Here is a 230,850-nt window from a genome sequence, read left to right as displayed (position 1 = left end):
AGTTTCCTGATCAATTTCAGCTAACCTAAGGCTGAGCTCCTGCTCACCTTCTGTCCTGCTCATACCTTCCCACGACTTCCCTCAAGAGCTGCACACCTAAGGCTTCCTGGTCTGACTGAAAACATCCTTGTGTAAGAGTTTCACTCATGTGCCAGCTCTGACACCAGGGAGACGGTGGGAAGGAAAACCTTTTTATCAGTGGTTTAGTTTTAGGTTGGCTTACACTGATAGAGGACCCATGTTCTCAGGTGCTTCTGTGATTTAACTAATCTTGTTACCTAAACTTTCTGTTTCAGCACATTGCTTCATTATGGCTGAGGTGTTCTTTAATTCAGTAACACCACAAAGAAAATAAAGCACTAGAAATTAACTAAATCCTTAGAAAATAATACTAATGGCATCTTTAAAACTACTTGCACAGTGGCAGTATTTGAGGTACCAGAAAAACACAATTCCACAAAAGTAGTATATTCTTGCCATTCAAATTACTCTGAATATCAAAACTTTTTCCAGAAAGAGAGAAGCGAAAGCTGTGGGCCATAACAGTACCAGCGCAGCCCAAGCCTGCTGTGCTAGCAGACCCTTAGCTATTGATGAGGTTTATGCTCAGTATGTGGGCAGCTGGACCCACCAGAACTGTACATTCTTGAGCTTGACCATGGCACCATTTGAATATGAATGGCAAGAATGAATTGCCCCAAGAGCAGAGCCTTATTTTGGAGAAATGGCTTTTTGTCTGTGTCAGAGGCTGCTGAAGTTTGACCATCCTGTTGGGTGAACTTTTCTGATGAGAAGTGTGACTGTTTCCCATCTGTTGAAGGAGTGATTAAAAAACAAAACACAACAAAACAGGCAAACCTCTTGGCCCTGCAGTAAGGGCAAGGGTTGAAGCTTTTTGTTCTTTAGATGAATCCCCCTTTGAGATGCCTCACCGTGCTTTCCCTTGGCATCTGGACAAGCCCTTCTTTGTGAAGGGACATGAATATGGAGAGACCTGCAGTGCACCCGTCTCTTCAGTCTGCTTCAAAGGAAAGTTTCAAAAGTCATTATTTTCTGGCAACTTTAAACATCTGAATGGGAGCAGTGCTGGCTCTACAAACAGTATTAGCTGACTTTGATGACTTGGAGCAGTTCAGTATTTGCTCAACTAGAACAAATACTAAATGTAGTCTGTGCAGCTTATCAGGCAAGGGTGTTGGTTTTGGTGACTGAATGTAATGTGTGAATATGGATTTCACATTCAAATAAGATGGTCTTAAGTAATTTCCTTAGCAGACAATAATCCATTCCGAAAATAAGAACATCTGTTCAGGGCCCGGACTGGGAATAAATTGTAGGTTTAGAGACAGATCTTTTGTCCAGCATTGTTTGGGCACTAGACATGTAAGAAACAGTTGACTCCAGGTCACAGCTGGGATTTCGATGACAAAGTATGGGCATGTCTCTGTTACAGCTGAGCACACCAAATCTTACCTGTGACTGCAGTTCTGTTCCTGCTGCCAGTCTGCACTGCTGGGATACACAGGCTTTTACAAACATCAGCTTGGATTAGATTGCTTACAGTTACATTCCCTTGGGTTTGAACTATGTGTGTGTGTATATGCTGCTTTTGATTCATCCTATACATACACAGAAAACCCCACCAGTAGTCATCAAATGGTTATATTTGTTGGCTATTATTCAAAAAAGCCCAAGTTTTTTAGAAACTATGATCATATTTCATAAGCAATTATGTACCTTACTTTTAAAATTCTCTGTTGTAACCTTCATCTAGGAATCTAGGTTTAGCTTGGATAGTAGGAGAAAGTTCTTTACTGTGAGGGAGGTGAGGCACTGGAACAGGTTGCCCAGAGAGGCTGTGTGTGTCCCATCCCTGGAAGTAGTCAAGGCCAGGTTGGATGGAGGTCTGAGCAACCTGGTTCAGTGAAGTTTCCTTGCCTGTGACAGGGGATTTGAACTAGAAGATCTTTAAGATCCCTTCCAACCCAGGCCATTCTATGATTCTGTGAAATATTTTCAAATATTAGCTAAGGGAGTCTCACAGAAGTTTGCAGGCAGCATATCATTTATTCTAACGTGTAAGTAGATAAACCAAGTCACCAGAGAGCTAAGTAACTTCATGCATATTTCACAAGAAGTTGCTTCACTGCAATCAACAATAAACAAAACTAGTGGTCATGTAAGGAAGCCAACATCTTAAGAAGTTGTCACATGATTTTTGTTCCTCCCTGTTGTGCTTGCCTTCTATGTGAAGAGAGCTCTTCTGTCAGCAGCTTCACTTCACCTCAGCTGCTCTGAGAGTTAAGCACCCATCCCCTCTACATCTTGCAAGAAAAAATTATGTTGTATTACTCTATATGATAACCTCAACTGCCCTCCAGGACTCGCTATGAAGAGCCAGATCTTAACACTGTTTTGTTAAACTCCATGCCAGAGCTGGAAGTTCCCCTTTCCACCAAGGCTCCCTATTGCCAGCACAAAGATTTAAAATATTTTCTACCTATGTGTTACTACCACTAGAAAAAAAACAGAAAAATGTTTGATCAACTTCAAAAGAAAAACCAGTGCGATAAAAGTTGCCACCTTCCAACTCAGAGGGAAACAGGTCAAAGAGTTCAATGAAATGTTCCTGAATTAGAAGCAGGATGCAGTGCTTGCAGAGGGCTGTGGGAGCTGTGCCCTGCCTGACCTGCCTGCAGGGACCTGCTGCCAGAGCTACTGTGAGGCAAAAAGCACTGTCCTCCCATGGCCCCACAAAGCACATTTCATGGCAGATGAGCTTTGGCAGGAGAAGGAAAGCTTTTCCTAGCTCATTGTTACTCCTGGTGACAGCACAGCCATCACAGCAATAGCAGACACTGAATGGGAACTGGACTGAAGCTGTCTGTATTGGCAATTTGCTGCATTGTCAAAGCAATAATTAATTACTGTACTGAGTTCCCAGGGCATGTGGTGGATTCTCTATCAGTGGGAATACTTAAGTCAAGCTTTGTGACCATTCAAAGGGTGGTGAATCCTGGTGCAGGCAGAAGGGATGTGCTTGATGTGGGGACTTGTTGCTGACGTGCTCTGTGGAGGATCAGGAGGACCTCAAAGCTGGTGATCAGAATGACCTTGAGCTCTCTGTTACCTAATCCCAGACTCCTTTCACAGCCACCACTCTCTTTTGACAACAATATTCTCTTTGCCTTCAAACTAGAGAGTTTGTGCTCTGTCTCCATGGGGAGCTGGGAGTGCAGGTCTGTAAGCATCAGCGGGTGTCAGAAAGACAGCAATTTCAGTTGTACCTTGTAAAAGTCAGTCAAATAATGTTTTTATTAAAATCCTCACTGTGTAAGTTCAGACTGAACAACAAAAAAAAGCCTTACTCTTACTTAGGCACAAAGTGTCCTATTAAATCCATTTTGAACTGGAAAATTAGTAACTAGATATTCAAAATTGCTGAAACCAATTGCCTTCAGTAAAATTCTGGAAGCTAGCCAAAACCAGGAGAGTGTTTACTTGTTTGTGTACAAGAAGTTTTGTTTTGAAAAATGGCCAAAATTACACGTGATATCCAGATCAGATTTCTACCACAGAAGTGCTATAAAATATGTTTGTTAGTCTTGCTTTTGCTGTGACGCTGAAGTGTCCTGTGCAATACAGATTTGGACAGTTTCAGGAATTCTTTCCCCTGAGCCTTGTATTTAGCAGATTTTGTCAGGTGGATTTCTTATCAAAAGCCCTCACGAGGCCCGGGTTCTGCTGTTCAGTTTATTTTGGTTTTGTTTCTATTGTTTGTCAACAGAAGAGCTGCAAAATAAACGTCAGAATGTAAAAGTGAGTCCAGGTAAGCTAAGGCAGAGCTGCATGCTTTCCAGGTGGGAGACCTTGTCTGATGTTACACACCCCCTCCCACTCCCCAGCAGTGGGTATATTAAGCAACTCATAAGTGCTGTTCTGAAGTTTGTCGAAAGCCCTTCTTGGTTCTCCATGTGAGATGCTGATGTGAGGTGCAAATACCTGGCTTTCTTTAGCTTGGGTAAGAACTGAAGCACTAGCAGACCTGGGGAATAGGCTTTCTGAAGAAGTCAAGCCATGAGTTGGCAGAGATGGGACCTGTCATGTTTGTTTCCTGAAATCACTCCTTTCCACAGCAGGGGAAGCAGGAATGGCCTCTAGTGTAAGTAAAATCATCCCTGCAGAGTTTGAACAATTACTGTCATCTCTATCTGGAAGACACTCAAAGGAATCTTTTCTGTTGTTGTTGGAGTTTTTTTATTCTTTTCTGGAGTGCATATTGTGTACATCAGCCAATTCTTTTTCCATGGGCATTCTCACAGTCTCCCTGCGTTTACCGCAGTGACACAATAAGAGAAAGGCTTGTTAGCGTAGCTTTGAAATTGTTGTTATCTCTTCACTCACTAATGCAGCTTAACTTCACATAACTGATTTCAAGTGCTGTAACAGTAAGAAAAACATGACATTTACTTAGCTGTTAATGTAATGTCCAAAGAGAAGGCTATTCATTCCTATTCCAGCTCCGCTTCTCAGACAGTTTTACAGTCAAGTTCTGCAGGGAATACCAGAGCAGTGATTCATCGTTAAGGGCAGCCCATCCTCCCATCTCCAGGCCAGAACATTGGATTTCCCAAATGTGACAGTTTATAAAATACAGTCGGTGACGAGGCTCCATTTTCTGTGCTGTCAGTGTTCCGTGTATGTTTTTAAGGATTTCCAACCCAGAGATGGTGATTATTTTTTTCTCTTTATTCATAGGCATAAATTCAGGAGCTCCAGAAGCACTAAACAACATATATTAGGTGACAAATCAAAGCAGTCTTTGAAATCAATAGGAGAACCTGTACATAGCAAATTAGTTCTGTAATGAATTACATTCCAGGCCCTGGGCCCTTCTTGTGTGTAATCACTGCATTATCTCCTCCTGTAATGGTACAGAGTATGTGCCTGCACTGATTTGTAGGATATACTTGTGCTAAGAATTACACACTGGGTTCTTGTAGTTCAATTGACTCTTGGAGTTCATGGCAAAGCTTGCACAAACTGCAGTGGGACGATGGCTCAGGATGATAAATATGTATCAGTGCACAGCAGAGACACAAACTGCTATGCAGAAAATCACGGATATTTGCCACATATGGAAACTCTCATCTCATCATGATGACGTCCCTATGTAACTGAATTGCTGTAAGCGAGTGTAAACAGAAACTCGAGGGAGAAAACAGTGTCCTGGATGATGAAGATATCCATGTCCTGTGAGTGTGTACAGTCACACAGCAGATTCTTTGCCTAGTTAAGTTAATGGGAATCAACTCATCCTAAATATGCAAGGCTATCAACAACTGAACCCAAAAGACACAAGAAGCAAACACAGAGATACAGAATGGCACAATTCATTTTTCTGCAATAATTGTTTTTTCTAATCTTTCTGTATCCCAAAACAAAAATTCAGTTGTCACCTTAAATAAGTTTCCAGCAGTTACAGGGGCACACCAGGCTTTGAGACAAAACAAAAGCTCTCTTGCCCCTAAGACTCTTGGTCTTTACTCAAGAACATTAAAAAATAATAGAAACACATGGAGGCCATTTGAAAGATGAAGCCTCTTCAGCAGCGGTAGCACTTCAGATGATGAATGCTGCCATTTGAGTTTGGAAAGGCAACTTCAAAGTCAATGACATGATTACCTGGCTTGGTGCCCTGAAGGTCTTTCTCCCATCCTTGCTGTGTTTCTGTGCACAGGAAAGGTAAAATCATGCTCTGAGTCATGGCAATGCTATGAAGTCAACGACCAGTTCTGCTTCATTAAAACTATAATGAGTGTTGCTGGCCCTGGAAGTGTTGGTCAGTGCTTTGAGGCAAAGCTGTGTAGGTTCTTTTGGGGCAATTGGCCACAGCAGAGCCAGTGTGAGTATGTGGCCACCTCTGGTCTTTCGATGCACACTCCTAGCAAAGCAACTGCCATGTTCCAGGGTAAATCAAAGAGGAACCTCTGAGGTCAGAGCTCCAGCAAGCACAGAAAAGGATTCTGATGTAGACAGCTACTGACTTGCTGCAGTGGGGAAGTGTGGGTTATATAACTTCCAAATGCAGATGAAAAGGGTCTTGTAATAAAGTTTAACTTCAGTCTTAGGCTTTTCAGATTATTATGCTATATTAAAAATACAGATTCTTTGCTGTTCTGTTTACTACCACATATTCCAGTCAGCCTAACTCTTCATTCTTGTTCCTAAAAAGTCCAGGTTATTAGGAACCATTTCATATTTGTTTTGGATCATCTTTTTAGGTGCCATACATGCTTAGAGTGTACTTTTCACTGGCATTTTTCTATGTTCTTATGGATGAAGACTGCCATTTGGATGAGTTTAAAAGCAGTCCTCTGCCACGTTTTGCACTTTGTTTTTACAAGGTTTTTCTAGGGCAGTTCGTGCCCATCCTGCTCAGGGGCAGGATGGTGGAGCTTCCCTTCCTTTCTGAGCTCCAGCACTCGCTACCCTTCCCGCTGAAATCCATGGGCCGTGGTGGCAGGTATCCCTGCTGGGCCAGGAGCAGACAGTCTGTCCCCATGGATTTGCCAAAAGTTAAACAGCTGAAGCAGAGCCTGGGATCTGGGTTGTTGCCACTATGGACTCCAGATGGGAGGGATCTGTGGCAGCATTCCCGGGTCTCTGAATGAAGGTGAAGGAAGCCAATTAGTAGCTAAATGAAATTATATACTGAGTCGAAGTTCAGACAAGACAGAGTAACTGATTGCATTCATTGGGAGACCTCTCAAAAGAGCTCTTACTCCAAAGCAAGGGCTGTTTGCCCAAGCATATTTTCTTTCTAGCTGATGTAAATCTACCACTTTTTTCCCCTTTCTTCTTTCCTTTTTTTTCCCCTTTTTTTTTTTTTTTTTCCTGTGCACCGGTACTACTACATCTTTTCATACTTTCGGAATCAAATGGACTTTAGATTTGTTTGCTTTCCCTTTACTTTTTCCTGGATCACTTTTTTGGGTTTAGTTTGGTTGGTTTTTTGGTTTGGTGTTGTTGTTGTTGTTTTTGTTTTGTGGGGGTTTTTTGTTGTTGTTGTTGTTGTTGGTTTTTAATTTGGTTTTTTGTTTGTTTGTTTTTTTTTGTCAGGGTGTGTGCAGGTGCCCAGCGCCGCTGGCACGCGGGCGGTTGTCCCGGGTCACGGCCGTGCCGGAGCGTCCCAGGCTCCGGCGGGAGCGGGCGGGAGCGATCCCGGCGGCGGCGGGCGCCTGCTCTTCCCCGCGGCGGCCACGGGAGGGCGGCCCTGGCCAGCCCGCGCAGCCGCGGGACGTTGGGGCTGTTCCCGGTCGTTCCTGTCTGTTCCGCTCCAGACTATTCAAATAACTCAAAGAAAAGGGGAAAATATAACCTGGGGAGGCGAGGGGTGTGGGGGGAAAGAGGGTTTTCGAACAGCTTTTGTACTTCCGAGGTGGGCTCATGGCTTTCATGCTCCAGTCCCATCACACCTTTCCCCTGTTACTTGAGGAAGCCTTTCATGCAGCCACGTGGAGGGAAAAAAAAATATTGAAGAAATAAACAGAAAAATGTCATTTTGAATCTGGCTCTGTATTTTACAGCCCATTCTGTCATTACTTCCAGGGGAAGTGACTTACTCTCCTGCAATTACCATTAGCAGTTTTATTGCAGAAATTTTCTACATTCCTCAGGATTCCACTGCAGCTGAGCCCATCTGCAGGCTGCCCAGCGAAAAGCAAACACCCGCACATGTCTCTGTGCTCCAAAGCTGGGCCTGGGGATTAGCAGCTAGCTAAGAGATTAGCTTTTATGCCTGGGCACTGGGGTGTTCACAGCCCTTGCTACTTGAACCAGCCTGTGTGGCTGGCCGTGGAGGAATGGCTCAATGCAGAGGCCAGGACAAAAAGCAGGTAAACACAGCAATACCTGGGAGCCCTGTCTTAGCTGACTTCAAGCTCTGTCTCTACCCTAGCAGACAAACCCCACATGGGAGCTTCCTGGTGTGAGCAGAGTGACAAAGGTGCTTTCCCGCAGGATGGCTTAGCCCAAGCACAGCTGTGCATGAACTCCCTCCTACTGCTTCTGTTGTCTTTGAGCTGCTGGTCAGAGCTGGCTTAGCCTCATGCTGTGTGGATGTAGCTTGACAGAAGAGCCGATTTTGACTAGTTCTTCACATGTCAAGAAACTGAAATATTTCTTGAAATGGCCAATAAAGAGTTGAAATGACCTTTGAGGCATCTGGTAAAGGAAGATTGAGAGGAGATGTGAAGCCGAATCTTTCACCCATCATCAGCTCTCTGAGATGCCACAATATTTAACAGTTGCAGAGTATGCAAGCATTTATGGGACATTTGAGAATGAGCAAAGATGTTTCCTGAAAGCAGGGGCTATGGGTGTCTATAGAGGACTTTTATTGTCACCTTGCTGTCTGTGTGAAGAGTGGGAGCCGGAGAACTGAGAGGGGAGTTACTCAGCTGTTCACAGTGGAAAAGAGAAAAGGGACTTGCCCAAAAGAGAAACTTCATTTTATCTTCATACAGCCCAGGGACCTTCACTGTTGGAGAAGTAGAAGTCAGTGTGAATGTTCAAACTGGGCAAGCTGTAATGTGAGCAGTGAAAGAAAGTGCTGCAGTCAGGCAGAGACTGAGGAATGTAGGTCCCTGGCACACTGGTTAGAAACTGCTTTCAGGCAAGGTTCAGTCCAAAGATGGATTGAAATAGCAGACCATCCAATTTGATTGTAGCAGATGAGGAAGACACAGAAAAGCGGATGAGGAGATCTCGTATAAATCAGCCAGAATAGAAGGAAATACTGAGACCTCTTCTGTCAGGTGGGGTGTTTCAGACAGAAAGCATTAGACCTGAAACACAGAAGCATTAGGCTGCTGAAGCTAAAGCAGCTAAGTGTAGGCTAAACCGCTAGCAGAAATGCCTATTTGGAGCAGGGGTGGCAGCCAGGGTAGTAATACTCATTCTCTTGGACAAATTTGTATTTTCTTCCATTTAATCAGTGGTTCTGTCTGCTTTGCTGTATGTTCCTCAGCTGCTGTAGCTCTCACTTTCCACCCTGGGAAGCCAGGGACAGGCTAAGCAGCAAGAAAGGCAGTAGTCTCCTTCATGCCTTAGCAAAACCAAGACCTTTCCCCTTCTTGTGTTCCTTCCTCTCTGCCCTCTTCAACACACTTCTTCTTCTCTTTCCACCCTTTTGTACCATCTTCTGATATGTTCCTGCACCTCCATCTTTATACTAAATCACCACATTTAAAGTATTTTGAATTTAAATTGGCCTTCCTCTCTCTCCAGAAACAGCTATTCTCTGTGCCTTCATTTATGGACCTGTAGGTCAGCTCCAAGGAGAACTCACAAGAGTGAACCCTTTGGTTGCTTCATGTGGCTCTTGTACAACCAGATAGGTTTCAGTATACACGTGTGTTGTGCTTAGGGTAAAGAACCATCTCTTTCATCAGTGAAAACACAGGCTGGCTCCGTGGCTTTTATTGCATGTCATAGGAGAGGGATGGCTGTGAGCACATAGGCAGGACAGCAGGTTCAGTGGATTTTCAGCTGTGAAAATATATCAGCTGTCTCCCCCAGACCCAGAAAGATTGAGTGCAGCCACAGAACAAGTTCTCTTCATGTGAATGAAACCCCTCGAGCTCCCCAGAGCTCAGCCTTCCAGTGCAGGAGCACTGTTAGGGGTAGGGAGCTCCTTTACCCAACCCACATCTATTTTTGCAGTCCCACTGCTGGTCTGCCTCCAGTGGCGCCAGCACAGCTGTGCTTTACCAAGCCCCACATGAACCTTCTCTAAATGTTGCCAGAGGGCGCCTGCGGCCACCTTTCCAGCAAAAGGAAAGGGTTACATGCGTCATTAACAGGCCATGTTTACACAGAAAAAACAAAACTCCTCACAGAATGTGACGTATGCACACAGGGAGGCCAGTTGCCTTTTCTGAAAACACAGTGACACACTTGAAGGCTGCCAGGTTCTGCAGCTCTTACATGGTGTGCAGATGGTGAATTTTTTCAACAGATTGAGAAGCTTTGGGGAAAAATTAAAAAGAAAAAGAAACAAGAATTAGGAATTACAAAAGCCAAACACAAATCCTCTGACAATTGTCGCTGCTTGGAGTTACAACACATGCAAAGGATGGCAAAACCACTGTCAGTGAATCACCACAGAATGCGTTTATTTGACTAATTCCTCGGGAGTGGGAGTCGTGACATGACTCATTCCCAACCTGGAGACCAAAGTGAGGTTTTGAAGGAAAAATGTTGGATAAAGCAGGCTCGCTGCAAAAGAATGAGGACAATTTTAACTCCAGCCTTTGAAACAATTTTATTAATGCTCTGTGATGTGATTGTAAAACAAGGCCATCCCTGTTTGGTAACATCAGGCACTCATCTTTAGTGGAGCGTGTTGGCTGCATGTGGGCTGGACAATGCTGAGCAATTTCATTTCTTTCACTGACAAGTGCTGTCTAATGTTTTGATGTGTTTTTTGATGTAGTTTTGAGACTGCTGTGCCTACTCTGCAGGCAGGGTCCTAAAGAAGCAAGGTGCTGTGAAAATATTACTCAAAAGACACCATCCTTCTTTTTCAGTGGGGATTTATCAAGCCTTGCATCTGATTCACATGGGAAAAGAAATTTTGATTGTATGAGTCACTTCAGTCTTTGGATACTTAAAATGTACGGTGTGATCTGATGCATGACTAACATGTTTGTGTATTTAAGAGTCTGTGGATTCTAATGGAAGTTACAGAGCCATATCTAGAAAAGAAGACACTTCTGAGCATATTGGTTCATTACTTTTCATCTATACATAATCAGCTGCTGTTTCATAGAGCTAAAAATATTCCTCAATGTTTTGTGTGTTTTAGGACTGCACTTCAAAAGTCCCCTACATCAAGTCTTTGCTTAAACATCCCACTCATCTACCATTAACCATCTCATTGTGTTTCGTTTCAGTTCATTTGCAAAGCCTGCGCACTATCTAATTAACACAAATTTTGTTGCTTGCTGCAAGCTTCCCTTCTCCAAGCTGTCACTCCCAAATAGGTTCATGAGAAATTTCAGCCTCCCCTTGTTAATTGCATTTGCAAAGTGACCTTTATTCTCTCTGGATACCTTAATTATTCACAGGTAGTTACTGAGTAACCTGTAGGAATGCTGCAGGCGTGTCATCCCTTATTAAGAGTTGTGCTCCCTGGCTATTCAGTGTTGGTGTTGTGGGACTGAGGGCCTGATCCTTCTGGTATTGGCTCAACCCTCCATTTGGAAAGGATGTTCATGAACCAAACTTAGTGAAACTTTTTAATTAACAGGGATTTTCTAATGACAAATTGAGCTTGATATAGCAAGAAAAAAATGTAGAGAAAAGTCATGATATTTGTCATTCTCTTTAACCAACACTTTGCATGTAATATTTCAAACAAAATAATTAGTTGCATTTTTAATTAATACAACCATGAAAATTAATATTAAATAATTTTTATTCATCCTAGTTGTGGATTTCTTGGTGAGGATTCATTCTAAGAACTGCTCACGTTGAACTTAGTGAAACTTTGTGAATAGTTTCATTTATAACCAGCAGCACTCTGAAACACATTGCTATTGAAATTTCTCATTCTTTGAATCAGTGTTTATAATCAAATCATAAAATGGCTTGGGTTGGGAGTGACCTTAAAGATCATCTAGTTCCAAACCCTCTGCCATGAGCAGGGACAATTTTCACTAGACCCGTCCAATCTGACCTGAAACACTTCCAGGGATGGGGCATCCACAGCTTCTCTGGGCAACCTGTTCCAGTGCCTCACCATTCTCACAGAGAAAAATATCTTTCTAATATTTAGTTTAACCTATTCTTTTCCACTTTGAAGCCATTCCCCCTTGGCCTATCACTACATGCCTTTGTAAATTGTCTCTCTCTGCCTTTCTTATAGACTCCCTTCAGGTACTGGAAGGCCACAATTAGGTCACCCCAAAGCCTTCTCTTCTCCATAACTAGTTAAGATTTACTTTACACACAGGAAGTACCATGATATTTGAACACCCATCAGATTACTCTGGAACCACACTGTAATGAGGTATGTCGGCAGAAGGGACCAAAAATTAATTTTAAGCTCAGGGTCCAAGCCCATCTCAGTTGCAATAGGTAACATTATCTTTGTTTCATCCTTCTGCTGTTAGTACTGAGCAGAATTGTCACAGCATGAAGGAGCCGGGACAACCAAAAATACCTTCTGAGTCTCAGGTCAAATATAGTGTCACCCCAGTCCTGTGCTGAATTTAAAGCAGTTCCAGTAGTGATGCCAGACAGTGACTCCAGTACCTATTCCTGCACCTAACAGAGAAATGACATAACACAAGAAGAAAAAGAAACTTTGAACTTGTCTGCCCTAGGACAGTAGGACCAGAAAGCATTTTCAATGATCCCACCACTGGCTTTAGGCACAAAGGAAAGGAACGAGGCCTCTCTGCCAAGTTTGCAGTACTATATCCAAGTGTTCTCAGCCAATGACAACCCCTTTAGGTGGTCAGCATTAACCCACTAGTGGAAGGATTTGACAGCCACTACCACTTGAGCCAGTTAAAAACTTTTGCTTCCCTCCCTGGAAGTGTTTCAGGCCAGTTTGGATGAGGCTTTGAGCAACCAGGTCTAGTGAAAGGTGTCCCTGCCCATGGCGGGGCAGGTGGAACTAGATGGTCTTTCAGGTCACTTCCAACTGTGGTTCTATGATCTGTGTGCCTTTAAACAAGAACAAAGGCCAAATGCACGTAGCAAAGGAGACACAGAGCCCATCCTTTTCTGAAAATGCATGTGCTATGAACAATGACCTCTGTGTCAGCCCACAGCACTGTCTGGCACTAAACTCCCCTTGGTAACATTACAAAACACCTGTTCCTTTCATATTTTATTTGCCATGCTATTATAATCATTGCTCCACAGAACAGCAGAGGAACATTGCCCTTCCTTTCCCAGAAACTGTACAGATCTGTACACTCGTGTTGCAACTGCACCACTCATAATTTGGCTGCTCAGCAGTGTTACAAATGCTAGGTGTATTGCAGTATTTTTCACTTTCAAAGCAGTGCATTTATCACTGTTTTGGGTTTACTCTGTTTCCCTATAATAGGTGACATTTATGCTGCTTGCTACTTGTGACATTACCTTGGCTTTTGCTGGCAGCTGCCTGGTGCCGTTCCTTGCAATGCCACTGATCCCTGCAGCAGGCATGGGAGGATTGACAATGGCTGCAGACTTTTCAGGGGTCAGGCTCTGTAACAGTGATGTCCAGCTACTGAACTGCTGAAGGGGAAGATGTGTTGATATAGAAACAGTGCAGGCAGTGTTGCATTTCTGAGGAGCTGCTAAGTGCTTACTCCTTTGGGAGCCAGCTGTGGAGCTGTGGTCTGCAGGCCCTGGCATATGGTAGACACTGAACAGGGATAGGTTTACTCCATACTAATAATATCTGTTTACCCCTGGTAAAAAGTTCCAGCAGATTTTTGTTTCCTTCTTATTTTGTTGCAAATGTATTTTGGGAAAGCAAATTTATTCATGTGTCCGTGCTCTGGCTTTATTTGGCAACTTGAGTGTAGATTTTCATTTTGCTTAAGCTGCCCCCACCTCCTACACTGTTTGAACTAAATGGACAAAAAAAAGGGAGATGTGTGTGTTGGGAAAAGAGTAGAGAAATTGTGTCTGGTTTGATAAGGTGACAAAGCCTGTCTGAGGCGAAGGGAATCTCTTGCTGTTGTGACAGTGCTGCTGGGAAGTTGCAATAGCATTTGATATCGAGAAGACTTGTGTGCAACTTTGAGTTAGCAGACTCAGTGGCAACAGGGGTTTCTTTTTTCTTCTGAGAGCAGTCTGGTGTCTGATATCTGCAACCAGCTACTGTGACAGTACCCTGTCCTGCTTCTGGTTTAAAAATATACCACTTGCCACGCAGTGGTACCAGGGGCAGGAGCTGGAGATGCCCACAGCATGTGCTGCTCTTGGACTGGACTGCCACCCCTGGTGCTCAGGGAAGACTTCTATTTCCATGAACATTAATTTCTTTGCAGTGCCCCAGCCTGCCAGGTCACAGGGAACGTCATTGCAATAGTGCAATTGCAGGAGGGATTTCTCTGGGCTGTGCTTCACCTTGGTTATAAATAAGGTCAACTTTCTGCCAAAGGATACAACTGCAATTTACACGAGGTGTGTGAGTAACTATAGCAGAGTGACATGTGGTGACCAGAGTTAAAGTCCAGACAGGAGATCATAGTGGTGAGCTTTCCATCTTGCAGAAGAAACCTCACTGGGCTTCCCTTTCACCATAGGCTGACCACTTGTCACAACAGCTCTCTGTTTCTAGGGCAAAAGTGTTAAAGAAAATCCTATGTCCTTACTGTGGAGTGATATAGAAGCAGGAATCCTTCCCTTGCATGTAATCCTAAAGCATGTCACCATGTGATGCAGAGCCACCCCATTACGCATTTTGTGAGCCTTGCAAAATTTTGGGCTTTTGGTGTATGACTCATACCCCTAAGTCTGTTCTAGCACAGGCAGAGGGTACGTGAGAGGCCAATGGAAAATCAGGGCTTGTAATTGTCCATGTTTAAAATGCAGTCAAAGGGCACTGCCAGTGGTGAAAGACTGTATTTGTGTCATCATGCCAGCATGCTGATCCATCAGTGCTGGAGCATGTGGGATACCTCTGTGACAGCTTTCACAAAGTTATACATCAAATTACAGGCACACGCCAGTGCCTTCGGAAAAATGGCTTTTGCAAAACTCATTTCCCCCTGACTACACATTGAAATTCTGTGAATGAATAACTGTAGATGGAAAATAGATAAAGAAAGTAGAGTGGAGTAGCGTAAAATCGGAAAAAGTACTTCAAAGTGTATTCAGGGTGGTGGTTTATAGTGAAGCAGGTAAACAAACATCTCTCCAATCTCCTCTCCCATTCACTATTACAGTGCTGCAGCATGGTGAGAAGCTGTAACAATCTAGTAATTTCTAGAATTTCTTCAAAATAATACAGCTGTACTTGTCAGGAAAAGCAAGTCAGTTGAGGAGAATTTTGCCAAAAGCAAATGTTACTGTTTGGGGAAAGAGATTGGATTTGTCTTTGGATCTGGCTCTAGAGCCTTATGAGGACACAAAAGGCAGTGTTCACTTTTGCATTCTTCCACATTCACCCCAAAAGGATGGTGACAACCATGGATAACCATGTGCATCCCAGGGCAGCCAACCCAAGGGGATCTCATGAGCTCCTGTTCAGCATATATAAACAGCCAAGGCAGAGGACAATGTATGAACATCATACCAGTGACATAGATGAGAACAGACAATGCCAGAAAGACCTGAGGTCATTCTGGCCAGCTTGATGTTTACTGGCTTCCAGTTCCTGTTTTAAATTATGTTACTGAGAACATGGATTTAAAATGTGTTCCAAAATCAAGAGAGATGAACAGTAAAAAGATTGCATGTAGCAAGTGCAAAGTGAGAAGTCCACTGGCCGAGTAGTGAAATTGTCTCACCACAAACCCGAAGCTAGCCCCTTGCATGCTGAGCATGAAGGGTTTCTCCAGAGAGCACTGATACAGGTATCTGGGCCACCAAGGGTCACCAGATATGATGCATTAGCAGTACCAGTTTCTTACATACCATGAGCTACAAAAACTGCTCCTTTACAACAAGGACTTGGAAAATAGAAAGGTGAGGGTGGACATCTGTTTCTCACAGTGTACAAAAATGAGTCTGCATAAAGCTTAGAAACTCTATTTTTCTCCTGCCATGAGACTTCAGGAGGTTTGGAGACCCTGGTTTGCATATGCAGTTCTGACACTCTGAGCCCTGATGTAGATCTGCTCCTGATGTAAATACAGTGAGTACAGAACTGATGGTTATTCTCACATCAAATACTGAAAGGTCAGTGTTTGAGAATGGGTCTAATTTCTTGCATATCCTGTAGCAACAACCAGACTCTCCCAGTAATCCAGACTGATGGAAGGGCATTAATTTCCACTTCCTGAGGAGGCATGCCACCCAGAAATAGGAATGTCAGTAACTAGAGAACTTTTATAAATTCAATATATAACAGAGAAAGATAATTGCTTCAGATAATAGATAACTGGGCTAAAATAGCAGTATGTCTGGCGTGAAACTGTACCATATAGGCTTTTCCTCATAATTTACTGGTGTTGAAAACTTGAGTAGTGAACTACAAATGGTCTTCAGACTTAACATGATAATACTTGGTAAAGACTCTGTATGAGTGAGGCGCTACTCAACTGCAGAATCATAACAATTTCTCTTTCTCATGTTCTGTTGACTCTTCTCTAACGTTTGCTAATCCATCACTACTCTTTACATCCTAGTCCTTTCTCTTGCTGCAAATGATCCCTGTCTAAAAACATAAGAAGAGGCAAAGATAACGTTTTCCTTCATTTGATTGCTACTCTTCTTCATGTGATTTTTCTCTCCGAGTGAGTGGTTCTGTAGCACCAAATTCATGCTGGTGAAATGTGCATACACATAACATCCCAGCTCATTCATGGTGGAAGGACCCAGAGCCTTAGAGGGACCATATCTAGGTCACCACTGTGCAAATAAGTAGGTCAGTAAGGAGTGGAAGTAGGTTATCCAATTGTTATATGGGGTGAGGGCTGCCCATCCACTTCTAGGGTACATTTCCAGAGCACAATAAGGCAGCATCACAACTGACACTGACATTGATTGGTGTCCCCCCGGGGATATCCACGGAGATGCCAGGAAATAAATGGACAAGGAAACAAAACTACTCTGTCATATGGGAGAGGGCACACCCAGGTCTCAATGCAGGCATATTGGGAGAACAGCACGTAGCCTGGCTGGTGAACCTTTTGCTTTCCAATCCATTCTGTGCCTGATTAATGGACAGAAAAAGGATTTCACTTTCCAGGGCTTTATTCTGACATATTTCATCAGCGCTATCACTTGAGAGTACATAGAAGACAAATAGTTTTATCCTATTATGTCAGAACAAATTGCAGCCTGCAGGCCTGATTCTCTGCACCATTATGCCAGTTTTATGCTGGTGCAATTTTACTGAGTACTGATGAGCTCCACCAAGACTAAAACCAGCATGACAGCATGAAGATGCAGGTTCTTCATCTTCCAGAGGATGGAAGATAGAGCTCCAAGACCCTGCTGCATTAATAGCAGTGCTCCCAAGTACAGCCTCAATGAAAAGTAGAGCCGGACACTGCATTTTGAAGCACGGTTATTTCTAGGGCAAGGAACAGAAGGATGTAGTCAAGGTATTGTGCAGTAGTTGAGTTATAGCAGGTCCTGATTTGGCTCCAGTTTTCTATGGGAGGCACAGGTTACAAGAGGAAGTGATGGCATGTTCCCAATGACTGGAGGCAATTACTGGGCTGATGGCAATTCAGAGCAATGTCTCCCCTCAGCTCTGTGTCCTTTTACCTTTCAGCCTCGGATAAAAGTGTTTCACATAGTGTTTGAAAGAAGGAACTTCTGCAGTATCTGTTCTGTGGTTTCCTTGTAATGGAACTGCTGCTCAGAGTGAGGTGGAGAGAGGACACAAGAGAATGCAAAGCAGGTGCCATGTGGTGATTTGTAAGAGCAAAGACTCTTGCATAGAAATTGTTTTTTCATTAGGGTCCCCAAAGCACCTGAGGATGAGGAATGTCTTGTCCAGAGTTTGTTCTGATTTCTTAAGTTTCTTCAGGCTGGCCCCATGCAGAAAATGAGGAAAGAAGAAGGAGGAAGAAATATTCAGATCATTTCCCACCCACCTGTATATAGTTATGTATTTCTTATACAGTTTCTTTATTTATGAAGCTTCTTTGCTCTTTCAGGGTGCTACCTTCCTTTCCAGGCTGGTTTGGATGTAAAACCAAATTGAAGGGAGGAGGGAAGGGAGTGAAGCCATACATTAATCCGAATAAATCAGACAAATTATGTGTGTTCCCTTTGCCTCTCTCAAAAAATAGAGTCCATACTCCGGCTTTCAACTGAATTATTCTTAAGTACAAAAGTATGTGAGCTCTAAGCCTTTCAACACCTGTAATGAGCTCCAGCTCACCCATAAAGTCTTCTCTGATAGTCTGACAAGAGTAACTGAGCAACACATTCAGGAAGGGAGAATGGCAGATGCCATGTTAAGCAAAGACAAAATATAAATTACTACAGTGATCTCAGCTGTATAAAAGATATGCTGACAAGAGACTAGGGTGCTTTTTGACATTTTTTAATGGCAATTTCTTTAGTACCCACCCCTGTAATATCTGATTGCTCTATTCAATAGTTTTCCCCTTGCTCCTCTGCTTTGTCCTAGCCCTATCTTAGGGCTGCAGAGCCCTTACAAATATCAGGAGCACTACTATTATCTGCAGTTTCCTGGGTGCAGCATAACATGTGATCCAACAACATCCTTCCTCTCCACTTCCCATCTCTCTAGATAACAGCACTCTGCAGAATTCAGTTACTATTCACTGCTTCCAAAAACCCTACTTTTTGCTTTGCCAGGAGCTGGAGACAGCTGATATGTGTAATTTAGTATGTTTCCTTTTAAGTCTATAAATTACCTGCAGGCTTTGTTATGCACAGTTCTTGCATGGTAGAAAAAAAAAAGAAAAAAAAGAACTAACTCAAATGTAAGATAAGCAAGTAACTGAGCATGCCTGCTTGGAAATGGCTGGATTTTTATCAGGAAATAAGCATTCACAGAAACCTTACTTAAACAGCAGCATGTATCACTCCCTTTAAGGCTTTTACTTAGGAAGAGACACTATATTCTATAATACATGTATATGAAACAGATTTGAAGACAAATAGTGACTATTTAGTTCCTGACAGAAAATTTCAGAGCACTTGAATATATTATGCTCCCAAAGTCATGTAAAGTAGGTAAGAAACATGAATCTCACCACAGAATCAGCTGAATTGGAAGGGACCCACAAGGCTCATTAAATCCAACTCCTGGTCCTGCACACCACCGTCCCCAAGAGTCACACCATGTGCCTGAGAGCATTGTCCAAATGCTTCCTGAACTCTGTCAGGCTTGGTGCTGTGACCACTTCCCTGGGGAGCCTGTTCCAGTGCCCAACCACCTTTTTACTCTTTATCTACTGTATACTCACTGATTCAGGGGGCATGGGCTACAGCTATACTTGTAAGTTAATTCCCAGGACCGCTCTCTGGACTGAAGCCACCCATGTCCCTGGTCTTAAATTCTCCTGCTCCCAAAAACAGGATGCTGGACTGAAACTGCCTATGGTGAGTGGTGCTTGGCCTATCCTACATGTGCCCAGAGATAGTTTGGGAGTCAAAACTCTGCTGGTCATGATTCAAGTGACTTAATAAAATCAAGCTCAAGTCCCACCAACCAACTGCAGTGGAGAGTTTCCTGCTGCAGCTTAATTTAGCCATGTAGACACAACCAGAGAGAGCTTGTGCCATGACAGAGCACAGCTCCTGAATCCCAGTTCTTTTTTCATGGCCCAAGACCTCAGGTCCACTGTATATTTTAGGACATCATTTCTATATTCTGCAAACCCTGGTGTCTATTCAGAGCAAAGGAAGCAGACATTAGGTAAATAAGCCAAAGTGTGGTGCTGTATAACCTTACAAGATGCATGTATGTGGCTTTAGGCTAGATTATCCTTGTACTTGAGCAGCTAAATTCACCATCACTAATGTATAAAAAGGGCATTGTGTTGACACATTTGCAGAAAAAGTCCAAGTGTGACTGTGAGTCACATTTCACTCACACTTGCATTTCTATATAGCCCTTTCACAGTCCTCCTGCTCTAGGCAGAACTCCCTATGATTAGTCATCTAATTCAAATTAATTATCATGGCAAGAGAAGTTTTCTGAGTGCTTGAAGAGAAGGCATTGATTTTTTGTGGGCTGTCTGCTGTCATGACATTTCAGAAGAGACAACAAAGCATGCAAAAGAGGAAGAAGGAGCAGAGTGTAAAGAAACAAAACAAGGGAAATATTTTGATTGCGGAGGAAGCTGGCTAGTCAAGAAGTCTCTATCTGTGCATGAGGCTGTTTATTTTCTGGTTAATTTTAGATATTGGGTATTGAGCAGCATGACAATTGTGATAGCCTCCTAGCAGGTGGGACTGGTTTTATGGCCCATTAAGCTATTGCAGAATAACCATAAAGAGTGCATTAAATCAGTACCTTCAGCAAAGGTAGGCACAGTTGCATGCTCACATGTCCATATCTCACACACTTACACTCTGCCCTTTTGCATTAAAGGTATTTGTGCATTTCCTTGCACTGAAGACAGAGTGTGTATTGAGGATTCTCCAAGCCAAGGGAAGGGCAGCAACAATGCAAGTCAGCACAGGGGAACTTCAGTAGGCAAGGGAGACTTAGAGATTCCTTTAGAACTATTTCAAGTCAGAGTTATGAAAAGTAAAATGGCTTTCGACACTTTATGCAGTTTTACAGGGTGAGAGAACTAGAAATGTGCCTGGTACACACAAGAACATTTTTCTGTCACCATGAAGAAATTCACTGGAAATCAACAGTTTATTATTTTTAAATTGTTCTACCCTTGTGGGGTTTAGGAATAATAATAAGTGACCAAAAATAATGATGCTACTGAACTAACACATGCATACCAGCACAACAGAAAAAAATTCCTAGCTAAGCAAAGAAATTTTTTTATTAGTTTTTCATTAAAGTCAGGGGCTTTTTCATCCATTTCGTGGGCTTTACAGCATATTGCTTGGAGAAAGCAAGGAACTGTTTCCAACCCTACAAGGTCAACAGTGCTAGATATCAGCACCTTCACACCATTTCTGAGTTAGATCCATCCCTGTCCAATCATATATTGGCATGATTTTTTTAATGTCAGTTACAGTGGTAAATGATACATTTGGGAAGGGCATTTCCTGTTACTTACGTGGTGAAACCCTTTCTCAGAAATCCACTGTGTGATCACAAATTACACACAAATCTTGGAGGTCTTTATTTGTAGATAGTCTGGAGCTTAGATAACACTTTGCAACACCATCTACTTGAGGCTTGGAAAAATCTCAATCACTTAGGTTGATTGTCTTCCCCTGTAGCTCTTTGTGACAACTGGTTATTCAAATATTTGCAAAGGCATCTGATAATGAAATGTGCTTCAGGCTGCTTGTGTCCTGTGCATAAAGCATTAGATTTTCTTAATGCAGCATTAAAAGGCTGCCTATCTCCACGGACTGTTCCCCCTAGATATATGCACACCTATAAAATGAAAGCACAGGAGGCACAGTTACACTCCATTATTTTTAAAACTGCCTTGAATAGCACAAGGTCCCTTTCCCCCTGCTGTGAGAAGAAGCAAAGGCTCCCAGAAATAGGTAGGGGTGTTGTTTGCTTGTTTCCTACTTCTCCTACCATTCTTGTTTTATCTCCATAAATACTCAGAAGCTGTGGTTGGGGCTTTTTGGAGACAAAACTCATCAGCCTTTGCTGTTCTCAATGCAGAGACTGTACCCTTGAGGGGGCCAGTGCTGACACACTTGGTGTTTCAGTCTTTGCTTCAGGCTGTCTCCTGCCAAACCAAGCCTCACTCATGGATGGAAAATGTGTGCAAACCTGTTTCCTCCTCCTGAAACTATTCAGAGCCACGTGGAGGGGTGCTCTTGAAAAAAACCCCAACCTATCTCTAATATTTATATACATATATTAATATTTATATATTTATTTGTGTATGTAATTATTAACAACCATCTTGAGAACTGAAGTTTTATAGCAAAGTAAGTAGCATATATTCATTTGACAGATAGTTTTATTTTCACTACACAAGTCTGAGAGAGTGCGGGAATAAAAGCAAAAGACCCAAAGGGCCTGAACTGCTCCTGGGTTTTGAACTCCAGCCAACATAAAATATTTAAGGCTGATGCTTTTCAAGAGCTTCCAAAGCACATACAAGATGGAAAATTAAACATGCAGTCAAATCTTGACAGTATTTTTTTTCAACAACTGGAGTTGTTGTGATAAAGCTGTGGTACATAGCAAGAAGGATTTTTGTGGAATTCTGCAAGGGAATGAATCTGAGGCAGGTGAAGGAGAGAGATTATCGGTTCTAGGGGTTTATTTTCTGGGTCTCTGCTGTATCCTCCCTATAAACTTGCATCATATTTTCTTATATTCAACTCCACCTCCAAAACCAGCATGAGCAGCTCATTTTGCATCCCCATCACAGTCCACCCTTCTCGTATCATTAACAGTTTTCTTGGGCCAATTCTCCACCACCTCCAGCCCCTTCAATTCTTCTACCTTTACTTATCCCATCAACTGAGCAAAAAGCAGTGTTTTGTGGCTTTTTTTTTTTAGAAATTGCTGTGCAGGCAGCCACCTACATTACTGCTAATTGGCCAACTGCTTCTCCTAAATCCCTTCAGAGCAAATAAAAGAAAAAGGTGATGACTGCATTTCCGTTGCTAGAAGCGTTAATGTGCCACTTCTCCATCTCCTTAAGAGTTTTACACTAAATATGGGCAGTTTTCAAATATCTTTCACTACATTTGTTTGAAATTGGTTAAAAAGGTCAAAAGGTGTTGCAAGTAGCAGCAGGGGTGATGAGGAAAACTGATGGATGGGTAGATAGATATCAGTTCACATAAGTCTTGTTTCCTTAGGAACCAGGCTGAAAGCAAATTAGAAATGTTAAAAAAGTGATTCTTGGTTGTGCTTTGTGGTTAACAGATCTGGGTTTTATGCTGTTGTTGCTATGGGGACATTGTTATTGTGTACCATAATATAATAGCACCAAGGAGGGTTAGTGCCAGGAGATAAGACGTAGGTCTGTTGTCACATCAACTTCCATGCAGGCCAGGGGATATGATTCTGTGCTCTAATTAATGCTGACTTCAAATGCCTCAGTCTCAAATTAACATGCTCAACTGACTTGTGGTTAAGAGAAAGACATGGAATGTGTTCTGATCAGCCCTGGCCCATGAGAAACACCAGCACAAGCCAGTCCTGCTAAATCCAGAAATTTTTGTACTCGTCTTCATCTTACCACAGTCCATTCTTCCTCTCTGCTCCCAAGAAAGAGCAAAAAGGAGGCCAAGTCCTCTTCTCATGCACACTGTCCAGACTCCTCTCTCCGGCCAGACTTTGTACTTGCCTCGGTCCCTCTGGGTGTGCTGGAGCTCACTGAGCCCTGGGTGGAGCACAGCAGCACTGACCCACCTGCTCACCAGCATACCCTCAAAGGAGCCTGGGAAGCTCGCTCAGCCTTGGGGTACTTCTGCTGGAATGTCGAAGGTGTAGTAGCAATGCTCATTCCTACCACATCAGGAAGACAAGCAAGCTGTGCCTTTCTGGCAATGCTGATCTTTCCAGAAAGTGGAGAAAAATTCTTCTCCCAAAGAAGATTCTTTAAAATCCGTCCCTCTGAGGAGTGATGTGTTTATTGTCTGTGAATATGTGAGAAAAAAAAGACCAGAAAAGAAATTTAAACTAGAATACATCACAGTCAAGAAGAGATAAATACTAACTGATGATGAATGGCTGTAACCTTGTTATTCAAGGTTTCTAATTGACAGAAGAATGAAGTAATGAATGATTAGAACAGCAAAGGAGACAAAAACCTGGTAAATTAAGCTCAGTGAACATAAAAGGAAGATAAAAGGCAGTTGCCTACCAAAGGCCTGTGTGGGATTACCCAGCAGCACCTACCCTCCTACACTCCTGGGGACTGCTCTTGCACCAACTTCTCCTCCTGGCTCAGACACTAAAGGTGCAATTAGCTGGCAATTGTGGGTTGTGAGTCATTCCAAGTAAAACTACCCCCTTCACACAGAGAACAGTGAGTAAAAAGGCTCACAGGTCACCTAATACAAGTGGTCAGTGCCATGAGGTGTCATCTCTTCCATGTTGACAGGACCTTCATTTGTAAGTTAGATCCACTGCTGCTGCTCAGGATGTGCTTTAATTACAGCATTGCCTGTGGCTTCCAGCTTGCCCCTGGCTTCCAACCAAATGCTCTTCTTTGAACCCACTGTCAGTCCTTGTCTCCCATGCTCTAGGAATTCCTTGTGCGGACAAGGACTCCATCAAACTTCCTACCAGAATTATACACGTGTCCCTTTCTTCCTCTGAAAGTCAAAAAGGAAATAGGTACTCAGATTTTACGGTGACGAAAACCCATTAAAAAAATCCCTAAGAAGGAAGGGAAGCAAACAAGCCAGCCAGTCTGCCTTTTGGCAGCCCTCAAAAGGACTAAAATGACAACTATAGTGTGAATCTAAAATGGAACAGCAGGAAAACTGGGTATCTGCCTTAATTCTGGATCGCCTGGTGCAAATCAGTAAAAGTCAGTCATCTGTCACACACAACTAGACTCTTATTGTTGTGCTCCATGATTGTCTGCAAAGCAACTGCACAGACCAGCACAACCCTTTCAAAGGCTCTGTTCCTCATCAGGATTTAATTCTGAAAAATCTGCCTTCTGTGGAAACTTATGGTCTGGGATTCAATGGCACAGGCTTGTTATCTAAAAGATTACCAGTCTGCTCTCAGGGACATAGTGCTGACCCTTTTCCCTGCTCAAGCACTCTTCTGGAGCAACTGCTGGCAAACAGAAGAAATAAGTCACTGCTGAGCATCTCTATGAGTCCAAATGCTACAGTACATAGGAAAGAGCTATAGCATAATTTTCCTGTTCCAGGAAGAAGTTTTGTTGTGTACTGTAGGTTAGGCTAGGACATGTGGCATGTCTAGAACTCCTCTAATATGTGCAGTTTTGCATCTCTCAACCTGTGTCTGTATCTGGCTGAGGTGTTCTGGTTGGTTGGTTTCTTTTTTTAACTTTTCTAAGCAACCATTAGCTTTTGAGATGCACACAGCCTTCTACTTGGCATATATAAGTGGTCAGAGCTTGTTCAACATTTTTCCTACTTTTTGCATTGCACATGCTAGTAGGGTTCAGAGACAGTTACTGCTTAGATTAAGAGGCCTTCAAAGAAACTCTCTGTGTGTTGGCAGTTTAGGGCTGGACTGCAGATGACATCTTGTTTCAGGACAACACGTAGGCACATGCTTTGGTCTATTAAAACCTGGAACCTAATTAGAACACACCCTTTTTTTTTGAGCCAGCAGTGAATTAATGTAAAAACCAAGTCACAGCTGCCTGACTGTGAAGCTGGAACAGACAGGAACAGGGAACGAAAACCATGGAAATGAGTGATAAAGTTACAATTTTTTTACTGTGCCTCAAAGTTCATGCCAAAAATCTTGGCCAGGTGGTGTTGATTGTAGAAAGAAGTGAGACCTTTTTCTAGTCAGTTTACAAAGACATGTCTATATGAAGAAAGATATGTTCAAGAAACATTGATTATGCATTTAAAAATAATGTTTTAAACACGCTTTGGCAATATTGAGGACTCAAAAGGAAAATTATCTAGAACTTTAGTCATATAACATTGCTTTCTATACAGATAAATACAGATCTGAAATTGCAAGGAAGAAAGCACTTTTACAAAGTTCCTTTAAACATATTTTTGTTTTATGAAGTTAGTGGGGTAAAAAAATACCGTATTTCTGTAGAACAGATCTGTGCCTTCATTCTACCTGCAGTCATGTCTGCTGGTACCAAGAGAGAAAGCAGAGACTACTCTTTTCTTTTTCCTAGCAATAAGGGGCTAATAAATTCATGGGGGAACTGGATTTATACACTGGCAATGTAACAACAGGAATCAATGGAAGGAGACAAAGAAAAGACCAGAATGAGTGCAGAAAGTAAATCCTGACAAGTAAATGAAGTGATGGAAAGCTCAGTCACTTTTAGGAGCTGTCTTGCAGGTTGGCATGTGCTAATACAATAAGGCAAGTGAAGAGTCTGTAAACACCCTGCCCTGGAAGATAAGATATGATGTGACTGTGGTATCTTTTGTACCAGTGATGGTATCAGCACCAAGTGGTTAGGAGAGAGGGGCTGGGTCAGCAGTCCTGGTGGCTCTGCCACTTCTGACTTGAAAAATGATAATGTCCAAACATGATAAAAGCTTGAGAAAGACTTTGATACGGACTCTCACCAGTCATCTCTCAAATGTTTTGAGAATGTGCTTAAACTCTAAGTTTTGGTATCCTAAAGTAAAATTGGTATCTTTAAGTGAAATCAGCATTTTGAATGAGCTGAGAGGCCCAGCTTTGCATTGTACACAAGAAGCTTTTAAGCAGGCCCTTTGGAAACTGTGAAATTGGGGATGACTTTGTCTTTTCCAGAGGTTGTCATTTCCAAACAGGGCAAGCAGTCTTCACCAGAGGATGCAGTCACGTAACAGTCATTTTTGAAAAGATGTTCCTCTTTGGGCTTAAGATGTACATGACAATTCAGCATAAAACTGCATTGGCTTTACAGGCTTCAGACAAGGACTGAGTGGGATTTGTTCTGCCAGAAAAACGCTAGCATCCCAGATCGGCCTTGGAGCGCTGGTTGGTCAAACACTTTGGCCAGGGCATTTTCTGTGCAGACAATGAGTTTTGAGGAGAGAAGGACCTGACAGGCTCAGTGAGCCTCTCCTGCCCGAGGCAGGACACGTGGACTTGGAAGAGTCGTGCAGGGGGGTCCCTGAGAGACTCCACACACGCCTGCAGTGCACTGCTCCCTGATTGCCCTGGCTGGTGCAGTGGCTAAAGGACAGTAAAAAAATATTGTTTGCATGAATTAACAGCAAGGGGTTCTGAAATAATACCAGACTGGTGGTGAGCTGAGCCATGTATGCTGCAGGGTGAGCGCAGGGGAGGAGGGGTTGTGCTTGCTGGAACCGCAAGAGGTTTTAGTCAATTCAGCAGAAATTAGCCCGTGTATTGCTTATTTTAAAGATCACAGTATCATTGCTTTCATTTGCATCATCAAGGCAAAGAAGAGGCTTTGTCTTGCAGTGATATAGTCCTGGGTACCTAGTCACATGAAAAATATTCCCTGAGAATAATGCCATGGCCATGGGCCTTGTCTGTGGTAAGTCTCACGTGGGGGGCATAAACAAGAGGGATTTTGGGAGGTTGCTCATTTTCCCTTCAAGGCCATCAGCTTTCTATTTCCTTCTAGTTTTTCTGCTCTTTTAAAAATTATAAAGCTGAAGAACAGCTACCTCCATTTATGTACATTTTTCAAGAAAGAGACTTTTCATTCTTGACACCCAACATCTTGAATTAAACTGTACTTCATCTGTTTGAACAATACACACATTCTCTTTCAGTAGTCAAGAAAACTACTCGGTGAGTGGGACAATCTACTTTTTTTCTCTCAAATGTCCCAGCTCAAGCTGTTAGAAGATCTGCAGATGTTACTCTCCACTCCTCTCAGCCCTGCAGCTAGGTTACCTCTGGTCCTTTTTCCACATCTGCACTGGAGCTGGTGGGTCCGCAGGGCTTTGGATATGCTTTTTATTGCTTTGCCTTCCTGTTGAGAGCTTCTGCCTGGAAAAGCCCAGTGGCGCTGATGTCAGTAAGACCCGTGCTGGTTTCAGTGCAGGCCTTTAAGATGCTGAGCATGGCTCCAGTGGAACAATGTTCTATGCCCTCATCTGTTTCCCTCTGTACATACTTTTGCCTGTATCAAATATTTAATTTTATCTCTCTGGATTTTTTTATAATTTATCTTTGAATATACATATGTGTATATTTGGATGTATATAGCATATGGAGTCATGAATAAGTTTACATAACTTGTTTTTGATGGGGAAAAATACAAAAGGAGGAAGATTTTACATCAAAAACATGGAAATTATGAAGAAAATTAATACAATCTCCTATTCACACCCATCTGTGTTTTGAAGATGCTCTTATCCGTAGGAATTTTTGCACTGATCTTTCAGCTTTCAACATCTCTTAATATTTTAAAATTGTTTTGAGAGTGAATATATGTTTGGAGCAAATAATCATGAATTAGCATTGTGCAGGATTGGTAAGGATACTTATTCTTTGCAATATTTTTATTAGTGTGGCCAATTTTGTTAAGGCACCAGCATCATCAATAATTTCAATATAATTTTTTAAAGTACATTTGTTAATACATGAAGGGGCCAGCCAGTAGAGGGGGCACAGAAGCCAAAACACTGCTTTGGTGATGTATCAGAGATGGGCATTTTCCCCTACCTGTGTTTGTGTGTGTTGTGCATGTGTGCTCATGCAGAGAATAGAAGAGAAACATTTCATATTCCTTAATTTACCTTTACTAATTTACCCTCAGTGAAAATGTGTTCTCTCTTAATTACACTCTTAGAGACTGTGCTTCATTAAATATGTTGAAAGAAAGTGCATTTGCAGAGGATGTAGAGCATTTGCCATCTGATGGTTTGCATCATGTATATAATTTTTCAATAATAGACCTAGAAATTATCTGTGTGCTTCTTCTGACGAGGAGAGCAGGAGGGCTAGAAGGATCCCAAATACTTAAGGGGTCCTAGGCTCCTGACTGGCAGAACACCATAAGCTGAAATTTAGGGAACAGGCATTTCCATAGTCTGCACCGGTTGTGCTGGGGATGTGGGGTCCCAGGAGCAGCCAGGGTGACAGGCAGAGGCAGACCCAGTGATGCCCAGCTGCTGCAGCCGGATGGAAGATGGACGGCTGCCGGAGAGCAGAGAACAAAAGTAAAGCAGATGCCCAGAAGCCAGACATACAGGGAGGTCAGGAAGGGACAGATAAAGGATTTCAGTACTTAAAAGGGAGAGAGAGAGACACTTGGAGGACAAACAGGAACACCAACCACAGAGAGGAAATCCATGCAAGCACTGAGTCAGTCAGACATGCTGCTCCAGAGTAAACCAAAGGCAGGAGGATGAAAGTGGTTAAGATTGAAGAAATTTCTAATGTAACAGTTCCTTGAGAGGGAAAGCCAAGGAATACAGGGGCAAAAGGGGGAACTTGATATTCTTACACAAATAAGACTTTATTGTGTGCCTTGGGAACCTGGTGTGCATGAGGAACAACCACAGATGGTGTTCACTAAAGCCTACTTAGTGAGGTAGACACGCCAGTTGAAGGCCCATCGGAAGTCCTTCGGTAATCTCACAGGAGAATTAAGCTCTGAACAGCAAACTTTGGGTCCGCATAAGGAATCCAACTGCCTTAAAACACCAGAGTGTTTCCATCCCTGTTTTGATTTTGGCCCATCTCCATCTTTTTTTCCTGCCAAATTCCCATTTACTTCAATAGATGTTTTGCTTGAGTGAGTCATGAGGTAAGGGCTGGACCTGTGACCACAAAACATTGCAATATGCAAGTCTGCAAGGGACGTATTATTTTGTGATGTTTTCAGGAATTTTAATGGTGGCCTTAAGAGTAAATTTACAGTATGTAGCATGTGACAGTGACACCAGCTTTAAATATTCATGACAGCAGATGATAGTTTCTGGTATGACATTTTCTTGTGTCTTTTTTGATAGGCAACTCGTTCATCACTTTGCAAATGTAAAGATTTTAATCTCTGGAGTACACTACAAACTAGATTTACCACTAATATGAATTTACTATAAACATAATCCATTACAGCAAAACAAAGGTGTATGGCTGAGAGGGGCAATAATGCCTCCCTCACCACTTCTGCAGTGCTGCCAATGCCAGATATGAGCATTTTTAATGATATTCAGCTTGTTTTTAAATTCCTGGTTCCAGAAATTATTTGAATATGAGACCATTCAAGCTTCTATTTCTTTTTAAAAGTAAGTAGTTAGCTCTCAGGCCTGTGCAAAATAAATTGGGAACACAATCCTGGTACAATCCTGAAAGTTCGAGAGCTAGCTGTTGAAGAACAAATACTTTTTAAGAGCTTCCATATGACTTTTTGTATGACTTTTTCATATGCCATATTAGCAGTACTGCCATTGATTATTTCCAACAGCTCTCCATGGATTTGTTCTGCTCCATCTCCTCTCAGTGCACAGAGCCAACACCATGGTCACCAGCTGATAGTCTGTCACTAGAGTCCTTATTGAGGGGTGTTGCACAAAGGCAAAGTGATATTCTACTTGCAGTTGTGTAAAGAAGAAAAGCTGTCAGCAGGGGGGGGAGAAGGTGATCTGGAACAGGATAAACACCCCAACCCCCAAGTAAATGTACTGATTATGCAAGAGACCCCTATCCATGGAGACACTGGTTAAAATAGAGCATGGTACAGATGGGTCCCTGCATAACCTTCAGCAGACTCTTTCCACCCTGTGAGTAAAGTCTACTTATTTCTGAGTGATTACCTTAAGAACAATGAAAGAGCCTGGTTTTTGACTGATACTTGACCTGATACCTCTCTTTTTTTCCCCAACACAATAAAAAATGCTTATAATATAATAGTTTTGCAATGTTCCTCTGCTTCCTTCCATCAGTAATGATGAACAGGTATCTTCTCAGTTCTCTAGACAGTGAATCTAGCTTAAATGCTCTCTGCAAGATCAGTAGGAGAAACCATACTTGTGGGAGTTGCCACTCATTTTAATCCTATAACTATTTAATGTTTCATATTTAAAGAGTTTGTAGTCACAGGATAGATTTCTTCATTGTAATGTCATAATCACAATTGGCTAAGCCAGGCTGTGGGGCAGGAGTGCTGTCAGTATCCCTCACTGACAGCACACTTAGGTGTGCTCTGATGGACAGGTAGTGTTTTCTGACAGAAAACAATTGCTGGCTAGAAGAGTCTCTTCTGTCCTGACAGACTACAATTCTGATGACTCCATCTCTCACTACATTACAAAAAAAAAAAAAAAAAAAATAAAAAAAATTGCAGCCAGGAAGCCAGCAGAAAACTTTAACAGTGTATTGTCTAAGCAGCTGAGCCTACCATGAACACATGTCCTCTGCTTCTCAGTTCAGCGTCCTGTAGAGATTCCCTTCCACCCAGTTTTGCTTTTCTGATGCACTCGGTGTCTCTGAAGATAGGGTGTAGCCTGCCAGGGAGGAAACAAAACCTTAAGGCCTGCCTGTGGCACTGCCTAGCTGAGGAACAAAGGACTACCACAATGTTCACCACGTTGCTCTCTATGGCAAAGAACTTTTTTGATCTAGTTTTCTTGGAGGGAAAACAAAAAAAAATTGTCAGGGGAACAACAGGTGACTATCCCAACATCAAGCCCTTCTGCTCATACTCCCAACTGCCCCGCAGAGAGAATGACAGGGTTACCAACATAACAATGGTTAATTATGTAACACACATCAGAGCTGTGCTTGCATGGTGCGATAGTGGTAATAAACACACCAGGAGAATCGAAGGCAGCAGACAATTGCAGGCCGTGTGCCTGCCCCTCTCTGCTCTCATACCTCCGCTGTGCAGAGACAGGGGCCTGTCCCAGCCTTTCTAAATATCTGCAAGAATTGTAATTGTGCTGCTGGAGCCGTTCCCTTTGGAATTCGTTCTGCTGTGTAACCCCTCTTAGAAGAGCTCCCCAGGTGGTTTCTCTTCCATTAAATTCTTGTGTGTGGAAAAACCCAAGAGGTGTGATGCTCCTCCTGGATTTAATTTCTCCTGCTGTTGCATTAAACAGCTAGGTAACTCGCAGTAAGTTTGTAAATAAACGAAGACTAAAAGACAGGAGGGCTTGCTCGGGCAAACAGGGGAGGATGGGGTGGCAACGCCTGGATCCCGCACCCTTCGCTTGCCCTTGCAGGGGCCGGCAGGTACAGGTGAGCACGCCCAGCCCTGCCCGGGGCACCACCGGGGCGGGCACATCCCCCAGCCCGGCAGCCTCGCCGCTGGCCGTGCCGTGCCGCACCGCCGCCTCCGCCGCTCGCACACGACTCGCGCGTACGCCCCGGTACCGGCCCAGCCCGGGCACAGCCCGAGAACCGCGGGGCGGGGTCGCGCCGCGCTCCGGACTGTCGCCCCCGCCCCTGCTGGAGGGAGGGAGAGAGGGAGGCAGAGAGGGGCGGGCGGATGGACGGACGGAGCGGGCGGGGAAACTGTCGCTGTTGCTGCGAGGAGCGAAATAGGAGTAGAAACTTGTCCGCTGGCAGCCGGGCGCGCCGCGGAGACAAAGTCCTCGGGGCTGCTCCGCGCCCGCGGACAGGTAAGGGGGTGGTGGGCAGGGGGCTGACAGCCCCCGGCGGGCGCTCCCACGTGCCCGTCTGTGGTGAGAGCTTGTCCGCCGCTGCGCGTCCCTGCGGCACGGAGCGGGCGGCCGCGGGACGGGGTCGGGGTCGGGGTCTGGGCGCGCCCGGCTCCGCGGGCTCCCGCCGCCCTGTCCGGCCTGCGCGCCCCGGTGCCCCGGGCTGAGCCGCGTCCCCCCCGGCTCCGCGGGGCGCGGCCGCTCCTGCCTCCGGCGCCGCCGAACAAAGAGCCGCGGCCGCGGTCGGGTCCGCGCCCCGCGCAGCGCTGAGGCGCCCGGAGGGAGCGGGGCTGCGGCCGCGGGGGTCCCCGGCTCCCGGCGGGATATCCGCGGCGGTGGCTCTAGACGGGATAACCGGGCTACTCTGGAGCCCCTGCAGGGAGTCCGGCCGCTGCCACATGCTGGTGCTGTGCCCGGCACTTCAGGGGGTGCTCAGGGGAACCTCGCTCCCTCAGTGCCGCGCTGGGCTCAGCAGCTTCCAAAAACGCCCGTCAGGATTTTAGCAAAATGAAAAGGTTTGCTGGCGCGGATCTTGGATAAAGATGATCGCGGGGGGTGAGCTTTCAAAGTAAGAGGTGAAAAGGGAAACAGCGGCGTGAACAATGACAATTTCAAAAGGTCGGGTTTGTGGAAATAGTTTTAAGCCTGGTGCAGATCGTTTGGCGATTTTTGTACCGAGTTCTAATAACATGGAGTAAATTTCGCCTTTTCGTATGTCTGTAGAGTTCTTGTCATTTCCCAAGAGAGCAATGTGTATGAATCTGAGGATATCATGCTGGGTTTTGTACACATCCAGAACTCCCACTGAAATTAATTTAACGTTTTGTTGTAAGTTACTAGTGGGATTAATGGTCATTGTCTTTAATCAGCTTTCAGTAAGGCTATACAAGAAAATCCTCCTGGAACCGTTGGGATCTTTGTATATGCAAAGAATGTGAAAGGAAACCAGTACTTTGTATGACCTTTTTTATTTAACTAAACTTACAATAATGTGCTTCTATGTTTTTGGCATGAGTGAGACTTCCAATCCGGCAAATGGGTTTACTTCTGTGGCTGTTCCCTGTGGGAGGCAGTGGTTGGTCCTGGCCAGGCTTGCTCTCTGTAGTTGGGAAAAATATAGACTTCTTGCTCTGGGTGCTCTGCTGGGGACCCAGTGCACCCTCTCCTTTTTGCCAGTTCATCCAACCCTATGGAAAGCCAGTTCCAGGAGCCAATGTAGCAGAAGCCTAATCCAGCCCCAGAGCTTCTTTTGCAAGATTTCTTTGCATCTTTGCCTTCCCAGAGGAGTGTCTGGGGGAGACGCTGAGCCCCAGTGCTGTGGGGAGAGGGAAGGGAGATGGATGGAGGAAGGGGGGGTGGGAGCACCCTTATTGCTCTAATTTCAGTGTCAGGTAACTGTAGGAGGGCTGAAACTACAGAGTTGGGCTATGATTGTGCTTTGGGTGGTTTAAATTGCTGCAACCTGGGGCTGCCCTGGCAGCCCCTGCCTACCTCTGATTCTTTTCCCCATTCATAACAGCACAAACACGCTGCCCTGTGGTGATCTGGATCTAGGCACTGAGCAAAATACAGGTGTAATTTTAATCTGTATCAGTTCCATGATTTGGTTCATTAGGAGGTAAGAGAGGAGGAAAATGGATGTGGAGAAGGTAGGGTAGCTTTTTTTACTGGGAAAACTTGATACTGCTGCCAAAACTGCTTGTGGAGCTGCAGTGTGACTGTAGGTGCTCCCAGGTGCCTTTTCCCCTCCCTGCGTCCCCCTGGGAGCCTGTCCCGTGACTCTGCATGTAGCCTTGGGAGCCTTCACTCTCTGGGTAAAAATGAGCCTTTGCTAATTAATCCATTAAGTGTAATGGAGTAGTTTGTAACAGAAAAATTAAGCAAGTGCCCAAGTGTTGCATAATTGTTGCTTTGGACAACAATAAACGCTGTAGGTAGAGCAGCACAATGTGCAGGGCTTTATAAAAAGTGTGTGAGTTTGTAAGCACTTACTGGATTTTGCTGCTCTCTGCAGTGTCTGTCTAGCGCTTAATGCACAGAGTGAGCCAGATGTTTTACAATCAGTCATGAAACTTGCATTAGTAAGTGCTTATCACATGGGCTTGTGACAGGAAAGGGTGCTAATCAGCCAGATGCAATAAGATGTATGTGTTTCTCAATCCTGGGGCTGATGGAAAAGTAGAAACTGAATCCCAGTGGAAGAGGGCAGGGTGTTTGCTGCAGCAGAAGATGGGGAATCTGTTCTTTCTGTTCCTGGTTACACCATCTGCACATGTTGCTTATACTGGCTCTGCTGACTATGAGTTGGATCAGATCACTGATCAGGCTGAAAATTAGTGCTCACGATTGGGGAAAAAACCATCAGCATACTAACTGCTGTCCTGTTTCAACACTTGCAATAGTGTCATCTGAAGACAGGAGGTGGCAATTGATGGCCAGAGATGGAGGATGTTGTGAGACCTCCCCTTTGCGTAGCAGTGTAGTTTTAGCTGATGTTGATGGTGCAGTTACTTCTTCCATTCCCATTATTGCAGTCCCTTGAGAAGCTGGCAGAAGATATTCATGTGGTGCTCAGGTCCTGGGCATCCCTCACTGTCTCACGTTAGATCCCTACTGAAAGTATTCTGGCTGTCTGGAATAAATTGCTGCAAGTGCAAGTGTTAATTAGTTGTCAGTTTTTACTTACAGAAGAGAGGAAGTCTACTTTGCCCATGGCCATGGGATTTAAATAGATGATCTTTAAGGTCTCTTCCAACCCAAACTAATCTATGATTCTATGATCCATTTGCCTGCAGTACTTGACGGTATTGATCTATGGGATTTGGATATTCTTCCTCTTGTGTCACAGTACAGCTTATCAAGGAGCTGACTAAGACCTGATTGAAAGACAGGTTTTTGTTTGTTTTTAATAGCAGATGTGCTTCCAAAACCTGCATTTGTTAGCCAGATCTGAGCTCTTCCATGCTCAGCTAATGATGTTACCATCAAGCACTGCTGGAGGCCTCACTGACTTGCCTTCAGTAGGATGTCTGCAGGGGTCATGTGGGTGCCCTGCCCACTGACTGCACAGGTGAGCTCCAGGTGCTGTCTGCTCACATTTGCAGCTACAATTTTACTCCGACCTCACGTTTGATAGTGCCTGGGCACATTGATAAGGATCCTTCATGCTGCTGTGGAACTCCCTTTATGGACTGATAGGTTGCCTTACCGTTTAGAGCCAAAGGTGAGATTCTGATGGTGCCAAAGTGAAGCAATTGCTTCTGAAAATTTAAGAATAGTAATAGTATATTGATAATGGATGGGAGAAGTTCTAACAGTTTCTGTGCATACTCCTAAATTCTCTGTGGGATTTTTTCCCTTTCTGGAAAGTAAATTGCAGTGACACAAAGTAATGCACTGTAAAAGTTTGGACAAATGCAACCAATGAGATTATATAATACAATAGTGGAGGAGTTTATTATGAAGCCTGTTCTTGATTCAAAGAAGAAAGATTTTCCCTGGTGGATTGTGGATAGTTTATAACTTCCTCTCCCATCCCAAAACCGTATGTGTCATATTGTGCAACCACAGAAATATATGCTTGTTCCTCTTCAGCTAATAGTTTGTGAGGACTTTAATGGCAGTTTTAAAGCTTGTAGTTCATTGCTTGGGATAACATAGTTGAAAATAGGGTTTACTGTTGATAGTAATTAAAGTATGAACACTTTTCTGGCTTTGTTTCTCTTTTTTTCTGGACCATGTTAAATGATGGATTGTCTAAATTTGGAAGTGTTTCGTGTTTCTAATGTCTGTAGATGTTGAGACAATAATTTCCTAGGTGATGTCACTGTGTTATTTCTCTCTTTAGAATTGTGTATTTTTTTCTTTATTTTAAACCAAGTTATTTGAAAAAGAGTTATCAAGTAAGAGTAATAAATAGGTTGTGCGTGGTTTTTTTATTGCATCTGGCATTGTATCAAGTATGCTGTGATATACCATTTGCAAAGCAAATAGGTGTTATTGAGAAGCCTTGAAAGTTTTGATCAAGGGGGAAGATGGCAGCAAAGGAAGCAAGTTTGCTTTGCTTTATATGTAATTCTTATCACTTCATTTTTAACTCTTCATTTCTTTCTTGATTTGTTTAGTTTGGCTTTTCTTTCTTCTTTAGTGTAGTGTTTCTTACTCCTAGCATGTGTGCTTATATCCCAAATATAACGGAAGTGTGTTTCTCCACAAGCAACAGTGACATCATCCCAAGGAATGAAGGGTGAGAAAAACACCGGCAGCACGTGATCACCTCATGAGTAAATTGTCTTTTCTGTTGTGGGCACTTGGTCCCTTGCTATGGGGATTGGGTCAGACTGTGCCTGGGCACAGCATCATGGAATAGCACTCTGGCTCATCTTTGCTCGCCCATGAGCTCCTTTTCCCTGAGTGATGCTGTGGCTGGGTCAGAGCACTGTGGGGTTATGCAGTCGCCCACCGCTCATGTGTCTGTCACATCAGTGTTGACGAAGGAGCCAGGGCTGTGACATGCCAGCTTGCCAATTTCTTGAAGAGAGTCTTGATTTTGAAGGTGCCAGGAGGCCCCTTGGCTGCCTTGGTGCCTGGTTGTGCTGTGTCATTTGCTAATGTGGTTTCTTTCTTGCTGGCCTGCATCTTAATGGAGTTCTTCAACCACGCTAACTGATTGTAATAACTTTTGCCTGTCTAGACAGGGCCTTACTGTGTCTGATTAGATCCCAGCCTTGTGGCGTGCATCACTGCCTGTTTCTTATAAATGTGATGAAAAAAAAAAGGTGCACATTAATAGTGCTTAGTCTGTTTTTTTGCTTTGCAGTGTTGGTACAAAATATTTATAGATGTTTACATTTTGCCTGGAGGAAAATAGTTTTAGTCAAATGTCTCTAGGATGCAATTTAGAAGGGAACTTCTTATCTCCAGTAAGGAAAGAGCAGACAAATGTTCTCTTTGAGGATATTAATTGGGGTTCCACTGAAGTCAGTTGCGGAAGTTTGTTGCTCACTGAAGTCAGCAACTTTCTCATATAGGTTAAAAAAAGAATTTCTTGGAATCATTAATAAAAATCAAAAGCAGGAAAACTGGTCTTCCTGCTTGGTTTTAGTTCCTTACTGCTTTTTGAAAGTGTAGTAAGTTAAATTCAACTTTGGTACTCTCAGTATTTAATCACTAAAGAGGAAAAGTTGTAAAAACAGTTTTCTACTGTAATTAAAAAAATATTTTTTAAAATTGGCATCCAGTTTTAGAGAAGCCAATAATTACAAGGAATAGGGTTTGAGGTAAATTTGGGTTGGTAGTAGTCTGCCTTGTCTTTTTTTTTCCATGCCTTCCCCAGAAAAAGAGTGATTCAGATTTTAAAGTCTCTTAATTAAAAAAGAAAAAGTGCCTTGGCAGAAGAAATGAACTTCTGCTTTTGATTCGAAAAGTAAATCAGAAGGTAGTACAAATGTGCATGCTTTTCAGTAGCTCTTATTAGTATTTTAAACTCTGTGTCATGGTAACAACGGCTTCTGTTTTCCTTGTACTGTTAGAATGGATTTAGACTTAGTGAAGAGAGGAAACTTGACAAAAGAAGTTAGCAGACCGTTCTGGTGTCTCACAGGATTGGGAAGTAAGACTACGTTGTTTTGGAGCTGGGACAAGCAGTCGCAGCTTGGTTTGTGTGCTGTGCCTGCCCAGAGGAAATTCCTACTTTATAGTGAGAGAGTGGCCAGGGACTAGAGCATATTATTCTAATTAAATAATTTAAATTCCATCGCTGTCATTTGAAAGGCTCTGTGCATCTTCTGAGTTATAGATGGCTTCTGCAGGGACACCATGAAGAGTTTGTGTACTTATATGCCAAAATGTCATCTTCAATTGATGCTGTAAAGTTTAAATTGCTGATTTATTTTGATATTAGTCACTTGAAAATGCTCTTAAAAACCTGTGTCTCTTCAGAGGTAGGAGGCATGTTCATATGCGTTAACCATATGCTGAATGAGTTTCCTTTGTGAAGCACCACAATGTTATTAAAATAGCTTTTAGAAGGAAACATTTAATGCAGCCCTGTAAAAATAGGACATTCACTTCTCTTTCTAGTCCAAGAAACTAGCCTACTGTGGAAAGACTGAGTCCAGGATCTGGAACTGAGGTTGGTGTAGCCATGCTCCCACTGCAGAGTGTTCCTTTAGGTCAGATGGTACAAATTTTATCTTGGCTGTCCATAGATGTGATCTGCCCATAGATACAGAGAGATCACATTTAAACATGGTATTGGTACCAATAATTAGTGGTTTTTTGTGATTTCTAATAGAACTATATCACCATTTTAGTATGAGATATTTGTCAGAGTTAATGCTCTATAATTAACTTGTGTGATCATTGTATATAGGACAGCAGAAAGAAGAGAAACTTGAACCACTAAGATCCTTTTGTTTGGAATACAAAGCTTGTTAAGCAATTACCAACTTTCAGGCTTTACCAACTGACTGCAAGGCACCTTGTTTGAAAAAAGAAACTGTTAAAATAATTATTTTTTTTTCTGGTGGTTTTAAACCAACAGGAATGTTTTATTTGAACTAAAATACTTAGTATATATACCACTTTATCAGTTCTCCAGGGGCAAATATTTGCTTAAAGATGTTCAAGTTTTCAGATAAGTAACTGGCTAAAGCCAGAAACTGATGGTGAAACAGTTATGGGGCTGCTTTTTTTTGAGATTCATTTTCACTGACAAATAGTGATTGTGGTGTAGCTATTTACCTGTGTAACCGTGATCCCCATTTGGCATACTGTACCTATAAAATGCTTCCTGTATGGAAAAACGTTAAATGGTCCTAAGTGCTATTGTAGTCTCTTGTTATCACAAAGCACAAATAGCAGCTGAAAAGCTAAGTCATCATAAATAATTATAAAGGTTTTTTTAAGATAATATAAATATTCATGCTGATGTTTTTGTGACCTCATGATCACGGTCTTGTTATGAATCTTTGTCCCTTCCCTTCATGTTTTTTTTAGTGATAGCATTGATTTTGTTACTGACAGTAAAAAAGCTTTGCTTTAACTAGGTGGATTGGACTCATGTAGCTCCAAATGAGGGGACAATTTTTAAGTTGTATCACAATCTAATAGTGAACAACAGTAAAGGGAAATATCTGCAGAACATTCACAATACTCTCCCACCCATTTCTTTATAGAATGCCAATAATGCTTTAGACTATGGATAAAAGAAGATGCTGCTAGTAGTCAGCTTAATCTAGAAATATTCCCTAAGGGTAATACAGATTGCAATGGGTAGTAGGGATTGAACAGGACTTTAGTGTGTCATACCATGGCTGTGATTTTTATTTTTTGTAATGACTCTCTGGGCTTCTGGTTTTCTCTGCATTTGTTAGTTACTTGTCTCAAGCCTGGTCAAGGTCAGCACAACCAAGATTAGTAGGATTTGTCCTATGACTGGCAAAGTGATAAAACTATTGTTTTTGAATTTGCAATTGAGTTGACATTTTAGGGACATAAAACGATGTGAGCTTTGATTCTCGACAATTGCTATGTAGGCTACTGATGTGTGTTGACACTCTCTTCTTGTAGAGCAGATTTGTTGTAGTTGGCATATTATTGCTGATAGTTCTCGAGTTCCTTGCAGTAGTCCCGTCCTCCCATTGCTCTTGTTATGAACAACTGGTTCCTAGGCTGGCAGCAGGGAGGGAAATTGTGGGGTAGTGGGCACTTAACTCTTACATCAGCTGCTTGGAAGTGTGCAACAGATATCGGCAAGGCCTGATTAACAGCTACAATTGCACCACTGGGAAGTATCTACATTCACAGAGGAGTCTTGCAGTCTGCTCAGAGTTGCCTTGATTATTTTACTAGGTATTGTGGACACTTGAACCCTGGTAAAAATATTGTCTATCTGATTACTTCTCCAGAGTCAATCCCTTAATAGCCATTGCATATATTTAAATGCCGTGTGTCTTCCTGAGGACCAGATCAGATGAGGTTTGAATTCAGATGATGAAATCTGTGTCTTTTTTTCTTTCTTCTTTTTTCCTCTGGTCCAAACAGAAGTAGGAAAAGGAGAGCTGTGCTGCTTTTTCCATTACTGAGAGAGAGACTTCACCAGAGCACCTGTCCGAAATAGTTGGTCCATATTGATTGCTTTTAAAATTCTTATTTGGGGATGTCCTTTCATCAGTGGTGGAAACTTTTACCTGTTTAGCTACCCTTTATTATTATGAACAAAATGATGTTGCTTTTGTTGCCTGTGGTATTGACGTAAGGCTAAAACAGCAGTGAAATGCTGCAAGGAATATAGAACAAAATAGGATCAGTGCTCATGTACTGCTTTGTTTGCTGAGGCATAGAGCTCAGGTATCACTTCTGTGCAGAGTGTTTGTTTCTTCAGTAATGGAAGGGGGGCTTTCTACCTTTCTAAGGTGACAAAGTCAGTTTCATTTTGTAAAGTAGTAGAAGGCCCTGAGAAGAAATTTACCAGATATATATGTTGTTGTTTACTCTTCCTATGGAGAAATGCAGCAGTATTATCATCAGTACTACCTAATGAAGAGAGAGACAAATTTGAGTGTTATAGTACTGTAACTGATGCCCAACAATTAATGATAGCATCCTTGAAGTAATTATTTCCTAAGTGTTTTGCTTTTTCATAATACTACCAAAACTGGGTCTTTGAGAAATGTTTTCCTTCTCCTTTTTTCTCTGTTGGGAGATACTTTCTAGACATCATCTTTCTCCCCTCTATTTCTTTTGGATCCTGACAGCTTCTACATTTGGTCATGGAAAAGACATTTCCCATAGTAGAGAACTACATTAGAAAAACAAATCACTGAACAGTTGCGGTTCTCTTGTTTGACAGTTTATGGAGCAAATGCTGGCTATGCACCATTTAGCATTCTCCAAGACAAAGTACCCACACAGTGCTGCCAATTTCATTAGAGAGCTAAACCAGCTACTTTTAAAATTTGGTGCTGTTTACATAGGAATTTCAGTTTTACTACCTTACCCATCAAAAGGTTATTGTCTGCACACAGAGAGTCACTGTTTTTAGCAAATCTGCCTATAAATCTAAGTAACCAGTAATTAAATGGAAGTCTGAATACCAGGCAAGGAATAAAACTAAGGGTCTCCCTGTGGATTATGAAGTTATGATTAGCATGGGCGGGTTTTAAGCACCAATCAGCCAAAAAAATATATTGTAATTCATCATGAGGACTTACCTTTCCAAAACCCCAAAGTTAAATTTCAACAAAAGGCAAGAGATTACTCAAGGAAGAAAATGGTCACCATGAAGTGATGATTTCTTTTTCCTCTCAAAGAAAGGTAGCTGGAATTGGTGCTGCTTTTCCAGTTCATTATACAAATGGGAATAAAAGCTGGGTGCCTGGGGATGGCGCTGAGAAAAGTGTGTCCAATAGCTTTGTTGTTTTCTCAGTTCCACGCTGGTCCTCCACGTCTGTCTGCTTTCTCCCTTTGCTCCCATTTCCATGGCCCAAGATCCACAACAGGACCTCAGCAGGTTAAGCAGGGTCCAGAGTTCACATACTAGACGCATGAATTATATGTCCACAGTGTATCAATCTCTGCCAGAATCTGTCTGCAGCCAAGACATAATGTATAGCAACACTTTTTTAATGAGGAACATGCATCTGTTACACGTTTAGCAGAGGATATTTCTGGAGCAGTGTTAAGAAAATATGCTTTGGTTTTACAGCCCCATACCCCTCTGTCTGTAGAGATGTCATTTTTGAGTCAAAGACCAGACATAAGGGCTTTCAAAGGCTGTATGTCTTAAAACTGGATAGAAGCCTGGCAGCTCTACCCACTGTAAACAACGTGTAAGTCTCATCATTCCCTTTTCTGCTCCACCACCCAACCCAGTAAGATGCTCTTCGAAGAGTTGAGGAAGCATTCCAAAGAAAAACTTGAATAAAAAAATTTTGGTTTGTTTAAGAAGCGTTGTGCAAATGTGTAAACAGAAAAACAGAAAAAGCTGTTGTAAAACAGTGTAATTCAAAGCTAAAACCAAGTGTATTGGTTTAGTTAGACTCTCATTGCAACTCTTTTCATCAGCTTCAGGTGAAAAACATTATGTCCATATCAAAATATTGACACTTGAGTCAAAAACTGGCCTAAAATGCTGCTTGTTGGGTGGGTAATGCAGATAATGGGTATGAATAGTCCCAAGATTGAAGTCAAGGCTTGAAGACAAAGCTGTGAGTGTGGTGGCATTTCCTTCTCCATGCTGTGGTGAAGACAGCTAGGAATGATCTCTGCCTATGGTTTGTTCCAGCACGAAGCACTGTGAGCATTGCCAGCTGTGCCGAGCCTGAGGTAAGGGCACAGAGATGTCCCTGCGGCTCAGCAGAGTTTATTAGTTTGGCCCAGAGCCATGCAAAGTGTTCAAAAGATTTTTGGTTATCTCCAAGCGTGGGCAGGGATTTCTTGTGTCTGTTCAGAACAAGTTTGAACCTGCTGGTGTTATAACCTATAGATAGATCCTGTGGATCTGTGTCTTTGATGAAAGGAAACTGGCATGGTTTAGTATCCTGCCTCTCTTGAAGTGTCTTTGAGCTTGTTAATGATTTTTTTTTTTTTTAACTTTGGAAAACTTGCCTCACTGTATAGAAAAATTAAAAGAGGAGGAAGCAATTACAGAATCACAGAATCCTTAAGGTTGGAGAAGACCTCCAAGATGGAGTCCAACCTTTGAACATCACCTTGTCAAGACCATAGCACTAAGTGCTGTGTCCAGTGATTTCTTGAAAACCTCTGGAGATGGTGACTCCACCACCTCCCTGGGCAGTCCATTCCAATGCTCAACCTCCCTTTCAGTGAAAAAATTCTTCCTCATGTCAAACCTCAGTCTCTTCTGGTGCCACTTTAAGTTATGTCCTCTTGTCCTGTTGCTGTTCCTTGGTAGAAGGGGCCAAATATCACCTGGATACACCCTCCTTTCAGGCAGTTGTAGAGAGCAGTAAAGTCTCCCCGGGCCTCCTTTTCTCCAGACTAAACAACCCCAGCTCCTTCAACTGCTCCTCATAGGACTTGTGCTCCAGACCCTTCACCACATTGTTGCCCTTCCCTGGGCACAATCCAGCACCTCAATATTCTTGTTGAATTGGGAAAACTGAACACAGCACTCGAGGTGCAGCCTCACCAGTGCTGAGTACAGGGGGACAATCACTGCCCTGGTCCTGCTGGTCACACTACTGCTGATCCAAGCCAGGATGCCACTGGCCTTGGCCACCTGGGCACATGCTGGCTCATGGTCAGGTGGCTGGTCAGCCAGCACCCCCTGGTCCTTTTCTGCTGGGCTGCTTTCCATCCAGTTCCCAAGCTGGTGGCCAGCTAAGTCAAAAGTATAAAAAAAACTTCACTGTTTCACCTTCTTCATCAAGCCTTTTTTTCTGAGCCCTGTACTTGTAGATTCTGCAGTCTTCAGTATAAAGCTTACTGGAAGCAGCGTTTCCTTGTGGGAAGGTTAGCAGAGGTGAAAATTTTGAAATGATGCAATCACTCCCTTCCCCATGCGTAACGAAGGGCTCCTTTGTTTTCCCTGCTACCTTGGTCTGGCTTGGAAAGAGCATTTGGAGAAAGATAGATAAAATGGGATAAGCAATTTCATGTCTAGCCATTTTGTGCTTCAGGCTCTGTCTGCTTCAGCTGTGCTTGGACAGCATGCTGCAGGTTCCTCTGGGAACAGTTGCCAGATGACCTGGAGAGGAAGAGATGCCAAGATCTCCTTAGCTGTACAGTGGAAAGTTGCATTGAGGGAATGGTAACTTAGAGCAAGTTACAGACAGAGGTGTCATCCTCATCAGGAGCACTAGTCAAAGGCACTTGAAGCCAGGAATTAAATGATGTAGAATTCATAGTACTCAGGATTTCCATGGCTCTGTCAGTTAAACAGCTGCAGAAAAGAACCCTAACAGAGTGATGGCATTGAAGGTTTTCCCATGAGGCATTCTACTTGGATGACTTGCATGACTTGCATAAAGCAGCCATCTCCATGGTGTCAGGAAGAAAGAGTTTTACTTGACTTAGTTACCTAGGTCCTTGGTTTGACAGTGTATCTCTGGTTAGGCAGTAGAAGGCATGTGCTGTACATGGAGAACAGGAGGGAAGTTGTGTTATTCCTGTCCATAAGAGGTGTTGAGAGTGAATGTCCCTTTTACTCTTGTTCGCAGTTTGTGTATGACTTTTACAGATCACTTCTTTGTGTATTTCCCCATGGTGTCTCAGCCCCCAGCTCTATGACTGTTCTCAGTTTGCATCTGGGTGGTGGGGAACTGTTGGCTCCACAATAAGCATCAGAAAAAAATAGGATAAACCACTTCAGACTGACAAAGGTTTGTTTTAAAATGGGGGGACCTCCTCACCCAAACCTCCAAAACATGTCATTTAAATTTGTTTTCAGAAGATGAGCAAGGGAGCAGCGATTAAGTGCAGTTCCTGCTGTCTTCTTGTCTCACCCATACACTGAGAGGAGTAGGATGTATGGAGAGCTTGTGTCAACAGTACTAGTCACTGCCATGTGGTCTTGGGGAGTAGAAAGAATCTTGGGCTAAAACTAAGCCATTTATGTGGGCTGCTGGTGAGCCCATGTGAGGAATGGGCTCTTCTCTAGCAACAAAATAAGTCAAAGAGTGTGCAGGATGTTGCTTCCAAATACCTTACAGTATTTTGCTCTACTAAATATTTTAAGGCTTTTACGCTTTGTCCTGTGTTAGCATAAAAATAAGTACAGGGCTATCAGACTTTCCCCACAGGACAAAAATTCCATTTTCCAACCACCTCTAATTATTTCCATTCTGCTGTCTGGAAAGGATCTGGAGACAATTTAGGAAGCCAATTTAAAATTGACTTGAGAAAAAATCATTTACCCTCCTGAGCCTCCTTAGATGTGCAGCCAGTGCCATGTGATCAATAGGAAATCTCATGCTCAATGATTTTGATGCTCACAGAAGGACCTTGAGACCATGAAATTCAGCCTGAGTCCTGTTTACTTGTATGTGTTTTTAGTAGCCATGGTGGACCGAACTGCCCGCTTGTTGAAGAGCTTCATGGTGGTGGGGGAAGTGGCAAAGGGCTATTAAAAATGGACAAAGGGTGGCTGTGCTCTTGGAAATACCTTCTCATGAGGTGCATGGCAAGCCATTCCGTGCTTCCTTCGGGGAGGAGCTTGGGTGACCTTGCAGCATCTGGGCCCAGCAGTGATGTCTCCAGGCTGCAGTGAGGCAGGCTCCAGCCTCCTGTGCTCCTGAGGGTGCCTGTGGGCAGCATCTGTAGCTCCAGCAGCAGAGGGAAGGAGGCACCAGGAAAAGTGTGTGTGCATGTCTGGTACCAAAGTACCGCTCCTCCCAGAGCTTTGTCTGATCCTTGCTCTGTGGATAAGTCCAGATTTTTCTTCAGCTTTTCTTGCATACCAGGTCTACATACATCATCCTGAATGTCTCTTTAATCCTGTTAGGGTTGTGTTCAGCTGGGGTTTGGATTTGTCACTAATGAGTGCTTGAGGTTAGTAATTTTCAATTACACTTTTCTAGCTCTCAATTAAGAAGGTGGTTGACATTTTATATGGAGAATTTAAAAAACTCTTATTTTTCATTTAGACTGCCTGCAAATTATAAAATCAGGACTCATGGGTGTACAGAATTAACATTCTTAAGAAATATTGTAAAAAGTGTTCTTCATGGTTAACATTTAGAATTTTATTTTAAGATTTTTTTATGTGCTTTATGCTATGCTGGCAAATTGAAAAAATATTGGATCCTTATATGGAGAACCAGCAATTTCCCACAGCCCTGCTTTTACAGTGTTGAACGCATTTCATTTTGTGTGTGATTTTCCGCATTTGCCAACTGACTACATCATACAGTTTTTTTGGCATATTCTTTCTGTCTTATGACCATCAGCAGATATTTTGAGTAGCATATTATAAAGCCACAGATCCTTTTTGATGCCTTGTATTTTGCCTGTTGCCACTGGGAATGGAAAAGATTTTATTAATTTTGTGGCATCAGATGAGGCTTCAGCAGAGTCTCTGTGCCTGACCCGAGCACCCAGTGCTGGTTGCCCTCCCTGTTGGCAATGGAGGGACGTGCCTGATGGTCTCCAGTGTGTTCTTTAAAAGTTGCACAAGGTTGTTCTGCAGAGGTAAGAGGAAAATGATTGATACTTGCAAACGGTTCAAGATGCTCTGCAAATCCTTCAGGATGATCTAGGTGTCAAAGAGATGGAGTTGAATTTGAGGCATGCTGCTGAAGTTGAGAATAACTGGAGGAAGGAGAAGATGGGACCAGGCAGAGGTCTGGCAGCAGTGATTGTAGGGACATAGAATATTCTTGCACAGCAAACTAGCATTTTAGGGAAACATAGACTGAGCACCAGAAATTGAATTACAGAAATCAGGGAGGGTGTAACACTGCTGGGTGCTGCAGTTGTTGTAGGGCTCCATGTGGATTGTTGCCTTCAGGTCTGGGCATTGCAGAAGTAGGAAGGAAGTATAGTGTATGTAAACTATCAGGCACTTCTCAGCAGTCTGAAAATTTGTGGTGTTTAGGACGTGTTTATTTTGGGCAGAGTTTGTAAGAGAGTAACAAATGATTACACACTGAAGGCTGGTTCAGGTGGACTAAAATAAGATGTGAGCGTAGGATAGCTTAACTTAATGGGCATGGAGAGAGGGCTCACATGCTAATCATCCCTGAAAGCTGTAACTCTTATGAATATACTCTTATTCATATAACTCTTACTTAAGACACTGTGAGGGATTATGAATGGTAAAAATTGAAAGTAGTAAGCTTAGTAGGAAGTGTAATCTGAATAAAACATCATCTTTACAGTCAGATCTCGTAAGTAGTAGAACATTTCTTCAGGGAAGGGATGGGAGCTCTGTCCCTGGAGTTTAAATTTAGGCTAGGCAGAAGATCAGAATATGCATTGCTGGGAGGCAACGCTTCACTGGCAGGATCAGGATAGGCTTCAGTATTTGGCCATCAACAATGTTATTATTGGGAAATGTTTCCTGGAATGACACATGGGGAGGTTGGTACCATAAAACAGTTTAGTTTTTGTTGGTATATTTCTAAAGGTGAAAATATCTGTGATGAATTGTCACTGTCAAATCTCTGAGCCAACATTTTTATTAGAGAACATGTCCTGCAAGATGTCCATGTGCACAGGTATCTCTGTAGGAGAGGGTGTCACCCAAGGCCAATACTGATAAATCATTCACTAAACCCTGTATTGTAAATGGGTGTGTATTCAAAGCTAAGAACAGGTGAAAAGGGTGGATTTTATTGCTGCTTTCAAGTTTGCCTTTAGTCAATTACATTTGTTCTCTTGAGCTTTATGAACATTAAATCCCAGACATAAAGGAGGGGAGATATTCCAATCACTGAATTCAGACTGAGATGATTCTTAATCAGTGGCTACTTCTTACTTGTATAAAACTAGTGTAGAAATTAAGGCTTCCAGATTGCCAGCTATGAAGAGTAACAAATGGGGCTAAATCATCAAAAAAAGTGTCCAGGTTATTTAAAATACTTACCTTTACTACTAGTTTTTCCCCACCACAAAATCATAATAAAAGATTTTTCCAGGGTCTGAGCTGTGCTTGACCAATAAGCCCATTTAAACATTTTCTTTTACAACAATTTACTTCAGTTTGGAACAGTGCTTTATTTTCTCTGGCCCACATGGTGATGTTGTTTTTATTTCTTGCAGCATTTTGCATTTCAGTGGGACTTGTGTGTTATAGGGAAGACACTCTCCCAAATAAAACTTGTTTGGTAAATACTTCGGGCAGCTATGTGGAGTTAACTCATTTTGGATCTCAGGATGAGAGCTTGACATTAACTTTTTGTTCACTTGTATTCTCTATATCCTCTTGAAATAGGAAGTTCTTATTGTGCAGTTATCTTCCTCAGACAAAGACCTTTTCATGGGGAACTTTTATGTTTTGTTGTTGGCTTTTTTCTTTCATCCTTATGAATTTCTTCGTAGAATTATTGTAGTTGAGGTTGTTTGTAGAAACTGAATCTATAATACATTGTTTGCCATATTGTGCTTAGTATTATGGTACAGACTATTGTTCATAATTACTCATTATTGGTTTAAATTTTTTCCATTCATTATTGGCATGTTATAATAATTATGCATATTATTTTATTTATTCTTGTATGTATTATTGAGGTACACACTTTTTTGAGTATATATGTATATGTATAGTTTTGCAGAGAAAAGATAGGAATGATTAAATGGTGTTTTCAAAAGTTCATAGGAAGTTTATGGAGAAGCCATGTCTGTAAAGATATACTAAAGTTCTCTCTACTATGTCTTATCCTGGTTCCTGCCATGCTTTCTGAACTGGTTTTGGATAAGGAGCCATAATCTCAGAAGCTTTAAGCGCTAAACCTGAAAAGCTCCCAAGTTCGTGGTTTAGCCATGTGAGGTCTTTGCTATCACATAGATAATAGACATTCCCTTTTGCATTCCCTGAATGCAAAGCAAGTCAACTAGAAGTATGCTTGTACTAAGCCACATCAGAGTTATCCTCTGAATTAAGGCTTTATAATAGGTCCTTTAAAACTAAATTTGTACAAAAAGGTCTAAACTTTTTGTTGTTAGTTCAGATATAATTTGACAGCTCTAGTTTCATCACGATTAAATTTACAGTTTTATTTCATCTGAATGAATTGGAGTGTGGTTAATTTGTATGCAACTTTATATACCACTAAAATCTTCCATATGGAATTTAGATTAGATAAGTTTCCAGGAAATGAGAGTCTTAGATGTGAATGACTGTAAACATGCTTTAAAGGGTCATTCTGGTAAGAATTAAATAATGTTTAGAGTTAATTCTCCTGATTTTTTTTTTCTGTTACAGAACACAGTAAACAGTTTAATTCAAGTTCTAAATTCAGATGCATATCATTATTATAATTTGCTGACTCAGTTTTTCATGGGCTATGCTACTTTACATGGTAATGCAATAGATGATGATATGCAAAAAAAGTCAGCAAAACAGAATCTCTGACTAACAGAAGCCTACATTTTTGATAGCAGTTAATTGGTCTATGGTGCCTTCTTAGCACATCGTGTTACGTTTTCTTGCCTTGGGGGTATTACAAGATGGCTGAATATGGATAAACTAGGAAGACTGGCAAGCTGAGGCTATCATCTGATTTTTCTGAAATTTCTGTGGCTAAATTAGTCAAACTTTCCCGTGTCTTCTTGTTAAAGATCAAGAAAATAGTGAGCTCCTTTTCCTACTGTTCCTGCCCACGTTTGATATGTATATGTGCAGTGTGTGTGGAAACTTCCCCTCTGTGCCTCTCATACAAGTCACTGACTTCTAGAGTTCAACTCCTCCAGACTAGTTAATGAACTTCGGGGGTTTTGTTTTTTTTTTAATAGCTTAATTATATTAATCCTTTTTTTTTCCCCTCTCACCATTTCCAACAAGATTTTAGGATGTTTTTTTGTCCCCTGATAATCCCATTAGTTTTGAATGGTTTTCAAAAGACCTCCAGGATCTTGTTCTGAATTTCCTGTCTTTTTTGCCCTATTGGTCATTGGTACATCATTCCTGAGGAAAAAACCCATCCAGAGGGTTCATCGGGAAGTTTGTCAGACCATTAAAATAACTAATAATGTGTAAAAAAACAGTGAAGGGGGGTGTGGGAGGGGTTGGGATGTGGGACTAACTACAAAACAAAGCAAATTTCAGTACCAGGACTGATACATCTTTTGCAGATGTTCCAACTTGCTTTTAGGGAAGGGATCATATAAAGTAGCTTTCCTCTGGGCTTACATTCTGATGTAGAGCTCATCAAAATCAATGGAGGTCTTTTCATCAGTCTCTTAATGAGTGATGCCTGCAATCTTCTTGCAGTGCACAACTAGGTACATGCTTGTGTTTCTGTTGCTATTACGTAGGGATTGTGGGACAATCAGAGCCGAGATAAAAGTTCTTAGCAGTAGTAGCAGCGGTCCTGTGCCGATATCCTGGTGCTTCCACCACTCATCAGCCTGGGGACTTGCAGAAGGACTGTGAGTGGTGGTTGTGTGAGGCTGCTGGGCTTCACCCAGCCCTCAACCCCTTCTCGCCCTCCCCTGGCTGCTTTCCTGGCCTGCCATCAGCAGCATTATTAGTCAGGGGCTGGAAGGCACAAGTTGACTGGGGAATGGTAAAGTATAAAGGGAATTCAGGAATCGAATGGGGGTGGAACCTCTCACATTCATATTAATTTATGCACTGCTATGATATGAATACCAAGTGTTTAAAAGGAATTAAATAGTTAAGTTCAAAATTCTTTATGTGCCGAGCAGGGTCTAGATGGTTTATAGCTGCAAGTAAGCAAAAGGTTTACTTACAAAATTGATTTATATGTTCATTTATGTTCTTGAATATTAAGAACAGGGAGGGAATTAGCAGTGTTGCATGAGCTACACTAGCACATTTTTCACCTTATATGGAGAATTGCCTGTCGCTTATCAAGCAGGGTTAGATTTGCTGTTATTGTCACATTCCTTAAAGTTGGAAGAAATCTTGTTTCTCTGACTGAAGATTCAACTCATAAGCTTATGGTTTTGTTGTTTGAATACTGTTTTTTCATCCAGAAATTGTTGGGATGGGCAGCGCTTCTTGAGAAAAATAGCAGCGTGCACATTTTCACTGCTGTGTTGTGGAGTTCATTCCTCAGCTCGGGTGGAGAAACTTAGATGCTTGCAAGGGAAAATATGTTTCTCTTTGGAGTCATCTGGAGTTCCTCCTGGCTGGCTCCTCTGGTCCTGAAGAACACAACAGGAGGAAAGGTCCTGGTAAATGAAGGGAAAGACCTGCAAATTGTGTACATGTGGTATTTAAGGGGGTAGACCTCAGTTTTGCTTTTTCTTTATCCCTTCTAGAGTGGCTGGTGTTTGAAAAAGCCTTTTCTTGGAGTTGTTGAAAGGGTAGTGACTGACAGCTGTTGTCTGTGAAGTCATTAACTTGCTGGCAATTGGAGTGTGAGATGGAATAAGTGGAAAATATGGAAGTGCAGACAAATTGCTTGTGTAGTCACTGATATCCCAGATTATAGAAGCCTGATAAAAGACTGAATACTTGAAAGATTAAGAAGGTGACAATTATAAAATTTCCTTTTATGATAATGTGCCATTGACGATTACATTCACTGAAATACTTGCATTTGGAAAGTGGGAGATCAGGTCTGTCTTAGTGTAAATCCTTCAAATTAAGGGACTGCTTTTTATTTGAAATATTTCTGGGGTTGTGGCATTCAGCAGGGCAGTAAATCTCACCTACTGCTGCTTCTTGGGTTTTTTGGGTACCTAGACTATTATAAGTTTTTTGAGCATATGCTCTGCCACTCTTGTGACTTGAGTTTGTGTTGTGATTGCAGAGATTTTTCTGTGGTACTGCTTGGGAAATAAAATACTTCAAAAGGTAGTGATTAGGTGCAGTGGTTAGAAAACCTGGCTTAAAATTGCTGTTGCTGATTTCACTTTCATGCAGATCCAGAAGAGTTAACTGGAAAATGATACTCAGTTTTTTCTTGCTCCATAAAGGCAGTGTTGGCTGTATTTTTTTGAATAATAAGACGTAAGGAAGAATTCATGAGCCTAGTAACATTTGAAGCCAACAGAAACAAAAGGGTAGTTTATATGGCTAAATACTTTGAAAAACCAACATTTGAAAGAGTGAGCCAAATGGTTGCATTGAAGTATCCATGCAAATTTGAGAGGGTAGAGCAAAAGATACGGATTTTTATTTTGCATTTCCCTGTTTGTGGTTTTACCATTCTTCCCCTTTTATGGCTCACCAGAATAGAACCAGATTTCTTATCATGTGTGGATATAAAAGAACTTAAACTACATATATTTATTTTTAGGACTCCACCCTTGGGCTTTGGATTTTGTGAACAGCTATTTCAGTAAATTTACATCTATATGGGGAAACTGGCAAATTGAATACTGTGCAAATCCATATTTTAAAAAAAGCAACTGCTATTACAGAAGGTAAATGATATCATAAGAAAGCCAAGTAAAAAAGATGGCATTTTTTTTGCTGCTAAAGGAATGATCAATGCTTCCTGCTGGCTTTTGCACCCCACAATTGGAGGCTCTGGTGTGCAAATGGTTTAAATAATGCTGGGGTTTGTGTCTGGTTGGCGCTGTATAATGCTGGGGCTGAGGTGACTTAAATATACAGAGTGTGGGCCAGTCTCGAAGCCCTTTCTCAGGCAGAACACCCACTGAAATCACATTTAAGTGTCGTCAGTGAAAGCTTTGCCAAACAAATCATTATGGATTTGACCCCAAAGTTATTACTACTAAATTTCATATGTAAGCCTTTCATTAGAGTGTTTTTTAAGAATGGAGTACTTGAATGAATCCTGGAATTCATTATAACTTTAAGTTTTTAACAGGGTCTCAGCCTCCTAAACTACATTTTCCTTACTAAAACCAGTTTCTTCCTTTTTGTTTCTTTCTCCTTTTTTTTTTGTTGCTCAAAAAGAAGTAGAAGAGATACTCTGTGGCTCAGATTTATTTTACCTTAGGCAAGCAACCTACTGAGGTGCCTAAATTAGGAGCTTAGTCTTCCAGCCTCTCCATGTGCACAGTGGAGAGGGTTATATCCAGAGGGGATTTTGCTCAGTGTTTTCTTTTGGATGTGACTCTGTTATGCCCAGGGGTGGTGTAGCGTGCACTGGTTTAGGAACCCTGAGGGATGTGGTTGGTTGGCAAAGGACCTCTATGATTTATGATATGAGTTGTATATAATTTGTTTCAAAATACCTTTTTAGGAGCTAGCAGGTTAATTTTTTGTCTGTCTTTGCTCCATGGATAATGGGGTTTGGCAGTAGAGCTGTGCTCTTTAGTACAGAAAATCTCATGTTGTGATGGGACCTTTGTGAGGTCTTCAGTCCCTCTTGCTCTCTTGTACGCTTTGTATCTCTGGCCTTGGTCCCCTTCTGAAGGCTGCAGGTTTCATTCAGATCTCATGAAGTGTTTTGTGAGTTGTGATGTGGACTGATGGATTATGTGACCAGATGCCTGCAGTGCCTGGCTGCTTGTAGCAGGACTGGCTGAACCAGGTGGTCCCTTCCTGGCCTCAGATCCCAAGAGAGGGATTTTCAGCACAGACTCTGGATGTTTTATACTTTATATTGCGAAAATTGCAGTAATCCAGCCTTCTGCTGTTTAAAATACTGAAGGAACAACAGCAGAAAGGGCAGGCCATTAGGGTTTTAAAGTCTTTACATTTCCAACTGCATTACATTGTATTTTATATAAAATATGGTTGATAGAGGTAGTAGGAGCACCCTTAAGTATGCCTCACATATTCTAACATCATATTTTCACCTGTTTAGTTCTGGCCAGCCTTCAGTCATTCAGACAAAAAATTTCCAGAGTGTTTTTCTTGCTTCAGGCAGAAACCTCTTGGAAAGATTTTCAACAGAAGAACTCCAACTGTTTTTAAAAGAATGCATTACAAAAATTTAGAGAGATTTGTCAACTTTATTTAGCCAATCATTCCTTCAAAGCGTTGTTATACCTTCAGGGAGGAGTCAGGGTGCTTTTTGCAGCCCAGTTGAAATTAATACAGATCTACCAACCCACCAGAATTGGTGAAAATTGTTACCTGCACGTGCTCGCAAGAGCAGGTTAAAGGTTTGCTGATACAATCACTGAAAACTCCCACGTTATAAAAAGGGCTTCAACCTCACCAGCCTCTGTCTGTGCCTGGGGTGATGATTATGATGGGTGGTACTGAACACCCAGCTGGGTAGGTCCGTGATTCCTGCTACCTCTGCTTTGTTGGAGCAAAAGGTATCTGGGTGTTTAATAGTCTTCCAAATTCAGTAAAGCTTTATGCCAAGGCATACTTGAGGCAATAATTGAAAAATTGCTACTGTTTTACTAGGCATCATTCATACAGTTAATTCCAATGAAGCTGAGAGTAAAATTTATGCTTTAGTCCTTACACTGCTCTCAGGGGTGCCAGAGTTGAGAGGTGTGATGCCCAAAGTTTGGGAACAAGGTTCAATAAAGAACTTCTGTCTTCTACCTTTTTTTCTCCCAGGTTGCCGGAGACTCTATAGGATTGTACTGATAATTCTTTGTTACTTTAAAGGAGCAACTGTTGGAATCATAACTTCTATAGAGGGGATGGATGTATCTATTTTGTTTAAAAACAGCTAAGCATAAAAATACTACTGGGGAATTTTATGAAGGCTGCAATAAACCAACAAAACTAAGAATCTAATGCATGATATCTTCAAGCTGTTTAATAAATCAGGATAACACAGGTTGATGACTTGAGGGTGATGGCAAGACTAAGGTTATGTCTTAGTCTTTCTGCAGGGTGGGAATGAAGTTGCTGCTGATATATCAGCATTGCTATAGCCAGAGTCTAAAGGCTTCATGGAGTTTGCTTTACCTCCTCCCATTTTCTTGATCTCGCAAGAAAATTATTTATAATTTATAAGGACATTGAGAAGTCTTGCTTCTCCCTATCTCAAGCCCTTTTAAAATATTAATCTTGCTCAGAAAACACAAAATAGTGAGAAGTGCTTTAGATCTTTGCCTTCTCAGTCATGATCTCTGAGAGGCAACAGGAGCTTTTCTGAAAGGGAAAATTTATATTTACACAAGTAAGGTGGAAAGGAAGAGAGAAGCACTTTCCAGCCTCTAGTGCTGGCCAAGAAGTAGATCAGGATTGCAGCAAATAGGTAATTGTTTGCAGAGTGTAAATGACTGGGTTGTTCTTACAATCTTTCTGCTAATTTGTTTTGCTAACCATGATAAAGAAAAATATTTTGCTGCCCTTCAAGCATGCGTTCACATTTCACATCCAAAGGTGCATGTTGCCATGGATGTCCTTGCAGTATTTGTGATACACTATTTAGCATTTTCAGCCTCTTCAGATAATTAGGATAGTCTGTGTAGATTGTCCCTTAACACTACGACTGCCCATCTCAAAGCATGCTCCCAACAAAAATGCCACTAATTAAAAGTTGTGTGAGTGGAAATGTTGTCATCTGCGACAACTTCAGTCTCTTTATTTTGAAGAAAAACATAAGGGTTGTTAGAGTTATCTAAAACAATTAAGCAGTTCGGGATCCTGTGTTATAAAATTGTAGATAAGAGTTAATCAGTGTGACAAATTATAGGTTTGTCTGCCTGTCAGATGGAATTAATGGTGGGTGACCCAGGGAGTTTGGGTGCTGAAGTGAGAAGGAAGGGCTCCAGTGTTTCACTTTAATGTTTATCTTGATGTGCTGAATTTTTTTCAAAACACTTAAACAAAAGAGACTGAACTTGAGTCTATATTTCAGGTTAATACTTTGAAGCTATTTTTTCCCACCATTTCTGTTGCTTTTGATCAATTATGAATGTCCTGATGTAAATGCAGAATTAAAATACTAGGCTATTTTCTTGTGCATGATGTAAGGTCCAAAAATTTTTACGAGATGACTGTTCTGGAAGAGGGAAAAAGAAATACTTGGGAAAATGTAAGATAATAGAGTATTTTCTGAAGCATATATCCCTGCATGTGATCTGTAAAATGTAGATATCTAAGTGTTAAATATGGTACCTATCACCAAATGTGAACAATGAGCTGTTGATAATGTTGGTAGCTTTACAAAAAATATGAGGCTTACCTTTCTATATATGCAGCTTTTTTGCTGGTTTTTGTTCGCTTCATGCAGAATTTCACAGAAATCCCCATCTTTTTTCAGTTTTCAGTTCTTTTGAAGGGTTTTTTTTTTATTGGGGAGGGGTTTTTTGTTTGTTTGTGTGTTTTGTTACTTTTTACTTTGGGTTAGTTGGGTTTTTTTGGACTATCTTCTTTTTTGGCCCTGAAGATTACCAGATATTGTCTGTCTTTCCTGGGGTGTTCAGCCTGAGCTCTGACAGAATAATGCCACTGTTGCTTTAAGCCCATAGTGTTGCTTTATATAGATCTGGCCTGATTTATAGTGTTGCTTTAAATAACAATAAGAGAGTTCATCTCCCTTTCAGAAAAGGTTTATGACTGATCTCTGCCTGGCTCGGAATGTTTATTTTTCTTAAGTTGCCTCACTGCAAAAATGTTTTGAAATTGAGAGTCCCAAGCTGGTGATGGGGTTTATGCATCTATCGCTTGTGCTCTATGCAGCTCTAATCCCTTTAGCACTAGAAAGCTGTGGTTTTGTGATGGACCTCACATAGATCAGGCTCAATTCTGGCATTTCTGTGTCCCTTCCCTATCAGTCATCCAGTTTTTAAAACTGTATCATTGAACTGATCTATCAGTGTTGGCAAAACCATCAGAAGCCTCAGTAAGATTTGGTAACTGCTCCTAGTCCTTTGCAATAACACAGGCTTATTTTCTTTTCTCCATAGTTGATGATGAAATAACTTTGAAATAAACCATTTGAGAAAAAGCCTTTCCACCACCAGGGATAACGACAGAAGTGAAGGGATTTGCAGTAGATTGCTTCTGGAGGTTCTTAAAATGCTATGCATCAGTTTTCTTAAAAATGTAAATTTTAAATGTAAACCTTAAAATGCAGCATCAGCTTTCTTGCTTGACTTTTTCTGGAGCCATGTATTGATTATGTATTAAGTTGACAGAGGCCAAGGGAAAAATCCTTTCTAACCATGTACCAGGAGTCTGTGGGGCTGTGTTGTATTCTGTGTGGTGGCTTGTGCTTTGAAAGTGAATAAATAATGCCAAGTATGCAAAGAAGCATGCATGGGAGAAGGGATTATATGAAGCATGTAATTTAGGACATGGAAGAGAAAGCTCTGCTCTTCCCCCTCTGCCTAGCCTGGTTGTCTGGTCTGCCCCATGTCTGTCTTCCTAGTGTCACTTTCTGGTGACCAGGAGAAGGATTAGATTGCTCCTAAAGCTGAGTCATCACTCTACCTGCCACTTTTCAGGAGACCTTCCTGAACAAAGGGAGACAGAGCAGCAGGAGGATTATTTGCTTGAAATCACCTGGGGCTTTTATCACTCAACCTGTGGTAAGGAAATGGTGTCCACCCTGGTCACAGGGCAGTGGGCAAGGAGAAAGTCATGATATGGGAATGATTTCTAATAATTTATAGAGACGAGGAGGGGATTTTCATGGAAAGAGAAAAGTTAGCCAGTCCTTGAGGCTGTTCAGAACATCTGCAGACAGAATCGTGGCTCTAAGGGCAGGTGAAGCATGAGCTTTTCCAGACCAAGGGCAGTGTGACTTACAGTGCAGAGATACAGTCAAGGAAGGCTTACCTGCTTTTCAGGGCTAAAAGTCTCATGATCAGGCTGTAGATCAGCCTGTGGCTAGAGGAGTTTTGGTGGGATCTTAAAAAAGAGTGAGGAAACCTTTAAATAATGTTCTCCCTTTCTAGGGAATGTCTTCCTAGGTGGGGATGCTGAAACTGCTGGCTGGATGGGAGTATACCTGGTTTCAGTTGTGGTATGCACTTAATGCTGTGCACATTCCCATCGAGTATCAGTGTCATTCCTACCTCCTTGCCCGAGCCAACTAATTCAAGACTGCAGGTCTTTGGCAGAGCTTTGCGAATGTGTATTGAACCTCTAGGCTTGGTGTGTTTATTTTGTAAAATTACAATAATTTAAAAAAAGGTAGATGACTATGAAATTCAAGGCAAGAAAATGTGAGACTCCCTAAAGAATAAAGTAAAATTAAAAGTATCTCAGAAGTTTAAGATGGAAAATTTGGTGTTCTGTTGCTATGTTGTGGGGTTTTGCTCCTTCATTTGAAGTTGAATAAAGAGGAAAGCAGTTCAGTGCAGAACTAATTAATGTACATTTCTCTGGGGTTGAGTGATCTGTGTTCAGTCACACCTTCTTCAGGTAACTCAAGTGCATTAATCAATGATCATCTTTCTAATTAATCTGCTGAGTAGAGAGTTAGAGGATTTAGAGGATGATCATTAGTTTTGTGTAGAATCAGTGAATTAAGGGAAAGTAGTGTTAACAAGATGTTCCTTTCTCTCATAGGATCAGTCAAAGGTTAGGAAAAAGGTCAGAACTTTTGTTCATGTGTTGCCTCTGAAATGTAAATCATCAACAAAAATAAGAAAAAAAATTCAAGCGCTTTCAGAAATATGTTTTGAAAATAGCAAGAAAGGTGGGGAAAGAAATGCTTTGGGTCATCCCAGACATACATATCTGCTTGGCTCTGTTCTGCATCTGACAGAGCAGGGTAGATCCTGAAACTCCGCTTGGGAATGGGAAATTTCCTGAAACAAACACCCACCACAGGGAAGTGAGGTCCAGCTTTCCTTGTGCAGGCAGTTTCTGCCTTCTGGGCAAAGCTGCATGCTGTGGCACGGCCCTGCCTTTGTGGACAGGCTGAATGGAGGTGCTCAGTCAGTGCTTCCTTCCCAAGGACCAGAGGATTTGCTGCCCATGAGCAGAGCTGAAGCTCAGTGTGCCACTGGGCAGCCTGGGCTCCCAGGAGTTGGTTATATGCTGAATGTATGAATATACTCTGTTGTGTCCAGTATGACAAGTGGTGCATTTAGAGTTGTTCAACGGGGCTGAAAAAGTGGTGGGATTTTTTGTTTGTTTGTTATCTGTAAGCAGGAGCAGCTTTCCATGGTATTACATCTGATCTGCAGACTATCCCCAAATTTCTGTAGGGGAAAGGGGAGGGATGGCAACCCAAGGAAACCATGTCCAGCAAACTGATGGACTGCTAGAGACAGCTGCAACAGCTGCCACGAGCTAGTCACTGGTTGAACACAGATGTCACAGAAGAAGTTAAAACCTCTCTCTCTCATGATTGACAAGGCAAGGTCTGGATGTGTATCCTATAGACCTATTTGCAGTGCATTTTATAGGAGGGCACTGTGCTGTACTTGGTTTAGCTACCAGTGGCTAACCCTCGGGGGAACCACATGAATAACAAGCGTCACTTCTCTGCTCCTGTCTTGAAAGACCTGTTGAGGTTTGGTAGCAGCTCATACCTCCTTTTCCACACAGATGGTATACCACAGCTCAAGGGAATGGAGGTGTCTGTAGAGTTGTCTTCTGGAATTGCGCAGCACCTCATCATTGTACACTGGCTTTAACCAGGGGCTATAGTTTATAACGATGATGTCTGGCAACCCAGCAAAAAATCCCAAAAAACTCATCAGTCAGTGTTTGCTCCCTGCTTGTGCAGACGGCACCTGCCCTGAGTTTGTACAGCCCTTCCCAGATGACAGCTGAGGAACTACATCTGTGACTTAAGTGTTGCTATTGTGTGTATAATGTAATTCAGTCTTTGTTTACAGTAGAGCTGGAAGGGCCCATGGTAGCTTTGTACTAAGGACTTTGCTTCAGTGCCATGCCTGATAGACATTTGCTGGTGTTTATTTTTGTGTACCCCCCTGTTCAGCAGGAAAATGAAAATGTGAGTACAAGATGAATGACAAACCAAAGTTGTTACCATAGCACATACTGCCTAATCTGTGCTGTTAAGATTTTCACAGCTATGCCTACCTGTCCTTAAATAAATGACAGAGTCTAGGTGTTGCACGTGCCATGTTTAGTGCACGGGACTTTTGTCCTTGTTAGTTTGCAGGAAGCAAAAATCCCAGTCTGGGATGTGTGAGGTTTATGTGACTGTAACTTTCTCTTTTAAGTACTACTTTTTTTTTTTTTTTTTTTTTTTTTTTTTTTTTTTTTTTTTTTTTTTTTTTTGACACGTGAAAGATTGGGTTTTTTTCAAATTGATTCCTTAGGAAGTGCTTTGCCCTCGGTAGAAGTTTGGTGGGAATTGTTGTTAATAAAGACATTTTGGGGAAAGGAAAAAGAGAGGCATGTTTTAAGATCACTGGTGTAAGATGCCTGTTTCCTCCTAGACTGCTAGAAAAAGACACTTAAATGTGTAAAGATCTGTATGTATGGAACAATATTCTACCTTATAGATTTTTCTTATGTTAAGCCTTATTATTCAAAACTGTGCAGATCTGGGGAGACAGGTATTGCAGATCTGGCAGAGCATTGCTGGGAAGTTTGTATTCACTATGGCAAACTTCCTTCAATGTTTGATGGGCTGCTTGAGGGGGAGCATTGTGACCTCCCTAAGAGGTCGCTAACTGGGAGTGCTGGAAGCACTTCAAAAAACTTGGCCTTCTATCCTGGCCAGGAAGTTGTCTTCAAACAGAGCAGGGTATCATCCTTAATGAATATTCAAGTAAGACCTGCCTGGTAGGGAGCTCTTGTAATACTTTGCCATAAACTGGTTCTTTTGTATCAAAAGTAGTATACCATCTGCCTGCTATAAATGTTGCGTTCTTGTTTCTGCCTGTTCCAGTGCAGATAGAAATGTTTTAGCTGTACATTTACAAATCTGTGATGATTGAGTACTGTGAGGTCACCCTGGCTGTATCAGCTAACAGCCAGCTGCATTCCCCTGTAGTTATGGGCCAGCAAAAATCCAGGAAGGTCAGGTTTGCCCATGAGGGCAGAGTTTAACTCTGCATTGTTGAAATGACACATACATCCTGACACAGGTGTTGCATTTAGCTGTGTACTAGGTGTCATTTCATGTCTATCAAACCATTAGTAAAGAAGCCATGTCTGTGAAGAGCTGGAAATGTGGTTCCAGCGGGGAAGAAAAATGTTCGAGCTGCACTCTTCAGTGAGCTGGAACATGAGGAGAAGAAGAAGGGTGCTTTTCAGTTCAGGGATTTTGCAGATGAGAGCAAGCTATTGCCCTAGTCTTTTGAGTTTTAGTTGCTGGTGCTCAGGAACTGGGCCCATGGTGAAGGAAGCCCTGTGTGGCTTTGAGAAGTGGATCCATGCTGTGCCATTGTGTAGGAAAAGGAAGTATGACAAAAAATAAAGGTTGGGCATGGTAGCAGTGCTATGAACTTTGGGAAAGATGGTATCTGTGACACATGGTCACGACAGTGTTATCTGGATGCCATAATCATGGCACTTGCAGCCTTGTCCTGCAGCGCTTGGCTCTGTGTCTCTTATAGCCATGATTAGGAAGGCTTTTGTGATCTGTGCTCTAAATGTTCTGGGTAGATACATACACACCTTTCCCCACCAGCAGAGTAGGTCTGTGTATTGTATTTGGAACTTAACAAGTAGTTTTTTGTGTAACAACTAAGAATTAGTAATTACATTCTCTTAGTTACATTTTATTAGTCATGTTTCCTCTTGGGTGTAACTTGCAACCTGATAGTGCGTTTTACTTTGCTGGCCCACTGTTAATTTGTGCATTTTGTATGGTAGTTATGCAGCTTGTATTATTTGCTATTTTGTTTGCATTTTATTTAATGGAACAGACTTCATTTTCAGTGAAGTCAGTTTAGGACTTTGCTCTAACTCCACTGCCTTTGGAAGCATGAGTATCATAAGATTCTTGTGTTAGTTTTAATTCTGTTGTATGTCAGCTTAACTGTTGTAGAAATTAAGATATTTTTATGACAAGGTGCTGTGTGCCGTGAAGAAGCTGTTTAAAATCAGCTGTGCCAATTGGAACATCAGAGAAAATATTATAATACAGTCTGACACTTTGCAGAATGAAAATGACAGACTTTGTAGAGCATGAAGTTCTCCTTGCCAGCTTTTGGGAGCTCAGTTAGCCACTCTACTTGTTCAGTGCACATACACTGAGGATGGTGTCAGTCTTAGCATTTTCAGGCAACATGGGCACAAGAGTAGCTGGTTGCTCCATATTGGTCTCCCCAAAAGCAGTGTCTGGCTTTTCAGAGCCTGGCTTGGTTGGTGCAAGATCTTCCATGGGCGATCTTTGTAACTGATGTGCAGATATTTTGCAGAAGTCCTGGCTGGGATTTGATAGCAGCTTTAAATATGAACACATGGAAACAAGCAATCCTGTTGTGGTACAGGCACAGTTCGTGGTTAGTGCCACCACTGTAGAGAAGGACTGTGATGGTGCTTGCCTGTTTAAAGCCACCTTTCCTGGTTGAGTGCTTCCTAGATGGAAACCTGGACAGCTTAGCAACAGCTCTTCTTGAAGCACATGGTTGTAATGTGTTGTTTTACTGGTTTCTATTATTTTCCATTTGTACGTAGAAAGAAGTTTTTAGCTGTGAGCAGTCAGTGCAGAATGCATAAGTGAGGTATGAATTGATTGGAGATGTTTCTAGTTGCTTTTTTTGCATGAGAGCTGTTGCCTTGTTCATAGGAGAGGTTAATGATGTAGTTGGCAGTGGTTCAGAACAAACCTTATTTCTGTTTTCTGTATCTAGGGATACAAGTGTTAACAAAACAATTTTTTTTTTTTTCAGATTGCCAGCACTACAAAAATAGGAACTTCCAGCAAGAAGTTTTTCAGCTCTTGAAGCCACAAGGACACCTCACCCCCTCTCTGTGCTTTCACTCATGATGCAGAGGGAAAGAAGACATTTAGAGCGCAAATAAATTATGCAAGGTTTGTTTGTTTGTATTTTGTTGGTTTGTTTGTTTCTGAGTGGGTAAATTGCATTATGAAACATTATAGGCCAAGAGCCAGATAGAACCAGGTTAAAATTTGTTTTGGTCCCTGAGTCTTAATGTTTTGTATTGGTTGGGTGTTTTTGAGGCTTTAGAATCAACCAATAGAGAACATCAGCACAGAGGGAAATGTAGGCTATGTGAACTGTTTCTTTCAAGGCATTAATCCAAATTTTAATGCCCATGACTTCAAAATAGGTTGTATTTACGAAACTTCGGTCCAGACAAGCCTCCAAATCTGTAAACAGCAGAGACACAGTTTTCTATACTTAGCAGGGAAAGGGGGGGGTTTGGGCTTTTTTCTGCTTAGCTCACAAGAGTGTTATGATGTGGTAAATTTATCAGAGGGAAGGCATGAGCAGTTTCTGGTGTAGAGCGCATTGTTCCAGAATTAGACAGAAAATTATCAGCAAAGAGAGCCCTGCTCCCGATGTCTCACCTAAAGGACAGAGTGGCGTTGCAGTTTAATTCCAGAGATCATCAGGAGTCTGTCTGCTGTAGATAGAAATGTTGTGAATGGCACATGAGAGAGAGAGGGAGGTGCTTTGGTTGAGAGTTTGAAAGACCTGATGCAGCTTAGCTTATGATAGGGCAAGTTTCCTGCATCCTGTTTAATTTTGTCATCTGAAGTAAAGGGGTTGTTTTAGAGATTTTAAAAGACTTAATCTTGATGTTTTGTAAACAGGTGATGAGAGCATTTATTCAGCTTTTCATTATTTTTAATTGCTTCAGTATTGTTTGCTGTTATTAATAGAAGAAACTTCACGTTGTTAATACTGTGCTATCTACACCATATATGCTACTAGTTATCACAAAATCCAGACTTGTTTGGACTTCGTAGCAGGAATCCATTGCACAACCCTGACAAAGCCACCTTTTAGGAAGTTTAGGGCTATGGGCAGTTTGTGCATCACAGGGAAGGAAAATGGTTAGACCTCAACGCATCCTGTTCATTCTCATTTCCCAGGAGTTTGTCCAATGCAATCAGATCCACTGGCAAGGGATGCAGTTTCAGAGGGATTCGGTCTCATTCCATGCTAGGACAGAATTGCTTTTCTTTCCTGACAAAATATGTCGGGGCAAAATTGTGCTGAATAAACAAGGAGAATCTGTTGCAGAGTTACAGGGTTTTTTTCCCTGATGGACACATACCAGGCAGGTGACTATAAGAGCTGATTGTTATATAGTATTCAAACACTTGAAAATTAGTATGTGTGTATTCAGTTTACTTAGTAACCCACTCATCTCTTTAAACAGTGCATAATGGAGCAGTGCTACATTTTGTAACAACTTAGAGTTTTGCCACATGCAAGGGATTTAGGGCACTGATGCACAAACATATGCACGAGCTCTGCATTTGCCATTATTTGGCTAGCAGAATATTTGGTCACTTCTTCCCTAAAACAGGCTAGTTTTAATACTAGCTTATACATTCAGGATATATTATAAAATGAAAATGGATTTGGAGGCGTGGTCAGTGTTCTGCTGAACAAGATTATAACAGGTCTAGAAGGTCTTTCAACTACTGGAGTTTCCCTCCTCAAAAAGGTAAAGTAATACAAACAAACAACTCAAAAATAGTCAACTTCTAACTGATTTTGATAAAAGGACAGCTGTGAACTTGTGCCATTGGTTGATACAATTAGATTTACTATATTCCAGTGTGTTGTGCCATTCTTTATTGCCATAGGTTAAAAGTGTCACTGAGATTTTATGCACTGCAGCACTCATAAAAGTCCTAATTGGCTGTATTAGTCAATCTGCTGGGAGCTTGTGCATTTTTTGGGGTATTTTTTGTTTGTTTGATTGGTTTTGTTTGATCTGTGTTGATAAAAGGAAGTATTGAACCTGATTCTAAAATTTAATGATGCTACTGTCTGTTGGGGCATTTGGTCCCACAACCATTGGAGCCTGCTGGTGCTTTTTGCCACGTTTCAGTGCTTTGGGAGGGGATGCGCCGTTTATTCCCTTTCAAGTTCTTAAGCTTTTTAGCAGTAGGTATGTTTTGTTTCATTTTGTTTCATTGTGCCCACATGCAGCTTTCCAAAAAGCAGTGAAAATCCAGGGTGAGTTTGTCAGGGGCAGAAGGTAAATTTGAGAACCACGTGAAGGCATGTAGGAGAAAATTATGGCATACAGATTCCTAATGATAAACATACCAAGAGCATCCTAAAATTATAAAGCAGTGTGGTGCATTAAAGCTCTAATTTGCATTTTGGCTAAGGCGTAGCTGCATTTTTGGACTATCCCTTTAATTCGGTTCTTTTAATTACCTGCTGATGAGTTCCTGTGGTGGAAGCAGCAGGAGCTGTGCCTGCAGCAGTTTCCTGGCATAGTGGTTTCTATCAGACAGAGCAATGGGATTCCTAAGGTTACTTTGAAATCTGGGGTCTCCTGCTGTAAACCAGCAGACTGACAAGAACAGGAATCTAATTAAAAAGCCCAAGATATTGAATAAAGCTCACAAATGCCATCTGTTCAGCTTTTCGACCTGAAATTACGCTGTGAATCGCAGTAACAAGTTTGATTGTTCCTGCATTTTTGTAGCTGAATTTTGTTACAGCAGCCACCCATACAGGCAGAGTTGTGCAGGTTGTGTTAGTGTTAGTAATTGCTTGGACTTCCTGAAGTATTCCAGCAAAGTATGTTTGGGGAAATAGCGCTGGATTAAAAGCTAATCTCATGAGGAAGGCATTGATACCCTACAAGGCCCTGCACTGATTTACCAGCCTAGAGAATGCCTGGAGAGGGGGCAGCACTCCATCTGTAGACTTTTGCAACAAATTGTTCCCTGGTTAATGTAATTAAAAGCAAGGCCTGGTTATTTATCTCCTTTGCAAGTGAAAGTGTTACTCATGTGGTTGATTGCATGAGAAAATGCCGAACAAGTTTGTAGACTGAGAAGGAAAAAAGCCCCACCAAGTTTGTGATGGAATGATCAGGAAGCAAATCAAATGTGAGAAGAAGAAGACCCACCAGTATCTTGATGAAAACTATGGAATGGAGTAATCTTAAAAACTTTTTCAGTAACATAAAATGTTGGTACTGACAGTGTGCATTCAGCCTTCATACAAAAATGAAGCAGGGACATTGCAGAAAGAAACTCTGTGGCTATTTGGGCAAGCCCCCTGTGCCTGTTCAGGTGTAGTGTACAAGAGGAAATGTTCAAAACAGGCTGAGGAAGCAGAAGAAAACATTGGTGTACTGATGGAAGTCTTGTGGCCTGCTGTTAAGCTCTGTATCCAGGAAACAATTTCTTATTGACAGACAACAGTGGATAAACTCAGTAATTTCCTAAGAAACTGATTTCCTAAGAAAATCAATCTGATGTATGCATTTTTTGCAGTATTATCCTATAAGAAATCTATAAGGCCCTTAAGGCTTCAAGGTAAGATAATATTACTGTATCCAAAGCCAGCTATCTGTAGTTACTGCCTACCCTTATTTCCTAGTTGTACGTTGCTTTCCCCATTTCTTTGGTGTTCTCTGTCACAACCTCATGCACCATGGCCTACACACGTACAGGCACATCCACAGCTGGTCTACACCATCAGCAAGGATCTCCAGCCTTACTAAAGATGACACTAAATGTTAGGTGTGCATGACAAAGTTTAAGGATGCTACCCTCCATCCACAGGGCAGCTGTCTCTGTTACGTGTATCCAGTTTGACACCTCTTCAAGCTGGCACTGCTGATAGACTGCTGGGATGAAAGGATCAAAATGTCACCATTTCCCTGTGGAGCTGTTGGGACCATGGTCTGTGGACCATGGTACCATGGGAAGGGGGAACACTACTTCCCAGGGGAGCACACAGGGTGCTGACCCGTGACCCCACTGGGATAATTAGCAATGTGTCTGCTCTCACTCAGCAGGCAGCGGGATGTAGCTCATCCATCATTCTGGAGAGCCCATCCTCCCCTGCTATCACACGAGGTGGCAGGGGCAAGGTATGTGTCGGGAGTGCAGCTGATACGCTGTAAGCATTACCCCAGGGTTTTCCTGGTCTGTATGGCCAGGCCTTCAGCAGAAAGAGTGGTGCTCTGTGTTTAAGCACAGGAGCAGAAGGAGTATTTGTGTTTATATTTCTCTGAGAGGCATTTAACTGAGGTCACTGTTAGTCTGGATAGATGCTTGTTCTCCCATCTGAACCTTAGCACTGTCATCAGCAGTCTGTGGATATCCTTGCTCAATGTTCTCACAGCTGCTGCTCTTTACTGAGAGATGTACATCCCTGATAGAGAATGGACTGTCATTTGTGCTCCACATTCCTGTGTCCTGTAAATCTTGAAGTGTGATCTACTGGTGTATGTCTTCTACCCTAATATATCAGAGAGGTCTCTTTTTTTTCTTGAAATTACATACATCAAATATTCCCTACAATCCTCAGCCAAATTTGTATATAGAGTAGGCTCTTGAAAACCATGTTGTACATTCATATTGGAGAATGACATTTTAAAATCATTGACTGTGTAGTGCAGGATAATATTAAATAGGATAGCAAAATGGTCTTGGAAACTGGAGATCCAGAAAAGAAAATCATGGGTAGTGGATATTGAGAATCCTCACTTCAAAACTGAGTCAGTATTTCTTCTTTGCATGCTTGTGCCTTGCACACTTTAGATGTCTTATATGAGCGTTGTGGACAATATCAAAAAGAAAATTGTGGGAGATTTCATTGCTCTAAATGATAACATTTAAGAAAATGTTGCCTCTTTGTATTTGCTGTTGCAACCAAACTTGGTGCTTAGTCCAGTGCTAATGTTGCATACATTTGTGTGAACTGAAATTTTAATCACTGTTCTGTCTGCCTGTTCTTGGCATTGAAAAAATAATTATTAATGGAATTGATCAGAACAGGTGTGCCAAATATGAAGTTTTTATAAAATTAATATAAAGTACTTTTTTTTTAAAAAAAAGGAAAACCTAATGCATATAATTCACTAGTACTGGAGTTCACTACAATTCCCTGTAGTGACGCTAATCTGGTAGAGATTTCTACAGAAATAACTTCCTGCAGAAGTTGGTTTTCAGGTGGCTGGGCCAGTAAGTGTTGCCTCAGCTTATTCATTGAGGCCTCACGTGAAAGCTCTGCTCTTCATACACGGATACAGCTGCTGTTTAGGTTGCCCAGAGTGGGTAGTTTGTGTATAAATAACAGCTGCCACTGGAGTCCAGTGTCTTATGAAAGATATTTGGCCTTTAGGTATATTTCTCCTGTTGGACTTACCGAGCCATGTGATTTCCAGAAATGCTGTTCCTTTGAAGTCTCCGCAGCATATCTGAAGAGGTGACAATATAGTTGCAAAACACCCTTTGGCTTGGGACCAGAGCCAAATGGTGCCACCCACGTTCCTGCAAGATCCCGTGCACACTGATCACTGAGGAACTTACCTCAAGCCTTTAAAAAATAACCAAAAAAACAACCAACCAAACAAAAAACTACCAAACCCACCCCGGTTTTAGGAAGTGCAGTACTCTTGACTGAGTCGCTGCAAAGCTGAGTTTTAATGATCTTTTCCTACACTATTAAAATGCAACTGGTGCAAGAGCTGCTGTGTTGTGTTTTGCTGGCCATGAAACAGTGGGAAGGGCAATGTCCAAAACTGTCACGGGGAGTGATAAATCAACTACCCAAGCATTGAACCCTCAGCTTGTTGGCGTAGCAGGGGGAGGGCCAGAAATTGCATGGTTGAAGACATCAGAAGTAGTAATTAAAGCAATCTTATTTATTGCTTTAGTTTTCCATCTCAAAGCCTTTTCTGCTTTCTGAGTTGGCACAATAGATAAAATTCTGTTGCTATTGATGTTAGCAGGAAGTTTGACATCAGCTTTAATGGGACCAAGAGTTCACTTACAGTGTTTTGAGGTGGTTTGAGCATTAATACAGCATCTTTGTATTTTACAATAACTTGATTTGAAGGCAAGAGTGTAAGTATCCTTCTTCAGTTACCTTAAGAAAATCATATTTATTTTTGCAGTGGGAAGTTTCATGTAATTATAGCAAATTTTGTACTGATTTTTCTCAAAACTTCCTTTTCTTTTTTTTTTTTTTTTTTTTGGTCTTCAGGAAAGGGTGTTTTTACTGGCAGACTAACTTAAGAGAAAACTTAACACTACCTTGACTTCTAAGTTATACATAAGTAATAAAACAAGTATTATTTATTTTCTGCTTAGCTGACATGCTTTAGGTATTCACCAGCTGTGTGACTTCACTGAACTTAATGGTAAAATTGGACATGAAAACTTTGGAGGAAAACATCTGTCTAAAAAAAAATAAAAGTGTTGTGGAATGATATAGATGTTCTCCCGACTGCAGTCTTGAACCAGCCCTGCTAATTCCTCTAGTGGATAAAAAAAAGAATTACAAGAAATAATTACATTTGAAGTCAGTGTAATCCGCTTGTGTAGACTCCCGTGTATTCAAATTAGTATAGAATAGTTCTGCTCTATTTTCCATAGAAAATAATAGTCTAGGGATGCCTCATAGATTCTTAGTGTATGACACCAATATCCGATATATTTTTAATATACTGTATAGAGATCTGCATATGTGACTTTCATCTATATTATTTTCCATTAAAAGGCTGTATTATTAAGGGTGGGTGGGAATAGTAGAATATTAAATAATAATGAAATAGTGTGCTGAGCTATTTCTTCATTTTCTGGATATTTTTAACTGGTAAATTTTACTTGGATGAAAAGCAGTTTTCTATAATGTGCATTCAGTTAAACCCTCATGAGATATGTCCTAGCATTGCTTAATAAAATTCATGTTAAAATGTTATTGAGTTCATCTGGTTTCCAGGATGTGGTCTTCTGTTGCACGTTGGCAAACCTGACTGAAACACAATTATTTCTTTGCATCTGTTGATATCTTGCTGTAACATGAATAATAAGTGCTCTTGAGGACAGGAACTGAATTTTTGCTCTATCCATTACCTGACACAGTTGGAGCTTGTGGGAAGGGAACAGATGCTTTTGAGCCTTAGCAGAATAACACATGCTAACAGGATGTTTGTTATGTGAATTGTGCTAGGGTTAGTTCATAGAATCACAGAATGATGGAAATGTTTGGGTTGGAAGAGGTCTTTGAAGATCACCCTTAAAAGGCCACCCCCCTGCAATGAGCAGGGACATCTTCAACTAGATCAAGTTGCTCAGAACTCCATCCAAGCCTGGCCTTGAATGTTGCCAGGGATGGGGCATCTACCACCTCTCTGGGCAATCCAGTGTTTCACCACCCTCATCATAGGAAATTTCTTCTTTATATCTAGTCTGAATCTGCTGTTCTTTAGGTTAAAACTATTACTCCTTGTCCTGTCACTGCAGGACCTGCTAAAAAGTCTATTTTCATTTTTCTTATAAGCCCCCTATCATAAGGGAGGAAGAAGAGAAAGCTTTGGCAGGAGGTTTATTGCAACTTGGCATCTACATGACCTTCTTTTCCCCGGCTGTTGCTTGAGCCTTCACCACATACTAATCTTCAGTTTTCTTGTTTTCACAGCCGTTGCAGGTCCCCCCCATCTGTCCATACCCACTGTAGATGAACCATGACAGGACTGAGCAGCTAGTACCCAATAAAGCATATTTCCAGGTCACAAATAACCAACTATTCCATACCTTGTTGCCTCGTTCATCCTTTTCTCCTCTTGGGACCCAGAAGCCTGGGAAGAGGGAGGCCTTTTTGGTGCTTGTTCATTCCTTGCGTCAGCAGCATCTGGGTTGTTTCAGGAGCTCAGCAGATTGCTGTGCTAGAGCTTAGGAAATGATTGTACGATGTCTGTGTTGGTTTATTTCCCGTGTGTCATTTCCTGTGATATTTCTACAGAATAGCCCTTTCTGTGGCACAGGCATAAATCACCTGTGCCATAATGCTTCCATAGAAAATGGAGCAGTGCGTTATACACACAATGAGACTGTAGTGCTGTCTACTAATGCTATTAAATATACTTTATATAGTGGTAGGTTTCTGGAAAAACAAGAGTGAATTCCTCTGGGAGTAACAAAATAACAAATTTATGGACATTTTTGTCTTATTTTGTGATAACTCTATATGTATTTCTGTCTTTTGAAATGCTTTTGGAACAAGTTGAATTTTTAGCTAATGTACGTATTTTCTAGCTTTTACATGCTGTAATTTTTTTACTGTTGCCTTTGTCCTCACCAGAATATTTTTCATTTCTTCTTAAAATAATGTGAAATTAGATCAAAGTATTAGCAAATAGCACAGGATTGGCTTTTTACCCAGTATCTCAGACTCAGTATTTATCCAGACTATATATAGCTGATTGATTAAAGTGGTTTCAGGTTTTGTGCAAGTCAAGAAGCTATTTATGTGTGTTGGAATAAAAGCCATAGTGTTGAACAAGTTTTGATTATTCCCAGAAGTTGGAAATGAAAAGATATTTGATTTCCAAGTCTTTTGTAGAATCAGTAAAGAAAGATGTATTGTAAGATGCAGGAGATGAAGGGTGGGTTTCCTAAGTTCCTTGGACTTCATGGGGAAAACCAGAAAGAATGACAATATTTTAAAAATCAATATATTTTGAGGCCAGAAGGGATCCCTTTGATCATCTAGTTTGATTTCCTGAGTAACACAGATTGTGTGACCAAATTTTTTTTCCTCCTAAATGCTACAGTGGGGGTACTGTAACACGATGTATCAAACAAGGAGGCCATGGAAAAGAAATATGTATGGACCGATTATGGATGTTTCAGAGATGTTTATTTCTCCAGCCGCATGGCCGGGATCTGCCGAGGAACTGCTCAATCACGGGACCCGAGGGTCCTTGCCCGCGCAGGGGAGCACAAAACAACCAATGGGGAATGAGGCTGACCAGGGCAGGGAAACCCCGTGTCTCCTCCCCAGGGCCCCTCTCCCAGGGCTACATGGCAGGGGGAGGGACCCCGACACCTAAAGAAACATTAGTTCCCATCTTTTTGTTGAAAAACCAAAATACTTCAGTCCTTGATAGACCACTTCATGACTGCTGTATTGCTGCAATTCCCCCCAAACCCTGTTTTGCTTCTGCTGCTGTTGGTCAGTGCTGGAGGCTGGTTCTCCTAACTGGACCAGTGAGCCTGGCCCGCTGCGTCCCCTTCCATGTTCACTATGTGAACCTCACAGAATGTGCTGAAATAAGCAGTATGTGGTACTTTACCAGCTTCTGCTTTTCTGCATGTGTTTTGACAGACAATGCACCACATGAAATCCTTTCCTGCTGAATTAATTACACAGCTTATAGGAGAAGATGCAGCAATAGTGCTTGGGGGAGTTGAGCCCCATCCACCCCTTGGCCATCATTCTGCCTGGAGAAGCTCTCTTGTCCATGTACCCATCTCTCTTCTCCTTGTCTTTCCCCCTGCCTTTGACTGGGGATAAGGATACCACTTCAGCAAACCAGCGCTTCTCAGTTTGTAAATGAAAACTCCCATTTGTTGTGGTAATATGCCCTATGTGATTGTTTGGATGTACTTTACCAAGCAGTAGCAGGTGGCATTCTGCAGTAAACAGCCTGATTTTTTTAACTAGTTACCATAGCAGAAAACTGTAATAATTTCCCTAGACAAAGTCTTGGCATCACTGAACACTGTGGGGATTTTACCACCATCAAAGGGATCTGGGTCAGCACTCATTCACTGCTTTTTTATTTTTTTCTTTCTCCCCCTGACCTTGGCAACTTTGAGGAAGATTTGCTCTCCTGGGACAGAGATGCCAATCTGATTGTATTGCTGAATGTTGCCTCCTGCAACAAATGGGGTTTTTAACAGTATTGGTCAGAACCATTTCATTAGTTAAAATGTTGTGAAATTTTAATACCGAGGTTTTATAAATGTCAGGATTTGGAAACCTTAGTTACAGAGTCACTGCTTCTGTCTAGACTGTAGAAAGAAAAGAGTGAGTGTTACACTGTGAAGTGGTAGCTTAGTTTTTGGCAAGAAGTAACAAAATGTCCTAAGAAAACTATCTTTGTCGTGAAGATCAGTTCATATATAAATGCACAACTCTACTGTCAGCTAGCGGATGTTCATTCCAAACACTTCTGCAAGGAGTGCATGGAAAATTTATACTGTGAATTTTCCCAAAATGTAGTCTAAATCTGAGAAGGCTATTTTAAAGCAAATACAATATTAAAAAGTTTCAAAGCCATTAGTTTTAAACTGTGCATTATTTATATGGAAAATATTGCTTTTGCCTATTTCAGGTAAAAATTAATCCAACCTGCTGACACTTGCAACAATCATTTCTTGTTTCATTTTGGCACATCAGTTACTGGAGGCTTTTAGGACCATTGTAAGGGATAATAAGGTCATTTTCCTCCCACATTGCTGTTTTTTGCTAATTTGTCTGTATGCTTAACCTTCCTCAAGTAGCTTAGCCTTAGCTGTCCTTATACTTAGAAAGCTTTCCTTGACATTTTTACAAAAGTTTCCTCTCTGAAAATCAAGCTGATTGATTTCTTATGTCTTCTTGTTGAGGCTGACCAAGAGCTGATGCAAAATCTCTTTATACAAGCCTTTTATATACAGAAAGAATATTCTTCATTTTACTTTTGTTCCCTTTTTCCAAAGAGGTTTGTCCTTCCTTTTTTATTTCTTCAAATTGTCTATGTCTTCTTTTTAAATAACCGAACAAAGTAATTCTGTGAAAGTTCCAACAATATTTATTAAAGAATGATTGTATTTGAACATTTTAACAAATGAAAGATTATTTTACTTTTGTTTAAAAATTGCTGGTTCATACTGTTTAGTGGCTATATCTTTTTAGTTGTAGTGTCATTTCAACTTTCCTCATGTGTGCCTGAAAAAAAAATACACTGAAAGGAAAAAATAAGACTAACAACACAAAAATAATGATTTGCACATGGTGAAGAAATGTAAATGAATTGCTGCTTATTTAAGAAAACTGTTTGAGCCACTCTCAAAGCTCATTATTTTTTTCCACACCTGCTTTCATCATTATGTTTTATTCTGTGACTATTTATAAGTCATGCTTTCCAGCCAAATAGAAAAATGTGGATTTTGTTTTGCTTCACAATTGCACCAATATGAAAAATACAGGATGGAGCTGTTGTTTTTCTGGTGAAGATCGGGAATGTATCACATGTTCAGAGGAGCTTATCACCTAAAATCAGCAACTTAATTTGTAAATACACAGTGGGGATATTGCTGGCTAAAGAAAGGAAGATGGTAAATGAATGAAGTTACAAAAAGTTGTAATACATTACCTGTTTAATTGGATGATGGGACTTACATTTCTGTACTTGACTTCTGCAAATCAAATCTCCCACCTTGCACTTCCGAGGAGGAGAATGTGGCTTTTGGACGTTGTGCTGCTGTAGAGTTTCCACATGAAAATGCATTCAGACATTTTTGGTTAAGATAATGGAGCATTTGGAGACAGGCTGTGCAGTATCGGGTGTGTCAGGGAGGAGCAGTGGTCCCGGGTGGGGTTCCTGCTGGAGCTGCAGCTGGTGCCAGGGCCTGCCTGGATCACCAGATAGCAGCCAGGAGCCATTGGAGCATCTGCAGGAAAGGGGTTCCCTCCCAGGTTTGCCCCTCTGGTGCTGGCATCTGCTGGAGCACCTGTTAGATGGGCTGGGCTGGTGGGAAGATAACCCTCTTTGGAAGGTGGGGTGCTCAAATACATGAAGAGTTGTCTTCTGAGTGAACTACTCTTAATGTCCTTAAAAAAGGACTTGGCTGTGGCCTTCTCCCAAGTTCAAATCTTTGAAGTGGTTGTGGAAGGGTCTGGTGTAAGGAGTGCAGGCAGGGCCAGGCAGTCAGCACCTTGCTCTCTCTGTTCTCCTGTATGACATGGTTGCATGATGGTTTGCATCACCTGCAGAGTTCTTCTGCTCCTCTCAGCTGGTGGTTAGGACATGTTTGTACTTGTCGTCTCTATTTTCAGGGTGACAAACACCTGTCGACTTGGGTGTCATCAGTGCATTTAGCATAGGAAACTTTCTGTAGCAGGGAGACAGCTAGCTACAAATAACTTTGTTGCAGGGGAAAACTGAGACTGATTGATTGTCTGATTTCAGCGCTCAGTGAATAACTCTGTAATAACTAGTTTATATTCACTGCTGCGTTTTGTTTTCTGTAATAAACTGTTACAGTGGAAGAAAACCTAGCTGTTCAAAGGCTGCTCCAAGCTAGCTTTGATGCCATGGCACAGGTGGAATAAAAAAATGAAACAGAAGTGGATGCTCTGCTAGTCAGGGTGGGCAGAGGAACTTGGAAGTCCAAGGATGTGAGTGGAAGAAAGCCCACATAAACCTGCAGGATGGCAGCATGGCCATCCGTCTGTCTTGCAGGCACAGACCCAGGACATCCTCAGCTCTCTGTGCCCGAGAGATTGGTAGCAGGCAGCTGTAGCAGACAACATTACTCATCTCCTAAGGCATGTCATACAGACTGTGAGAGTGATGCAATGAGATAAGGGAGTGGGGAGAGCTAGGCGGGTGTGATAGCTGAGGATGTGTGACAGAGCACCTCCCCTCGACAGGATCTAACCCCACTTGCAGCTCATGTTCCTGAGCATCCAGCTTCAGAACAGTGCCTGCAGCAGAAAGCTACTGCTACCGGTGAACCAAGTGGGGCATGACCTGACCTGCCTCACATGGATAACTGGATGGGTTCTGGGGACTCATTATTGGGCTGCAGAGCAGGAACAGGGATCTGGGGAGTCAAGTGGGGTGGCTTGCATGAACCAGAGGAAGCAGGTTTGCGTTAAAAAAGAGACACATCTGCAGGAGGGAGAATGGGGATGAAGAATAGTTGTATAGCAGATAAAATTTGTGATGTTGATGCGAGAATAATGTAAGATAGGAAGAGGAGAGGTGATGGAAAAGAATAGCTAGAAAAAGAATACAGGAAGCATAGGAAAGAAATCAATATATGGTGTAGTTTATGTTTTATAATTACGTGGTGAGAAAAAGGTAACTGTGAGATTTGTGTCTCTGAATGAGAGACAGCTCTTGTATGTAATTTGAACAGCTCGATGGCACCCCCTCGTTTCTCAGGTTGTAACATACCTACCTGGATTGCTACACCAGGTTATGTCCATGAGGTATAGATGTTATTTGAATTTTCAATTAGGCTTTTCCTTACAAAGAGGTAGCTTTTGTGTAGTAATGCCTGTATACAGATGTTTCTTATCTTCTTGGAAAAGGAAGTAGCAGACTGATTTCAAGGCAGACAGGATGCACTTATCTAGTGCTGTCCTTTTTTCAATTACTGCAAGATGTGCAGCTTGTCACTAGAGAGGAAAGGCTTATTTTCAGGAAAAGTAGCAGTTAAAAATGTCAATGAGTATGTTATTTGGATTTAAAAAAAAACCCAACAAAACAAATCAAATCTGAAACAATCACGCAGAATAGATTGCATCTCATATTTTCATGGCAAGAGAGGAGGCATGCACATATTCTATTTGCAAGAAGAGGAGAGTTAATATGAGCACCCTGCTATCTCTGATATTAATTGAAAAGGAGATGAATTAGTCTCTGAAATGCCTGCATCATTCCACTAACTGCAGCAGGAACTTGGAGTACTGGTTAATTTACCAAGTTAGCTCTGATCAAAGAATATGAATCCCACCCTCTCCCTGCCTGTCACTGGAGGTGCCCAGTGCAGAGGAGCCATCCAGTGGGTGTCCAGGCAGTGCTTTGGGAAGGTTTGGGTTGTGTGGCAGAGCTTCTGTCTCTGAGTAGGAGTGAACACTGGCTCTCATGAACCATTTAATTGCTGCACAGATGGAGTCAAAATGGCATCTCAGGCTGACTTCTCCATGGTTGTTTATGGCTTGTAGCGGTTTCAGGAAACACTGCACTACTAATGTTGCTGAAATTCTTGGATAATGCCATTTCCGTCACTTCAGGAGCCATTGTTCTGGTGTGTGAAGGGCTGCAAAGCATTTGTCTGACACAGGGACAGCACAGAAATCGTACAAAGATGTAGTGGGTTTGGGGTTTTTTTTAAGCTTTAGTTTTCTTATATGTTTTTGCTTTGTGATCTATCACTCTGTACTTGTTACAGGGCTTAACCAGCAGAGTTTAATCAAAGCTTTTGATTAACAGAGATTTTTTTTCTTTAAGAAGTTTGAAAATTACCAAGGTGACATCTTCAAATGGGTTGTTTTTATAGACCACAGCAGCTTGTTGGTATGTTAGCAGCAAACATAGGTCTGCACATAGTATCAAAAACCTGATGATTAGAACTGATCCAGGAGGTTCATACATTTGTGGTGGACTCAAAAGAGGAAATCTCTCCCTTTTTTTAGATGCAGAAAACTCATCTAGTATTACTGTGCACTGCCTTCCTCCAAGTTATTCTCAGTAGTGATACAATTATCAACATTCACAGTGATAGCAAAAACCTTCCCCCAGCACTCCTGTGAAGTTGTGAATCACACTTCTGCTGAGATGCCTCTTGATAGACTACATGAACTATGGTAGAGATACTTAAGATGAATTACAGTATGAATGTGAACACAGTGTGACTTACGAGTTATATTTTATTTGCAGAGTATGTTATGTCTGTTGAACTAATGCTGTCACGGAGAAGGGCTTACCTGTTGTATTTACAAGAGATGGTCTTGTCCAGTTATCTGGCTGGACTTGTCAGACCTGCTTGTTAATCAAACCCTCTTAACAACCCCTCCCAGACAGATTAAGTAATATTCTTTTCAATTCAATGTTGGAGAAGGTTAATGTAACCAAAGATGCAAAACAGTGGTATTGAATCTGGTATATGAAGGCAGGAGCTGCTTCCCTCATAGGCAGGATTTTTAGCAAGTCATTACTATTTCATTTGTGTTTTCCACTTTTGTAGCTATGGTTTCTCAAATCTAAGTCCTTTAAAGTGAAATTAATCTAAACCCAGAATGTGGGTGGTTGTTGTAGGACACTGATATTTTCTCATTTGCCTGCCCAGAAGTGGCTGTGTGCAAGGCAGCCTCCGCTGCCTGCTGCGGCTGCATATTTGAGCAGGCATGCGGGAACTGGATGTTTCTTCTGAATTGTTTGGAAACTGACAAGGACATCATGAGTCTGAATAGATGATGTGGCTTTATAGTTTACTTCTGTGAAATACTCATCAAAGCGATAGCTTTAACTGTTGCAGGCTGTCTGTCTTTCTCCTTACCTCATAAGATCCTAGAGCAGGATTAACTGATGTAGTTGTGGTGCTCAGAGGTACAGTATTTGGTTGGTGGGGTAGTGAGTCTTCAGCTCTTATTTTTCACAGACTGTCTGGTTTATAGTGCAGTTCCCAGGATGTTTTTGTGCAGCTTGGACAGAAGCCTGGGTGGGCTGCTGCACCACCCCCATGGTGCAGAAGTGCTGGAGGGGTAACGAGGTGTAGAGGAGCAATCCTGGCCTCAAACTGTTCTGATGGGCTTCTCACTTGCATTTTGCTGCACTCAGGAGTTGGATATCTGCTACTGTGGCTGTGTTGCTTCTAGACCCAGCCTGGGGAGGTCTGTAGTGCAACAATAGCTTCTGCTTTCCTTTCCAAAAGCCAGCTCTTGGGTTCAGGTAATAGTGCAAAAGTGGCTGTGGCTGTACCCAATGTACAGCTGGTGACCATCCTTGGCTTGGAGGTTGCTGCCTGTTCCTCGAATTGGCCTGGCTCCTGATCACTGGGAACCATGGTCCTCCTGCTGTGGGGCTGCTCAATCAGACTGCAGAGAAACAGAGAGAAGGAGGGGTGGGCAACAGCATGAAACATCTTTGTTTTCGAGACATATAAGTTTCCATGGAAATTGGACTTGAACATTGTTGCACACGTAATTAAGGAATGAACAAAAAGTAGTTTTATTCTTAGTGGTGTAGCTTGTGATGCTGCCAGAAGTGAACATGGACACCTGTTGCCAGAAGTGAACATACAGCAGGAGCACAGCCATGTGGTCCCATGGGAGCAGCAGGTGAGTGCTGTGCCAGTCACAGGGCTTGGTGCCACCAAGGTCCTGAGGTACAGCTGACTCTGTGTGTCCTTCCCTGCTGGGTTCCAGGTCACAACCACAGTCTCTTTTTTCCTATTTCATCTCCTCTCTCTCCTTCTTGGTTCCTCCTCTCTCTCTCAAGTATGTGGGCAAAGGTGTTTGTTTTAGTGATTGCTTTTTTTTTGCAGGCAACGGGCAAGGTGCTGTTACCCTTTCTGTGGACTTACTCAAAAGTCAGTTTCAGGCAGTGTGTTCTTCTAGCTCTGCTTAGGGGGGAAAACTCAATCTGTTCTTAGTACCCTTTGATTAGGCAATGCCACCACCTTCACTGCTCAGCACAAGGCTTGACTGGGTGGGCTGCGTCCCACACCAACTGGGGAAAATGGCAATTCCACCCCAGCACAGAATATGCTGTTTTCTTTCATGTGTTATTGGTACTTCACAGATATTTCTCCTGGTCTGCACCATGCTGTTTTGTTGTCGTGCTTTCAAATTCTGACTTAGTCAAATGTTAATGTGTAAGTCTTGATTAGTTAAAGCACTCAGGCAAATTTAACTGAAGTAGAGCTTGCCTTTTCCAATGGCAAAACAAATCATGAGGCAGTTTGAATGGAGCCAGTGTGTGTCTTGCTCAGGAATGAAGGGTCAGATTAATACTTGGCACACTGTTATGGTTTTCTTTCCTTTTAGTGCTTTTGGATGCATCAGATGCCTTAATATGCAGCAGGCACCATCAAAAGCTAGCCAGATCAGTTGAGTAATTTCAGCAACAAGTTTCCAGAAGACTGTGGATCACCCTTAGATGCCTGTTATATGTGTTCAAAAAACATTTTCCCTCTGCTTCTCGCCTGGCAGCTGGGAATGTGTTTTGCCTCTGGTTAACTCTGCAATCTGGCTGCTTAAAGGAGGGCATCCAACTGGCAATGTTACCTCTGTTATCATTGCTACTCATTAACTCTCAATAGCACTAATTGTTCTCTTCTAGTATTTTGTGGTGGGTAATATTACCTGTCAGCCCAGTCTGCCTTAGAGCAGAGCACCCCAGCTTCTTTGCTCCCCTGGACATCAGCAAGACAAGAACCAACACCTCCCCAAGGTGGGGAGCAGGGGTCCCTGCAAGGTAGGCATGAGGGGATTTTGTCCTTGCAAAGGTTGTGGCAGGTCTTCAGCTGAAGGCTGTCTAGCCTTGTGCCTACATGCTCCCCTTCAGTCTTTCTGGGCTTTCCTCAGCCCACTAGGGCAGCCCTCAGGCCCAGGGCGATCAGAGGAGGACATGTTATCTCTGGTAAGAAATTGGTACTGTGTGTTTTTTAAAATATCAAAACAAGAATTGCAGTGGGACAAATCAGTTTGGAAACTGTCCTGGCTATAAATGGGATCCTAGTTCTCTGTTGCCTGTAAAATGTACACTGTCCATTTCTCACCCCTTTTTCATGTTAGAGACTGCATTTTTATCCCACCAATTCATTTCAATCTGTGCAAAAACAGAGATCGGTAGCTTTTTTTTTTTTTAACTTAAGAATTCAGCAGTAGAACTGTGTTTTTTGTGATGCTGGTCATGAACCAAGCTGTACATTTAGCTGCAAACATCTGCAGAGGTTTTTGGTCCCTGTGCCTGTTGCAGGCTCAGTAGCTGTGTCATCATGGATTATACAGAAGTAGCCCCAGGACAGAGGTTTGATTAGGGCCCTGCAGAGACCTGCTGCCTCAGGTCCCTGCCAGCTGCTGGGGATGCAGCCAGCACTGCATTGGGCTGACACAGCTGTGCCCTCTGCCACCAGGGTCTCAGGACTTTGCTCCTGGGATGAACCCTGAGAAAGGGCAAACCACCTGGGGTTGGTCAGGTCAGACCCTTAAAAACTCAGGGGGTGGTCTAGGCTGTAAATTCTAGTTAATAAACATGCTGCTTTAGTGGTTGAACAATGCGCAAGACCTTTAAAAATATTTATTTGCCACCCCAGTTGTACTACAAGTCAGTGTCACCTTTCCGGTTTTAATTTCTCCTCTTTCATCCTCAGATTATTCCTGCAAACAAAGAGGAAATAATTCTGACAATCCTTTATCGAAGGTAGCTAATAAAACAATGGAAGGATGTAGGCTGAAGCATAAATGGGATATTGTGACAGATGTAGATGATTATTAACCAGCCAATGTTTCCGCAAAGGATTCTAATCACAAACACAGCATGAAGTGAATCTGGGTGTATTAATAGCAGAGGTTTTATGGAAAATCAGAATGTGGGTTTTTTCTTAAACATCCCATTTCCTGCTTTAATTGATAGAGTGTGAAGCTTTCATGCAAATAATTTGGAAAAGATTATTTTGTGTCTCTGACATTAAGTACATGGTACAGGCCAGGAACAACGTGTTGCAGAAGGATTTATTGTAAAGGATTCTTATAGTGATGTTTTATTTAGAGATGTGACTAGTGACAAATGCTAAACTCAGTGATATAAAGGAAGCCAAGTGTCTGTGGTAAAGGAGTATCTATTTGTGTCTATGCAACCTATGTTTTAATGTGACTTTGCAAGAAAGACAAAGATATCAGAGAGATCATTATGCTGCAAAACTTGTGGGCTATGCTTCCAGTTATATCGAATGTCCTCTTATTTAGTTTCAGTTTCATATTGTCCTGTGTTATGTTTTGAGAAATAAAATGCTAGGTTTGTACTCTAATCACTGGGTTAGAGTTGAAATACTTTAAATGTACACCTTTCTTTCTTCAGCTCTGCTACAAGTTTGCTCTGTCACTCTTCTTCTGAATTTCTGAGGAGAGAACAAAAAGGTTGAACAGAAATCATCCAAGTAGAGCAATGAATACTCTATTTAACGTGTTATACATCGGCTCTGCAAATACTGAGTTCTGATACCATTTGCAGCCATCAACAGTTTATTCGTCTTATAGCAGCTGATATTTTTGCAGTGTAGAGTTGTTGCTTAGAGTGGGATAGAAAATGCTAGGAAAGGAAATACTGTTATACTGTTATAATACATTAAAAAGACAATATGATTGTCAATGCATGTGCTCTTTTTATAATAATTTGTATTCTGCTAGTATCGGCCAATATATTTCAGAAATTTTGTGACAGGAAGGGCCCCAGGTTAACATTTGAAAATAAGGGAAAATAGCAGAAGTTTAATCAAAAGATACGGACAGGAACCAGTTTCTCCACTGGTCAGCCCCAGCTCTCCAGGAACGTGGTATAAACTGTAAAGCCAAAGAGGACCAGCAGTATTGACCTAGTGGAGGTTCCTCTTGCTGCATTGTGTGTTTTCTGCAGGAACACCAATGAGTCCACAGCAAAGCATGCTACTTACTGCATATGGTCTTTGTAGCTTTGGAGCCTGTTTTCTGGTGGCTAATTAACAAAAAACTTCATTATTCTTGATCTTAATTCTTCTCTTTCTTTTTTTTTCCCCTTTTCTTTTCTTTTCTTTGCCCCCCAAAGCTGTTTCTCTGCTAAAGAAATCTGCTTAAATTAAGCAGTCGGTGCCAAGTGAAATCATTCAATTATTGGCACTTTTGGTCTTCCCTTTGAATAAACAGAGCCTTCCTGACGGCAGGGCAGTTCCTCAGGAATTCCTTTATGGTGAATTAAGCAGGGCAGTGATGAATAACTGGGAGCAAAGGACAGTCTGAGCAGCAAACCAAATTGATTATCTAAGTCCTCAGCTAACTACTTCAGGGCAATTTTGGATGGGACCGATATCCCCTAAGGCATAGGTGGAGCCTAATCTCACCCCAGGGACCTGCTGTTGTTAATGTGTTCCGCCCTGTTATCTGCCCTGCCTCTGTGCAGTTGAGGAGGGCCAGAGCTGTGTAATGAATTAAGGGTTTACAGGAAAGACCAGGAGCTGGCACCTTTGCTCATGGACCCCTAGTGCATGTGGGGTGGTGGTGACGGGACGTTCCTGTGGCACACCCAGCCCTTCGTCACCCTCCGGCTGCCTCTTCACCCTCCACTCCCATGTGAGTGTGCTCCTGCCAGGCGGCTAGTCCTGCTGATGGTTGGACGTGGTGGCCTTCCCTCTCGGCACACCGTGACACTTCCAGCAAGCACCGGCTTTGCCACACAGCCATTGCCCATCCCGGTGCCTGAGGGGTCCAGCAGCTGAAGAGTCTGGTCCAGCCTGCCCATGCCTGTGCCCCAGCGCAGAGCATGCACCTTCCAGGGGAACACAGCAACACTATTTCACCATCCTGCTGTGGTGCTCTGGGAGAGGCTAAAGCTTCTGTCAAGAAACCTAGAAAGAGCCTTTACCAGTATTTTCTGTCCACACCAAACCTCTGACCTGCCATGTCTTGTTATAGGAGAGAACAAAGCACCATAGCATGGACTGGTTTTAGGTGCACTTCACTTGGTAACAGCCTAATGTGCTCCCTACCATCTTGAGAGACTTGTCATTCACAGCAGTCCTTTCTTTTATTTTTTTTCTCTAACTCATTCTGGCTACTGAGGCTATCACTGTAACAGCACAACATCAAACCAGTCTGTAGGAGTGTAGAGCATGATCTCCCCCCACTGTGTCCTGTAAAAACTAACATCCAGTCTGATCACTATCTTGAAAGGTTAAGGTGAATCAAAGGTTGTTTACTGCACACATTTTTTTCTTCCACTGTCCTGAATGGCTTTCTCTAGATTAATTTATAATGCCACCCATTATTATCCATCTGATTACATTTGAAGAGGCTCTGCATTTAATATTGACTGCTGTTCCCTGATGAACATCTTGGGGACACAGTGATTGAAGACAGAATGAGGAAATGGGATGTGGGACTCAGAATGAGAGCAGGAAAGAGTGATGATTTCAGCTGTTCCTATTTGCACTGCCAGCTCACTGTCCTGCTAAAAAAGCTACTTCAGAACTGTCTGGTATTTTCATAGTTAAGCTGATGATACAATATGCAGCCTCTCCAGGAATCTATACAGACTTACTGTGAAATAAGCTTCAAAATGGATTTAGGAGCATCCCCACTGTTGCTTTCCAAAGAGGACAGACTTGGATGGGTACATCTTACTTCTTGTGCCACTAGAGCAGAGCAGAACTGGAAGTGGCAGCAGTGAGGGTGGGGAGGTTTCCAGGCAGTGGCAGTAGCCCCTTGTTCCTTACCTTTCTATGAAAGAAGAAAATGGAAACGGCGCCAAGCTTCGAGGGTAACCTGAGCTCACAATCTTTAATCAGTTCTGCACCTCAGGTGCCTGTATAGCACAGAACTGTAGTGCCTGCTGCAGAATGATTCTGTTTCCTGATTATTTATTTCTCAAAACATTATTTCTGGGGGAAGAGGAGCTGCAGCGGATGTGCAATACACAGGACACAGCAGTTAAAGCTTCTCTGTTCCTCAGCTCACTGGTAACAGACTGGCATGCACCGTTTGGATTTGGTCTGGATTTTCAGCTTCTTGCAGGCAATTGCTGCTTCCAGTGGAAAGTCCCAAGATAGCCAGCAAACTTCTGAAAGAGTTACTTTTCTCTTGGAGGAAAGAGGAAGAGAAGGGTTTGTGGGAAGCTGTATTTCATTATCTTGGGTATATTGAACAGAAGTAAGTTGTGACAATGGCCTCTCCCTGCTTCTGGGATTAAGTTCTCAAAAATATTCTCTGGGACAGTGTGCTTCCCTCCAGTAAATATTTAACTAACTGCAAATTCATCAGAATTAAACAAGGAACTACCTCAATGTAGATGGCACATACTTATCGTGAAATCTGTGCTTCTTGTTCATTCAGATCATGCAAAAATGGTACGTAATGTGTGGAGATATGGAAAAATGGGAAAGACTGGGTGGGAAATAAAGTCTAGATCCACTCTTTTTTTTGCCTTGTCGTGACCTTATGCAGAAAGTCAGTCTGATGTAGATTTTCAGGCTGCCTGGTAGTACAGAGGTCACACATGGAAGAGTTTGTCACATGCTAAATTTTGTATTCAGTTTCTTTGCTTCTTAGCATTATTTGCTGGAGAAACTTATAGAAGGAGCATGGGAAGCTTGGCTGGGCTCTGGCCAAGGAGTTGCAGCTGGTCTCCTAATTAAAGAAAAAGAAAATGATATACAGGCCTGTGGGGATCTGTCAGACACAGATTTATTGGGCAGGATGGAAGGGACTTAAAGCTGTCACCTCCTCTCTGTCACCCCCTCCCCACACAGTGCACATGCACTGAGTTTCATGATACTTTTGCAGCCTTGCAAAAATCATCATCTGGAGCACTCTTATCTCCATGCTCCCTGCTTCCTTCCCTGTTTGCAGCTCCTCCAAGTTAACGGATACATAATGCAGGAAATAATGTGCAAGATAAATTTATCCATATCAAAATAAGGGATTCTGCAGGTTAGGGCTGTTAAGTGATAGTCTGACTACCTTTGCTGTCTCCTAGTCCTCAGACTTCAGTAAGGAAGGATACATCAAGATTGCTACTGATGAAAAGGAGAAGCTGCAGCATCAGTTAGTTGGAATATTTAAAAAGAATTTTAAAAATTAAAAGTTTTTCAGAAGTGAAATTTGTTGGCTTATACTGATTTTTGCCATGTTTGGGTCCCCAGTTCTTGGGACATTGCCTGGAGAGGATGAGGAAGAGGTACCAGTTCATCCTGAGAGTCTCTGCACTCTTCTCTTGAAGGACTTCACACATGATCTTTGTTAATGGGGAAAGAAAAAGGCGGGGGGGCCGAAACCTTACAAACAAAGTTGACAAAAACCTGCTTGTCATTAATTTGTGCAGTTAATGTGCTTTAACTATCGTCCCTTGGACTTCTTGCTGCTTTCTTCCTGCATAGTCGAACCCCTCCACAGGGACTGCAGGGAGAGGTTTTTGTACCAGTTACCTAATCTCACAAGTGTAGGAACACAGTTTGTCCCAGGCTAATCTGAAGAAAATTCATAGCTGGAAGTGAAATCCTGGCCCTGCAGGAAGTGACCTCATGCCAACTTTGGTCTAGTTAGGATTTCACCTTCAGGAATGTGAAAGAAACTTAGGAAAAGAAAAAAAAAAACAGTGCTTTTTGAAGGGGGTAAGCATCAGTTAAGCCTTAAGCAGTAGTTCAGGGTACAGGACCTCAGCGGGATAAAGATGTGTTAAAAGTTAAGCTTGTGCTTAAAATGCTTTTCTGATATTTTTTGTATCTAGAAACCTGAGTGGTCCAGTTGTGTATTCTGGCTGCAGTATTCTGCAGTGTATGCACCACCCTAACATATGTTTTTCAAAGCTGAGAGAACTATTGCATATTGTGTCATTCTTCATTTCATGACACTGTTGATGCAAAACAGGACAGGAAGCTGTCTGGGATCACAATGCATCAATTATTTCTATTTATTTTTTTACCTCTTCTCCTTGCTCACTGGAAGGAAGAAAGCATTAAAGCGAAAAAGTAAGAACATAGAAGTGGATAAATATTTCCCTTTTGCAAGAAACTGTACACATTTTCTTTAGTCTTCTGTATAGTGTAACTATTAAAAACAAAAAAATAATTAAAAATATATAAGTAGTATTAAAAATTGTTTATGGCTAGTTTCCTTTTTGACCTTGCTGCCTGACTGTGATTACAGGAGAAGCTGATCAAGAGATCTCAAGAGTTGCAGCTTCCTGGGATTGTCTGTCAGAGGAATGAAGAGCAAAAGAATAACTTTCCATCATGAAGTATGTGCCACTATATTTTCAAGTGTCCTTAAAAGACTTTTCTTTGGACATAATCAAGTGGATTCAAGGACCCAAGAGGTCAGACCAACAAACAGATATCAGTCCTTAAGCTGTCTGGGCTTTTTAAATGAAAGTCAGCAGTTGATCTCAGTAACATTTCCTGTGTTAAATACTGGCATGCCTTTTGGTGCTGGTTTGCTATTTTGGTTATTTACATTAGGAAGTAGAGTGACCTTTAGAATGAAGTATTTCTTTTAAGAAGAATTGTTCCTTTATGGTGAATATATAAAGTCCTCCCTTCAGCAAGCAGCTGGAATCCAGCAGCGGGAGGTAGTAGGATTGATCTTCTGCTTTTCCTTAATATCTCAGTCCACTTTTCAACTATCGCCTTACTGAGACAGTGCTGTCTTGATTTATCTCATGGCCAGGATAAAAGCATTTCTCTCAATGACCTTGAATTTCTAAAGACTCCTCCATCTGCTGGTTTGATGTTTCAGGCTTGATGTGGTCGTCTTCCCACCAGAAGCAGAGCCCAGCCACTGACTGGCTTTGCTAAACAGTCTCTGTTTGCAGTCCTGGCAGCTCAAATGCTTTACTCCAAGAGCTGTACATGGATGGAGGGCAATTATGTTCAGCAATTTTCAAGAATATTTTTATTTCCTTAGTTTTGGCAAGTTTGTTGTAATGTAAAAGCTGGTGTACGTGCTTCACTGTAAGTGAAATTGGTTCCTAGGGTATCAAGATGGAGCCCTTGAATGTTCTTATCTCTGCTGCTGTGGTATCTCATCTGTATTTGAGTAGTTAGCTGCATGTGAAAATGTTTGTTTTCATCTAGAAAGTTAATTTGCAAGTAGGAGTGTCATGAATTTATCACTTCCCTTGCTGTATGAATGGACATAAAGAGACTGTACCCTGCCCTTGGGGGTTGTGTGCAATCTTCCCTTCTCTTTTCAAAATTGGGTTTATTCTGTTCTGGAAAAATTACAACAATAAACATTAGTCTACTTTTCAGGTGGATATAAGATACCTAAGAGTTAAATGGCATTGCATATAACTGCTCCTGTGAGAGGAACAGCCTTGGAAAAAGAGGGGTTTGGGGTTTCCTCTTCATTCCGTGCCTGTGCAAAGAGGCCCTCGACTGAGTGCAGCTATTGTATGAACATGAAGCAGTAAATGGCATTTTGTCTGATTCTTATTATGCATTTTCATTACCTTCATGTGTGGCCTGGGAGGGAAGTGGGAAGGGAGGGCAGAACAAACCAACCCACTTCCCTCCCTGGTGGTAAACCAGAATTTTAAATGTGAACTGATTTGGGGTACCAGAAAAACAGACCAGCATCTGGTGTGTCTGACTGCAGGCTTTTGCCGTGTTCACATCCTGTATGTTTGTGGAAACTGGGCTTCCTCAGCATGGGAGGGTTTAGAGTGACTTGTGCTGCCATCCTGAGAGTCACCTACATATGGTAGTAGTGAGTGTGTTAAACTCATTTTGTACTGGGTATAAGCTGTCTTCGTAGAGCTGGGTTGGTTCTCCAGGGTTATTTACCATGATAAATTTTGTTTTGCAACTGAGAAGCTGTCATCATAGTTATCTTTTTTGCACATCAGTAAGTCATGTTATAAGGAATCATTCCTATTTAAACATTTGTATGATTGTACCTAATTTTAGACATTTCTTAATTTGGCACTTTTTTGTGTACATTTACGCATTACATTTTCATGGCTTCCTAATCTAAGTGTCAAGTTTTACTTTTTTTGAGATTCAAGTTATATATAAAACAGACAAAAAATGTATTTATTCTATTTTGTTGTCCAGAATGTCTTAAATGTGGTGGCTACAAGAGAGAATGGAGAAAGTTTATCAAAATACACAGTTATTTAATGAAACTAACAGAAATTAATTCAAAAGCCTCATGGAAGTGTGGCTTTGCTGCCCTCCTTACTAGCCCCTTTCATGCCGCTCAGTCAGGCTGCTGCCAGTGGGGAGAGAAGCTAGAAATCAGCAGAGCCCTAGTGCTCCAGGACCACTATGCATAGACACTGAAGATGTCCTAACCTTCAGTCCCTTAGAAAAGTCTAAGTGATAAGTGTGGAGACAACTATTGATACCTGGAAGCTATGTGATGTTGGTCAAAAAAGGAATTTATTGTGGGAGAAAAGGAGCAAGTAGGACAGTGATGAGTATTTGGAGAGAGAGCTGAATAAAAAAGTTAAAATTTGCCAGGTGGAATTTTTTTTTTAAGTAAAGAGAAAGGAGGCACACTAAGATACAAGGTGCTCAGACTGTATATCTTAGTTTTTTGGGGTTTTCATAACATAATCTTGGCAAAGTCAATTGTCTTAAGTGCATTAGACTCCCCCCACCCCACGCTGTTACAGATGTTTGGTGAAAACTTTGTGAACACTGAGCAGTCTGTGAATTCTGTCCAGGTCTTGGCAACAATTTTATGGACTGATTAATGACCTATGTTGCTGTAGTTGCAGGTTTCCTCTTCTGTCTGCTGGTGTTGTAAGTAAAACAGATAGAGCTTTTGCAAAAAAACCCAAACCTAACAACCAACCAACCAACCACAAAAAAACCCACCAAGAACCAAACCCCAAAATGCATTCTCTTAAAGGACTACTTCAGAAGAGAAAGTAAAATGGAGAAGTTTTCTCCCAAAAGCTGAAGAAGGACAAATATTCAAGTGATATGATCTGTAGGGTAATGTCTTGTGGCCCTTAAGAACTACTTATCTTGAGTGCTTAAAGCAAGGGAAAGCAGAGTAGATGCCTCCCAGTGAACCAGCAGAGGAAGGAGAGCTGTGCTAGTTATTTTAACTCTTGGTTAGGCAAATATGATTAGCTATGGGGGATTAAAATGATCAGATCTGAATTTTACTTTAATATAAGTAGGACCATATGTCTTTGGGAAACCCCATCTGGTTTCAGGCAATGTTAGTGAGAAAATGAGACAATTTCAATACTTTTGTCGTTTGTTGTGGGGTTTTTTTGGGATGAGTGGGGGGTTGCCACAGTTTCAGTTTGTTCAGTTCGTGAAGTTCCTGCTGGATTAATACTCTGTAAGTGAAATGTTTTGTTTTTATTTTCCCACTTGTCAGCTTTATACTGTGTTTTCTAAAGGGACAGACACAGCTTGAAAATTGAATGCTCTAGCAAAGAAAAAGGAGACCTTATAGTCCATCACTTCACATAGCCTTCATTGTCTTCAGAAAAATCTGGTGTGACCATTTTTTTGGAAGGAAATAGGGAACAGTGGCAATGGGGAATAATGTAACTAACTTACTTAAGTCATGAACATCTTCAATGTGTTCTTGAAATGCAGGTTTCTCAGTTCCCATGTTCCAGGGTGCTCACAGGTTCAGTCTTCATCTAATATACAGAGAAAGCAGAGAAACAGATGAAACTGTGTGAAATAGGTGAATTAAATTCAGCAAAAGGGCTTGGTTGTCCTTTTTTTCCCAGCATTTCCTTCTTTTGTTCAGAATAATTGCATTATTTCATTGAAGTTACTCCTGATGTAGGGATGACAGTCTGGCATTGTGGTTGTCTTTGTTTGTCCTGCAGCTGGACTTTTAGGTGTTACCAGCCAATTTGTTTCAAAATAGCACAAGAGTTAGTTTTTTGGGTTTTTTTTTTAAGACTAACCTAATATTCATTTAAAAGAAAAATCTTACATATGACCTCATGGTTTAGAGTCAGCCAAATATGAATTCATAGGTTTTGCACTTAGTTTTTCTGAGAAGGGGTTCGTCTTTTCACTGTTTTAGCTGCCCCCAGTTCTGCTTTCGACCTGGAACTTGCAGGATAAAGTTACTGTTTCCTCTGCCACCTCATTTGGATCCAAAATGGCTACATCACCTCATAGAGTAAAAAATAGCAATAGAAACCAGAAAAAAACAATACTGAGTGAGACTTGTATTATAAGAGAAAGTGAAAGGACCTGGTGCTTCTAGTCCCCAGGGAGGGGAGAGGAAAAAGCAGTACAATGGCTGAGCAGTACCAGCCAAGTACAGGAAGAAAATTGCTGTTTATGGGCTTCCTAAGAGTACCTACATTAAGCTTGGTGTAGTATGACAAATGCAATGATACAGAAAGAAAGGAAAATTTGATAGTTCTAAATATAAATCTGTGCATAGCCAAAGAGCCACACAATGCTTTTCTCCACAGAAATTGCATTTCCTGGGTAGTAAATGGTACTTCTGGAGTCATAAGGAATTCTGTTTCTCAGAGTAACAACACAATACGTGTTTCTTAGTCCATGTTGTACGCTTGCCAGAAATGCCATCCTCTGAGTCAGTGCTCTGAACTCAGGTGTTTAATTAAAACAACTTCCAGTATTTTGGAAAGACTATTCTCCCTGCCGGTTGTACTTGAGACAAGCTTTATTATAACTACTTCTTATTTCCTCAGCCAATAAGAATGAATGACAGAGGCATGACCAGATCTGCTGTTTGCACTTTATTCTTGAACAAAAAGTGATTGAAGCAGGAAACATCTCTCAAGATCCTTCTGTCTTGTGCATTCATTTATGATGGTACAAAGCAGGGGGAAAGTGCTATGTGCTGTGATAGGTCAAATTTGATGCTCAGCCTGTACTTGCAGAATGAGAAGGTCTTCTGTAGGGACTACTTGAAAGGGAGATGGATCTCCTTCACAGGAACAAAGTTGGATTTGTAATTCTGTCCTTAGGAAATGCACATGCATCCATTTGTGTTTGTTTGTAATTCCTTGTATTTCAGAGCCAAGGAGAAAAAGACATTTTGCCTGTTCCTGCTGAAGGATATAAATAAAGCAGCTGCTTTCTTTCACTGTCTATAATGGCCATCACAGAAACCTGTAGGAAGCAGGCATGATAAAGGGCACTAAATGGGTGAGCCAGTGAGCCACATTTACTAGCTTTGGCTTTTAGTGGTGCTGGGCTTCTCTCCATGCCAAGGCAGAGGAGCTCTGGCCCCGTGGGGAGCTTGGCAGCTGAGCTTTTGGCCAGAAAGCTCTAGTCAGACTCCTGCTGTGGCACTGTCCATCATCTCCATTTTTCCATCAGCCTGTGGCTAGCAAATGGTGATAGGCATTTGTCTTAAGGGCTTCTCAGCCTCTGTGCCAGAAAGTATGAAGCTGAATTTCTGATTTCCCTCCTTCTCTTGCATGTTTGTGTAACTACTTCTGAACCTCACCTCTTCTGCAGTAACAGTTTTCTTAAGCAATAGTAGCGAAAGAAAAACCATTAAAAAACAAACAAACAAAAAAAAAACCAACAAAAAACCCCCCCAAGACAGACCAGCAGTTCTCCTGCTTTTCTGTCTCTAAAGTCTGGTGACACCACATCTGAGATGCTGTGTCCACATTTGGGCTCCCCAATACAAAAGAGAAGTAGAGGTATTGGGGAGAGTCTGGTGAAGGTCCACAAGGATGATGGACTGAAACACCTCTTGGATGAAGGAAGGCTGAGAAGTGGGATTGTTCGGTCTGAAGGAGAGAAGGCTCAGAGGGGTCTCACCAACATGTAGAAATACCTGAGGGGAGGGTGCAAAAAAGATGGAGTCAGGCTCTTTTCAGTGGTTCCTGGCACCAGGACCAGAGACAATGGGCACAACCTGAAGCCACAGGAGGTTCTCTCTGAGAATCGGGAAACACTTTTTTTTTATGGTGAGGAATGACCATTGGTTAATTGGCCATTCTCATTTCCTAGTAATGGAATTCCTCCTAGTTAAAATTGTCTATTTGTGTGTACCTTGACAAAGTAACAATGAACAAACTCAAAAATGTTTGAAATTCTGCAAGGGGTCACTGCTGAGTTTTCACTTTTGTCCATGTTGAGGTGTTAGTTTGCTGTAGCAGCTACAAACTTTATAACTGGGACTGACATGCTATATTCAAAGCACTGTGCTGTTGTCACACTACTGTAGTGTTGCTCACTTCTTCAGATGCTGGTGGGCCCAACAAGTGTCCCTGCTAGAGAGGGCTTGCTGCCTGTCAGGGACATTAGGCTGTGACATTTGATCTTAACTTCGCAAATACAGACCACCACATGGAAAATGAGGCACTCTGCATATTTTTCTCTGTGTATGTGTTCATTTATCAAATCCATAGTTGTCAGCCATAGAAGCTTGTTGTGGAAAAATGAAAAACGGTAAGTTACCAAAACATCTTGCCGATTTTTATATGGACTTCCTCCTCCACCCCAGTTTCACATTTCAAGAAAATTATTTTATCAAACACATGATTTTTGAAAACTTTTTACTACCTCTACTTACTAAAAATAGTGATTTGACCAGATTAAAATATTATGCTGGAAGCAGTTCAGAAATGTAGAGCTGAAGTGCAAACTAGACTGTGGATTTGATTTATTCCAGACACAATTAAGTAAAACCTTGAGATCCAGACATTCCTTGTTTTTGAATATTGTTCAAAATCTAGGTCCAGACATGAATCTTGCATTGGAAGGTTGACCAATTTGTATATATCTCTGGGGGGTATTTAACAAGGTTTGATTTGACCTGGAAGGTAATGACTGCTTAATATTTTTGATGAATAGAGAGGAGTTAAGGATTTCCTGGGGATGATCCTGAGGTCATCTTGCATTTCACAAATACAGCCTGCAAGAAGAGGTTGCAGACTGTCTCATGTGTATTGCAAAACTGATGCCAGCATTGATAAACTCAGTACGTAGTGAATGTGTTGGGTGAACAGAGTATTCTTTTTCTGTATTTAGCACAGTTAAACAAGATGAGAGTTTGCTTAATGTAATATTTTCTTTATATTAATTTTTAAATTTTCTTTATTTTTCTGCAAATTTGAGATAGTAAAGTTGCAATAATCTGAATTTAAGATAAGATGAGGGATATATTCAATATGTTGCTTCAGTGTACCTTACCAGCCTGCCATAAGGTCAAGAATAAAATACCTCAAGCAAGGCATGTTTTAAGGACTATTCTGAAATGAAAAGCAGGGACTTCTTCCTCTGGGTACTTTCACTACTTTCGCCCTGATCTAAAGCCCACTGAAGTCTTTCTGTTATCTGTGGTCGGCTTGGATTGGGCTCTATCTCAGCAATGCTATTATGTCAGCAATAATATTTCAGGAAGCTGAAAACGCAGCTTGATAAGGAGAGAGAGAGCAGTCAGGACTCAGAAACTGCTGCCACAGAGCAGACTGTTCACACAGCATGAGTGTTGTTCAGAAAGTGTTGAGCACTTTTGAAAAACAGATCTGTGGCAGCACATTGCTTAGGGATACTGAAGTCAAAGAGCATCCAATGATTGCTTTGTGAGTTGCCTTTACTGCAAATAGAGTTAATGTTTCATTATATTTGGAAAAATGCTGTAGAATTACCCTCTGGGCCTCATGGAAAAAGTGAAACAACAGGAATGTTAGTTGTAAGCCCCTTCTCAGATGCCAGGAAGGAGTCCTTGAGGCTGCCATAACCTAACAAGATATCCTGTTGAGGTCAAGAACAATTTTTTTCTTCCCTGATCTTTCTACCTCAGGTGAGGAGAAAGGAACTTAAATGAGTCAGAGAAAATAGAAAACACAAAATTCTGATGCTCCACTTGTTAATTTACATGAAGCTGGGATACACATGGGAAAAGGCTTGTGTCTTTCTGAGAATGGTTGCACGGAAAACCGCCTGCTCTGTGCCTGGGAGGTGGGTGGAAGTAGGGTGACCATGTCCGACCGACTCCACTCTCAGGAATGCAAGAGGGGCTGGGCTGGGACGAGGGTATGCAGAATTTTGCAATGACCCAGACATTATGAACTTCTGCACATTGGGGTATTAAGGATTACATCCCTAAGTGGCTTAGCTTGGAAGGCAGTAAGTACGGGCAAAGAGGGCCTCAAAAACCCCTGGTCCCTGACTCTCTTTTGTCCCTGAGCTGGGAATTAAGTCCAGCTCTGCTGCCCACCATGCAGCTCAGACTGGAAGTGGGAAAGGATGGCCAGCACACAGCAAGGGGAAGAAGAAATCCCTCGCCACATGACTTTGTGCAGATGGTCTTGGGCTTCTCACATAATCCTCTGCTTTTGTTTCTTGAGAGAGACCCCACTTCTCCTTTGCCTGAGTGTAAGCTTGTGTAGGAGGCTCAGTGGGGGAATCTTGCTGATTTAATCATTCCTTACATGTTGTTTGCCTGTGTATGGGACAATTGTGCCTGTAACAATCAATCTTGCACGCTCTCAAATAGGAAAATACTATGTATGATCTAAGCTGCATGCTGAAATGTGGTTATTGGAAATGAATTTTATGGCTGAATAGGCCGGCATCATGTTGTCTCTCTGCTTTTTTGGGCTTTTAGTTACTTAATCCCAATGCCATGCCGGCAGAAGATTTTATGTTTTTCCATTTAGCTCGCTGACTTAATCTTCTGCTTCTGGAAATGTTTATATGCAGATGACAAAATAAAGATTTTTTTTAAGTAAACTGGTGGCTTACTTTTTGATCATGTTAATTGAAAGGCTTATCTTTGTAGCACCTCTTTAAAGAATAAGAAAGGAATTTCCTGAATTCCTATTATATGCATTAATTAATTTTTGCTGTTTCTTATTCATATTGTGGTTGCTTAGGAACAGAAGTAATAATATTAATTTGGAAGTGTTCTCCTTCCATTTGTCCTTCCATCAAATTGGCAGTTCCCTATAGCTGTTGTGTTCCGTATGGTAATTACCAAATATTTACATGTCTTCCCTTATAGCTTTTGAATGCATTTGTAAATCTCTTTCTTCTCACACATGGTCTGTGTTTTGGTAAAAGAGGTCTATTGCAGGCATTCCTAATTACTGCACTAACATTCCTTACGAAGTTTACATGAGGAACTCTGTTCAGATCTTAGGTTTTGAAGAGATTCCAAATTTTGGAGGCTGTGAAGAAAATAAGACACTCTTGCTGATGGTAAGACTTGCATTTTTTCCCATGTTGAGAAAGGCTAGGATTAGATGAGATAATTACTGCTGCAGAGCGTGTTTGATTGCTCCTAAGTGACTGAGAAAGAATCCATTATAGGTAAATCTGCTGCTACTCGTAGCATTCCCCTTAATTTCTATGTATATTAGAAGTGGGAATATGTTTGAAAGATCTGGATCTTTAGCTAAGAGTGTCACTTGTCTGTAACCACTGTGCTGCTACTCTATTTTGTTTATACCTGTCATCTATCATATGGTAGATGAGAAGAAAAAAAATCAATAAACAGCTATTTTGCCTCCCTCTAACTTCCCATATGTTGAGATGCTTACTTTTGCTCACTTAGCATTTGGCCTTCAAGCTGTGTGTTTCAATTTTCTCTTTAATGTATTTTACGTCTCTGCTTAGTTTGGTGGGTGTAGTGCTTAGCAGCAGCACATATCTATCCTCTTTGTTCAAACTGAAGGCTTTAAAAAACATCGAAATGGTGATAAACCGAGGTGCACATTATTGTGGGAGCTGGCGCCCTCCATCTTTCGTTGTAGGGTGGGGATAATAGAAGCCTCCTGCCTGCTTAACTCATGTGATTAAAATGGGACACATTGTGATGTTCTCCTCAATTAGCATGATCGGCTCCCGGGGAGCAAGGGAATGCTGGCTGGGGTGGTTCGCATTTTCCTCTCTAATGAGTAGAAAGAGTCTTTTGAGAATTGCTAAATAATTCAGGCCATTAGGAACCTGTCAACTTAAACAATGCCCCCTCTGACCAGAAAAATGGTTGTGAGCAGTTGGACACCCTGGCAGATGTTGAACTTGCTCTCATTGTTCACTCTGCTTCAGGCAAATAGCTTTGCAGGATTTGTGCATTGCTCTGTTGAAGCAGTGTGTGTGGGTGTAAGCAACACATGTTAGCCAGACTTCATCTAGCTTTTACACCCCAGTATTTCTTTTAGTTAATTTAATGATATTGTAATAAGCTGCTAATACTGCCATTTACCACTTTTAGTATGTTTTCCAGCTAGCTATAATGAGAAACCACAATCAAGACTCAAAAAAGAAAAAAGTAAACAACCTCCCTTCCTCAAACTTGACTTCTTTAATATTCCTTCTGTTGTGTTAATTTCCTATTTTGCATTTTGAAGTGCTTCTCTACAAAGAGAATTATTAGAGGTATTGTTAGGCAGAATTTGCTAGGATCTGAAACTTCTGGGGAAACATTCATGTCTTGAAACATCATATAAAATCATGTGCATATTCAGGACTACTTTAGTTGAAATTCATTATGCAGCAATCTGGTTTATATGCCTTTTGGTTCATGCTATTGAAGCAAACAGTGTTTTGACACAATTTTCTTAGAAACTTTGCTGTACTTATCCTTCTGTAACATTTATTTAAGTATTAAGATTTTTCTAGGTTAATTGATGAACCAATGATCAGTATTCTAAAGAAAAATTATATAATAACTATTTAATAGGTTTGGTTGGAAAACAACCCCTTAAAGCTTTCTAGCCCCCAGCAAATGTTTGTGCTTCTGTCTTGAATGGGTGACAGCAAATAGTCAATTTTGCACAAGCAATTAGCTGGTCTGTTGGATCAGTTAATGGAATAAGCAATGGTAGTAATGCAATGTGAAATAACATGTGTGCTTTGTAAATATTTATGTTTGTAAGATCTCCTAGTATATTCTTGTGACAAATAACTTCACCTTCAAATATTTTTACATGTTTAATAGAAAAGTTTTTTTAAATGGCATGTGGGAAGGCATCACTTCTCATTTTTTAACATAATGTATTCCAAAAACATTTGCATTCATATTGTTATGAGATTTGTCCAAGCTTTAGATTTTTGTTCCTACAAATTAACTGTCCTAAATTGAGAACCTTTTTATGTGTATCTATTGCAGTAAAAAAGCTTTTAATTGCAGCTTGGAAGAATCAAATGCCTAGTTAATTGAAATGATTTGGTTAACTCAAATTTGTTACTGTTTGTTGTATATTGAAAACGTGTATTGTTGAAGTAGAGTGCTTGTCAAAAAGAGATGCATCAGTTCTGCTCTAGTGATACTGGATGTAGCAAGTACTGTTTAGGACAAGGTTCCAACCTTGTTCTTGTGTATCAGTGTTTCTCACTTTGTTTTTCAAAAATTCAGCTTTTACTGTTAGTTCTAAAGAAAAAAAGACTATTAAAAAGTGTGAGCCTTTGCAGTTGTGTAGGGCAAGCCTCTCTGTCAATGTGGGTACCACTGCTTCTGAGGTCAACCTTTGTCTCAGGGATTAACCCTTGTGAGGGCCTTGTTGGTCTCAGATGCTGCAATGAGAACCCCGTCAAAACAGCGCCTCATTTTTATTACTGAGCATGACATTATATGGTGTGGGATTACATGGTCTGTTGGGATCAGCTGTCCCAGATGTGTCCTCTTGCCCACCTCAACCTGCTCCCTGGCAAGATGGAGTGAGAAATGAAGAAATCTTTGATGCTGTGCAAGCACTGTTCAACAGCAGTGTAAACAATCATGTACTGTCACCACTGCTTTGGTCACAAATCCAGAACACTGCTCCATAGGGGCTACTATGAAGACAATTAGCTCTATCCCAGCCAGTCCCAAATGCAGGATTACTGGTGGATCATTGCATGCCAGGCTTCTCAAATCCAGCATGCTTAGTTGTTGAAATTGAAGAGATAAGTGTGCTGCATAGTTTAGCTTTTTTTTTCCTCTCTCCTATCTTCCCATTTTTCAGTAATGCTCATGCCATGTGTCTTGCCATCATGTGATCATGCTTTATCTTTCTTAATTTAATTGTGCTGAAAGGAATAAGACAGTGACTAGAGGCACTTCGATTCCCCAACTATTCTCTGTAACACTTGAAAATAGATCATAACCACAAATAGTAAGCCCTCGTCAATGGCAGTGCTAAAGAACAGTGCAACATAAAAAGAAAGGAAAAATTCCATCTCGCTTTCAACATCAAATGTTGAACGCATCGTGTGTTTTATTGCATGCCTTAAATGGCAGTGGATTCTCCCTGTTTTGGACACAAGGTGTGTGTGGAGAGTGTCTGTACAGCAGCCCCTCTGCTGAGCTGGGCAAGGGCACACTGACTCCACAGGGAAGTGGGGATGGGGAGAATCCCTTTGATCTCTTTCATCACAGCATTTCACAGAGAGAACAGGAGACTGACAGAAACATAGTAGGCACTTAGGGCATTTTAAGTCTTTGTGATAACCAAGGGTATAAAACTGTGCTCATGTACATCATGTTTTCGTTGCTTAACATCTCTTCTGACCTATAGCCAGAGCTGTTAAACTTGTGCTGATGATCTCATTCAGTAAGAGATCATCACTGCTTTCTGGCGAGCAGGAGTGGGCTAACACACAGTCTCCTGTTTACTCTTTTCCCAAACTCCTCTGAATCAGAAATAAGTAGTGAATGACTTCAATCATTTTTTGTCATTTTGCATCTGATAAACATTTTGAGATGAGACCAGAAAGCTGAGTGTGTGACACCGGCTTGCAGAAAGTTGAGTTCTCAGAAACTGAACTGGTGTCTTCATGGAAGAATTTCATGGGGTGTAAGGTTTGCCTTCACTGCTGGTTGAATGGGAGACCACTGTGTTTCCTGTGCATTCCACTTCAAGGCCAAACATATCAGGAATGGATCTTAAGTACAGTTTAATGAGAATATTTTTTTAGCAGATGTTACATGATTCAGATGCTTCAGTCATGAGATCAGCAAGGCTTTGAAACTCATCTCTGTTTATTATCCTGTTGACAATAACATGCAATTATTTTTTAGCATTAGTTACACTTAGTATAGCATAGCTTCCCAGCTTTCTTGAGAGCTCCATTAGAGGTTTCTCATTTGAGAACCCAAATTTCTTACTTCAGACTTCTTTAATTCCTACACAGATTCTGTTTCAGAGAGCATGGGAACCTGTTTTGGATTTCATGGGAAGACTCTGTACACATCTGTGTACTGTAACAGTCTGTGGTTAAGCCATGATCAGCAAGACACTGATATCTTTCCACATGTGCCCATCCAGCACCCATCTGTTGATTATTAGTTGAGGGACCTTACGGATCAGGGATTTTCACACAGCTCAGCTGTATCAATGTCAGGTGAACCAGGCAGGAGAGGGCAAGAGGCAAAGTGGAGTACTGGCATCTCAGAAACAGACTGGACTATGTCTAAGAAAAGATATTTTATAGGCGTGGCATACTTATTTGAAAGTAGGCTGACTTTAGGGAAGGAGGCGTGTGATCATCTCAGCATGAATGCTGGGGATATGTCCATTTTCTATCTTTTTCTTCATGGATTTCAATTGCTTAGGAAACAAAACTGTGGTGACAGTGGTGTCTTTGCACTTTTGAAGTAAAATCTAAGGTTTTGTAGTGTAAAACTGGTATGAAAGATAGGTTAAAATTCCTGTCTTTAATTTTGAGGATTCATTTCTCTCCATCTATAAAATTAAGTGACTTTAAAACATCTTTATAGATGGAGAGAAATGAATTTTCAAAATTAATACACACAACTTTATTTTTAATTCCATTATGGATTTCTCTGCACAAACTGCAGTTTGTTTTTATTGCAAAACAGAGATGTTAAGAGCCATTAAACTATCAGAGACATACGTTAACACAAGCTATGGGGGTTCCTCTTGCTGTACTGAAATACCCCTTAATTTCCTGTGTGACCTAGCAGCTCTTTAGAAAATAAGGATAATGACACCCTTCTCTTTCCCAGCAATGTTGTGATGATAATACGTTTGTGGAAGATTGTGAGGTGCGTAAATACTTCTCATAATAGTAAGAGATTAATCTATTGTTCTCACCGTGGGGCTTGCCTACTTCTTGTGGTTCTCCAGAGAATATTTCATTTATCAGGTTGTCCTAAGTTGATAATGGCAAGGCAGCAGGTGAGAAAAGGGGGACAAGGTGGATGTGGAGAGTCAGTTTTGGGAGTGTAATAACGACCCTCATATTGTAACCCACAAGCTAGACTCTATCAAAAAAGTCAAGTACAAGTCAGAAAAGTACACCTTTAGCATGCAATGTCCATGTGCTAAAAGCAATCAGTTAGGTATATTAGAGGTGAAATTTTGAAAATAAACCTTATTTGAAAATAAGAGAACTTGAGGGTATCAACTGGAGTCTTAAGACCAAATTTAATGAATGTTGATTGTCTTGTCATAAAGAGAGGGAATGCATTGATGGAACTGGCTGATAAAAAGTGGAAGGCATAGTGAATACACAGGTAGACTAGAAATAATGGTGTAAATAGCTGAATGACCCCTAGGACTAGAATGATCACATGCAGTGAACTTAAAGAAGGAGAAAGTATGGGACTGAGTGTTTTGCACTGACAGTAAGAATGTCTGTTGACATTTGGGGGTAACCCTCTGCAAATGGAAGTGGAAGGGAATAGACAACCTTATTACCTTTTACTGAAAGATTGTGAAGCATTAATGGGATTCAGCTGGGTCCTAGGTTGTGTTGATCTAGGTATTTTTCATTGAGTTGAGGAAGAATCCCTGTTTTTTGAAAAAGGTGGTGGAGAGACATCTTTGGGAATACTATTTACCCTTCTGAACATTCATCCTTAAGAAAGATAAATTCAACAGAATAGCTGATGATGAAAGGCTTCTGGACTGGTTGGATACTAATTTTATCTAAGGAATCATTTGAACATGGTTTATTTAATGACCTAAGAGATGGACTCAAGGGGGGAAATGCTGTACTCTGTGTGAGAAGGGGGGATAGGACCAGAGGCCAACTGTTTCTCCTGAGAGAGACCTGGTACTTATTCTCGTGAACTGTCACTGCTTCCATGTTAGCCCCAGGATTTGGATCTGGCCTGTTGGTGAAATAATGGGACCACAGCAATCCTAAGTGAAAGGAATGTGACTGTACAAGGAACATGAAGAAGAAAATAGTCTGCTTGGCACAGAGGGAGAAGTTTTTTACCAGAACAAGCAGATATGTAGCCCCCAGACCTATTTTCAGTTGTAGAATTTAGGAGTATGGGCATAAGTCATGTACTGCTCTATTAAGTTTTACAAAACTGGCCTGTGGAACTTGCTTATGGAAAACTTAATGGAGGTCAGTAGAATTCAAGGAAGAATTTGACCTTTGCCATGATGAGGAGAGTGTATTCAGTGATAATATTGTTAACCTGTGAAGTTTGAGAAGAGATCCAAGTTGTTGTTTTCCAGTGGATGAGTTAGTTATAACTGGGCTTTGGAGATTAAATAAAATTTTGTTCCAAATTACTTCAAAGGTACTGGGTTCTGGAGTTTCCTCTGTAGTGAGTCTGAATAATGGACACAATGAAACAGGGGTCCACTTTCAGGTGGCAATTGCAACTGTGCAAATCATTATTTCTTTTTTGTGAACATATATATTGATTCGGGCTTTTGTGGGTTACTAATGCTTTTTATTATAGTGTTCATGTGTTTCTTTTCAAATGAACACGTCATCTGCAGTGTAACTTGGCTGTATTTTCACACTTGGCACTTGAATGTAACTCTGCAATTTTATTAGAATATTTGAATAAATACATTGTTTTTTGGCTGAGTTTGTTCACCAACCGCTGCTGCAATCAGGTGAAGTTTTGAGCTTTATGGTAATATAGCAATTGTTCATGCACCTAACTACAGATTAATAACCTAGCTCTGTATATTGAAACTTGGTGATGCTATTTGTATATGAAGAGACACATTTTATCTAAGGTCAGTTGTTAAAAAATAACTAATTCTGTCCATGGGAAAGTGTAAATGTCGAACAAAAGAAGGTGGCAAGGAAGAGAGCGCCAGTCTGTGGTTGTATCCGTGATGCTGTTGTGCAGAGTTGTAAAACACAACCGGGAGCTGCTGCTAAGAGTGGGTTTTCATGACTACAACATTTCTGCTGTGGTTTGAGGAATTACATTTTTGCCAGGGTGTCTCACTCAAGGACGTTAGGGATACCTACTCCCTCCTAACAAGCTTCTGGGGAAAAAAAATAAAGCCAGGAAAAAAAACCACAAAAGACGACCAGGAAAAAAAAAAAAAGGGGGAGGAGGAGACCCTGGAGCTACCTTCAGGCAGACAAACGCCTTGCAATTCAGCAGATTTCCAAGCTCCAAGCAGCTTTCCTGTGGAAGCAGCTTGGAGGCTCAGGAATGTGGGGTCAGACAAGAGCTCAGTCACGGTGTATTCCCCGGCGGCTGCCCGGCATCGTGGCAGGCCGGCCCGCATAATCGTTCCAGGCGGCCCGTGGAAAACCACCCTCTGGTTAAGCCTGCATCATGCTGTTCCACCAATGGAAAAAATTGAACGGGAGGGAGGGTGTGTAGCCTGCAGACAAAAATACATCCAGCCTCGCGCAGGGTCTGTTTTTAGTTCCCAACGGCTGAGCGTTCTGAAGTGTTAGGCACAGTTCCCTGGCATGCCCAGGGCAGGGAGAGGCTGTGTGTGTCTGCGTGTCCCTGTTCCCGTGGCAGTCGCGGGGCGGCCGGGAGGCTGCAGGCAGCGCCCTGGGGAAGGTAAGCGGGACTGGGGACCGGGAGGGAGATGCTGGGGGGGAGCCGCCAGTTCTCTGCTCTCCGGCTGCCGGCCAGAGTTGGAGCACTGAAAGAAACGTGGGGAAGGACTTGGGAAGTCTCTGGAAACGGAGGGCAGAGTGGGCTGCTGCGGTGCCAGGACTTGCAGCCCCTGTGCTGCCTCCGCTATCGGTGGTTGCAGCAAAGGTGAATGGTTTTCCTCCAGAAAACAGTTCTTGGTGATCATCTGTCAAACTCCATTGCCTGAATTGCTAAATAAACCACTGCTGGGATCATTTTACATCTCTTCTATGACAGGGCTGGATTTTTTTTAAGGCAAAGTATGAGAAAGTGTGTTTAATAGTACTTCAGTTTCTGTTATGTTCAAGTGACTCTTCCAGTGAAGTGAATTGAATAATCCCTCTGAATCTTTATTATTATTATTATTATTATTATTATTATTATTATTATTATTATTATTATTATTCAGTTTATTCTCAGTAATACTTAGAGTGACTTACAATAAACAGTGTGCCCAAGGAAGGGTGTTATGTTTGTGTAGTGTTAGAGGAAAAAGTTTCAGTCAGCACTACTACCACTGCTGAACTGGGACGGTATGGAAAACCAAAGCTTCTGCATCTGCCAGAGGTAAATCTGGCACAGGTTTTGATCTTTCTACGTGATGTTTTTTAATACACAATTGTACACAAAGAGTGAAAATACTATGTTCTGTGGCAGACAAAATGAAAATGAGGAAAATGCCCAAGAAATGGAGAAGTGCCTTCGCCCCTTTGATTTCCTTTTTTTTTTTTTTTTCAAGTGGTGATTAATTGCTGTTGCAATGCAATCACAGTTTGCAACTTTGTTTATGCTTGTTGCTGATGTGGTCACTGAGTTAATTTTGTACACTGGCAACTTCACTCTGGAAATCATGCATTTCTTTCTCTTTAGGATGGATGATATGATAATGTTGTACAATGCATAGCAAGTTACAATTAAGAGGCAAGAGCTGGAATTTTTTCTATCTGCTCACCTTCAGTGGGAAGGGGGTATCCACGTACCATGGGAGGATGGACTCTGAATAGGGCAGTCTGTAGCTGTGAAGCTACAAAGCGAGTTTTTTAGTGAGGAAACCTAATCCTCAGTGTACTCTTTTTGTTCTTTTAATGTGCGAGTAACATGCTGGTACTACAGGGGTACAGGAAAGGAAGCCTGAAGCTGTGTTACTGCTGCAGAGCTCTTGGCATGCAAAAATCAAGGTCTGCTTTCAATTTTCCAAGGGACTGTGTCTCAAGTTTACTTTTGGTGTCAAACTCCCACATCCTCTGTCCTCTTCAGGAAGTTCCAGGGCTGAAGGTAGGAAAGCATTTACTTTGGAATTTACATGCTCAGGTATTTATGAATGTGTAAACTGAGAAGTAGAAAAGACCATGCTAGTTGTAGCCTGGTTTCCCCCTCCTGCTTGTGGAGCAGGCTGTGTAATAGGTGACAAGCAGGGAGTTTTGCAGCCACCCCAGCCCCTGTCCCTCAGCCTGAAACATACTGTTCTGCCAGTTCTTAAAGGAGGCTTTTCTCTGATTCCGTGGGTTAAGAGTTGTTCCAGTAGACTTGGAATGTGTTATGCCAGAAAGAATCTTTATGGACAGAATGTGTTAATGTGTCTGTCTTGGATTGTTCTTCCTTTCTGCCATTTGCTTCTCCTCTTTGGTAGGGTGTATGGGGCTTCTCATGGTGTTGTGAGCTGTGTCCTAGCCCAAAAATAGCCTTTATCCTGTCTTCTCCAAAGCTGATGTTTTGACACCTACAGCTTTTGGGGGATGTATGTGAGAGAATATCCCCATAGCTGCCTGCTGACTGTGGTTGTATTTGATAGCATGAACTGGTTGCTGCTGAAACAGACAAGAGAGGAGAAGAGCAAATGTTGCTGGTGGAGAATTGGGAATCCCGCTTGACCAGAAAGTCCAAGTCTCGCCTCCTGATGTTACCGTAGGTGAAGAGGGCTGAGGCAGAGACCTCTTCAGGAATTTGTCTAAGCAAAGCCTGCAGACTTGAGGCCAGTCTCCAAAGTGTTGTTGCTCCACAGCCCAGAGTGGGCAGCGATGTTGGAGCCCAGGCTCCCCTGCTTGGGGTATCTTGTCTCCTTCTAGGTGCACCATCCTGCCCACCTGAGGCCTCAGGCCTTGAAATCCCCTGAAAGCACGGTGTTAACCAGCTCCAGGACCTGGCAGTGTGCTTACAACCCAAGCAGGCGGAGAAGATCTTTCAGATCACTGAGTTAATTTTCCCTCTGAGGGCAGGAAATAGACCCTTAGATATATCAACTCTTTAACTACTGCAGCTACTGCACTAAGCCAAGATGTTAGCTGGTGTTTCTGGTGGGTTCTTTTTTTTTTTTTCAAACAAGCTTAATGGCTTTTATTTAAATGGATGTGCACTTTAGCCACTGTGTATAAATTCAATAACATTTACAAATGGTGAAATTTGTTTTTCCTGCCAAAGAAAAAAAAGTCCCTAGAGATTTAGATTGTATCAGCGCTGGTGTAATATGATAAGGATCTTCAGGCTTGACTCAACCTTCCATATTGCACTAACTTGAAAGCTATAAAGCCTAATTTAATAAAGCTGCCAGTGTCTTGGACCTAGAGTGATGGGCTGAGTGAAAGAAGGAATCACATCCCAGGTATGGGATGTGTAATTCTGATGTGATATAGATGTGGAGCACTGTAGAGCTATTGGAATTAATGTTACTTTAACAGAAGAAACCGGAAAAGGAGAGTGTCCCTTTCTTGCTTAAACTGTGAAATTAGAAGTCCATCTGTGATGTAGTTATAACTCACAATGTGAAAAGAAGTGTTTGGGGTCATAAAGGCTACTTATGTTTAATGAGAAAAACAATTTGCTTTAATTTGATGTGTAAGCTACCAAACAGTTCCTAATAGAGGAGACTAGAACTGTACAGAGACTAATGAGTGAGTGAGGTATTCTGGCTTCAAATTGAATTTTTAAGGCAAAGTAGTCCTATTTTTTTTTTTAATAGAGGCATACTTGTGGTGGTTTGGTTATTCATTCTTTGAATATAGTGGTATATAATGCAAAGTATCCTGCCAAGAGTACCGTGGTATAATTATTATGGTATATTTTTATAATAGGAATGTGATTGAGATTGCAGGAGTAAGAAATCTGCTTCTGATTTGTGGAAGCATGTGACCAAAGTGCGTAGTTCAAAAAAAATACAGTAGATTGTTTCCAGTAAGAAACTCCACATTTAATCCAGCTACAGTGTTGTGCTAACCTCATTAATTTCACATATCCGTCCATACACAGCCATGCAGGAAGGGGAGGGCAGGTTCACATTCTAGCATTCTGTATTACTTTCATATTAAAAGCCGAAGTAGATTAAAAGTTAATTAAAGCTTCAAACCTGTAATTCTGTATCCCTGTAAGAATTCACAAAGCACAGCGATTCCTTGGAAAACTTATGAACACATTAATATCTGGAAGTTAGTTATGTACAATCTCAAAGGCTTGGTAAGCCTTCTAAAATGGACAATGTTTTAACTGTTAGGTGAAAGAGGATGTAAAAGTAGTTTGAAAGAAAATACAGGAATTGCCCAGGCAATTCAAACAAACAAAAAATAACACAAAAAGCTTTTCCTGATGTAATAAATTGCCGTACATCAAACCCTGCAACATTTCTAACCTGATCTGCTGTTAAAGGAAAACAAGTTGGTAATTTATTAAAAATCAGGGGACTTTCTGTTTCATTTTTTATTGTTCTGAAATACTTTCCGGTTCTCCATTATCCCAGTTCCTCTAGTTCTGATGACAGTCTCCTGGGGTGCTCTTAGGAGCCATGCACTGAGGGCAGCTGCCTGTCTAAGAACCCTGGTGCTGCCTTTTCTCCTCTCTGTGCCTCCCTGCTCCCTGTGCACAGTCCAGAGGTGGCTGTACTGGCCCCACTCCATGGCTGGGAGCCCTTACCTGTCCTTGTAGAAATGTGGGTTTTAAACACAGCAGAAAGCACGTGACTCCTCTTGCTTCATCACTAGAGAGTAGTTGATGGAATATACGCTGCCCTTATAGGCCCTTTGTATAAGTTTTTTTATCACTGCAGGGTGAGTTGAAGCTCTGCCTTTCTTTGGTAAGTGTTCATACCTGGGTAGATAGCTGTGAGGGACTGCCCAGTGACAGGTATTCCAGGATTTCTCCTATCCTGTCTTGAAAGGAACTGCAGCAGGGCAGGTAAGAATCCTCCTGTTCGTGAAGAAAGTCCGATGAGTTTGTGGTACGTCCTTGCTGCTTAAGCTACAAGTAAAAATAAAATACTTGGTTAGTTTCTTTCTTTCTTTCTTCAAGGAAAGCTTTTCTTGAAAAGTTAAAGCTGCATCCTGCTGTTGCTCTCTTCTCCCAGGTAACAAGTGACAGGACCAAAGGAAATGGCCTCAAGTTGTGCCAGGGGGAACTCTAGATTAGATATTAGAAAAAAAAAATCTTTACTTGAAAGGGTGGTCAGGCATTGGAATAGGCTGACCAGGGAAGTGGTGGAATCACCATCCCTGGAAGGGTTCAAAAGGCATGTGGATGTGACACTATAGTTTAGTGGTGAACTTGGCAGTGCTGGATTAACATGATCTTAGCGATAGTTTCCAACCTTAATGAGTCTATGTAGGATCTTATTTTACAGGGATGAGACAGCTAGCTCTAGCTCTTGACTATTTTTTAGCTCTTAATCTAGCTCTCCTTTTAAATGCTTTTTCCTTGTTAATGATAGGGGGTATTAAATTTAAGCTCTTCTACTGTGCATGAAGAGTTTTATTCTTGGTAACACTAACAAGTGTCATGAGTACCTGCATTTTTTAATGAGCCCCAAGTAGTGCCAATTTGATGGGATGATGTTAGCCTCACCTGCACTCATCCATACTGTTATTTTTTATTTTGTTTTATTTTAGTTTTTATCGGTTTTGCCATTCTGGCACAGATGACATGTATAGTAAAGTGAGACTCAACTTCTCTGTAACTCTTTAGTAGATTTTTGGGGAAGCTTCAGCAGGGGTAAGTGGTTTGAAGATCACTTATTATTCATCTACCAGTGAAAGTTTGTTTTCACCAGCCATACAGAGGAATAAAGGCATCAAAATGCATCAGACACTTAGCTTTGGTACACGTGTTTGTCTCATGTGGGTAACTTCATGATCCAGACTAAAGTTTAACATTGCTAGGGTTGACTTTAGTTGAGCTCTTTCAACATCCTCGGTGGTGGAACTGAGACAGTCCCAGTCAGGCAAATCTGCTGAACCTCCTTAGGAAGATGCTTCCACAGCCTCTTGCTTTTTTATGGCCACAGTCTGATGCTGACTGTGGTTGTAGAGCATTCAGCCTACTGATGTTTTCCCATCTGGAAGCTTGCCATTTTCTGACCTGTAGTTTTGGAGAGTCTCAGCCTGGTTAGTGTGACTGTATGGGAAGCAGGTGCCTGACAGTAGCAAAATCATATTTGGTACGTGTTCCCGTTATAGCAGATGAGAGCAGTGCAGGAGCCTGTCTCCCTTGACTCAGATCTCTCACCAATTCATAAGACAATAATTCCTTGTTATATCTCATAAGCAAACCTAGTACTGGGATATTATTATTATGATTCAGTTTTGCTTGAAATATGGTTAGTGAGTCAAGTTTGGAAACCTTTAGGAGATTAAGACTGGAGAGGAAAGCACCCCCGCAATTTCTGAGCACTGCCTGTATGTGTGTTCACCTTAAAGAAAGTAATTTTCTTCTCTAGCAGTTGTAAAGCAGTCCAGCTGTGCTGGTAATAATGAGGGAATAGAGGTTGCAGGCACTTCTTCAAAACAGCACTTGAGCTTGTGTGTTTGTCTTGTGAAGTGAAAAAAGTCTAGGAGAGCTTTATGTGGAGAAGCCTCAAGGTGGGGAAATACATTTTTAGCTCTAGGGTTATGACTGGTGTTAATGTTTGGGTGTGGTGGGGATCATGGGATTCCTGGATTAGTATGTTTGCATAGCTGGGTTTTTTCGAATGTGTCAAGGGGAACCAGGGTGAAGATTGAAAACTTCTTTTTTAGGGAATGTGGTTATAATTGAAAGCAAATAAACTCTTAATAGTCATCTTCAGGCACGGTGAACTGCTTTCTAATTGTGCTGATTATAATTGCTGAAAATATTCATAGAAACTGGTTTTGCTTACAAGAAGTGTTCATCCCTCTGCATAGGAAATGAGAAAAGCATGTCTTCTGCAGCAGTGGATAGCTGTGAGAAATACAGTTGAAGCTGAACTCTGTCCCCTGCACTGTAATTTCCAGGGCTTCCAGAGACAGTGTAAAACACATGAGTGTTTGGAGCGAGCACAGCCAGAGTTTGTCCATGACCACCACCCTGCTCCTGTATCATGCAGCCTTTGGGTATAAGCTGACTTGCTCTGCTCTTCTTCCACTAATTGGAAGTAACAGCAATAAAATTGCTTCACATAAGTGTGAGGCAAGAGAAAGGCATGACAGCTGATTTCCAGGGTGATGGTCTTTGTGCAGCTTCAGAGATGCCCCTATGTGTTACCGCAGTGTGCCCGGATGTTGAGCCTATCAACACTCAGAATGGCTGGGATGCTGACAAAAATCCCTTGGGGCTATTTCTGTGGAATTTATTGACTGTTCTATTGTAGTGCAGACTGATTCCTGCACAGACTGAGACACCGTTTTGTAGACATTGTACCCGGAGATAAATTTATTCCCTCTCCCATTGTGTGGCCTGTATATTGGAGACATGTACAATGGACCCTGGTAGCCACAGCTCGAGCCTTGAAGAATTGAATGTCTGTCTTTTGAGGTTCATGACAGCAGCTTGCTCGCTACCTACTCTTTTAAAAGGATTAGCTAACCATTGCACAATTGCTATGGAGACCAGATGGTCTTCTTGCCTGTTTCTTAAAACAAATTGAGTTCAGTGTTTCCTTATGAATAGATGTAAGTCCCTCAAAGCCCACTTGTTGAATGTACTTTCTTCTCCCAGATGAGGAATTCCGAATGTAAACTCATTGCTTGTTTGTTGTCTGTGCCTCTTGGATATAGGAAGAGAGTTCTGCTGGGTGTCAGCAATTTGTTCAGGAGCTTGGAGCTTAGGAAGTTTGTGTGTTGTCTTCTGCTAACCTTGATTCAATAGTCTTTTGTTCAATCCAAGTTGCATATGACACTTTAAAAACTGTTTACATAGAGGAGTGCACTTAGCAGCATAGACAAATCAAACCTGCACAGGCAAGGGTGTCATAAATAGAAAACTTCCAAACTGTTAGAGAGAATAAGAGAGTTACAGATTTTTTTTTTTTTTTGAGTGTAAGATGAAATTTCTGTGGCTTATCTGTTTTATCAGATACCTTTGTGATAACAGGCATTAATTCATGTTTATAGGTCTATAGCATCTCTATCATGCTCTATCTCTTCTAAGTGATTTATTTGCTAAAATTTTTCTAGGCTTGCTGTTAAGACTGTTTTTAGTTCTAGTTTGCAACCCTTACCTTTGTTTTTGGGAAGGTTAGCTACATACCAATGAGTTATTTTAAACCCTTTCAAGGTTCTTATACAGTAAATAGCCAGAAGAAGAGTCAATGAGAACAAAACCCAGCATGTTCAAATGAAGTAGCTATTCAGTTGAAAATTACGAACAGTAGCCATGGAATTTAGGCAGAAAGGAAAAATTTTATTGGTGGTGTATTAAGACTGGTTTCTAACTAAACTGCGTGTTCCAAAACTGAGTCTAAGATCTTGTATTACTTCTTTTCTATGGAGCATTTCAATGCCTAAACTGCTGGTGTGTTCTGTGAGATCCAGATTTGGTCCTTTTGCTTTGAGTTGCGATCTTTGTGTGCCAAGTGAAGAGCCAATACTTTCAGAGGGCTAGGAACAGCTTGGGTCTTGTTACGTCTGGGTCTGTGCAATGCTTGGTGCAGCCTTTTTCTTATTTTACTGGCAGATTAACTTAAAATCAGAACAAACTTAAAGGCGGAGGTTACTGGGTGGCTGCTGGAGTGAATTTCATGGTGGCCTTTCACTGCAAAGGTCACAGTTGGAATCCAGGCATGGGGAAAGATAAACAGATGCTGTGGGACATTGCTCTGATCAGTCTGGTCCACGTTGTAGTGGACCACTGCACAATACTGTGAACTGTAATTGGTCTTCCAAAAGGAAAACTGTAGAGGGATGAAAGTTTGTCCTCACTTGTCAGTGAGAGAAGGACGAAATTAGAAAATGAAACCCTTATTGAATGACTTATTTCTACTAATTCAATGTCAATTGTCAAAGTATGCTTATAAAAATGTATGTCTAAAGTTCAGGAATCTTCTTCATCAGACTTCTCTTAATTTGTAACTTTTGATTTTTTTTTCTTTTTTATTAATTTTACATACAGCTGGACTGAAGTGTAAGTTGTATTTGGCTGAAAACCTTTTTCTGTCTTTTTCTGTGTTTTCTAGGAAGGCTGTGTGCAACTCCATTCTGGTTTTGGCAAGCATAGTGGCTGGCCACGAAGACAATGCAGAGCATGCTGACTGCTAACCGTGCCTGTGTTTGAGAGTGTTCCTACAGGTTTGCTCTTTCTTTTATACTATACTTTTAACCTAAAAGTGCTAAGGGCTTGAAGTAGGGATGTGAAAACACACAAACTCTAGAAGATAAGACTGTGCTTTTGCAGTGGCTTATTTTGATGAAATTTTTATGAGGCAGCAGTGTATCCTCCTCCGCGTGATAGTCTGAGATACGATGTGTAAAGAAGCATAGTGCCAATGGAAAAAGCATTTTGGTGTTGTTCCTGTACGTTACAAACACTGGAGATTCATTCTGAGTAACAAAAAGAACAGAACGATCTTTTTTACTTTGGGGTGCACTTTATGTAGGTTTGAAATCTTCAGTCACCTCAGTGGGGAAACTTAACTGCTCCAGTGTGTGCTGTTCACTGCAAACACTGTGAAAAGCTGAAGAGCATTTTACCAAGTGAACTAGCAAACTGTGCTGAACTGAATGAACATAATGCAGTTTTGTGCTGTAGTGGAAGATGAGGCTATTTGCTAACCAAGTCATTTTTTGTCTGATTTTTGGCATGGGATTTTTTTCTTTCTCCTAGATTAGCTACATTTAAACACATAGCTGGGGTTTACTGAACATTTTATTGAGGCAACGCTTGGTTGCACAGAAATCAGTCAAGCTGAAACTGCAGTGGGCTTGTCTGCTGGCAGAAGGCATTTCCCTGAAAGTACAGTTCACTTTACATCTAAGTTGTGATTATCTTACTGTCTCCCTTTCATTATGCCATTGTTCTTGGGAGCCAGAGATTTTGTAAGTTATAAGAAAAGGATGTTGCCAAGGGTGTGGGTGGAGGAAGGTGTTGACAAGATTTCAATGGAGTAGGATTCCAGCTTTATAACAGAAGGGTAATGAACCATAGAGAAAATAGGCTTTCCTAACTTGCCCCTAAAATAAGTTCAGTTATGAATTTAATGTTGAACATGGCCATTTAATGGCTTTTTTTTAAACAATTGTTTCATATCATTTTTTAAATAAGCATTTTCCTGTGTAGAGGGTAAAAATGGCCTGTTATTTTTTGCTCTTTTAGCCATTGTTTCTAATGAAACTCTTCTTAATTTAGTGGAAAATGGGGAATTCAGAAAGCCAGTACAGTCTTCAGGGATCAAAAAATCATGCTGCTACTACAGCTGGTGCCAAGCAGAAGCCTTGCTCTCTGAAAATTCGCAGCATTCATGCTAAAGATGAAAAGTCTTGCTCTATGCATGGATGGGGACATACCAGCAGCGGCTCAAACTACAAATCAAGGTCCCTTGCCAGAAGCTGCCTTTCACACTTCAAGAGTAGTCAGCCCTATTCCTCTAGACTTGGTGACACTGTGATGAAGGTCTCCAAAAGCAATGTCCATGCCAAACACAGGACAAATGCCTCAGGGGACTATTGCCAAGGGAATAATGCAGTGTTTTTGCCGGAGAATGGTTTCCACTATATTGGCCTTCAAGCTGGAAGTAATCATGCTGCCTCTCGAGAATGCAATGGCCACATTTTGAATTGCTACGGAAAGAATGAGAGTCTTGCATCAGCCTCCCCATCAGAGGACAGGAGGAGCCCAAAAGTTCTCATTAAAACTCTGGGGAAGCTGGACGGTTGCTTGAGGGTCGAGTTCCACAACAGCAACAACAGCAAGGTACCAACTGAGGAGTCCAGTGGGCCAGTGCAGTTGCTAAGGTATTCCCCTGCCTTGGAATCTAAGCCAAATAATCTGCTTGACGTCAGGAGGAACTCCAGTGCAGACTGTTCTTCAAGCCATCGTCTGTCACCTACCGATTCAAGGCTTCGGTCTAGTAAAGGAAGCTCCCTCAGCTCCGAGTCTTCATGGTATGACTCTCTCTGGGGAAATGCTGGGGATATCAATGAGCTGGATGGTTCTTATTTGACCAGGAGCACTCCAGATACAAGCATTCATGCCAGTTTCCCAGCAAGCGCCAACAAGAAGTCCTTCAACCAAAGTTCATCTCTTTCCTCGCTCCGAGATCTCTATAAGGATACAAACTTGGAAAGCACTCCTCCACCTGGGATCAGGCTGTCTGACGAGTATATCGACACTCCTGGTAGTCTAAGCAACCGTGTCTCGTTTGCCTCAGACATTGATGTTCCCTCCAGGGTAGAGCAGGGAAGTCCTGCACATTACACCTCCTACACACTCCCGTGCAGAAAGTCTAAGCCCCTCGGCGAGGATGCATCCAAGAAGGATACATTAAAGAACCGAATGCGACGCATCAGTGACTGGACGGGAAGTCTTTCAAGGAAGAAAAGGAAGCTGCAGGTGTGTACAGACCCCAGCCTAAAAGTCGGAAAGTTGGGTTTTAGATTCCTCTTATAAGCATAGTGATTGCATGATGTTTGTCTTTCTTGCAGGATAATTACTTACTTGTCTCATTTATTAATTTGTGGAATTTTGAGAAGGACTGCATCCCTGGTGCTGTCTAAAATGTCAGCAGAAGGAAAAGATACATGTTATTTTGTGCCAATTTCCCCTCCTATTTTCCTATTTTGTCACCTTCTAAGTTAACTGCAGTCTTTGCAGCCTAATATCTCTGTGAATTTTCTTTTGAAATTGTTGCATTACTTAAAAAGTGACTTGGGTTTTAAACTTCCTTTTTATTTCAAATATTAAAATACAACCTCTCTCTTTCTATATGCTATGAATTAGCATACATCATCTGAAGAGTGTGGATAGAGCAGTAGAAGGAGGACATTATAACTATCTTTGTAGATGTTCCCTGTCTGTTTTATTGGCTTCACACTCACTTTTTGCTGTCCATCCATCTCTAGTAAGGCAAGCAGCTGTTTTGACCAGAGGTGTTTGTTCTGCCTCCATCTCCTCTGAAGGCATTACATGGAGCAACCTCCTCCTTCCTATGCGTCAGCTTAGTTCACCAGGAAAAACTTGAGTTGCCATCTGGCTCACTGGGAGATGGTAGTATGAAGAAGGAGATGGGAGGGGAGAGCAAGAGGGAGGGAAGGGATGTTTCTTTAGAAGAATTTAAGACAAATCCCATTAATAGGAATTCAGGATGCCTGTGGTCAGGAATGAAATTCCCATCTCTAGCTGCAGGCCCCAGAATTGGGTCTTTAAATACCAGACTGTGCCTGGTCTCTGTGTGTGAGTTTGCAAGCTGAGATGAGACTGGTTTTGGATTTGGTTTGAATTTCTTTCCTTTTTTTTTTTTTCTTCTTTTTTTTTTTCTTTTTTTTTTGTCCTGAATCTTCCCTGGTGTTTCTCATACAAGAACAGTCACTGTGCTTCCCTACATGAAGAATGCTCCCTTTCAGCACATTGATGTGCTGGTCACTTCAGAAGTTAGCAGAGAGTGAAGGGAACACCCATTTCTGCAACTTAGGCAGCAACTAAGCAGTAGATCATAACACATGCTTTATGTGGCATGTAGAGAAAATGCTGTCTCCTGTGCTGGAAATTCAGACAGGTATTGTGCTTAACCGTGTCCATCTGTCATTGCAATGTAAAACTCTGACAGACCCTTAGGCTCAGAAATGAGGTCAGTGTAATGTTTGCTGGTGTGCATCCTAGTCGGGGGCTACAGAACTGGGAAATGAAAATGAAAGCTGTTTATTTGGATCACTTCTTTTGCAAGTTGGTGCTCATGTGCTTTATCAGGTGCTGTTTTCTCACCTCTTACTCAGCTGTGAAAGAGAGGGCAAAAAAACCTGGAATCACTGAAGAGCCTCAGTGCTGTGTTCCAGGATTCTTCACTGATTTCAACATCTGTAGCTGTTCTGGATTTTACTGCCAGGCTCTGCATATGATTTCTGCATCCCAGACCTTTACTATGTATTACTTAGTTATGACATTTTCAGAATGGCATTTGTGGTGCACAATTCATAGCTGTTTTGAATTCACTATGCAGTGAACTGACTTCAGACACAGCAAGGAAATTTGGCTGGTGAGATTGCATCAAGCTTGAATCAGATTCTGGTAGAAGGAAAACAGCCCTAGCTCCAAAAATGGTGGTTTCTTAGAAAAAAGCATAGGAAGTGGTTAGTCATTGATTTTAATCAGACAAGTATCCAGCAACAGGAAGGGCAAGAGGGGGGTAGTGAATGCTTTATAGTTTAGCAGTTCCTTGTGTGGCTTGATTGGTTCCTTTCAATCTTTCACACTTTGAGTAACCTGCCATCTCTTCTGGGGGTTGCTGGGTTGTAGTTTGGCAGTGCTTATACTCTTTACCAGGTCCTTTAGCTTAAAAACCCAGAAGTGTCATGCATGGTTCTGATCTGTCAGATGGTTGGTCCCTGTTTGTGTGACTTCATCTCGTCGAAGGCAGCATCTGTGCTCTACTCTGAACAACGCGTGCCTTCCTCCGTACATTAGTAATGACTGACTGTGAGTCACTTGGGCTGAATGTAGGTGAAAGCTGGAATATTTCCCTATAAGTGGGCCTAAGTGCCGGTGGTGGGTCCCCCCAGCTGCCCCAGTGGAAGCAAATCAGCCAAAGCCCTGCTTCATGAGAACACAGGCCTAGGAGGCACAGGCTTGGAATATTGAGGCCAGACCCTTGACACTAGAAAGGCAGTGGAGTTTAATCCCCTTGGTGAACAAATTGCAGCTTAAACACAGGTAGGCTTTTCTCCATCTTGAAGGCTCTTTCCAGGCCCTCTTACTCAATGCTTGCTAATTGGCAGAGTAAATGTAGTCCCAGCCAGTTTGTTCTGATGTCAGTATTGCCTGCTACATTAGTTATTCTTTCCTATTTTTTAACCTGTTATGATTTATTTAAAGGGAGAAGTGGTATCTTTTCTTGGCCTGCATTTGTGGGACTATGCAGATGCTCCTTGGTCTCCTGTGTTAAGATTGGAAGTCTATTTCCTTTTCATTCTGGCACCCTTCCTCCGCACCTGTTTTAAATCATCCAGAAAAGGATTTGCATATGGGATATTCAAGAGAAATCCTTGGCTATGTCCTGTCCAGTTACTTAGATGTTTCCTTGTGTCTGAATTGATCTGATGTATCCTGGAATTGAGCTTGCCTTTCTAATAATGGTTGTGCATCAAGACTTGCAGTCATCTTTTCCATGACGTAGCTTTCCTTGCATTAGGGTGTCCTACAGTGTTCCCTCAATGCATCAGTGGTACTCTACTGAAGCACACATCTTCATTTAGTTTAATCCATGCTGAAATGGCACTGGGTTGATGCTGTATCACAATACACTGTGTGTGAGCTGAAAGGTCTGTGTGATGTATGTGAGACCTGTGGACAGAATTTAGACAGACTTGCTGCACAGCCAGATACTGCTAAAGATGGTGATGTAAACTCTGTGTAACTCTTTAACATGGAGAAAATTAGCAATGCTCCGTAAAATGAAAATCCAGCCACCAGAAACAGCTACTGAAGGAAGGTTCTTCAATTAAGTAAAATAGCCTCACTTCAGGAATCATATCTGAAATTTTCTGACTTTATATGGCAGAGCCCTGAAGTGGGGTGTAAAGTGAATTTAAAAGAAAAGTATACTGAGTCAACCTCTTTACTTGACTTGAAAATTGGTATTAGATTCTCCTTTTTGCTTGGGTCCTAATGAATGTAGCAGGCTGCATTGTTTCCTGTGCTATTCTTTACTGCTAATTATTGCATGTGTCACTTTGTCTAATTGGTATCTTAGCCAATTTATCTTTTGCATTATCTCAAAGATTGAGAGATTTCCTTGAATGCAGCTGAGTAGAAACAGTGATAGTTTTCTATCATCACTAGATTCAACAGAGCAAAAACCAGCATAAAGTTGCCTGGCAGGGAAACCACCTGGAGTAAAACTTAGGTCAAACTTTTTCAGTGGTGGCAGATATTGCTACAATGACAGCCTCCGCAAGGACCAACAGACTGCCTGACTCTGCCAATTCAGTTCTTTAAGGAAAGAAAAATCCAAGTGATGTTGTCCTGGTGAAGTGTATATATTAATTTTGGATTCTTTGTCCATTTTCTCTACTCTGGTACTTCCTCATTCCTACCCTTTCTGTGTGTGAGGAGAAAACATAGGATTTGGGTAGTGGCTGGTCATTGACAGGTTGCATCCTATCCTTTTCATTAATGTTTGTTGTTCCAGTGGTGGCTCTTCACAACAGGCTCCTCCTATTTATTTGCCCTGTGTTGTGTCTCTTTCTAGTGCTTTGGGACTGAAAGAAATACATATTCTTAATAAGCTTTATACCAATGTTTTCTAGGGGACACTAGCAGTTCCTGGAGAATAGTCAGTTAAAAAGCTGGATTTTGGCACACAAGTACAGTGATAGTAATTAAAACAAGGGTGGAGAAAGCTTTCAGTTTTCCCCTGGAATGCAGATCGCCAGCACAGTTGTATGATCCATGTTCTACAGTTGCTTGTGGCATAAATCCATTACATGCAGGATTATATCCTGGTTTGCCACTCCATGTGCTGATCTTCCTCCCTTTACCATATAAAAACCAATTAAGCTATTGATGTTTAGGGAGTTACTCTTAGACAACACTGATTAACACTCTGCAAGAAGATTTGAGGAAGGTGTTCTTTTACCAGGAGGATTGGATCACCAGGCGGTGATCTGAGAAGCTAGGCTTGAAGTTCAATGTACTATAAGGGAATGTGGGTTTCAGTTCAAACTGGCTCTTGTGAGGCCACAGCCAGCAGTATCCTGCTGCTGGAAAAGTGGTTTTCCTGGCATTGCCTGGGAGGGTATACAATCCCAGTCTTGGCTGCACACCAGAGGTCCTGATGCTATCAAAACACAGCACAGCTTTTCCGCTGCAGTTTTGAAGAGCATCAAGTAAGAAGCAAAGAAACAAAAAAGTAGTTGTTTTCAGAGCTGCTGGTGAGAACAGCTCACAGGAGACCAATGTTTATTTACTTTGTTCTTAGTACAGTAGTCTGTGAGAAAATAAATGCTTTTAGAGAGACAGTCTAAACTTGAAAGTATAATGGCTTTATTATTACCGAGGGTAATAGCTTCACTTCTTGAATCGTTTACTGCAATCTCTTCTTTTTTCTTCCCTCACGCTTTTACTGCAAAAGCCAACCTGTCTTTTGTGTTTTATGTTCTTAAATCAAGCTTTCTTTAAATAGCATTGGCAACGCTTGCGTTCAGAAGACAGTAAATGGCTTCTTAGGATGGGTGGTGTGGTTCTCAACAGTGAAGGTAGTGGTGCAAGGAGCTCTGTCTTGGGTAGTAGGAAAATCCCTGTCCATCCCTGGAGCCTGGGAGAGCTGGGACATTACTTGGAAAGACTTAAGAGAGAAAAGGTCCAGTCTGCCAACAAAGTCCCACGTTGACAAGCAGTGGCAAGAAATGTGCCTGCTCTAGCATCCATATCAAAGGCAAAGTTGAAGTCATACCATCGGGCCTGATTATTTCAAATAAAATTGGCCAGCCCTCTCAATCCAAGGGATGAAGTTGCACAGTGCAATTAGGAGAAAGGCCTGTCAGTGCTTGATGGGATGATCAAGCTCTCAGGGTGTTCCCAGCAACTCAGAAAATACACAGCTCTGCAGTGTGGAGACTGGATTTATGCCAGTCAGCAAGTGTGTCTTTTTTAAAATCACATATTGTTTTAGATTAGATTTTAGTCACTTGATCAATAATAACAACCTTAAAATATTCTCAACTTTTGACCTTTTTTTTGTTGGTTAAGCACAGTTTGTATGACAAATAGAAAGTGGAGGTTAAAATCAGCTTTGTTGTGCTCAAGCTGAACCTAGCCACCTTGCACAAATTTGAAAGCACCAAAGTATCGAAAACCCTATAATAATAAAAAACTTGTCATGATGCTATTCCTGCTTGTACTCAGACAGATGTAAGCCATGGTGGCTGGGTTTCAGATGGAGGATGTAGTTGTCTCCTGGAGTACCTCAGGTTTCAGCCAGTAGTTTCTAGTGAAATTTGAGGCTACTCAAAGGTGCTGGAATTACCAGAGTACTCAGACTTAGTGGTTAGGGTTTAATGGGGTTCTGCTGAAAAAAACTGGATGGTAGCAGTAGTGGAGTCAGTGGCTGAGGAAAGGCTATGAGGTAATGGTGAAAAGATGAAGGAACTGGAAGTGGCTAAACATGAAACAAATTTAATTGACTAATGAGGCGTGTCTTTTGATCGTAGCTCTGGTGACTGATTGCAGATAAATTCCTTTTATGCACAGGAGCCAAAGTGTAAAGATGGGAGTGAATACTTTGACAGCAGAATGGACTTCAATACAGACACCCTGGCACCATCACAGCTCTCTAATTTACTGTGGTCTCCTGGCTCCAGTCATGTCCTGTCCCAGAGAAGCGAGTCCACCAACGCAGTCAGCAGTGATGCCTTGAGGCAGAACATTTATGAGAACTTCATGCGAGAGCTGGAGATGAGCAGGATGAACTTGGAGAATACAGAGACCTCGTCAGAAACAGAGGACTCCAGTGGCGAGTCCCTTAGTTCCTTGGAGCAGCTGGATTTGTTGTATGAGAAAGAGCAAGGAGTGGTGCGCAAGGCAGGGTGGCTGTTCTTCAAACCCTTGGTGACCCTGCAGAAGGAGAAGAAGCTGGAGCTGGTCGCACGACGGAAGTGGAAGCAGTACTGGGTCACACTCAAAGGTAAGCCACCACGTTGGTCCCTCACCTTGGCAGCAGCAGTTCTTTCCATCGTGTCTCAGCAGCATTTCACGCATGCTGGCTTCTATTAGTGGGTTTAAGGGGCTCAGAAAATCACACCTAACTTTACAAGGTCTACCCACCACTTAAAGAGGAGCATGGGCCTAAGCAGCCCACTGAACTGAGGTGCTGCTCAATGTCTTTGGGATTGTGTGTGCAGCCTTGTGTTTCATACCATAGTGGGAGTTGTTTTGTCTGACTTCCTAGTTTGTGTATTCACATGAGATTGGGGACTTAAAAGATGCTTTTGGATGTTTGGAGGTCACAGACCAAACTGAACCAAAATTTAAGGGTCGGGAGAAGTTGCTGGTGCCCAGTTCCTTGTTACAGACACACAGTTCCTTAGGCTCTGCCATGAAATTTACTTAAAGATGAGGTAGGTTAATGTAAAAACATTTAATTCATTTCTAGCGCTTTAGGTGGCAATATAATGAAGAGGTGAACTCCCTGTGCCACAGCATTTACACAGACAAGTGTATGATTCAGAGCAGAGGGAGCTGAAGCAGCAGCAGCTGGTGAAGAAGCAGCCCTGTGGTGCCCAAGGCATAGTTGCCATGGACCATTCCCAGGACTTGCAGGTCTCCCTCCTTTCCCTGGGTGGTCTTTCACCTTCCCCACTCCCAGCAATACCCCTTTTGGCTTTTGGCATGCCCAGCTTCCCATCTCCTGCAGCTGCTTCTGTTGTGGAAACAGCCCCATGGGAAGGGAATCTGCTCAAAGGGTCTGCTGCAGGTGTGATTGTTGTGCTCCATTAATGGTTCAGAGGGTGCTGCAAGAGGTGTACGGGTGTCAGAAGTTGTGAGAAAGAAAATGATATCTACTGTGGGGAGGAAGGGAAATTTAATGGGTGAGTTCATAGGTCTTTTTTTTAAATTTTGAATTGCATCCAAAGGATTTGCCTTTCAGTAAATACAATACTAAGTTAATGACGAAGGAAATGGTCAAACTTGATAATTTCCTATCATGTCTGGAACTAGAGGAGAGAAAATAACAACTTTCCCACAGGTTGCCCTTTTTAAAATAGTGCATGGGTGTAGACCTGAAGAAAAATGAACAGCAAGCAGCAAGTGCTGGTAATGTTGTCCTTGATAAGTGCTGATTTAAAAGAAGCAAACTTGCTAGAATGAGGCAATTCTGCCTAATAATTCAGAGAGTTGTTATCAAAGGATCAAAATGTAGGCAGGCTTAACAGTTTAAATCACTTGCCCTGATCATCAGATAGCATGATTCATGCTTGCAAGCAGTGTATACAAAGGCAAAAACTGTACCTGAATTCCACCCTCTTATTGTGTGTGTTTGTGTTATGGAGTATGACTATAGTTTGATCTGCCTCTTTTAAAATTCAGTTTCTAAAGAATCCTGTCAAAACTCTAAACTGAAATATGTTACATACAGTTTGTGCATTTTTGGGATAATGAGGCTCTGGCAAGGAATTTAGGTGCTTCATGTTCATTTTTTTTGCTATAAAATTGGCTTATTGGTGACCTTGAACAAGTTCCTACCTGAATTTCCACGACACAAAAAAGGAATAATAAAATCCTTTGTAAAAAGCTTTATTAACTTCTAACATTATAAGTGTTAGATACAGTGCTTTGTACTTCAGTGGTTGATATGGCTGCATTCATGGTAAGATGTCTCTTCCACTTTGTTAGCTGTTTTGAAAATACATTCCTCATTTCCTTGATCTCTTACCTTTATTGTCCTGTGGAGACTTCTGATGCCAAAATAAACTTGCCTGTCTGGATATCAAGGCATACTTCTGTTTTCATAATATGCTATATCAAGATCAAGGCACTTGCTTTGGTTCTCTTTATACAGGTTTTTGAATAAATCTGTATTTAATTTGTTCTTGAAGTTTAAATAGCCAAGATATTTTAAAGCATGACTTAAAATAGCCACATATGTAAATGGAGAACAGTATGTTTCTTTGCACTCTGTTGAGATGTGTTTAATTATAAATATGCAGAAGGCTTATAACCATCTGGTTACCTGCCAGACTTGAAAGTATACATGTCCTGAGGCCTCTGCTCCACTTCCAGGGCCACCAAGACCTGAGCCTGAACAGTAACCGTGTACCAAGAGGAACTCTCTTTTCCATCTGTCCTGTCCAATTAGTTTACTTTAACAAGGGAAGTTGCTTTCCCGTTGCCCTCCCCCTTCAGTTCAAGTTTTAATTAAAATACTTAGACAATAATCAGTCCCAGTGGGTTTGACAGAACTTATGAAACCAGCTGCTTCCAGGGATCACTGGACTTGACCCAAATATATACCTGGGGTGCCATACACCCAAGCATACATTCATGGCCTTCAAAATGTTCTATTTATGTACATATAAACTCTCAGGATAAAATATGACTTATCTTCAATTAGAGCAAATAGGAGAAATATGGGAGTTTAAAACAGAACTTAGTATGCACTTTCCTAAAATGCAGAAGTGGAAGTGGTTGTATGTTGCTGCTGCTGCTGAATACAAGAGAAGACTTGGTTTTGTTGGTTTAGTTTGCCCTGTTGTGTCCAAATGCCATTTCTGATATGCAGTGTAACAAACTGCGTCCTTTTTTCCAACTGCAGAGATCCCCAAGTGTTTCAGTGGCATAAAGAAGATAAAGTGAGGGCTGCCCAAGGGAAAAGATAGGACCAAATCTATAGGATTTGTTCTCACCCAAAATATTCTGCCAGTCACTTCAGACAGTAATAGGAAAAGGTGCGCTTATGTAGTATAGAGGTATTTCTATGTATTAGATTTCTTACTCTAAAAACTTTTCTGTCAACAGGTGATTAGATCAGAGATCTCTGATATCTGTTTCCCTTTGTAATGGTATTTTAGAAGTGCAGTTCAGTCCATGACCCCTTGAACAGGCAAATTGGTGCGTCTCAGAGGACCGTGGGTTATAGCATGAGGCAGGAAGGAAAAGCTGTCAGGGATGAGCCAGCTTCACTGCCAAAGGCAACATGGCACTGTAGTCATACTGCTGTGGGCTAGGATCAAGTGTCCTCTGCTGGGATCAAGTCTCCTCCACTGTCCTCCAGAAGTAATTCCACTTGTTACACTCTGGATTTTCATCAAGGATGAAATTTGTTTTCTGGATGCAAGCTTCATACCTTAGATTTTACACTATTTACAAGACTGAACATGCTCAAACTCAGCCCCTTTAAACTGTTTTAAATTACTCAGAATTGTCTGAGTCTTCAATTTTCAGCTAGATTCAAGGAAATCGGGTTTAAATTTGAGAAGTTTAGTCACTAAGCATGTTGTAGAAAACAAAAGATTCTGCAAATCTTTTCAACAAAGATTTCTTAAGTGGCTGTTATGAGGGAGTTGGTTCAATTTAATAAAAAAACACAAAAGCTGATTTAACTAAGCAGGAGTTAATCTCTTCTACATGCTTTAACATTTTAATAGGCTGAGTTTATTGATAGAATATTGTGGATCAGAAAGAACCTTTAGTACAACTCCTGCCACTGGCAGGGACATCTTTCACTAGACCAGATTACTCAAACCCCATCCTACCCTAACCCATGGATGCTTCCATATTGAGGTGTTCTGATTTATTTATTAAGTCCATAGATGTTTGTTGTGTCCCTATTAGATGTCTGTTTCAACTTTTCATTGGCAAATTCATCATTAACTTTGCCTATTTTTCTGTGTAGAAGATCTTCCAATTTTTTCTGTTTTGGAAGAGGAGCAGAACTGTTGTTCCCTGTCTCTGAAAGGTGTCTTAATTCACAAAAATATTAATATAATGCTGGGAAATCGATGACTTACCGTCTCCTTATGCTTTTTTGTCCCTCTGAACTGCAAAAGGTTGTACTCTACTCTTTTATGAGACCTATGGAAGGAATTCAATGGAGCAGAGCAGTTTGCCTCGATACGCCCTGTTTGCAGAGGACAGTATAGTTCAGTCTGTTCCAGAAGATCCCAAGAAAGAAAATGTGTTCTGTCTCAGCAATTCTTTTGGAGATGTCTACCTATTTCAGGTAACAGGATGCATGCATAACTTTGTGGTTGTTTCCATTTTAGGATGTGTTTGTGACTCCACACATATAAGATTGTATATACACATGCACACACACATCATATTTGTGCCTTTGACTTAAAAATAATAGCACAATTGCACTGTTGCATTACACTATTATAATATTAAATATGTGATACGACTTCAGGTATTACACCACTTGGCTCAGTCGTTTGTGGTTCAGAAACAAAAAGAACAAGGATCACAAATCTGCAAGAAACTCTGGGTACCCGGTTGATGACAAGCTTCTAAAAAATCAACTTTGTTATCAAATTTTTTCATGTCTATTAGCATTCCACCCTTACAGAATAGTGTGCTCAACCCTGAATCTGCTGGCCACAGAGAGTTTGCTTAAGCAAGATGCTCAAGAAAGAGAGCTAAAAATAATCAAAATATCTGGGCTGCTCAAGTGCACCACTGGAAATGTTAAGAACAGTATTATGTGGAACTGCCTGCATAGAAACATGTTGATTCATAGGCACACTTGTACATATCTCCAGAGATACTTTGTGTGGATTGCATTCTCTTTACCTTGATTTTGCCTCTCCACTAACTTGGCAATTTTTCAGTAAGCAAATACCTGTTTCAGAATCTCACGTATAAAATCTTCTCTGCTGTCACAGCAGTGAAGGTGTGTCTTTAATATCTGGTAGGGTTTACTGTCATTATCTGGAGGGATGAAAGATGCAAGTCACATCTTTCCCACAACTTCTGGGGCTCTTGTGCTCCTGAGGCTTTCAGACCTCACAGGTCTAAGAAGCAGAAGCTGAAGGTTGGAGACGAGTCATGATGGAGTGCAGGAAAATCTTACACTTCTTTTGTTTACACAGTTTTAAAGAAAACCTTATTTCACTTGGTCTAGATAAAGTGCCTAAGATGACAGTGAACCCATCAAGCACTTCAGGTCCTAGAGCTGTTGATTTTATTTTTTTTTTCCTCTTACCTGCTCATAATGTTGCACCATTGATTGGTTTTGCAGGCGACAAGCCAGACGGATCTGGAAAACTGGGTTACTGCCATACATTCAGCCTGTGCTTCGCTCTTTGCGAAGAAACTTGGGAAAGAGGACACTGTCAGGCTGCTGAAAAATCAAACCAAGAGTCTCTTCCAGAAGATTGACATGGATGGCAAAATGAAAAAGATGGCAGAGTTGCAGCTCTCAATTGTTAGTGATCCAAAAAACAGAAAGGCCATAGAAAATCAGGTACTGGAAACATTTTTTTTATATTTATCATTACTTCTTGCTTTGGTCTCTATTTGTGCTTTCTAGGCCTGAGAGTAGTTGTCTTGGGCATAGCTGGCACAGTGGTTGTAATTATTGCCAGGTTTCTACAGCAATCCAGAGCAGTGCAGAAGGTAGGCTCCTCAAAGCTGAGCATCAGACTGGTCTGTTTTATGAGCACAAAGCTATTTCTTTTCTCTTGTGTGAAAATGTAATTAATTCTCACTGTCTTATGTTAATAATATCTAGCTGTTACATTGCATACCACAGACCATACAGTATGTTCTGTGAATAATTTATTATTGTATTGCAGAAGAGATTGAAGAGTAGGTACTTGGCAATACTGTTCTGCACCTTAAGACAGGATGTGAAGAAGACTTGGTCCTTCCTCCAACTTTATTTCCATAGTGGCAGACAAAACCCTGTGCTTCCAGTTGAAATTTAGCCATGACTAATGATCACCTGATTGTCTGTGTGGTGGTGAACAAACATGAAACCTTACTCTGCTCTCACTTCCAGCGTGTGAACCAGGAATCACTCCAGGGAGACCTTATGGAAGTACATTTTGCAGTGTTGATGTCTTGCCCATGCCCCGAGTTTTGCAGGTAGTAACTGGCAAAAGATGCTTTAATTATTTAGACATGGTTAGTGTTTAGGCAAAGACCTCACTACCCATGGCTGTGTGCACTAAACTTGTCTAGTAGTTTAGCCTAAAGAAGTCTGTGGACTGAGGTTGCTGTATCTTTAATTTTATTAGGCCAGTTACAGAAGACTTGTGATAATTTGAACTGATTGACTGGTCTTGGAGACCACTGGAGAGCCCATCCCTACCTGCCTTTCCAGTCAGAGTAACTATTCCTCTGTCAGTACTTCATGCTGCATATTATGGCCCCTTGAGTAGCAAATTAAGTTTATTTCCTTTGAACCAATACGGCATAATTAGTTTTTTTTGGTTAGCGAAACACTCGTAGTTTCAGGGATTTGATGCTTATAATATTTAAATTTCTTACTCTACTGGCTTGGACTTAATGAATAGCAGACTGACTGGTACTGACTTCACTGCCAAGCTGTTGTGGCACACTTGAGTCTGAAGCTGTATGAGCAGAGTTCAAATAACATGCAGGTTTGTGTAGGGGTTTGTGGTGCAGATGTTCATAAGCCCTTTAAGTGCACAGATGTTCATAATTTATATCCAGGTCACTTTATTTCATGGTCCAGAGCTGAGTGAGGTGAATGGAGGAGGAAAAATGCTTAGCATTCTTTTATTGCAGTAGGTTTTCAGACCTAGAGAATATACAGATTTCTATAGCTGTCTAGTGCTTGTAACATGATGCACTGAGGAAAAATCCTGATGTATATGAACTTAATTTATCCCTCCCTAATCAGATATTCCTGTTAGTATTTCATTTGGAGATAGATGAAGTGTATTAATGATCTATCTTAATATCTGCTAATTAGATGTTCTGTCCTTGAAGAACCTTCATTGTTTTTCAGCTCTGGGAGAAGCTGGCTTCATTCTGTAGAACTGAAACCTATCTCTAGGGGTGCAGAAGATTTATTCCTGTTAATCTTCTGTCTATGTGTGTCTCAGAACATTGAATGGGGGCAGACCATTGACACAAAGAATGAAATGGATCATTGCAAACATCCACTAGTTAGCAAAGAATAAATTTATAGCAAGACTTTTCTCCTTTCTTGATCCCTTTGATCTCTTTAAAATCGCTCCTTACAATTGCCTAAGGTCTGCTGGCAAAGTCACTTCAGAGAAAAGTCGATAGATAACCGGGTTGCTTAATCTTCTATTTTGTTGTCTCAGATTGGCTTTTGCAAAGAAAAAAAGAAAATCTTGATGTAATTAGTAACCGAGAATTCTTAATATGCTTAGTAAGTTAATGATTTTGAGAAAACGTTATTCCTGAGGGAATAGTTTGCGTATATGTAGCTGTAGTTGTTTAATAACTGTGGTTGTTTAGTTGTCTTTTGCCTATTTTGAGTAACAAGAGAATATAAATTCTGGTTTTGGTTTTGTGTAAATTTGATGGTGTTTCAGTCATGTGGCAGATATTATTCCTTCATGCTGAAGTACACAATATTGCCAATACTGTATTTCATAAGCATGCCATGCATCCTGTGCTGGAAATTTTCACTGGTGATTTATTTTGGGAAGCCAGCACAAATAGTGTGATTGACTTCAGAAGGACTGTGGTGGTTTTTTGCGTAGAAAGACTTATTTTCACTGGGCTATTATCGTGGAAGCTCTGATTTCTATAGCCCTTCTCCTTTTCCTTCCTCAGAAAAGCAACCACCAAACGTCAACTTGCTCTTTTCTTTCACTTCTGTATAGACTTAAAATCCATACTTCTCTGCTGAAGACTTAATAATTCTCAGGGCTTTACAAGCAAGCAAAACCTTTCCTTGTTTCACAGTTACTACCACCTGAAGGGCAGTTGCACTAAGGAAACCTGCCCTTCTAAAGTTGCTATAGGTATTTTGATATAATTACATGTGCTTCTTTTTGGTGTCCAGCAAATGGACTGAAGAAGCTCATTTGATACTAGGTGGTAAATTTTGTGAATTTGAAGGCAATCAGTTGGTAAAACCAGTGCTAAACAGAAGTGCAAACAAACAAACAAACAAACAAAAGAGACAAAGAAAGCGTTTTTCTAGAGAAATTGTTGTTTTATGGACTTGATGCTATCCAACTGGTTGGGAAGTGTTTTCAGGCTTGTGGCTTACATGAGGGATTCTCTCTATCTGGGTTTACTGGCCCAATAACTATAATAAAAATAATAGACTTTGTAAGTGTTTAAGAGAAAATGGTAACTATGGGTAATGCTAGTCAGTTTAGAAGAGATCAATGAAACATCTGCTAGAGCAGCGTAGATACAGCAGCCCCTGGCAGTGTGGCTGGAAATCTCAAGTCTGCACGTGCCACCTAGAGCCACGTAGGTTTTTATTACTATGTGAAATAAATACATTGTGTGTGATGGTATTCTCCCAACATGTAACTTCTCCCCTAAAGTGCAGATAATTAGGACAAAAGGTAGCAAGTTTGAAAATCTCCTGGTGCTGAGATGAATTTTGAAGCCTTTCTTTAAAAAATGTTTAGTTTTCCTAGATGTTTAACCTGTTAGAGAAACCAGAGTGTTTGCTTTGAATATGGAACCCTGTCGAACTGTTAGTGAAAGGGATTTTTAGCATTTTTTCAGAGCTCTTTTAGCAAAATATTGGACATTAAGTCAGAAGTGGAGCTGCCTCTGCCTGCAGAACTGGTTTTAATGGGGTGGAAAATCTATCTTGCAAGAGAGGGCACTACAGCCCCGGGTGTAATTGTTTATGTACTTGGTACATAAGTCTATCCTGATGTCTCACTTTAGAACAATAGTATGATTAATAGTTGCTTGAAAGCATTATGGAGTTTTGTCTTCAAATTTTAATATGTTGGTATAATCATGTTTTCCAAGCTCTTCAGAGGTTTCTGATGTGATTCATATTTTCTCTGCATATGATTCTTAACTTTTCAGAGGGTTAGGAGCATGTGTAGGCCCTGAAATGGTGAAGCATTAATGAGAAGGACAGGCACATGCTTGGAGATACTTTTTTGTAAGTTTTTGTGTGTCCTCCACCTAAAAGTCTGTTGTCATAAAAGAAATGAAGGGATCAGTAAGATGCTGATCTGTTTATTCTGGATAGTCATTAAATCCAATAGTACCTTTCGTCTTTCTTCCTTTCGCTGTAGTGGTCTTCAGCTTTTTACAAAGAGCATAACTTAATTTCTTTGTTTTTAAAATTTACTTGACTCTTTCTCTTCTCTCTCACATTTGAGGGAAGATGATTGAAATAGGGCTGGGAATTTATTCTTCAGGCTCCACAAAGCCCAAATTTCACGTCATAACTTTCTATAAAGCATCTGATGAAATATTTTCTGACATTGAGATCCAAATTCTCAACAACACTCAAATAGAGTCTTTTTGGGGAACTTTGCTAGCACATGCCAGCATTGCTGCAAACAAAGCTGGAATCTCAATACATAGTAACTTTTCATTCTTCCATATCTTCTTAAACTAAAAAAAAACCCCATTGTCAAGGCCTACTAGGATAGCTCTTCAGTTTGTGTGGTCTTTGAACTGGGTAAAGTAGAGCTCTGCTTTTTGAGAGGTCAGTTCAGCTTCTTTCTAGGTGTTACTCTTCAGTAAGGATGGTCCTTCCCTACACCATTAGCAAAATATTTCTCTAAAGTAGTAGTAGACTGAGAGTGAAGTAAGTAGGCAGACAGAAAGTTAGGGAAGTTCATCTCCATTCTCTCTGCACTGTTGTTACTGTTTTACAGATAAGTGAATTTCCCTCTTTGTTTTGCAAAGATGTAGCATAAAATAATGAAAAATGAATGTGGAGCTATATAGCATTATCTCATACAATGGAGCTGGTGGGGAAGTGTGTGCACAAAGGGCTGGTGGTCTGGGTTTTGGGGAGGGGCAGCTGGGTAGTAAAATTCAGTGGCTTCCTTACTTATATCCCTAGCTATAGACATACATGTAGTACCACCAATTTCAATCAGATTATCAACAAGAAGTAAATTGGGCACATGTGTGTGCACTTGTGTGCTATCAGTGGTGTTGGGAATAAGACTTCCTCTTTCTATTTTGGTTAAAAATTATGAAAATTCTATTCTTCCAGTGCAACTAAAAAGATGACATTTATTGTAAAAAAACTTCATTGTCTTGTTATTTCAGGAAGATTTCTTAACCTTTTTTAAGTCACCATGAAGAATGAAGAATAAAGTGTCACTAATTGAACATGAGTGTTGTTGTACTCTTTTACAATGCCTTTTTTATTTCTTTAAAGTAAAAGTTATGATAGTAGTGTTTTTAAAGTAATGGAATTTCTGGAAGAGTGATGTTTTTGCTTCTTCGAGTTCTCTTTAGGAAGCAATGACAATAAAAATCTGTTCCTTGTCCCCAGAAACCAAGTGACTCATTTTTCCAGATGGATACAATATGAATTGTGTCTGAGAACCAGGGACTGGAATGCAAAGAGTTTGGTGTTGTTTGTAATGTGGTTGAAAAGCTGTACATATAAAACTGCAGCAGAAGTTTCTTCTCAATCCACAGAGTTCCCTACATCAGCTTCCAGCGACACTTTCCATCTGGAAATAAGATATTGTGTAGGGAAAAACTGAGAATTTTTATTGCTATAGATAGTGAATTGTGTCAGCAAGGCCCTTGTGCTGCTGCATGGTATAAGAACTACTACTAAATAAAATAAATTTTGAAGGCTTAGCTTTGAGAGAAGGCCCTCCTTCCTGTGCATCTTCTCTTTTGTGCTGCTTTGAATAGGTGCCAAGTGAAAAGTTGGTGTTTTGTTATCAGGTGAGCTGATAACAAAAAGCTTTTTCCATCCTTCTTCTAGGTCCTTGAAGCATTGTTACACTGAGTTGATATGGTGTCATTTCTGACCCAGCTTTACAGCATTCACACACTGGTTTGGGTTTTATTATACTGAGCTCTTTTTATTTTGTACAGAACACGTGATTGCAAATGAGGCAGCTCTTTTCAGCCTCCCAAAAGATACTGGTTGCACTGTAGTGTATGAAGGACGAGGGGCCAGGGGCCATCCCTGAGCCACACTGCCTTTGCTGGGTCTGTTGAGGCCTTCCCTTTCACAGTCTGCAAACCCTAAACCTCTTCCAGCTGAGGTGCTGGTGCCACTGTAAATGTTACCTGCAGACAGAACTGTAGAGCATGTAGGAACTATGGATCCTCAAATCACCTACTAGGAACCATTGGTCTGTATAGTTATCCCTTGCTTTTCCCAAGCTCCCACTTTAAAGTTTAGCTGTAGAAAACCTAGCAGGTTTATTGACCTGAGAGAGACCTTCTTTCAGACAACTTCCTTTAGCTCCTCTGTGTGCGTGACTTAAAATGTAGTTAATTTGCAATTGTTTCTTAGTGTCTGAACAGATTTTTCTAACTAACCTGGAGAAGAATTGACTGTTTATGTTTTGAAAATGATCATTACTGCAAGGACTGCCAGTACCATACTGATGTTCCTTTATGTGTTAACTCTTAACTCATTCCTGCACTAGGTCTTTGATGCAAAAGCTTATCCCCTCACATAATTACTGTCTTGTCCTTGCACCAGGCTTCCTTGCATGATTTCTTCTGGTGGCCCAGGCTAAATAATTCTCAAGGCTTCCCACATTTTATTCCTTTCTATCTCTCTACCACAGCTTTCTTCCACTCTTAGAGTATCCTAGTAGGTTCAATACATTTATTTGGGTGGCCCCTCCCTTGCCTTTCTCCCAAGCTCTTTCATGCTGCCACTAAACCGAGAAATCCGTGCTTAACATTTGCCTGGACTGACAATGACATCCTCCCTTTCCTCTGGAAAAACCCTTTAATGCTTTCACGTTTCATGTGTGCTCGCTTGCCTTGGTATGCCTCACTTCGGGCCATATTGCTTATCTCTTTTTGGACTCATTTCATGCTGCTGCTAGCCTTTGTCGCCCATTCCTGTTCCCACAGCTGTCTGATGCATCCACTTTTTCCTGTTTGCTTTCGAGCAGATTTCAAAAGGGCCATTTTGTCTGTGCATGATGAAGTCCTTGAGCCTTCTTTTGGGTAGTCCTCCCATGTGGGGCAGAGATTTGCCTCACACAATAGCAGAATAGGGGTTGCAGCAGCGAGTCTGCAGGCTGTAAATTAACTTGGTGGACCAGGTCATACTGTGCTTTGAAGTTGTTACTTTTTTATTTGTGTGCTTCTCCCTTTTAGTGTTCAAGAATATAAATCTCTAGGAAGAATTATCATAGTTTAAAAGGCTCAGACAAATAGCAGCTGGTATTGGTTCATGGTCTCCAATTGGTTCCAGACATCCCTGGTTTTGATAAGACTACAAGACAATCCCAGAAATTCCTTGCCTACAGCTTTTGGTAATGCCATTAAATGTAACATTGTGATTACTGATGCTTTTGGAGCTGATTAGCTGGTATCCTGTGTGACTGATAAACACTGTAATTTAATTATTTCTTCAGAATGCCCCCATGTTGTACCCCACTCCCCCTTCTTAGATTATCTTTATTTTAAAATACAACTTCATGCAAATATTTAATGGGGATTTTGAAGAAGGTCTAAGATACTCAGCCTGTGTTCAATGAGGACAGGATGCTCCACTCCAGCAGTGCCCAGAACAAGACTTGCTCTGTTCCTAAGCTATTAAAAGTTGTCTTGGCTCTGTACCCACAGAGGTGTCATCTCAAAGGGAAAGACATTACCTGAGCTTGTAGCTTTTGGCTTTGTGAAAAGCTGACAGCTATGTTTTCATTCTAGCTGGATGTTGACACAGAGAAAGAGCTCATCTCGCAATCTTGTATTGGAGTTGTCCCATGCATAAAGTACTGGCAAGCAGAAAAATGCTCTGTGAGAAGTGCCTGAGAGCACAAAGAAAGCAAAAAAAAGGGGGAAATTTTCAAATAAACCCAAGGAAAAAAAAAGATTATTCTTTCTGGAGTGCAGAGGATGCATGTTTCATATGTCTGTGATGAGAGATTAGACAAAGCATCTTCATTATATGTGTCTCTGTCCATTTTCACCAGACTTCTGAGAATTGATGTCATGATAAGCTTTTGTAAATTCTCTCTTTTGCTTTTAATAGTCACTCTTTGAAAGATTTTTTAAGTGTACTGTAAATTACAATTTTGCATTCATACCTGTACAAAATGGTGTATTGTCTTCCGTTTCTTCACCCTACTCAACGAATAAGATTTACCTCTTACTTCCAAAAGTAACTGATGCCACAGTTTGTGAGCACATGTGTAAGGAAGCTGGACTGGCTAAGGTCTCTATCGGTCGTAGCACAGACCTTAGCGCTGTCTTGTTAACAGGGCCTGTTTCGCCCTTTCATTGTTTGCTTCTTCATTCTTGAAAGTAAAGTGGCAAAATACTGATTTAATTCTTGAAATATTTGACAGAATTATAAAGAAACTGAACTGATTTTACTTCTAAACAAGCCTAAAGGGCATAGTCCACTTGAGGGTTTTATATTTGTCAGCTTGTTTCCCAAGTCACAAGGGTGCTTGTCCCAGCCTTGGCTAATCTCAGTGTGAGGTGATAACGTCCTGTGCACGTGGGGGCAGGCAGGTGCTCCAGAAAAAGGCATGAAGCCAACGCTCGTTAGAGAAAACATGATGAACTTTCTCCACAGCCCTAAACCACCTGTGGAACATGCAGCGTGCAGTGACTGGAGCTGACATTGGGAGATGAGTATTGTCAGGGGATTTCAGCAGTCTTCATCACACAATCTTGGTGTACCTTGACCTAATGGACATGCCTTTTCTGCCTCTGCTGTATCAATGTGCTTGCTGCCTTTTTTATTTGTACTATGTATTGGTATTAATGGATGTGGTACGTTCATTGTACAACCTGCAGGGCAGATTTTTGCTGCAACTACCAGTATGTAAGTTGGGGAAATGAAGAGCAAAATTTGACTTTGGTGCTGTGCATAGGAATATGTGTTTAAATAAGTGTGTATGTTTTAAATGAGTGTGAATATGTTTGTTTAAATGAGTGTGTATCAACACAAATACTTAAAATCTGTCATCTAAACCTTGATTCAGAGCTTTGCCTAGTAAATATTTGAGTCTTCACTTTCCTAATTTTACATTGAAACTGGATTAAGTTGTTACACCTTCATGTACCTGTGCTAGATATGTTTTAGAATTAAAATTAAGTGTGTTTACATTCCTGCTTTTGGTCCACTGATTTGTGTTGAGTCTATATAGCTGTTATTTGCAGTTTGCGTGGGTGTAATCATGTCTTACCCTATTAGTCAGAGCAAGAAGCATGAGCATTGTCCCCTGTTTACAGTTAGAGGAGCTGTAGAATGGTAGTAGAGAATGAACAGAACCTACCACTGGAACTACTTTGCTTTGCACAGTTTGTTAGAGTAGCTGTGCTACTTTGCTTTCAGCCAGCCAGCTACACAGTCTAAGCTAAAAAATCCAAGACTAATTTTCAGAAAGGAGGGGATGATAGGAGGGAAGAAAGAGGGAAAAAAAAGAAAGGGCCTTTGTGAACCACAGGGTTGTGTTTTTATGTAACTGTTTTTGTGGCTATCAAACTACCCAAAGTTCATGGTATGTTCATCTTGTCAGTATGTGTTTAAGACCACCAGCTTTGTTTTATTTCAAGTCATCTTTTGGGTTGATGTAACACAATATGACTGAATGTGTTTTGGCAGGGAATAACTAATCTAATCCATATACTACCAGATGAAAGCAATTTACTATGGGTTTGGGGAAGAGCTCGAATTTTCAGTGCAGCCCACAAAGTTATTTTTCCCCCATTTAATTGTCCCTTTTTATATCTAAACAGATCCAGCAATGGGAACAGAACCTGGAAAAATTTAACATGGACCTTTTCCGAATGCGATGTTACCTATCCAGTTTGCAAGGTGGGGAGCTCCCAAACCCAAAGAGCCTTTTGGCTGCTGCCAGTCGTCCTTCAAAATTGGCACTGGGGAGGCTCGGCATTTTCTCTGTCTCATCCTTCCATGCACTGGTAAGTCCAAATGCACTTTCATGGGTGTGTTACACAAAAATACCATGTGCTTAGATGTGGAATTGTGCTGGGAAAATATATGGCTGCACCCACATGCATTGCTCAGACAGCCCTGTTCCCTTCTCACCCTTTCTGCCTGTTCCTTGACTGCAAATAAATTTTCTTCTACAGGATATGGCCATAACTTTGTTTTTTTGGCCTCAAAGGACTCCAGACTTGGAATCCCTCCTAAAAAGGAAGTATTCTTATAATAGGCTAAAACTAGAGACAATTCAAAATTATATGTCACTTTTTTTAAGAACTGTGGGCTGTATTTCTAAAGAAGAATGAGTGAGATCCTGAGCTGCTGTAACCTGTTGTCACCCCATCGGCTTCAAGGAAAGTACCGCAGTAGCAGGTTTGCCTCTGCTCTTTAACCTTGGCAGGGCTGCAAGGCTGATCTTGGCAGAGAGACCTGGACCACATTTGCTGCATGTGAAGTCTGAGTAGTAGTACTGAAAGTCCCATCAGGGAATGTGTTCCTCTCTGCCACTGTTTTTATCTATGTGGTTTGTGCCGTTCTTTGTTAATAACTCAATGCCACAGCACATTTATCTCCTGTTTGGCAATTTTGAGTCTGTCTTCCTCTAGCAATTTTATATCTGAATGATATGTTATCATTCTTTTTCAGATCCTTTTCATTAGCTTCTTTTGTGTTACAGAGCAGTATTTTCTCAGATTCTCCCTTCCTATGACTTCTAATTTTGTCCCATGGCAAAAAAATTATTCTGCCACGCCACTGGAATACTGAAACAAGCATCGCTGCTGAAAGTTTAAAGCACTGTCCTGGCACTTTGGCATGTTACATTGAGATAAACAGAAGTAACCCTCATTTGATGCCACAGGTTGAAATAACTCAATACTTTGCTGTTATGAAAGTGATACAGGAAGGTCTGTCTCTGTGTTTAAATAGATCTGCTCCAGGGATGAAGCTGCTCTCAGGAAACGTACACTGTCACTGTCACAAAGGGTTCGAAATAAGAAGGGGTTATTTTCTTCTCTAAAAGGACTGGACACTTTGGCAAGAAAAGGAAAAGAAAAGCGACCTTCCATAACTCAGGTAGATCTTATTTGCTGGGGTTAGCACAGAATGGCTTGTTTCTCTTGGGGTTCATCCTGCAAGGTGTTATTGGTGCACAGGGTAGAAGACATCTGTCCATCAAACTTGCATCCAGGGTTTCAGTAGGTGTGGCAAACTTGCAATGGGATCGTCACTTGTGAAGAGTATATATCTAACTTGGGGTTTTTTTGTGATAAATAAGATTTATAGATGACAGGTTTTGACCCAGTAATTTAATTACTGTCAGCATAAGACCATCAGGTTGGAATTTATAACAAAACTTCTCTTCTGGCACATTGCAAACTGTTTGGAAGTAGGGCTTTTTCCAAGATAGTCTCTGTGCACAGTCCTGAATACAGTGTGTGCATGTTTGTGACTGGGACTCTGAAGCACTGTTGCAATTCAGTGTAGAGTGACATAGGTCACTCAAGGAACAAAGAGACTGCTGCAAAGACAGCCATCTTTGGCATGGCCTCTTAAAGCAACACCCACTGCCTCAAAGTACATTTTAGCACTGGGAGAAGACTGCTGTCATGCAGGGAGTCAGCTCTCAGTATAGACAGCTGACAAATAATGCCAGACCAGTTTACTGAAGGCTTGGCTCAGGTTTGATATGCAGGGTCGGGCTGGCTCTTGGGAAAGGGGCTGTGCTGATGTGTGCCCCCACTGAAGGGCTGCATTGCTCGTGAAACCACAGCATCTTTTTTTCTTTGTGGAACTAATGGCCCGTGCTCACATTTAGTGCAAGCTCCACACTTCAGGAGTCTGTGTTTTCTCAATAAAAGCTCAGTTATATGTGTGTCATAGGTTAGCAAGCATGTGAAACAAAAGTTTGCTGCCTTTTTCCCTGAAAAAAAGGTAAATAAGAGCAGAGACACTAACTGGCAGTGAGGCAGAAGTTACAGAGATGCATTCTCACCCAGAACACTATTTTTTTCAATAGCCTCTGCAATGTCTGGTGTTACTTCTGTAAAGTAGCATTTTGTGCATTGTTCGTTAGGTAACTTTTTTCCTGTTGTTCCCTGGCCCTTGATTTTATTACTCAAAAAATCTATGATCAGCATTTGAAAATTGGCTGTTCTTGCATGCCTAGTAGTCTGTTGCGGAGTATTTAAACAAGCCTATCTGCATACATCCTGCAACAGACATAGAGCTGATGCAACAGATTCAGTGTTGCAAAATAACATGTCAGGATTTTCTGGTCTAGTGGTTTCTGTTTTTAATAGGTAAATATCTATGTATTACACTGGCATTAAACTTCTACCTGCTACACATTTTAGCATATTGATTGAGATGTGTTAACATGGTGAAATTGATTAATAAAACTCAAGTGTCTCTTACAAAAGAAAGAACTAAAGGAGAAGTTTTCCCTAGGTCATCCTATTCACATGATTTCCCCGGTGTTCCCCAGCAGCTGAGTCTGGTCTGCGAGTCCTGAACCTCTATTTCTTTATTACTATGAGCCCTGAGGGAAGGAATGTTATGCCCTTCAGCTCCATTCCCAGCAGAGCTGATACCTTGCACTGTTTTTAACTGGGTAATACTTCTTCTCATACGCTTTATAGCCCGTGAAGGGGATTCTGTGGAGCTCAGGGACAGGGAATCATATCTGTGGCAAGGAGAGGAGGCTCCTGCTGCCCTCCCAGTGCTTTTCTGAGCAAAGAGAAGGGAGCCCTATCGCAGGCAGATGTGGCCTGAATGCGTCTTCATCCTTCTTTTTCCAAACCTTGCAACCAGCTGGCCCAAAAATGTTTTCATTTTCATAGATGAGCTGGGGTTCTTGTGTTTTTTTTGGTTTTTTTTTTGTAATTAAACATTCTACAATACAATTAAGGAAGTGTAAATGCTGAATGTAGCCCATAAAAGTAAGGACTTTTTATGGGCATGGCTTGAAATCTGACCCATGAACCTAGAAGATAGCTGAAAAGAGAGCCACATCCTTGTTCAGGCTTGTGTATATGCACATAATTCTATATCAAAATCAGAATAGGCCTGAGGATGACTTTCTTGTCTCTTTCACCCAACTGGGTTAAGTAGAGAAGTGGAGGTTGCTTCTCTGCTCATTGTGTTGAGATGTTTCTGTCAAACAATAGATTTTTAAAAACCTTGCTTTCTTAGATTTAAGTTAATTTGACTGTAGCTGATATGTTTTAATTTACAGTACCCTAGCTTCAAAATCAGATGGTATATTCTTGAACATCATTGTGTCAGAGAAGTTTTTAATTTTATCTTGTTTATTTTTATGGCATTAATAAAAAACATTCAGAGTTTCTGTGCTGGGATGCTTTTGTAAACATTAATGAAGTGGCCCAGTCTTCTACAAATCAGTTAATAAAACTGTGCTGTAGCAGATGGGGGATGTCTAGGCTCACATTATCCTCAGTTTCTTAAATGCTTATCTGCTTTCTTATGTCTAAATGGTGAACTATTTTGAGAAATCATAAGCAATAACATACTTTGATTACATCTGTGGGTGAGACAAGGAAGTTCAGAAGTGGTACCCTTTATTTGCATTGGCAGAACCTGGATTTTGTATGAAATCTGGAGAGAGTTTGTTGTTGTCTTGGATTATCTGAAAGGCTTTTGCTAATACCAACCCCCTCCAGAAGCTCAGATATAAGTCTGATATTGTCCTGATTTGTTTACTGCAGAAGGAGTTAAAGAAATGCTATTTAAATTTGCAGTTTAGGAGGATAATGTTATTATTTGCAAATCTCAGTGTCATGTATAAAGTGTAGATCTATCCATGTGTTTACACCAGCCTTATCACTGAAATATCTGTATCCATAGTCATTTATTGGATTTTAAAAAAATTAACTATTAAACCTAGCACCTTTGTGAGATACCAGTAGTTAAATTTCCAAAGCATATGGGCAATGTACATCTCAGGTCCTGCTTTCATCACTTCCAAAGCAGACACAGTAGTCAGCTACTTCCATTACTTAATAGTGTGGGGTTTGGGTCACATATAGAAAACTGGTTAGAAGAGATGAAAAACTGTAGGGTAGGACTTTTAGAAACCAGCAACAATGATTTGAAATAGTCCCTTGAAGTCATGATGAGATTTGTAATTCTCCCTAACAGGAGAATTATAAATTTCACCAAAGGGTGAAATTTATAATTCCACTGTAGTGCATGGTTTGAAGGTAAATGACTTTAATCTTATTACTAAATAGTAGATAGGAAAAAACAAGGACATGTTTTATACATATATGAATCTGTGTGTGCAAGTATCTTAAAAGAGAAAATCTGCTTAAATTTTCTGTATATGGAGAGAGTTGTATGTCTTTATTACTTCTAATTGGAATAAAGCAATAAAAAGTACAAAAAGATCCCTGGGGCTTAGCAGGTTGATATATATTTCTTAATTTAGTTTTAGTTTTTATTTTTTCAAAGGATTTACCCAGAACAGATAAGAAGTAAAGGTGTTTATTTGTTTAACCTACTTACTTATCTGTAATATTTTCAATAGGTTTTTGATTCAGTAGGAGGACATGGATTTTCTGGCGTGCAGAATTCAGCCAACTCTGCTGAGGTAAGATATGCCTGTTCTCATTCTGCATCATCATGTTTTTGAATTCCTGAATACATTTGTCTAAGGTAATGGTGAGGCTGGTTCAGATACCCCAAAGAGGTTCATAAAATGTATTTATTGTTAGATGGTGAGATTATAATTCTGCTAAGGAAACCGCTTTAACCATAAGTGTCTGAGCATTCATGGTAGTCTTTAAAAACAAAGCAAAACCAAACCCCTAGAAGCTTCTTCACACACTGATGCATACAGTCTGTACACTGTGAGAGGGACTTGGGGCTGAGCTTGTTTGAAAGCATCCTTCACAGTATGGCAGATCATAGGATGGTTGGGATTGGAAGAGACCTTTATAGGTCATCTTGTCCAACCCCCTGCAATAAACAGGAAACTCTTCAACGAGATCAGATTGCTCAGAGTCCAGTCCAATCTGACCTTGATGGTTTCCAGGGACAGGATGAAACCCAAGGTATATTTTTCCCCTTTGTCTGTTTCAACAGAACCTTTGTATTTTGAGTTTTAAGGCAATAAAATCTATGTAAAGTCTGTGGACTGTCCCATCAAAGAAGTGAGATTTAATATAAAGCTGGAGGTTGCCCAAGTAAAGGAGAAGGATGGAGCATCCCTCAGCAGCATTACACAGTAAATAGCTGTGATTGATGTTCTCTGATGCCTAGGAGGAGGAGATCTGGTGCTTTTCCCTGCCTGGCCTCAGTTGTGGTCCTTCTCCATTCCTGCAGCCTCCCTGGGGCATAGTGTTGCTGTCCCCCAGTCTGGAAGGACATCTCCCACTGACAGGAGCTAATCCTGTAATGCTGTTTTGCCTTCTGAAAGTATCTTCACATTTTGTCTGTTCTTTGAAAAAGTGTATTGAAATACCTGAATTCCCTTTGTTACTTGGCCACTTGCCTGTTATTTCCGGGAGTGGGAAAGTATTTAAACCAAATCACTCCTCTGTTTTCAAAATAAATTATAATTATGGGGTTGAGATTAGCTCCTGTAGAGAACACCTAACAAATTCCTCCAGAATGTACCACTGTGTGTGGTGTGAGATGGCATCCATGCCCCATCTCAGAGACAGCAAAAACAATTCATTCCTGTTCAAATGTGCTAAAACATGGAAAGGTCTGCCACATGAGAAGTGACCAAATCTCTTGGGCACAGGCCCTGAAAGGTTTCTCCTGAAGGGCTGTGGCACCAGTCTGTCAGTTGGATGCCAACCCCATTGAGGCTGGGAGGTTGACAGAGCTGCCTTATACAACAGGGTCTGCTGTGCGTCTCCTGTCCTCGGGCCTAACAGGAGCATTTACTCCTCCTGAGCCCTTCTGAGGAGACAGAGAAATGCTTTGAAGGCACTATTGAGCAGGCAGAATGAAGTGCTCTGTCTTTGGTGAAGTGTCAGAGAAGGTCTGTCTTCTTGTCCAGCTCTAGATAAAGCAGCCTTCTCCAGATTCAGGCAGGGGCTCAGAGCCCTGTTCCCCAGGTAGAGGGGGACCATCAGAGGACAATGTGGCTGCAAGTTTTGGGCCAGGATTTAAAAATTTAGCAGGGTTGTCTTTCAAGACTAGAAAAACCCACACAATTGAGGTGCTGAGCAGAGCTTGGAGCTAGAAAAACATTTTTTTTTCTTATTATTTCAACCCTATTTCTGAAACCGTTTTTCAATGGGTATTAAATACAGCGTGGGCATTTTTAAGATCCTGACATTTTGGTGAATCATACGACAACTCAGAAATGATTCATCATAACTTTGAAAACCGTTAGTCTGGCATCAGCCTGCTTTCACTGGCTGATTTAAATTGAAAAAAACAAAAACAGCATCAAAACTTTTATAAAATGCTGCCTGCGGAGGGTAGGGAATGACAAATAGTGAAGTCTGCCAGGGTAGCTGTATTTTCCCTGAAAAGGATGATAAAACCAGAGGCAAATAGTGGGAGGAAATTATGAAGTAACCTATTGGTCCTGCAGCAGCCCTGTGGCACAACGTGTGACAGTCTGCAAATCCTGGCGCCTATTTCTGGAAAATTGGATAGGTTGTTATAACTTCATGTGGCAATGAATGAATGAACTATTGTGGAATTAGTCACTGCAGGCATAACAGGAAAAAAAATCTCTTTTCATGTCAGATTTTCTGAGACGGAAAATGTGGATGAAGCAACAGTTCCTTGACTGCAGTTAAGGAACACAGTCATGTTTAATAACAGAGGGAAGTTTATCTCAAATTGTATGCTTGAGCATCAGCGTACCTGGCAAGGAAAGGATGTAGCTCACGTCAGCTGCAGAGCTTTCTGTCCTGTTATAAAAGCTTACATCAAAAGGCCTTGAACCTATTTCTCATCACCTTAATCCTCTATGATATGAGGTTATGGATTTTTTTCATCTCTGGCAATAGTGAGATTTATTTCAGCTGCACAGATTTGAAGAACTACTGTTGCAGGGCAATAAACCATTGTAGCAGTTGCAAACCTCCCTTGCTGAGGCAAGCATAGCATTGGTTTTCCCTGGAGGAAGCCACCAGGGAAATGCAGCCTGACTCATTTGTGCTGATCTTTCTCAGCCTCCCTGCCTTGCCCCCTTTCTCCGTTCTGTTATTTACACTGTGGAGGTAGGTCAGGCTTCATTCCCAGGCACTTGATTTAGTGCTGAGAGTTTAGTGCTGCAGTTCCACAGGAATTATCTTCTTCAACATCACTGGCATTATGAGCAGGCTGTAGCTGCAGCCACAGAGGTCAAACTTCACGTGGTGTAGATTTCAACACTGCGTTAATTGCAGTAGCAGAATATGATTCCTGTTATGTATAAGTTGCTGGATTTCAGTAGGATTTCCATTTACCTGTGTTAATTGAAATTTCATGTTCAACTAGTTAAAAGGGATGATTCAGCAAGACAGACAAGATTAATGAATAGAATTAGTTCATTAATATTATTCCACCAAACCAGCGTTACTCTGGCATCACATTATTACTATGCCACACTCTGGGTTGTCTGCAACCTGTATTTCTGCATTGTTTGGTAATTACCTGGATAGGATTGCTTGCTTCATCATTTTTACAGCCACAGTTGTTATTTGCAAAAACAAAATAATATTGGTCTCTCTGTTGCCCCTGACAGATTGTTGTCAATAACTTTGCTGCCTGCAGCAAGGGAAACAGTCCCTGTGCAGTTTTAACAGCAGCTTTTAATTGCGGTGCACCCCTGGGCATGTGTCCCTGTGGAGAGGAGGGAGAATTGTGTAATCAAGGGTCTTTATGTAGGCAACAGATCCACCCAGCCCAACAAACAAACAAAAATACTAAGGGAAAGCATGGAGGAGGTAGGGACTCCTGAGAACAGTTCAGGATATCTTAAGATATGCCTTGGGTGGAAGTTTTGCCACTTCATGGAGTTATTGTCCCTTTCCAGTGACTGCATGGGGAATCAAGGGACCCCATCTGCATAAATTTAAATGCCTTGATATAGGTATTTAAGTGATGTGCTGAATAGGCTGTCCCAAATAATATGTGAAACTCCAAATTCTGAGCAGCTCTTGGTGTTTGTCTTCTTGTGTGGTTTCCTTTGAAACATGCAGCCTGAAGTGCAGTACAGGACAAAGTGTGAAAGTGAAGGGTGAGAAAGTGACAGGGAATTTGTTTAGGACCGATGTTATTTGATCAGGTGGAGTGGTGTTGGAAAGAGGGAGAATGTGGAGCAAAATGGTAAACAGGCAGATACCCTGTGTTGCCAATGAAACACGATGTTCTCAAACTGCAAATAGAATAGCAGCGCTTAATTCTTGCTTTAGTCCTTTATTTTGTTATGGCTAGCCTTGCTCCACAGTGCTCTCTGCTGGAATTCTGTTGTTATTTTCTGTCAAAATGACACTAATTCCATTTATTTATTTATTTACAGAGTTATTTTACATTATTGGTTAGGTAAAATTGTAGTTGTCAGTTCTTCTTAAAAGATTTATTTCCACTGTGATATAATACCAGCTAGCTACATATTTCCACAAGGAGTTAAATCAATGATTAGTATGAGATAAAGACATAAAATTCCATAATGGGAAAGCACAGCAAGTTCAATCTGAGCTCTAGAAAATCAAGTCTTCGATAGTGAATGAGAGCAGGTAACAGAACTCTTTCCCTGGCTTGCCATGGAGAAAATACACAGCACTGTGTTTGAATACATAGCCACTTCAAACTGCTAATGTAATTGCACTTTCTGGGTTTTTGGTTTGGGGTTTTTTGGGGTTTTTTTGGGTTATTTTTGTTTTTTAGCATCCTCATATAATACTCATATAATACTTTTATCCTCATAGCATACTTTTCTCCCTTGTTTCCAGCAGCAAGTCGACGATTTTTTGAATGTCTACTGCTCAGTGCCAGAGAGCATCCAGAAGGAGAATGCTTGGGAAACACAGACATATGTTCATTTCGGTGACGGCCAAGGAGTGGCGCTGACACTCAAGCCAGAGCACAGGGTGGAGGATGTTTTGTCTTTGGCATGCAAGGTACTTATTTTTCATGCACAGTTGCACCTTGTAAATACCTGTGGACTTGAGAAGGGACACAGTTTATCAGTGGATGCATAAATAGTGAAAACTGTGATAAGGTTATCATTATATATAATAATACAGTAATGAGATAATATATAATACTAATAATACATAATAAGCATCTCCCTGTCATGTCTCCAGGCACATTGCTCTCTTTCCTTAGTTGTGGTTTTTAGATGTTGTAGCCAAGGCAGCAGGGTTGTGGAAAGGTTTTCAGAAGGTGTTGCTGGAGACAGCACATGGGGTACTTCAAGAGCAGTGACAGTGTGCCAGGTAGTCAGCCCTGAGGAGTCTCAGCACGTGTCCACTCTGTGTTGTCCTTGCAGCAAACCTGGTTGTTCTGTGCAGATTAATCACAGAGCAGCAGCAGGGACTGGTTGAGTTAGAGCCAGGAGATTAAGACATTTAAGACTGCTGTGACAAAGGCAATCATGTATGTTTGCTTCTGAAAGGACCTCTTTAAGCTTTTAATTAAATACAAGCTCTACTTGTGGATTTCAAAGAGTGAATTCCCTTCTGCAAGTCAGTGCTGGCAATTTGAAGGGGATTGCTATAGATCATGGAACAGAGAACTGAGTCACAGGTTGAAGGTGAAATAGAAATGCCAGTTTTAGCTACAAACAAAACACCAGCACCTCTGGAACACTGTTATATACCTAACACTTCTGCCTCCACACGTGTCAGCGCTTGAACTTAGCTCTATAACTTTGTGATTCAAGTCACTTAAATTATGCTAGACAGCTTTTTGGAAAAAATGGCTTTTTACCCCTGAGCTCTGTTTTCTGGGCATAGGTTACAGTGAATTTCCACGTGAACTCATTGAACTGGCTTGAAGTTACTGAATTTTGAGGCTTTTAATGGAGGACAGGGCCCAATTTGATGGCTCTTTTCACATGCTAATATTGGGTGGAAGGAAAAAAAGAAGAAAAATTTTAACAATCCAGAGTAAACTACAGTTTTAAAATCAAAATAAGCACTCTGATTTAGGCAAGTCCAAATGTGTCTCCAGAGCATCATTAAGAAGAAAGTAGCTTCTTGTGGCTTCTCCTGGTGGAGACCGAATCCTGGAGAAAATGTTTAATGTTTGGCTTTACTTTTAAAAACTTCGGTGTACCCTGTCAGGCCGAAGGGATTGTCTGAAACACGATTTGGCCGCCAGGTGGCACGGAAGAGCCAGAATATTTTGAAGTTTTTACGGTGCCTTGCAAGACCCCTGAAAGAGGAAATAAAACTTTAAAAAGTAAAATTAAGTTGAAAAGGAAATTCCTTACGTCTCTTACTCTATCACTCCAAAATATTTGTAATTGTAAAGCTGGCTTTTAATTTTCATTGTCTGTATTGCATGAAAATTTAGTTTTAAATTCCTTGATTTTTTTTTCTTAAATGTTTTTCTGTTTCATTTTGTCTTTCTATTCTGTGTGTAAAGCTTTTCATAAGCATTCTCTAATGCTGAATACTTTCTGCTCATCTATCCTGGTTCTTTTCCTTCTTACCTTTTCATTCTGCTCTGGTGAGTGTAAGGAATCTTTCTTCTTAACAGAAAATGTTTGAATGCTATGTGGATAAGGCTAAAGTTCAGAAGAGTTGTTAGGGGTTTTTTTTCCCTTCATCCATGCTTTATGAGGTTTATACTTTTCTCATTTCTGTTTTCCATCTGAGGTTTTTGGATAGCACTTATACAACAACTTGTGCATTTGAATTCAGATTTTCAGGATACAGAAGACATGTAATTTGTAAACTGTAGAATGCAATAAAACATTAATTAATTGCTAGTTACTCAGTAGAGTTAGGTTTTGTAAGCTGCAGAGATGCCTTAAAGGGGTTAAATAACACTCATGGAGGCAGTCAGTCTTCTTTTGGAAATGTTGCTTCCTCCTGTGTTAGAATAGTTGCTCTATTAATATGCTAAAATGAAATGTTTTGTGCCATGGTGTCACCAGTATCCTGACTTTTTCAGACCCTCCCATCAGGGGCTCAGCACTTTCAGGCTAATATCCTTTGGGAATATCCCTATTTCCCTTTATTTCCTGTTGAGACAGGATCTTTGCTTTGACTTCATGTGGCTAAAAAAAAAAATAGGGGAAACTCTCTGATCATAGAAGAAACCCAGCGATAAAAATAAAATCTAATAAAGGCAAACCCTTAGGGAACCTGCTTGCCATCCCATCCCCTCTCCTAACTGCCCATATGTGCATATACATTTTCTACATCAGAAGCAAAAGCTGCTGAGCAGAACTGAATCATTAGCAGTAGTCATGGAAAAAGGTGGTTGTGAGTGTTAAGTTCAAAAGGACAGAAGACAGTTGTGATATCTTTGGAAACATATATTAGTACTCAGTTAATCTGATAGCCAAGACATCGTGTTTATGAAAGGACTTGGAAGGACTGTAAAGCAAAATGGGAATTGCACTTTAACCTTATCTTTTAAGCAATGCATCTAGTTTTGTTTATACTACAAAAATAGGTAGAAAATTACTTTTTGAGATTGTTTTTGCATGATTTTAGAAGCTTGTTGTGTCTGTGTCACTTCTCTGTCTTTTAGGATTCTGGAAATAAATAACAAATTCCAAACTCCATTCTTTTTCTTCTTTAGATGAGACAGCTGGAGCCAAGACACTATGGCCTACAACTCAGAAGACTGGTTGATGAAAATACTGAGTATTGTGCTCCTGAGCCATATGAATACATAGTAGACCAGGAAAGTGTGACTCCTTTTAGATAAAGTTTTGTGATGTCTGTAGCTGCAGTTGAGTTATCACCTACAAATATGTGAAATGTCAATCTAAAATAAGGTTTTAAAGCTGTTCTGGGACTGCATTCTGATTCACAGTTTTAGGTGGCTAGGCACTGCAAACACTTTCTTCAAGAAATGTTTGAAGATTTGAATGAGGCTTTTAGTTCAAAAATAAAGTGCCAGCTTGTGCTCCAGGGTGGGTTTTTGATCTTTAGCTTTAGTGCCACTGATAGCAGTGATGCTTACACAGTAACACAGTTCTCTATGTAAGGACAGCAAGTCTTGATGCAAAGAATATTGTGCTTGTTTCTCATGCTGTATCTGGGCTTTGATGCTTGCATTTTCCTAAGTTGATGACTTCTGCTACTCTTCTTTTCTAACAGGTGTATGATGAAATAGAAATTTGTCCATTAAATGTTTATCATGTTCATCTTATGAAGACTGAAAACATAAGTGATTATGGTAAGCTCTCAGGAATTCTTCGTTTTACTCTTCTCACTGCTTACTTTCTCTCTTTGGGGCAGTTTTGTTTCTGAGAGCAGATAGAGCCATCCTTGATAGCTCAAAGTGTGAGTCTGCAAAGAAATTGGTGCATAATAACTGAGTGTTTTGCACTGGCAGGTGCATTTCCTATGTTTTGGAAGGGTCCACTTTCTAATTTTGCTGCATTGGCCAAATAATTGAAGCATGGACTTATCACAAAAACAAATGTCCTTTGCCAGGACTAATATAAGGGCTCTCAGTTAGGCAATGGTCAAGGCCTGCCTTTTTTTTTTTTTTTTGTAATGGGATTCTCTGTTGGCACAGTATCAAAAGTATATTTTGGAACAAGTTCTGACAGGCTTTTTATCCATGGGAGGTAGACACCTTGCAAGGATACCTTTATAAGGCAGCTTTGTGCTGTTCTTTATCTGCAGGTCTGTTTTAAATTATTATTTTCTGGCCTTTCCCACTTACTAGTCTGTATAGTTTGCTGCTTTATAGTTTCAGTTTCCAGTTTTTGGAATGGTTTAGGACACCTGTATGTCTGATGGACACTCTGCAGAACTCTTACTGTAATGATGAGCTGTGCTGTGTTATTGAAATGTCATGGAGCTGAGGTAGAAAAACACTTTTATGAAATGTAATTTTTTTACAGCAGAGCATGGCATTTTCTGGGAGTTGAAAAGTCTTAATAATTTTAACAGGCCTTACAATGACTGGGAAACCATGTGATAACTTCTGTGTGCTCTGTGGGTGTGTTCTCATGAGAAGAATCTTCCTTCTCATGTAAAGTCTACTAAATACACGAAATAACAGGGAAATGTTTCCAAGAGGGTTTGTTTGATTTAAACCTCTTTTACTTCAGGCTTTGCTGTCACAGCCCAAGTTGCTGAAAATGAGCATCTCACCCATATCTTTGTAAGTGATGTTCTCCCTGATGGACTGGCATACAAGGAAGGTATTGTATCCTGTTTGTGCTTAAAGTTGTTCTTCATTATCTTTTTTGAGTCCAAAAACTTGAAGAAGCTTTAGTAAAGCTGTCCGAAATGGTTCTTGGCTTTTACTGTTCACAGTTTTCTTTCCTGAAGACCATGGAAAGTATGTAATAGTAGGAAAAATAGTGTACACAGAGTAACTGAATTATCCTTTCAGTGTAGAGGGAAGAGTTCTTGTTCACCCTTGGAGACAAAGTCTGTGTTTAGCCATCCAACCGAGTGCTTTTGCACAGAGGAACAAACTGGAGAGAGAGTTCATCTCACACTAGGGAACTTCATGGGCTTGATCAGTTTCCATGACCCATCACTTCCACTTTTGCTGGCAAAAAGCCTTCCTCCCCAGAATAGTTTTCTGCATACATTTCTGTGAGCGCCTTCCCACTGTGCTGCTCAGAAACTGTGCCTCTCTTCATTGGCACATGTGAGGATCATGTGGGTTCTGCTCTCTGAAAAATAAACCCAGAGAAATTGAAACAGAGATATTAATTTGCTACCTGATAGTAATGTCTACTTGGTTTTGCTGACTTTGAAAGACAGCACTTGCCACTGTTTAGATTTATATAAAAGCCGATAAAAACTCCATCCTTAGTTGTTGCGGCTTTGTGTGAATAATTTGATCTGTGTGAGTAGTGCCTTGTTCTTCAGAGATGATGAAATATGTGTTATGGTGCTGTATAGTGATGGTATCTGTTTGTGAGAGGTGCCTCTATTCTAATCTTCTTGAAAGCTGTGCTGCTCTCCCACCCACCCAATTCTGTAGGATCTTTAAACAAAACCAACTTGATTGTTGTACTGTGGGTAGCACCTATCAAAGTAAGCAAGCATGAGGTCAGTCCGTATAAATATAGCACAAATAAAGCTCTCATTGGTTCTAATGGACTTGTGGTAGGATTAGGCTATTTGAATTCCAACAAAAAAGATAAAAGACAAGTCAGCATAAGGTTTGCATTGTGACACTTTTTATATTATAACAACTCTTTTTTTTTTTTTTCTTTGCTTTCACATACTGCCAGGGCTCCGAGTAGGCAATGAAATCCTGAGCATAAATGGAGAGGCTGTGTCTGATCTTGAGCTCAGGCAGATGGAGCTACTGTTTTCTGCAAGAAGTGTAATGCTTACAGTGAGAACAAGCCTTTGCGGGACCCAGCAACCCATGTGTGTGTCCTGGTCAGATGGTGACATTTCCAGGGACCCAAAGAGTTTGTTGCCCCCTCCAAACCAGTCACAGCTCCTGGAAGAGTTTCTAGATAACTTCAAAAAGAACACAGCAAATGGTAAGAAATTTGTTAATTCTGTTACTTTCACCTCACTTCGAATATCACTCTTTTTTAAAACTCAGTCATGATTAAAATTATGTGCTTGCCTTAAAAACACATATACAAGCTATTTAAGTTCCATTTATGCTCAGTATCTGCTATTATTTTCTAGGGAGCAGAAATGGAACAGAATATGACTATGTCTGCAGGGAAATGATAATATTTTAATCTGTTTCTCTGTACCATCCAGTATTATCAAGTGTTCTCTTAACTGTTCTGTGTCATCTTGACTATCTCCAACACATCCATTTCCCAGGCATCAGTGGCTGCAATGATGTGATGGCTTTCAGAAGCAGAGCATTGTTCTGTGTTTGCCTTGCTTTCTGTGTGGCAAAGTACCACATCCATTAAGAGTACCTTCAATGAAGTAGTCATCATCACCTCAGAAAGGAGTCATTTAGCTCTGCTCCCATCCAGGGATGTTGTGCTCACACTGGGTACAGTGGCCACTGTGTAGAATAAAGCCTATGAAAAGAGCTCTTGTGGGGATTGTTCTGCTTCCACCTGCTCATATTCCTTACTCAATGTAATGCCACTGTATTAAGCACTGGATGGAGGATGTATTCTAACAGTTCTGTGTCAGGGTGAGATCCTGGTGGGGAGCACCAGGCAGGGAAGGTGCCTATGTGGTAAGGGCTGCTCCTGGATGACATCACAACTCCCCAGCCCCAAGCAGGTGCCAATGCCCGCTGCTGGGTTGCCTTTTCAGCTGGAAAGTAGGAGGTGGCACATAGAGGGGCTCTGCCACTCTGGGTGGAGGTGAGCCATGGACTCCCTTTCCTTCCTTTATCTGATGTTACTTCACTGGAGAACCACGTCTTATGTTACGAGAATACTTCTGAATGTCTGTCTGAAATAGAAAGTATGTGGGGCTTTGCTCCTCTTTCTCCCCACGCCTTGACTATTTCTCAAACAAGATAGAAGCAAATTTAACTAGATTTTCAGTGTAAAAGGTGCAGTTTCCTCACTCTGCCTCTGGAGGATGCTAGTAAAATTCTGCAGGAAAGCTAGCCAGGATGCAGCACTGTGTGAAGGGAGCAGTAAGAGATACAAAAAGAGATTGCTGATTTTTGCATATAATTATGAAGGCGAATGTTTTCTGATTGAAATTTTTTTCGTAATTAAAAATGGGAGAAGAGAAAGAATCACATAGGAGAAGTTGTTAGAATGGATTTAATTATAAAGCAATTTTATTAGGTCATCTGTTGAAATTAAAAGAAATCTGAATACAAGATTTGTGATTCAGTAAGTAGCATCTCTCTCAGGGGCCTTATTTCAATTTAAAATGCCATTAAATTGACTAGTGGCACATAAAAGTTAGTGTCATAAACCAAAAATTATGATAGAGCTAATTAATTACATAATTATATCAGGGCTATCATCCAGCTTGTTGGCTTGATATCATAGGCCAGCATTACCTCGAGTATTCAGTGTAATAAATGTCTGTGTCCATTCACTAGATTCCTCATTCCTCCGGGATAAATTTGCAACCTGTGCAAATATTCCATTATAATAGGGAATTACTGTAGTATGTATTACACTTTAAGCACTAGTGGATAAAGGGACATATTATATTTACTCATCTGCTTAAAAGCAGTTAAGGAAGATTTATTTTATTCTGAAGGGGAACAAATAGTTCTAAATTAAGCTTTGTGAGAAGAAGTTTTATGTTAATCAAATTCAGTGCTTAGTGTCTGATCACCTGATCAGTTCAAATGGAAACAGAGGAAAATGGCATTACTTTGAATTAATAGACAATCATAAAGGGTTTAACTGTTCTGTGTCCTGTTACTCACTCAGGAATTCAGTACGATTTTAGATTAGCATAGGGGATATTTAATGATCCAAGCAGGGCTTTGGAGGCCAAGGACTCTCAAATTCATATCCAGTCTTTAGGAAATTCATAGAATCATTAAGGTTGAAAAGACCTTAAAGGTCATTGAGTCCAGCCTTTGGCCAAGTACCACTGTGTCAATCAAACCATAGCACTCAGTGCCACATCCAGTTGTTCCTTGAACACTTCCAGGGATGGTGACTCCACCACATTCCTGAGCAGCCTGTTCCAATGCTTAACCACCTTTTCAGTGAAGAAATACTTCCTGAAGTCCAACCTAAACATTCCCTGGTGCAGCTTGAGGCCATTTCCTCTCGTCCTGTTCCTTGTTCTCTGGGCTAGAACCTCCTTTCGGGGAGTTGTAGAGAGTGACAAAGTCTCCTCTGGGCCTCCTTTTCTCCAGGCTAAACACCCCCAGCTGCCTCAGCCACTCCTCATATGACTCTCTCTCCAGACCCTTCACCAGCTCTGTTGCCCTTCTCTGGACTCACTCCAGCACCTCAGTGTATTTCTTGTAGTGAGGAGCCCAGAACTGGACACAGCACTCGAGGTGCAGCCTCACCAGTGCCAAGTACAGGGGGGACAATCCTTGCCCTGCTCCTGCTGGCCACACTATTGCTGATTCAGGCCAGGATGCCATTGGCCTTCTTGTCCACCTGGGCACAGCTGGCTCATGGTCAGCTGCTGTTGACCAGCACCCCAGGTCCTTTTCCCCTGGGCCACTTTCCAGACACTCTTCCCCAAGCCCGTAGCACTGCCTGAGGTTGTTGTGACCCAAGTGCAGGACCTGGCACTTGGCCTTGTTGAATCTCACACCACTGGCCTCAGCCCATTGATCCAGCCTGTCCAGATCCCTCTGGAGAGCCTTTCTGCCCTCCAGCAGATCAACACTCCCACCCAATTTGGTGTCACCTGCAAACCGACTGAGGGGGCATTTGGTTCCCTTGTCCAGACCATTGATAAATATATTAAACAGGACTGGCCCCAGCACTGAGCCCAGAGGAACACCACCTGTGACTGGCCTACAGCTGGATGTAACTCCATTCACCACTGCTCTCTGGGCCCAGCCATCCAGGCAGTTCTTAACCCAGTGAAGAGAACACCTGTCCAAGCTGTGGGCTGGAAGTTCCTCCAGGAGAATGCTGTGGGAAACTGTATCAGAGGCTTTACTGAAAGCCAGGTTTGCTATGTTCACAGCTTTTCCCTCACTGGTTGGGTCACCTGGTCATAAAAGGAGATCAGGTTGTTCAAGAAGGACCTGCCTTTCCTAAACCTGAGCTGGCTGGGCCTGATCCCCTGACTGTCCTGTTTAATACTGTTCTGTCTGCTTGGGTGGAGTTGACTGAGTCACTCTTAAGACCCTAGTTTTCAAAAATAATTTCTAACATTTGCTTGTCCATGTTGAGTCTGTTCTTCTGAAGTAGCACCTTTGAAAGTCAGCTAGTGCTGGAAGAGCAGACCATTTTAAAAAATCAAGCTCAATTTGGCTGAAGGTACATATTGGGAGTTAAAAAACCTCAATGTTTCTGCTGTTACCTCCCTGTTTTTAGAAATTAACTCGTCTTTCTAGACTGCTATGAGGATTAATGAGCTAAAATTAACAAAGTGCTTAGAAAATGGAAATTTACAGCCCTGAGTCACACAGTAATGCCCTGCCTAGTGCTTGGCGATGACCACCATGCAAAAGCAAAACAGAACTTAAAATCACTGGCTTCATATAACCTGGATGGTAGTAGTTTGTCCACATTTGTTTACAGTTTTGTAACTGTTTGTCATAACTCTGATGAATGCCTTTTCCTACATATTCTGCTGTGTTGAGGATACCCAATTACACCTCATGGCAAACTTTGGCAGCTTTTACTGTACAGAAGGGAAGTGATTGACTTTCTCCAAAGCCACTAATTCTGCCACTCCTGAAAATTATTCCCAGGGAATTTTCTGTGGGAGTGATTCATTTTCTCCAAGAGGTTGTTATACCCTTGTAGCTGTATTTTGGACCTGCTGTGGTTGTATCATTTGATCTCCCACATGGCACCACTATGTTCCTGCTGCTTAGCTGTGTGGCGAGTAATAAGCTTATCCTGGAAAAGAAATGAGATGAAATACTTTTAAAATGCACTCATAAATGTGGAAAACCAAATAACAGAGCAACTAAATTTACTCCAAGCTCCAGTGCTAAGGAACTTAAAGAAATATTTATGTAGAATTAAAAAATGAGGAAATTGGACTGAAGTTCTTACTGTGGAGCAAAAAAATCCAAAACAACAAAGCCTCATTTTAAGATGGCATGGATATTTGAGGAATAAACAACATAGAAGGCACAAGAATTGAAAACTCTATATTTAGGGCAATGCTGTGTGGGTTTATGGTGTATCTATAGCTATAGATACACCACATCTATGGTGTGAGGTAGGAGGTAGAAGCATTAGTAGGTGTGAAAACCCATTGCAGAATGTGAGTTGCTGTAAGAGTTGGGCAGTTTTTCCTTTTCCTCAGCAAGTGTGTTTTTGCCAAAAAAAGCTGTCATTTTTGGTTAGCTGACACTGTTGAAATAAATCCTAATTTGTAAATAGAACTCTGTGAATAAAAGAAAAAGAAAAAAAGAGGTGGGGGATGGCAGGCTGGATATGCTTTAACAAATTTCCATGATGAAACACTTTCATCTATGAGGGTTAGAAAGTTAAATGGGAAAGAAACCACTTAAAAAAAGAAAGAAAAAAAAAATGGACATATTGTTCCTGTGCTCCCTGTGGTACTCCTCACCTGTGGGGTAGGGTGCTTACCTTCTGTGCAGGGCTTGGGTTCCTGTCTGGCCCATCTTTCTGGAAGTGTAGTCCCAGGAGCAGTGAAGAAGTCTTGGGTGCTGCTGTCAAGGAGGAGGCTTGCTCCTCCTCCTCTTCCTCTAGCCCCATAGCACTCCTCCCACCCCTGTGCTGGCAGCAGCACTTGCTGCAGCCCCTGCAGCTAATCAGGGAGAAATCTTTCTCCCCCGCCCCATCCCCCGCACCCTCAGAGAGTTGAGCTGATGGGTGCAGAGCTCTGACAAGGGCCAGAGCCAGGTAAGGAGGAGGAGGAGGAGGAGCGGGGAGCAGGCGGGTGCCAGGGCAGAGCTGGTTACAAGGAGAGTTACTCTCAGAGGCAGCAAGTTCTCTTTAAGTTGAGCTACCCACAGAACACTGCTCTAGCCACTTTGGACCAAGGGTTTTGCCCTCTGCTTTCCTTCCCCTTGCACTGATGCCTGGGCAGCAGCATAGTCTGGGACATGCTGGTTTGAGTCACTGCTGATGAAGCTATTTTGTGCTGTACAAGGCACGGCTGGAGTCAGGGAGGGAGAGAGTCAGGCTTCGTGCTTTTTGACAAATGTCTGGGCTGTGTGCTGGAGAGGAGCAATTACGTTTTAGCTCCTGATCTGCTAAACATTGAGATATTTTTGCAAAGTGCCAGTGCTTCAGGAGGAGGATTAGGGGTTTGAATCCTCACATGGAAAGTGGCTCTTCTGTTCACCAAGACATATGCAGCTTCTGATTTTAATCTTAGTAAGCACCCACAGAAGCAAAGCACATCAGTTGGCCACAAGTTTAATTTTTATATGACTAAATTATTTTAAAAAAGTGATCTTGATAATAACAACCAATTTTGATTCAATTCCAAGGTACTTCCTGTTTCTAATGCACTTTGCTAGGTGTTCTAGATGCCTCTGTAAAGTGTAATTACAATTCATTGCTTCTCCAGAAAACTTTGCTCCATTCAGCTTTGTCAGATACCACTGAGTTGTGGGAGGAAAAGGAAGGCAGAGGTTGGCTCTGCTGCCAGCTGTCTCTCTGCATGTCATTGTGCACACCTTTCCAGGTAGCACCCTGCATTCTCTTTGAGCTGCAGCCTACCCTGAATATCAGGGTATGACAGACCTGTGTGTCCTTCTTAAGAGAAGAGATAAAGTTAGGAGGATGTTGCCATTATGGTGGCCTCTAGCTCCAGCAGCTGGGGGCTGTGCCTGGACCACTGGCTCAGACCACTCTGCTTCTTGCTGTTTGCCTATAATTTTTTATAAATGTCTTTAATTGCTGAAAGCATTTTATAAACTAAAGTAAAACTAAAACTTAACTGAAAAGCATTTCTAAAAGAACTTCGACTTTTAGTTCTGCTCAGATCAGGTCTTGTTTGTTTGCCTAGCTGCTGTTTCAACATATAAATTCTCTTCATTGTGCTATAGGGCATCTCCTTCCTTGTGCTTTATGTGTGACGTATCAAAGAAAACTGTCTTCATTCTTTCCTAGGAAATTCCTTCGAGCTCAGAAGAGGTGAATATTGCTTCCTCGCTTCTCGAGTCCCAAGGACACCTACAGTCCTGTTAGATATGGGCCCTGATCTCTGTTAATGGTGCAGGTCTGCATACATTGCTCCCTCTTGCCTGGTAGATCTAATGGCAGGTATCTAATGGTTTTGTGTGGTGTGAGGCAACATACTAGGAAAGCCTCTCTGTAACACAGACATATAGTTATCTATGCAGCATAACTGCTTATCTCCCTGATGATAGATGACTGCTGGGCTTTCTTTTTCTTACTTATTACACAATTCAGCAGGAAACCACATAGATGTGCTAGGACATGCTCATCAGAGCAAGCTCAAGAGGCGGGCTGTGTGTTGACAGTAGTCTTGGACAGCTGTGGTGGGTTGGCTTCTACTCCAGCTGTTTGTGTGCTGTTAACAAAAGTGTCTTTGTCCTGCAGTCTCAAGAATTGCTGGGAAGACTAGGTTTGACCTGTGACAATACCTGGGGCTGTATCAATGTAGAGATTAATTCAGAGAAAGCATTTGTCTCTTTAGAAGATGGTTCCATTGGAGCACTTGTTGCTTGCTGCATGTTTTGCAATACAAGTGTTTCCCAAGAGTGGCAGTTTAATGAGGTCTTGCTGGCACTTGACAAACTGTCCTGTTGGCTTTCTGCTAGATGTCTGTGCAGCAAATTAAAAGATTGCCTATGCTATAAAATGGGACAGCCTTAAATGCTCTTCATTTTGCTTTTCCACTGAAAGAGCATTCTGTTCTGCTTTGCTAAATGCTGCTATGATTTAATCCCTGTGAAGTCAGTGGGCCAAATTGTTGGGGTTTTTTTCCTGGTGTAAACTTCATTAAACCCTGTATAGCTGCACCTTCTGGCTCAGTGATATGTAGGCATAAATCATCATATTGCCCTTCCTACTGAATTCTGTAGAGTGACAATATGGATAGTAAGGAGGTTTATTAATTATGATAAAGTTAGAGACATCCACATATAGACTACTGCCGTAGGCATGATTTAAAACACATCAAACAACAGATGTTCTGTGTTTCACAGAGGTAAGGTAGGTTGAGTAATGATAAAAACTGTCTAAGCTAGCCACAAACTCTTGCTAAACCATTAAGTAACTTTTTCTCCCCCTTTTCCTTTCTGTTTTCGTTACTTTGTGCCTATAAATTTGAGATGGAGAAGAAAATGTACCACTGAGGTGGTATATTTGGAACCTGGGCAGGGCTAGCTCCATTTGCTTTCCATTTTGCCAAAGTCGTCCCATGTGAGCAATCCTGCAGGAACAAAAACAAGGAGAGGGACCCCTGACAGCACCCCTGCATGTCCAGCAGCTGTAACCTGGAAGGACCTAATGGCAGCAGTGGGTTGCAGCCTTTGCTGACTTAGAGGGGATGGTGGTGTAGAGGACCCGGCTTGGGCTCTGCTCTGTCTTCCTCTGTACCGCAGCCACACATCTCCAGCTGTTGAACTGGAATAAAAGGGTGATGCACTAGCTGTGGCGAGCACTGGCCGCCAGTGAGACTGTATGGAAGAAGGCATTTGTCATGCACTTAGGAAACAAAGGCATTTAAGTAACAATCTGAGAAGCTGGTGTGAAGTGTTAAGCTTAAAACTGAAAAGCCTGAACAGCTGCCCGACTGGCAGATACTTGGGCAGAGAAAGTTTAGAATGTTAAATAACCATATAGAAACATACCACTGAGGTGCAGGAGCTAATCAGGCATTGCTGCAGAAGTGCAGGCAGCTATTTCCTATTATGTTGCTAATTTGTACCTCCTATTGATTACTGAATTAGATAATGAGTCAAATTACTTTGCCTCACCATGAGCTGTTAATGGACAAAGGAATCTAAAGGACTCTGCTCCAGCTTCAAAATGGATGTTTCTGTAGATATTTAGAAAAGAAAAAAGAAATATAAGAGAGCATAAAGCTGCCTATAGAATGTCAAACTTGCACAAGTAGGTGGCTGATTGGAGTGAAGCCACTGTTCAGCATGTCGCCCAAAATGTCTTAAGAAAGCTGTATGATACAAGAATATTTGCATGAACGTACTGCCTTTTTCTATACTTGGAAATGTGGAATGTTAAAAGAAGTGTCACTTTCCTCACTGAAGGGTGAGAACAAAGGAGAAAGACTTGTCCTGCTTGATCATTTCAGATCCTAGCCAGAAGTAGGAATTTCTCTTTGTCTAGGCAGTATCACGTGCAAAAAGAAGCAGCCCGGTTGCATTGTACATTGGGAAGCATGTAAAGCATCTTCGGATGTTTCATAGTTTGCTCCCTGGAGCCAAAACATATGGATGAGAGACCCATGAAGGGAATCTTCTTGGCTCATCTGTAATTGCATGTCTTGTTTGGTAACAATTAGTCTAGTTAGTGACAGGCATCTAGGAATTCTGTGTTTAAGAATCCTGTCCAGGAAGTCTGATGTTACGGCAGCTGTATGCTAATTTTCTTTCCAGATTTTAACATACGGAAAGGATTCCTGAATGAGTTTCTAGCTACACCAAGGAGTCAGTTGTTACAACCTTGAAGCTAAGTGAGAATATACCTTCTAGCCAGTCCCAAAATAGTTTACAAAACACCCAGATCACCAAAAAGTGATAAAACCCAAAATATCTTACAGAGGTATATTTAAATGCAGTTAATTTTACTTATTTTTCTAACACATTCCGTTTTCTAGAAACTTAAGTTGCTCGTACTAGTAGAGTCAAGTCATGATAATTTAGCAATGAGAATTTGAGCTAGTCGTTATCTGAAGTTAGTTCAAAGGCTTTCAGAAGAACTTGAAAATTTCCTAGGCAAAAAGAGGAAGGTGGTTTTGAATTGATAATAAATTTAGTGTTTCACTATCTTTTTAACTGTTGGTTAAAGCAGCATGAAAGCTGTAAACCACTGTACAGTTAATAACCACAATTACTGCCTGCAAATAAATTTGGATTTACTCCAGCATTGGAGTGAAGGCTGTGAGTACCAGCTGTGGGGAAAAAAAATGGACTGGCACTGTGCAATAGCTAAAAACTTACATAAATTCAGTGAATTGAGCTAACATGAACACTCACTTGAATCTGGAAAACTTAATTCTTGTGTTATGGTCTTTGAATTTTTCTTCATCTGACTTATCACCAAATTTTTAATTATCTTTCTCTGGCCAAAGATTGTTTAGAGAAAAAAAGTGCCTTTCTTTGAAGGTGTTGAATTCTATGTCTCCAAACACCTCTTCATGTTCACCCAGACCTTGGCCTTTATGATGGAAACCCTGGAGCAGCAACTGCAGGGTCCTTTTGTATCACAACTTTACTAAACTTACCTAGGTGTATCCCCTTCATCTTCTAGCGCCTCCTTGCTTTTACTTGCAATTTTTCCAGTGCAAATGGCCATTGTGGGTCAGTTAATGAATCTTCCATGGACTCTTCTATTGCTTTTCTTCTTCCTGACCATAGTTATTGTGTTCTTTGCAACCTAGATAGAAATCTAAAGGGCTGTAGAGATTGTGTGGGCTCTGTCATATATACCAGCTGCTGGGTGCCCCTTCCATGCTGATCCCAGGGATAACATGAGCCAAAGAACTGAAAGGTCTTATCCTCGCATAAGAAAGACATATGAGTTATTCATAGGTGAACTAGTGAACCCAGAACCCTTCATCTCTCTGGTGAAACTTGGATGCCTTCTTTAACAGAGATTGTGAGAGTGTCTCTTGAAAAGGCATTCAATAAATTCCTTTGGATCAACTGTTACTTTTTGAAAGATATTTCTTGATGTTTTTCAGAAAGGAAAAGGAAATGCTTACAGATCTATTTTTTCAACTTCATTACAAAAGAGTAAATATACCGTTGAAAACCTGAAATATATTTAGTTGTATCAAATCAAAAGAAATAAGCACACTCATGCTACCTGCCAGGCTGAACTGTTTAACTGAAGTTATGAGTGGTGGTCTCCAACGGAGCATTTTTAGAGCTCATTATGCTGATATTTCTCTTCTCTAGGCAATGCTGGAATGGTTCACCTACCACTCCCTGTTTTTCAGTAAGTCTGAAGGCATGAAGACCACCAAAGCTTTGTTCCTTTCTGAGAGTTGGCTCAGACTTTGGTATTATTTGCACCAGGGATTTTGGAAATATTTGTTATCTTCTCTTGGAAATTTACTTTTCTCTTGATAGTAACATTGGCTAGAAGAATATGAAAACTGTAAGCTTATCATAATTAACTGACCAGTCTGGAGAATTTGCACAACAATGAAAAATGCAGCTTTCCATGCACCTGGCTTAACTTTATTACCCAAAAGTAATATCTCATTCCCAGATAAACCATGCAGCTGTGTTATGGAAACTCTCTGTAATAGGGAGAGGGAGAATATCCTACATGCTGAAGATCAGCTGTGTTGTGTTCTGCTGCTGGCAGTTTCTAGAACTTTTGGGAATTAGTGAAAATATTGAATACATTCTTTTCTAGTGGACAGTCTGGACCTCCTGTAATCCTTTATAAATGTGGATCCTTTTTTTCTTCAGGCTAAATACATATTACTATCTCAGATGCCCACTTTATTGCTGTTTTGCATCATCTGTCTGAAATCACTGGACAATACCAGTGCTTAAAAAATGCTGTCAGTTGCTCAGATCTGAGGTCAGGATATCAGTCTTTTACAGACTAGGCCAAGCCCATCACAACTGCTCGAGTGCCACTATATCTACAGCATCTAACTACTCAGATTAAAAACTGCAGCAGAGAGAACAGGAAGTGAGAGTCCTCTTTCCCTTTCAAGTGCCAGAGAACTACAAACAAGAAGATGATCAGTTTGTTGAAGTGGAGTTGTTAATGAATTTCAGAGCTGGAGTCAGCAAGAAACTGGGGTAGGACAGCTGTCAGGGCTCATAACCCATGTGCACTTCTGATATAAATGTTCTCTTAGTCATAAACATTCTTTGCCAGGATCTTTAAGCACCAGTATTAATGAAACTTAAAGTATTTCTTGTGCTCTACTGAACAGAAAGAGGCTTCTGGCCATTTTTACCTATGTAGCTGTATTATGTATCTATGTATCTGTGTAATATTTGTGCTGTGCTGGTGATAGACAAACCCAGGATGGGAAGGAATTTCCAGTCTCAGTATGTTCAATCCTCTGCTGGTTACAGCTTTGGACAACCCTATTGATACATTTATCCTATTCCATTTTAAAATAGATTGTTTGCATTCTTTGTGCCTAGGTAAGTCTGTTTCAGAAATCTATTCATGTGATGGTTGAAAGCCAGTCTTCTAATTACCAGAACAGACATATTCCTAGCCAGTGTAATGACTGATCAGTATCTGCTGGCCTTGCCCATTGCTTAAATAGCTCTAGCTCACAACTGTGTGTTGTCAACCCCTTCTCCACACTTCTACACTTTCCTTTCATGTTTCTAGCTCATGAGTCACAGCTTATAGAAGCAATGGTTCTTACAGGTCCCTGGAACTTCTTTCCATGTGATTTCATTCTAGGACTTTGGCTTCATCTTCAAGGTCATCCATATGTCCTTTATGCATCACCAGTCATGTTCCTAATTAATGCTCTGTATTACCTTTGAATGATTAGAGTATTTAATTGGAGTAATTCCTATTGTACTTTGTTTGCTGAGACAAATAATGAAATTATCAAACAAAATTACTCCCCAAACCCACCTTGGACAAAATCTACAATCTAGCTTTTCTCAGGCCTAGGAGTTCATTCAGACAAATCTATTCTTATCTTACCTGCTAGCCAGTTCAGTCTTGTTTTAATTCCTATCCTTTTCATTTTGGCTAACAATTTCCCTTGGGATATTGTAAAAGTTGCTTGTTTCTTTTTTCTTTAAAACTAAGTTTCCAGAAGGCTAGATTTATCCTATATTTTTGTCTTTAAAAAAATCTTTTATTAAAGGTGGATGTCAGATTAGTATAACATAATCTGCATACAATGTATGTATGTAATATTCCATTTATCTCCATGTTTTTCATTTTTCTTTCCTTGAATTGGTTGTGAAAGCCTAAGGTTACTACATAGGTTACAGATCCATCCAACATTAGATTACCTCAACATTCTCATTCTTTCTTTAAACATAGCTATTGGATGTTATTCACCAGCTGTATAGCCTCATCCTCTTTTCCCCATCATCAGCTGAATAATTTATTAAAATCCTTGCTCCTGAGTTTCAATTTCATATGCCAGGTTTTATATGTTGAGAGCTAAGGTTTAGTCCTCTGCTGAGCGGCTTGAGTGCAGCATGACTTGCACCCACCTCAGACATGGTCATTTTCTGGTCATTAATTGCTGTCCTGCCTTACTCAGCCTTGTTGATTACAGTCATATTTCAGCCTGGTTCAACCAAGCCCTATGGGACTGGCTTTACCATGGCCTTTAGAGTCAGAATCTGTTTGTTGTAGTGAATGTTTGGTGATGTAGTAAGTGAATCAGGTGAAGTCAGGGATACCAGGAAAGACTCACAGCTACTAACTGTTAATCAAGCCTCTTACCTTAGCTGAGACACACCCAGGTGCAGTTCCCTCACCTGAATCTGACAAAATGTGTGACTTCATCTCTCTCGCCCTCTCTCTCCTACAGCTGAGGATAGTTATCGAGTAGTGCACAGAACTGCTGCTCCTCACAGATCTGAAAATGATGCCCTGCAGTGGTCTTAGTTTGTCTTGGTGTGAGAGACTGAATACGTCTAATTTTTCTGTGTCTTCTCATGTAGATGTAGAAGGAATTTTTTTATTCAATTTATCATTGTCTTTGGAGTGGCAGGTGGAAACACACCTTCTTGCCATAGTTTGAAAAAAGAGGTAGTTACACCACCTACACAGTGCTTGACATTTGATAACACTTGACATGCTTGTGATGGTTACTTGGCATTTTTGTAAATCAGTGAGAACAGTCTGAAACGGAACGAGTTCTGATGCATTATGAAAAGAGAATCATGAATAAAGGAACAGGATCCTCAGCTCTCTCCTCATGATGATTTTGCCTTTGCAGTGAGCAGCTAAACTGGTAAGAGCATCTCTGACTTGAAAGTAATTAAGGCTTCTTTGTTAATTAAACAGAAGAAGAGAGATAAGTGACATTTGCATTTGCTGTGGCTTCTTTATGGTAAATGAATTGCCGGATGGTCGATGTTGATGTTTTCCAGTTGATTTCCTTTGGATTCTTGGCTGGGATTGTAGCAGAAATTATTATTGTCTCACACATCTGCTAGAGGATGCGTTTCCATTGTACCTCACTGCTCACAAACACATGAATAACTTCCACATTCACCACTTGTACGTGTATCACTGTGTATCACTGCATCAACATGGGAAGAAACATTCCTGTAGGCATACAGAGCTCTTGGATATGCTGCATGTGTTTGTTTTTCAGACCAACTGTCCCATCTGTGTGCTCTGTGCCTTCTTTTAATTGAATGTTGAGCTGTGAGGAACATGACTTAAGAAGTATGCTTTCTCTCAGTTTTTAGTGGTTACACTATAACTTCCCTAGAATGACTGAGTCACTTACCTGCCTGCCAGTGAGACACAACGTTGCAGGAGTAATGGCATTCTTTGGTGACGCTGTTGGTAGCGAAAGGTGCTGATCTTAGTGATTGGTGGTTCATTGCTGGAAACCAAAAAAAATGTTTAGTATGCATTTCATGTGATGTAGTTTAAGCTTTTCACGTAGAGGCACTCTTTCCCCCCTGTGCTTTTCTGGGAATTCTAGCATTTATCTGCTGCTGCTAGTCTTCTTGTTTGCAACAAGCTGATTGTATTGGGTTTGTGTGGCAAGTTTTTGGTAGCAGGACCGTACAGGGGTGGCTTCTGTGAGAAGCTTCTAGCTGCTTCCCAGTGCCAGCTGGCTCCAATATGGACTCACCACTGACCAAGGCTGAGCCTGCCAGCAGTGGTGGTAGCTCCTCTGGGATAATATATTTAAGAAGGGGGAAAAAAACCTGCATGATTGCAGCTGGAGAGAGGAGTGAGAATGTCTGAGACAGCTCTGCAGACACCAAGGTCAGTGAAGAAGGAGGGGTTGGGACATGCTCTGGGTGCTGGAGCAGACCTTGCAGCCCTTGGTGCAGACCATGGTGAGGCAGCTGTTCCGATCCATAGGAGAGCAGAGATCCACCTGCAGCCTGTGGAAGACCCACACCAGAGCAGATGGATATCTGAAGGAAGCTGTGACCCCATGGGAAGCTGAAGCAGGTTTGCTGGCTGGATTTGTGACTCTGAGGGAGGCCCACTGTGCAGCAGTTTGTTCCAGAAGACATGGAACAAACCCTGTGTGAGAGACCCACAGTCTTCATGAAGAACTGCAGCCCATTGGAAGGAGTCATGCTGGAAAAGTTCAAGGACTGTCTCCCATGGGATAACTCAACACCAGAGCATGGGAAGAATGTGAGGACCCCTCCCCATGAGGAAGAAAGAGCGGCCGAGACAACGTTTGGAGAACTGACCACAACCCCCCATTCACAGATGCCCTATGCTGCTCAGGGGAGGGAAAGAAGACTGGGAATAAAGTTAAGTCTGGGAAGAAGAGAAGGGTTGGGAGAAGGTGTTTTTAAGATTTGGGTTTATTTCTCATTATCCTACTCTGATTTGATTAGTAATAAATTAAACTAATTTTCCTAAGTCGAGTCTGTTTTGCCTGTGAAGGTGACTGCTGAATGATCTCTCCCTGTGCTTATCTCAACCCATGACCCTTTCAGAATATTTCTTTCCACTGCCCAGCTGAGGAGGGGAGTAATAGAGCTGCTTTGGTAGACACTTGGTGTCCAGCCAGGGTCAACCCACCACACTAACTTAGTATTTTTGTGTCTGGAGACACTCCTGTTTGCTAGACTGGAAAAAAATATTACTTCAGAGGTTCCTGTATCCCAGCTGGAAGTGATAAACATTTCAACTCACCAAGCATGAATGTGTGTGTATAAACAGGACAGAGAGGTGTACTGCAGCAGAGAAAAATTATGTTAAAAGATTTAAACCATGTTTTGTTTAACTTATTAGTATCAGTCCCATTTTTCTTCCAGACAAGTTTATCACAAGTATGTCAGTAGAATAAATCAAATGTACTACTGTAATGGAGCTGTATGGGCAGACTTAGCCGTGATACACTCACTATTTACTATGCTGGAAAGCCTCTCAAGCAGTGTTTTCAGTGAAGTATCCCATGTGTTCTTTAAGTAGAGAGAAACATAAATTTAGTAGCATCAGAGATATTTTGTTGTTTTTGTTTTTAATAACGATTTAAAAAAAAGCCTGGATGTGCTGGTTTGACCTTGAATTTCAATGATTTTTAGGAACATATGTCTCCTTGCATACTTTTCCGTCCTCATTCCCAGCAAAGAACCAGAATATTATATACTGGAACAAATTTGTTCTCGCACAGTGATAACATCTTTCTTGATTCTGTGCATACTGTCTACAGTTCTATTGCTACTTTTCCCTGAAAGAATAGTAGAGCTAAATCCAAATTTGAATGTTTAAAGAAAATACATTTTGTAGGGTTTGGCTTTGCCACTCCCCTTCCACTTAGTCCTGGAAGTAGAAAGAATTTCAGTATTGAACTTCTTGCTGTGTTTATGTTCTTAAGGTTTGCATTTGTAAGTACCCATTCTCTAGGGTAATACTACTTTTTTTCCCCTTGACTTTTTTTTGTTTTGTTTTAGTTTTGCTTTGGCTTGGTTTTCTGAGGTTTTTTTGTGTTTGTTTTTTTTTTTTTTTTTTGGGGGGGGGTGTGTTTTGGTTTGTTTTTGTTTTTATTTGTTTTTGGGGGGCCTTGTTTTTTTTTTTTTGAGCTATGCAGATTCAAAGGAAGTCCCCTTCCACAGCAAAAGAAAGAAGAGGAGACAGGATATGGACGCTGAACTGATCAACAACCCATACATCCTTCCTTCCTTCCCCATGTTAGCTCTCATACAATGTAGGATGCAGTAGGATGTCTTTTTTCACCTTGGATTCTTTCCGTGTAACTTTTTTTAGGTTTTGCTATTTAAAATAACATTTACTGTTGCTTCTCCATCGTCAGCAACTCAGTCTGCCAACAGCAAATGCTATAAAAATAGGCAAGACTATATAGACCTACCTCTGACAATCCTATGAACTACAAAGGAAAAACAAAGTGAGGATGAAGGCAGGAAAAGATGGGTCATCTGGAAAAAGTGATATAATATTCTATTTGCCTACCTTGTGTGTTGTTATCCTGATTTAATCTGTTTATGTTGTCTGCTGGTTGTTTTACCCTCTTTTCCTCTTCCCACATTTAAGCTCTCTCTTCTTTGCTTGTGTAAGTTAGTTTTACTCCTTTGTAAAGGACAAGTATGTTTAACGATCACTTTGTAGAATCAGTGAAACAGGGTTTTTTTCTCACTAGCTAGCTACCTGAGATCAGACTGTAGATCCTTTATGCCATTGCAAAATGTATCTCAGGTGCCTGCTGTTTAGAGGGGAGAAGGGTTTTAAAACCCAGAGGGCAAGTAAAAAGAGTTCAACTGGGAAACAATAGGAAATAATATCCTTGGCATCACCTTACCCTGAAAAAATTGTTTAAAAGTCAATTTAAGTTTTAGGGGTTGGCTTGTCCAGGAGTTGACAATGTTGGAAGTCAACAGGCATTCATGCGTACTCATATACAGCAGAGAGCCTCAAAATTACTTTCAAAGTCCAGAGGGAAGGAGAAAATTATTCAGGCTTGGTGGAGGAAGAGAGGTAAAAGCATAATAAAATAAATAGACAAGACAGACTCTTTCTTAAAGTCTTAAAGATGATGCATGGCTGGAGTGGAGTCGTATAAAATGTGGTTTTTCTGCAAAAGTGGTAACTCTTGGGGTACTGCATGTTACAAAGGCTCTTACATATCAGGAGCCACACCTGACTCCGGGAGGAGAAGGTAAGAAAGCCTGAGGGGAGAAGAGTGATGAGACCTTGTTTCTGCAAGGATAGGGAAATGAGAAAATGGTCAAGTCTTTGCCCTCTGGGTGGAAAATGTCAGCCTCAATGCTCAGCTTGACCTGGGCGCCTTAGTAACATGTAGAAAAACCCAAGCTGACAACATGCTGAGTTATTTGCCTTTCTCTGACTTGTCTCTGGAGTCTGTCAGCCATGTTTTGTTTCACCAGAAAGGCTCCTTGTGGGTTGCAAGGTTCTCTTTTGGGCCTAAAATTCCCATTTTCCTCCCTGCTTCAGTCCATGTTGGTCAATTCTTTCTGAGAGGAGCTGGTCCTACTCTGCATGGACAGGACAACGGCAACACCCAGGCAGCTAAATTCTGTTGTCCTTCCCAATTTCTTTATTGCAAACTGTCATGATTTTACTTCATGATGGGTGGTATTTATTTTAATTACAGATTCAGTTGCTGGTGTCAGTGATTAAATAAGAATCTTACCTTTCACTTAAAAATAAGTTTCCAGCATTTGTAGGTGTTGAGAAAGAGTTTGAAAATGTGGTAATGTACTGTGTATTATACTCTAGAGGCTTAAAGACTAGGAAACAAAGCAGCAAATTTTAACCCCCCCTTTATTTTATTTCTGTTTTACCATCTGAGGTGGCTGAAAATCCTTTTTCCTTTTTCTTTTCTTTTCTTCCCTTTTTTTTTTTTTTTTTGGCAGTTGCTTTATAATTTTCAGCTACATGGATTGATAAAACTGCAGATCAAAAATCACTTCTTCACTTCTAGGATTTTTAATTAGAATTTCCATGTGAACATCTCTGCAGATTTTCAGCAGACAATTGAGGAAATATAAAGAACATAATTTTTATATGAATGTTCAGCATTGTTGGATAGCTCCTGAGTTTATATATAAATGTTACTGAAACTACAGTCTGTCAGTAAGTAGAACAGGGCAGTGCTGCCTCTGGTTTTTGCATTGTGCCAGCTACTGCATAGATGGACCCCAAACTTAGTAAAATTGGTAAACTATTTGGAAGAAGAAGGGCATGCGTCTGTGTTATGAATTATGGTGTTTGTTCCAGGGAAAAATTATCTTTTCTTCTTAAATCTTTAAAGGATTCAGGACTAAGTCATGTCGAACAATGGTGTGCTCATCCAAGGAGAACTGCTGAGTGCATTTAATAATCTTCACTGGTTGTCTCAGCACAGAGTGTGCTGATTATAGATAGTGCTGCCTTCAAAAGCATGCTGTTAGCAAGAGCGTGAGGTTTATTTTGGTAGATCAGATATGCACATTGCTTCAGACAGTCTCAGATGTCCAGCTGCTGTTGGGAAAGCAGAGTTTCAGGCACAGTTGCTCCTTGCTTTGACCTCTCCCATTGTTTTCTGAGGGGTGGGGAGGATTGCAAATTTTGTATTCCTTCTGGACATGGCACTTAGTGTCCTGGTCTAGTTGACATGGTGGTGTTAGGTCATAGGTTGGACTCGATGGTCTCAGAGGTTTTTTCCAACCTAATTGATTATGTGATTCTCTCCCCCTGTGTAACTGTACTAGACACTCAAACTGTTGGCAGGTAAGAGCAAATACTTTTCTGTTTGTGTCCTATAACCCTCTAATTTATTTGTGTGTTTTGTTTCAAATGCAGACTTTAGTAACGTGCCTGATGTCACATCCAGTTTGAAAAGGAGCAGCACTGATGGCACTCTGGACCAAGTGCCACACAGAGAGAAGACTGATCCACCTTTCAGGGTAAGAACATGCTTGACACAACAATCCTTATGAACCAAAAGGCAGTATTGCGATGTTAATGCTCTGCATTTTGTTGAAAAGAATTGAACATGGGGCATTAATTTGAAACATTTTGTATGCATATTAGCTGTACTTGATGTTTTAGTATCTTGAGGTTGCCCTGACAGGTCAGTATATACAGCACAGCTGCTGTATCTGCAGGAGCAGTGTGATGGGGGCAAAAGGCAAACAGGTAGAGACTTGTCAAATTCATGTTTCTGTGGGGCTTGAGCCCAGTTCCTGCAGAGAACAGTAAAGCTGCTACAGCTTTCTAATTGATTCAGTTTGTTTTGTCTTTTCAGTGATATTTCCAGGGCTTGCTATTAATATTGCAGTGACCATAGCAATGCTATGTCACTAGTTTTATACTGGACTGCAGACTTAGAGAGGTGCAGCGTTTGAGAGACAGTGATTGCCACTCTCTAATTTGGAGACCCTTTATGTGTCTGCAGTTACTGTTTGACTTTGGCTGGACTAATGGTTGTCCTTCTCTCAGCCAGGACTTTGGGGGCTGAGGCAGGAATACCCGGAATTAGTGTCCACCTTCAAATGCACTGGTCCCCGAAGAGCAGCTTTTTGTCCATTTTGCTCTGAATCAGGCAAACTGCAACCTGTGTCCAATTCAAGTGCATATTGTTTTGATCCTCCCAACTGCAAGTGTGGGTAGTGTTTTTGTGTTGGTGGCCATGATTTTACCTGGCATTGCCATTCTGACAACAGAAATGTGTTTTTAAATTCTGTTGATGAGCTGGTTGTATCTTCAAGAAAATTTGTGATAGCACTTGTGTTAGCACTCTTGCATAACAGGAATGACGTTAGAGTTTTTATGGTTCTGGAATATATTACTGCCTTGTGCTAGGTTGTATGAGAAATTGGTAGAGATGAGGCAGAATGTAAAAACTCAGAAGACTGGAATAGGGAAGATACTTTATGCCTCTAACCATACTGAGAGGAGCTGTTAATCTTACTTTTGTAATTACTTTGTAACCTACTTCAGTCTTATATAGGTGATTTTATGCCCTTTCCCTAGAGAATAAGAAGCCCAGTGATTGTGGGTCTTCAGCCCATCTCCTGCTGCTCAAGGGGATTCCCACAGGGATGATCTGTATCCTGTGTAACAATTGCTTATGCTTCCCCAAAGTCATTGCAACCGGACAAGAATAAACTGGATTTTCTCCCCTTAGGACACGTTGTTCCTTTGAAAGGAGTATAGTGGATTTCTCTGCTCTGTTGGTTTAGGAGTTCTACCTGGCTTTAGGGGTGCAGATCTTTGTGGGAGCACAGCAGAGGTGACCCTGGAGCTTAGGATGCTTTGATGGCTGTTTGCACCAGGCCAGACTCCCCTGGGTGCCTTGGGGTGTCCTGCTCACCCAGAGTATGTGCTGTCCCCCGTGCCCTGTATGAACATAAATGCTGACCTTCTGTCCTGCTGGAGGGGAGGAGATTCTGGGGCACCAGCTTTGCTTTAGCAGAAGAACAAAGCCAGTCGTGATGGCCTGTGTCAAATACACCAGGTGCCAGAAAATTAGGGAGAGTTCCAAGGATTTAAATACACAGAGAGCAATTGATGTACACTAGTTGTTGCTCTTAATGCACTAAATTTGCTTCAGTGCTCTGAATTACATGCTGCAATTAAAGCTCAAAAAAAGAGGGGAAAATGGACAGGTCTGCTCCCTGCCCTCCCTCCAGCCTCAAATCTGTCAGATTCAGCAGTTATTAGGGCTTTTGCATGATTTGCTGAAGTAATTGCCCATTCTGTATTGCAGTTCACTTCTTGAACTGACATGCAGGTCTGCTAGTGTCATTTTAAAAACTATCTGGGGCTGTCCTAGTTTTGTAGGTACAAGGGTGGAAAACAGCCTAGCAATCAGAGGCAGTCTGACTTGGACTGCAGCTGTAAACGAGTCTGTGACAGCTCTACAATTTCTGCAAATGGTTTGTAATTGATTGCTGTCTTTCTGTTGGAGGGTGCCTATTACCGTCAGAGCTTTTTGTCTGACCCTTTTGATATCTGCAATAGATGTAGAAGTAAAGAAAACCCAAACCTAACAGTTAAGTTCAGGTGGTGTATATTGTATGTGCTTTTGTGATTGTGTATAACAGGAATTAAAATTATTTCTGTTTTTATAGCTGTAATTTAGGACTGCTCACCAGATGAACAATAACTATTGCTAATAAAAGCTAGTTTGAGGAAATTGTGCAGTCTCAAAAAGCATAGCATCTGGATTTGGGGTTGTGGATATTTTTTTTCCCTTTGCCTTCTGTTTCCTGCATGTGCTGGCTTGACCTCCCACGCCTGTAGGACACCATTAGTGCAGTAGGCAAGTAGGCGATGCTGCAGAGGTATGGGGGAGAGGAGCTCTGTAAGCACAGCTCTGTGGAGGAGAGGCTGACGGTGCCGAGAGTTCTGAGCATAGCCTGGAACAACAGGCAGTTTGGTATTATTTCAAGGGAGACACAGCTAGAGATGCTCACTTTCCAGTTGACAGCAACTGTAGATGTAATTGTTTGGCTCTGAGGAAGCAGGCTCCTTTGAAGTTTGGTTGATATTTTCCCGTAACATGTAAGTAAATAAAAAACAGTCTTAAAGCTTTGGATGTAATGGTTGCATGTCTGATTTCTGGATTTTGTGTTTCTTGTTTGGAGCATTTTTGTTTGTCTGTTTTTCACTATTTTCTTCATCTCATACCAAGCTAAGGTTAAGCATCATCTTAACTGAAAGTACAGTGAGGCATTTCAGAAGTGCCTTGTAATCTCAAAGAAATAAGTCTTTTGATGCATGTGTACTACATTCAAATGCACCTTCATTCAGTCAGTCATTCATTGATTTTTTTTTTTTGTAGACCGAGAAATGAATGTATTTAGGATAGTTATATGTTTGTCTTTCATCTGAGAGCTAACAAATCAATTAGGAGGGCAAGAGAGGGTAGTATCATTCCAGAAATGGAAGCTGTCCCTTAAGTTATAAAATATTATTAAAAATACATGGATATCAAGAACCATCCATTCCAGATGCTCATTAGTTCTGACAGCTCTGTATTCTCTGGGATACCTCATTTGTACTTTAATACCTTTAACCTTATTTTCAATTTTATAGATAGGGATAGATATTGTACTTCTAACACATTTTGCTGCAGTACATTTTCAAACTGTGTTAAAATACTGTTTATGTGGCAATAGCTTGTTGTCATTGCTGATGTTGTTTCTGGAGTATGTAGGTGTTCTGTTGACAGAAGAATATGTGACCTCAGAAAATGTGGGAATTGAGCATACCTGTCGGTGTAATTAAGTTTAGTTGTGTTTAATAATTTTGAGAACTAATTGTCTGTGCTCCTGGTACTTAGCTAAATCCTGGTATGTTGGCAGTTGCCAAGAATCAAGCTCTCTGTACATCAAAGTAGCGTGAAGCTGAATGAACAAAAGATGCAACTTTTCCTTTCTAGCCAATATAGTTTGCAATTAGAAATCACAGCTACTTGTGATTTCTAATTGCAAACTATATTAGCTAGAAATGTTTTTTCTAGCCCACTGTTTTTTTAAGATGAAGTTTAGTACTCTGTTACTAACTTGCTTATCTCTACTTTGTACTTTCAGTGTATTAAATATAACCTTTTATGAAGCATAGCTAGAAGGGGAAATTTTACTATATAATTACCTATTATTTTAAGGTCTCTAGAAAGACTGCTGTGATCTGACTTTTGGTTGCTCTGAATCTTTTGAGTGTCGTCGGAGAGACGCATTTGTGAAATCATGTTAAATTCTAACAGACATAAAGAAGTAACTTCATATAAATGCATGTGTGAGAAGGGGAAGATGTATTTTCACTTCAAGTATTTTACAGATCATAAGGAAAAACCTTAGGGTATACTCTGCAATTATCTCACATAACTTCATTATATCCTCAGCCGTATCTTAGAGGTCTTTAAGAAACTCAAGAAACCCAGTAGAAATAGCTGGTGTGATGGCTTTTAATCATTACAGAAGTAGTCAATGAATGCAGAGTGGTTTTATGGTAGCATCTTCAAAAATTAACACTGCAGGTGTAGAAATGGAAGCTGCTGTGTGAGAAACTTTGAATGTTAACAAAAATTTGCTTTCTAAAGAGTGGTCAACTGGTTTCATTTTGTAATGCTTTTGAAATGGTGCTGTATTTCTTTCAAACAGTGAAGTAAAATTGATCCTGGGAGTAAGCTGAATACAGAAACTTGGAGAAATTGCCTTTGCTGTTGCCTCTTGCAATAAGTCACTTTACTCTCAGCACTGGTTATTGACCATACATGAATGTCTGTATATGAGGACAAATCTATCCCCATCACTTCTTAATAAAAAATTCTATACACTGCAGAGGCAGAAAACAAACTTTTTTTTCCCTTGGGAATACCATTCTTATTGCAATGACCAGAAGTTACAGTTAAAAATCTTTGAACACCTTTCCCTAGCTTGAGCTTATTTAGATTATCTCAACTAATTCATCTTCCCCTCCTGTTTGATGACCATGTTCACTTTCCCTTTATTTGATAAGGAAATGAAATTCATGGCAAGTCTGATCAGCAGAGTTCATGGCACCTTTAGCAAACAAATCTGCATCTCCTGCAGGAGGGAGCATTTTCATCAAATGCTTTCAGCTTTTCATGGGGATGAGGTGCAGGTCAATATGATGGCACTACTTGAAATGCCCATTTTTAGATATAGCAGACAAAAAGAAGGTGGAAAAAATGTGTCCTTGTGTGTTTCAGAAGTCTGATTTTTGGATGCTTGAGTTTCCTATGTAATATCAAATCATCCTTCCAGTGTTTTTGAAGCTTGTGTGTTCTGTTTATTGTGATGCCAATTGTTGACATTCTTCCACTTGCCAGGGCAGTGAGAAGTACATTTCCATGAAGTTGGCATGTCTGGGACCGTGGTGGGAAATCTGGTTTTTGGTCTCCCTGCACACAGTGCTGCTTTTTCGTGCTCAAGGAGCCAACATATACATATGCCTGACTTGGGCAACTGTTCAGGTTTTTTTTTTGTGGCTCCAGTCTAAAGTACATGTGCAATTGAGCAGCTCATTTCCATATCTGATGATGCCCAGGAGGTGTGAATGCAGTCAAAAGCAAACCCATCTTCCAAGTTCTACATCATGCAGCTAGCTTAGGAGGCTTCCCAAAACGGATGCAAAATATATGTGTTGGGATGTCAAAAAGGAAATCCCTGTTACCTATTAGCTGATTTCACACAGCTATTTCTGTAATGAAAATCAGTGAGTATTGTAAAGAGTTCTCTGCATTTTGTGGTTTTGGCCTCTTGTATATACAATATAGCCCCCACTGGAGGGGTGGTTTTCATAAGTTGCAAAAACTAGTATTTTGTCTTCAAAATCTCTAAAGCTGATTTCAAAACCCCTTCACCAGTAGTAGGACCACAGCCATCAACCTCTCATGCAGAATAATTTAAGGGTAAAAATCCTGAGGTACGATATACTTTGAGGTCTAGGTTCAAACCTGGATGAGAGAAAATGTATCTCATTGCTGGTCTGCCTGAATGCTCAGCTGTTAAAGAAAAAAAAACATGGTTTGAGTTTTGGGGAGAGGAAGGGGGTAACTGTGGTAGTTGCCATGGAATGGCAGGGGTGGGAAGTAGTTAGTAATAATTAGTCACACAATTTCAGTCCAGTCCCAACAGAAAATTCATGCAACTGTTCAGTGTTTGTGGAAGATTTGAATGGTATTTTATCTTCCAGAAGAATGCAAGTGGATGCTAGGAATGATGTATTCCTATGATTTATTACCTAGAAAACATTGTAGACTGTGATCTGTAGCAGATGTGCTGTGGAGTAGTTCAGGGCACTGTTACTCAAAACACACCCAACTGCCTTCTACTGCCGCTGTCAGTAAATGTAATCCTATTTATTATATGGATCATATGTATTATATATAATATATATGTGGTAGTTCACTGATTTATTTTGATCTGGTGATGACACTCATCACTCTCAGAGATGAGTATGGGATCACCAGACTGACTATGTGTGTACAAGCAGTGTATATGAAATAATTTTGTTAAGCAGACCGTAAAAATCAAAAATCTTGGAAAGGGAATATTAGTACTAGCCAAGTAAACACCAGTTGTTGAACTCTATTGAAAGAAAGCCAAGCAGCAATGACCAGAAGCTCAACAGAGCCCCAAACCCATTTCTTGCATGGAGGCAACTCCAGCTGAATGTCGTGATGGCTTCTCATTAGCTCTGTTTTGCATTGCCTGGGCATTTCCCATTTGCTCAGCATGTCATTAATTGCAGGAGAGCTGCCTGCCTGAAGGTTTACTCAGCATCCATAGGACATTAATGATTTTTCCTTTATTTTAATCATGAAAACGTCTCTTTAGCAGTTGATGAGATCTAAAAGCTTGGGGAGTAGTCTGCAATTAACATCTTTTTTTTTCCTTTGTAGGAGGGGGATTAACAACATGGTACTCTCAAAATCATGTATAACCTCTGTAATCCAAGTGTCATTTTCTTCCAGATGTGACATGCATTTAGGGAATCGCAGAGCTAACATGGGAAAATAGCATGTTTCTCAGCAGTGGTTTCCTTGATTCATTTGTGCCTGGAGGGGACAGTTCTGCATTGAAAGCATGACAAGCCTGTGGGGAGTTCTGCTAATTATTGTGCTTCCCATGCAGATAGCCCAGCCTATAGTGACCCCTACCAGAGTTGGTGGCTCTGTAGAGATGCTGCCAGACCCCTGCTGTCTTCTTGTGCCTTTTGAGAAGGGTATCAGTGAAACTGTAGCCTGTTAGAAGTTCATAAGAATTTTGCTAATTAATCTAGGTTTCAATATATTAATCAATTGCTCAGAGAAGGCACCAGAACTGGTAGACCATAGGTTACAGAAGACTTGCTGTAAACCTACCAGTGAGTGCTACTGCCCTGTACTGGACTTCATTTTGTTGCGTTGACCCTGCAGTTCTGCATCCCCTAGGGATGGCCCAAAATTCAAATGTAAGAGTCGTGAGTCTTGGCTAACACAGCGAAGGAGCTTCAAAACCACAAAGCTGAAAGCATGGAAAGTGCTGTATCTAATGTGAGCCTGTAACCAGGTCAAGCTGTAGATGGAGACCTGCTTGCCTGGTTACTGCTAGGGAGGCACAAGAATGGTAGGAAAGAAGACCAAAGAGCCTCCACAGTATGTGCAGTTCTTGCATGCAGAGGTGTGACCTTGTGGTGCTTTGTTTTGTGCTGTTACATTGACTCTCTACAGCTTGGGGGGAAGGGGTATTTGTTGTCTTTCTCCAAATGAAGGAAATGTCCTCTCAAAAGTACTGAGACAGCTTTTGGTGTAAAACATGCAGATGGTTTTGATCAGGAAAAGAAATTGTGTTGTGTTGATGCTTGCAAATGAAGGGAGATGACTTATAGCACAGATTTTCTTTGTAGTCATCTGGGAAAAATCCATAAGGCTTACCTGCAGATGGAAAGGGAAACATATGACAACAGCTCTGAACCATTGCAACAGGATCTGGTTAGCAGTGTCTCTGGAGATGCCCATGACTTCATTGATGAAGGGCAGGAAGCTGCCTGGGAGCCCACCACCCTGGGCCTCCAAAAGCAATCCCCGTCACCTGCAGTGCAGGATATGACGGCAGTGTTTCACTTTGCAGTGAAAGGCAGAGATATCTAATCATGCTTCTGACAGACCTAGGGAACTGGGTAACATCTCTGCCAGCTGCAGAATATTTGGTGGTTTGTTTCTTCTTTTTAAAAATCAAGATACTGTTCAGTTACAGTGCTGACAGTAACATATGTGTTTTTTTCCTTGAGATGCAAAAGCATCTAAGCCCAATTTTAGTACATGCCAAGGTATGTGATGTGCTCAGCAGTCACCTATAGCACACAAAGTCACTTTAAAGTCGCACAAAGTTTCAGTATAGGATTTCAGACAAATACTGCATCCTGGGTACCATCATAACTTCAATGAGGCTTTGATTTCTATTTTGCTCTGTCAGGAACATCTAATGACAAAGGTAGACCTGAAATTCCAAAACCGAAAAACGTCTGCTACCTGCACCAAATTCTGCAAAATAAAAGATAACAAAAAGGTACACGGAAAAATGGAAGAGGCAGAAGAATTTAAAAAAAAAAAAAAAAAAAAGGGGTTAGCTGAGTCAGATGCACAGGGAGGTTCCACCAAATTTTCGTGTTTTGTTACCTGTTGTCTCTTGTTCACATTCTGTGAACAGACATAGACTTCCTCTAGCATGGTGATTATTTCCTTCTGAGGCAGCAGAATCCTGCTGTAGTGCCTAAACAAAGCCTTGCCAAAACCAGGGGAGAGGTTGGTGTAGAGTTCAGAGAATCTATATTTGTCTTTACAGGGGAGTTACTGTGTCTTTTAACGTTTGGAATGTGAAATGCTGACTACTAACAAGAACAGATACGAGTTGCCTTCTCTGCCTCCAAAGGTGGCACACTGCAAAACTATATTGTGAAACATGAATGCAACTGCAAAGATAATGTCTCAGTGGTTGCCATAGTTTCTAATTCAGTACTTGAGAAAAGTTTTTGCATTCAGCACAAAACAATTTGAGTGAGAATGTTACAAACAATATTTAAGATGCTTGAAATTAAAAATAAAACAATAATTCATTTTAAACATTTGGAATGCTAATTCTTTGTATCTCTGGAATTAAAGCAAGTGTCTTCACTGTGGTCAATTATGCTTTGAAAATACATTTTGACGGCACTTAAAAACCATGTTATTAGTATAATAAGCATGACAAGAAAATATGCAGAAAAATCATCCACCCACAGTTATAAAAAGTAAAAAACAGGCTCCATCTAGATCAGTGTAGAGATCTGGAGCTGAGCTGTTTTAATCCTGAGCTTATAATGCTTAGAGACCGCTAACATCGTAGAGCTCCTGTTACTGCAGGGTGTGTAAGTACATGCTGTGTATATGTGTATATATATATATATATATGTATGTGTGTGTGTGTCTACATATGTATGTTGTGTATATGAATTATGCTTCTGTGTTACCAGTGGTCCAGACTGATGTTACAAAGTGCTCAGGATTGTCCTGGAGGCAAGCCACTGTTTCCTTTCATTCAAAGTGTACACCGATGGAGCAAAATTAGCCTTTTACCTTCATGCATTAAGGGCAAAAGCAGGATGGGAAATGAACTGGATGCAGATAAGCACACCTACACATATCGGGACAATAGAGGGAAGCCTGTATTTTGAAGGATGTCACTGTTATGGTAACTATCAAGCCTGGTGCCACTGAAATGGAAAGATGAAAACCAGATGTTGGTAATGTGCGTTATTCAAAGTACACAGGAACAAACAACAGGGCTATGTCATTTTTCCAGTGATCTTAAAAATATTTCACAGTGATGGATTATTTCACTTGTTTTTGAAAAGTGCTTGAGTGCTGCTTGTGTGCTTCTAGAGAAAAAGGCTAAATGAAAAGCATTCATTCATTTGCTTTGCTTTAGTTTGTGTTGTTCCCTTTTCTGATTTGTCCAAGTCCCTCAATAGGAGTTGGAAAAATTACTGAAACATAATTGTCTTTTTTCTAATGAATACACATTAAAAAAAAGCTGTTAATTGGTAACATCTTTTAGCTGGCATATGGCTAGCTAATAATGCAGGCTTAATTAGCAAATCTGGGGAAGAATAACTTCCTAATATGGAATTAAAAAGGCCTGTCATTGTTTTTCATCAAGATTGACGATATTGCTTGGACCTGAAATTTAGCAACCTTTTTTTTTTTTTCTTGGTCCCAGTGGATGAGCTGTGTTTTAACAAGTATCTATTAGAAAAACAGAGCTTGAAAGTGCCACAACTAAGGCAGATAGGAAACAAAGAAACAGTACATCTCCAGAAAGTATAGTTATACTCTTAATACACATGGATCTGGTGACCTGGCTTGTGTTATTTTTAAAATGCCATATACAGCACTGTAAACTTCTAATTTCCACAAACTAATTATTTAATTTTGTTTCTTATCTTCAGACTTGCTCTGTGGATCCCTAGGATCTATGGACTACTGCAGAGGCAACATTAATGGTGGATAAGAACAGTAGCCTTGTACATGCCGCACAGTAGTTTATGAATTTGGATTTTTAAACCAGACTGTACATCCACTGAAAAATGAAATGTTAGAGAGCAGGCAGTACCTCTCTTGCTCCTTCAAGGCCATTTCCTCAGTTTTCTGTTATATGGTCTTCTCACCCAGTGAACCTGATATCTCTCTCCAAGAGAAAGAACGGGCACGGTCCATCCGCTAAGCAAGAGGTTCCTGCTGCCATGTTGTGTTCTGCATGTCTTATCAGCAGCATGTTGTTTCAGGGCTCCAGCATCATTTTTCCTCTGATAGGCAGCCTCTCAGTGACTGAGCTGTACAGTTTGGCAAATGCTGAGCTGTCAAGTTGTGCTAATGACTTGGAAAGAGACGGATGTAAGTTTAATTGCAGTAATTAAAGGAGAAAGCTGTGTTATTCCCTTGCTTGTATGAAGGTGAATATCCTTGAAACCTCACAAGCAGTGCACACATAACTAAAAATATGGATACCCAGGCTTGGTGTATCATTTGGGTTCAAGAGAAGACTTTGCCAAGGGCAGTGTTGAATGAAGCCTTACAGCTCAACTGCATTGCACTGTACGAGTGCTGTGATAGGGCAACATGGGAGTTGCAGTGTTTTATTATGCCACTGGTGTAGTTCTCCTTTTATTAATGAATTGCTTGTCAGTCTTTTATCTCTTCAGTTCAGTGTTTTCATGTCCTATAATGTTTTATTTAAAGCTGCATTGTTCTTAGGGTAATCTATCTGTAGATCCAAATTGGTTTTGTGTAAATATGTCAACATCAGAACTCTTACTTTCAAGCCTGAATTTATTACTGAGCTCATCTTAAATTTCTTTTTATTGATGTAATTATGGCTAAAAAGTTCAAACAAAGGACAAGCATAATTATATAAAGAAATCATCCAGAGAGCTGCCTGTTTGTTTTTCATTTTATCATTGTAAGAGCATTTGTATGCCACAACATTTAGCAGTGTATACCCTTGACAGAACATCAGTCCTATTGATAAATCATGCTGACCTTCAGGGCAGTCAGCACCCTCTAGATATTTTTAGGTATTTGGCTAACTTTCTCAAAGCACCTGATGTTTTGTTTATGCAGTAAATTTCACAGGCAGGGAGGCAGGTGTATTTCTGGGGAGATCAAACCCATCTTCCCTTGTCATAACTGCACTCCATCCTGCACTCACTACATCAAGCTATTTATAAAAAATCTCATCTAGCATCTTTTTCCTTCATTTGTAGCAATAAAGGGAGGCATGGCAGGTCTGTCTGTACTCTCATACTCTGCTTAGCCTTGTTGCTTTGGGATGTTGTCAGCGTCTCCAATTTTGTTAACCGGCACAAACGAGGAACTTGTGCAGCAAGGGAAGAGGGAAGGTGTGTTCGTGGGGGATCACAACATCCGTGGTTTCCTTCCTTTTCCTTTGGCCAAGTTTGTATTCACAAGCCACAATGCCCGCCTTCAGGAGGAGTAAAACCAGAGCTAAGAGTTTAGCGCTGGCTCGCAAAACCCAGCAGCAGGCAGCAGCAGCTTACGGCTCCTTGCACAGGATGCTCTCTGTGGTGAGTTCTGCACGGTGTGGGGGTGCTGCTTAATTAGGCTGGGGTGATGAGGCTGCAGGAGCATCCAAGCTGCCTGTGCCTGATAAATAATGACTGTCCCAGCATTAGGAATCAAATTATGGATTCTGGCAATGTGTAGTTGCTGGGTGAGTTTGTACCAGTACTCTGCATGGGAAAAGCTTTTGGGTTTCTGAAGTTTGGGGGAGGGAAGGATGCGTTGGTCGCCTGCACTGTTTGCTGCCGGGCTCAAGCAAATTGTTATTTCTTGCATCTCTCAGAGAAAGGACTAAGTAAGATCCATATTTTGACAAGAAGTAAGATTTTAAAAAGATTCCTCATGTGAATTTTGAAATAACTGCAGCATGAATATTTTAACTGTTTCTCTGTTTTTCCACAATTAAGTTAGTATTATGGAAATAGGGAGGGGAAATATGATCTACAATCCAGGTATTGCTGGCAAAATATAAGAAGGCTGTATATATGTATTACACAGGTGGCAGAAAAATACATGAGCCTCCTGCATTAAAATTGACAACATCAGGATAAGGACCTGGGGTAGGAAGAACTGACAGTGTTTTTATAAAATCAGGGTTTGGGAAAATTTTTATTGTGTGCTTTGATGTTACCTCATGGGACTCTCCTTTTTTGTGACCTGGGCTGTCATGGTTCCTATTTTTGTTTTCCTGATGCTCTCATCTTTACACTTTGTATAGTCAGGATTTAGTGTCCTGCGATGGAAATCACTTCTGTTTTGCTTTTGACTTTGGTATGAGTTGGGTCAGATGACTTTGGAGACTGATTCTAGAGAAACTGAGCACAGCATCTATGAACTCAGTGTTTGCTGCTTGTCCTGGGGACCTGTCAGTGCAGGCTCTTGGGCCCAGAACCCTGATGCATGACTTGGTTTATAACAAGAGTTTCAGTCAAGTGCCTCAGTCACCACCAGTGGTTCTTCTGTATTCAAGGAGAAAGATGGGCATCTGTCTGTGTGGCAGGTGAGAAGGAAGGTTTGCCACCATGCAAATATCAATAGCTCAGGCACCACATCGGGGGATTGCATCTTGGCTGTTTTACACAGCTGTATGTTCAGCCTTCTTTCAAGCCTTACCCTGTGCTCTCTGGAAAGAATTACTGGGTCAGCAGCTCTTCCCTCTTAAAGTATTTGTGATAATTCTAAATGAGGTTGGTGACATCTGATTGTGTTAACAGGCTGATTTGCTAACCTTAATCTCTCTGAAATTGGGAAATTCTAACTCAAAGGCAAATGTTCATTGTTAATTCCTTACCTTTTATATAATCTGGTAGTGTCTAGCAGGGCTCCTTTTCATACCTTGGTGAAGAGGATTTGCTTCTCCCTCCTTAAAACATAACTCTGTTTTGCTTAGGATCTGAGCGGACACTGAAAAAATGCCCTTCTTTCAGCAAAGTTTTAAGTATTTTAATTAAAAGACAGTCAAGAGACACAGTGAAACAAAACAGACTCCTAAGATTTCATTGTCAGTCTGGAAAAATTTCATATTCCGAGTGGCCTCGAAGTTGAGAAAAGAAGGGGATGGAGCAGAAGATAAATAATGACTGAGGCTACTGCTTTGGTTTAGTTTCTGTTGCCGAAAGCTGAGCAGCACTTTTGCCCAGACATCTGTGGTGAAAATCCTACAATGTATTTCTCAGTAAAGCTCTGCTGGCATTTTTCAGATTTAATGAACAAATTGGAGGAATAAGGTACTGTATTGGTGTGTACCATAAAGCAACTTTTTTCTGTGGTCTTCAAGGAAGCTAAGGCCTGCAAACTTTCTAGCCTTTTATGTTACTTGGTTGCAAGTACTTCCCAGTTTGAGGAGATGCCAAAGATGCCCATAGAGTGATTCGCCCACAAAAAAAGGGCAACACCAGGGCTACCTTTGTTGTGGAGCAAAACACCTTCTAACACAAAGTAAAAGGGATGGTCATCTCCAAGAGCTTTCGTTTTACACAGAGAGAGCGATGTAAAGGTGTCTCAGGCTAGTTGTTCATTGCCCAAAATTCCATGTAATTTTATTTTTCTGCTATGAAATTGTATTTCTTCTGCTGACTGGTGCATTCAGTTGTCCTGGAAATACATACATCAGACAGAGCTGACGTGTTAGCTGTTCATTTTTGGAGGGCACAAGTCTAATCTGTCTCTGCAGGATGTTTCTGAGCATGTTTCCTCTTAGCGTAGGGAGTTCAAAGGATTGGTGATCCAGCCCATAGATGTTGTCTGTGTCCTGCACAAGGATGCTGAATCCTGAGAACTCTTCAAAGGACATGCCTGGCTTTCACATCACCAAGGAGTCTTTCCTAAGCTTGTTAAGCTTGAGTTTTCTAAGTCTACTCAGAATATTCCTTTCCATCACTGTTTCAAACAAACCCTGACAGGCTGGCGGAGTACATGATACATATAAATGAGGGTAAAGTAAACAGCAGCATGCAGAGACCCTGTATCACTAATTGACCTTGTGCAGCATTTATGCTCAATCACTATAATTCAGTAGAAAGTCACAGGATAACCATGAAATCGTTGTGCTAGTTCTTAACCACTGCTGATTAATGTCTTCTGCTCTCTTGCTGATTAATTTTATGGGGTTTTGTTACTCTGGTGGGGATAGCACAGGCTCAAATGATGATATGCTTGTCTGCAAGGAGCAAAGAAAATCTGTAAGGCTTCCTTGTAAGAGTATCTTTTTTGCTCACTTTAGGGGAATAATCTGTAATATTTCTTATCCCAACTATTACTGAAAGTGGAATATGCTGCATCTCCATCTGACAAGCTGAGCACCACTGCAGTTGTTGGCTGCTGTGGGTCAAGGTGACATCTCTGTGGACTGGAACTTTCCCTTCAAAGATTACTTTGAGCAGTCCACAGTCACAGAGATTGCTCGCTGCAAAAGGATGTGGAACTTTAAGTCTGAGTCTCAGACATTCAGGGATGAAAGAAATGTTTCTCCAGGCTACACATCCTTCTGTTTTCTAAGAGACCAAGAGAGTATTGGGCAGGAGGTTGCTTCCCTTGACTGTTAGATCTGTAGAATGATTTATACAGCCTTGTTGGAAAATCTTGAATGTGGCTGATAAACCAGTACAGCGCTTCTTAGCTTCCTTCTCCCTGAAATGCAAGTATATGTGTTTTTTTTTTTCCTTTAAGCCCTCCGTAAACTCCATTTGTCTTTCCCAGCTCTAGCACTTTTAATCTAAATTTTTGGATATTTAGCCTTATCTGTCTGCTGTTCACTGCCAAAGGTAAGCTGAAGCTGCTTGTAGTCCCCTGTACATGTTACTGAAAGGGGCATACATAAGTTCAAGTGATGGATTTTGGAGGAAGTTTGCTGCTTCCACTATAGTTTCTCCTCAGCTTTTACCTGTTCCCAGCTACCTTGCAGCCTTGTCCCTAGCCAGTTACCCTGGACTTTTCTTTTTACTGCTTTAAATGTTTTTCTTCTGATAAGCTGCACACTGTAAGGTTGGCATAAATAAATTTTTTAACACTTACTACGTACAAACAGTCTTGGTCCTGTGTAAATAAAAGCAGCTGTGTGTGTGAAAAATTTATCAGTTTCATCTGAGAGTCATATCTGCCTGTATTAGCCATTGCAAATTCAGGGTTAATTCCCTCCTTAATTCAAGGTAGCGGTGGATGTGTGTAGTATCAAGAGGGGGTTCCTTTTGAGACTTCTTAGCTTAAGGGCACTGGACTACCTAGTTTTGATCATCCTACCTAGTTTGGCATCCAGAATGCCCAGCTGGCTTTGAAATGCCAGCTGCAGGGCAATCCCAAATACAGGGCAGAGGCTGAGCCTCTCCTGCCCACACATGCAAGATATAAAAGAGGTAGTCCTAGGGGTTGTCATTAGAGACTTTCTAGAAAAGATCTGGTTTAAACAGTTTAAAATAGCAAGAAATTGTTTAGTGTCAGAGGCAGAAAGTAGCTTCCAGAACACTAGGGAAAAAAAAGTAGAGATCCTGATCTAGGTGGTAAGAGAGTTTTGGAAAGAAACATGGAGGAAGAATTGTTTTATGCTTCTCTACTTTCTTGTTGCTACGAAGTTTCTCATTTATACTAGGCTCTTGGTCAAGAACCAGTGGTTCTACTGGCAAAATGGGTTCCTTCATCTTCTGTGGTCTATGCAATGTATATGAGTGAGTGTGAAATACATTTGTCCCGTGATCAAGTAGCATTTCATGCTTGCTTTGACTCAAATATAAGTATCACAGTGGGTACAAAGAGTGAGGTCTGGATATTGCCTGGTCTGGAAGACTCCCATAAAGGGAAGGACACAGAGCAGCAAGACTTAAGGGAAAGACAAAATCCTGTGAGCAGGGAGGTCAAGGACAATATTTTTAATGCCAAATTTGCAAACATTCAGAAACATATTAAAGTTTACAAAAATCACAGGCTGTACCTGTGTGGTAATTCTGTGCCTTGGGCTTAGGCCAGTTATGCAGAACAATTTCTGGCAGCAAAATTATATTGCTTAGGCGATCAGAAAGTATTTATGTTGAGCAGTATCATCTATTTCCATATGCTTTCCCATACAGTGTTTCTTGGTGACAGATGCAGCACTGACCCCAAAACTCAAGGGGATGTAGAAATAGCATGTTCCCTAGTGTCTGCCTGCTCTATATGCAAAGGTGGTTGAGGGGGAATAAAGGACTCCTAACTCTTCCTTGTGCCTGATGATGATGCTTTCGACTTGCTTTCAATAGGCTGCCTTGCATGCTTGATCCCAGTGTCCTTGATCAGTCATCAGGCTGATGTAAATCAAGCTGCCCACACACATCTTGAGCTGTAGGGAGTGTAAAATCTGAAACATTCTGATACAAATGCAAACCTTTCTGACACCAGAAACAAAGAAAACAAAACTGAAGTGCTTTGGCGTTCAGTTGTTTAGAAGCTGCTTTAAAATAACCCCCACACACCCACCCCACTTCCTAAACGATTTGTTTGCAAACCACTAACTAATTTCAGTGTCATAGACTGACTATGATTTTTAAATGTATTCCATCAGTGTGGAGCTGTAGTTCTAACAAATACCATTCAATTTATATTGCATTTTGTTGGGTCTTAATAAGTGTTGAAAATACTAAATGCATCTAAATTTCATAGCCCTGAAAGCTGTCATTATACTGGATTATGAAGCTGGTTGCACATATCAGTGAATAAAGTAACTTCATTTTTTTTTTCAGTGGTGGCATCTTTCAAAACTGGGAGCTGGGAAGCTACAGAGTGATATGGACTACATGGCAAATATCTGACATTTAACATTTATTTTCGTCATATAGGTGTTTTATCACAGGAATGTCTGAGATTAAATATTCCTAGTCCATTTAGCCTCCACTTACTTAAGACTTTGTATAGCTCAGTTCATTTTCAGATTAACTTTTGCATTTGTTCATTTGATGGCCTAGGATGTTGGTGAACCAAGCTACACAGGTAATCAGTGGTGAATCAGGACACCCAAAAATGATCACTTGAAACAGCTTATGAATAAATTAGTAAAAATTAAGACAGTTCTGAAATGCACTCATGTCCTGATATCATCACTGAAACAAGACTTACACATGAAATAAGGCAGCATTCATGTAGTCCTCATTCGAATGCACTTGCTAAATACGAGGTTGTACCGGTTTGGCCAAATTTAGAAATATATCCTCTGAGAGAAGGCACAACCACCCCTCCCCCACCAGGTTCGGGAAAAAATAAATTTTCCTCGAAGGAAACTGAAGGAGATAAAACTATTTATTTAACAAACACACGGGAAAGGAAAATGAGGTTAAATGGTAAAATCTTTCGCTGTGGAGGAAAAACCTGGGAAAGTGTCAGAGTCCTCCCTTTGGTCTCCTCGGAGCTGGGGCTTGGCCCAGGGCCAGGCCCTCTGTGTCCGGTGGAAAGTCCTCCCGCTGTGCTCTGATGTTAAAGCAATCAAGCCGTCCAGTAGAAAAGGGAGAAAATCCGAAATTCCAGAGAAGGAAAAATTCAACTCTCAGTCTCTCTCCGGAAAACAAAGCAGCTGAACCACTGGCCAAAAAAAAAAAAATTGGGTGCTTCCTCCCTCCCCTGCCACAGTGGGGAAAACCAATTGCTGTCTGTGTGTGACCTTGAACAAGCTGCAAACTGCTTTGAGAAAGTTTTGCTCAGTTTTTTCCTTCCCCCTCTCAGGCTCAGTTTAGAGGCATAGAAAGGCACAGGAATTAATTTCTGGGCATAGGCAGCAATATGGGATACACATGATAAGGTCACCCTAAGACAGAGGTGATAAATGGCACAGCATATGCAACTGTCCAGTTTGTGCAAGTGTCTGAATGACAGAAGCACTGAAGAAGAATTGTTTCATGTAGTACAAAGATATGGATACCGAATGCTGTTAACGTAGAACTGGGTAATGATAGTGATGTTTTAGCTTTCAGGGAAACACCATGTAAGAAAGAGAACAGTGAAATAATTTTAAAATTAAGCTTTGAAAATTAAGCTTTGCCTGCAAAGTTGCTCTTGGATATTAGTGATGCAATACTAATACAAGAGCAAATTACGTAACTATTTCATAGTGTCAGAAATATCTCCTTATCTTCCAACTTTGCCTTACAAAATTAACTGTTGTTGTTCTATCTTCAATTCCTACCTTGCTTGAAAATTTTCTGGTTTTTTTTTTTTTTGATTCTGTTTTAATCATTCTTCTAAAGAATCTCAACTATTTAGGTACCATTTGCCTTTTTTGAAAGCAAAAGATCCTGATACATAGTTGTATCCTTGGAATCACTGTGGTCCACCAAAAATAAGAGAGGTGGAAAACAGTGTGATGCTAGTGTCGTAAGAATTAAAGTATGTGATATATCCGAGTGCTCTCTCATCTTTTGCATTCCATGAGCATGTATCTGAAGACTGAATATAATTTGTGCTGGAAAATCACTAGCAAATTTTAAATTATTTTTACTGCTCTGATCTGGTTCTGCTATAAATTAAAGCTGCTCAAAGGTGTCAGGATACACATCTGAAAAAAATCAATGGCATGCTCTTGCCCCTGAATTTGGAACAGGAGCAATATTGGAGGAATTTAGAAATAATTGTATCACAACTTGTATTCCAAAACATCATCGCTTGCCTGTTTCTTCTCACTTACCAGAGTGCAGAACAGATCAGTGCGTTGTGCCGAAACTTCCAAGAAGTCCAAGCCAGCAATATGGACGGACAGAAGGACAACCAGGATCCACCTCCACGGCCACTGGCTCGCCACCTTTCTGATGCAGACAGACTGAGGAAAGTCATCCAAGAACTTATGGACACTGAGAAATCTTATGTCAAGGTAAAAAACAAAAAAAAAAAGTGTGGCTCACTGCAGCCTTGTTTTTGAGGCTGACCATGACTTGTGGATGGTCCTAACATATTCTGAGCTTATCTTTATATAACCAGTCTTCCATAAGGACCATAACCTCCAAAGTTTCCTTATCTAATTACTCCTGTTTTTTCTGGCAGACTTGCTCCTGTAGCTCAGGCTGTAGGATTTGATGTAGTAGCATTAGTTGTAGTCAATTTGTAGTCACATTGGAGAGTGGTCATTTGTGGGGAGAAGATACCTGCAAACAAAAAGGGTTTTCCAGGGGATGTCTCCCCCGTTTTCAAGATGAAAATAAATCTTGTAGAAGAACAGAATAGTCTCCTAAAAATGAGAAAGAAAAGTTTAATTGTGGAAAACACTTCATGATTAGTTTTCAATCAGCAAAGCTAAAAGGCACAACTCCAGTTGTAGCATCACATGGAATTTATTTCTCTTCTGACTGGTAAGTCTGTAATTTGTTCGATGTATCTCTCTTCTTTTTATAAACCCTAAAATCATGTGACTGGATGCCAGAAGAAACATGAAAACATTGATTTCATTGACCTCCAGCAAGAAGGCATCAGATCTCCTTTTCTGGATCTCAAAACTTGTATTTACAGATATCAGTACTTGCTGCAATAATGTTTGTGGAAGAGAAAACACTTTGTTCGTCCACCAATGCACTAATACAGCCACATGCTGGACCCTCATTTATGTCCACCTGATGTTTCTTTTAGGGGAATCGCTTGAACAAAGCCTGACCATGGAGGCCACAGATATATATATTAAATTTTGCATCAGGAAAAATCCTGGCAGGTTGCACATACTTGTTATGGCATTCTTGGGGAGCTGCTTCTACACAGAACTTCTGATGTGACTCTAGAGGTTGGAAAGCCTCATAGTGGGCCCCAGCCCGGCTGTCATGCTTTGGTGTGGGGTAGTAAGTCTTCAAAAGTGGCACCAATTCTCTGAAGAAGTTACTGAAAAAGCCCTTGGTCACACCTACCTGACAACATAACTGAACACTTCAATAACTTATAGAGTTTTAAAATGCTACATGTTGTTCTGAATATTACTGCAGATGTTTAAATAAGTGGCTATTTATATCATTTATTTAACATATATGTTAAAAACATTTGATGCTGTTCATACGGATAGACTCATTAGAAAACCATCATCTGTAACATTTCTTCCTCATGCTAGGCTAAAATATAATTTTTTATCAAAAAGTTTTAAAGCCTTAAAGATGAAACAAAAACATTACCCTCAAATCAGTGTGTGTCCAATTTAGCAGTAATTTCAGTGTTAACATGGAGGTGATTTTGTTACTGAAAAGGAATTGTATCTTAAATTCATTCTCCAAACTTACCCCTCTCTCAGAGTTACCACATAATGAATAGTTTCAAAATGTTGCATAAAAAGTGAACAAACATTCTTTCTTGCAGGACCTGAGCTGTCTCTTTGAGCTATACTTGGAGCCCCTTCAAAAAGAAACCTTCCTTACTCAGGATGAGGTGAGGGAATATCTGAAAAATGTCCTTCTCATTCTTTTATGGATTAAGACCTTGGCACTTGGATTTTTCATTGCTGAGAGCATGACAGAAAAAGCAAACAAAAAAGATGTCAATAGGAATGACAGCAGTCAGTGCCTTTCTGTCTGGTGTGTGCATCACTTCCTTTTCTTAAAGGGTAATTGTTCTTCTGAAATAACTGCTGACAAACCTTCACTTTCTGTATGAATTTTTTATAACACCTGTTTGAAGAGTATTGACAAAGACATTACTGGCCTTTGCAGTCTCTCTGTGTGTTACATCTCCTTAGTCCACTGTTTTCAAAAGACCGTTTTTAGGTCCATGGAGTGCTGTACTTCACAGCCTGATGTTTTCCACAGATGGAGTCCTTGTTTGGCAGCCTGCCAGAAATGCTGGATTTCCAGAAGGTGTTTTTGGAGACCCTTGAAGATGGAATATCTTCTTCTTCAGATTTTAATACGTTGGAAACACCATCTCAGTTCCGGGTAAATATTTCATCATTTCATACTTTGTAGTGTGCCTGCAAATGTTTGTGAAAATATGGCTTTAAGAAGTTTCTGGCTCTTCAGAAGTTTCATAGGGTTGCTTTTATGTTTGAAGCTTTACTTTGGATTACAGACTTCTATTCAGCAATGAAAGATAAGTGCTATTTTTCATGGTCTTATCTTCCTCCTTCCCATGGCAGAAGTTGCGACGTGGGAAAAGGCAGCGTAGACTGGAGTGCACAATAAACTGGCTGTGTTCGTGAGGCAGAACTCCTCTGTAGAGACCTTACTGTCACTGTGCTGAATTCTGCCCTGCATGTGCTTCTCCCTGCTATGGCCAACTAGCCCACTACAGACTGGGAGCTGTTTTTGTTAAATGCCACATGAGTTTCCTATGATCTGAAGTGCAAGAAGAGGGCCTGCGAAGTGTAAATGGCTGTAGCACCACCCAGTACCTGTCCTGAGTGGAGGGAGTAGATTCCCTGGTGATGGAGTCACTGGCTCAGGACTGAACACAACTGCTGGCAGGTGTCCTGAACACTTGCTGCATTTTGTGGAGCAAACATTGATTAAAAGAGGGGAAGAGGGCTGCTTTCCTCCTCCCTCATTACTCCTCTTTCTTATATTTGCTTTGGGAGACATTTTTCTAAAAACCTCTCTCTTGTGATTCAGTCCCTCCCACATCTTCCCAACCTCCCCTTCATCCAAGAACATCAAGGTGTCCTGTAATTACCACCTGCCTGAAAAAAGGAAAACAGGTGGAAAGCAATCCTGTATTTGTTTTACTCTGTCCCTTCTGGCTTTGGCACTTTTATGCCTTGCTTCCTATGGCTCGTGTATTTTTCCCAGCACAACATAGTTATATGTTTGCTGATTTTTATTCCTGTGCTGCCTGAAATATACAGTAAAACAGAATACCTGCTCAGGAAGAAAGGAGAAAATTGCAGGCTATGGCTAAATAGGCTGACCTCTACACTCAGCAATATACAAAAATATCATCAAGTTGCTACCAATAGTATATTCATGTTGTATATATATAATATGAAATATGTATAGAAAGATGGCAGATAATTCACCACTGAGTCTGCTTCCTGTGTGCCTGAATATTTATTTAGGATTCTGGTAGTGACTTAATATTTTGATTGTGTTGGTTTCAGAAACTGCTGTTTTCCCTCGGAGGCTCCTTTCTCTATTATGCTGACCACTTCAAACTCTACAGTGGCTTCTGTGCAAACCACATCAAAGTTCAGAAAGTTCTTGAGAGAGGTAATTTTTTGTCTTCATTATTGTAATTCATTTGCATGAATTCAAACTGCAGTGAACTACTGTAACAAATCTTGTCAACTTGCATAGAATATTGGATAAAATCAAGGAATAAATATTGGCATAAAACAAGGACTAATCAGGTGTCTTTCAACGGGAAGATCTAAGATCAGAGGTTCTGCTGAAGTATGGTATAGACCTGAAGAATGAGATTCCTTTTGTAACATCCAGGCAGTAGCCTGGAGAGCTATAGAAACACCTTCCACAAGTTTGTGCTGTCTTCAGGCCCAGACTCCAGAAAAGCAGCAACAAATGGTGGAATGAATCAGGAATAACTGCTTCTGCTATTCGCTGCAATGCAGTGGAAAAATTAGAGGAATAATCTCACCTTCATAAAATTGCTTTCTCAGCTCTTTTGAATGTTATTTAATGCAGGAACTTACTATGAAAGGAATAGTGTATACTACTCTGTAAACCATCCATTGAAAAGGGTGAGAGTTTTGGTGCTGGGTTCAAGTTGCCATTCCATGTTTTCCAGTTATTTTAGCTTCTGTGACTTCCATGTTCAACTGAGTTTTCTTTGTTTTTTTGTTTGTTTGTTTGTTTTTGTTTTGTTTTGTTTTTTAATTTGCATCTAGCCAAAACAGATAGTGCCTTTAAGACTTTTCTGGATGCTCGAAATCCCACAAAGCAACATTCTTCTACACTGGAGTCATATCTCATAAAGCCTGTTCAGAGAGTGCTGAAATATCCTCTGCTTTTAAAAGAGCTGGTGTCTCTGACAGACAATGAGAGTGAGGAGCATTATCATTTGACAGGTAACTTCCTTTCTTCTACAGGAATGAATATGAGTTAGGTTTAATTTCCTGCCCTTTCTGAAGATACAGGTAGGCATTCTGGTAGATAGCACAGAACTTGTAAAAACCTAGAGAGAATTCCCTCCCTCTCCTTAAAAATAATATGTATTTTTTTCGTTCCTTCAGCTAGAAGTCTTGCTTGATATGTCCAAATCCCTTTGAGAAGTAGTTATGCCCAGGATTTGCCATGGCAAGTAGGACTGGGGGTCTTCATGCACAGGAACATGTCAGGTCACGGTGTTGCTTTTACCCGCTTGAGAAACACTGACCAAGGCTCCATCTTGTGGTTATTATTTAGTTCTTGAAATATGTCAAAGTTTAAGAGCATGACAGAAGGAAATCTTTGTTGTTTGAGGTCTTTCTGTGATTTTTGCTTGTGTCGAAGAGATCTTTGTCAAATGTTTGCAGTCCTCCCATGCAGAGAGACTTGTCTAACATGCATTAGAGTTGATTGCTTTTCTAGGCTCACATGCCTGGGACTTCACCCTGGCAAATTCCAGTTCAGGTCTGTCAGCACCTTGTGGATGAAAATCAAGAGATGTATTTAATGGATTGATTGTTGTTTTCATAGAATGGATGCAGGCAAACTGCATTGTCAGTAAAAACTCAGGAGGCTCTTACTCTTCAAAAGAAGCTTCTAATATTGTTCCCTTGCCCAGACAAGCCGGGGGGGACTTATATGCAGGTCAGGATAGATGCCAAACTGCAAAAATGCTGCACCATTAAGAATTGATGAAACCAAGTATCCCTGTCCAATTCCTTTTTGAATTAACACAAAAATCTAATGGAATCTAGTGACATTCTTGTTTGGAAAACAAAATTTAAACAAAATCTGGCCACCAGCATTTCATGTATACAGTCCATGAGGAATTTGTACAGCCTAACGCTGTATTTCTTTGTCCATTCTGGGGTGAGACAAGAGCAATTTATTTCTCTTAAAGATCATTAGATAACTTATTCTAGGATGAGTGTAGATTACTCCAGAGGTCCTAGTGGCCCTGTATCTACAAGATGCCAGATTTAACCATCATACTGCTATAAATATTGATGCAGTTGGGGGCTTGCCACTGGAATGCTTATTGCAGCCTTTTCAGCCACTTAAGACACCACATGATCATTTTTCACTTACTCTGACCAGGAAGTATTTCTTCTTCTGTTGCTGTGAGAAAGTACTGATACAGAGCTAGAATTCAGTTCACCAGACCTTTGGAAGGCAACATCATTTTACGTGCCTCAAGGGGAATTCAATTTAAGATTACCATATTTCGAGAATACAGATGAATTACATAGTTGTCTATGAAATTTTTAAACCTTACAGAAGCACTGAAGGCAATGGAAAAAGTAGCAAGTCACATCAATGAGATGCAGAAGATATATGAAGATTATGGCACTGTATTTGACCAACTGGTTGCAGATCAAAGTGGAACAGAGAAAGAGGTAAGAGAAGAAACAACATGTTGCATTGACTCTTGAAGCATTATCCAGCTTGCTGTTGGGGCTTCATCTCTTCCTGAGGTAATTTTGGGAACTTACTTGTGCTGGGCTTGCTCTATTCTCCTTTAATATTTTGACTTCTGTTTTGTATCTGCTTGTCAAGTTTCTTTCTGTCAGTGGGTTATTGTAAAATTTTCAGACAGCTGCCAGGGCCGCCTGCTGGATTGACAGGAATTGCGAGCAGGAGTAGACATAGTTCTCAGTAGGAAAAAAAGCTCCTCTTGTCAAAATGTTGCAGAGATTATCCATGCCCCAAGGCATTCAGATTTTATGCTCTTGAGTTCTTGAGTTCTTAAATTCTTAACATATTTTTTCACCCGTATAAATGAAAATGGCAATTCCATGGATTTCACATTAAGGTCTGTTATTGTCATTCTCTACACTTCCAGTGCTGAGGCATCCATGGGTCTTTGTCAGAGCAAAACCTATTAGTTATACAGACTGTGTGCAGTCATCTCCCAGAACTGGGGCAGCAAGGCTTCAACTTCACCGTTTGCATCAATTACTAAGCAGATCAAATCTGTGGAGTTGGGCATCAGATATGAGAGATGTCTTCTCAGTTGTTTCATTTCCTGCTAGTAAAAGTCAAATTGTCCCCATTGACTACCTGGCTTCTCATCATTTATGGGGAAACAAAACTTGACAGCCTGTCATATTCTTCAGCATTATGTTGTGTCCCACAGAAGAAAGGAGTCTCAGAGTACAAGACCTCCATTAATTCTGCCATTGGCAGTGTCATTAATACTAATTACTCTATAGAAATTAAAGATCCTTACAGCTAACATATCAGGCAGTTCACAACTGGCTCTATGTAAGTGTAAGATTACCAGATCAGCTTAATATTCTTCTAAGTTATTAATAGTAAGAACTTATCCAGCTTCCATAACTTAGGGGCTACTACTTTGTGTAGTTGTAACCTGTTTTAAAAAAGGGGATTACTCAAACTTTTCCTGCTGTAGTGAAGACCTCTTTCTATGCATAAATACAGAAAACGTAGACCTTAAAGTTATTGACGTGTACTGATTGCTTTACATATCTGTAAAATGCAGCACTGATACATATATTTATACTGATTATTTATATTATCTCCTGTTATAATTTAATACAGGTGACAGAGCTTTCAATGGGAGAACTTCTGATGCATTCTACAGTTACCTGGCTGAATCCTTTCCCATCGCTGGGCAAGGCAAGGAAAGACCTTGAACTTACAGTGTTTGGTAAGTGTCTTCCTCAAAGACTCTGCACTTTCAAATCTGAAGGCTGCCACATTACATCTTCTCACAGGATAAAAGCCCTAAACTCCCTTCCATGTAGTCATGTGATATCTAGGGTGGACTTATATCTGAAAAAACACATAGGTGTATTTTCTAACATGAAAAAAGTTTCTATTTATTTGCTTGCTGGTACTGTTTGCTCTGTGAGCCACCCTCAGCTGCTGTCTTGCCTATATTTAAACTATAGAAATCAGTGATTTTCAAGGGGCAGTATTAGAGTCTTTAGAACAATCTGTTAAATGAAGCTTTGAAAGGAGGCTTGTGGGAAAATCATGATTTATTCTACTCTTGTGAATTCAGACTAACTTCTGCTTTACGGCTACTGCCCTGAAATCCCCATCCAGATTATTTTAACCTGAAACCTGATGTGGAAATGAGAGCATACAAACAAGTGTCCATTTCTTAAAACAATTTTTATTCTAATATTTCAGTGGATAAACACCTTCAGAAGAACTCCAGATTGATGGCAGACAAGTTTCTCTTTCTCAGGGCCCTGCTTCCCTGGGAAACATGGTTAAGGGAGGGGATGCTTCATACAGAAGAACAAACAGAAATTACCTACCAGGCTCCTTGGATGAGCTTCTCAGTGATCTGCATATGCTGGATGCTTCCCAGCAGGACATGTATGAATAAGAGGACTCTGGGCCTGATTCTTAGCTTGGTCTGGTCACCTGCCACTTGGGAAACTGATTATTCTCACTTTGAACTCTCTGCAGGCAGCTTAGAAAATGCATCCAGTATGTAGAACTGAAGTAAGGTGACAAGCTCTGGGGTTAATACTGTGCTTGCTGTGGCTGCATCCTGCATTCATACTACTGTCCTTCTCTCCTCTGGAAGGAAACATGGATGCATGAGCAGGGATAGAGCTAATTCTGCCCTAGCAACCAATCTGGGATCTAGGATAGCTCTGAAGAACCATCCCTTAGTTCACCTGCAACTTCAATGCCCCAGTGTTTCTGTTCCTCCTTTCAGATGAGAGTAATGCCCCTGAGCACATGTCCCTGTCTCCCTGGAGCCTGAAAGACTAGATAAAGTTAGTGAGACACTCCAGTTGGATTTTGTGGAAGCCAGAGAATTCTTGCAGAAGGAAAAGCAGGAATCGAGATGTCTGAGAACTTAAAGAAATGCTGAACTGCAGGAAGAACAGACTGTGTCCTTCACAGCACTCTCCAGCTGTAGGCCCCTTGGTCCACTTGAAAATGTCCACTGATTGCAGAAAGAAAATGTTTACATCTAACCTACATCTGCTGTATTTGTTTATGTGAAGACTTACAGGAGATAGATGGTTGCTGGTAGTTTCAGAATAAATGTACAGAATGGCTTCATCCTAAATGTCTGGAACAAAATCTGAAGGAAAAATACTGCCACTGCATGAATGTGCAGGATGAGAAACCCAGTTGTCATCTTAATACAGGGAAAATGCTTTTCAATGTTTGCTTATCTCAGCCTTCACATTCCCATGACTATAATAATCAGCTTCTCCAAGGTAGTATTTTCATTGAATATTATGATATTATGCCTATAATTAGCAGTTTTCCTTTTTTTTTTTCTCCTTTCTCTTTTTAGTTTTTAAGAGGGCTGTAATACTGGTGTATAAGGAGAACTACAAATTGAAGAAGAAAATGGTAAGTCTGGTATCACTGGTGGGTGTTCAGGATATAACTGCAACGTGAGATGGGCCATACCGGTGTTGAAGGGGGAGTGACTGACGTGAGACAGCACTTTCCCTTGCTAGGCTGGAATTCTGGCTATCCCTGCTACAACAAGTGCTAAGCATCTGTGTAGCAATAAATATTTTTTGTTATTTAATAAGCAGTAGCATCTTCTGTGTGAGCCCCATGTTAGTTTTACCAGGTGGAATATGAAACATTGCCATGCAGAAATCATTAATTCTTCCAGATTGCGTTTGTGATGGCCTCCCTTACCATGGGTGTAGGTGAAAGACCTTTGTTTTATCAGCCCTTGATCATCCTGGAAGGAAAGGAAAGGAAAAGGGACATTATAGGCATAACCTTCTCTCAACCCACTTACAGACCTGAAATGTGGAAGTCAGGTAGCAAGTGGTATGTTCCAAGGACCAGAGGTGATGTACTGCACTGTGCTCATTGTAACAGATGGAGGGGCTCTAAAAGTAGCAGCAGCAGCCACATGATTAATGTATTCTGCTGATAACAGCCTGCATTTTCTTTCATAGGAAACTTCTTCCCTGGTAGTACTTAGAGGTAAAGTATTATTTTTATCCGTGGAAATCAAATGGCTTTTAAAAGTTGAAGCTATTAAGAATTCCAAAGGTTTTGTCTATCACTATTTCAACTACATATACAAGCACATTTTAAGGTAGTGAAGGAAAATTTAATGAATTTAGTTTTTCTTTAGAGGCAGGTCTTTTAAGAGTAGCATGAAACACCACCACTTTTTCTACTTCTCAGAAATATCCTTTGTTTGCTTTTTACAGCCTACTAATGTTCGTGCTGCACATAATTATGGTGACTTGGATCCATTTAAGTTTCGTTGGCTCATTCCTTTATCTGCTCTTCAGGTTCGACTGGGGAATACAGCAGGTAACTCTCTTGCAGTAAACACTTCAGGACTGAATGCTTTTCTGGGATTTTGTAATAACTGCTTCTTCCAGATGTCTTTCTGGAGCCTCTGGAAACAGGCAGGTGTAGAGAAAATACTATCTATCTCTGCACTCAGGGGGTACAAGCTTGATACATTTACAGACTTTCTTCATTTGGTATGTTGACTTCTGTGCATCATTACATCTTAACATGATGTGAAGGAATGACAGAATGGAAATCCCCAATAAAAGGAAGGTGGTTTACTAGAGCTGACATCCTGGTGACACCCTGATGCTGCGTGTATGCTGGTCCTCATGTTTTTTCAAACACAGGAGAGTTGACTGCAATTCATGGTAGTAGAGGGCTGTGGGTTTATTTTCAAGCTGATCTTTATGGTCCTATCTACTTCTGTATGTTCTGTAAAGTGTCACAAGTTCTTTAGAGCACACCTGGGTGAAGGCCTGTTAAGGGTGGAAGACAGGGAGAAGCAGCAAGAATGGGGGAAAGCAACTCTCCAAGTTATCAAAGACAGTGCTAGGCTGCCGCAACAAGAGAGCTCAGGGGACTTTTTCTTGGGTTCCACCTTGGGTGAGATCTTCTGTAGCTTCACACATGGCTGAATTAACACTGGGTTCAGGAGAGTGGGGGAGCTCTAATCTAGTCTTTCTAAAGGTTTTGCGGAGTGTTATGCAAAAGTAACATTTCCTTCCATGCATAGGAACAGAGAACAGCTGTATCTGGGAACTGATTCACACCAAGTCAGAACTAGAAGGCAGGCCAGAAACAATTTTTCAGTTGTGCAGCAGGTAAGTTTTACATGCAGGTAGTATTTCACAAATCACATTAATGGAATTTTAAAATAAAGAAAATATTTTGTCCCATGTGACCTTTGCATCAGCAGTTTTGAAGAGATGCTCATTATTTGAAGCCAGGCACTATGCCAGTCTTTAACTGTATGAAGTTATTCATATTCAAATGGGTGAAAAAAATTCAAATGGGTGAATTAGGTGCAGTGATCCAATGTCAGAAATCTGCAGATATAGGAACTCAAGTTCCAGTATGGTATGGGCAAAGTAACTGGTTATATCAGTTATCTCAGTTGGTTAACAGAGATTACTTTCTCATAAAGACCACTTACCGTGGTGATTCCCTCATACAGAATTTACCTTTCATGTCATTTTCTAAGAGGAAGTAACCAAGATCTCAAAACACAAGGTGTGTGAAATCTCTAACAATGTTAAGATGTCCCTGCCCATGGCAGGGGCATTGGAACTAGAGGATCTTTAATGTTCCTTCCAACCCAGAACAATCTATAATTTTATGACAGCTGCAAACCCACTACTAAAGCAAAATTTTGAATAAAAACACTGCACTAAAGCACATCAGGAGAAAGGAATTGGGAACATTTTATCCCAGTGTCTTACTTCAGAGAGGAAAATTAAGTTCTGTGTTTTCTTAAACTCGCAGTGACTGTGAGAACAAGACTAACATTGTGAAGGTCATCCGTTCTATTCTGCGTGAGAATTTCAGACGTCACATAAAATGTGAGCTACCACTGGAGAAAACATGTAAAGAGCGCCTCATCCCACTCAAGAATCGTGTACCTGCAACAGCCAAACTGGGTAAGAAACACCTTCTTAAGTGAAAACTAAAGTGTCTGGACTCCCGTGCTGCTAGGGCGTTCACAATTATTACCGTGACCATAGAGTGTCATGTGTCAGACCCACAAATCTAATTTCTTTTGGACTGGAGCAGGAGTAGTTTCTCTACCACTCAGTGTGTGACAAGGGCTAGAGGAGATAAGCAGGCTTGCTATCCCTCCTCCCTGTACTGTGATGTGTCCTTAGCTCTCTTTAGAGAAGACTTAATAAGGCCCAAATTAACTTTGCTGGGAAGGAACAGACTCCCTTTGGTATGCAGTATTAGTGTTCTTTCCTCTGGGTTCCCTGTAGTAACTCAGCCCTAATAACATTTATAGCTAAAACAACTGGCAGAAGGCAGGGGTCTTGCTTCTTTCAATGCATTAAATCTGCATCCCAGCTGTTACTGTAATTAAGTACACGCTTCAGACATTTTAGTTAAATGAATAGTTACTAATATTTCAAGTCTCTATCTGATCAGTTCTCTGAAAAATCCCCTTAACATCACAGGATCTGGAACAGTTTCAGTTCAACTTCTGCCTACATCTTGGCCCTCCAGTGCTCAAGGTACCCGAGTTAGTCTTTCTTTCGTGAAGAAGTTTGTAATTGTAACTACACTTTTTGGAGGATTTTATATGTATTACACATGAAAGCAAGCACAGAGCCCTGGGATAGGTGTAATGAAAACTGTGACATGGGATCACAGTCAGTATCAGAGGGCTGGCACATCTGACTTGGAATGACTATGTACATTGCAACCATAAGTGGGATCTTAAGATAAAAGATATAACCAGCTGATGCTTTGCTGAAAAAAATAAACTTGCATTTTTATTCTGCACAGCTTCCACGAGATCCTTGAAGGTACTGAAGAACTCATCCAGTAGCGAGTGGAACGGTGACCAGGGGAAAAGCACCTTCCAGGACTCTGATGAGTGCAGCCTGAGCAGCAGCACTCAGAGCAGCAGCTGCCACACTTCTGAGAGCATCCAGGAGCCCAAAAATTCATCTCCCAATAAACACACAGAGACCACTGCATCTGACTTTTCTAATGCTCTTGTCAAAGAATCCGATATTCTCAGTGATGATGATGACGAGGACTATGGGAACCTAAAGAAAGGCAGCCCTACAAAAGACATTGAAATACAGTTCCAGCGGCTGAAGATTTCAGAGGAACCTGGTGCTGACTCTGAACGGGATCAGGCTGCTGAAAATGAGGAAGGAGATGGCTTCCAGATAGCAGAGCATCCAAAGCTCGTGCGGGGCCACTTCTGCCCAGTGAAGAGAAAAGCAAACAGCACAAAGCGTAACAGAGGAACTCTAATGGCAATGCAAGAACGCCACCAATCCCTTGACAGTCACTCTGATGCTGCAAACCTGGATCTGAACTCTATTTTAGAGAGAGAATTTAGTGTCCAGAGTTTAACATCTGTAGTTAATGAGGACTGTTTTTATGAAGCTGTGGAGAGGCATGGAAAATCCTAGCATTCTAAGCACTATATTAAAACATTCATTTGAAGTCCACATAAAATTCAACAAACATTTTGCTTTAAAATTAGTAAATTCATGGAAGCTGCAGGAAAACTACTATCTGATTTTGTGCACTAATACATTTTTCCACAAAAACAGCTGTAAAGGATTCTTAAGTTATTTTAATTTATTGTGGATCAAAAATAGATTAAGTTGGCCCAGGTTTGTAAATTAGTTCATCCCTTTCAAGCAGTTATTAAGATGATGTAGTGTTCTTGGGGATGGCCTTGTTAGTATTTTAAGTAATGTGGAAAAGGTGCTAGAGTGGCAGAGGGGTTTACAATGAAAAGTAGCATTGCAAACTGAATTTTTCAATACCTTGGGCATTTTATTTCTTTGGTTTTCATGTTTGCTTTATTTAAAGCAGAATTAAGTTATTTTAATGTGTTTTAGTGCACAACAGTGCAGACGTTTCATTTTTGTATGTTTCAATGCTGTGTATACTTTATACATATATGTAAATACAAAAACAAAGCTTGGCCTGTAATCTTTTATTTGACTGTATTTTTTATTTTCTCTATGAGCCTGTACAGTAAAAGACAAATAAGTATTGTACGTAGCCATGTTTTCTACTTTTTATTGTGCTGCTTTTCTGTAGTTGGAGCTTTAAATCCCAAATTCTTTGCTTCTGCATAAATGAGAAGAGTATTAACAGACCTTGAGGCAATTGGTGGACTTTATCCTCCTGTAAGCCAGTCACTTGAGTGTATTTATAAGAGTCTTGGCTACTGTTTTTTAAATTTCTCTGCACAGTAAGATGTTCCAGGATAAAAAAGCACAAAAACCCAAACATCATCTTATATGCTGAAGCCTGAAAAGTATTTGTGTTCCATTTCAGTAAAGCGCTTCCATTCATACAAAATTCAATTACGTCAGAAGTATTGCAACTTAACAACCTGTCTCACAACATACTTTGTTTCTTGGTATGTGTTCTAGCCCTTTCCCTGAAGTAAAAAGAACCTGAACTGTCTTTTCCCTTTTGTCTGCAGCTGAATGGAATAGAGAGAGATGCCCTCTCTATCGCTTTCCCTAAAGTAGGTCTTTCATATCTGCACAGATGTAGGAACATATAAGCCTTCTTTTACTGAGTCAACAGCTGTAGATCAAAGAGTTAAAACTCATAAAAAAAATCAGACTTGTGCTGTTACAGCTGATTTTCCTCTTCAGTCTCTTCAGGCTGACCAGTACTTCCAAGTAAAGTTTCTGTCATCTTCTTTTGCCTTAGTGCTTCTCTATAGTTGAACACAAAAAGGCTTGGGTCTTCATCACACATTTTCCTGTATGCATTGCACAGGTTTCTAAACTGTGACATGGAGAGCTGAAAAGGACGCAGAGTTGGATCAACATTTGCTGTCATCATCAGCTGTTCTGTTCTTTTCAAGCGTCCATTTTCAGGAAACAAGGTCCTAAAAGATAAGGGGTGAAGAAAAACGTCAACAATTCTGATAGACAATTACATTTCCCTTAAGAGTAACATGGAATTTACTTAATAGTAAACTTATATTAATTATGTCACTATTTTAGCTCTGGCACTCCTAATATAGCTCATTATTTGAGCAATGGAAACATATAAGGGTCCTTTTTCTGCAAATACAAATTATGACACCATAGGAAAGCACATGCCTACATTATAGACTAAACACATCTATGTTAATGTTTGCTAACATTAAAAAGAGCTTTGGGTGTGGATACAAGCACAGAGCCTTCTTAGAATTAGCCTCATATTTAGAAAGTAACAGCAGATTAAACTGCACAAAACAGATCAGATCCAAACTATATGACTTTCTTTCAGACTGTTTCATTCCAATGGGAAAGACAGTTACCACTTGACATTAATACTCTCATTCTAATGTCAAAAAAAAGCCAAGAAGCAGGAAAGGAGTATTTAATTGCCATTCACATTTTAATATTTAGAATGTGGGAGAATGTGGCAGGAGTCCTAGATTTTGTTTTCAGCTCTACTGCTGTTCATAGATAGGCATATCAGTACATTTACTCTAGGGCCAGATGCATTAGCACCTCTCTCAGAAGTTCCCCGAATTTTAATGAATAGTATGGCTTTGTATAAGTAAGTGAAAGTTAGTTCCTGGTGGGTAGATAGAACACAAAATTAAGAAGGGGTTTAAAATTACAAGTGAAAAATGAAACTTCTGGGAAACCCATTTTGAAGTATGTGCTACTTCAGGCCTTTGACAAAATGTTCCCATTAGTTCAGCATCTAGGTCAGCAAGGTTAAAATGGATCAATTTTTATTTTGATACCCCTCTTTCCTTTGATTCGGTAGTTAAAAAAACATACCTGTAGCGAAAACTATTTTTATTACCTTTTTTTTACAGACTGTGAACCATCTTATCAATGTCCATGAACCACAACTCAAACTGTAATAGGGACTTCTTCATAGCTCAATCTTTATTTCACATCTCAAATCCCAGAATTCACACAAATATAAAATTATTCTATTGCCTTGTTTTTATACAGTCTGTGTGACAGATAACCTTATAACAAACTTAACAGCTTTATTATACACCAAAATTTGCTATTTCTTTCAGGTCAGCTAAAGAATAAGAGGATTTTGTTTCTTAGCTGCACACTAGGGCTAAAGTATGATAAGCTGCTGGGAATACGTGACGTCCAAAAGTTCAGATTCCCCCTCCTTGCCTCAAAAGAATGTAAAGCAGTTATTAGCAATTTGAGATTACACAGGAGTTGGGAGGGGGTTTTTTTAAACTTTGGTAAAAATATTGTACATAACATAGATAATGCTGATCGCACATGCCTTCTGCTTACATTGTCAGCTGGAACCATTCCTTCACAAAAGAAAAAAAGAAAAGAAATAAAGAAAACCACCACCACCCTGTAAGTCAAAAACAAGCCAGTCTAGAGTTTGGATACTTCATTTTCTAAACATTTCCAAATGCATACTTAAACTTTAACACAGAGAAATCTATACTCATTTTAGATCCAATGTCTGCATCCCACACATCAATGGCATTGATGGCCTCAAGGAAAAAAACCCCAACAAACCAAAACTACATGCAAAGTTCTTTGTTCACCTTTAAAACAGTGACAATGAAGGCTTGTAGTACAGTAAGGTGGCATCCACCCTAATTCTAGACTGCATCAGGGCCAAAACTATGCCCAGCAACATTCAGGGACCCCAGGCTTCAGGAGATGCCTCTAGTCCCAACATCATCTCTGTCACACCTACTGTGCTGCATGCTGGGGGTTGCCCATAGTAAGTCAGACACGTGGCAGCGCTGGAGTTTTAACAGGATCCTTGAAGAAGGGACTTCAGGTTTCTCACATCAGATAAGCTAATAAATTCCCTCAGTAAGAGATGGGGATTTTTAAAGAGCCAGTAAGAACTCCATAAAAGGGCAAGCACAGAAACAAAAATTTGACCTTTTGACATTATCCCCAAGTAAGTCAAATTTGTTATGGATGATGTTCTCCTCACACTTCCACCAAAATCTCCTCGCGCTGCTGTTTTTGGTTCTGGATTTTGATACTTTTGGTTTTTAACTCAATCATTCTGTAGTGTTTGTGGTTGGGCTGGGTTTTTTTCCATTTCTGAGACAGACAAACTATTGAAAAGATGACCACTTTATCCTAGTGATTTTAACAACTTCAAACTGCACTAACAAAAATAATACACATATAATGCACAAATAATTATTTCATAATTACATTAGATATTAATCTCATCCTTTTGTGTCCAGAAACCATTCTGAAATGGAAAGATCTGATGAACTATGATGAAAAATTTAAAATGGGAAGAGTAAAATCAAATGCATCGCTAACTGATTTAGTAGCTTATGCGTTTACAAAAACATTACTTGGGAGTTTTTCATTAAAAATACTTACTCAATTCCACGGAAGCAGTACTTTCTTCTAAATTGAAAAACACTTCGAACCACTTTTTCTACCAGCTCAAATGGCTGCTGTATCTTTGGTTGCACCAATGGAGTGAAATGCACCACACTCACATCCACCTATATGGAAAAGAGGGATAAATTTGAGTAGACATCTTCCTCTGAGACACATTACTTCTAAGTTACCTGGCTAGACATCAGCAAACAGGCACAATATAGGAAAGCATTACAGCAGCAGGTAACCCGGCTGTGCAGTGACTAATGTCAGCAGTGACTAATGTCATGGTATGGAATGTAAAAATTTGCCTTAGCTTTCAAGACCCTACAGATTTTTAGTCTTAGTTATCTACATATTTCCAATTAGTTCACATGCCATTAGTACTCGGCACTTTTTACCCCCATGGCACTTTGTCCGTTTAGAGCAACTTCCATGTAATCTGTGAAGTAATTAGCACTTCTGTCTTCAGATCCTTCCACAAGACAATTCTGATAGAATACAGAAATTAGACAATATTTGATATACAGGCTGAAGGGCAGCTGCAGAAAATTGGTATTATAATGAGAAATCAAACCCATTCCCTATATGTTTTCTGTTGCTCTAGGGCTTTTCTAAACTGTAAGCCAAGGAATTGCTTTTCAATGTATTAAGATTTCTAGTCTATTTAAAGGAATGGTAGGTAGAAGTAAGTGCATTCCATTTAAGTGACCACCCAACTCTTTGTTTACACTATGTTACACAGTTCATCCAAAATTATTTTTGAATGATTCCACAGAGATAAGCTTGTAATTCTTTTATAGTTCTCAAATCAGACTTGTTCACAGAACAGTCACTTGCCCTGTGTCTGAAAAGAGAATGAAACAACACGTTTTATGTTTTTTATATGTATGTGTATATGTCATGCAATTATAGAGACACTGTATTATATAGAAACTTCCTGAATTCAGACTTCTGTATTAAAAATTATGAGCTGGATTTAAACTCCAGTTCTGCACAACAATATATAAAGCACTTCATCTTCCAAACTAGATATCAACAACAAGAAAAAGGAAAAATTTCTGTGGAGAAGCACATTGAAAATTTGTACAATGTGTACAAGTACTGGTACTGAATGATTAAAAATTTCTAAGTGCCAGATTTTAAAAAATATTTAGTCTCTTATTAAAAAGTGTCTGCTAATATGATAGGCAATCACTGAATTTTTAAAAAATATCTGACAGTCAATATTGGCACTCACAGAATATGAATTATCATCACATGTGCTAGTTCTGACAGAAATAAGAGACACAATCAGACCAAAGAACAGCTGCTGCTTGAAGCACACTCTCAATGTACCAATTGTTCATGATAACCCAGAGCACAAGAGTACTTCAAAAAAGAAAGTTTTTCCTACTGCTTCAACCAAAACTGCTCACAGCAACCTCTGATGTGGACATATTCTGACACAAAGGTACCATCTATCCATTTTGTTCTTTCTGTGGGAACAGCTCAGCTGTCAAGTACATCTATCCAGTACAAATGCTTCTACAACACAAATTACTGTATTTCAAATGAATCGTAAAATCCAAACAACATAAGTTTTTCACGTAGACAGAACTTACAAAGCTGAGCAAACATACTGGCTAGAGAAAGGAAAGAAAACACCAATTAATGGTGCTGATGAAAAAAACCCCACAGCCAAGTTTCCAGTGTTAGCACTACTGATCCCAAGCATACATTACTGGAGTGTTTTTCTCTAGTTGTCCACCTTCTCTGAAAGCTAGAGTTAAAAATATGACAGAAAAACCCCCTTAAAATTACTAAAATGTGAAGCACAAGAACTTATTTAAAAACGAGGTGACAAAAAAACTTGACACATGGAATCTGCAGTGAAACACACATAAGTTATTTCCCAAACAACATTTTTCATTTTTTAAGTATTCAGAGCTTCTGCCTTTGCCATAGGTTGCTCCTGTCAGGAAGACCACAGGGATATAGAAAAACCTTGTGTTCACACTGAGTATAAGAAAAATTAATCTTTTTGAACAGAGCAAATACATACTTCTCATGTCCAATCAGCTCCTTGTACAGAAATACTAAGAGCACATGCATATGTTTATCTATATTTTGGTCAGGAAATAAAACAAGGTATTGTCCATGTGGCATCACCAAGTCACCTCAATTTTGCAGAAATGTTCCTAAGTGAGAAATGAGGGCTCTTCGGGAGTTAGAGCTGCAAGTTAGAGCTGCATCTTTAACAACAATTTCTGAAGGAAAAGACAACAAAATCTAGATGCAGTGTACAGCTTCAGAGCCAAACAGCTCAATTTGCAATCTCAAGGCCAGTGGGCAATAACTTCTGCTTCTGAAACAAAACACAACACTCCTCAGTTCCATTACAGACACTGTTTTCTTTGGACCCCGGGAAAGCTGCTTGGTTACTATAGCAACAGATACAGGGGAAAGCTTTTCATTTGTAATTGGCCACTCCTTTAAAACTATACATGCTATTTTCCCTATATCTTTTAATATGCATCAAATAGAGAGTAGAATTATGAAAGCCAATAGAGAACACAAGAGCACTTAAAATACACAAGTTGATTTCATGATAATTTTACTAGTAACACTTTTCACCCCACCAAGTATGTTAGAAATATTTACAAAATAACACTCAAGTCTTACAAAATAATGAATATGAAAATTATTCAACTGATACACCCCAAACTGTCAATAGTACAGCAATTATTCACCCCTTACTGTTTTAGTATATCTGTACAATGAAGGTTTATGTTCTGGTAGGGCAGGAGGAACACAACAGAGTACAATTTAATTCACACAAGTCTGCAGCCTTGCTAATGAAATCAACACTCCAAATCAGAATAAGCTTAAATGAGACAATTTTTACTAATTGTTGACAATGAAGGTCTCATAATGGGCAGTACATGTGCCTTGCAACAGGGCTGTATTAAAAGCAAACCCACATAACCTTTCCTCAAGCTGTAATTTACCCATAGGGAACTGAAACCTAAGCAGAACATATTACAACTTCATTAAAACAGACTGCTTGAAATCCTACTGAGATAGTTCTAAGCCAGCACTTTCACAATCCAAGTGTTCAGTAGCATTTTATCTACTGAATAGTTTGTCTCCTACAAACAAATGTTAGGTCTAACACCAGATATGTGCATCTCATAGCAATCTTGTTCCAATGAGAGTTTACTTTTGGCTCACTTCCCGCAGAAAGTAACTATGCCCCTGCACTAATAGAAATAATTTCTGTGTAAGAACAGCTCTGCAGTAACTCCATTCACACCAGGCTCACAAACAGAACCACAAGAGACCAGAAGACAGCTACAGAACCTACGGGTATATCCCTGCTGCAATGGCAAGACCTTTCTCCCAGCTTCTTGTTTTCCCACACCAACTTGAGGCCACTTCTCCAATGTGCTGCATTTACCATAGAAGCCTTATCGAGTGGCTTTATTCCCTTATTCTTTTCTACAGCCTCATATAAAGGTAAGAAGTTATAGGATAACCTATGGAAGGCTAAAGCTATCAGGAACAGATAAGCAAAGCCTGCAGTTGAATAGAAGCGTCCTGGTCTTCCAATCACAAATTAAAATAAATTGCACAGTTCTTTTCTAGGAAATTTAAACTCTTAGTAAGATTATCTGTGACCAAAAAAACAACTGACAAGCAACAAAACTCTCTGGCTCTCAGTGCAAATTAAATTATTCCCCCCCAGTCCCTAAGTCTACAGTTTCTGGATTCTCAGGATTTTACTCCATTTAATCACTGCTCACACTTTCCATCATAGAACCTGGGTATCATTATGTATTTAGGACTAAGGGCCTCCGTCTGTTTTATTCCATAATCTCTTTGCTTTCCCTTACTGAGTGTTTTTCAAACAAAACTCATTAAACAAAGTACTCCTTTATTCTCGGGTAGATGGAACTAAGAGAGAGAACAAACAGCAGTAATGCACTTGCTGTGGAGAACAGAAAAAAAACAACATTCCAAGAAATTTTGTTAATACATGCCAATGCAGTTTTACATGAGAAGGGACACTTCCATTCAAGAGAAACTGCATTTTCCAGGACATCTACAGTGAAGAAAACATCTCAGACCTCACATCCAGCAGTAAGTCCTACACAAACAGGAATGAAACATAACTGTATTTTTAATTACAATTGTAATGCTTATACTTGAATATATTGTGCCTTTAACTTGGTTCATCCCATTAAGTGTAATGTATGGCTACCATCTGCAGTGTTCTATGCATGTTTGTGTATATTGACATTTTAAAAAGGAAGCAGTGAAAAAGGCTGATTCAGGGTACTAATTAGCTGTTTCAGAATAGGAATATGAATGAGGTTTTTTTGAACGAGTTTTGAGCTATCCAGACCTGTCAGTTCCTTCTGTAAAAGGAAGTTAAGCCATCTTGCCCATGGGGCTGTACAGTAAATGATATGTATTTGCCAGAACATCTCTTCCCAGCCTGAACAAACTGGAGCGATTTGGAAATAAGGCAGGTCTTTGAAGTAAGATTTTAACAATGAGTAGCTGTTAATATTCTCACCTTAACTTTAAGCATTTTTAATATATATATGCTGGACAGAATTAGCACATCCTTCAACAATTACCCGAAATAAATACAATATAAAAAGATTAGAGTATAAACAAATTATATAGAGAATATAGAGAATTATGCTACATATTATAGAGGATAACAGTATTATAGAGGATAAATATATTAATTAGTTCAGAAATACCACTAAAGACTGATAGAATACATATCAATCAAAACTTTGTTGTCTTATGTATAATTAACTGAAACAAGAGTACAATGCCACAGATATTTTGTATTCCACTTATTTCAATTTTATTGCTTACTATTATGGCTTTTCAAAAAAGTTCTAATGCTGAAGACCAATTTTAGTATCATTGTTCATATTTAGATAGAAAGTCTGGATCATGCTTTCTAAGACAGAAGTCTGCCCTTTGTCTACCCCTGATAAAAGACAAAACCAGCCCCATGCAAAAGGCAAGGCAGGGCACCACTTTCGATTCCTCCTCTCAGGGGTTTCAAACCCTGTTCTACATCTGCAATCCCGATAGTCCAGCTGATGCAACAGCAACAGTTCTGTCATTCCAGCTGCACAGATGTCATACTGCCTAAGATGTTCTCATCTGTCAAATGAAACTGGACTTTTTGTAAAAGAATAGGAAGGAGCTTTTTTATGATTTTTTTAAACTGCCACTTCATGGCAACTTTGCAAATTATTTCAGACAGGTGACTGATTAAAAAAAGGCACTTCCACAAATGAGCTGTTTCATACCAGTATTAAAAACATTGTTTTAGAGACAGAAGCAGATCATACTCACTCTTATGACTTGCTAAATCTACTGCTCTAAGTCAAGGAACTGAAATCACTGAAAATAAAAAATTGCTAAGTTTTAATAAAAATGAAATAAAATATTGATTTAGAAAAGTCATATGTGACTAATTGTGAAAATACTGCAAAAAGTAAATTCCATTTTATTCTCCTCCAAACCCAAGATATTTTATAACACTTATTAAAAACATGAATAGGTAATATTTAAAAAACAGAAATAAGGGGTTAGCTTTAACCATACTTTAAATAAAAGATGGTGTAACAGCACTCATTGTTATAAAATAGTCAACAGGAGCTGGCTACAGCTATCAACACACTTAAACACGGTACTTGAAGAGTACATTTTCTACCAGTGTTTTCCTACCACAATGACTTCTAATCTGCAAGTTTCTAGTGTTCCATTTACAATATATATTTATCTAATAAGCCTGCAATCTGTGTGCTATTACCAAAACCAACTGCAGTAAAATAAGTTTTGCTTGATGGCTTGCAATCATGTACGAAAGGGTAGCAGCTCCATTTTACAAGCAGTTCTAAAGCACTGTCCATTTGCCATCATTTCTGTTCAAGTACCTTGCATACAGCAGCTCAGCTGCTGCAGGGTCATATTCAGATATTCATTCAGATAGCTCCAATTTTAAATGCAAGCTTTTTTTGTTTGCTGATTTCTTTTCCTTTCCCCTTTGTACTTCTCCTCCCCCCCTTTCCTCCCTGTTACACAGACAGCCACAGCTTGGCTAGGAAGCTCCCAGTTACTCATTTCCACGAGAGAAAAGGCAGACAAAAGGTGGCAGAAGATAACCATCATGGCATCAGCAAGCCTGCAGTTCTTTGCTTTTATGCTGGCTTTGTTTGGTGTTTTTGGAGATATCGCAGCCACCTTGCTACCACACTGGAAGGTAAATGCAGACGTTGGCTCAAATATCATAACAGCTATAACACAGATGCAAGGACTTTGGATGGACTGCACGTGGTACAGCACTGGGATGTTCAGCTGTACCCTGAAATACTCCATCCTCTCTCTCCCTGTCTACATCCAGGCTGCACGGACCACCATGGTACTGTCCTGTATCCTATCAGCCTTTGGGATCTGCATCACTACGGTCGGAATGAAATGCACAAAATTGGGAGGGGACACTGACAGCAAAAATCATGCTTGTTTTGCTGGAGGGGTCTGCTTCATTCTTGCAGGAATCTTTGGATTAGTACCAACATGCTGGTACACAAGAGAAATTATTTCAAATTTTCTGGACCAGACCATTCCAGAGAGTAGTAAACACGAACCAGGAGGAGCAGTTTATACAGGATTCATCTCAGCAGGGTTTCTGCTTATCGCAGGTGTGATCTTCTGCTCTTCCTGTTTCAAAAGGCAGCATGGAGCATGGACTTACCCTCCAAAGCAGCACCATTTCTCATCCACAGAGCAGGAGAGCAATGCAGGTTACAACCTGAAGGACTATGTATAAGTAGTTATTTCTATCTATTGAAGTATTTCTATCCATTCAACGGGGAGGGGGGGGGGGGGGGGGGGGGGGGGTGTGTGTTAAGTGTAGTTTGATTATTTTAAAGAATGTATAACATAGCACTTAACTTTTCCTGTATCTGGGTTGAAGTTATATTCACGCAAGGCACTTAATTTATAGGGGCATCCATGAAAAGGAAAAATGTAGGAAAAGACACTTGTCTGCTACAAGAGTACTTTATTCTGTAGATTTTTCAAACCCTTCTTCCTGACTTCCCAAGTAACACTTCTTGAAGAAAAAGGAACTATTTTAAAAACATAACGAACTGTACAATTGATGTATTGATGTCTTGTTACAGCAAAGATGACTAAAAACTAACTGCTTTCTGTTTAGTGAATTAGACTTTCAATAACATGTAACATTTAGAGTGTATTTTACATTTTTATCTTTATTTTAATTATGATGCAAGGTAAAAAACCCAAAAACTATTTGTCCAAGAAGTGCAATTCAAAGGTTTTTAAAAAGCAGACATATCTGCCTTTTATTTTCAATTCTAAATTGCCTTGGTAACTAGATTTTGAAAAAAAAAAAAAACCACAAAGAAAAAAATACATACACAAAAAAAATCAACCAACCAAAACAAATCCACAACAAAAGCTCAAGGCTCCAAACCTTAGCTGCCCTGTATACTCTGCATATCAGGCTGAAGGATCAGCAGCACCATTCAGCTCTTGCCAAACACAGCTCTCCTGCCCCAAACTGCCACCTGCTGAGGGTTTCATTTATTATTGTTAAAGGAAAGCGTGCTGGACATTCACCAACTGCTACTAATCTATCACTACACAGTGAATGCTAGATATGAGGAGCAGTACAAGAGAAATGTAACCATAACTGTGAAAACACCTGCAAACTGTAACAAACAGGATAGAAACTAAATTATCTGTGTTCAAGAAACATCTGCAAACATTCTAGTTTACACTTGCTAAAAAGTAGCTATGAACAGCTCAAATAACACAGCAACCACTTACTGTCTTCTACATTTCTGACCTTCTAAAAGAACCTTTTAATTCCTGTTAGTTATTCTTCTAGGGTCTGTTTCAGGCCCACTCCCAGGTATTCTATTACTGTAAAATCTACTATACAACAGTGATAAAGAGACAGCTTCTTTATTTTTTTAACTGCCTTATTTTGAATAATTACCTTAAATCCTTTAACCTTTTCTTTCACCACGCAGATTTTGTTTTGCATTGGTCATTGGCAAAGTATTCTACCTAAATACCTCTCTAAATGAGAACCAAATCAATGAATGAAAAGGGGTATGATACAGGCCTTTAAATTTAGGAATATAATGCTGGATGAGCCTTTCAATAAAATCAACTGCCATTTATTCTGCATATTTATACACAACTTTTGTTTCCCATGGTACTAGTCTGAAATTTGCTAAAACACTGTGAAAGAGCCCAAACATTACATGTTTAGTATGCTGGAAAAAAAAAAATCTGTTACAGCATTTGGGAAAGTGGACTGCTTTATGCACTTAATATGTAAGGAGTCTTTATTCATAGAGAGTCTTCATTCTTCACACACAGAATGGCACTACATCTTGCTTTTATTCTACTGTTACATAGCTCTTTTGAGTTTCCTATGTTTTAATCAAGCAGCTTGTTTTGTACTATCCTAATGCAACTATCAGCAGTTACTGGGTATTGCAGAGACTTCACAATGACCAAAAAGCTGAATTCTTTTTTCCTAGACACAATGTTGTGCAGCACCATTCCATTAACCAAGAGTTTTTCACATCTCAACACTCAGAGAAATGTCGAAATAATATTCATACATCGAGCAAATGAAGTAAACAACTCCTCACAAACATGCATCTCCACCTTTAGAAAGGGGTTTGACATGACACTAAGCCATGATCACTGCCATGTATGGAAAATAAATCTGTTTGCAAAAATTATAACCAAGAGGCATTTTTACAGGAGAGCATAAGAAAAAGGTAATAATGGCATACCATGAGCAAACCAAAATTTCATGGGTTACATACACTGCATATTCTTTTTCCTGAAACTTTATAAAAAGGTACCTGTACTTTGTATAGCTCTGAAACAAAAATCAAGCACTGAGCCATTTTATTCACAATACACTGCAAGAGCTCTTCAAGTAAACAGATTCTATGAGAAACAGTAACATATAAAACCATGTCAGTCTACAGCAAAAAGAACAAGGACAAAACAGAAGATCAGTCTACAACAGGAGTTCAAAGGAAACAAAATATAGAGAAAACAGGTGCCAGTTCTGTGTGAAAAAACTGTACCTTCTGCTTATGCAATATAAGCAATACTTTTTTTAACTCCAAAAAATACATTAAATAAAAATACTCCTGCCTTTAGTTGTACTGCTTTTTTTATTCAACAGAGCACCAACTGACTCTAGGACATGCTTATACTAAGATATTTGTCACAACTCTGTGTGTTATCTCAGTCTTGGTCAACTATGGCCTTTTCAGTACAGGAAAATGGAAATATCAGTTATAAGCTTCCCAATTCTGGGACACAGTGTGGACTAGACTTCTGACTATACTAGCTCTACTAGTACTCAAATTGTACCCACCATTGAGAAATCACCACCATAAAACTGGAATTTTAGCCTTACTTAAAATTATTTCACATACTTGACAGTGAGATGGCATCCTGAAATTATTTTCCATTCAGCTAGGAGACAGGGAAAAAAACCCTAGGCCAAAACCTCAAAGCAAAAAATAGGATTTCTTAAGCATTGTCATTTTTTTTCACAACAGACTGCTGTCACAACTAGTAATTTAACATGTTTGAACAGTTACTTGCTCAAAAACTACTAACAGAATTTTAAATTATCATCAAAATATGCCCATATAGAGGCCTTAATATTCATAGAGATAAACAAGAAAATAACCTTCCACAGGTTCTCAGGAGATATGCCAGAAAAGTAAAAGGGACCAAGAGGGAGATTCTGATAAATGGGAAGGGAAATGTGTTGAGGAGCTGAACCAACCAGTTTAAGAGGGACTTTCAGAAGCTGCAAGTTCATTTCTGAAACAGAACAGCAGTTTGATAGGACAAGGGATAATGGCTTTAAACTCCAAGAGAATTGATTTAAATTAGATATAAAGAAGAAGTTTTTTACAATGAGGCTGGTAAAACACTAACATGTTGCCCAGAGAGATGGTGGATGCCCCATCCCTGGAAACGTTCAAGATCAGACTGGACAGAGCTCTGAGCAAGCTGATCTAGTTGAAGATGTTCCTGCTCATTGCATGGAAATGGCACTAGATGATCTTCCTGCCAACCCAAATATTTCTATGATCCTATGATTTGCACACGCATTCAGGGACACAGACCTTACTTAAAGTCAGGCACAAATTTTTACAAAAAAGTACAAACCAAAATAAAAAGTCTTCTTGTCCAAAATACTGATTAATTTTTTCATTTTTTATTCCTGTAATCATAATGGCTATTAATAAAAATTAGGGGCAGTAGATAAGAGGACAACAAAGAGATTGTTCTCTACTCACTCAAGAACATATAAGAGGGAGCAAAGGTTGTTACTTTTTTAAACAATCAGTGGGATATAGGTGACAAAGTGCTGTAGCAAATAGGAGGGAATAAAATATGCTAAAGATGACTGGGGTGAAACATACAGATTATAGACATGGTAAAATTAGAGATGTTTGACAAAGGTGACAAATGAAAAGCTTTTCTTATCACAGTCTTTTAAAAGACCCATCAAATTCTTAAGGCACAATTCCCAAACTGTTTATAAATGCAAACTGTAAAATAGCAGGCTTTCCAAAAATACTCCAATCCTAGCAGACTATGCTGCCATTAAATCCTAATCTCCCTCTCCAGAACACCCAAAGAAGTATGCTAAACTTGCAGATAGGTTTGAAGGTCAAAGCCAAGTTCTCAGGAACACAAAAAAGAAAAAGCACTTTCTTAGAGTAAGCATGCTTCATTTACAGGAATTTCACATCACTCTACTTTGTAATATGGAGATGTTCAAATAGAGCAGACACTAACATTCCTTAGTCAAAATAAAATATGTTGCTTGATTGACAAATTAACAAAAACCACAAATATATACAGGAAAACCCACAAATAAATACAGGAAAACCTACCTCTGGCTTTGGAACAAAGGCTTGACCTGGAATTATGAAACAGTTTTCCACAGTGCAGAGATGCTGAGCCATGATGGACAGTCTGCTACGTTGGTTACTCCCTGGATTAGCTGTAAGTCTCTATGGGAAAATCAAAACATGTTCATCAATCATATGGAATTGACAAAGTGATCACTTATATCAAAGCTTGGTTTTCAGTATAATCAAATTTAAAAAAACATCACCAGTTAATCATTAAAAACTCATATTAAATTGTATGCCCAGTTCATCTAAAATTTTCTTCTCCAGTATAGCAGCATTTCATACCATTTCATTTCATACCATGCTGATTTACAACCTCAGTCCTGCAATCAAATGCACATGAAAAGGAACTCCTAGAAATTCTGCAGAACTAAATGAGTGTCAAAAGAATTTTGTAGGGATACAAGAGAAAACTAAAACTATTCTGACTGCAGGATTCAAAACAAACCTAACAACAGCTGACAGTACTCTCACAATCCTTTCCTTCCACTCTTTCTGTATAAAATATTACCACTTTTTTTCTTCTTCAAAGATGAAACAAAGCTCCATAAACCCAAGATCAGCTAGAAACCAAAAGCTCTTCATAATTAACTGCTCTACACTTACAATATTTGCAAGGAAGCTGGATCTACTTTACATAAAATTAAAATGCCTAACAGTGAGAGCATTTAATACTTAAAACTCAATTTAAGTATTCTCTGATTTTCTCAAGAATTTTTTACAAAATACTAGCCTGGATAGAGGTTTCCTACACTTTTGTGATCTGGCAAGAAACACAATTTATTGTGTTTTGCTTGCACAAACAAAATTTAAACATATAAAGCATCTTGTAAAACAAGACTCAAATTATAGAAGTCATTTCACCAACTTACGGAAAACCAGAATTTTGATGATTCCTGTTCCTATTTACCACTGCTTCAATAAAAAATAAAAACTAACCCCCAATTTGCCTATCTGGTAATATTTGTACATCATGTAGTTTCATATGAAAAGCCTATTCATGAAATGCTGACATGCTTATTAAACCTATCCCTGAAAAATAAAAGCTAAACCTGTTGCCAAAGTTTCACATTTTTTCAAACAACTCTTCCAAAAGGCAGTTCAGCATGGAGCAAATAAATACTTTCCAATGACTTTTTGGAAAGAATGCTCAGTGATTCTTTTTGCCTACTCCAGCATTTAAAGCGACCTTCATTGTTGTTTCAGAGGAAATTATTATTCTCTGAAAAAACCCAGACTGCAAAGTCTAACAATGCAACCAGACACGCACTTCCTTCACCTCTGCAGTAAAAATGAAACTGACCTAATGGCAACACTTCCAATGCCAATTCAAACAAACCTATCTTTACTTCTCCCAGAAACCATCTAGCAAGTCTCAGTCAGTAAGTTCCTGCTTCTCAGTTACAGAACGGATAACTTAACATCTGGATAGTACCATCTTAAACCACTTCAACTACAGCAGCAGGAATGTACTTGTGTATGGCACCCCATATACAGACCAGCCAGTCAAACCCCCTGCCATGGGCAGGGACATCTGCAGCTAGGTCAGGTTGCTCAGAGACCTGCCCTGTCTGACCTTGAAGGTTTCCAGGGATGGGCATCCACCACGTCTCTTGGCAACCTGCTGCAGTGTTTCACCACCCTGTAAAAAATTTCTTCCTTATATCTATATCTACCTTCTTTTGGTTTAAAACCATTACTCCTTGCTCTATAGCAACAGGCCCTGCTAGAGGATCAATTTTAGAGTAAGTGGGCTGGAAGAACCTGGCCTAGGTGACAGATTTGAGATGAAGCACTAAGGAATTTGGGACAAGGCAAAAGTTCTTACCCGCAAAGTGAATAACAATTTAAAAATTTGGACTACAGAGAAAAAAAAATTATCTGCTTGACACTCAAAAGTGCTATTTTTACTGCTGTGGATATTTGGCCTTATCATCCTTAACAGGCCTCAGATTCAGCATATAAAACAATTGCTGGTTCTCATCAGCTTTAAGCACTTTACTTAAATAGTATCAGAACAGAGTGGGCTGCAGTAGTAGGTGTGTAGTGACCTAACTCACACCAACATTGCTGTGCTACGAAACAGAAAACCAGGAAAATAAGAACCAGCAAGAAAGGCGAATGTATTTACTTCCCTATTATATTGGCAAAACGAAGTCTGACCATAAAGAAGAGAGCACATTGCTTCAGTTTCTTACTGTTAACATCAAGTTATCCTAACTAATTATAAAGCACATCACTCCATTCCAAGCTACATCTTATGTTTTTGCTGAGCTTGTAACATACACACAGACTTTCTTTGATATTTAGACTCTTAGCTTAGAAACATCCAGGGATGACACCAAATTTTTGAGTATAAGACATTTCCCTATCAAGACCATAAATTCAGAGATATATAAAATAGCAGCAGCAACTCACTATTATCTGCATTACACTGTTTTCTCTTTCCCAATACTTAATAAGCCTGTATACACCTATTTACAATGGTTACCTTAAGCAGCTCCAGAGGGTCAGGAGAAAAGACACAGAGCCTAAGTACTGTTCTTTCTCCTAATCATAAAACAAAATAGCATCTTTAAAACAATTTCATTTCATGGTATAATGGAAATGCAAACCAGAAACCACGAACAATTTTGTCTTTACAGGAAGACCTGTGTTTAAATTGTGCTGAACAAGAATCAAGAGATCTCAGAATGCAAACTCAACAATTAACACTGATTCATTGCATGACCATGAACAACACATTCCATTTCCTAGTGTTTCTAACTTAGCAGTGTTCTAAGTAGAACAAGTGAAGTGTGCAAGGTATTTTGCACCTAATTGAGCTATGCTGGGTGCAGAAGAACTATAATCTGCATGTCACCAATGATGTGTGCAGCTGGGTACAGCTACAGAAAGCCCAGAGTGCTCCCACACAGTGATAGGTGAATTTTTTCACTGCTGTAACATAACTATGTATCTTACCCACCATCACTCTGCCTTTCACATGACAGTCCATTAGCCGTATTTTGCAACAATGCCTAATCTCACATGGCATGAAGAGTTTCTGGGAAACAGATGTGGATTCTTTAATGCCTGAAACCAAATGAGCCCGGAACTGAATTAAGAAATCTCATTTTTTATTTCATACCAAATGTTTGTCCCTGGTGTTCTCTAGAGCCACATATTGGAAATACTTCCTTCAATCTTGATTGCAAGGCTAGAGCAATGACAGCACAATATGGTTTTCTTTGACCCAAAAGACAACAGCAGACATTCTACTTGCATATATACTTACTACTAATTTTCACAGAGAAGAAAAAAAAAACCATCAGAATTTTCCTATTCAAATTTTTACTTTGAAGGCTTAAAATTAACATACACATTGAGGCTGCACAAAGAAAACACAGTATTTACAAACAGTGGAGTCATAAGATGGAAATTCCATTTTCAGGCTGATGTGCAACTCCTTTTTTTGTTTATAAAAGCAAGTGAGATGCTTGTAAAAAAGCCAGACTGCTCCCATAACTGCAAAGCAAAAAGCCTTCCATTCTCTATGTTGTTACGTGTTTCATGCAATGGCAACAGAAATAAACTCTTGTCTGAAAGCACCGTGGAGTAAGCCAACCTAGTATCAACTGATCTGGCATTACCACTACTACACTGCAGATCAGTTTGGGCCTTCTTTAAGAAACTAACTATTAATATAAAGTAAAATATCAATTTGTTCTTGGACTTGAGGTGACATAAGTAAATTAAGATCTTTCCACACACACAAGAATGGCAGCAATACATTAATAATTCTGATATCAAGTCTCACTCAAGAAAGCCAATGCCAGTTTCCATGGTCTCGACAAACACCCCCTGTGTTTTAAGTGTTTAATCACAACTGGAAATAATGCTAACCTTCCATTTTTTCTTATTTCAAGGAAGGTGATCTTAAAAAAATTATTTTTAATAAAGAAGAAAAAGAAAATAAATATAAGTGTATTTCTTGAGATGAATGAAAGCTAAGGAAAAACAGACTGATGGCATGTTGCACAAATGACTGTGAGAGAATAAACATATTTAAAAACCGAGGAGTGCTGTGCAATCTATTCATGTTAAAGAAATCAGACTTCAGAAAAGGATAGAGTACCTCAAGGAAATATAACCCTCCATAAGACGTTTTAAAAAATTATGTGCTTGTCAAAGGATCAGAGTAGAAAATTAACTCATCAAAATTCATAATTTACAGCCACACAAACTAAAAATTGACCCAACCCTTTCCTCTCTTTTCAAAGCCAACTAAGACTGGGTTTGTAGTTTTGAATAAAAGATTGCGTATAAACAATTTTTTGTTCAATTTAGCATCTGTACAATTTTTGGAAAAATGCTAAACTTTTACCTCCCCAACTTCCTTTTGAAAAGTCAGTGTCATCTGTGTCCTGCCGTAAGTAAAAGGTCCATCCCTTTTCGAAACACTCTCAAGCCATTTGATGATTAGAGGAGTTGAAACACTGAAGGGCAGATTTCCAATGATATGTATATCTGGTGGTTCTGTTAACATTAAGAAGAAGAAAAACAACTGTCAAAAAGTTTTATCCGAGATTTTGCCAAGAAATAAAATACAATAAAAACACATGCCTATCAGCCTAGACTTAAAATATGAGAACAGTTTCTATCTTGCCACACCAAAATGATGCCTGTCCATTTATACTCACCTTACACTGTGCTACTATTCTCAGTATTTATTAGGAAAAAAGTGGTTAGGTTTGGTTCTCATTTACATTTGAATAAATCATTAGCTTTCAGATGATTTTCAGCTGATGAGTAAATTCCAGCTGAGCTACTCTAGAATGGCAAAACTACAACAGCATTCCTGTAATGTCAAACTACGACTATTAGTTATAGAGTAAATAGTCATACACATACTTCTGTCCAACACATCCTGCCAGGGGCATTTAACTGAGTCCTAACAACCCTCAGAACAACCACCTAAGTCACACTGGACCAAGTTCTCCTTCTGTATAGAGACCTTTGAAATCAAAAGGTATTAAAGTACAAGACTTAGCCATAAGAAGTGATGCCTGGTTTTCAGTTATGGATCATATCAGTATCTGTGTGTGTTGTACAACACAACACAGGGATTTCACAGGGAGCAGGGACCCTTATGTCTAGGCAGGAGTGAAACAGAAATGGACAAAACCCAAAAGCCAGTGTGCTGTTTCTTAGATACTACAATATTTAATAACATGAATAAGCGATGACAATATCAAATTCAAGCTGTTTTTCTGGCACACTTTACTTATTATGCACTTTTTAGGCTGTGATATTTCTAGTCTGTGATATTACACATTTATCAGAGATGGTGGTTTTTGAAACCCATCAGCCTTTCAGATTTTCATATGGCAATAACACAGAAGAAATGTATCTTACCTCTAACTGGTCAGCTCAGAACCCAATAGTGACTCTATCTTCAAGAAAGGTAAATTTTTAAAACTGCATTACACTATCACACACACATTTGCTCATAGTTTGTTCTGTGAAGCACTTACCTTTTGCAACGAGAAAAATACAACATACAATTTTTCAAGGTAAACATGATGTGCCATGGTCTTTTATGTCCTAAGTCAGAAAGCACTTTACTGCTCTTCAGGCACTGCAAACAGTGACTTTACCTTAAATTAATAAATTTGGAAAAGGGGACTGGGAGGTCATCTCTGATTTATCCAATACTTTTACATATTTTAAAAGGTTGCAATAGGAAATAGCATCCTATTGCAACTTTAAAAAAAAAAAGGCAAAAAACCACAATACTGATTAGATTCTGTTTTTGCCAAAGATATCCAGCTGAAAGCAAAGCAATGAGAAACCTAAATTTTCGAGGGCAAGTTTTACAAAAGTTTCAAAGCAAGTTACAGAAATTTCTTCAGAGGAACAACAACAGTGGTGATTTCTGACTTCTTCAAAAAGAGGAAGAAGCCAAGAAGTACACCATTTGGCCTCCTTTTATGCTGTCCAGGAGTCCTATTTGTACAGTCAAGAAACTCTAAGGTTAATAACTGCAAAGCTCCTCACTGTTAACTAAGGTCAATGTCACACAAATTCCACTCTTTTGTCTTAGAAAAGGAAGACAGTTCTTTGTTTCCTTCCAGAAAAAAAAAAAAAAGCAAAAGTTGTCCCTTTATCTTCAACATGTACCAGAAGAGAATAACACTTGCACTGAATGAGCTTCAATTTTATCACTACTTAAGACTAACTCAGAAGCACTAAAAAATGAAATAAATCAAGTGCAAATACTAACCATCCTCCCAATCCTTTTTTAAGTGCTTTGGAAAAGCTTTCTCCATCTTATAGGTCAGGATATCTCCATGAACGATGCGCACTTTGCCTGGAGCTGCTTCAGATAACATCTGTTTGTAAGCAAGCAAGCAGAATCCACAGTGAGTGTTAAGCAAACTGATTTCCAGTTTCAGCCACAGCAGGAATGAAACCACTGCTATATATTTACCTTCAAAATACAACAAAGCACAGTAGGAATTAAAACTATTAGTAAGTATTTACTTTCAAAAAGCAAACACTAGAAATAGGTTAAAGTATGATTCTGTAAACACTTAACTATTCACAGATGTAGAATTCTTAATAGAAAGTTCAAACTTGAAAAGGCTGGTAAGAGTCTCTTCAACAACAACAATTAACAAGCCCCAGGTCACTAGCAGGACCTCACCTGATTTAAGTAATAGTGCAAGCAAGGTTTTGAAAAGGTTTTTAGATCAATTACCTATGGAAACAAGGGATCATGTTGTTTATTCTGTTTCCCCCACAGCTTTACGGCCTATTATCCAATTTCAGCCATATGTGATACAAGGCTGTAGAAATATTAATTTTTGCTTTTACATGAAAAATGTGGAAGAGATTCTCTTAATATTCTCTGTAGTAGTCTACACTTGTACCCTTAAAAAACAAGGAATCCACTGAAAAGAGGGAGTGAGTACCTAGCAGTAGGGAAGATCCTCATTAATTTCTATCTTTCTAGACATTACAAAATCATCTCCGTTGTCAGCAACTGCAGAGCTTATCGAGTATTTAATAAAGGCTGATACGGAAATTCAGCACTGGTTATAGTTTGGCAGACAATTCTTTTATTTCTGTTATCAGTTCCCATTATGAAACTTAGTTAAGCTTTTTTAGTGTTGTACTAATCTTTTCTCCTACGCTATGAAATTATGCACAAACAGCACAAATTCAAAAGCAGTGGCAACTTTTTCAAAGGTGAAAATATTTGGGGATATTTATTGATCCTATAAGAGAATAAGGAGAAATGGCTTAAAGAACAATTTTGCTTTTGCATAGAAATCCAAATCCATTAACAGTTAAGCGCCAGCGGCTAATTGCCAAAATAAACTGCTCACCATTGTTAGTCCCATCTTCAATCTGAATGATGTTTATATGCTCAGGGGCACAAACAACTTTCACCATTCTCTGAGCCAAAGGAAAATACTGCTTTTTCATACTGCTCACAAAACGTTGTCATGAAATGTTTTGAATAAAAGTTTGGGGTTTTTTATTATCAAAATAGCTAAATTTTATGTAGAGCAATAAAAGCTTAACAAAAAACTAAGTGCTCCTGCATGTTTTAAGTGCAATTATTTCCACACAGAAAAAATAAAACTAACCTCAACTCCAAACCACTTAATGGACTTTTCAGCATTACACTAGCAATTATATGACATACAAAATCCGCCATGGTTTGTCAAATCTTTCTTTGAAGCTGTTATAAATACTCTAACAGGATGAAAGAAAATGTTAGATCAATAAAGTAAGAAAATAGTGTCGTTTGTTAATAACAGTTTTCTTATCAAGAGGAGTTGCTGAGGGGTTGCTGAGTAATACACTCTACATAATTGAGAATTGCATTTAATTTGTGACCACAAAATCATAGCCTTGTATTTATAATTTGAAATAAAGACTTGGAAACCCAGTGAAGCTTTTTCCATTTAAAGGGAAAATGTGTGCAGTTAACACAGCTCCAGGAGCTGCTGTGCAGCAAGGACATCAGCCAAGAGTGTTCCATCATACCGATACTCTCATTCTTCACACACAACCAAACGGGCACAAAGGAAGCATAAGGGGCATAGTTTAAAGCATGAAATGGTGTTCCTGGAATAATTTTATATTCAATACATTCTCTCGCTCCCTTTCTCTCCTCATCAGTCTTTCCAGCCTAAAAACTATTAGGGCATATGGCATAGGGAGGTTGTGATTCTTAAAGACTGAGCCAGAACTGGCAGACTCTCAGCTTGTGTAAACTTTAATTCTGTACACATACGTTCTTCACCGTATTTCAGTTTTGCAGTAAAGAAAATCCCCACTTCAGGTTTGTGAGAGACCACAGCTTGAAAAACAGTTAATGAAAAATACTGTATGCTTTACATCAGCAATTTTAAAAGTATCTAACAGACATAATTTTAAGTAATAGTCCCCAATTGTTATTTTAATCTCTAACATTTTCCCTTATTCAAATCTCAACCATTTTATGAGCATGAGTTTTGATAGTTTGCTTGGAAAACCAGAAAAATTATTACAACCCACATTATCAGAAATGAAAGATACACTGTTATGTATCTTCTTATTTGTATAGGAAAAAAGCAATACCACATTTAATACTAATGGATGCAACATATTTCTTGCTCATTCACATCCACTATTACTGAGTTATACCACCTCTACGTCCACTAACCTCATTCAGACATTCACTCCTACTGTGAGGAGACTGGCAGTTAAAAATAATGACTAACATTATGTCACTTGAACGGTAAAGATAATTACGCATCAAAAGCTCATTCTAGATGCCAAAAGTATACTTTTATTCAGATAAATCTGTTGCAGTAGATGCATTTTGTAAGATCAGAAAAAACATCCAAGTATTTAAAAAGCTCTCTTTAGTAAAACAAGTGTAATTTAATCTCAAATTTTGTCCAGTCCCAAACCAGTTCTTAAAATCTAAAACAAAAATGCTGATTTCCCCCACTCAAGTGAAAACATGAAAGTTTCACATTTCATACAATGAAGATGGCACATTATGCGTTATTAATGGCTAAGCCTACAGACATAATTACATGCACATTCAACTTTAAGCATATGAGCATGTTCATTCATACCTTGCATTTTTCTTATCATATAAAGAGACGGTGGCAGTTCTCAAGTGAACTACCTATTCATTTTTGCTGCTGATTTACAGAAAAAGACACAATGCAATTTAAGGAAAGCCCTTTCAATTGCTCTGAGATGGTAGAGACATAAGAACACAGTCAATTTTTAAGATTTTTGGACTCTCTTTTTCTTGTTGGATTTATACAGCCAAACTCCATAAACATCCAGCAACAAAAGTAGATAGTATTTGAAAATGCCACAATGACTCGTGAACTTATACCAACTTTAAAAGAAACAATGAAAAGCTTAAGAGTGTTTTTTTTAAAATGTAAAATACATGCTTGCTTTATTCTTCTCTATCTGGATGTTAACCCACATTGAACTCTATTAACTGGAGATACGCCTTCTCAATTTAATAAAGCATAATTACTTGGGTTAAAATGAAAGATAAGACCATCTATAAGGACATTGTATTCTGCCTTCAAGTTATGATTTCACTGTCATGGTGAAATACACCTGAAATATCTCAGTCTTAAAAACAAACCCTGACAAGACTTGTCAGTAATTCCATTGCAGTATCAGGTCCCTAAAGGGTCTATGAGAAAGCAGGAACAATGAATTGCGATACTGTGTATCTTTATCTGCAAGCAAATTACAGCTCTGGTTTCTGCCACAGAACCAACTTATTTTCAGCGCCGAGATCCCAACAACACACTTGGAATCTCTCTAAGTTCTCAAAATGTTCTTATTCAAGGCTGTGGTTACATGTATACAAATTTTTCTCCAGTTGGTACCTGCAATCCTGGAATAAATCGAGCATCTTTTTCAATTAAAAGGAGTTGTTCAACACCAGCACTGAGAATGGATCTGGTAATTCCTCCTGGCCCAGGGCCCACTTCGCAAACATGGGCATTTTTCAGCTCGCCAGCCTGTTTCACGATCTTGTCTGCAAGACACAAAGAACATACTAAGCCTTTATTTTCCAGGAGATCCAGCTCACTAAGATAACCTCATTGTTTACTGTTACACAAGCAGAAGCATCTCAGAACATCTCAGAACAGACATAAACAGTGACACATCCCAGTGAAATCCTCACACCCGCTAGACCGCACAGAATTCAGATTTGTTTCATACTACAAGATATACTGAGCTATTTGAAAAAAAGCTAATTTTAGTTTTATGTCTTTGGTATTTATTGTGCTCATTACAGAAACAAATAAAAAGAGAGTATCACTCCTCATCTGTACACTAGCAGTACTACTGTGCTGCAACCAAGCACTTGTGTTCAACACCCTAAGGTCTCACTGCTTGTCCTTATAAAGGTATTTCACTACAGTACGTGTATTTCAAGGCAATTTAAGAAGTAAGGATGATACAGTGAAGTGCTATCAAGATTCTATTATGTACAGAGCAATTTTATGAGGGAGAAACTGGACTAAATGAAGAGCTGGAACACAGGCAACTGGTAGCTATAGAAAACAAGGCAGTTGAAAGAGCGAGGAAGGAATACCCATACATAAGTTAAACCATACAACATTAGAAAGTAATATAGACATGAAAGAAGACAGATTAGGGACTAGAAAATGTAGCTAATGAAACAAAGGGATCCTTAGGAAGCAGGGAGAGAAAATACCGATAGAAATTATGCTGCTCACTCCATGATCTCTTATGTATGCAATAAAAATAAAAAAGAAGACCTGTTGACTTGTAAAGTTTTACAAAAGGCATGCAGACATTTTTATTCTGGGGTAAGCGTCTGGTTGTTCAGAAAGTGGAACTGAGTTTCATGTTCTGGATCTCTATCAGCCTGAATCTTCAAGCATAACCAAATCATTAGCTACATGAAGCTGTACTGCACTTGTTAATGCAAAAGGCAGCCAGCGAGGACACCCACCCCTGACTGACAGAACAGTGCCAGCTTTGTCACCCACTGCTGACATGAAGCTGGAAAAAACTGAATTGTTCAGAACAATTCAACTGGTTCAAAAAAGCTACAGCCCTTCTGATAAACTGAGACAAATGACTCTCGTAACTACAGCACATAGCAAACTCTAAACTGCTCAATGTATTAAATACTTTATATGACACAGAGTAATTTGAAAAAAATGCTAATTTTTAAGTCCAATTTATAAACCAAAATAGTATCCAAATGGTAAAAGTACTACTTTGGTTTAGATTTTTGCATTTTAGTCAATAATCCATATTTTATATAGGAATATAGTTTCTATCCAAAAAATTGCACTTCAATTTATAATGAAACCTATTTTTGAGGAGTAAGTAAGAGCAATTTGTCAAACCTAAAACTGCTTTTAAAAGAATCCTTTATTATAAAGGTTTACCACTGAGCTGCCATTTTATAGTCTGACAAATGCTATTATGCAAATGTCATCTCCTTAGCTATACTCTGGATTTTGACAAAACTGGGATATGTGTTCTATATTAGCTAAAAATATTATAATAAAATATTTAACCTGTCAATCGCAAATCCAGTAGAAAGTTCTGGGAAAGTTGTTTCAGTGCTTTAAGGCGAAAGAGTTTAATAATTTCTCCAATAGTTGGCAGGGGAGGCAGACGGAAAGCTGCCACCTTTCCTGGCGCAGCCATAAGACAAAACTCTCATTCCTTCCTCCTAGAGAGACACCGAAAAAACGATTCTAATTAAGTATAAAAAAATTATACAATTACAATAAATTATAATTAATATTGAAAACGTTACTAAGCTTACAAACCAAGACGGATTTACAAATCATTAGAGGAGGACTATAGGAAGACTAAACTCCATGCATCACAATTCTGACTTCAGGATGCAGTGCTTATGCTCGGCACGAATTCGGAGTATTTGGGCAAGTCTCATTTTGCAGCTCCGCCAAAGCCTCAGGTAAGCCCTCTCACAATTACTCAGTGTCAACCTTCCATTACTTTAGAAAAGAATCAGTAAGGAGGATGACTTCACGGCACCACGTAAAGGTAGAAACGTATTTAATTAACGTGGCCCTAAGAAAAGCTGGAACAGTTCCACCCACAGCCTGCCCGCAGCCCTCCCCGCGCGTGTTCCCGGCGGCGTCCCCGACTGCGCAGGCGCACACGCCGCAGCGCAGGGGGGCAGGCCCAGCGCAGCGGCCGGGCGGGGCATCGCGGGGCGCCGCCGTCCGCACCGGGCTGGGCCAGACCGGGGACACCCCGCCGCCGCACGCGCTTTCTCTCCCCGCCTCTCCCAGCGGAAAGGGGCCCGCGGAGCGGTGCCCGGGCAGCGCGGCGCCTCCTTACGGGGAGCAGCGGGCGCCAACCCGGAAGAGAAAGGGACGCTGCGCTGCGCATGCGGCTGTCCCAGCGCCTTACCTGGCTGTGCGCGGGGGAGGCGATGACCGCACCGCCGCCCGGCGTGCGCATGCGCGGTGCGCCCCGGGGCGGGGCAGGGCGCTGTAGGAGCTTCCCGGCCGCTCCCAGCGATAATCGCCGGCCTGTCCCCGCTCGGGCCTTTCTGCGCCCGCTGCATAAACCTTTCAGAAAGCTTTCTCTCCCCTGTTCCTCACGTGGCTGCCAGGGAGGAGGGAATCAATCGGTTTGGGCAAGACCTTGTCATCATCGATGCCAACCTGTGAATGAACACCACCATGCCAATTACACCATGGCACTCAGTACCACGTCTAGTCTTTTCCTTAAAATCTCCCCAGGGGCGGTGACTCCACCACCTCCCTGGTCAGCCCATTCCAATGTCTAATCATCCTTTTTGTGAAGAAATTCGTCCTAATGTCCAACCCCTTCTGGCACATCTATGACTTGCAACTAACGGGAAGCCCCATGGGAGTAACTGTGAGAGGGCTTACCTTCCACTGCCCTGCTGGCAGGGACAGCCATGAGATAGCGCTGCTCTGGGGGTGCCACTGTGGTACCTGGCAAAGATGATTCTGGGCAATAAAAACACAAACCTGTTGACGTTCGTCATCGTGCATTAAAGTGTAGTTTATCCATTTCTGCGGTAGCACAGTTTGTCTGATACCTGTATACGGGGGTAGCCTGTCACCTGCAGGCTTCAGTAACAAGCATAAGGAAGGGTGTGGAAGGTATGCTTGCCAAAAAACATGGGAGTTGAATGGAAATACGTGTTCACAGATTTGCACATCAGTCTGGAATGGGATTGGTCTTCTATATTTACAATGGAGCTTTATTTTGTTTTGTTTTCTAATTTAAGTGAGCCATAGCTAGGATATTTTTCACCTAGTCTGGATACTGCACACATCTGTGTGCTCATTTCTGTGATCAGAACCTGTAGTTCATCTTTTTCTCTGTTTTTGCATATCTGAACTTTACAATTGGAGTTACACAACACACATTTTGATCAGACTAGGAAATTAGCAGTGAAGAAACAGATTCAATAATAGTAATCATATGAGTAATTACATTATATAAGTGCATATGCTTACATATATTTGCAGGTATATTTATATCTATGGATATATTCTTGAGACGTTTTATAGTTTTGTTCATCCTGAAGTATACTGGTAGCACCAAAAACCACTATGGCAGACTCTTTCTGCAATATGTTTTGTCACAGTGGATTAAGGAAGTTCCCATCTCCAGAGCACTTTTAAACAACTATTGGATTTTAAGGTTCTTTTTCAATTTTGCCTGTATCATTTCATGTTATTATGACAGTGCAACTGAATGTTAAGAAGATATTTCCTGAAAGCTAGACTAACTAAAAAGCCAGAAGTAATAAAGGATATTGTTAGGTAGATGCAAAGAAATAAAGGCATTAAAGGATTTGCAAAACATAATTTCTCACTCAGGAGAAATAATGGGTGTAACTCTAAATAGTTTTCTGCATTAGGTGTAGCTTCTACTACCAGTGGCCTATTCCAGTTAAATAATAATGGCAGATGCTGTAATGTATGTTAGTGTTGTCCTGTGAAGAGTTAAAGGGAGGAAGACTGATACACAATATCTGCATCAATATCTCTTTATAGGTGTGGGTTCAGTTGTGTTCTGAGACCAATCAAGTTTATCACAGTTGAAACCTATGCATGTGAGATAAATAATACACGTGTGAAGAGCTGGGAGAAGGTCGTGTCAGTAGGAGAGAGAATATCATGAGAAGGGACCACATTTACAGAAAAGTGAAAATGGGTCTAATTACTCAGTCATTAAAATTAGGGAATTTTGCAATTGGTATCAGTAAGAAGAGGATCTAGCCTAGGGTTTATTTTCATACAGTGGAATATTGGAATAAACTCTCATGGTCCTAGTCTTCTCTGAAACACTGGAGTTTTGAGTCTGCATGTCAGTTTTAATATATATTATTTGAATATAAAGTCATTATAAATTAAATACAAAATGTAAGCTCCACCTGTTGGTGAAAATGTGGGATTTCAAATTATATTTGCTACTAGCCCAATGATAATAGCTCAATTCCAAAAGGGCTTTACAAGAAATTAATATAATGGTGATTTTTTCTATTTAAAATCTGAAGAAATTTGAAGGAATATGGGCTGTGACTCAGGATGAACAGGTATGAAAATGGCATGGGATCAGTCAGCTTAATGACCAGCTGAGGCTTCCAGGCTGTTTTATCTCTCAAGCAAAAAAAGATGCCAATTTATGTTTTTCTCTACTTAAGAAATGTCATGTCAGAGCATTGTTTTAAAAACGCATTTCGTACTTGATTGTCACCAAGGCTAAGCTTTATCATCTTACAGCCTCAAATCTCCTCAGTTTTTGTATGCAAGTGTTGTTCTGTCATGGTTAAAAGTACACACTTTTTTTCATTAGATGCCCATGCATAGAAGTTTCCAGGTTATTTCATGTGGTCATAACAATTACTGTAATAATAACAAGCTCTAGTAGATTTATAATTAAATACTTGAATGAAATCCAGTAATCTGTGCTAATCCTTCTACCTGTAGAAACTTTCTGGTAAAAAAATAACTTGCTAAAATAACAATTCTTGTTTACAGCTGAAATGTTTTCAGACCACATTGCTGGCCATGGTAACACTGAATCAGTCGGATTTCTGCAGGCAATTTTTTGCGTGCAACCACACTATTTGATACACTGTTGTTATTAGTGTTATTGCTGTTACTGTTTGTTTTCCATATTTAATTGCTTCTTTTCCAGTAAATTATTATCTCAACACATAATCTCTGCCTTTTGTCCCTTTCTTACTGGAGGAGGGTGGGGGGAATGGAAATGGCTGCTTGGAGCTTAATTTCCAGCTGGTTTTATACCACAACAACTGATCATTTCTAGAAGGTATCTTCAACTAAGTCTTGCATATTCTGCAGTAGGACAAAAAAAGCCTCCCAAGCTTTCATCTATTCATTCTGCTTATTCCAGCTCTTTCATGCCTTTGCCAGTTAGGTAGGGCATGCAGGAAGAGCAGTTCCTTCTTATGGTCCTAACAAAGTTCACAAAAGAGATGTGAAAGAAGGAAGCTGGAAGGAATTTTTCCATTCCTGTGAATGCCTGACCCCCACCCTGGGACTCTCCCATCTCTTTGTACTTTGATGTGCTGGAGCTGTCCCTGGAAGATATTTCTGATTACTTACTGCAAAGGTACTCGTGTAACAACAAGGGGTTATGAGCAACACAATCAAGACAGATCTTAAATGTGCAAAAAGAGGATGGAATATGGGGAGCACTTGTATAAATAGCAATAATTAAACTTTAATGACCTCATAAGTTAGACTTTGGGCAACTCCATTTTCATACTAGAACCTGGCTTAAGAATCTAGTAAAGAAGGTCTTAGTCCTTTTTTTTTCATTCCTCCAGGGTGAGAGCAGTTGACAAAATCATAAACAAAGTAATACAGAATTTTGAAGTGCTGGAGAAATGGTTTATTTTGAGAATGGCAGCATTCACCGTCTGCTTGTCTCATCATTTGATTGTGTCCTGACCTTACATGCAGAACCTGCTGATTTTGAAGCCAATGAAACATTCAGCACATATTCCACAGATCAGGTAGATGCCAGAGGAAGATAAACTGAGCATTTGAAGAAGCTCAGGGTCAGGTTCTGAGAACAGTTTTGCAGAGACACTGTCATGGGATCACTTGGAGTTCTTTACTTGACTACAGCTTCAGTTCAGGATCACCTGCCAGCATTGCAAGGGTTGAAATCGAAGTTGTGTCCATAATGATGAAAAAGCATGTTCACCAGACTTGCTGAGCTCATTCATAGATACTAATTATTTACTGGTTCTATGTTCAGGTTTTTATAAGTTAAAAATAACTCCCTCTAAAAAGAAGTACAGTATTACTGAGCTAAATGGTTTTGTTGCTTGGGAATATTGTTACTAGTTTTACATTATGG

The 230,850-nt window shown here is 40.6% G+C and overlaps 3 protein-coding genes and 1 long non-coding RNA gene across 13 annotated transcripts; 2 read left to right on the top strand and 2 right to left on the bottom strand.

Moving 5' to 3' along the window:
- Positions 1-30,488: 30,488 nt before the first annotated feature.
- On the bottom strand, positions 30,489-31,651 carry LOC138108243 (uncharacterized). 2 transcript variants are annotated; one of them, XR_011149916.1, is made up of 3 exons: positions 31,590-31,651; positions 30,786-30,891; positions 30,489-30,687 (listed from the first exon to the last, which is right to left on the bottom strand). It is a non-coding gene; the product is annotated as an uncharacterized lncRNA (long non-coding RNA). The 2 variants fall into 2 exon arrangements; XR_011149915.1 differs by lacking the exon at positions 31,590-31,651 and adding an exon at positions 31,262-31,342.
- Positions 31,652-31,901: 250 nt separating this feature from the next.
- TIAM2 (TIAM Rac1 associated GEF 2) lies at positions 31,902-200,102 on the top strand. 4 transcript variants are annotated; one of them, XM_069010622.1, is made up of 29 exons: positions 31,902-32,007; positions 62,308-62,450; positions 85,996-86,086; positions 110,972-111,083; positions 112,141-113,343; positions 119,194-119,626; positions 123,489-123,661; positions 124,679-124,903; positions 134,293-134,478; positions 135,431-135,577; positions 139,050-139,112; positions 143,428-143,595; positions 146,234-146,339; positions 146,759-146,836; positions 147,723-147,815; positions 148,866-149,126; positions 167,808-167,911; positions 186,719-186,898; positions 188,356-188,424; positions 188,802-188,927; positions 190,085-190,193; positions 190,829-191,008; positions 192,366-192,484; positions 193,650-193,758; positions 195,382-195,440; positions 196,271-196,376; positions 197,095-197,182; positions 197,844-197,998; positions 198,858-200,102. In XM_069010622.1, exons 5-29 carry the CDS (start codon positions 112,147-112,149, stop codon positions 199,496-199,498), a joined length of 5,175 nt encoding a protein of 1,724 aa, XP_068866723.1. In that variant the 5' UTR covers positions 31,902-32,007; positions 62,308-62,450; positions 85,996-86,086; positions 110,972-111,083; positions 112,141-112,146; the 3' UTR covers positions 199,499-200,102. The 4 variants fall into 4 exon arrangements, with proteins under 4 accessions (XP_068866723.1, XP_068866725.1, XP_068866726.1 ...); XM_069010624.1 differs by lacking the exons at positions 31,902-32,007; positions 62,308-62,450; positions 85,996-86,086; ... (11 more) ...; positions 147,723-147,815; positions 148,866-149,126 and adding exons at positions 161,327-161,951; positions 162,049-162,291; XM_069010625.1 differs by lacking the exons at positions 31,902-32,007; positions 62,308-62,450; positions 85,996-86,086; ... (11 more) ...; positions 147,723-147,815; positions 148,866-149,126 and adding exons at positions 161,327-162,086; positions 162,170-162,291.
- A 181-nt stretch (positions 200,103-200,283) lies between these two features.
- TFB1M (transcription factor B1, mitochondrial) lies at positions 200,284-226,960 on the bottom strand. 6 transcript variants are annotated; one of them, XM_069010628.1, is made up of 8 exons: positions 226,882-226,960; positions 226,014-226,171; positions 224,337-224,488; positions 220,694-220,802; positions 218,795-218,946; positions 214,408-214,527; positions 203,408-203,535; positions 200,284-200,949 (listed from the first exon to the last, which is right to left on the bottom strand). In XM_069010628.1, the coding sequence occupies exons 2-8, from the start codon at positions 226,144-226,146 to the stop codon at positions 200,688-200,690; spliced, it is 1,056 nt and encodes a 351-aa protein (XP_068866729.1). In that variant the 5' UTR covers positions 226,147-226,171; positions 226,882-226,960; the 3' UTR covers positions 200,284-200,687. The 6 variants fall into 6 exon arrangements, with proteins under 6 accessions (XP_068866729.1, XP_068866727.1, XP_068866732.1 ...); XM_069010626.1 differs by lacking the exon at positions 226,882-226,960 and adding an exon at positions 226,810-226,881; XM_069010631.1 differs by lacking the exon at positions 226,882-226,960 and adding an exon at positions 226,698-226,751.
- On the top strand, positions 207,232-210,260 carry CLDN20 (claudin 20). The gene is made up of 2 exons (XM_069008547.1): positions 207,232-207,532; positions 209,511-210,260. The coding sequence occupies exons 1-2, from the start codon at positions 207,341-207,343 to the stop codon at positions 210,252-210,254; spliced, it is 936 nt and encodes a 311-aa protein (XP_068864648.1). The 5' UTR covers positions 207,232-207,340; the 3' UTR covers positions 210,255-210,260.
- Positions 226,961-230,850: the final 3,890 nt, after the last annotated feature.

The sequence above is a fragment of the Aphelocoma coerulescens genome, chromosome 3, assembly GCF_041296385.1.
Source record: "Aphelocoma coerulescens isolate FSJ_1873_10779 chromosome 3, UR_Acoe_1.0, whole genome shotgun sequence".
Lineage (NCBI taxonomy): Eukaryota > Metazoa > Chordata > Aves > Passeriformes > Corvidae > Aphelocoma > Aphelocoma coerulescens.
Note: the sequence above shows the minus strand (reverse complement) of the source record. Positions and strands in the feature narration are given on the sequence as shown.

Coding starts and splice junctions, on each gene's coding strand:
- TIAM2 (XM_069010622.1), top strand. CDS start 112,147: ATGGGGAATTCAGAAAGCCAGTACAGTCTTCAGGGATCAAAAAATCAT. Junction 146,340..146,758: donor TGAATACATAGTAGACCAGG/AAAGTGTGACTC, acceptor TTTTCTAACAGG/TGTATGATGAAATAGAAATT. Junction 192,485..193,649: donor AAAGTGGAACAGAGAAAGAG/GTAAGAGAAGAA, acceptor AATTTAATACAG/GTGACAGAGCTTTCAATGGG.
- CLDN20 (XM_069008547.1), top strand. CDS start 207,341: ATGGAACTAAGAGAGAGAACAAACAGCAGTAATGCACTTGCTGTGGAG. Junction 207,533..209,510: donor CTCAGACCTCACATCCAGCA/GTAAGTCCTACA, acceptor CCTGTTACACAG/ACAGCCACAGCTTGGCTAGG.
- TFB1M (XM_069010628.1), bottom strand. CDS start 226,146: ATGGCTGCGCCAGGAAAGGTGGCAGCTTTCCGTCTGCCTCCCCTGCCA. Junction 224,489..226,013: donor ACTGGATTTGCGATTGACAG/GTTAAATATTTT, acceptor TGTGTCTTGCAG/ACAAGATCGTGAAACAGGCT. Junction 220,803..224,336: donor GATTTATTCCAGGATTGCAG/GTACCAACTGGA, acceptor GCTTACAAACAG/ATGTTATCTGAAGCAGCTCC.